The sequence below is a fragment of the Drosophila bipectinata genome, chromosome 3R (genome assembly GCF_030179905.1).
Source record: "Drosophila bipectinata strain 14024-0381.07 chromosome 3R, DbipHiC1v2, whole genome shotgun sequence".
Classification (NCBI taxonomy): Eukaryota; Metazoa; Arthropoda; class Insecta; order Diptera; family Drosophilidae; genus Drosophila; species Drosophila bipectinata.
The window spans coordinates 11,154,966-11,387,636 of record NC_091739.1 but is presented as its reverse complement, the minus strand read 5'-3'; the positions used below and the strand labels follow the sequence as shown (position 1 = coordinate 11,387,636).

Sequence of the window (232,671 nt, the reverse complement as noted above, 5' to 3'; positions counted from 1 at the left end):
CCCAGAATGCATCAGGCCAGAGCGAGATGCCAGCATGTGGGGAGAAAGAGCCAGCGAGCGGGAGCCAGAGGTGTCTCCACCCATATTCCAGATTCCAGTGGCCCCAGCCTGCTCCAACCACTTCCACTGGACACACACTCCCCCCAACCGTCTGCGGGTTGAGATTTGAGTGGCATTTTGAGTGAAACTCTGACTGGCTGTGTTATGTGGGATCCACGATTTTACAGACGGACATAATGCCTTTAATGACTGAAGTTGATAAGAGATTAATTGTCAGAGATTAGGGGATTTGAATAAAACTTTTGAACATAAAAGCAAAAGCGTATTTATGTTAAATATAAATTTTATCTTTTTCGGCATGGTGGGGATGAGCTTAAGGTTTTTAAAAAATATAGAGTTTTCCCTCCAAAAAATTGGTTTATTAAAAGGATAATAGATTTTAAAAATTTTTACGGAAATTTTAACTATCTCTTTTCTATAAAGACTTCAATAATAAATTATCTTCCAACCATTGTTTCGTAAGTATCGAGAATATGTCGGGTATATGTTCACATATTCTTAAGATAGACAATTTAGTAATTTTAATTGTCCGTAGTATTGTATTCAATATCAAATTTATAATACAAAGAATACTATATAATTATCTGACTATAAATACTTAGTTTATAAGCCATAAAATCTAAAAAGTTCCCATATTTTTGGAACCATGGGAACTGTCCCTATATAGAAAGTCTCCCAAATTCCAAATACGTTTTCACTTAACTTTTCTAGACCCGTTTAAACCACACTCCCATCACATAACACAACATACTTATAAAGATACCTGCCCCCATTTATTTTCCTATAGCATCTCCATAATTTTCTTAATGAACGATTTTCTGTGTGAAGGTTGCTATTGTCATTGTGAGTTTGCTCCAAAAGGAGGGTCATCAGGGGAGCATCGGAAAGGGGGCTTCCCGCCTAAGTAGAAGCTTTTGACCTCAGTTCGTTGCGTTGATTTAGAACTTAATAGCAAATGACAGAATATGGCTGTAACTGGTTGTTGCCAATTACACCCCAACACACTGACACAGGCACCCTAATGCACTGCGGCCCACATGGACGCATGTACATAGATGCATATTCATGGAGCTGGAAATGTGCGTGTGAGCCCCCAACCTCCGCCCTCTTTTGTTGAATGCATTTTCAATGGCATTTGCGAATCGCAATTGGCTCGTAATTGCTATATTTAGCGTAATGGCAGCCAAGAACCCGGCATTATGTGTTACGGGAAATGTATTTCTAGCCCTCCCACGCACACACGAACTTTTCCTCTTGGGGACTTTCGGTTTCTGTGTCATTAATGCGGAAAGGCCCGTTGAAAGTGGGTTACATTCCAGCCATTGCCTTCAAGACCAAAGCTCTTACTAAAGACGAGAAAATAAAAGCCTCCTTTCCCTTTCAAAAGAGAGTTTTTAGAACAATATCAGATAAAGCCCATTAATCTGTTTAAAGTCCAGAAATAGCTACTTCCTCTTGTTGTCAAGGGTATGAGAACCAAAAATTCTCAACACATGTCCAGAATCTCCAGAGTCGACAAGGTTGAGATGGGATGTGGATGGAATTACCAGGTCCAGGTCCCAGGGACTCTGGTGCGGCTTTTCGCCTTGTTTACGCTAAGATGGCGTATTGTATAACATCATTATGTGGACTTCGTTCATGTTCATGTCATAATTTTGCAATGCCCTGGCCGCGGCGGAGTCAACAGCACCAGCAGGAGCAGCGCATTCCAAGCGCCAGTCCTGGTACCAGTCTCAGTCCCAGAACCATACCCATAGCCAGTCACTGTCCCAGGCCCATCTCCAGCCGCGTCCAGGCTTCAGTCGCGCGATCCGTGGCAGGGAATCTGGAATCGGGAATCGGCATCGGTCTGAGTATTGGCATCAGAATGTGTCGGCCGCTGCATGTGCCATGTTTTGGGGCTGCGTAATTAAAAATAAATTTTCGCCCTCTGGGAGAACAGGGATGGATTTAAAGTTTAAACAAAAATATTTAAGTTATTGAACAAGAAAGTTATTTTTAAGAAAAACATGAATTTCAACTAAAAAGGCTGTTGAATATCTTGTGATATTTAGTACTTTTTCAGTATAATAATAGTTAGGTTTATCCTTTTTTATTATACATTTTTCTATTCAGAATGTGGAATACATTTTTTATTATATAATATTATTAACTTAAACCCCTTATTCTTCCAGATCCACTCCTGTTTACTGCCTTAGGCTTGCACAACACTTTTGTTACTCTTTTAATTTAATGAATATTCTGGGACAATTTATTAGCGAACATATTGATTTCAGCGTTTGCCGTGTTCCAGCGATGTCCACTGCGGCTGTGTGTGCAAGTGGGCCTGTTGTTGTTGCCAAGTTTATACGGTAGTTACCAACATAAATAGCAGCAATTTGGCCAGACACCCAACAGTCGACAGCGAGTGGAGTGGAGTGGCGGGTGGGGGGGTCTGGCCGATCTCTGGCACTGGACCCGACCCGGACGCGATCGCCGCTTGTGGAACAAGCGTACAATTAATATGCCCAGCCTGCCGCCGTCGCCGCCCGCACCACGGGCGGTCGCCCGCCGATCGGCACAGGTCCCCAGCCGAAAGCCCATGGTGCCCCCCACGACCCCTCGACCCCCCTGTGGTATCCCTGTGCCCAGATCCTGGTGAGAGGCCTTTACGAAAACGCTCCAGTCTCGACCCTAACACTGGGGGAGCGCCATCCCCTCTGGTTTCCGTGACATCCCTCTGGTTTTTGGATCGGTCGAAAGCTGCCGCTGAGTGCGATTTATAGCTCTTAACAAATTGTTAATAAATATTTTATTTATATTGATGAGACAACATGAAATTATTCACAATTTACTCTACCGGACTCCGGGCATTTCGAGTGAGTGTGCGTGTTCCGTTTCTACGGAGCGATTTCCGCAACTTTCCAATTGCTCCTGAAGTTTAAAAATTTATAACTATTCTTTGGGAAGGAGTATAGGGCTAAGATTCAGAAATTATATACTAGAATATTTATACAATTTATAGAATAAATATAAGAAATACTGTGAGAAAAGCAGATCTATAAAGTGGCTTTCAAATTTTAATTTAATTTCAACTGCTAGGAACTCTATTGTCGATCAAGCTCTGACCCTGGAGTACTCCCTCCTATAATTCCTTATGATATAATTCCACTTCACAGCTGGGCATTTGTTTCAATTACGCCAGAGATATACATATACCCATATGATTGATCTGTGTCCACTGTCCGGACTGAGCTCTCGTCTTCCGATGGCACCCTGTAATTAGCGCGTGAAATGTTTTCGCTTTATTATCGCTTTGGCTTGTTTTTTCGGCCAATTGAAATGGAATTTAAATGAGTTTAGTTGCGGGCAGCGGTCAGCAGACAGCAGGAGTAGTGCAGCCACTATATGGTATGTGTATGTACCTCCAGTTCCAACCACTATCATGGTCAGCAGCTGTCAATCACAATGATTTATGCCGCCGACACGATCTCAGGGATCTGAGCGATCTGAGAGATCTCTGTGCATTTGCCTACATCAGCGGGGCAATTTATCTTTCCGCAGTTGCAGCGGCAAAACTCATCAAGCGACGGCGGCGGCTTCTTTCTTCCATAATCGTTCTTCTCAACCCACCTCCCCCTCCCCAGCCCAGGCCTCAGATAGCCCCCTCCCCCACCATCCAGGCACCGCCCCCTTTCAAGCGACTGGCGCTTGTAAGTTTTTTCATTTGAATTTCATTTTATTGCTTAATTGTCGCAACTTTTGATGAATTGTTTGTTTGGATTTGCCGCGACATTTCCACAGTTCTTCAAGTGTCTTAAGGAAAGGGGTTGTCCCCCCCCAGTAACATTCGATGTGCTATGTCATCTAGCCTAGTTTATCACAGGTTTCATTGAATAATTTTTCAGTAAGTAGAACTTGGTAAAGTCACCTGAGAGGTAAGGGATTTAATTAAAGGAAGTATGACTTTTGTTCTTTTCTAAATCGTAATAAAATATATATTGCCTGAAGTAATTTAAAGATTATAGATTATTAAGCAGTTCAGTTATTAGGTAAGGTAACTAAATAATCTACTACAGAGATTAGGGCTTTTTGTAGAAGAAAATAGTAATTATTGAAAGCGTTAGGGTTACTTAGGGTTTAATTATTTATTATTTATTATTTGATATTTACACTTTATTATCCTTGAAGCTTAAATAAACATTTAACAACATGTTTAATACAAAATTCAAATATTTCTGCTATTAAAAACCCTTATATTTTTTGAATTCCTGTCTACAAATGGCATTTTCTGCCTGGGGGGGCCTCCTTCGATCGATGGCAGATGTTTCCCCTGTAATTTGGCATTGTTAGCCGTCTGGCTTTTGGCCTAAACTGAATCGAACCGAACCGAGCTGTTCGTGCTGCTTCTGGCGTTCCGACGGCCATCTTGGCTACCTACTGGAGCCATTTACATTCGTCTGGGAGTCTGGGAGGAGGAAGGCCCGATCCGAGGCCAGTATCGGGACATTATCTGTGCTTTGGCATCTCAATTTACCAATCAAATAACAAATGCGCCGCCAAAGCTGCTTATTAATGGCTGCCAACGGTGGAGACGCGGCTCCGTCAAACTCCGATCCCAACTGCATATTCTCCATCCATACCAGACCAGATTCCCATCCCGAGAGACTTCGAGATAATTTCCACGAACTCTCCATTGTCGATAATAATTGATTTGATTGATGCTTCGACGTCTGTTGGTGCGGCGTCTTGCCATTGTTGATTGGTCCCCGCAGCTCCTGCCCCAGCCCCAGCCCCTTCCTGTGGCAAGCCTCTGTTTTGGTTAGGAAGCAATTATTGGTATCTCCGTCGACGTCTTTGATAGTCTGTCGGCCTAAAAATGGCGTTCTATAGAGTCTCACCTGGGACTGGAGGTTTATTTATGATTTAGATTCTTTGGCAACAAAAATGGTAGATTTTTCAGTACTTAGATGTGGTTCAGGGACCTGAAACAAAGCTTAAATAATCCCCTATACTATAATTGCATATCTGCCATTATAAAAACTCATATAATAAACAATGACCCCTCCCGACTATTTTAACTTTCGCATATAATTTATTATCAAGTGCAGTATCTCGCTCTAGATCGAAGTTCTGGACATCGACTGGCTGACCCTTCCCTTTCAGCCTTGTTAACAAATTACCCAGAAACAAAAGCCCGAAGGGGAATTTGCAAGCTCATCACGGCGCGTCGGCTCAGATTACGATCGACATCCCAGCCCTATGTCCGATGTCCGCCAGCTGACCTAAAGCCATGTCCACCATACATGGGGGATCTCTAAGGAAACAAGTGTAAAACGTTTCATGCAAATTGAGCTAATCTTCTGGCCACATCAAGTGTGATGGGGATATGGGTTGGAGTGCTGCGATCCCAATATCGTCATTGTCATCGAAACCGTTGCCATAGTTTACGCATAAAGTTCAAGAAAAAAAAAACACAAGTTGATGCCAAAATTCCTCTTAACTCTGGACTCGGACTCGGACAAAACAAAATTAATCTTCATTGGAAACGATCGACAGGGGGAGCAGGATCGAGGAGGAGTAGTGAGAAGCCGGAGTGAGGGCTCCTCTTGGATTGAAGCCGCCAAGAAAAATTAGCGCAAATGATTGACAGCCTAAATGGGAATTTAATGGTAAACTTTAGTTTTGTTTTTGCGGATGCTGTTCCAAAGGGCCCCAAGCTTCCCCCAGTTTCGTTATAATTTGAGGCAGAAATAACCCTCAAGGATCGGGAGAAATCATTCGTTGTAAAAAGTGAAAAACAAAACAAAATTGATACTAAATTGATGTTTTTTTTTTTCAAGAAACGATATGGCCAGAGAATAGTATTATAAGAACCGTTATAGGTATATATTTTTTTTGGGCTAATAATATACAAGGATTTTGTCAGAAGGAAAGCTATAGGGGGCCTTGAGGCCCTGTTTCAAGTTCGTGTAATGGATTAAGTTTTAAAAACGATTTGGAAAGAGACTATTATTACAGAAACCATTATAAGGGGCTTTTTTTAAGAAATTTTCTTGATACCCTCTGACTTAGATTGTCGTAATCTCGTATGTTTCAAGTTCGTGTAATGGATTAAGATGAAGAAACAAAATATTTTTCCCATGAAGCCCTGGTTACCCTTTTAGCTCCTGGCTCTTCTGCCTGTCTCCTGACTGGATCTGGCACTCTTCGTATCTGCGGACATTTGAAATGCTTTATTTGCATTTTGATGGGGACGAAATGCCCAGGAAAGAACGGCAGGCGGTGGGGGGGATGGGAGACAGAAGTGCATTTTTGCACGCAATCCTTGCACCTACTGCAACTGCTGACTGACCGACCTGACGTCACTCGGCGCGCTGCAGACAATTTATGCGCCTCTGCGGGCTGCCTCCTTCGGCCTCCTTTAGCCCTCTTACCCCCTCCCAATCCACCCTGTCCCTGTCAGTCAGTTATCGATATGTCTGCAAAGGACTGGGCCCGGGTCCCATGTGCGTGTCATCAAGTTGGTCTAAAGTGACAGTCGCGATTTAATGGCGCAGAGTCGGTCAGCGAAGGCGTGCCCCACAAATCTGCCCCCCCCGATCTCCCGAAACACACACATACACTAACTCTCCATACAGCGAATGAATAATCAATCGATTTCAGTTCAATTAGCACCTTTTAGTGTGCAAAATAGCGCGACTCAACCCGCGAACTCGGCCCACTCGAGGAGTTCCTGCGATTGCCGCGGACTGCGGCTCCTGCAACTTTTGTTCGCTGTCAGTTCCGCTGTCAGCGATTGTCAAAAGCTAAGTGCAACACTCTACCCGATCTCCACACCCCTCACCCCCCTCTACCAGCTCAATGCCAGTGGTTTATAAACACATAACTGCAAATTATTTTTGCCATTGTAAGGTTGTTGCTTTTTGGTGTGTATTTGTGCTTTGATAGAGCCGCAACCTTCACATAGAAAATCTCTCAACAAGAAAATTACAGGCAAGAGAGTTATATAACTAGGGATCCGGGGGGGAGACAGGGGCGTTTACCAAAGTGGGCAGTACAAGTTTCATTATATATTTTGTCTCTATAAAGGGTCTCTGGGCCACATCTCTGTCTCATTCTAAGTAGGGGATTAGGTTCGTTCTGACCAATTTTTTTTTGGTAACAGGAAAGGTAAGAAAGCCGAAATAAAAATTGAAAATTATGATTGGCTTGAAGCCGAATTTTCTGTGTAATTATCTTCAACGAAATTGAGGTCCCTGTGAAGGGGGTTTCCATGAATAGGATCTGGACGTCAGCGTTTGTGGTTTCCGCCGGCTGAGTGGACAGAGGGCTTGAAGTCAGCTGTCCTGTCAATCAAACACACTTCATTAAATCCGCTAATTCCCCCCTCGAAGTTATTAATATTATCTATTATATCTGGATGGTGGCGCCAGACTTGGCTAAAACCCAAAGCCAATTAATAAACATTAGTATTAAGACGGCTGCCGTTTAATTAATAATTATGTTATTTACATAACTAATTTAAATGAGTTGGTGGTAACATGTTCATGCCCAGTTTTCATTAGCGATACTTGCTCTAATCTTACCCTGTCCTCCTCTTGGCCCGATTTGTCTGTCTCGTACTGTCTCGTCTGGATTTTTCCCGGCGATTTATTTTGACTGACTGGGGGCTTAAAAAAGCCAGAAAACCGGATTATGTTAAAAAGGCTGGTTGCACTACGAATTTTGGAATACTCTGAATTGTAAAGTAGTGGCTAGTGAAGTTATAAGTAATAGAGGTTCTTTGAAAACTTTGTTGCTAATAAAAATATATTTTAATAAAAAGATTAAATATATTAATATATTAAAAGAGATTTCAGGTTTTTAGAATTTCATGCAATTCAGGGTTTCTGATAAGGACCTAGTCTCTAGAATTCTAAGAAACCTAAGACGTGGTATAACTTCTATTATCCCCTAAGAACTCATCATAAATCACCACTAAAACAAGTAATTTGCTTTAAAAATAATAAAACTTGCTTTATAATCTCACTTAAATTATAATTTTATGTTAATACGAATTATTCTGCTCCAATGCAAATTATAAGTTAAAATTTAAATTACATATAAGATGCAGCTGCTCTCGTCTAGCCTAGTTTGGAAGGCCTAAATGGCTCCACCGACTTTGGCCAATTAAGACGACTTTTGGCGTGCTTGTTGTAGTTGTTGTTGTATGATTTGCCAGTCGGGCGTCGGCTAATTGCAATTAATTATTGCAGTAATCCATCATACATACTCGGATCAGCATGTGAGTATGAGTTTTGGGTTTTTATTTTTTTTTTTTTTTGTATTTTTTTGCTCTGCTTGACTTTGGCGGCTTCTTTTTGGCAAACAAAAAATAATGGAAGAGGAATACTTTAGCGGGCCAAGCACGCGAATGTCGTATAAACTATTCCCTTCCTTGGAGGGTGGTACTTGTGGGGACTGTTGATGTAATGCAAAATGCAAATTGGACCAACCAACAAGCCATATTTACTGAAAAAATAAAAAAGAACGTCATAAAATCCGCTCAAAGTCAAATTGGATTAAGGATTGCATCATGAATCTGTCTACCTGGCCGGGAAAAGCTTGTGAACTGTTCATGGGGTCTGTATCAATGGGAAAGAGTTATACAATCATCCATAACTAATCAATAATAAGGCTTAAAGGATATAAAAATAGTGAGTATAGTTCCTAGGGAATGTTAATAAAAATATTATACTTAAAGGGTTTTGTATAATATCTTTAAATAATCAATAAACAGGACTTTCACCTTTAAGCCTTCTTGTTGCGTGTCTTTCTATCCTAAAAGTTAAAACTTTTCTTGAACTTTGAAAATGTTATTTAATGTTGTGACGTGTATTTAGGCCTAAAAATTAAAAGCACCCAATAATGAAGTAAGAAACGTCTCGAGCCTCGATTATGAAGATTAACAAATGTGTGCGACAATTGTCAACTTTAATTATTAACTAATTGTGTCTGAGTTATAAAGAACTGAGGCAGCCGCTTAATTGTCGGGTAATTAGGCACTAACAAAAAATTGTTGGTTTGCCCTTTTTTGGTAAAAAAAAAGTTAAATATTACATGGAAAAAGCTAAGCTCCGCCCCGCAAGTTGCTCGCAGAGAGAGAGAGAGAGACCGGCAACAACATGGCGGGTTCCATATCCACTTCGTTCCGAGCACTGGAAACTCTATGTTGAGACTCACTCATTCGACTCGTTGAGCGCGGCTTGAGTGAAATGGAGGAAAGCAATTCAACTTCAAGAAGAAGAAGAATGGAACAAAGGTAACAATTGCATTCGCACAACAGCAACTACAGCCCCCGCTGGTCACCAGTTATTAATTATTCTAATTTGCACAATTCCCCACAAATGTGATTTGAGTGTAAACACACTTAACAACGCCGCCCGGGGAGCGGGGGGGTCGTGGGTGGCTGGATTTCAGGGGGGCGGCTGAAAGCTCGAAATCTAGATAAGAGAATGCGACAGCGACGGCCAGACTTCCTCCGGCTGGTTAATGCAGCGCAAATTGCCCGTGTTACCTGCAGAGCCCCAAAGGGAAACCTCCCATCCCGAAAGTGTTTACAAGAACTGAACAAATATTTCAAATCATATACATACATACGATAAAGGGCGGAATGACTGCCCTTCTATCCATTTAATAAAATGTATAGGAGAGATTTCATCCAAAACTAGGGGTTTTAATACAACATCGTTTCGGATATCCATATCTTTGATAATTTTCATCTGAATAATGATCGATTAAAATGAAAATTATTTGTGATAATTAAATGATTTGTGAACCGATTATCCATCAATCTGCATCAAAATCCAGGAACAAAATAATTTTCATATTTTTTGTCAAACTTTCTGGTTAGACCCCTTCAAAAATGGGGGAAATGCATGAGAGGTCAATATGGCTCACATCGAAAGCCATATCTTTGCCAATAGTCATCCGATTCTTGAGAGGAGTACGTTAAATGAATTGTAGATCGATTCTCTATCATTCTGCATCAAAATCCAGGAACAAAATATTTTTTACATTTTTTGTCAAATTTTCTGGTCAGACCCCTTCAAAAATGGGGGAAATGCATGAGAGGTCAATATGGCCCACACCGAAAGCCATATCTTTGCCAATAGTCATCCGATTCTTGAGAGGAGTACGTTAAATGAATTGTAGATCGATTCTCTATCATTCTGCATCAAAATCCAGGAACAAAATATTTTTTACATTTTTTGTCAAATTTTCTGGTCAGACCCCTTCAAAAATGGGGGAAATGCATGAGAGGTCAATAAGGCCCACACCGAAAGCCATATCTTGGCCAATAGTCATCCGATTCTTGAGAGGAGTACCTTAAATAAATTGTAGATCGATTCTCCATCAATCTGAATCAAATAAGAAAAAAATGATCACTTCCTATATAAATCAAAATGATCTATGTATATATTACTATGTATTATTATTATGCATTACGATAAATAATTAATTTTATAACAGTTTGGATCAAATCCCCTGCCACCCTACCTAAAAAAATTCCCATAAATAGTTTTTATTGGATAATAATCATAAATCATAAAGAAAGGCCGACTGTCAAATGTTGGTCGGGTTTCAGTAATTTCTCAAAAGCGTCTGGAATTTTCCTTTCTGGGTTAGTTTGCGCAAATAATAATTCACTTTAATTAATATAATTTGTTTATGATTACTGGTAAACAGAAATAAAGTGTTTTTATATCAATTGGAAAATTGCGTGTTAGTTTTGGTAATATTTTAGTTAATGTCTTTATTGATTGGGCTGGTCGGTGGTGGATGGTTATTTAAATGCCGGTGGAAGGGGTTGTTTCTGCAGAGTCCTTCAGTTCCATTTCAGAAAATGTCCTGCCAGCCCTCTTCTCAAAAGCGTAAAAATGCATTTAGTAGAATTTCCATTTTGAGTGAACACGAGTTTTGCATTTGCATTTTTAACGAGTGAACTTGACTCCCCGATAGACCAGCCACTCTGCAAGACAATTAAAAAGTCATAAAAAAATGTACTAAATAATGTGTTTTTCTTTTTGTACTCTTCTACAAGGGCAGCACCTGAAGACCCACCTGAAGTTTTGGGGGCACACCTCATCCGCGCGGTGTGCGAATAATGTTTGTATAAAAATGCGAAAATAAAAACAGAAGAACGGCCCGGGAGAGAAAAGATGTTTAAAAATAAAGTCATAATTTTCAAAATGATTTATGAATTGTGCGGAGCAGGGAACGGCCAGCAGACAGGCGGCGAGAGGGGCCGAGGGGGACTTGTGATTATTGCACATTTTATTTAATTTCTTTTTGTTGTTTGCTCTTATTGCAGCGCTTTTTAAATTAATTTCGTTCAAGTGTGAGTCGAGTGTATTTCGAATTTCTCATGGGCGCGCTGGGGCAGGGGCTGGCTGCCAGTCAGTGAGAGCCCAGATCGGCATTAGCATAACCCGGCACGCATACCGTCTGGTGTCTGCAGAGCCGCAGAAGCCCAAAGGGTCTCTGAGACTTCCATTCGGGTGCTTGTTAAATTTCGACATGGCCTCTTATGATTAGCTGAATTATGCTTTTAAATTTGCATTGCGATAAGATCTGGCTTAGCGCCTACATAGCTAGGTCCGATGCCCCAGGCGCGGTATTATCATTTGAATAGAATTCTTTGGGAAGGGTTAGTCTGATAATCGAAACATTAAGCGACTTCAAGGGGTTTCTGGCTAATTGTTGAAGGTAGGGTGCCTTTTGTGATTAGAATCTTTAATTTCTGCAGAGTATAGTGTATATATAAGATCGAGGTATCCGAGATATCGAACCAAACCATAACTAAACTGAGCATATCTTGATATCATTTTCTTTGCAATTACGAATGCAAAACGATTTCTTTTGACTGGCTCTTTCTTTGGCTAAAACGGCAATTAAGCGGCCAAGAAAACACTTCTTTCTTTTGGCTTTCAACAGTAATGAGATTGCCCCAGGGAAAATGGGGTGGGGGAGGGATTGGAGTCCCAGTACGCCCCTGCTTGCATGCTTAAATTTGCATTTTAAGTTGTGTTTAAATATAAATTTTTTCTCTGTTTCTTGGAGCAATTATTTATTGCTGAAAGTGCAACTAGGCGTATGCTTAACTTTGTTGATAATTGGAGTGAGAATAAATTCATAATTTATAATTCATATGTGCTGTGGTGTTTTTTTTTTTAAGTTTCTTTGAGCGGCACAAAACATGAACGCTAATTAATGTGATTTTTAAGCGTTAAAAAATTGCAGTCATTTGGATTTATATTTTTTTTCTTCTTCTCCGCCCAATAGTGGAGGGTTTTTTTTGCTTAAACGATTTTCTTCTGACCGATTCGGGGCGCCAAAAAGGCGTGACAGTCTCTGACCGGCAGACCCCATGATTAGGGCCATTCAAATAGCCGTTTAATGGCCATCATCAAGGCAACCAACCACCTGAGCCACCCACTCGCAGTTCGCCCTTCGTCCATTTTGGAATCGTATGCAATTTGCCATTTGTCAGCTATTTTGCATTTAACCCTAGTCCGAAGTGTATAGTGTACAGCACTCCCCATTCCACCACTCACAAGTCCTCACAAGTGAGGCAACGTGTGTGGGCGTCACTATATATCAGTTACTTTGCACCAAAGCGAGCCGAGCCGAGCCGGGCCCAAAGAAAATTAAACCGAATCGAACCGAAACCATGCAGTGGCTGACAGCGAGACCGCAAACCTCCAACCTCCAACCTGCAACTCAAAATTCAATTCACGGAGACAACTTGCTAATCGGTTAAATTAGCCGTAAAAGAATGCACCAGTCATCGGGTTACCAAGCCAGAGTAAGAGCCACAGACTGAACAGTGAGATACTCCCTCGCAACGTGAGAACCTCGCCACTGTCAGGTGGAGTCGAGTTGCGGCAAGGTGAGGTGCTTGCCCCTGGCTTATGATAGACGTGTGCCACGGCTTCGTTCGCAGGCGCCAAGAAAGCAGAGGCATGCGTTTATGAGGGATAATCCCGAGGCCTTTAAGATCCCCCTGCCACTCCAGCTCGCACTACGCACCTGAGCAGCATGTATGGGGGAATCTTCATATGAATTCAGAAGGGGAGAAGCAATAGGAATAACAATATCAATACCATTACCCCAGCCCTGCCAATATCAATGGCAATATCAATGTCAACAGGTTTCTGTCTTCCCCAGGACTTCGGGGGACTGGGGATCGGGCATCTCGGCGATGCGATGCGAAATATTCCCGATACGATCTCGAGTTTCGCGCAACGCAACCGCGACGATCTGCCGCCGGCGGAGCTTGACTCACACTCCAGAGCGAGGATGGATGGGGATGTGGGTCCCCGGAGTCCTTTGGCGTCTTAATCATTGTTATTTGGAGCCATTAGGGCCAGTGCTTCGGCTGCTGGTGTTTTCCATCAGCGGCAATTTTGTTGACAATTCGGGGCCTCCTTAAAAAGATTACGGGACCGGGGCTTATCATTAAGAGCAGTTTATTGAATACGTATTTTTTTGGGGCCTGATTAATGGGTGCGGAGCAGGCGCGACAGGTGGCCGACCTGGCGCATGGACTGGCTCTGGCAATTGAACAGGAAACCGTCTTGGGACTTGGACCCAATAAACGTCGCCCCAGAAAGCATCGAATAAATTCTCAATTATCGCCCACGCCTGGTCTCAGGTATATTAGCCTGGCTAGATTGGTATTAGCTCAGTTCGAGCATAAATAAAAACGTTTTCCTCTCCTGGCTATTTAGACATCACAACTTAAGATGCACCGCAAGAAACTGGACTGGCCTAGAAGGATATCTGGACGTGGCCCTGTCGCAGATCCTTCTCTCAGTGTTTGCAGAGGCAGCGATTGGATCGTTTAGAACCTTAAATACTTCCATAATATAGAGCTACAATATCATTTTGTGGCCCCGCGGCTGCTGCCATTGATCAGGATGAGAGGGGAGACTGACTCTGGGAGACTGGACTGGATAAAAATGTTTTGGCTTCGCAATCCAGCCAACAAAATGCGGAAACGTGCCAGGCGATTCACAATCGCACTCGCTGGGGTTCTCGGACTGGATTCTTGTGAGCTTTTGCTTTGAATTGAATAGGGGGTTTCGCATTTTACCCGGTGCCAGCTGAAAATCTTGGGAATATCGTATTTTGACACAGGGATAATGAATACTTTGACTTTTTGGTAAATCCCCTAGAGAGTTTTGTTAGAACGTGTAAGTGTTCTATGAACTTTTAAGATAATTTTGATGATATTGTTCTTACATATGTTTATCAATAGGTAGGTAGTTATAATATATAGTATATTAATTTCTTTTTCCAGTTCTAGGTAATTTAACAGTTGAGTTACTTTCCTAATAAGACCTCCGTTTGCTAATATTTTCAAGAAACAAATCCATCAAGAAGCAGGCAGCGCCATCTAGTGTTTGGATTAGCCTCGGGGCGGTCTGGGGTATTAGAATCGAGTCCCTCCTGCCCCCATTCACTCTCTTTCGTCCTGCGGAGCTGTGGCTTGTGTAAACACCCACTAAACTGCTAGAGCCAGAGTCTCCAATGGTTCATAAATCATCGCGATAACAAATTACCGCTGCTGGATGGTGGATGCTGGACGCTCGAGAGGAGTGGGAAGGGCGTTCGGAAAGCTGCATGGAAGTTACAAAAGATCAATCTTATTTGCGCCCCGAAAATGGCCAAAGTTGGCGTTGTTTTGAGGCTGAGGCGCTTGGCTGGTCTCCAGTCTCAGGTTTGAGGTTGCAACTCCCAGAATCCGAGTTCCGAGTCCAAGTCTAGTCTGTCCGGTCGATTAATTTGGTTTGCTCCAAACAGCCCAACATCTCTCTTTCTTTTCGCTGCATTATTATTATTATTGTTATTGCACTGCCAGGTCTAGCTCTTGGTGCAGATCCCCATCCTCCCCAGATAGTGGCTCTGCCTGCTCCTCCAGCTAAACAAACTTACAATTTAGATTGAATTTATTTGAGCGCATGGCCTAGACGAGGAGCAGCCAGCCAGCCGGGCTGGCTCAGCCTGCTGCCCATTGAGATCTTCATTTGCTGATCTTTCTGGGAACATCTCGGCGGCGTTGACCCCAAAGGCAGCTCCACCTCAGCTCCTCAGCTCCCCCAGCTAAAGCTCCAGTCAAATCCACAGACACAGACTGCGTATCGGGGTCTTGTCCGTTTGTCCGTCTGTCCGTGTGTCCGCATGTCCGCCTGCCTGCCTTTCGCTTTGTGTTGTGCGTTCTCGTCCTCATCCTCGTCCCTTTCGGTCCAGCTCGCTTTTTGAACTCTATTAAACTCAACGGATTTATTAATTTTGCTGCCGATTAACTGTTTCAGATACCGCTTGACCATTCCGGCCCTGGCTCGCAACTCGCAACCGAAACCGAACTGGCTCTTCAGTCTCCAGTCTTCAGAATCCAGTATCCGTTAGCTGCATCGCTTCATAAATCATATTTTGTTTGGTCTCTTGTGGCATTCGAAGAGGAAATCACAGCCAGGGCATCGGAAATTGCGAATCTCCAAGACCTTAAAATGCCGACAAAGATTTGACATTCGCATAATTAGACAGTCTTCTGGGGGCCAGTCTTCTGGGGAACTTCGGGAGGTAATCCCCATATACTAGTGGGTAAGCTTTTGACATTTGTTTTAATAACAGCTTCAAATACATGACACGACAATAGCTACATAAAAATGGCCATAACATGGAAAGCTAATGTTAAAAAAAAGTCAAACATGTGTATCTTTCAGATACATGCTGGCTCAAAAAAGCAAATATTCAGTGATTTTGATGACAGGGCAGGGGATTTAAATACTCTATCATTTTGAGGGGATATATGATTTAGTATAGATATTATTTCTAAAACCCTTTTCAGGACAAATCCAGTGAGTCTGTCCAACAACCCTTCCCCGGAAGAGTGTGGGTGAAATGTCAATCCGAACTATGTCAGCAATGCAAGGACCCAAGAGGTAAGAGAGGGTGGTGGTTGTCTGCTGCTTGGGTTGGCTGCCCCTTAGTGGCGGTGGCAGAGTGGTGGTGGTGGTGGCACTTATCTCGCGCAATTGATCGCGGGTTGTTATAGCCGCCGTTGTTGCTGCTGCTTTTGGCTTTTGGCGGCCATTGTTTGCATTTTTTTATACCTTACCAGCTTTTTGTTGTTTCGTGTTCTGTGTTCTGTCTAAAATGACATTTTTGTCCAGAGCTGTTGTCGCTGGTTTGTTTGCCAGGCCCATAGGTGTGTGTGTGTGTGGCAGCAACAAAGGCAGCCATTTTCGGAGTACCGCAAACGGCAATTATAATTGCGGCTACTTATCGGACAGTGGGTGGGTGGGTAAGTATGCATAATGGCAGGGTGGTGGGTGGATGGGTGGTTGGGGTGCTGCATTTTTCTAAAAGGTAAACATCGTTTTATAGTCAGTTGCTGTTGATTGTTTTGCATGGTCGAGTCACAATGAATCGAATCCCTGAATACCCAGCTTAAATCATGGTAATTTACTAAATTAAATCGAATTAAATCTGTTGTAAGTAATCTTTTAAATAATTTAACTTTGTTCTAAACAAAAAATGATAGAAATTTTTGGCATTTTTATTGATATATAAAAGGTATACCTCTTACCATCAAAGATTGAGTTTTATTTACACTTCTACCTTATAGCCTTCCCTTGTTCCAGGCTTACAACTTTTGTTTATGTATTTAGAATAATTATATTTAATTGGCGCCGCCAATGGATTGGAGTAAACATTATATGGGGAAATGAATTACCGGCCATCCCTTCTTTCTGAGGAATTTTATGTGACCCTTTCCCAGCTTGTAGACTGCATAGTTCGATAAAAAAAATATTTGTTTCTTGTTTTTTGAGCTTTGTGTTCGCTAATGTTTTTTACCCTACTTAATTGGCAAATTATATAGATCTAAATACAGAGGGCTATATGGAGGGCTTGTCTAGATGCGATCAGCATTGACATTGATGTGACCAGGCAGCTGCCGACCAAAACGAGCAAAAAAAAACGAGTTAATAAGAAACTTGTTACGAAATTAGGCAAACAAGGGGCAGGGGATGATGGGGGGCAAGGTTGCAAGTGGCATTAAGGATTGTGGCAGGAACTATATGCGCGAAACGTCATCACGAAATTGATATGCGAGAAGCAAACAAAAAGACTAACATAGGCAGTCTTTCTTGAGTTCGAATTTAAGTTTTTAAAGAAAGATATAATAGTTACTAATAAAAATTCAATAATATTTTACCAAGAACTGTTTCCCCCTATTTCATGTTTTTTATTTATTTCCATCTTATCCAGTGACTACTGTCGGAAAGGGCCTAAGTAATCGCAAGAAGAAAAAAAAGCACCTGCCCCACACACCTCCAGTGCTGTAGCGTAAATTGATAAGCTGCCAGTGGAATTGGCCAAGTAAACTGGTTGGGAGCTCTCCACAGACTTCACTTTACTTCAGTGGACTTGACTGAACTCCTCACTTATTAGTGCCAGCGATTGACAAGAGCTGCCTTCTGTTTGGGATGCTCCTCCGCTCCTGTTCATGCCTCGGATGGAAGTCTGTTGGTTTTTGTCTGGATCCCAGCAGGATTTGGGCTGTGGGCTTCTTCTCCTGGCTAGACCAAGTTTCGGATCCGTCTGTCTGGTTGCGACTGTGCTTTGAATTGTTGCACGCAATGTAATTGACAGAGCCAGCTGACGTCACAATTTATAAGAGAAACAAAAGGGCAGTTACAGTGGTGTCTTATTCTAGAAATGATATTCTGGAAACTGAAAATGTTACATTTCTTAAAGCTATGAAATAGGATTGTGTCTCTTTGAATCCCTAAACCCTCACCATCTGTGGCATGCGGTTAGAGTCTGAAGGAGCATATGCTTCGGGTACTACTACAGACCGTGCTGGGCCAATCAGCATCCTGAGTGCGGACATTTTGCCCACCTGGATGTGCATTTTCATGTTCTTCGGTTATGGGTATACATTTCGCACTCTTTGCCGGGGAAACTCTTGTGGTTCTTGTCATGCGGCACATGGGAATAAATCATTCGCGATAAGCGCCGAGTGAGTGCTCATGTTTATGCTTTTAATGGCTTTAGTCACACCAAATAAAATTTGCATTTTCTGAGGAAAAAGCAAAGAAAACTCTGCCTAGATAAGTTTCAGTCCAAAAGTTTGGGATACGGAGAGAGGGGGACCCATTGTGATATCTATTAATTACCGCCTAATTAATTAAAAGATGAGAAATGAGTGGAGGGGGTAACAAGGTTCTCTGAGAAGTCTCTCAAGAAGGGGGTGATGTCTGGAGGTGGGAGGGTAATTAGGGCTTAGATTTCCTACTTCCAAGGATGTCCTTCTTGAAGGAAGAACACCTTTGCTGGTAAAGTCAGAGTGCTCCGAGACCATTATCCTTTTTAAAGGATGAGGTGTCCTTTAACCTCCCCAGATAAATAAACTGATTTCTGGAGTCTGTAGACCCAGTAGCTTAGAAAAGAGTCAAGAATACCTGGCCAGTGTGTGTGTGCCTCAGCGAGTGCACGCCCCCATCAGTCGACTGGGTGGGCGAGAGCGAGATAGCACCGACACTTCCATGATTGCGGCGGTGGTGGTTGCCTTGGTTGGCTGCTCCCTTCCAGTCACGCACACAGCCGCGGGCATGGCGTCAGCGGAACTGTGGCAATGGAACGCAAGCTCAGCCCCTCTCGCTCGCTCCCGCCGCGTCGCTTGGCGATCGTTAGTTGCCAGGACGACTGGAAGGCGACCACAACAAAGGGGTCCGTGTTCCGTTTCCGCCAGTTCCCGCAGGACTGGTTTTCGGCCCGTTCCCAGCTCTCGTTCAGTTCTCGCTTATTTCAGCTCAGTTCATTTCTCTTTGTCGCTTCATCCTTACCGGTTCGTAATTTGCCGCCTGGTTCCTCTACACAGAGAGAAAAATACATTCTCTCAGAGACTGTGGACTTCCAAGAGAGCTTTTGTAAGCCTGGTCGCGAGCAAACGAGACAGAGACAGGCTGGGCGAACGCGCGATAGAGAGAGAGCGAGCTAGCGAGAGGGGGAGCCAAGCGGCCCAGTCGATTGTTTTTGGCGCTGGTGGAGCTCATTCACTCGTTTCTGGCGCTCGCGTGCAGTCGCTGCTCCCTAACGGTTGTTTCGCCGTCGCCAGATCCCGAAAAGGTGCGTGTGTCGGTCTGTGTGTGAGTGGAGTGCTCCCGTGCGAGTGCTGGGGAAAAAGTGAAATGGCAGCGAAAACGAAACGCAGCATACCCTGTCACGCGATACCCTGTACTTGAAGTTCTGGACTAGCTCACGCAACAACAATAACAACAACAACAGCAATTGTCCCACAGGAAAGGAGTGAGCGGCGGAGTCAAGTGCAAGTGCAGACCGCCGTCGGTCATTGAGCTCCTTCCTCCTTCTACACCCACACACACACACTTGAATATCAGGTGTGCGTGTGGCAAGCGACAAACGTCACTTTGACAACTTGCCCGCCTCTGCCACTGCCTCAGACTCAGCCGCTCCTCTGCCGATCGTGCCGCAAGTGATTTGCGTGCCGTTCTTGCGTTAGCGATTCTGATTCCGTGCCGATTCTGATTTCCTCTGTTGCATGCGTCCCCATCGCCTCGGCCATCGCTAAACCGTTGATAAGCCAGGGCCCGCAACTTAACCACAACAACAACAACATTCCTCAAAAAGTGCAAGTGAAAGCCAAAATGACTCCGATCGGCCAAAACATAACATAAACATGCAAAACATCGGGTGTCCAGAATCAAAACAAAAAAAATCCATCAGGATTGAAAAGCAATTGAAAAGGGGTGCCACTTTTGGGTCAGGACAATAGTCTCGATAGGCAATTGATGGTTTCAATGTCCTATTTTAAAAGAGAGATGGAAATTTTACATTCGTTGGTTCAAAGACTTAAAATAATGCTCCTAACTTGATTAGGTTTTAAAATTTGTATCATATTTTGTTTCAAAGGTAGAACATTTTGAGAGTTACTAAGAATTATCCCTTGTAGGGAAGATATAAGGGTAGAACACAGGATATAATGTTCCTATCTTCATTATGTTTTAAAAATTCTAATATTTTTTGATTTTTGAAAAGAATACATTTATGTTTACTAAGACCTATTTTTTAAAAAAAAGTTCGAATATAAATTTTCTGTAATAATATTGTTATAGAAGAGGTTTCAGAAAATAAGGTTACTAACCTCATTAACTATTTTAAGTTCCTCAAGTTTTTGATCACCAAATAGCCTTTTTTGAGGTCTTTAAAAACCTATCCATTAAAAACAAGTTATGTTAGAAATTTCCAATAAAATTATAGGATAGGTTACAGTTTGTTTTTAACTTTATTAAATATATAAAGTTGTAATGGTTGTAGATCCCAACGAATAAACTTTGTAGGGGTTACATATACGTCTCTTTTAAAAAAAGCTTTATTAAAATTTCCCATAGTAAAAGATAGGATTAAATGGTATAGGTTACAGAAAATATAATCAAATTTTCCTAAAAAGATTTATTCATTGTTTATTTAACAATTTGAAAGCAAATCAGTAGCTTAGAGGCAGTTTTATAATGATTTTTTATGTTTTATAATGAGCTTTATAAGGGCCTTTCCCAACTGTTCTAGTAGGATTTCCACCCAAATCGGTGACATATTGTAATAACTGGATAATTGGCATTCCATTACCAAGTTACCAGCCACAACAATTTCCAACAAAAGCAAACCCAAGTACAATTGCCAGACCCATCAGAGTTCCCACCCTTTTTCAATCTTTCAATTGCTAAACCTCTGATTCCCATCGAATCGTGCTTATATAGATCCATCCAACTGAAACTACAGTGCAATAAAATAAAATTTAAAAAAAAAAAGTAAAGAAGCGAGAAATGAAAGAGCTAACAAAATGTAACCGTGATGATAATTAAAAATAAAACACAAAGAGGAAAAAAAAAACAAAATTTACGCGTGGCTACATCTCCGAAACCGAAACCCCGCAGCAGGATCTCTACGGATCTGATCGCGTTCAGCTTCTGGCTGTCTGTGTGCGGATCCGAGTGTGGAGTGTACCAGTGTGGTGGAGTGTACCAGAGTCAGCCAAATCAATAAATAAAAACCAATTACAAACAAAAAAATACAAAAAAAAAAACTAAGGAAGGGAAGACAAGCTACAGAAGGCAGCGAAATATTGATACGAAAAATAATAAGAGCAAAAATCATTCACCACGGCGACCATAACGAACTCCGCCCTAGCAATGAGCCAGCTGGGCACCGTCTACGCCACCAAGCGAAGGCGACGCAACGGCAAGAGGTGAGTACCGTACCTACCTACCAGATACCGATTCGCATTCAGATGCAGGACTACAGATACAGATACAGATACAAATGCACACAGCGGGAGGCGGATTGTTTGGTTAGCTCTGTTATTACTGAAAGATTTCAATCAATGCGCGTGAGTGGCTGCGATTGGCTGCACTTGCCACTTGCCGGTTGCCACTTGGCACTTGGCGCCTTGACGCCTTGTGGCGCCACCCGCTGACGTTTCCATCGTGTCCCTCTATCAATCTCACAGAGCTACTGGTCTTGAGGTCCACTCCACTCTATCCCATTCGATTATTAATGATCCGACGGCCATTTGTTGACAAATCACCTTTGACTCTCGACTCTCGGCGACGGCCCTTGGGTATCTCGTCCCTTGCCCCGTGCAACGTCGGAAATTGATTTGCATTATGCATGTGTCGGAGGGGCAGGTTACCGTGAAATTACAGTAGCCAAAAGGTTGATGAAGATGATGATGAACAGCCCCCGGCCTGTGCGCTGGGGGAGATCGGAATCTGAAGATCGGCCTGACCCAAGGTGCCCATAATTTCTGATAATTTTGTGTACTTAGCTACCGCGGCATCGCCAAGAATGGTATTTTTAATATAAATATACGAGAACACACGCATTATCATGGCCAGTGCCTCTAAATATGTACCAGGAGATACACAGAGGGGGGACACACTGCACCACCACCGACCACGCCCCCTCCCATTCAGTCGGATAGTTGGATGCGCTTCGTCCGCTAATGTTCCACGATCCCCATAATCAAAAGTCACTGATCAGCGCAGCTGCAACGTCTTAGCCTTGAAATGGTTGTCTTGGATGGAGGCTTGCAATCGTCTCTATAAGGCTGATTAGGACTTGATCATTTTTTAAAAAGATTATTACTTGATTAGGGGAGATTTGGAGAGGAGTTTTCTGGCTGATGGTAGATTATGTGATGTATTAAAACCAAATAGGTGGCTAAATAGCTGATAAAAGATGTATTGGAATTTTTTTAAGAGGTGGTAGTTGAACTCTTGGTTTTAGTTAAAAATCTATTATAAGTGTTTTAACTTTATACAGCCAGAATATGGTATTATCTTCTAAATAAACTAGAAGGTATTTAGATTCGTGATCTGAATTAAGTGTCGGATGATAGAGAATTAAAGTCCACTATATTGTTGGATATTTCTTTTCAATAATAATAAAATAATATATATGTAGATACTTGAAAATTAAGAACCTTTTTGAAGTTTCCATAAAAATTAAACTAAATTTATCTCAAAGAACGTAGGCATCAGATATAAGATGGCCAATAGTAGCTCCTTAAATTGAAATATTTAGAAACAATTCGGCTTGTTGCCTGTAAGATTTGAGTAAATTAATTTCAATATCATACATTCAACATCGGCTAATAGCCCTTCGTCATATTTATCTTTCCTTTAAAGTGGTTCTTTGTTGAGAATCCTCCACTTCATCAATAGCCATGCCCATAATATGCTGTTTTCTGTATCGAGCGATAAAGAATGAATGAACTTATGGGGAAAAACAATTACGCTTTTGCGGCAGTAAAGTAAAGTTAAAAAAAAAGGGGCTTTAAAAGTACCACCCCACTTTTAAAGGTCCCCTGGCTGACACCGACTCTGCCGCGCTCGACTGACGCAAAATTGTCACCTTGCCTCTCCCGGTTGCAATGCACACCTGCAATTACTCGACAGGCCCTGTGCTGGGCTGTGCGGCACCCCTGGATCATAGTAGTAGTATTTTTTTAATGTTTTTAATGAACTGATCAAAATGTGTTCTCCTGAGCTTCAAGCCGTCTTTTAGTCGACATTTTACAACTTTTTAATTGAGCTCATAAGTGCCACAGGACCGAGGAGCAGCTGCCCTTTGTTCTGTGCCTCTCAACCCTGACACCTTTGGGAAATATTACGCATACGACGCCTAGACCGGGAGTGCTCGAGTGTATTCTCCATTTAAAGTTTGCAAATAGTTTGGCTTTAAGTTTTCTAGAAAATATAATCTGTGTAATCTAGAAATCCCGGACATTCCTTTCCTTTCTTTCCGTTTCTCCAGTGAGCGGGTTAATTGGAAGCCGTGGCATCCGTTTCGGACCGCGAGTATTCAAAGTTCGCCCTACAATGGCTCCAAACGTCCTGGTCCTCATCCTCACCCTCACCCTCACCCTCGTCTCGCAGTGGGTTCCACTTGTTGGTTGTTATGGATATATGAGTCCCGCTTTTGCTTTATTGATTATCAGCAAGTTGTTTATGCTCTCTATGGGTGCTAACAACAAGCCATTGTTGTTGGTTGCAACTATGTATATGCAAGTACTTCCCCAAAGGGGTATCCAAGTTATTGATTACTGCAGCTGGTATTCCTTGCAATGCTCCTTTGCTCCGAGCTTCAATTGCCATTGTCGGTTGAAATAGTAATTAGCCAAGTTGCAGGTGCATTGTGGCCTTTGTGGAGTGGTTTAAAGTTCAAGCTATAGTATTTTATGTACTTTGATTGAGTTGCCAAAGTTGGGACTTAAATTTGGTGGTTTGGGAGGGAAAGCATTGGAAATAGGACCTAATACTTGATGACTTGAGAAATGACTAATAAACCTTCCTTGTATCTGAATTATAATTTATATTCTTTAGTCTACGACCCACCCTATCACTAAAATGACTCCAAACCCCTGTACCCTCTTCTTTAACAAATTAATTTGTAAAATTTTTGATGAATTACCTTTAGAGCTGTATGAATTGTTTTATTCCCACATGCCTGGAGATCGCCCGGCGGAAAACCGCAGCCCACTGCGACATATGTTTTCGGAGCTAGGCTTTCAGGTTTCTGAGGGGAGCCGCCAGGACCATATGGCCAGGACCTCTTTCACGGAGCAGACATAAATTTCAGCAGCGGAGTCGCTGCCCAATTTAATGTTGGTCAGAAAAGAGCTGACCAGCAGCAGCAGGCGGGTGGGACAACACATGGCCTGTGTATGGTGGTGGGTTGCTCATTAGTTGCGCCTGCGCCCATACCTCCACCTCCTCCTCCTCATCGGGGTCGGTTCACATGGGGTTAAAAGTATCTCGCCTAAGAGTATCTCGAACTAACGGACTAGCGGGTGATTCTATTTAGTTAATTACAACAGCCTATCTAGTGGTGGTAGGGTGGGGTGAGGAGGTGTCCGAGATCAGTGATATATGTATGAATATGCCTGCTGACATACACCCCGAGGTGTATCCCTTCCAGCTCCTGCTCAGTTGAGTTTTTTAATGGAATTCTTGAAGGGAAATCGACATAACCCCTTCAGAGCAGTAATGCTGGCTTTTATGGACGATTTTGTATTGGGAGCGCTTTAAATACCCGGCTACCGTCTTTGGTTAACCGTTTTGGTTGTTCCACTGCCATTTCGCTTCAGTTGCTTGCCGGCGATTATCCGACTGGCAGAGTCTATGGTCTATATCCCTCCTTGTTCCACTCCCACTCTGCAGCAGAGTGGGTGCTTGGGGAGGGCTGTGTGTCTGTGTGTTGGTAATTAACACCATTGCGTAATGCAGCGTATCGAAGCCTAAATAGTGCTGCTCCATATGCCAAGCTGGATGCCTAGATATCCGCCATTGGCTGGGGTCTGCCTCGTTTGGGGGCAACTACTTGGCTACTTTGTTGCCAATACGGCAGGCATATCGGCATGTCGGGAGGTGTTGAAACGCTTACGGCCTTACAAGCGATTTGTCCGGACTAAAGCATCGATTTGTCTGGCCAGGGGATCAGGATAGCCCGGATTGCTGGATTGCCAATCGGGATCAGTGTCAGTGAACTGTCTGCCGCCCCTAACCGGGCCACCACTAATCCATAAGGGCCACCTGCCCACGGCCCAAGCCCAAACCCAAGCCCAAGCCCAACTCGTAGCCCAGCCCAGGTTAGTCAGCGAAAGCAAAACAAAAGAATTACGAATTAACCCAAAGCATTCCATTAAAATCCACCACCAGTCTAGCACTGAAAGTTCCAGCAGCAGGACCAAAACCAGGACGCACTGTTGCCTTGTGGCCTTCTGCATTTTTGCGTCGAGTGTGCGCTGGACTGGAGCGCTTGGCCAGGAGGTGGTGTCTGTTCGGGGCAGGTGATACTTTTGGCTTCCCCTTCCATCAGAACATAATACCCTGCCCGAAAAGGCTACGTTTAACTTTCAAAATAGGCTTACAAAAGGGTACTATTTTAGGTTACTAGTTGGACTTGAAAGTATAATACATGAAGGTATTATAGATTTTATATCTATTTGGTATTATAGAATAGGTATCAAGCATTATAATAGATTTACTATAATAAGTAAGATTCTTAAAAGTATTTTCCTTTTCTGCTCTTGTTTATGTTTCTTTATTCTCTCCTTTGGAAAATCGAAGTCAGTTATAACTTTTGATAATTATACAGGACCCTTGTATGATAAATGATTAGTGGCAAAATGCCAAATGCGCATCATTAGCGCACAGTAGCCCCTTGCCTTTCATTCCTGCCTTTCCTGCCCTTCCCTGCTCCACTCCCAGGACTTGCTCCGTCCACTTCTTCAATCCAATCCTGCGCCCCACTAAATCCAAAGGCCGCGCCCACCTCAAAAAGCGGGGTGGAACCGGCTGCCCTCCTGTGCCCTCCCCTGTCTTTCCACTTTGTTACTTTTGCTTCTTCTTCTTCTTCTAGAGTTCCTGATTCCCCCGATCCCGACCACCATCCCCATCCACCGCCCGACCCAGGTCCTTCGTCCCTTCGCAGCTGTCAAAAGGTTTTCAAAGTTGCCTTTGCCCGGCGCTTTGATGTCGCCCCCGAATGTTCCACTACTGGTTAGTGTGTGTGTCTGTATGTGTGTGTATTAGGGGATGTGTATTAGTGTGGGTGCGAGTGTGTCGGTGTGTGTGTCAGTAGTAGATACATTTTTTTTCCTGGCTTTGGGGGCTCCTTTCCCCAGTGAGAGACCCAAAGAGATTCCGCTGCGCGAATCGCAAAAATGTTTAATCGATAAAATAAATGAGTTGCCTTTGCCACAGTTTAGTTGCTGTTGTTTTTGGTGTTTTAGTTGTTGCCAGTTTATATACCATTTCTTGTTTTAGTTGTTGTTGTTGTTGTTGTTGTTTTAGAGAACTTGTGCAGAACTTCAGACAACAACTAAAGCCAAAGGAAGGCAAAGCTTGACAAGGGTAATCATAAAACTAGAAACATTCAGAACCGCCATAACCGTAGTTTTATGTACTCCCCGAATGCAAGAATGTATCTGCCAGATACGAATTACTACCATTACCGTAGTAGGGATATTAAAAATACTAAGTATTTGCTTCTCATAGATCAAGTTTTCGATTGTCGGCCTCGCTCTTAAGATATCGATAACATTTATCACTTCATTAAGCGAACGGAGCGAACATTCCTCCGCCTCTCTGTTTGCACAATTAATATGCAAATGAGACGAGAGTGTCCTGATCGGGGAGATCGGGGTATCGGGGGTAGTACGAGTATCGTTCGTACTGCATGTGGCATCTTAATGTGGCATCCACCGCATTCGAAATATGCAAATAATGCGTTTAACAACTTAATTCGGTTCACAGTCCATTCAAGAAGTGTTTTCCTCCGCTGACGATTAGCTCGGGCCATGAACCTGGGATCTGGGTCCTGAGATTCTTTCCCATACACTGCAAAAAAAAAAAAATTAAAGGGGCTTAATGAGTAAGAGGTAATAATCTATAACAGTTAGTGTAGAAATGTGTGATACCCAGTACTTCACCAGTAGATACTTTTATTGGAAGTAGGTATGATACCCAGTACTTCCCTCTTGAAATATTATTTCTCTGTGTATAAGCTCCCTTTATCCTCTTGTTACTGAAGCTACATCTGCTTCTCCTCCTGGTTGCCTCCTGCTCCTGCCTCCTGCCGCCTTGTTATCTTGACAGAGTTGCGCGATCGTTTTGTAGTCGCCTTTGGTTTCAGCTACTGCCTGGCGATTCACTTTTTCGCTTTCGGGTTTCGGTTGACAAAATTAATGAGTTGGCCAGGCGGTGAAGCTCCAGCTCCTCCTCCTTCTCGTCCAGCTCCGTCCTCGTTAATTTTAACAGCTTTGGGATGCTGAGCCATGAAATTTATGCGTGAATTTGGCGCAGATCCATTAAGTGGTCCATAGATTAGGAGGCAGCTCCCTTTGTGCGCTGCCTAAGTGGCTGGGATGTTGGAACGGCAGCGCGGTAGCATGTTGCCCCGTTGACAGCATCCTTAAATGGCGCTTAGCTCTGAGATCTCTTTTATGGCCCTGTTCTGTTTTGACTCGTTCTCGTATGCAGAAATGTAGATTCAATTAATTGTGACATCCTCAGACTGACACTCGGAGATAGTTTTGAGGCTTTAAGGCCCATATATTGTGGCAATGGCCTCTCAACAAGTGGGAGTATGCAACGATGACCCATTGTTGGTGTTTAGAGTTTTATTTCGGGGCACGCTACTTGGCGTTTTGCGGCTGAAAGGGTTGTCCGGGGGGGAGGGAAAGGGGCCTGGATAGGAGAATGTGGGGTAGTACCCATCAGCTGCACTGCCGGCACGCAGCTCTCGTCCAACACGCATAGGCCAAAGTCAAAAGAGCCAACTGATGAATGAACGAGTGTCTGGTCTGGCATGGCCCGGCCCGGCCTGGTCTGGTCTGGCCTGGTCTGGCGGGGTCTGCGTGTGTGAGTGCTAGTGTGACTAACGGTTTGCAGCGATTTTGGCGCCAAATCGAGCGTGCTATGATCAACAACAACAACTGAACAGAAGCCACCTGAACACGCTGCGTATGCGTAATGCTTTGCATGCAAGCCGGCTACTGAGTCCGGACTCCGGAGCCAGTGAGCGAAAAGTGAAGGCGTAGACAGCTGAGCTGGATGCCATGAACTCACGTGCCCCCCAAAGGATTGCGTGTCATTTGTTTATAAACACATCACCCGGCCGATGGGCCACAGGGGAGGCAGGTGCCGGCCCTCACACCCATTGCGGCTCAGTATGCAAAACAACAAAAAGCTACTACCGGAGAAAGTGGTTTAGATTAAGCAACAATCGACACTTGCGAATGGAAGCATATTTGCAGCAAAAGTTTTTAGAATGTTTCAAAAAATGTGTCACAAAAGGACTCTAGTCCTTAATCTGTTTTGAAGTGGCTGGTGATTAAGAGGTAGGGCTTTTAGACGTTTTTATAAATTATAATTAAATTTATGGTTTAGTTCTCTACCTAATATTTTATGAGAAAGGAAGAATCGTATCAACGCACTTAGCACTTATCAATGGACCTATAGTTACTCGTTTTTTGGATGTCTTTGGATAAGTCTCTCAAGTCACTGTCTTGAGAAGTGTTAAACCTATTATACCTACATATGTATTAAAACCAACGTTCCTATGTTATAACAATAATTCCCTCCTAAATAATAATCCTAAAACCTCAATTGTTTCTCTATACAAATTCTTAAATGCTTTAATCGCCAGACCTCTTCATACTTTTAAAATGGTTTGGTATATCAAGATTCTAGATGTTATTATCAACTCTTATAAATTCAAATGCCCTGTATTCAGCGCTACATTATGTATAATATACAATATGTAAGCTGGTCTAGTTGTGTAATCTTTTGTACCTCTTATAATAATAATTATAATGTGTAGATGTCTTATTTTTACATTTAGGTATAATAATATTGTCTAGATGTCTTATTTTTCACATAATAAGTAGTTGCTCATAAAACTGTATGCATTTGGCCTATACTACAGTTGAAACGAACTTTTCTACTAATTTGTTTTGGAAAAAGATAAGAAAGTTTCGAGGATATGAATGAATACTTGGTAAAATCAGATGAAAGTTAATTAGTTTTATCATAAAAAGCATCGAAACGGGAAAAGAGCAATTGAGAGTTCAAGTCACATTAATTCAGAGCTCTTCTATGATATGTCCCTTCTATATATGCAACCTATATGATAATTGAAACTTCTTGCTTAGAAAATTAATTCCTAATCCTATATCTTATTTTTCCTAAAAATCCATTAAAATTAATAAGTTGATTAGCTATTCAAAGTAATAGTTTTCAGCTCTTATTCTTTTGCATAAAAAGCACTGGGCGTGGTGAATCGGGATTTCGAGTTGATATCTTGTTTGTCGGATCTATGGACTTTGCTTTGCCGCGGCGGACTCTAGTCCCCAGCAAGTGGGCGAGACTGCGGCCCTGGACCTTGCAATTTGTGTCAACCATATCGAGGCGCACACTCGCCTGGGCTCCCAATCCCTGGGCTCCTCCCTGCGATCCGGCGGAGCAAGCCCCAATCCCAAAAGTCGTCCGCATTGTAATTTCTTTAAAAGCAATTCATTTCATAATGGGAAAAGGAAAGAAGAAATGTGAAGAAGAATGCCAAATGGAGAGTTTCAGAAGGGAGGAAGGTTTTTGGGTGGATGGGTGGTTGGGTGGTAGAGTGGCTGGATGGCTGGCAGAGCTGGGAAAGCCACGAAAATGGCGAAAAATAATACATGAGGAAAATGTTCGAAAAGGACGACGTCGCTCAAGGAGAATAAAAATGGCTTTTTGGGGCTAAAGTTTAGCAAGAAACGTGGAGGATACACACACACGCTGCAGTTATCCTTTGTTGGCCAGGATTCCTCTCTCTTTACTTTCTGTTTTTCTCCCTCATTCGCCGACTGGCTGGCTTGACGTTTTTATGGCCCCCAGACAAAAGGTTGAGCCACCTTTCACCTTTCCTCCATTTCTTCCGCCGCCCGAAAGCTCTTTACTTTTTGGAAAGTTGTTTATGGAATTCATTTTATTCCCACTGCCCTCGCCCCGGCTATAGCTCCTGCTCCTGCTCCTGCCTTGGGTCGTACTGCTACTCCCTGCTCCTTTGCCCTTGCCATTTCGTTTCTTGCTTCTTTTGTTATAGATAATAAGAAAATTATACATTTTATGCCGAGAACTTAGGGCAAGACATGGGGAGAAATAATACACCGCATTGCCCCCAATTTGGCGAAAAGGGGCCTCAATTTCGGTATTCGGCTTCGAAATTATTTCTATGTCGATTCCGTCTGCTAATTTGCAGCCTTGACTTGACTGGCGTGGCGTGGCGTCGTCCTCCGGTGCATTCCGATGCGTCTAACGGTTCACAATACGATATAATCATCCCAGCGGTACCTCCGTTTATCCTTTTTTTTGGCTGCCAGACACTGATCATTTTCAAATATCTTCGTAATTGGCCATTTCATTAGGTGAGTTCCTTCGATTCCATTCGATTGGTCGAGTTGCGGGTGAGCTGGAGCCTCGGAGCTGGAATGTCTCACGTTTAGCGGCGATTTGCGAGGACAACTATCCTGCTATCCTTATCGCAGATCCTTTTATCCAGTTATCCAGGCGCCAAGTTGGCATTCCTCGTCCGGGACAACACCTCGCGCCCGGTTGGCACGATAATGCATCTGGGATTGGGGATTAGGATTGCTCCGATAGCAGCTGGGAGGGATCATCCGGCCGGGACATGTCCGCCCGCTTGGTGACATCAAACGGACATGCCACTGCCTGGTAGCACCAACAAAAAAACACGCTCCGTCAGCCAATTAACTTAACGCGACAGTATCCTGCAACCGTCCTGCAGGCCCTGCAGGTCCTTGCAAAAAAGACTTCCAAACAAAAAATGTCAGAAAAAGTGAAACAACAAACAAAGAGCCGGCCTGGAAAAAACCTCCAAACAGTGACACGTTGGGGCTGACCGTGGAAGGGGTCTTCTCATAAATTACAAAAATAATTATATTTAATTACCGCAATTAACTTTGTAATAATGTCAATGAAAATGATGGGACAAAATATGATTAAAAAAATAACAGAATACACACAATAGAAAGAGAGGTGCAGCATGGAGAAGTCCAAAGACAGGGTCGCCCAGAGCCCCGTCCGCCGTCCACAAGGTAATGATGAATTAGCGGCAAAGCTTTGAGTCCAGGAATCCAACCAGCGGCTAATCCAGATCGCCATAACCATTCCTTGTGTCTCATCATAAACGGATTTTGCATTTATGAGCTCCCCGCCCCAGATCCTTGTGGCTTTACAATGGCATTTCAGTTGCGGACCTGGTCGGGTCGGGTCCTCGAACATTTATGACATTTAATTGGAGTGCTGAGTTCAGATTTGAGTCGGTTTATGATTTGATTCATGGAAACTGACTCCCCGGTTAGAGGTGGAGTCGGGTAATGGGCCGATTAAGTTCCGAGAGTTCCTCGAAAGTCCAGTACTGCTGGTCCCTTTTATAGATCCAGATCCCAACTAATCAGCGAATCAAGTGGCCATAGCTAATCGAATTGAAAATAAACCACCCTGGAATATATATCCATTCCCGTTTGTAATCCTTGAAATTGCCCAACATCTGCGGGGGTGGACTGAGGTCCTCTGTCTGGCCATTATATTCGGTTTAGGGTAACTGATAAGTGCAATTAATAATTTTGACCTTTTCAAGTTCACGCGGCGCCAGCTGACGCGCTCCGCGTTCTTGGTCTATTTAGGGAGCCAACTTTCCATTTATGCATGAAAATTGTTTTTAATTTCCCTTTCACTCATATTATACCTCTCTCTCTCTCTCTCTTTGTATATCCACAGCCTGAAGCCGCCGCCCAAGGATGGCGTCACAAAGAGCAATCCATCAAAGCGGCATCGGGAGCGCCTCAACGCCGAGCTGGATCTCCTGGCCTCCCTCCTGCCCTTCGAGCAGAACATCTTGAGCAAACTGGATCGACTGAGCATTCTAAGGCTGTCTGTTAGTTATTTAAGAACCAAAAGTTATTTTCAAGGTGAGTCTAGCTAGTCCTCCTCCATGGAGGCCATAAGGCGCGTAACGATTCTGGCCTATTAAATCGATTATGTTGGGTCGGGAGGAACTCCCCGTTCTGGGCTGCAGCCCAGACCTAGAAACAGAAAACCGACCCTAAACATGACTCATAAATGATTCAAAACTAATTTCAACGCCGCGCCAGGAGGTCCTCCTCTCCACAGTCCTCCGAAGGCCACTGTCCGGCAGACAAACACACGCACGTGTGCTGTTGACGGATTAGGGATCCGGCCGGAAGGAAGCGTCAGAGGGCGGTTCAGAAAAAACTAATATTTCTTAATAAATATTATAGGGCAAAGGGGTTTAGAGGTCTTAGAGATCTGGACTAGTTTTTGTCCTTAGTTTAGTCTTTCTTTATGGCCCAGGACTAGTGTTATCCCTAACATATGTACAAAGGACTCTCAGGGGTGCTTTAGACTCTACCTAGGGGTAGCTGAACTCGCTTCCGAAAACCGGGACAAGGGTCAAAATATTTGTATAATTTAAATTAATTAAAACAAATGCAATAAACTCGGAGGCTCAGGCCTGGGCCTGGGCTTGATGACTTGATTAACGATTCGTCCGGCTCGAGTTCGCTGGCACTTCGTGTTTCTTTTAATGACCAAACACGAAAAAAATGAAAAAGAAAATATTTAATTGCTTCATTCGCTTTCATTGCCATAAAATTGGCAAAGACCAATGGCAGGGGGTGGGAGGATGGGAGGTGGGCGGTGGAATGACAGCTTTAATTAAGTTTGAGTGCAGAATTAAAGAGTGCCTGGTACTCCTGCCTCTCCAGTACAACCACCTCCTCCGGTCCCACCCACGGCCAAGGCCAAGTCGGGCGGCGGGCTGGAAAAGGTAACAAAACTTGGTAAATATTTTGACAATTAGCGGTCAAGCATAGTTCAGCGTTAATTGCACTGGCAAACCGTGGGCTTAAAGGACAAAAAAAGGAGCAGCCGCTCCTGGGCACGTGCCGCATTGTGCATTGTGAAAAGTCAATATAAACATTAGTTTCCTTCGCCAAAGCCATCGGCATCCCCCAACAACACCGGGAACAGCACACTCGACGACCAGGACGACGACGGGTTAATGGACCAGAACCGTTGCGGCGTGTGCCCCGGTGAGTGCCCTCCCCCGCCAATCCGCCTATCCGCCTGGAGGGTTGTCACAAAACACGGCAAGAGGTCAACGTTTGTTTTCATTTCGGGTTGTCGGGTGTTTGTTTGCTTAGATAGATGTCTTTTGGATATTATCGGGATCATTTAATTTACAATTAGTGTTGTTTGCCAGAGGGCCTGGGAATGGTATGTGCTTTTGTTCCAGGACACGGGATACAGGCTACAGGACACAAAACAAGGGACGTGTGCGGTGCTAGGATTTCCTACGGAAGCACTCAAGACGATTAAAATTGATTAGATGTCGAACGGATGCTAACGCTGCAGCTCCTAGGGGAAATGTATCTGCCAGATACTTTGTGTCTGCGGCGCATCCCCATCTGGTGTACAAGTATCTTGACCCTGACTTGCGCAAAAAACAGAAACCGAAACCGAAACCGAAACTGAATCCGAAACCCAAACGAACAAAAACCGAATTGGAATTGTGTTCTCTTTCAAGGGTTCTTGTACTAGCTGTGCTTATGCGCGAGACCACGCCCCTTTGTCCTACGCCCCGGCTCCCCACCACCCCCCAATGATTTAGTAATTCTCTCCCGCATTTCTCCTACTTTTTCCGAGCACTTTTTCCACTATCTCTGGGTTTGGTTTTGGCCGCAAACTAAATAATTAAAGCGCGCTGCTAATGGGCCATTGTCTTGGCCCGAATGCGAAATGCCGGGGCGGGGGGTAACTGTCCATAATTGCCAGGGCCACCTAGCGCCTTCTGACCTGGCCCGGCCCGGCCTGGCAAGCCATAATTGTTAAGACGCGCAATTTCTACATTTTTAATGCCTGGAGTTCGGAGGAGTCCCTGTCCCTCTAGAATCGACCTCCGCCTAATTGATGAGTTGCGTAATTAAGTGCCAAGGAAGAGGTTGAAACAATAGCCAGAGCATTAGTTCTTATGACCCTTTTGATATTGATAGTTTGTTAGTTTCTCCTTTTACGATTATTATTCACAAGTGCTCCCCTTTTGGTTCTGGGACGCGGGCACGCCAAGTCCCACTCAAAGCACCCCCTACCGAAGACCTAATGCCATTAAAATGGTCGTAAAGTCGGGGTTCTTAGGCAAATTGAGTTCCCAAGAACCGGCAAGTCGAGCAAGTGGCTCGAAGATTTGGTAACCCGAGATGGGAACGAATTTGCATTTGCATTGGCGTCTGTTTGGCACTTTTTTTTTTTTAACCAGAGTTCCCACACACGTTTAAGCTGGGCCACTGCAAGGAAATACTAGGTTACTAGTAATACTACTAAATTATAATTAGAAACTATCCATTAAGGTCTGTTGGAGTTTTCAATAAAAATATTGATTTATTTCGACCTTAAGGTCTGTCTGTTCTTGAAACAGGCTTTACTTTCTTACCTCATTTATTAGATTTCTCTTCATGACTAGTTTCTTTCAGTGCATTCGTTTTTTATGTAATAGATTTACGGGCAAATCATGTCGCCATTACTCTCGAGTCGCCCAACTGGTTCTTGGAGGCCCGTGGGAGCCGTGCTGTTGTGACAGCTCTCTAAGAACATTATGAATGAATCTGTGGGCCAAGAAATGCACCTGATGCACGGATACCTGAGCCAAGTCACCCACCGATTAGTGGCCACGACAAGGTCACCTGGTCAGACCGTACTCCTACCGAGGCATTTATGTTATTATCAAAATTGCCTACAGGCAGTTGCTCCCAATCGGTGGACTTAAAAGTGGGTCTACACAGTACGGGGGTGGGGTGTTGGGATCAGGCCAAGGCTCAGAGTTCTTAACCTATAAACATAGTGAAGCCTTAGCCATAGCCATAGCGAGAGCCGGCTCTGGCGGCATTTGGCCAATTTTTCGTACATGGTAACATGACTTTCGTGCGTTGCTCCAGTTAAGAGCTCCAGGGCCCTCTGCTCCTCCGAACCAGACAATGAATGGGTCGCAGGCGGACATGCAATCAGTCAGGCGATGCACTTGCCAACCAGGTGTTGTGGGCCGCCTTTTGTTTTTGTGGCTTGAAGGCGTCGTATTGTCACGCCGGCCAATTCTCAGCTGTTTTTTCAGCAGCATACATATGTATGTATATAGCCACATATAAACCAGTCTATAGTATGCATTGGTCGAGGGCGGCGGCAGACAACATTGCGTGACTTACGTAGGCAGACACCACCACCCCCATAGCCCCATAGCTCCATAGCCCCATAGCCCACAACCTCATGCCATAAGACCCCCTTCTCTTAGAGATACAATGTCTAAGGCCTAGTTCAATTTAAAGTCCAATAAACGATTCAGGAACTTTAATTTGCAAAAAGGGACTTGAACTTTAACTCTTTCTAGGTAGCTTTTTCCTGCTATTTGTAATTTTTAAGGTAAAAGTTTAGTTACTCTATTAAAGTTAATTATAATGGTTGGGTTTCCAATAATTTTAGCTTCTAAATTCGTATACTTTTCTTTGTTAGACCTTTTAAGTCTTAGCTTTTCATTTTAATTCATTTCTCTTTATTAAAAACACTTTTATAACATCTTATTTATCGATAGGCTCCTGTCAAGTCATAGCTCAGCCCACCACTGACCTGGCATTTTAAGCCACCCACCCGTTAACCTTTCCTGCCTGACCCACTATGCTTTGGGGGAATGGGTTGTAGATGCATCCAAAAGCCTGTCACTCCTGACAGCTGCCAATGGGTGCTGGCTGGTGGTGCCGCTACTGGATACTGATGCCACTGGATACCCATAGTATATATATATTCCCGACACCGCCGCTGTCAGTTTTCCAATCAAATCCGCTGATGAGTTTGACATTTCCATGACATATTTGCTTCTGTCGGCACGGAAAATGTTTGCCGAAATGTCAGAAAATTTAAACTTTATTTATTATTCTGCGCCAAGCCGTGCCACCGGGCTCCTGGGGGCACGCCCAGTTTCGGTTCCAGCTCCAACATAATTGGCGTCCGGGCTGCAGAGCTGTGGTGCTTCGGAGTTGCAAGGTGCCGTCAGTGCAACGTCATTAGGGCGAGTACACTCTCGTATCTTTCGGGTCTTCTTCGTTGGCGCTGCGCACGCTTTTCCCCTTTCTGTTTTTCCAGCTTGTTTTTCTTTCTTGGGTGGGGTCTTCTGGGCTTCGCCATCGCAGTTGCCACTGCCGCTGCCGCCATTTTTATGTGTGTACATCATCGAGCTGTGGCATGCCCCACCCCGACCTGCCAGCCCGGCAGAGATTTTGCGCTTTTCCGGTCATTCAAAGCCTAAGATTTTCATCCACTTTTCAGGGTGGATGGTTTCTTTAACGACTTTCTCTCTCTCTCTCGTGCTGGGGAGGGGTGGCACCAGAGTCCTTTATCCTTTGAAGAGAAAATGGGGGAAAAACAAGAGCGGAAAATGCCGAGAATTTGTCGTAAATTTTGGTTTATACGCCTTGTAATAATACAATGTAAGTGCAATAAAACCTTTCCCTAGAAGATTTTGTAACCGGAGCCTCGAGGCCTGGCCATAACCCAACCCTAACCTGGCCAAAATCTCTCCCCACCACAAATTAATTAAATGAGTTTATGCACGTAGCCACAAAAAAGAAATTTAAATATGAAACCAGAAATAATAAAAAGCCAGGCAGCCGGGCAGCGAGAAATGCCAGAAATGAATGTAAACTGAGCCTAATTAAATTATGAATAATTACGGTGAGTCCTAGGCCAAGTGGCTGTAAAGGATCACGCCAGGATTACACGCACATGATGCAATTTGTTTGGGCCACATTACCGGCGCAGGACGGAGGGCGGAGTGGGAGTGGCTACTGGCCAGCAAGGACTATTTGTTTTATCGCACTTTCGCTAAAATGAACAATCTTTTACGGAGCGGGTGGGTGACCGAGCGAGAGCCAGTCACTTTTGTTAATTTGATAAAAAGGCCAAAAAGGCTGAGATTAAGCCAAGGCGACAAGGAGCTCCAGTTTGCGGTCGCTGGCCAGTGGGCAGGGGTCAGAGGGCCAGAGGTCTGACCTGCTAATTGAAATTGAAGCCAAGCTCTGGAGCGCTTTAGGGGTTGCACCTTTCCACCATCGAGGCCTGCCATGCGTAAATTAAGTTTCTTTTTATTTTAGCCACTGTTTTATTTCTCTTTAACATTTTTTATTTTACCCATTTGCGTTGATAAAAATCATAATTTATGACATCAGCTGGCGTGGCATAATTTTCGGTGGCCCAGCACAGGACATCCACCCTCCCCCGAAACCCCGAAAAGAGAAACCTTTTACTAATATTGTGAAAATATATGAAGTTCCATTTCTTTTATCGTTTATCGCGCATAAATCAATTTTTGTGACAAATTTATTATAAAAACCCGCTCGGCTCCCACAAAATAAAACTTTGCCGCTAAGAAATAAATAAACAAAAGTATCGGGGGTGGGGTATGGGGGTTGGGGGTTTGAGAAAAATGGCGGACGAGTCCTGTGGCATAAGGCCTAAGGGTGGATAGATATCCTTGGGAGGTGGGCGTCCTCCTCCTCAAGGGGCGAAAGTTCTCATAAAATATTACAATGACACCATAAACAATTTTTAGTACTTTTGCCAAAGCCGTAAATATTTATTGTACGAGCATTTTCGGCGAGTCCTGCCAGAGACACACACATACTTATCATACTCTCTATATATATACCTCTATGATATATTAGATTTTTATGAAGTTACTATGGTTATTCCTTGCCCTGCCACCTCCGACCTCCTACCTCCTCCCAGAGAGGAGTTTGTAAAACAATTGAGTGGCTTATTTATGGGCAAGCAATTTCCTCGACTTTCAGGGAATATCAAATATTTATGGTTAATAAAATATCCAAAAATGCCTACGTAAATACTATCCGTTCTCTTTGCAGTTGTTATGCATAAGGATAAGGAGGAGAACGGAGTCCTGCCCCACATACACGCACACGACGGCTACAGGACACGAGAGCTGGGCGCCTTCGAGCACGGCCTGCTGGATGGTGATATGTTCCTCCAGGTAAGCAACTCCCTGCCCCGCCAATCACCACGATTTGTCTTCATCAGTAGTTGTTTGATGGCTTCATTGGCCAGGACATGTAAGGATGTGTAGGGGGGCAAGGGGCACAATCAATCAGCGTCTGGTTAGTCCAGAGAGTATCCATTGATAAATGCGAGGCACGCAATCGCAGGAGCAGACTGGACACGGAAGACCCCTCCCCACCCGGGCTTCGATTCCATCATTTGTAATTGTCTGCAATTAATAAGTCCTCCTAATTGATTAAACTAATTGAATTCCCTAGTTATCTGTGGGTTATATATTTCCAATAATGGTGTTTATAAAGTCTATCGAATAATCTGACTATAAAACTAATACCTGAGTGCTAATTTTCACCATTAATTGGCGGTTATCAACGTTAAGGCCGAAGGGGGCTGCAGCTGCACCAAAAAACTGGAACAAACATAAAAAATTATGCATTTCAAGTTTATGTGCCAAAATACTCCAATTAAATTGTCGCAAAAGCACTCCCCCAGCCAGACCCCTACCCCTGCCCCAGACAGTTGCATGTTTTTGCTGAATTAAAAGTGCATGTGCCTCTGCATTTGTTTTGTTGCAGTGTCCGAGGCGCCAACATATGCACTTGTCACAGTCATGACAGTTTAATTTAATGCGCACATAGCTCACCGGGCATTGGAGCATTCGGCCACCGGGCAAGTGGTGTTGCCACAGCTCCTACTATATACCCCTTCACAAACCTATTCCCCCCGAGACAGACACACGCAATTGTGCAACATGCACTTGCAATCGTTTCTGTTTCTTTTTTTTCATGCCTCTTTTTTCGGTTGCACTCCACACAATTCAATGTCAAAGTCTAAACTAACCACCACCCGCCAAAGCTTGGTATGCACCACACTGCCACACAGCACATACTCGCTGCAGTTTCGTGTTTGGATGCATTACGTATACGCAGGGTGGCCCGCTGAACGGAGCCAGTTGGTAAAATTTGAATGCAAGCCAAAAAAGCGTTCGCTGGCCTGGCCGTGGGCTTGGGCCTGGATTGGGCTTCCCTTCCTGACTGCAGCTAATTGTTGGGCTCAAAACTGCACAATTGTGCATTTCCGTGCATATTTTTAGTCTCTCACTGACTGGGGAAATGGAAAAGAACTTTTCCGAGCCAAGCGGGACGAGGTGTGCATATTTAGTTTTAATACCTCGGGTATTTGTTACCTGTTGCCCGTGAAGTTTTACTTTTTGCTGCACCCGATGTTGCTGTTGCTGTTTCGGTTTATTATGGGTCACATATTATCATTAGAAAATGGCATTTTGTCACGCAGCTCAGTCGAGGGCTAACCCACACATACTCCAGCTCAGTTCAGTTCAGCACTCGTTTAATTGTCTTCAGTTTTCGCTGAAAGTAAAACACTTTCAACACTTTGTTTGCCAACATGAAATGAACTCAACTTTCCATGCAACAGTTTATATATTTTTTTTGTTTCTTTAAGTTTTTGGCTGGCAGATCCGCAAAAGATACTGTCTTCCATTGGCGCGGGAGACTGCCGATAGGGGTGGGCTTTATTAAGCAATTATCTAGACAAGATTGGCCAGAAACTAGAGAGTCGCCTCCCCCGTCAGTCGTCCGTCTTTCCTGCATCTCTGGCTAGGAAATGGTAAAATAATCGCCGCCAACTTATCAAATCTCACACAGCAGAAAAATGCAAGACTCAACCCAAGAGCCCAAGCACCTCTTTCTTTTCTTGGCTCCCCCACTAAAAGTCGGGCGTGTATTATTAAAATCGCATTAGAAGACGCCGCAGACTCAGACGAGCTTGTCTAAATTGTAGCTGCGGGAAAGAGACGGTCGAGAGAAACAATTAGACTGTGGGGAGAAATCTTTGAGGTTCGTATATAAAAAGATAAAATGCCGCAAGATACAAAAAAGAGAACAAAAAATTGTGGCAAGAAAGAAATCAGAAAGCAAGAAAACAGGATTTCAAGTGGAAATACTGAATACCTTAAGTTTAAGAAATACTTTTTATTAAATATATTAAATTATATCCAACTACTAGCTAAATATTATAACTCTTGTTAACCATAAACCCATCTAGGATTTTATTTAAGATTGTATATCATACGATGTGGTATACCTTCTTATAAATATGATATACCCGGTCGTTATTCTCGATCCTTCCCATCTCCAGCTACCGTTGGGGAGATCTTTATGACGATTATTGATGCTCCACGCAGAGTGCGGAGACTGCCTGATGACAATACACACGTATGATATGTATAAGGACCATACCGTATCCTTGGCGGCCTGTTGATGCGTTTTAAATGATGACGCCACTTAGCATTTATGTCGGCTAATGCCAACTCTGGCGCGGAGTCGGTTACATCCCAGCCGCGATCCTCTCCAGACTGCAGTTCCAGCTCCCCTGTAATTAGCAGCAATCGCGCACATTTTTCTCCATCGCGAAAAAGGGGGACTTCCTTTCGCGGCTGCAAATTGATATTTAAATACGCCCGTATTAATTACGCGCTCCGGTGTTGTTTTTCCTTGCGGTACGGTACGGTTCGGTTTTATTAATTACGACCGCACCGCCGCAGAGTCACTAATGGAGGATTGGCAAATTTGTCTTTCAATGCGATCCGATGTGGAGTAGACTGGTGCGGAGACTGGACTTGAGTTTTGCTTTCTTCACACATCGACGAGCGGTACGGGTCCGATACTCCGACTTCGACTCCGATTCCGGCTTACCGTTAGTTCCAGTTGAGATCTGCCGGGAATCGCATGCGTCGCAGCCATTAGCAGCCCATAAAACCCGACTTTAAAATGCAATCAAAAACAATAATGCGCCAAATAATAAACAAAACAATGAAAAGTATTACAGGCTTTTGCATGATTTTGTTGCCGTTTTTATTTCACGTTTTTTTTTTTTTCGTTGGATGTCTTGTTAGTTAGCCAGAGTCTTTGGCGGCGCATATCCGAATAGATAATGACAATGGTTCATCTGGGAGGGGGGGATTAAAAAAAGTTGAGGGGTAAGCCAGAGGCCAGAGGCAGGGGGAACCGGAATGGAAACCTGCAATTACTCCACAGAATCGTCCAAAATCTACCCTCTCTCACTCACTCGCTCGCTTGAAAGTCATTGATTTAATTGCAAGCCATTTCCTGGTTGTGTTTGATGTGGAACTCCAACTCCGACCCAAGATCCCGGGGATTGGGGATGCCTGTCCGTGTATACATAGTATGTGGCTTGGATGAAATGAGACGCTTATGGGATGATTACATTTTGGCCGCAAGTAAGAAGAGGCCCGCCATTGCTGTAATCCCAGAGTTCATTCATGCTGCCAGTACTGGAGGTCATACTGATAGAGGCACTGCGAGAAATGCTCCTCATCATAAACTTATTCTATTTTAGAGATAATTGTAGCTTTCTCTTAGTGTAGGCTAACCTCCGGCTGCCATGATGGATAACATTTCATTCACCAAAATGACCAGCTACTGTAATTACACCTCTATCCGTCCCATCCCATTCCCATTCTCATTCCAATAATATTCATTCATCTATCTATTGATTCTTTAATCCATCCACTTGTCTCTGGATCAGAAACAAAAAATATAAAAAGAAACAACAATTTAATTCATAGTTTTGATTTAATTTTGACCATCTCCTCTTTCTCTTTGGATTTCTTTGCAGGCCCTAAATGGATTTCTAATGATACTGACATGCGAAGGCGAAGTCTTCTTTGCCACGCACAGCATCGAGAGCTATTTGGGTTTTCATCAGGTAAGTGCCACTGCCACCGCCACCGACACCGCCGCTCCGGGCCACCATCTCATTTTGATTGATTTTAATTGTCGAGTGTTTTTATTTTTGTCTGTGTTTTTGGGTCAACCAACTATGGGCGGAAGATGACCAAGGAAAGGGACGTCATTGGCTTTGTCTCTCAAAGAGACACAAGTTAGCCTCAATAGCACATTTTCAGAAACATCTTTGCATTAAGCCTTGTTCTTCTTTAAGCCTTATTCCTTTCCAACCAAGAACCCGATGGCCCAGAATCAAAAAACAAGTATTAGTTACCTGTTCCCAAAGAATCCCCAAATAAGCAGAAGCTATGTAACCTCGTTTGTATGTGCTCATTGGTGGTAAAGGGTATGGACCCGAATCGATTCGCGGCTCCGACAGATCATAAATTAAAATCAGATTGCGCAATCGCTGGGAATCTCCTCCCGAAGAGAAGGACGATTGAGGATCCCCCCCGGTTAGCCGCAGTAGCTGGGCGGGGCCAGATTGATTCCGATGCCTGGGCATCTCGATTTGAATCCGGCTTCCTTCCCTCCTGAGCAGCATGTTTGGGGTGCAGCTTCATTGTAGTTTTGCCTACTTTATTGTCGAATGGAAATTGAAATTGCACTTAGCATCCGCCCGTGTTGTTTTTTTTAATTTAGTTGTAAATGTGTAAAGCGGCACTTGCCACGCCCCGTTTGGCAGCTCAATTAAAAGCGTAGCTGCTCCTGCCCGGCTACGATTCGACTCCAACTCGAAGTTGGAGTCCAAAAAAGCGCACTGGGTTGGTTTGTTTGCTTTGCTGGCAGAGAGCCGTCGGGGGCCGGGATGTGCAGGGAATCCCTTGGCATCCCCGCATGCCTCCAGCTGGCGCGTGCAGAATTTATGTCTCAATTTGTGGCCAACATGGGGCGCATTTTCAATTTGCGCGCATTTTGATTTATACGCCCCAAAAAACCCGAATCCCAAAGAGGCGAAAAGCGGGCATCGGGCATCCGCCGTGAAAACAAAGTAAAATCAATATGAGAGCCCAGTTGGAGGTAACTGACCCCTCGACTAATTTCTGATCCTACTTATCCGAACTTGGAGCTAACTAAATTATGAACCAACTCTCTTCCTTTAGTCGGACATTGTTCATCAGTCGGTTTACGAGCTGGTCCACTCAGAGGACCGTGAGGAACTGCAGCGCCAGCTGCTGTGGAATAGCTTTCTGCCCGCGGATATGTCCAGCATGCAGCTGGCGGAGACCCTGGCGCCCGACAAGGCCCTCTACCTAGAACGCAGCTTCACCGTCCGCTTCCGATGCCTGCTGGACAACACGAGCGGCTTCCTGCGCCTGGACATCCGCGGCAGAATCAAGGTTCTCCATGGACAAAACCGCAAGACGGAGGAGCCGCCGCTGGCCCTCTTCGCCTACTGCACTCCCTTCGGCCCGCCCAGCCTACTGGAGATCCCGCACAAGGAAAACATGTTCAAGTCAAAGCACAAGCTGGACTTCTCCCTGGTGTCCATGGACCAGCGCGGCAAGCACATCCTGGGCTACGCGGACGCCGAGCTGGTCAACATGGGCGGCTACGACCTGGTGCACTACGACGACCTGGCCTACGTTGCTAGTGCCCATCAAGAGCGTAAGTCTAACCGTAAGAACCGATGCATCAGAGAGCTAACGGGATGTCCTTTTCAGTCCTGAAGACCGGAGCCTCGGGCATGATCGCCTACCGCTACCAGAAGAAGGACGGCGAGTGGCAGTGGCTGCAGACCAGCTCCCGGCTTGTCTACAAGAACTCCAAGCCGGACTTTGTGATCTGCACGCACCGCCAGCTGATGGACGAGGAGGGCCACGACCTCTTGGGCAAGCGCACCATGGACTTCAAGGTGAGCTACCTCGACACGGGCCTGGCGTCCACCTACTTCTCCGAAGCGGACCAGCTGGTGGTGCCTCCGAGCGCCTCCCCCACGGCCCACGCTCTGCCACCACCAGTGACGCCAACGCGGCCCAACCGCCGCTACAAGACGCAGCTGCGCGATTTCCTTTCCACGTGCCGCAGCAAGCGTAAGCTGCAGCAACAGCAGCAGCAGCAACAGTCGCAGCAGACCTCGCCCCTGGGTGGCCCGGTGGGCTCCCCTTCGCCGGCGGTGGCCGTGGAGTACTTGCCCGACCCGGCGGCGGCTGTGGCGGCCGCCTACTCCAACCTCAATCCCATGTACACCACCTCGCCGTACGCCAGTGCAGCCGACAACCTGTACATGGGCAGCTCTATGCCGGCCAACGCCTTCTACCCAGTCAGCGAGAACCTCTTCCATCAGTACCGGCTCCAGGGCGCCGTCGGCGGCTACTACACGGACTATCCGCACTCCGGTGGACCGGCCTCGGCGTATGTGGCCAATGGCTTCCTTTCGTACGATGGCTATGCCATCGCCTCCAAGGCAGACGACAAGTGGCAGGAGACGGGAAAGTACTACAGTGGCTATAGTAGTGGATACGGAAGTCCCACCTCCACGCCACAGGTGAGCTATCCTTTCTCTATTTCTGTTCCCAAATAATCCTCTTCTTTTATAGCAAATTCCTCTGAAGACGCCGAAGTCCTCGCCCCAGGTAATGGAAGTGATTTCCTGCTCCTCGGACGGTCCTTCGCCGGTGGGTGGAACCACTCCCAACGGCGTTGGCAATGCCACTCCCAAAGTGGAGCTCTCCGCCTCTACAGCCGGCGCTGCTGCTGTGGGTCAGGATCCCTACGAGCGACAGACAGTGCTGATGTGGGGCACCACCCACTCGAGCGGCATCCCGCTGAACAGCCTGCAGGGCGGACGCACAGGCTCGGGTAATCCGACCTCTCCCCAGCGGACTACGCCCCTCACCAACGGCTTGGGCTATGCCGCCGCCAATAACAACAACAACGAGCATGAGCCGGCGACAGCGGCCAAGTGGAATGGAACGAAGGAGCTGCCGGGAAAATCGGCCAGCGCCAGTACTCCGGAGAGCTATCAGTTGCAGCACGATGACTCCGGGCTGTACTCTGCATCCTCACACACCACCTCGCCGCAGCAGCAACAACAGCAGCAGCAGCCACGCGGAGTGGGTTCCAATGTTAGCGCCTCCAGCAATTCCCTTCCACACCCAGTTGCGGTCACCGGAGCCACGGGCAACAACACCACGGGCACTGATCACCAGCCGGTGCACCCGCCGAGCTGCCACCAGCAGCAGCAACAACAACAGCAGCAGCAACACCACCATGCCCACCCGCATCCTCACTCGCAACATAACCATCATCACCACCACCACGAGGTGGCGCATCAGCACGGCAGCGAGGTATGGACGCCAGCCTCCTACACGCAGTACTCGCAGTACTTCACGTACCATCCGCATCCGCATTCGCATCCGCACTCGCACCCGCACCACCCGACCGACGGCAGCCATGGCGGCCACCACGTTCCGGCCCAGTCGCATCACCTGCACCACGGCCACCGCTAGAAGGCGTATATAGATTGCACCCGTAACGAAGCACCCAACACACCCTGTACTTTGCCACACGCACAGCCACACACACTGACTCTGACACCAGTAGAACCGACCTCTCGCCTGCCTACTAACCATAACGATCCTCCCTAGATCATACTCGCCACACATCAGCAGCAGCCGCAGCAACACCAGCAGCAGCTCGGCAGCTACCCGCTGCACCACCAGATGGGAGTGGGAGTCGGAGCTGGAGCATCGCCCCCGCCGCCGACGTCCCGCTCGCCCGTGGCCCTGCCGGCGGTGAGCAGCCTGCTCAATGGATCGGCGGCCGGAGGATCCGTAGAAGCCCCCTACCAGCAACTCGGGCTCGTGTCCGCCCCGCTGGTGATATGCGCCGAGGAGGTGGGCCTGGGCAGGAAGGCGGTCAAGCAGCACGTTGTCCAGCACCAGCAGCAGTCCCTCCAGCAGCAGCATGCTCTTTACCAGCAGCAGCACTCGCATCACAACCTGCTGTATCCGGCCAACATAACGGCGCACACGGCCCTGGCCTATGCCCCGTCCACCGCGGGGGGCACCTACGCTGACGGCAGTCCCCTGCTCTCGTTCTCGGAGGTGACCAACACGCTGCTGAACCAATGAGCCGGCAGGATCCACCCGAGAAAACCAGAGGCAGCTAAGGCAGAAGGTGGAGGAGGGAGCACAACCATGTTCAACAGTTTTGCCAAAATGTGGACTATGACTATCGTATCTTCCATAATCTGAACCAGCACGGAACCAGGATAATAGCCAGCGCACCCCACTCCTTGGTTGATTTTTCCAGCTAGCAGCGGCAGTGGCAGCGGCAGCGAAGAATTATGTTTATTTTACTGTGATAATTTATAGATACATTGCCTGGGTTTTAAAACAAATCCTTAAACAAATCCGAACGAAATAGCCGCAATACCCGCGTATCCACAGCTCCAATGTCAAATGGGGTCAAGGTACTGCGATCCTAACCAGCACAAAGTTGCGAAGCGATGCCCTCGCCGCGACCCTCAATTCAGTTGTAGTTGCAACCAAAGATTTCTCTTAAAACTATCATTTTAGCATAATGCGGTGCATCCAATCCAATTAGTTACATTCCAGTTACACTCGGGAGCAGAGTAGGATGAGCACAAGCTTGTGCCCACTTTCTGCGTCTAGGAGTGCTTAAGTATATGTAGCTCTAAGGGAATAACAGATGCTTGTATCCATATTAAATTAATGTATCTTTAGGCGTTTAGGGTAATGCAAGAGATAAAGTAATTTTCATGATTCCTATCGTTTAGCAAGTAATCCAATTAATCCGTAAGCGGACATATCCGCACCCTTGTATTGTATTTTATTGTTTAAACTTTAAAGTTTTCTTGGAATTTCTAGTCGCCCGCATAAAACATTAACTTATAAATCAAACAAATATACGATATTATATGATATATATACTTTGATAGTGTAAAATTTCGCAATTCGGCAGGCAATACTGTACTGTAGCTCGTACTACTCGTATATTGATAATTGAATTTTGTTAACCAGCATGGATGATAAGCTATCAAAATTAACGCATTATATTCTAGAAGTCCTATACATATATCCGAGCAAAATGCAAATCATGAATGTACCTCAGTAAAATTGATAAATGTGCAACGTGTTTTTCTTGATTTTTTTCTAACTCCTTCATGTTAGATTTTTTTATTCATTTTATATATGTAGGTAGTAAATGTACAAATTGAATGAACTTAACATATATTTGATAGATCATTGTTTGATATTTATATAGGAACTTAAAACTATTATTCATAGAAAATTGATATATGTGCAAAACTATTTAAGTGACAAAAAAAATATTATATAAATTTGTAATATAAGTTAACTTTTTAATTAATATAGTATCGTGTCTCCTTTTTGCTAATCTAATAATTTCAATCGCTTCGGCATTGAATTTGCCAAGTTTTGGAGGACAGCTATATCAATGGATGCCCATTCATTAACAATGGCCGCCTTTAATTCCTTAAGGGTCTTAAATTTCGTTCCACCTCCGAAAACTTTTACTGACAGGATGCCCCAAAGATCCTCGATCGGATTTAAGTCCGGACTTAAAGCTGGCCACTGCATCAAATCGATAGATTTACTTTCCAGAAACGTCTTCGTACACCGCGCTACGTGTATAGGAGCGTTGTCCTGTTGAAAGAAAAAATTTCCGGGATGAAACTCTTCGGAAAATGGTACTAGCTCACTTTCCAAGAGATTAGTATACGTTTCCGCGTTCATGCGACATGGCACAAAGCATATAGGCGATTTCTCGAAGTAACTAAAGGCAGCCTATACCATAAGGGAACCACCACCATGGTTGCGTCTGTTGCAAGTTTGTCTGGGATACCTGGGGTCTCGCCAATACTTTTGATTTCCATCTTGGCCATCTAAATTAAATTTTTTTTCATCACGAAGATGACATTTTGGAATTCGGTGGTCCAAAATTTAAATTTCTCCTAATAGGCTAGTCGAGCCATTTTATGCCGCCGCAATAGCTTAGGTTTCGGGACCTTTGCTTCGTATGTGAGATGCAAATCTTTTCGGCAAATTTGTTACACCCGTTGCCTACATATTGGTAACTTCAATTGTGCCTTAATTTTGGCACAGCTCAAATTTTTGGCAGATGCCAAAGCTCTAATGTGCCGCTTAGTGCGGTTATCAATCTTTGGAATTGCACCTTTGCGATTGTTTTCGGCATATTTTTGGGGTGACTTTAAAAAGTTTCCTACAGTGTTTCGAAGCCCATTTATTGTTTTACCAATAGCACCAACTTTGACGCCACAGTCAGCCATAGTTCTTATTTGGATCTGCTCTTCTTTAGATAATTCGGTTGCTCGTGGCATTTTTGATATTTAATACAATTTATTTAACGCAAGCCTATTTTTTATAGCTCAAGATAATTTTTAATTAAATTTTAAAATGTAAACAGTCAAATTTGTTATCTTTGTTTTACTAGGACCTTGCCGGAACCCACTCCAAACGTGAATGAAGCTTTTTGCACATATATCAACTTTCTATTAAATTCCCCTCCTTTCGTTATTCTTTGGGATAACGATGCAATAGGATGGGGACAGATAAGAAACTAATAAATGATGTGTAATTGAGGGACATCGGAGAAAAATCGTGTGTACTCAAAACACTTCTAGAGCTAATAAAATGGGAGAAATATAGAAAACAAATCTTGCACATATACCAATTTTACTGAGGTAGATACTCTCTCAGCTAATAACGGAAAATCGTATAAAATTTCAATTATAAATTTACGAAATAAATCTCGAGTGCATGTAAAGCGCGTCTATCCAAAACAATCAGAGCAAAATTAATCTAGAAAATAAACAAATTATTTAAAAATATGTGTGTACAGTGCAGGGGTTTGGGGGGATTTCAGAAGATTAAAGGAAACTTTAGAAAGAAAACTCTTTTCAAAGATTCCCGGTAAAAAAATCTTTAAATCATTCTCTTTACTTTCATTACTGCCTAAAATTATGCAACAAATTTCTGTACTAAAATTCCATCTCAAAAATAGGCTTCGAATAGGATCTTTATTAACAGCTTATAAAGAAATGAAAACCTTCGAAGTTTTTGAATCTTTTTCATATAAAATATAATAGATTTTTAGCTGATAATATTTGACTTAAGGGGTTATATACAGTTGTACCGCGCAAAAATATGGATTTTTATCGATTTTTTTTTGACACCATAGAAAATATTTATGAAAAATGTTTTACCGACGTTGTTTAGTACATGTTTCTGGGTACTTAATTAAATTTTTTCATAAAAAAATATTACATAACAAAACTGTTATAGCCGAATCCCCGGATCGTCTTTTTTCGATGGTGTCTTGCGGTGGACAAGATTTCTCGAAAACGGTTCATCCGAAATCCAAAATTCAAAAAATTTTAGTTAGTATATTGTATTGTCTAGTCCGTGAACGAGGGATTTTTAAAAATTTTGATTAAAAAAAAAATGGCGACGTTTTTAACAAAAAATGTACTTTTTCAACGTATAAGATTTTCGTTTTTTGTGCTTTAAAAAAGGAGTTTTAAAAAAAATTGAAAATCCCTCGTTCACGGACTAGCTAATATCATAATAAATAAGTGGTCAAAATTTGGTGTTGATCGGATTAGTAGTTTTTTAGTAATCGTGTCCACCGCAAAGGTAATTTCCCAAAAAAAAGATTCAGAGATAATCGCGTTTAAAGTTTCAAGGTTGTTCAAGTTTTATAAGTTTTATATGCAGATAGTGCGCTTTAAATAGCTACAGCTTCAGTTCTAATGCTCCGATCGTTATGAATTTTTGTGAGAGTATTCCCAATAAAATATACTTAAAGAATATGCAATAAAAAAAAAATCGATTTTTTCATATATCACAACTGTATATAACCCCTTAAAATGGGGTTACATTTGAAACCTAAATTATTACCAAACATCTTTAAGTGAACAGAAGTCCACTTAATTGAAGAACGTCACTAGGAGTGTCAGAAACGCAGTTTCCTAAATTATGTTTGGAAAATATATACATAAATAGGAGTTACCAATTGTTGCAAAATTTTCCCCATCAATAGCAGGTTATGGGGTCAATACTGATTGGGATAAATAAAAATAGATCCGTAAATAGGCGACCTGCAACATCCTCAATCCAAGGCGTAACAATGCCAAATCAGCATTTTCTTTCCATGGAGCAATGGCAATTCAATTCAACCGCAAGCCATTACCATCTCAAAGCTTAATTGGAGACTTTACTGCCTATAATTGACGACGACAACACGGCACACACACGCGACACAAAAAGTTTTGATTGACACCTAACAATCATATTTTCCTCGGCTTTATGGATAATGGAAAAGCATTCATCCGATGCTGGGCGCAGATTTGAAGACTTACGCCGTACAAAGGAACAATCGTGTGGCGTCTGGCAGCGGAGGAGGAGCTGTAGCGGGAGCGCCCTGAACCCAGGTAAACTTGAATAGCAAGCAATCATATGTGGGCTGCCTTGTTTACGCTCGGGTATTAAATGATTTATTCTGCGGCAGTGCTCACTCGCATTATCCCAAGACCAAAACACAAACCTCGAACCTCAAAAGCAAACCAATTAATCACTCACCCTAGTTCCTATGTGCGGATACAATTGAAGCGCTGAACCAAATTCACATTGGAGATATTTGTCGATCTGATGGCTTCATTGTTGAAGAGTCGGTCTGACTGGCGCTGCGCACTTGACTTGGGTTTCGCCGAATGCCCTCCGGGCCACCTCGGGCCAGGTGCTGCCGCGGCTGCTGTCGATGATGCTGCTCCTCCTGTTCCATTGCCAAGCGAAGGTTACATGGCACTGGGAAACAATGGCGCTTAGCTACCTTTTTGGCATTTCAGAACAACCCTCTCCCGCAGCCGATGAAGTAACAAGTGAACGGCGATGGCCTACAAATCACCGATGCTCTGTTTTGGATATTTTCAATTTCAAGTGGTTCGATTCCAAGGTGTCAATATGCTTTCCAACAAACTTCTCCCAGACAGGGTATACGGCGATACGAAGATCGTCCGTTATTGCTGCTTAACTTTTAAAGTGACCGGCAAGTTCGTGTCTTAAGTCTTTCGTTTGACGCATCTTTGAGATCGTTCTCTAGCATGTTTGAGATTGCAGTGCCAACAGAAAGAGAAACTGCTCGAACTGAAATAGAAATAAATACAACAATTAACAAAGTGCGCCGTTTGTTTACTTTGATTTACTTAACGTTTTGGAGCTTTCCGTTTATTTTTCTTCGTTTTTTGTTTTCAGTTTCATTTATTGTATTGCCGCCGTGGTGGAGCTTGACCTTTAATAGTCGTGTTGTACATTGTGCCACGGGCATCTTGGTAGGTCCACGAATGAAGATCGAGATGAAGATGGTGGATGGGGATTCCGATCTGGAGCTGGAGCTGGAGCATACCAAATGGCTGCAATTGAACTTCAAATCCGTTTTTGGCGGCTGCCTGTGTAAGTGCAATAAAACGCTGCCAAAGGTGATAATCTCGGGCTATTCATTGCTCTTCATGTTCGTCACTTAAGGTCAATGATATGGCAGAGCTGACCGCATGCCGGACGCGAACGTGATCACCGCTCGGCCGCGACCTTGCAGCATTGTTGCTTTGACAAATTTGTAGCAACTAGCGCCAGGCCACTTTGCTTGCGACCGGATGCGGCTTGAGCTGGTCGAGAGATTTGGCGGTGGACGAGGTGTTTGTCTTTCCTCTTAGCACTCTTGGCACTTTTGTGGAGTCTCTGGTGTCGTTGACGGAGGCGTATGCGCAATAATCTCCATACTGCTCGCCGTTATCAATTATGTGTGCTTAGCGCTCCACTTTCGATTTTAATTCGCAGCACGACTCTGCCCCCTAATAAACGTGTGAATCTTCTCCGCCTGAGCTGCATTTATTTGCCGAGCCGTTAAGCCCGGCTCGGGGAGACCTTGCCAAATTAACAACTCCCCGAGAGAAGAGCTGTGCTCTACTCTGCTCAGCTCTGGCCGGGCATCGGCATGAATTATGTGGAATTGCACCAATTTGGCAATTAAACATGTGTAGCCTCCCCGAGTGGGCGGAAGAGAGAGAGAGGCAAGCTGTGTGTGCCTCGCAGTGAGCACAAATGGCAACTTCCAGCGTTTGTGGCGTTTGTTTGTGGCGGAGCGACCTTCAATGGAATCACAACCAGAGATGATGACGGCGATGATGACACACCTATGTACACAGACCGATGTATGCTACGTATGTATGTACGTACGTACATTGGTTGTGTGAATGCCTGCTGTGGGTCCCACACCTTCTTGGAGTGTTCTTTTGCCATGACTGGAGTGAACCCCTTTGACATCGACTGCTAATTGCACAAGCATCTGAGCAGAGCAGGGCAGCGCAGAACAGAATTCCAAGTTCGTGATATGATGGAATTAAAAGTCAAAGAATGCCGATCACGGGAGCCAGAACTCCCACACAGAACTCCCATTTGAATTAATTTTGGCGGTTTTTCGGTTACAATGCAACATCATCCCGTCATCATACTTAAACCACACTTACCACTTATTTTTTAACCACCAATTGTTCTTTGGCTTTTATTAAAAATGTATTACCAAACCACTATTTTGTACTCTAATCTGGGTGATATTTCGGTTATAATGATTCTTTTATAACTACAAGAATTTTTTCACAACCGATTTGTGCTTTAACGATGCAGCAATAATGGAATTGGCCAAGAAAAATGCTTTTGGCCAAAATGAAGACTCTACGTACATTCTTTGTTGAATATTTAAGCCATATTGCCTCTTTCAAATCAGAGCTTCAAGTAACTTCTAGCTTTATTTAAATATCAAAAATATCAACAATAAAATTTTGGGCATATTTTTTTTTCAAAACGTGATCAAAATTTGAAAATTTAAAATTTTTGATTGATTTTTATCAAAAATGATAAAAAAAAAATTATGGGGATATTTTTTTTCAAAAATTGAGAAATGGGAAAAAAAAAAAAAATTTACTTTAATTTTCGATTTGAAAGTTTTTGAAAAATGCGTCAAATTTATATTGTCCAGCTATTGACAGATAATAAAAGTACTCCACGATACAAGATCAGGAAGGTACACCATTTTGCAATATGACAAGTTGTAGCCAAGTTATGAAAAATAATGTCATCAAAATGTCATAAATACCATTTTTGGTCCCCATATCATAGTAGGACCAACAGATTTGTTCCCCACATCATCCTTCATATTTTATAAAGACATATAGCTGAATAACTTGGGAATTAACCCACAAGCAGTTTTACATTCTTTGTTTCGAAATCTTGATCAAAGTTAAAAAGAGTAAACCTTGTCCGAAAACATCAACGCCAAATTGCGAATCTTCAGTTTACTGAAGCCAATCTTGAAGTGTCGCTCGCAATAATATATATTGACCTTAAAAACGGATTTTTATTGGGACGGTGTGTCAAATGGACCTCCAGCTGGTCAGTTGAAGCTACCGAGCAATGATGGTGGTATGATGATGATACCCCCCCCCTGCTGCTGATGCTGGATGCTGATGCTGTGGCATCGGCAAGTCATTGCTCACCCAATTTCAAAATATTAATAACTCACATACATGTACACGAAATTTGGGGGGAAAAATAAGAAAAAACTTGCGAGTAAATCCGTTTTAAGACAATTCCATTGGCATTCAGCGTGTGGCTCAAATTTCACTAATCACCGAGCCACCACCTTCCAAATAGCGTCCCCCCTCTGTGGGATCAATCATGAGATCGATCGAATTCATTTTTCGGTTTTTCGGTTTTCGATTGCTGCACCGAAGGTCGCCCCCATCGATTCGTCTTCGGCGGCTCAAAAGATGAATTACATTTACATTTCGTTGGTGTAATTGCTAACGAATTGCTGGACGGATACACTTACCAAATTCAAATTCATGAAATTCAAATTTAAACACAAAAACACGACCCGAAAATATACCTTTGATTTAAAGGTCAATATTATGAGAGGACATTGTCAGAAACGAAAGTCGTAGTTAGTAGTATTCATTCGTCCACAGACACGACAGGAGCTGATAAAAATTTCCTAATAAAAAACCGAAAGAGCTTAAATAAGCGTAGTAACTTTCGGGTTAATTTAGAAGTTTTAGGCTATATAGTAACCATTAGCCGTCGCCACAACATGAACACCACTCAAGAAGAAATTGGAAGCAACAACTCGATTGGCTCCATCCAGAGCCGCGACATGGTTGTTTCCCCGTCCCGGTTCGTGACCAGCTCGCCCGAGACTGGAAGGATGCATTCGGCCGAGGAGTCTTCAATGAAGGTTCGTGACTTGGTCAATGTTTATAACATTGCCACAGAGAACAACCAGGACCTGGAGCAGGCCAAGTCCTTGTACTTTGGCTCTCGTTCTGAAATCGAGCAGCTCCCGGTCGAGGGCTCCCCTTTATCGCCGGATGACAAGGACAAGGGAATGTAAGACCTATTGATTCTTCTCCCTTAGTATCTTGGGAGTAATATATTGCATTATTAGTAGTAACATTCAGACAAACTCCGCTGAGGAGGAGAGCTTTATTCGTTTGAATGCCCACGATGAGGGTGGTGCCAACTGCTCCGTGGAGAAATCTTATCAGAGCAAGACCACTATTCGCCGCACCGATAAAGGTAGGTCTTACCACAGGATACCCTTGACTTGGAAGTACAATTTTCCCCTCCCTAGGTGTCCGCATCATCATTGACATTTTCTTCGATAAGAAGGAGAGCGATATCGACATTGTGGGCAGCCGTGTAGAGACTGACATTCCCGAGAGCCACATCCTGGCCGACTTCCAGCAGCACTCGTTGGCCTTGCAGATGCTGGAGCAACAGCCAACCATCCGTAACCAAGACGAGGACCAGCAATAATCAACCAATAATTACAATCCATGGCATCATCAGCCACAAACTTGAGCATTTTAGCTCAAACTCAAGAATTTTAGCTCAAACTCGAGCATTTTAGCTTAGCGTAGCTTAGTCGCTCCAAGCTAGTTAGTTAGCTATTTAGTTAGCCGATTTGTTTCTCAGATTAGCCATAGTCCACAAAATATCACAAAATTTCATGTTGTAACGTATGTAACGTATGAGCGGCGTATGGATCTATGTTTTGATTTTTTGACAACTGCAAACCAAAAATTCGACAATAATAAACCATCGAATGAGTTATTTTACCAAAACTTTCCCACTTTTCCTTTTTCAACTTCCTCTCTGTGGTACGTCACGATACTTGGGTCTGCTTTGTGGAAAATCCCTGACGAATATGAAGCCCCAGAAAGCCAATGAGGCAACACACGACCCGACCTGGTCGTTCTCGGCTTTTTGCTTCACGACAAAAGGGCTTTTGACGAGTAAATAAACGGCATGAATCGAAAACCAAGAAAAAGCCACAAAAAACCTATAAAAAAAAAGACGAAAATGAAAATGGAAAATGAAAATCTTCGTGGCTTACAAAACCCCATTGCCAGAAATCTGACAATGATGCCGCCAAAAGACCGAACAAGCTAGCGAATCCGAATCTGAATCTGAGATGGGGGGGAAAATGCTTTCGCAACTGCCGCCCAATCTGGCGGAGATCTCTTAGCCTCGATTGCTCTATTTAGCCCACTTTAGGATCGGCATCGGCATCGCCAGCCACCATCTTCTCAACAAAAACGTTCCAATAAATTAGACAAATAAACACCAGTGGGTGAAGGGTTTCCCTAAACGGTGGCACTGCAAATGCTAATAACGTGCAATGAAAATGAAAATGAAAATGAAAACGAAGCCGTTAGCGGTAAATTGAAACTGAGAACGGGGCTCTAAGCCGAAAATGAAGCTGCAATGTTAACGCTTTGCTTTTTGCTGCCTGAAATTCAAGCTGGCTGGGTTGAACTTCGTTAAACGGCACAGTGGGAGGCTCCCAGACGCTGGCCCCAAAAGGAAAATTATTTTTATGAGACCTGAGCTCGGCTTAAAAACATTGCGTATTCTTTTTAAGCATCTTTGGACACCTGAGCCATATTAGCTCATTTGGCAACATTCGAAAGTATTTGCATATATTTATTTCTTTACAAATTAACAGAATTTTCTCTGAAGCAAGTGGGCGGCGATTCTGGTACAATGGGAAGTGGGAATACGTTTTTTTTTTGGATATCTAGGGTGACCTTATAAAGTAGTCCTGGATTTTTTATTACTCGATTTTAAGTAAGACTTAAAAAATATTATTTACCAAGTTTAAAGTTTTTAAAGATAAGTCAATCTGAAAAAAAAATATTATTTTATTCTATGAAATAAATATTCTTTTATTCAAAAATATATAAAAATTAAATAAAAAATCTTTGAAATATCACTATTTGTTTTATATTTAATATTTAAATTTTTAATGGTAACGTTGCCAACATCCCCACTGTCCACTATCGCCCACTGTGCGCCGATGACGAAGCGCGACCTGGCTCGGCTTGGCGCTTCTTCTTGGTGCTGTATCTCTATCTGTGTATCTACGAGACTCTGGCTCTGTAGCGGGCGGCCTAATGTGAATCTTTAACCGAACTGGGTGCACTCGGAGGCTTCAGTTGAAAGCGCGACTTCGTGCGACGCGGTTGTGTCGCTCCGTCATAGGGAATACGTCCGAGTTCAAGCCGTGAGATACTCAGATACCCAAATACAGTGGGTAGCCGACAGGACTGTGAAAACTGCGCCATAGTGTTTGGATTGGCATGTGTGAAGTAGCGTTCGCGATCGAGCATATATATTATATAATTTATGCGAACCAATTTGGCGCGACGGTGTGCGAGTGCTCTTGACTTTGTTTGGAGCAACTGCATCTGAGACTGGAGACTGCAGACTGGCAGTGCAACTGGAAGCGCTGTCTCTGACATTTGATCTTTGCAAAGATCACATCACATCACACAGTGCATCGCATCGGGTGTGTGTGCGGAGAAGGACGGTCGACCAATATCGTCGACCATATGGAATATATTTTAGCTAACCACCTACAGCGACAATTAGTTTGTTCAATTTAAGACTCTCCGATTGCCAAGATTGAAGGTGAGCCGTGCTCAGTGGATACCAGATCGGCATCTTGCATCTTGCATCTTAATAACTTCCTCTGCATCCAGTAACTAGCAACCGACAACCAGGGGGTCCACTTTGGGGAAACAATTAGAAAAATGCCAACTATGGCTAAGCAAATGCTTTGGCCCAGGCCTGGCCCTGCTGTAATCAACCTGTAATGCCATCTAATTGGTATAATTGTTGTTGTATCTGAATTTGTTGCAGCCTGTTGTTTTGTTGCAGTTGTTGCTATTATTCGATGTTGCGGGTCTTGAGCATCTCTCGGTTAAATTCGCAATGCTCTTTCAGTGGAAATTGCTGGCAAAAATGTCAAATAGGCTTCGCCTTGCTGGACGGCCACAAGGCAACTTAGAAACCAAAACTTTGAAAAAATAAAAATAAAACCGAAAACCAGCATCACGAGTTCAGGCTGAGGAGGATAAAGTGGTGAACATTTTTCCGTTTTACTGTCAAAAAGGTCAAGACAAGGAAAAACCGCCAAACTAGATGCCAGTTCAATATTGTTCAAGTTTCTGTTGGCCAAGTTGTTGTTGCCACACGCACTTGCCACTGCTGCTGCCACTTCTGGCCACAGCTTGCCACAAATGTTGTGGTTAGCATTGAGACAGATGATCTCGTTAACCCAATAGCATGATATTTTATTGGGCAATGGAGTTTTGAGACTCTGCTTGATGATAACCCCATAAATTTAAACAGGGTTATTAAAATGTCTAGCTGTATTTCAATTAGATTTAGAGTAGTTTCAAAATTATGATTAAATAACAGGGACAAGTATTAAGTATTAATTTAAAAAAAACTTACAAATATCAATTCTTTTTATTTAAAATTCAAGTTCATGTTACAGACTTGCCACTTACTTGTCAAATTTTTAGATTATCTCTAAGATAGATACTTCTGTGATGGATCTATGGCAGAGCCGAAAGATAGACTTGATGGCTAGTAAGTCTCTTGCCATTCTTGGCATCTGAGAATATGCTCTTGACCCCATCGAGGATACATAAAGTTAGCTTCCAATGGACAACTCAATTCCGACCAATTTGGTTACCATAAACAAGCATAAAATGCATTTTCAATTTGGGCACTTTGTTGGCAACAGAGCTTGACAGGTTTATTGGTGTTTGTGCCTCAGAGGAGTGAGGGGTGTGGATGGAAGTGGCAAGGTTGCTAAATTAAATTGTAGGTGGAGGTCGAGGCAGGGGAAGAAGGCGCCAGTCGCATCACTGCGAATTCTATCAGCCAGCTTAGGAGCATCGAGCGGCAGCCTCAACAGAAGTTAATGTTTTTTAAATTACAATTCATTACGAAAACGTTGAATCGAACAATCAACTCGAAACCGAAGAAAATTAGTTTCCCCAGCAGTGACAACAAAACAACTTAGCCACTTACATTGTTATCGAACCCGAAAGCACCTATGATGGGGTGAGGAGAGATATTTTTGGGAAAGTTATGACTAAAGTAAACAGAGTTACGGTTACGCAAAGATTGGCAACAAAAGGGCCGGGGCTGGAGCTGGAATTATTGTGCTATGGGTGGATGGGATGCCATGGCAATTGTGTAAGGCAATTAGCGCCAACTTAGGGCCACTGCCTGCACTTTCCCATCAATTGTGCCCTGGGCCTATTCAATACCAAGCTTATTAATAAATTTATATTGTTAGCTCAACACCGCCGACCACCCCCAACAGTCCCAGCTGTCCCCGACATCTCACCAATCGGCAAAATGTTGGCGCTAATGATCCCCACGCATTCGCGACTTTTGGCCCTGGCTTTGTTCTGCTCGGCGTTATTTTTGGCCAGTGAGGTAAGTCTGACTTCTACCCTTAGCCGGGGGCTGAAAAGGAATGGGGAATGCGAAAGATAATGCCTCCAATATCTCGGAGATTCCATTCATGTGCACGTGAGCGAGCCAACATTCAAATGCAAATTGCGAAATACTATAAATATTTAAACAGCGACGAAGGTGCTTATTAGCTTTCAGCCTAGGATTGCAATAATTAATTGCTAAAATATAGTAAACACTCATCTATGCGATGCTAATGAAGCACTATTTAAGCGATCATTTAAAACCAACTTTAGATACATTTTAATTTACAATTTTCTTACACTTGCTCCGAAACAATGTAATCATCTCTGAAATGGTAATCCGTTAAAACTTTGATTATGATTATACGAAGCGTGAGCTATAAGCCATGTCTCGGGCGATGTTCAAAGGGGTTTATTAACTTGTATATTAAATTTAAAATACAGTAATCTATGGTATAATTAGAAATCTATAAGTACATCATTAGTAGGATTTGCAAGGATTAGTTGCAAAGTATTCTTTTTAAGCTTTTTATTGATTTCTGAAATACATTTCCATTGCTAATAAATACTTAAAATCCCTTATTTTTGTAAGGATTTAATTGATCTCCCTCATATGACTTTATAGAACCCCCCTCTAGACCCTAACCATGGACACTCCACCCACATCTTGATCGTTTTTGCCACCGCATTTACTTCCCAAGACACTTTTTGAGCAACGGCGGAAAATGTTGTAATTTTGCGCTCTTTACGCTTTGTTTCATTTTTAATTTATTCTATGTGTGTCTCCGTGAGTGCATCCACACCACCACTATTCAGATACACCGGCACACATGATTCACCCAGCAAAGGTCTCAAACTATTAAAAACAAAAGACTCGGCTCGGCTGACCAAGTGACCTTTTTTCCGTCTCGACTGACACTTTTGCAGAAATGGAACAAACAACGGCGAGAAAAGTGTGTTGATTGTTTTCGCTATTTGCATACAAGAAATTAAAACGAAACTCAACTCGAGGATGAAGCCGAAGCTGTATCTGTATCTGTGCCTTGGCAGTTATGTAACGGCCGAGTGACTATCTAGGCGTAGAATGTGTGTTTAGTGCGGCCCGTAAATATGGCTGAAATGAAATTGAAGAGCGTCTCGAATTGTGGCAAATTACCAGAAATACCAACAGCTTTTTGGAATTGAAAACCTTAATGGGATCTTGGGGATTGTATCTTTGGGATTGCAAACCGAATTTGAATTTATTGCAATCCAGATTTCCTTTCCGCCACTAAGTAGTCGTAAAGACCGCCAAATATGGTAAATTGGAAATGAGACTTCTAAGAAAATCATCACATAACCATACAAGGAGACATTTAAAGTAATAGTTGAATTAGTTTTAAAATTAAATGATTTTCTAATCGTATAAGATTTATTTTAAAGCGCCATTTTAATCAAAGATTGTCATACAACATATGTAATGTCATTGGTTTATAAATATTTATGTGTTCGTGACTTCAAATCGTTGTCCAGCATCATCTTATATAAGGGCAACATGTGGATCTCCCTTCGACTGTCAAAGATTCATTATTTCGAAGATTGTGTGGAATGCTGGGAAAATAATTTTCACGGACTTGTCGGAAGCTTCTGCACATGTTTCGCACGTACTCCCAGCAGATCCAGTGGCAGATTTCGATAAGTCATTCGGCTATAATTTGCGAATGCCGACGTGAAATTTTTTCTATATAATTAAACACGGCATAAAGAAACATTCATAAAATCGGCAGTAAAAAATAAAATCCTATAGAGACTACGACTAAAGTTGACATTTCACACAGCGGCACAGGTCGTCTGTTGCAAGCAGCCGTGGCACCATGTGCCACGTTATGACAACACAACAATTCATCACTTCTGGGCCCGAGTCAGGGCGACTTGCGACCCATGTCTCAGAGCTCTCAAATCACAACTCCCAAAAGTGCAGCTTATGAGTACCCCTGCGAGTACCCATGGAGGGGGTCTAGGCACCACTAGCTGTACTCACACATGCCGGCACGAGCAAAATCCGATACTGATCTCCCCGTCATTTGTTTGTCTGTGATGCGAGAGCCCCATAAAAGACAGCTAATTATAGATAGTGCTAGCAGCACCCTTATCTTCCGGATAGCTAATGACAGATTCGACAGAAGAGCTTTCCCTTCACTCCTTCCAGCAAATAAGAACTTGCAGACCTGACTACAACAATTTAACATTCATTTCTTTGCTACTTACTTTATTATTTTCAATGGTACTTATTCTGGTTTTCATTCGATTCTAGATTGGAATGCCTTAATCGATATTTAAAAAGATTCCCTATCAAAATATTTATTATTGATAGATTGTTTTGTTCTAAATTTACTAAGGAACCCATTATTAAAAACAGAGATTTATTAAATCGAGCAAAACTGCAAATTTTTAAAACAATTTAATTAAACTAAATTCATAAACTTCTACAAAACTTTAAAAGTGATTTATGAGAGCTAAGATTAAATAGATATTTTTCTTTTATCATTCAAGCTATTAAGATTATTTATTGCAACCAATTTTTAACTCTAATTACACGAAAATTAAATTAAATTTTTTTTTAACTTGGCTGGGTAACTTTAATGAGCTTCATTATTATTTCCGTAAACTTACCCTCTTCTTTTGTTTAGGCCCAGAACTCTATCCAGGGAGCTAGTCCTGCCTCGCACCTAATGCAGAAGACCTCGTTCTCCTGCGCCGGTCGTCCTGCCGGATACTATGCGGACGTGGAGACGGGCTGCCAGGTATACCACATGTGCGATGGCCTGGGCCGGCAATTCAGCTACACGTGCCCCAACACCACCCTCTTCCAGCAGAGGATGCTCATCTGCGATCACTGGTACATGGTCAACTGTTCCAAGGCGGAGAGCAACTATGCAGCGAATCTGCTGATTGGTGGGTTATCCACAAGCGCTACTTTTCCAGCAGGATAATCTATGTCTTTTTACTCCACAGGCCAGAGGGACAAGCCCTTTGTAAACGACGAGGAGAACAACTTACGCACACCTCGGCCCGACCTTCTGGATCGACCCTATGCCCCGGACTATTCTGGCGAGTCCTTCCGCAGCCAATACAAGGTGAGAAGACTTTCCGATACTCAGATTCCAAGCTCCAACTATCTCTTATTTAGCAGCAACTATCACCCAGTCCGAATCAGATCCGGGATGAGTCCCTCAAGGCCGGAAGTCCAGGAAAATTCGATCCCCAGGCGTCGCAGACACGCTGGAGGATTCCCCCTCCAAGCCGGACCATCTTACCACCAGCTTACGAGCCACAGATAGAGCTACCAAGCAGCACAGTCAGGCCAAGGATCACCACCCCTACCACAACGACTCGCCCCACCACCACCACTGTTTTCACGACCACAACAACCCGAAGGCCATCGGTGGCCACAAAACGCACAGAGGCTCTGCACACACGTCGTCCCAGCTTCCCAGCGATTGAGGTGCCAGACACGGACGACCTGGGAACTAGCCACAGCACACGGTACAACACCTCCGCTGACTTTAACTCTGCAGAGTCACCCAGCAAGCAGACCAGCACTAAGCTGGTAAAGTTCATCAAGCCGCCCTCGAAGATCTATGAGCCGCCCTACGTGTATCCCATCTACAATTTGGAGGAGCCCCAGCCGAGCGGTGCCGTTGCCTCGGGAATCCGCACATCCACAGCGGCTCCGTTCAGTCCTGTCCCCAGCCGGCCAGAGACGACTACCACGACTGCACGACCACTTAGTAGACCAACGACTTTGGCTGGCGTGCCTTTCTCCTTTGCCACACCACCCACCACAGCGACCACCTTGGGAGCTCCGCCGCGTAGTGACAACCGAACTCCGGCGCCAGCGCAGAGCTTCCGTCTGGCTACTCCTCCTAGCACACCAGCCCCACCGGCATCCCCTGCGCAGCTGCCCTTCAACGATCTTCTGCCGCCTTTTGTGGATTTTGTGCCTCACGATATAGCCACCACCCAAGGCCCTCCCATTTATTACGAGTGGAAGATACCCTCGAACGGACTTGAACCGCCCAAGCTTGATCCGCCCATCGGAGTGGACGGGCGGGAGTACCCAGAAACCGACGGCAACTACGGCACGGGTGTCTCAAGCAAATCGGAGATCTTCAGCACCCGGCTCAACGACATCGTCAGCCATCAAAAGCCATCTGTCCAGCAATCCAGCACCAGCCGCCGAGTACCCATTTCACGGTCCATCAAGGCCAAAGAAGAGGAGGCTCAGCCGCAGCAGACGGCAGAGCGCCGCTCAGATGTGGTAGCTAGCTCCACCGACATTAGCCACCTTCGCAAACAGTTGCTCATCCCAGAGTACGCCTTCCCGCTGGAGTCCATCGGACGCACTGGCTACGGGCCGGGCAGTGGTGTCGTAGCGGGTGCAGGAGCCACCGGAGACCTATACAACTCGTTCCAGTTGAAGATTCCCGAGCAGCGGGCCAAGTGGTTCGGTGAGAACCCCAAGTGCCCGGAGTGCCATCCATCGTTTGTTCTTCCGGGCACCTGTGAGCCGTGTCTGCGCAGATAGTCCCCAATCCATCTGCCCCCTTCTCCCAATTCCGCATTTCATTATCCGCATCCGCATTCGCATCCGCATTTGCTCCTAGCCCTAGTATTAGCCGCCGCTGAGAAGCCCGGAGAGAAGCATCTACCACGCATTTAAGTGTTAATGTTATTGTATATCCGCAGATTAATAATTAAAGCTACGCAAATAACTTTGTAAATTATACAAAGGTGTTTTAATGGGTTTTTATCTAAAATTCTAGAATCCTTTTTAAAAATCCGGTTCTAGCATTATCTGTCAATGGTTTGATAATCTAAAATGTGATTTCCGACTTTATGGTTATAGAATACATTTTCGGTCTCGTTCAAAATTTTATTCAATACCTAAAAAGGCTGATTATGGGGGACAGTTATAGTCCAAGGCGTTTTAGTCCAAACAAGAACGAAGTTGCAGAAGTCCCCTTCGTGCATACTCCCCCAATCACAAAACTCGGAGACGCTCATGGTTTCTGGAGCTGGAAGATGATGCTCAAAATATACCTTCAAGCGGTCGGTTTGTGGGCTGGAGACAAGCCAAAAGAGGTAACAAGATTGGGCCTAGTATGCGAGATTGATTTTAGACAATCTTTTTGATTTTAGTGCGCCAAAACCAAGTTTATGATTCTGAGCAGCCTGGAAATGTGGGTTCTACGCAAAGAATACGAAGATCTAACTTGTGAATCTATTCTTCAGGATCTGGATGAGCGTTTTAACGTTATCATGCGCAAATACTCCCAAGAAATTCTCTTCTAAAAATATCTAAAAGCAAAGAATTTGACAAAAAAAACATTGATAAATAAATAAATAACAAATGACATTGTGAGCGTAAAAAGCCAAGAAACCGGATTCAAAATAAATTAACTCAATTGAAATTAAACTAACCAATTTGTGCTGTCTTTATTTATTTTATATATTTATCAAATAAAAGTTTATAACATATAACAATAGATTTTTCTCTCTGTTACAGAGATTTTCTCATTGTTTTAGCAATAAACTATTGTTTGCTGTCCATTTTTTTTTTTTGGACTGCAAGTTACTTTTCTTGCTTCTTGGTATAAACATAAATAAATAAATAGTCATTGTTTAAAAAAAACGAAAGTATGTATGTAGCTGTTATCATTGATTTCTTTTTTAAATTTCCCTCCATTTATTATTTGAGTGTTACCAGCTTTCAACATTACCAGGTGGCATCTCCACGCTTTCAAATTATTGGAAATTTTAACAAATAAAAATTTAAAAGAAAATTTTAAAGAAAAACTTTATTTTTAAATTAAGAAATTTTAAAGATTATTAATCTTGAGCATATCTAAAAATGTTTTGCAAAATGGAATCAGATAGCTTTTGAATTGTAGATCTGAAATTACTCTCAAAAATATTAGAATGAAAGAAGTAATATGATTTACTTACTTGGATTTATTTGTAAATAAAATAACATTGAAAAAATAATATTACTGCTTACCCTGGAAAAGTATAAGCTACTCGTAGATACTGGAATCTATAAATTCCACCAAAAAGCGAACTATAGAGTGGCCGGTTGCGGCTAGCGAGGAAATCCTATCCAGACTTGATAGCAGACTGCTTAGTCTCACGGTTTTATCATCCACAATAACTAAATAATTTCGCGTCAACAAGCAACAAAAATTTACACGTCAGAAACTAATTCGGATCAAAATTATATCAATTATTTTACCATTATTCAAACACAGCTGAAAAATGACACGTAAGTGGGGACAGCGTGCGGTGGCCACGGCCATCTTGTCGTTTTAGGTCTGGAATACATATATTTTGAAAAGAGTCGCATATTGATTTGCATGTCAAGGAAAGCGACTAAGATGCTGCTTATATACCTGTCTTTGTGGCTGGGCACAAAGAACATGTGTTTTTGTCAGTTTGGTCAGGTGGGATTTCCGGTGCTGCTATGGCTATTGGCCAGGCAAAATCGATGAGACACCCCTGGCGCGCTTCTAACCTCTCCGCTCGATTAGATCACTTTGCACGCGCCTCCGGACGAGTGACTTGGCTTAGTTAGTAACTTATTAACACTTTATGTCTTTCAGGTGGAAACCAACGCGACCTGGCACGCGCCAAGAACCAGAAGAAGGCGGCGGATGCCAACAAGGGAAAGCGCACCGACAACCTAACCGTGGAGCAGCGCAAGGCTAGGTGAGTAGTAAGAATCCTGCATAGGCTGTACTTAGATTAACCTGAATTTAAATCTACAGGGACGCCGAGTTGATGAGAGAAAAGCAAAAGAAAAAAGAGGACGCCGCTGCAGCAAGCACAAGCAAATAATGAATCCTTCGGATGCTGGCAATTCTTCGTGAAAGCCAACCAGCTGCCAGCATAAATTGGACAGTCGTGAAGAGGAACCTCGATACGCCCCAGGACCTAGGATAGTCTACCAAGTGGTTAATAACTGTAAATGAACAACACGATTATGGGAACTGTACACATTTCGACGCCACAATGCGCATAGATATTAGCAGGCTGTAGAGCAAGCGACGTAGCAATAGCAATAGGCCACGATGGCTCCACTCAGACGGGCTCAAAGGATTTGATTTGATAGCGATTCGGTATTCGTTTTTCATTTTGCCATGCTGCTGAACGTTAATAAGTGAAATTATTTCTTCAATTACCTGACTAAATTATTTACTGTAATGTATATATAAATTTTCAAATAAAACATAATATGCAGCCGTTTCTTTACACCGCAATGCCTTGCTAAATATTATGTATTATGCGTTTAAAGAAAATATATATATAAATTATGGCACCTATTGACCAACATTTTGAACCCTTTGCTAGTGAGTCGACCGATCTGGGATGGGGTCGGAGATCGGTCGGAGAAAGAGAGATTTAAAGATTGATACTTTATTGGAAAGCCCCAGAGTAAAGCCAACAACCATGTAGTGCAAACATTTAAATATAAGCGAACCTAAAATGCAACCTTTTACTCTTAATAGGTCAAAAGAAACTCGATTTAAATGGGGGTCTAGGGAGTCGGATCCTGCAGGGTACATTTGCATACAATAGGAGACAGATGGAAATGCTAAAATAAACAAGGAAGCTTGGTGCGCCTTGATTGGATAAATATGAAAGTAGCTGCACGCCGCGGTTTGACCCACAAAACCACGCTCGCCCAACTGCCAATAAGTCGAACGCTGGCCCCGTCCATTTTCAGGCTTAGTGCCCAAAATCTTGGCAACTAGCTGGCCACAAATGGCCAGGCCATGGCGTGTCGACATATCTGTGGAGCGCATCTCGAGTTGGCCAGCCTTCATCCCGGTCCCATCTGTGTAACCGCTCGTCGAGCATTGTTTGGCCAAGTGTCTGATAACTCCATGCCGGAACAGCAGAGCAGAAACGTCAATCGGCATAACAGGTTTCGGACGTCGGAGAAAACTTCCCCGCCACGCCATCCAAAAGATGTTTTAACTAAAAACAGCGTTTAAGTTTGAGAACTTTTCTAGCAACCAGTGCTGAGAAAAAGCATGGAACCCGCCGAGCATCGTTAGATGAGAGCCAGAGCCACATACCGAGTCCACGATCACTTTGGCCTGCTGGCTCTCCGACGGCAGCAGCCCGCGATTTCAGTCGCTACGTGAGACCCGCTGTAATCGCATCGGAACAGCGCGCGAGCCGAGTCGAAATCGCGTGAAAAGCGAACGCACTGAAAAGAAAGAAATATTAAACACTAATTGATTGCGAGCCAAATCAAATCGGTATAAGGCTCCTGAATAAGGCGGAATAATACTGCAGTCGCCAATTCAGCAAGAGTAGCAAGTAGAAAGTGTAAGTGATTTTGGCAGACTGCCAAGAGACTGACATTATCAGCTAAAAAGTGCAGTGGGCAGCCAATTGGGCGGACTCGACCGGGAGAGATCAATCGAACCGATCACATGCAAATGAAGTGATAAACGATCGCTTCGAAATTGAAATAACAGGCGAACAGCTGCCCAACGGAGGTGGATATGCATATGTGTGTTCCGACAGAAATGGCAGAGGAGGGGCTGCGAGGAGGAGGCGGTAGCCCCCAGTAGCCGGAGACCTAGAGCCAGTCCCGACTTGAGGCGCGATTGCTCGTCTGCCTGCTGCGGTTGTGTGTGCCGCCGTGTGTTATTTATACAAAATATATTCAATTTCATTTAGCTGTCGCTGCTGCTGACGGTGCGGCAGCAATTTCAATATTCAAATGATCGCTGAACCTCAGACTGAGAGTCCCCAGTCCCCGGACCTCACGATTTTTCTGAGCGCCTGCATTCAGTCCGTAGCCCCAGCAAATTATGACAAATGTGCGAAAAAACAAAAGGCAATATTCAAATAATAAGAAAAATAATGCTACTGTTTGTTTTCATTTCTGATCAGTGATCGTTGATCGTCGATCGCCTGACCCAATTGAGCGTAGACATATTGGGAGAAAACGGCAGCCAACAGTTGCTTCTATATAGTTGCATATAGCTCGATATGATGTCAGCATTGCGAACGGCATTGAGAAGTCCCAGATTGGCTTTTTAGGAGATCTCCGACAGAAACAGGTTAGGGCACCAGGGGTCACGATGGGGCAAGTAGGCCAGACGGCTGCCTGTCCAGGAGCTGGTGTGCGGAGGCGTATACGCAATGTGAGCCACTTTTTAGTTATTCGCCTCTGCTGCGAACCATAAAAATCACATTCAAGCTCAAATCGAGGGGCCAAGCTCTGAATTTCAAGTAGCCACTCCCCTGGGCCGTAATTATAGGAAAGATTGGAAACTGCCAAGATTTTCAAGTTCGCTACGGCAAAGTTCAGTGACGCACATCCATCTATCTGGGAGAAGTGGAAAATTAACGGGCCAGAAACCAGAACAATGTGAAGGTTACTCAATTTACAAGGCAGCAGATAAAACGTCCACAAATATATGGCAAACAAAAATAACAAAAAGCAGAATGATACTACACACGAAAATACATTATGGCAGAATAAACGAAGGCGTTCGCACACCTACGCCACTACGCCAGATGGGACGGCCACAGTGGCGCCGAAAAGTTGGCCAACAGGTGCTGACAACGATAGACTGGGCGATGGAAGGCCCACGGACTGACCACTGTGCCCAGAGTCTGGGGGGCACTTCAATATCTCCATTACAGGCCTCCTAAGGTAGACGAGGCGCCTTTGTTGTTATTTTTTCTAAACCTCTAGCTGCTAGATTCTAGATCTCCCAGTTGATTTCTCGCGACCTTGCGAACTATTTATAAGCATTTCGTGTATTTTGTTTTCTATTCGAGAGCGCCTCGGTTATGAATCATTTTGATGGCAATCGGTTTATGATTTGACTTTCGCTTGGCGGGGAAAACGAAAGCCCAAAATCCGAAATATCCTCGGCGATTGAGTTTTTGAACGCGTTCAATGTCACCGCAGCCTCCCTGACCCTGAAGAACGTTGACAGAGTGCCGCGACACTGTCGACAGTGTATCTCGCGGATACGCACATTTGTATCTTTGCAACGCTGTCCGACGTGCGTGCCGCTGCTCCAAGTAATGGCAAAATCATGACGCTGTACTCTGGTCGGCAAATGCAACTTCAAAGGCTGCAATTGAGTTTGCAGCTGCAACGGTTTTAATTGATTTATAAGGCAAGTCGTGTTGTGATTGAAAGCCTCAGCAGCAATTTGACAAAAAAAAAACTTATCTGGCGACTCAAGTGGGGGAGCAGGAATAGCAGAAATCGGGGGATAAATTGGAGAAATAAATAAAAACCAAAAATGCCGCGTGCTTTGGACCTGTCAAATTTGGTAGAACGATTTTGACCGGTTTGTCCAAAGGGGGCCCCAAAACCAGTCAAAATTGAGCAATTTCCAGTCACATCGCCAAGTCGCCGTCGAATCGCAGATACAAATACCGAGTGTATAGCCTTTTGTGCCAATCCGCTATCTTTTGTGTGGTTGGCGCGGAAAAAGTAGCGCAGAAAAATGTCAAAGTTAATTAAGCGTTGAAGCGCAAACTAATTGCTGAGTAGCAGGCGGCATGGGGTCAGATAAAGCCCAAAATAATTGACTTTAGCTTTAGCTTGGGAAACAATAACGTATCCGACGGATACAAAGACCCAGCACGCGTTGGCTGAACACGAAAATTACAATCGACGATTGAATTGAACCCATTTTCAGTTTTTGAATAGGCAGCTGCCGATATCGGTTCACATGATTTATATGAACATTACTTGTATATAATATTATTCTATCCGCTTGCTCAGACAAATGGGTCAGCAGTTGATTAATTTAAACGATAAAATTGTGGTTTGGATATTCATATTTCAGTTTAATTGTCGATTATGACATGACGAATAGAAAGCAATTTTCAAATCTTTGAGCAAAGTTTTCTCGGATGCATCAGAGCTTTCCCTGATCTCATGCATTTATTTGACAAACATTACCTTTCACCAGCAGCATCCGACTCCCACACATTCCGCAATCAACTGCGTCCAGTTGCACTTGTCATGTCTCAAGCACTTTCCACCTCCGAAGCCCACACCAAGTGGCTCTAGACATTCCTCGGAAAGAGTCGCCCACGCAACGCTTGAACTTGACTCTAGCGCGGATCACGCCCATATTTCAACTTTGTGTGAGGCGAGCGGAAGTCAACGTCAGCATTAGATGATTTCATGCGAATATTATCGCCATTAGATGTAATCTTGGGAGGGCAGAGGCGGTGTACCCCGTCTCCCTGGTATTGCGCAGTCGCCTCTGACCCAAATCGAATCTCAAGGGGCCTCGAGTGCCTCTCTAGTGTGTTTGAGGCCTAACCAGGCCAAAACCTATCGCATAACGGCAGAACGTAACCCAAGATGGAGCAGTAATGGAAGCCAGCTAAATGCTTGTTGTGGGGTCTGTGGCCAATCGTATATAGATAGATATAGAAGTACAAACAGATCCGACGGCTGAGAAGAGAGCGTGCGAAACGCGTGGAAACAGCACGTTAATGCGCCATATGTCCGGTTTATCAGCTCCCAGCCAGCTTGTGACGAAACTATAAAATGTGTACTCGGGCTTTCCGAGCATTTTGCTCAGAATGTGTGATCTTTGGGCATTAACCTGGACGTAGCCATCAGACCCCCATTCCCGCCGCCCCTGTTAATTGCGTAATTTGTTTAGCATTTCTGTAGCTTCATCGCATCTTTGGGATATTTTGAGGTTTGCTTTCCGCTGGCAGATCTCTGCAAAGTGTGAAAAAGACGGAAATGTGCTTTAAATACCTACATCTTTATCTTTGGCTAGACCTAGCGGAGATAGTACCTGATGAACTTAAGGTTCGAGTTGGAGTACCCACTCCACCACTTCTACGGGCAATGACTCAAAGTGTAAGACAAGACATTTTGGCGTGTGATTATCTCATCAAGTTGTTCGAGCCCGCCGCGGGCCACATGTATGTACGTAATACGTATCTCCCAGATACAAGTGTATGTGCATGTCCATGCATCCGATAGATACAAACCAGCTGCATCGGCATCGGCATTTGCAAGTGCCAACATGCGCCACATCAATCCGCAGCCGGCTCCGCAGCCGAAGCACGTTAAGTGTTTGATTTAATGACAATGCCCGGTGGCGCCTTTCTGTGGGGTGCAACCCACAATTTATAGATACATGGCTGCATATAGATACATACACAGTCATGCCTCATGTCGATCGTGTGCGCCTGCGCATGTCCAAGTAGATTATATCAACTTTCCCAAGCCATAGCCTGGGATCAATCAGCCCTATCCGGATTATTCATGGCAGTTGATGATTTATTTTATCGGTTTTCTAAATTTAAGTCTTACGATCCCTCGACTACTCCCCACCAGCTACCCAGTGTTTTCTTTGTTTCTTCTATTTTTAAAGCACATTTGTTTTATACACATTTTTATTCGTTTGACGTCACAAATTGCCAAATTTTTCTCAATCTTGTTTTTTTCGCGCTGTTTATCTTTACCTTTACAATTTCCAAGGCGGTCAAGGTGGAGGAACTGAAATGCCATAAATATTTCTCTAGTTTCCGTGCGAAAACAATCGTATTATCCAAATTTGTAGCCAGCCGCAAACAATGGGAGGAAAGGAAACGGCATTGCAGTCCTTCATGCTTCAAACTTAGTCTGCAGTCTTGTAAACAAAAATTCAATAAAATCATCCAACTTTATACTCATAGAATCGTTTTATCTTTTTTTCCAGAGAATACCCCTAAAGCTTCCAAAATGCCAAAGCCCTTGGTCAACTCCTGCTGCCTGTGTCAGTCCACCCGGAATGGCTCCGTCATATCCGGCATCCTGGCGATAGTCCTGTCGATCATCACCATTGTGGTGATCTTCACGACCCGCGTGCATTTCAAGACGATCATCTTCGACAGCATCTCGAACGACGTCGTCAAGATAATCCTTGTGATCAACCTCTGCATGACCATTCTGATATCGCTCCTCATGATCGCTGGCGTTCTCAAGGTAAGCTTTCCTGTATATCCTCTGGGTGAGATCACTAACAACCCAAGTACTTTCAGCGCAACCACTATCTGATGGTGCCTTGGGTCGTTTTGGGCCTAATGATTGCCATTGGCCTCCTGATCTCCGTCATCTACACCGCAGTCGTCTTCTTCATCGACGGCTACGTGCTGACGGGGGTTCTCTGGCTGATCTTCGGCTTAATTTGTTGCGGTAAGTGCACTTCCCCACCACAAGTGAGAATGGGGGGCAGCTGTGACTTCTCCTTAAGTGGTTTTTAGCACCGGAAGGCGGTTTATGCGAGTCTCTTTTTCTTTATTGACGCATTTATCATGCGTTGATGGGCCATTCCGCCAAGTCGAAGTAAGCGGCGCCCCGGGAAAGGGTCTGGCAGGGGATTAGCGGGTGGAGCAACAAACGAGGCGCGAACTGTCTGACTTTGGTAATTTTTACGACTGCCATGGGGGGACAGAAGATTACTTTAATGCGAATATCGTGAGCCTTATAGGCTATAGGCATATAAGATTAAATAAGTAATGAAAACTATTGGTTAAAAAATTAAATTTCGGTTCTTAGAAACGATTATGAGGATATTATCGTTTTACTACAACTTTTATATCAATAAATATAATTTATTTATATTTATAATTCTGAATTCTTATCCGATTCTTAATCGGAGTACCTTAAATGAATTGTGGATCGATTCTCCATCAATCTGCATCAAAATCCAGAAACAAAATATTTTTTATATTTTTTGTCAAATTTTCTGGGCAGACCCCTTCCAAAATGGGGGAAATGCATGAGAGGTCAATATGGCCCACGCCGAAAGCCATATCTCTGCCAATATTCATTAGATTCTTAAGCGGAGTACATTAAATGAATTGTGGATCGATTCTCCATCAATCTGCATCAAAATCCAGGAACAAAATATTTTTTCGATTTTTTGTCAAATTTTCTGGGCAGACCCCTTCCAAAATGGGGGAAATGCATGAGAGGTCAATATGGCCCACGCCGAAAGCCATATCTCTGCCAATATTCATTAGATTCTTAAGCGGAGTACATTAAATGAATTGTGGATCGATTCTCCATCAATCTGCATCAAAATCCAGGAACAAAATATTTTTTACATTTTTTGTCACATTTTCTGAGACCCCTTCCAAAATGGGGGAAATGCATGAGAGGTCAATATGGCCCACTCCGAAAGCCATATCTCTGAGCGGAATACCTTAAATGAATTGTGAATCGATTCTCCATCGATCTGCACCAAAATACAGGAACACAATATTTAAAAAATTCTGTTGCATACTTTTGAGCTTATTCTATTTTGATTTCGGTGAGAGTGCATTCTTTAATATAACTTTCAAAAGTCGTATATATTCATTCATTTTTCAACATATTTTTCTTGTTTTAAACTTTTGCAGCTGTCCTCACCTACTGCTGGTGCGTGGTCTACAGCGAGTATGCCAATCTGTCCGAGGAGAACGAACGTGGACGATACAACAAGCAGCCTTACCGCCGCTAGAATCCTGGAAGTCCTTTAAAGTTTAAGCCCCAGGCTCATCACCATTTGCATTCTAGACGCAAACACCATCTCACATTTTATCATCTAGCTGCTTATGTTTGTATTTAGTGCCTATGTCTAACTAATAATTGTAATTTAATTAATGGAGGCGTGCCTGCCCTTCGCTCACATCGAATTTACGCAGCCCGCGGCAGTAAGTGCAATGGAATTATGTATTTAACATTTAAATAAAACTTTAATCCGGATATTTTGAGAATTTTTGTTGTAATTTGTACGTAATACTTATAACTGAGAATGAGAAAAAACTTAAATAGATTAACACGTGAAAAATAATAAATAAAGTGTTTTACTTATCAGCGCATAGAGAGCCGGGGATCAGGTGTGTTTGTTGTTTTTTTATTTCAAAATAGAGTTATCTTTAGGTATATAGTTATAATCAATTCTCTCAAAGTCTATCAAAATTGTAAATTAACTAAAAATACGGCTGTGTAGTGGGGCGTTTCGTGTTGTTGCTGTTCTTGATGTTGCTGAGGATTTAGCTAAGTGGGCGTGTTCCATGTAACTACACAAGTATCTATAAATTACATTTACAGTTCGCCGTGCGCGTATTTGGGCTTCAACTCTTCGATACGCTTAATGAAGTCACCCTTTTCCAGACAACCGTCACAGCTTTCGTCCCAATCGTTGAGAATCTTCTTAAGGTCGCGCACCTTCAACTTTTTCAGGTCCACGTTGTTCAGATCGATTTGCTTTTCTGAAAGTGAATGTATTAGTAAGTCTAATAAATGGTTTGGAGTGGAATTTTTTACCGTAGCGCAAATCACAGATCTGAGCATCCTTCTTTTTCAGCTTCTCGCAAATTTTCTCCGCTGGCATGGACCAGCTAAGTGGTTTGCTCAACTCGTTCAGGATACCTGTAGCTGACTCCTCCAGTCCGCCGAGGTAATAGCACTACGTGGAAGAACGCATACGTGTATCGTTTTACAAATACGCAGGGGAGGGGGGCGTTTGCCGGTTACTTACGAATCTGTGTTCCTTGTTCTTTTGGCCAGAGCAGAACTTCTTGAAAGCCGTCTCTATTTTGCGGTAGTCCTTTTTCGTGGCATCGTCCAGAGAATCCCCGAAACGTCTTACGGTCTTGACGCACACTGTGGAAGAAATCAGCCGGTAAAAATCTGTCCCCAACAGAATCACTTACGTGGCCCAACCAACCTTCGCAGTCCTCCTCTTTCAGCGCCTGTGTCGTTTGCAAGGCTCCTGCTAGGAAGCAGACTAATACCACCAGATTTGCTGTCTTCATCTCTTCGTTGTTCGACCGTGTTTAGGTTGTCTCTGATTTATTTAATTTGTTTTAAGGTGATTTAGCGACGTGCCAAGCTGCCTCCTAGGGATGGAAAAGCAATGTGGTTTTTAAATTTTTTATATCGATGATATTGTTTGCTGTGACTATCGACTTTTAGAACACTAAACATTTATGAAGTTTAGATCATGGAAATAGTTGAAACTAACAAGTTTTTCAATTAAATTCATATAAATTTTTTTTCGTATTCTACCTAATGATTTTATCTTAGCAACGTCATTTTAAAATACGAAGATGAAAAATACCCTACCCATTCAAATTAATCGTTATCGGGGCGCCACGTTTGAAAACTCTCCCCAAAGAGAACAACCTGTTTACACAATTCTCTTTAGAATCCACAAACAGGTGTGGGGGATCACTCAGCTGGGCTCTTCGTTTCCCCCAAAAATATTCTTGATTACTTTTGAATAGCGCGCGTTAGCAGACGGACGAAAATGAACATATATGTACGTATATAAGAATTCGCACAAATATGCGGCCGAGCGAACTTTACCCGTGACGTTTTCGATTCGTAAACCCTCTTCGCGTTCCTTTAAAATAGCCGCGTTTTTGTTGGAGCTCGCACAGTATTTTCCAAGGCGGCCAAGTGCTAGAAACTCCGCTAGTAATTGCGGTTGTGTAACCGTTAGTAACTGCCATATCAAAGGAATTGACGTCGTTGGCACACACCCGGAAATAATTATCAATTACACACTCTCCTAAAAATAAACCAAAAATCAAAACAGAGCACAAAAGATGCCCGATGTAAAGTTCCTGTCCGTGCTGCCAACCACCGCGAGTGCTTCGAACCGGGTGACGAAAGTGTCCATTAGCGGCACCTTGCTCCAGAATCCCCAGCAGTGAGTATCCCCAAGCGCCAGAGCCCTACGAAAATCGATTAAAGGGCCTCCCAGCTATAAAAAGTGGAGCAATTTCCTTGTTGCGTGCAGCAACAAATTCTAAAAAAAAAATGCTGTCCTCTTGGGTATGTGACCCGGTTAGAAGAAATTCTCACGAGCCGATTGAGGAACGATTTATGGCAAACATATGAAACATGCAAATGGGCTATTTAAATTTCGACAATCTTGGCTAGTTTCTGGGATTCTTTATTTAGAAATTCCAAAGAAAATTATTAATTTATGATCTGCAAAGGCGATAAGGTGAAGCTTTTAAACAATAAAACAGCAATTAACACATGGGCATGAATAATTCTCAAATAAAATTTTAACACCTTTAGACTTTGTAAGGAAATAAACAAGGATATGTCCCATCTCGTGACCATAATCTAGTTAAAAACTGTGTTGAGATATAACCTTCAAAACTTGGTAAATGATATATTTTTATTGTTATAGAAAGTGCTTAAACTTAACGAGTTTCTAATAAATAAATAAAATTCAATAAATAAAATATTATTAAAATTAATAATATTACTCAACTAACTAAAAAAGGTAAAACAAAAATATTTTTTTTATAAAGGAACAATTTGAGTTCAAATGTGCCGGACCATTATGGGTTAAGCTTGATTTGAATGACTTTACTGTATCAATTCCAGAATCTATGACATCACCAAACAAAAATTAAATAAGACACGCGCTGAAGATGCCGGCCGAAGAAACAAAAACAAAGGTCGAAAGAATAATAATGGTCAAAGTGAAATCAAAAGCAAAGAAATCAACAAAATAAATGGTTGTGGCAAGGTGGGGAGATTGGCAATCAGATTTTTATTGGCTAAATGATGTCAGTTTACAAGAAGGGAGAATCCGGGTTGTAGATTTCCCACCATGTTTCCTACAATATTTTTTCAAAGAAGACCTTCCTTTCGTTATCTCTTCAGCGAATTGATAACCTTCATTGATAGCTTCTGATATGTGTCACCAGAAATACACTTGTATTTGCACTTGTATGCTTGTAAAACACTAGCTAAATATTAAGCAATTAAAGGGGATGACTCACGTTTCTTAAACTAGAAAATCCTGGAAATCGGGGAAATTTGACTTCATTGGTATTACATTACAAGAGATTCAAGATAGATAAGCTTAACAATAAGCTTTATGATAATAATGTTACACCCTAAAACTCTGACTAATTTGCATCTATTTGTGAAATTCCTAACGAGCGGACATCAAACATTCTTTGAATGCTTGGCACGATTTCTCACCAATATCAAACATTTGGGAGCTCCGGTCCATTATTCACATTGTGACTTCCACAAAAAAATGACTAAGCGAGGTCTCGTGCTGATTTAAAGTTTTAACAATTATTCAGCGACGTCACTAAAATATGAGCAGTATTATTTGTAGCAATATTTCATGAATTAATTGTCGACAAGTGACTGTTTAGTCGCTAAACTGAAGTGAATTATGTTAATGCCGTAATTAAGTCATTACCATCTGGTTGAGATAGCTTTCAGGGGCGTTGGAAGATAACTTTTCTTGGGGGAAACGTCAGGCTTAGATTATTTGATAAATTAATTTTCAACAAGTTCCTATTTGAGAAGTGATATAAAGGTTGAAGCTCTCAACTAAACCATTAACATGTAGGTGTTACACAAACTTTAAGCTTTGCTAAGTAAGCCTTCCCTCTTCCACAGATTCTCGGTGAACTTTGTCAACAGCCCGGATTGCACGGACAACATTACATACCACTTCAAGGTGGTGATTCCCACCAAGACGATAATCGAGAACTACAAGCGAAATGGCGAGTGGAGCAGCTTGCACCAAGAACAGCACCTGGACATCTTTAATGGTACAGGAGATAGTGCTAAGAATCCAACATTGACACAGAGCATCACCCTTATTATGAACGAGATTGACCAGGCTCTCCAACTTTCATCCACAGAGACTACGTTTAGCCTTGAGTTTGCCTTCAACTACGATGATTCCAAAATGCTGGTCTACCATGGCAGGGACGCGGGCTTCAATTTCATTACCCAGTACGAAACCCTCTTCTCACTGTCCGACATCCAAGCGGTGCAGGTGTGGGGCGATGTGCAGAAGGTCAGCCAGTTCGGTCTGACCTACGACTGATAGGGAGGTAGCCCACTATCCCCAGGTAGCCGCTCATTCCGCTTATTTGAATGCATCTTCCATCTGAGTTCGGTGGCGGTCCACTCGTAGACCTATGTAATAATGCACGGCCTTACTTTTCGCACTATTTATCGACTTAATTTGTTGGGTTTGGCACCGCATTAGCATTTTGTTTGCCTCATTTTCCGCTCTTTATCCTTAAAGGCTTTGAATCCCGCCACTACATCCCAAGTAGAACTAAAAATTCGTCACAATTAAATAGGCTTTTGAGCCTCTTAGAAAAAGGACCCCTAAAACCCTTCTCAGTTATATCATTAAGTATTTTGTGATGTTATTGCATCCGTTACATGAATTCCCGCTTGTAGTTTTAGCATTTGTTCTTTGTTAAATGTTATTGGGCCAAAGAAGTTCTTGTATCATACACGTTGAATGTCTCTGCTTGCTGAAGTCTTCCACTTAAATTTGGACTATGTAGTTTTAAGCTCCTCTGCGTAATGCTCTCACAAATCACGCCAAGTATTATTTATTACCAAGAATTAAATGCCTAAACACAAAAAATTCATTGGAATTGGTTTTTCTTTATGCTTACAAAAATGGATTCGGAAACAGAATAGGCGAACGCTTTCATTTGTTTTCCAACGCTTGCCAGCTATTGATTAAAATATGAGCTGTTTCGAAAATCTTTCAGAACTCGTGCCGGCCTCTGGATTAACCTTCCGAATTTCCCTCTTTCAGTGGGTCGAGTCTAACCAAAAATAATCACGTAAACATTTGGGCCTGTCTGCCCCACATCTGCTTAATAGCCGATCCGAACGGACGGCTCCTGTGTGCATTACCAAATAAAATGAAACATTCATAACATATTCTGCCATAAATTCTACATTTTATTTATTTTCGCATGGAATCATTGTTTTCACCCAAAAAGGTATTCACCATCGAAATGCTTACAACTTTGATGTAAAATAGATATACATACATTTATTTACAACTGTCCTAAATGTAAAATCGAATTGCGCACACAATCTTGAGATAATTCTTAAAATTAACAGCGGGAATATCGCTCTGCTGGTTTCACTAACTGAGAACCGAAACAAACAAAAACGAATTAAGCTAAAATTTGTATAAAATACGTGCAAAAACACGAGTAAAATCCATAAAAAATAATATTGCACAAAAGATGAGTAAAGGTAAACCAAGTGTTAAGTAAACATAATAAGGAACCAGCAGGTAGACTAGCACACGAGGTAAGGAAAGAAGTCTATTTTTCAATCTTACAGACTATTGGGTTGGCTGGTGCGGTGGAGTTTTGAAACGTAGGGAATCCCAGCTGCACAAAGTTAGCCAACGACGCGTTGATATTGGAATCGGGCGCCTGCGTTATAGTTATGGTATTTCCGGCCAAGTCCTGGGTAGTCACCACATGCATTATCTGCGCCTGCTGCGGTTGCGCTTGCGCATGTTGCTGCTGTTGAGGGGCTTGTTGCTGCTGGTGAGGAACACGCTGCTTCATTTCATAAATATCCTGGAATTAGGGGAGGTTAGTGTCACTGTTAGCTATACCTATGTAGACTTCATTACCTTGTTGGGTCCCTGTGGGTTGCTTCGAACTTGGGAAGACACAAGGGCAGGCGCAGCTGGTGGAACCGGGGCAGAAGTAATGCTCTCCTCACGCGGTCTTTTCCCCGTGTGCATTTCACGATGCTTCTCATAATGCATTTTGTTGGAAAAGTTCTTGTTGCAGATATCGCAGCTATGCAGGGTCTCACTTACGGGCTGGGTGTGGATTCTATAGGAAGAAATGATAGTAAGAGTAAAAATTATAAAATAATCTTTAAAAGATTAGTATGAGTACTCACCTCTTATGCTTGTTAAGGTTGTCCTTACGGGAGAATGGCTTCCGACAGACCTCACAGGTGTACATTTTCTGGCCAGAATGGGAGACCAGGTGACGGGATAAATGTTCCTTGCGGCTGAATGCCTTGTCGCAACCCTCCTCCGAGCACTTGAAAGGTCGCAGGCCCGCGTGAAGCTTTACGTGTTGGGTGAGATGCTCTTTCTTCTTAAACTCGCGATTGCAGGTGGGACAGGTGAGTCCTTGCGAAAGAGTAGCCTGCTGACTATCTTGTTGTGGTAATGGCAGAATTTGCTGCTGGGGACGCGCAGCCTTAGCCTTTTGATCAGGGGATTCCTGGTTTTCAGGAGGCTTGCGTATAACCTTCTTGTGCTGCGATGCCATTGGCGGTGGCTGTGCTTTGTTAAGCGCGGGAATTGAGACAGGAATGGGTTGTGGGTTATGTGCTGGAGCTGGTACCGCCGATGGTGCTGCCATTGGCTGCTTCATTTGCGGCTTGGGTGTGGATTGGGAGGAGATTCGACTGATGGTTAAGTTTTGCTTATTAATTACTGGCAATTTAGGCGGAGCTGAGGCTGGAGCTGATACCGGTGCTGGCGCCGGAGCTGCGACCGCAGACTGCTTTGTTACTTTGGTGATAGTAGTGTTCGAGGATAGCCGCTGTAAGGCAGAGTTGGATGAGATCGAATTCTGGGTGGCAGTTGTGGCTGCTGGTAGGGGCTGTTTAACGTGTTGCATCTGTTTAACTTGAGTCACTAATCTCTTTGGGTCTGGAGCTGATCCACCGACGGGTTGTGCTGTTGGCAAAGCGGAAGAGGAGATCACCTTTGTCTTAGGTGCCGTGACAGGCCTCTGTCTAGGTGAGGGTGTCTTAAATACAGGTGCTTCTTTACTACTCGTTGGAGTGGTTGGAGTAGATGCTGAGCTCACATTGCGGATCACCAACTGGGGATTCGCAGAGGCGGACTGGGGAGATCGGATAATTTGCTGAGATGTTACCTGGGCCGTGTGAGGTGGTAGTTGCTGCTGCTGCTGCTGGGGAATTATTTGTTGATTCTGAATTGGCAGCGGTTGCGCGGCCTGTGGAGTAATGTACTGGTTTTGAGCGACTGTTGCCTGCGTACCCCCCAATGTTTGCGGCGTTAGCTGCAATGTAGCCGGTATGGAAGTGGGTGTCAGCTGCATTATCGGCTGTCCATCAGCGGTGGCCAACTGTGGCTGCAGCTTCATCTGCACTTGATAGGTGGTCGGTAATACCATGTTCTTTGTGTCAATGTGCGCTACAATCTGCTGATCCGAGTTTTCGTCTCGAATAGTGATGGGCAGGAAGCATTTGTTGGGCGAGAGAAGGTTGGGTGTCGTTTGAGGAGTTGTAAAGCAACTGGAGAGTAGAGCAGCAGCGTTGATCTGCGTAGGGACTGGAGCGTTCAATGCCCCAGAAACTCCTACACCGCCGCCTCCTGGCATCAACTGCAATTGAATCTGTGGCTGGGTCGACCCAAACTGATTTAGTTGCGTGGAAAATTGCGGAGTTGCCGGCGAGGAGATTACGAAGTTGAGCTTCGGCTTTTTTGAGTCGCTGGGTCCGCCAGTATCATCGGTCGTGGTAGTTAATTGGCTGTTTAGTTGACTGGTTAGTTGCTGGAGCTGTTGCTGCAGCTGTAGTTGCTGTATTTGCTGCAGGAGCGGCTGAAGTTGATCACCCAGTTGCGGTTGCAATTGCAACTGCGGACTGGGGAGCGTGGTGGTAGTGTTTGTCACGGTCTGCAGCGGAGGCGGGGGCGGCTGTTGGTTTCTGACGGCAGCGTTGGCGTCCTTCTTTCCCAGCGGAGTTATTTTAATATCCGGCTTGAGGCGTATAAACTCCTCTAGGACCCTAAGAGGATAGTCTGGATGTGAAATCATAGCAAACATGGAAGATGCGTCACTTACGTCTGCTTATCGCTCTTGACGGGTTCGGTTGGCGGCTGCAAAGGCTGCTGCTGTTGGATTCCGTTGTCCAATGTTATGGTGTACTGTTGCTGAGGCTGCACACTCACAGCTTGCATAATGCTGTTGAGAAGGTTTCTTGACTGCTGGGCCGTTGCGGTGGTCGTAGAGGCAGCTGGAGATGCTTGGACAACGCCGAGGCTTTTTCCAGAGTCGTCAATTGGATCTCTAATGTACAACTTTTCACTGGTTGCCGCCGGCCTCATGGTGAGGCACTTGCTCAGCATGTTTTGAGAATTTCGGCAAGTGGCTCTGAACCCGTCCATCTGCTCCAGCGTCTGGATACATTGACTGCAGACGCCTTTCGGGAGGCGGTCTTTCTCTTCCACCTGCAAGAACGGAGGGTTAGCCGCCACAGTAACTTAACAGGGTAACGAGATCCACTTACCTGCAGCGAGAGGACCTCAAAGATCTTCTGGTTGAGGTTCTTCGCGCGTCCCTCAGGCGAAAAGATATGTGTCTTTTGGTTGGCGCTGTCCGTGCAGAGGCGACACAACTCATAGTAATCGATGCAGCGCACGCTGGCGCCGCCACTTGCCATTTTCCCGCTTAAGCTTTTATTTACCAATTTTAGTGGTTTGTTTTTATTGTATTTGTTGTTTTTCCGTCTGCAGAACGACGCTTAGCTACTAGAGATGATACTTTGCCGATAACAGAAGGCTGTCGATTACCAACCCCAGACGCAAAAAAAAGGTGTTTTTCGTACATGCTTGAACGGTCACATATCCGCCATTTGCATTTTGAGAAGAAGAAGAAATCTGACAGGAAAAAGTCTACGAAATTATTTTCTGCCAGTCGAACTATTTCAACGTGTGATATTTTTGCAAAATGGGTTCCCGAAATGAGTGCCGCATCTACGTTGGAAACTTGCCGCCAGATATTCGTACTAAGGACATCCAGGATCTGTTTCACAAGTTTGGAAAAGTGACTTTCGTAGATCTGAAGAATCGGCGTGGGCCGCCATTTGCCTTTGTTGAGTTCGAAGATGCGCGGTGAGTAAGCGAATACATACAGAATTGAAAGGGCTTCCTAACTGAAACATTGTTTTGTGCCCACCCTTCGGCGGATTTTGGGCTTCTTTTTTTTGGCTAATACAGCGATGCAGATGACGCGGTTAAGGCCCGTGATGGCTATGACTACGACGGGTACCGCCTACGCGTCGAGTTCCCGAGGGGCGGTGGTCCCGGCAGCTACCGCGGCAATCGTAATGACCGCAGCCGCGATGGTGGTCGAATGGGTGGCCGTGGACCTCCGGCCAAGCGTTCGCAGTACCGTGTCATGGTCACTGGTCTCCCGGGCTCTGGTTCCTGGCAGGATCTGAAGGATCATATGCGTGAGGCAGGCGATGTGTGCTTCGCGGACACATACAAGGATGGCTCCGGTGTGGTAGAGTTCCTGCGCCATGAGGACATGAAGTATGCCATCAAGAAGCTTGACGATTCTCGATTCCGTTCCCATGAGGTATGTAAATTAGTTCCATTGCCTATTCGGGTATATTATAATGCTGATTTATACTGAGAGTTGTTCATTTGCATATTAAATGTCTGTAAAATCGCCGTAATTTATGCCCGCGGAATACATTTTCACAAGTCTGTGTCACGACAATGCAAAGTCGTGTATATGGGCTGTGTTAGATGAAATATAACTTAGGTTTCTTATTAAATTATCTTATTTTCTCCACAGGGCGAGGTTGCCTACATTCGGGTGCGAGAGGACAGTGGCGACAACGACCGCAGTGGTGGCGGTGGAGGAGGAAGTGGTGGTGGTGGTGGCGGAAGCGGCGGCGGCGGTGGTGGAGGAGGCCGCGATTACCGCGACAGGTACGCTAAACATTAAAACCTAATTTCATAAAATACCGATCAATACTGTATTTCTTTCAGGTCTCGCTCGCGCTCCTTTTCTTCGCGGCCGCGTCGTAGGGGAACACCCACATATTCGCCAGTGCGGCGTCAATCCTATTCCAGGTCTCGCTCACGCTCTAATTACTAAACACTACCAAACATTATCCATTAATATATAAAATATTTTTTACGAGCAGGCACCGTTAGGAAAAGCAAGATAAATTAAGAATGCCCATTCAATGTTTGTTCAAGTCCCAAACTACATTGTAAATTGACAAGCAAGCTATCAGCCAATCAAGTCCATCATTCAAGTTTCAAGCTCATGTCAAGGCCCATTAAAGTCTGTAACAACTTGCTTTTCCACCAGAGTCACAGATCTAAAGATGCAGAGGTGTTATCTTAAAAAGCATCTTAGCTGGCATTAATATTTGACGAAAAAAATAGTTTTTTTTAATCAAAAATGTTAACCAGGGAACAGTCATTTTGCCACGAAGCATTCCCTGTTTTGCGTTTAGATTATTTTTAACCTTTGCCTGCCTCTGCATCATGCAAAATTAATTTACGAGCTCATTTTTTGGGTCCATTCACCACCAAGCATAATTTATTAGATTTTACCTTAACGAGAAAACAACAAACATCGATACAGAATAAATATGTTTATAATGAAAGAAAAAAAAAAAATAAGAAACTGAACGAACACAAATTGAATTGTCAAAGAAATTTATAAGCTAACTATTAATACTTTAATTTTTATTTTCTTCTCTTCCCCATTTTGCGCGTTTATGTTTGGAGAGTGGATGAGGAGGATTGATAATGGAGGATGTGGATGAGGATTTATGGAGGATGTGGAGGAGGATAAGGAAAAGGATATTTTGATGTTGATTTTGGATGGAATTTAGAGGAGGCAGGATGTGTCTATAGATCTTTATAAATATGAGTATATTTTAAAGATATCAGGAATGGATTTGGATTTGGATTTTGGAATTAGGATTTTTCTGTGCCCTTCGCTAGGACAACGTGGGATGCAGTATCCTATGGCTAACTCGCGTCTCCGAGGAGGAGGATAAGGAGACGGAGAATTTTCATTTTGTGCTGCACGCTTGTGGATATTGTGTCTATCCTTTGGTCATATCATGGTATGGGTAAAACACATTTTTGGATGAGGTGGAGAAGGAACACACAATTTGGCTTGGACAGGCTCTGCCGGACTTCCCGCCTCGCCTCTCTTCTCTTCTCTTCGACGGGATTGGGATTCTATTGGAAATGCTCACATGCGTTGTTCTGGCCTTCTTCGGATCGCTCCCACAGACACTCGCAATCACACTCACACAGGGAATCCGCGTATTTCGAGGCCTTTGCGCCCCAGTCGTTGTCATAAACAGGATTTGCTGTACATCATCCAACGTTGCTAGCAGCCAACGCTGGATAGTGGATAGTGGTCCTTGGTCTGCTCCGCCTCCCTCTTTCTTGCCTCCTAGCGGTATGTTCGATGTTCGACTCTATTTTAACATATTTTATTTTGCGTTTTAGTTTTATTATTTACTTAAAATATTCTTACCAAGCTCTTTCGTCTCCATTCGTGTTGTTACCTTCGGAACGTTACGAAAACGTAATGTGGGTTTCATTTAATTTTATTTTTCTTGTTTTTCACGTTTTGAACAGAAAAAACATTGAAAATTAAGTTCCGCTTAAGTGGCCCACGTCCTTTTCATTTGCATGAAGTTTCTTTTTCCCGATCTAATGTAACAATCCGCAAAGAACATAAATTCTTTTTAAATGGAGTTCTATTCTACATATTTAAGTTTTCTAATATAAATCTTGATAAAAATCATGAACATATAAATAAACCGATTTTAAATACAACTAATTTGTTTTGTCTAAATGGGATTTTAGGGGTTGACTTCATTTTTGTAGTTTATGGACAAGGCTTAAAAAAATTTTAAAAAAGCGTGGAAAGGCTTTCATAAATTCCATTTCTTTTACAGATAAAAAAAACAATTATTTTAATGCGGGGCGGGGCACAGAATGAATGACTACATGGGATCCGAAAAAAACTAACTTATAAAGATTTAAAAAAGGTTTCTACATTTAAAAAAATGATAGTGTTTTTCATAAAAATCATATTCATTTCTGAAGGATGTATAGAGTAGTACTTTATAATTTAATTTTTATTACCAAAAATTTAAAGTAAAAGTTCTTCAAGTTTTAAAGGACTGACGATTATTTACATCGGAGTGACCAGAAAAGATGGTTATGATATAATTATAAAATTACCATTTTTGTAGAAAATAACACTATTTTTTTAATAATTAAATAAAAAGTAGTTTTTGTACAAAAATTAAAAATATCCTAATATTTGAAAATAAAAAATTATCCTGGAAAAGATTTTGAGAGAGAGCGAACAAACAGGGTGACTCCCAGACTCTTTAGTCAGCTGTGCACAGGGCGATTCGGAAGAAACGGCCTTGAGGGGGATGGTTTTCCACCTGGTTGAATTTCAGCTGGTCACACGACAGAGTCTCCCGGTTCGCGGAGGAGGTCAAACGCAAGCAGCAGTACTGCCAACTTATCGTTGTGGAGGCCCTGTTGTGCTCCAACTGCTCCACAGCCCCAACTGGTCACACTGCTCCAATCGAACCGACCGAGCGAACGTGCGTCGCGGATATTTGAACGCGGACTCCCGCGCTCCGACAAGACTCGCATGTGCCCCGGGCCTGCGGCAAAAAGTGCGCGAAAAGTTTGGACCACCACCGCTGGACAGGAGCGCCTATACAATACCACCGGGAGTGATCATCCACTAATCCGTAGCAGTGTTAAGACCACAAGCGAAGGTGAAGGGCTGTAGAAGGTATTGTTTACCTGGCCGCCGTGTGCATTTAGTGCTGCCGCCTTATCAGCGGCATTTTCTCCACTTTTATTGAACCGGATCGGGCACTGATATCTGCCGCCTCTGCCGAGCGGCAGCTGTTAATTGTACAACCAATTACCCGGTTTATCATCTAACTTGAAACACTTGTGAGCGACTATAAACTATAAATAGACGGTGAAGTGTCGAAATGAAATCGTGAATCGACCTCAAACTTAATTTGGATCGTGTTTTTCTGTGCAAACATAAACTGGAAACAGATTTTAGAAAAAAATCAGAAACTTCATCATATATCCAGAAGGTAAGAGGAACTGCATTTACACCGATGTTTGCACGACCGTGGAATTGCTGCGATCGTAAAAATCGCCAATTTAAAATGCAGTCTAAGCAAATCACTGCATGGGGAATTATTGTTCTTGTTCTCCACTTGAAAGGTTTTTTATTGATCATAATTTAAAATTAGCTTAATGGACTAGGGCAGGCCAAGCAGAACTATTGTTTATAGTTCCCATTAACAAGTCTTGTATTGGTTTCTCTGGCACTTCCGCATAATTCTTCAGGGAATATAGCGAATCCCGATCACTTGACATTGGAAATGCAACCCACTGGGTGTATTGTCATCATTCGTTGCTTGACAGCTTCCTAGGGTGCTTCTCCGGTAATACGATACCGGATTTGTTGCCTCCAGAAGGTGTTGCCTCTTGCGGCAACTACCTAAAACCAAAACAATTCCACCTACCTGGAACTCTTCAAGGCTGCTTTTCACATCCAAGTGCACGGTTAGAAAATCTATTCTACCTTTTTGTATTAAATTATATGAATTTCAAGTTAAAAGGGCCTGTTTTTCGCAGTGTATGGCCGTGTTTGGGTAGGTCGTTAGACGACACCATGCCACCTGAGCGTCTCTAATCGCAGACCCGTCCATCTGCTCGGAGTCTGGTCTCCGGTCTCTGGTTTTTGTCCCACTTCGGCAAGTTAATCTTTTGTTGTGATGAGATGCTTATCACACCTACCGCCGCACTGCGACAGGTGCAGTCTGGAGTTTCCGGTGGCCTCCGAGGCAGAGTGGGATGGGGGGAGACCCATTCAAGTGCCGCAGTACTTTGCGCGAATGATTGACGGCCGGTAACGGCGACCCCTTAACCCTAACCCCTTGTGTGTGCAATCATTGAGCCGCAGCATGCTGGCAATTTATGTTAATTGTGGTTCGTCTGTACTCTCTCTTTTGGGATCGGTTTGGGTTATATATCCGAAAGCTAATATTTTTTGAAAATATTAAACTACGAGGGAGCTAAGCTGGCAATGGAGATAAGCTTCTCTGAAAATTCAGTGAGTAATCATAAATAATATAATAATGTATTACTTTTTAGAGTATTTCAGTGACTAGCTTCCGAGTATTGTGACTAACCGATTCGACTCGCTTGTTGGCTTTCACAGAGTAGCCAAACTGAGCACTTAAACAGGCACTTTGTACTTTTCCGAAACCGAAATGCAATACTTTGTTAGAGACTCCAACAAGTTGGAGCTGCCCGGTCGTCTAATTGTTTTGACTGTGGCAATTTCTCCAGGCCTTTTTCGGCCTACCAGAATCGGAGTCAAAGCTGGAAACTGGTTTCCCCGCTCCAAGCTCCACAATTCGGTCAGCGACGGGTTAAGGCTCATCGTGGAAAGAGAAAGAGGGGCTGCCTGCCGGCCAGAGGCGATGACTGGACCCCGAGGCATCGACCAGGGTAACGAGAACGATCCGTTTTGGCCTTTTACCGTAATCAGGTTTCGGTTTCGACAAGAAGACTGAATGAATGAATGAATGGCCGGCTGAATGAGCGATTGGGGGACTCTATCCAGCTGGCCGGCTCGGCTTGGCCTGGCCCGGCAATCCATCATGCTGTCCTCGGAACTGGTTGACCAATAGCACTTAATGAGTGGACAAGGCGTCGCCGACTCCCATTTGCATCCCCCCTCCGCGGATACCCCACACACACTCATCCCCCATGTAGCATCCACACTACACAGGCACGCAGAGTCATTAGCCGCCGAGTATGGCTATATGGGCTGATAGCATGCCAGACCAGACATGGCACGCATAAAATACAGTCATAAAAATCACCCAGGAGGCGGGCTGGATGGGGCACGCGTTTTGGGCGCCGTTTAATTGCGGCGCGCGATTTGTACGCGACTTTAAACGCCTCAATTTGCATTTCTCCCAGTCGTTAGGTCGGCCTGGTCGCTGGCCGCTGGTCGGTCCATAAGAGGAAATTAAACGCCCAATGGAGGCAGCTGGTTAGAGGGGCGAGTGGTGTGTGAATTAACACATCTAGTCGGGCTATCAATTTCAATTTGGTTCTTTTGTCTGAAAACCGATAAGGACCATTGATGGGGCACTGACACTATCTGGGGTTAATTGGACACGTTTTTGTTGTATCCGATGGTTGGGGGTACAAAGATCAGCGGGAAATCCATCCGTCCAGTGCGTGGATGCTCCTAAGCGAGGAAGGCTATAAAACATAAAAATAGAAACTGAGTAGTAGCCCCCAAGTCGGGTTTAAAAACGTCAGTAAATCGCGTCAAACATTAACTTCAGCCGCAAGGGGTTGGTCCTCGTAATTATAAGCGGCTATTAAAATAATTTAACCCGGCTGGAAACGGATTACCCGGCCATCCCACCACCCATCAGGCTTAACATAATTTTTGCTAATATTTTGAGCAAGGCTTTCGCAGCATAATGCGCTTAGAAAAATATGAATAAAGGCTGCATTAACCTGAATGGTGGCCACGACGACAGCTGCACCAGGAAGAAGGCAGGAAGGGAGGAACAACCTACGGGAAGTCGGGAAGGAAAAGGGCAGGCTCTGCTCTGATCCATGATGAGCTGTGCGGCAAAAACGCGCCAAAAGGCAGCTACGTCGACTGCAGCATTAAAGTGGAAAATCCTGTCTGACAACATTTAAACTAAAAAAGAAATATATATACCATGCCAGCCTATACAAAATATGTAAACAACAACAGCCACCACATAATAAGCGTGAAAAAAGAGGCAAAAATGGGAGCAACTCTCTGTTCCAGACACAGTCTCATTTTCAGTTTCCGACCAGGCCAGGAGCGAGGAATGAAAAGCGAGTGTGGTTGTGGCTGGGAGGAGGATCTCCTCCATCCACAGACAATGGGAACTGAATTCCCTTCTCCAGAATTAAAGTATTAAGATTAAATACTCAAAAACTGAATAAATATTTTCGAAATTCGATCCCAAGGCCGATTCAGCACTAAAACCATCCTGCCTTGCAAATAATTCACGTTCCCGGGCTGCAACAAATAAATAAACAAATACCCGAAAACCACACTCATTACATCCATAAAATTACGTGTTTGTTTTTGAGTTTTCGGGGAAAACAGATTTAATGATGGATGGATATCCCATCTGGGTTTTCCGCAAAGCAAACATGACTAAGAACCACCTCTGCTGAAATAAACATAAATTTAAATTAAATTAATATAGTTTTCTCATTGGTTTAATTATCAATTTTTGGGGTGGCGTTGAAAAGCCAAAATATACATTTATATTTCGCGTGCCAGATGATCTTGAACCTGTAGAGGTTGTTTGATTAATGATGTGTGCAATATTGAGGAACTCTCCGCTGGAATATTTCTCACAATTCTCCCAGCCGGTGCTAATTGAAAATATTTCCTAGAAGCCCGAGTGTTGTATTGCAAAAGCAATTTGTACTGCTGTCATCGTATTTGACTGCGATTAATCAGTGAGTTTTAAAGCCATTCATGGGGAGTCTGTGCCTTGCAGTGCCTTGGCTTGCTCCAGATTTCGGCCTAAAACAGTGACAAATTAAAGTAAATATTTCAAAAAAAAATTTCTGTAAATGTGGCCTTCAATTTGTCAAAGTCAGTGGCAGGTAAGAAACAGGTAAGAAATCCTTTCTTCGGGCCAGAACATGTGCTGTAGGCCCTTTTGTACTTTGGGAGTGTCGGTAATGACACCCCAGAACCAAAGTAAAGTCCCAATCCATAAATAATTCCCCAGCCCCAGAGCACTCCATCAAATGTTCAATTGTTCCATAATGAAATACCTGGCCTGGCCAATCAATTAATAAACTTTTTACGAATGCAATTCCAGCTATGAATATAAACTGGCAAATGGTAATAATAAACAAGCTATTTCTGATTTGCATGCTCCGCTACCAATTCAATCAAGCCCCAACTCTGGCCGGAGGCGTTTATGGCATTGATTGTTGGCTCGGTTTGAGTTATTTTCGCCAAACGATTTGTTTTTTATTCGATTTGTGACAGATTTATGAACAACTGCCCAGTGTAGTAGAGTCTAGGGTAATTGAATGAAAGCTAATCTCTCTAATTGCTCGTTGACTCGAAAAGCTTGTATTAAAGATAACCGATGGAATTTTTTCCCACATTCTACAGACGGATTGGTGGTAATTGGTGCGTAACTTTTGCTTTCCCCATCCGGATTCTAGACTTCCACCGGGTTTGCAGCCAATGGAGCGTGCCCAAAAAAAAAAAAACATTATTGCCATTCGAATTGTTTGTCTTCCTGCTCGTTGTTCAGTTGATGGCATGAAATCATCGATGGGGGAGCTACACTACTCTGTACTATACAACCTGTTTCCCTTCTACCAAGATCAATGACTTTGGAAGTTTAGGGAGCCCAGGGGAGGCTTATCAGAAGGGCTCTCAGTGCTCGGGCTGTTGATAAACTCTGGGGCGGCATGATAAATGGACAGCAATCAATAACGAGGAGCAGGCTGTCCAGTTTATTTACCTGCAATCAAAACCGTTTATGTTTTTTCCCTTTCAGTTTGTTTGTCTGTCTTGTATGTAAATAGACACGAGAGGCACAAATAGCCGGGCAAACAAGCCATAGGAGGAGGCACTCTGCCAACGCTGCGTATACGCAGTGGGTGATGAAGTTTCTTGTCGATGGGGGCTTCGATTCGATTCGATTTTGTTTACCCGACTTCAAGGTTGCCAGGGCTTTAATTTGCATTGTTTGGGTGTTTGCATGTCAAGCCGACACTTTCCCAAAAAAAGATCCGAGTGATAACATGGCAGAAAAGTACTAACTGGGCCAGTATTGTGCATACGCAGTGTTGCAGTCGAGTCGTAAAAAAAAAACTGGAAAGCCAAACTTGACTAAAAGTTAAGCGGCAGCTGTTTGTTCAATAAAAGCCAGATAGCCTCAGGATCAGGCAGAACGAAGTGGGGATACTCTTTCTGCAGAGGTGTGTGCTACACCCCTCACTCCCTAGTCCCTCCAACAAATCCCATTAATTCGCATTCACATTCACGCTGCAATCATTTTCTTGAGAGCTCCGTGCACTCAATTAAAATGCCAAGTTCAGCGCCTGCCAACATTCAAAACTGACAGCTGACAGATGGAAATGTACTTACTCGCCAAGGAAAGCCGCGTCCAGGTCACGGACGCCTCTCCACTCCACTTCCTTTCAATCCCCGCTTCCAACTATCAATCATTCAGAGACAGGTGCAAAATGTGTCAGTTCACGACGGTCCTTTCAGGATGGCTTCTGAGGAAATGTCACTGGCTTGAGCTGGGACGGTTCTCCGTTTTAATTGAGATGAATTAATGACAGGGCTTCCTTCCTGATTAAGATTTCCCAAAAATATACATTGTTTAACTTATTTGATTCTTATTTTTCAGATTAATCGAACAGAGATCCTAATTTCTTAACTCCGCTTGAACTTTGAACTATAAGGTGAGTTAACATCGCTCCTTATATTGTGAGCTCTTCTTGAATGAAATTTTTGGGATGAAAGGCAATTAGCTGGAGTTGTAAGTCATAAAATACCTTACCGTCTTGGCCTTTCAACCATTCTCCTCCATAGCCTCTCGAGGCTCTTGAGGCAATTGAATTCAATCCCCCCATCCTACAATGCCCCCGAGGGTGAAATGGGCGTCTAATTAATGTGCAAAATCACGCGTCTGCATTTAATTCACTTTGGGGCCTGGGAAACCTCCTCCAGCTCCGACTCCTGCTCCTGCTCCTAGGCGAGTAAGCCACTCGAAAGATTGCCATTTTGGCCAGCATCTCGTCGTCTATTTAAGGGCATTGGCTGGCAACATCATCAGCTTCCCAGCAAACGCCATTCCCGCTGATGTCAATTGTCCTTTATTGCAATTCCTTCATTAGGCCCGCGACTTGGATGGCATTTTAATGCAATTTTTATGCGCATTTTTGTGCGATGTAATGTACCCTGCCTCCCTCTGGAAAGATAATTTCAATCGTAATTCATATAATTCGCTATATGGCTGCCTCAATAGGCCTTTGTTGTGTCGCCCTGTAAGTGCCCCCGGGCCGGCTTTCACTTCCAGGGAGTGCTCGGTTGCCGCTTTTCAGTGGGTCTGCTATGAGAAGCAATTAGATTATTGTGGTTCCAAAGGTATCAGATGCCTTGACATCAGATTTTCTAATAGAATGGTTGTCTAACTTGCTAGCATTAGCAGTTGAATGATATTTTTCACAAGTAATGTGCTAACAAACATTGCAGCCATTTACAAGTTGCTTCTTTCGGAAATGGCAGCTGTTGCTGTCGGACAAAATGTTTAATTGGGCATGGAAATGATTTAATCCATAAAAGTGCATTAAAAACACATAAACTTTGAAGCAGAAGCTCGTCTGCCAAGCAAACATGTTCGGCATCCGAGGAGCGACCACAAAAGCGCCATCAAAGTGTCAGAAATGGAGCAGACTCCGCGGCACAAATCCCTGCTGCCGGAGTCTCTGAAGCTGCCGGAGACATAAATTAGCTCATAATAAAGTTCAAAATAAACTACGCCGCCGCCTCAAGTCTATAAAAATAGCCTCCAGTGGGGGAAATAAACCACATTATATATTTGAGAAGACATAAATGCGTAAACAAGACTGTATTTTTGGATAATCTTGAGGTCAGTCAGACGAATGAGTAATGTCTGGTACTAGTAGCTAGTAGTTATAGTAGTCTCCCCAAAAACACAAACCATACATACGTGGGAAGTTGTAGCCACACTTTATTAAAATAATAAATGTTAGTACGCCATGACATCGTGCACCCTCCGGAAACGGGCACCCGCCTGCCGCAGGGTCATGCCCCGGGTCTCCGGCATTATGGCCGCAAAGACCACCACACCCACCGCCAGGATAATGCCCACGGCCACATAGTACCTGTAATAGTAGGCAGCGCTGGAGGAGAACGTAACGATCACAATGATGTGGATCACCTGTTCCAGGCACACGATCAGACCGATCAGGAAGGGCTTCACCCGCATCGGGAAGGCCTCGCCCAGGTACGCCGAGGAGCTGCAGACGAAGAAGCCGGCGAAGAACTGGAAGGCCATGTCCAGCCGGCACACCTGCCACATGAAGTAGTAGTCATACACGTGGGAGTAGTCCCCGTAGACTCCGGCCATGCCCAGCATCAGTCCAGCCATGCAGAGCAGTCCCAGCAAGGCGGAGAACTTCCGGCCCACCGTGTCCAGGACGCCGATGGTGATAAGGGCGCCGATCAGCCGCAGGATGGCGAAGATTATGGGAGGCCAGGCGTCCACGGTGTAGTACACGAAGGTGGTGCTGTACTGCAGGGACTGGGAGAGCGGCATCGAGAACGTGAATGCCACGAAGCAGCGGAAGAGGAGCAGCTTGAGGAAGGGCATCATAGACTCGCCGAACTGCTCCCCGTAACCCTGGCTGCTGCCTTCCACCACGTACAGCTTGGCCTCCTCGTAGGCCTGATCGCCGGCCTCCCTCGTCCAGTAGGCCCCCATCAGTCGCTTGATACTGTCCCGTGCCTTACTCTCCTGGTTCTGCCGGATGTAGAAGATCGGCGACTCGGAGTTGACGGCCACGCTACCGAGAGCGAAGGCGGAGAAGACGATTCCGAAGATGCCGTGCACCCGGTTGATGGTCATGTCCAGGCTGGTGTTCCACTCCGCATCGTAGATCACCTGGATGGCGATCCCCAGGGCCAGGCCGTACTGCTCCATGGCGCAGCAGGAACCGCGGTTGCTACTCGAAGCCACCTCGGCGGCATGGATGAGGAAGGGCACTGTTATGAGGCCTATTCCCACTCCACCCACGTACCTGGCGGCCAGTATGGACTCGTACTGGTAGGGGGCACTCACAAAGATGATGGCATCGATCAGATTCATTACTCCGCCAAGACCCTGTGAAGGATGAGAGAGTTAGGGGATGTCCATTATGCCTATGGGACTAGTACTTCTTACATAGAAGATCATTTTGGGCAGGAAGGAGACTGTCAGTGCCGATACCACGGCTCCAATAATGACTCCGATGAACCAGCTGTACTGAAACTCCAGGGTACTGTTGAAAACTGATTCATTCAGGCTCCATCCCAGCCCCTGGGCCATGTCCATGCCTCCATAAATAAAGAGTAGAGTGGCTAAAGAAAGAAATAGGAATTTAAGGGGTTCTATAACACAACACTTTACAAATATATAAATAGGCAGATATGATATTATTTTCCACTATTCATTCCGAATTCCGAATGCCAGGTTCCGAAAACTTCGACATTTATCTGCCCGCGGAATGTAGGAATTAGACAACATGCCAAAACCTTGTCAGACAAGTCTTATCATCAAAACATTTCTTTAGACCCATGTCTGTACTAAAAGCTATGCTAGATTTCCACTAAAAGGTACAACTCACCAGCTGTTCCGGAAAAAGCCTGTCCACTGGTGGCCCAGCGTCCTGTATTGGGAGCTGTGACCACAACCACGGGTGGCGGCGGTGGCGGTCTTCCGGTGGTGATGTACGTAGTCTGGCCTTGCTGAGGACCCGAGGAAATATAGGTGGTTTGCTGGGCGGGATATGGGCCCGCGGTAACATAGGTAGTCGTCATATTCCCACACTTACGTAACCGAGAAGTGAGGTTTTTACTTCCAAGGAGCACGTTTGGTTCGTTCGACTTGGCTGCTAGTAGCGGACTGGGCTTCTTTTTATTAATTTTTGCCGCGTAAGTAGTAGATATCAGCATAATAAATATCTAGCCGCCAGATAATTGATATATATTATCAGCTGGTAGATACTCGTGTTCTCTCTTTTACGGTAGGCCTGCCAAATGCCGTGATTCATGCCGCGAAAGCCTCGATAAGTCCTGATAAAGTCATTGGAGCGTTCAAGGGCCCTGGCTCCGAGGCGAGGTTACTCACCACTCTGTGGGATCCTAGTCGAACAGTCAAATGGATCGCTGGCAGTAAATGGACAAAGTTCAGGGGTGAGACATCGCCTTGGAGGGGTATACCCCAAAAAAAATGGAGAACCTCTAATGACGGATAAGCTTGTGTGGTTGATACATTAGAATTAATGGGAAATGTGTTATCACTGGCCAGTAATTGATTCTATTAACAACTGTCAGAGATAAAATAATTATCATAGGATAAGATAAACGCTATCATTCCCCTAAAATGTTGGGTTTGTTTAAGGTCTTTATTCGTTGGGGAAATAAACTAAAAGCATCTCAGGTTGTGCCATCGCTGGATCCTCCGGCCGGCCTCTCGAAGGGTCAGTCTCTTCGTCTCCGGCATCACGACGGCGAAAAGAATCACTCCCAGCAGCAGGATAATCCCCACAGACAGATAGTAGTGGTAGAAGAAATCTGAGGATGCCTGCCTGTATCCTATTATATTTATGATGTGAACCGTCTGCTCGAAGCCGACCACATAGCCCACGAGGAGGGGCTTCACCCGGAGCGGGAATGCCTCGCCCAGATAGACAGGCGAGCTGCAGACGAAGAGGCCGGCAAAGGCCTGAAAGGCCACGCCCAGGCTGCGAATCTGCAGCATATCGTTGAAGCTCCGCACGTTGTTGGGGTCCTCGTACAAGATGGCCATGCTGAGGATCAGGCCAGCCATGCAGAAGAGCGCCACGAGGGAGAAGAGCTTCCTGCCCAGTCTCTCGAGGAAGGCCTGGGCCACGAGGGTGCCCAGCAGACGCACCAGACCCCACACAGTCACTGGCCAGGAGGCGATGTAGCCCTCTGTTAGCAGGGTGCTCGAGATCAGTGAGGTGGTGAGTGGAAGGGAGAATGAGAAGGCCACAAAGCCGCGATAAACCAGTACCTTCACCAGCGGCACCAAGGACCTGAGGAGCTCCTTCCAAAAGGTCATGTGCCTGCTCTCTTCCACATAGCCCTTGGCCTCTTCGAAAGCCACATCCACCTTGTAGATAAAGTTTCCCAAGATCTTCTCCTGACATCGCCGGGCCGTCTCCTCCTGGTTGCGTGTTATGTGGAAAATGGGCGATTCAATGGAAAGGCTGGTCAGGACCAAGCCCAAGAGGCAGAATACGATGCCCAGAATCCCGTGAATTTGATTGACGGATGAATCCCTGTCGTCCACATACTGGGAGTCGAAGATCACCTGAATGGCAATTCCCAGAGCCAAGCCGCACTGCTCCATCGATCCGCTGATTCCGCGATAGTTGTCCGACGCCACCTCGGCACTGTGAATGATAAAGGGCACTGTGATGAGGCCCACTCCAATCCCAGCCACATAACGAGCTGCCAGGAGTACTGAGTAGTTGTAGGGAGCAGTGGCGTACATGATGGCGCCAGCTAGTTCCATGAGAGCTCCCAGAACCTGGAAGGATGTCATGAAAGGGGATTCTTATTACAGAGCTCATAGAAAACCTACATAGAAAGGCATCTTGGGTATAAAGGACATGGCCATTGAGGATATAGCAGCTCCAGCCAGCACTCCGATGAACCAACTGCACTCGAACTGCTGGGAGGCACTGGCGTTCAAGGTCTGATTCCATCCGGAACTGTGGGCCAAGTCCATGCCCGCGTAGACGAAGAGAAAGAATACTGCAACCGGAGGGGATATTTAAATGAAAATTTTAATGCCCGATGGACTTCGTCACCTGAAGCGGCCGCACTTAGTTGCCTGCCCATTTTTCGCCAGGATCCCACATCGTTGATCCTTATGGTCACCACTTCAACTGTGGGTACAGGTGCTTCCTGTGGTTCTTTAAAGATTACTGGAGGTGTTTGGACTCTTCCGATCTCGGCGTTTTCATAAATAACCGTCATATTTTCATTCCCAATGTGCCACATTCGAGGTTTTCTCTTCGAATGCCAAGTGCAAACTGCAGTTTCCTCGGAAATGGACAATGTTGTTAGTTACTTAAGACCATTGAGGTATTATCTGTAAGCCTTTTCGGTCCTATTGATAATAAAAGAAAGCCTCAATAGTGCCGATAAAATTATTATATATTTTGTAACTTGTATCCTTATGAACACGATTTATAGACAAATCACCTTCTTGGGTTACAAAATAAGGGTTTTCATATGTTTACTCTGTAGATGTATCCAACCAACCCTGCTCCTCCACAAACTCCATTATATCTTTAAAGTTTTCCATAAAAGTACTACCTATATTTCTTTAAAACATACTAGTTATAATACTAAGAACTATAATATTATATACATGGCTCTCATTTTATTAGTCTAAAGTATAAGTCACCAATGAAGAGTACTTCCTGACCAGGCTTATATCATCCTTATATAAAGTAGTTGCTGGAAACGTTTTCCGGATTCTCGAAGGGTAGTCCGTCTCGTCTCCGGCATGGTTACAGCAAAGAGTATGAGGAACACTACCATGATTATGCCCACGGCCAGGAAGTACTGAAAGTACACCTCAGAGTCTATAGTGGTCATGCAGGCAAGGACGATGAGGTGGACCACCTGCTCCATGCAGACGATGAAGCCGACGAGGAAGGGCTTCAGACGCAGCGGGAAGGCTTCCCCCAGGTAGGTCGAGGTGGAGCAGACATAGAGTCCGGCAAACACCTGGAAGGCCAGGCCGACGTTGGAGGCCGATGCCATGGAGTACCAGTTGGTGATGTTTCCATAAATGCCGGCCAGGCCCAGCATCAGGCCGGCCATGCAAAGGAGTCCCACTAGAGACGCAGCCTTGCGGCCCACCAAGTCCAGACACATCAGGCCTACCAGGACGCCGATGACGCGCAGGGCGGCCCAGACGTACATCGGCCAGGCGTAGAAGTAGCCAATGGCCAACCGGCTGCTCATCACAAAGGATCTGACCAGCGGCAACGAGACAGAGAAGGCCACGAAGCAGCGGAAGAAGAGCATCTTGATGAAGGGCAGCACAGATCCCAGAAGATCCTCCAACAAGCTTCGGCTATGGCTCTCTGCCACATAGATCTTGATTTCCTCCAGGTCCTTTGTTGCCGAGGCGGGACTCAGCTGCTTCTGGCACTGACGCGCCTTCTCCTCGTGGCTCTGCTTCAAGTGGAAGACAGGCGATTCCACCACAAGAAGGCACAGGAGCAGACCCACTACACTGAACACTATGCCGACGATGCCATGTACCAGACTAGGCGACAAGCCCACGCTCTCCCATTCGGTGGAGAACCACGCCTGGAAGGAAATTCCAATGGTTATTCCCGCCTGCTCCATTCCGGCTCCGACGCCACGGTTATTGACTTGGGAAACCTCGGCATTGTGGATGAGGAACGGCACTGTGATCAGGCCGATGCCCACGCCGCCCAAGTACCTGGCGGCTAGAATGGATTCGTTATCATTGGGTACTGCGGTGACGATAATGGAGGCGATGAGTTCCAAGACGCCGCCTAGAACCTGTAAAGGAAAGGACTTTAGGTAGGGTATTCCTTGGAAGAAGAGTTTATGATGGTTACTCACGTAGTAGGCCACCTTGGGAATGGACATCATAGTAACGGATGAGCCCAAAGCTCCAATAATGAATCCTATGAACCAGCTGTATGAGAAGTCTGACGTAACCAGGAAACTATAGGACTGGTTCCAGCCCAAGCTGTCGGCCATGTCCATCCCTCCATAGATGAGGAGGAAGAAAACTAGCAAAGGAATCAATCTTTATGGAATCATACCAATCATTAAAAGAAAACCCCAACAATACCTGCATTTTGGACACACATCTGTCTATTTCTTTGGAAGTAATTCCTTGAAGGAGTGACTCTTACAGTAGGATTTGGTGGTTTTGGAGGCTCTGGTGGTGGTGCAGTGGCCACTACGATGACCTCCCTGGGGGGCTGAGGGCCCTCAGTCACGTAGGTGATTTGCGTTCCACTCATTTTGTTTTCTTTTATCGAAAGTCGGTGGAGGGAGTGGATCGTTCGTTGGTTCGTTCGTTACTGAGACGCGAACAGAAGCCAACCAAGGCATTTAAATCACAAAAGTGTGGTCGATAATTAGGTGATACGTAATTGAGTTTGTTATCACTTTATAGATACAAGTGGCCTCACAAATATCTTTCTATCGAAGTGCCTCCCTGGCCTTCACTGTGATTCAGAATCACTCCATAAACGGGGGAATCTTTCATAGTAGTTGCCAGGGGGTTGTGTTATTTTTAGCGCCTCTGAGTTGTTGACAAAAATATTGGATAATCAATCATAGGAATATTTACATATCTATACTTTTTAAAACTTTATCCTCTAGAGCTCTGACCAAAAGTGGCTTTCTCTATTTGTTATTCTAATGGAGCGGCTAGAATTGAATTATTTTAGCCCCCGGAATGTGTAGCTCCCCAGCGCCTGTCTAGTGTCTTCATTATTTTAGCCGCCAACCGCCAAGAGAGCTAGGCATCGGGCTCATAATCATCTTGGTGGAGGGACTCGGCGAGGGCACTCGAGTGCTTTGCTTGAGTTGTCTCAAATTGCGTAATGTCTGCTCCAACATTGCCATTTCCATTAGCTCCATCCAGCAAACAGCGAGCACTTGATGCCAGCCAGCGCACAACATCTTCGCTGGAGCCAATCTATCTTATTGCCCCTCAAACTGTCAAATCGCGCCACATGTCCCACGGTCCGTGGCACATACAGATACAGTGGGCACTGGGGAGTCCGACGGGATGGGTATGGGAGTCGGGGTGTTGCCAGTTTCTGTCATTTGACGCTCCTCGACAAATTAGCCAAATGCGAAGCCATCAGAGCTCCAGATCCAGCCACAGCCACTTCCACATCTGCAACGCCGTCTCCATTTCGTTTCGGAGGGGATTCAAGTACATTTTAATGAGTTTAGGCACAAAGTTGTCTAATGGCGTAAAAATTATGAGCGCCAACATATGGCCTCGGGTACCAGATATGGGCATGGCTGTAGTTGGAGATGGATCTGGAGATCTGGGCACTTGGCACTCGGCACTTGGAACTTGGCACCCAACACCCAGAACACAGCACACACCACATGGCACATGGCATATGAGGCACTTTGCATAAATTTCTTAAGTACTGCCTTCGGAAGAAACGCGACAATGTCTGCCAGCCAACTAATGGAGTCTAATTACTCCGGACGACAGCCTGTCGCGAATCTCTTGGCTAATAAAAACGTATTAAGACAGTCCACAGGCATTTCCCCAACTGTCGTTTATTCATGTGCCTTATTGGCTTCTCCAAAGTGCGACATATACAGAAAAATAATCGTCACGTGACCATCAAATGTGGTGTGCCGCTTTGGTCCGTAGATCCTCCAGCTTGTGGTTTCCAGATTTCAGCTGCCGCTGGGCCAGGTGGCTCTTCACCGACTTGGACAGGCATTTCTGGGCGAACTTCACCACCAGCATGAAGTAGACGCACTTCAGGGAGAGGAACATCACCCTTTTCCAGTTGAGATAGGTGCGTGGCCAGGAGGAGTGGTTGGGCATGGTTGGTATGTCCAAAATAAAATTTAAACGGTTAAAATTTTTACTTCAATAAAGGCCTAATAAATGACACTAAACTCGGGTATACCTTATGCTTTTTCGATAAATCATTTTCTAATTTAATTTATTAAAAAAAATAAAAATACTTCCAATTGTTTCCGCCCGGGATTGAACCGGGGGCCTTCCGCGTGTTAGGCGGATGTGATAACCACTACACCACGGAAACTCTTGCGAGGGCTGCTTTCAAAGTTTCGTTCTTCAAATAAAATTATTCAATAAATTATTTAATATAATATATGTATCTTTTGTACTCGTCCATATGTTTCTCTATATTTATACTTTCCGGAAAAGAATAAAAAATAAATAATAAAAAAACAGTTATTGCCGAAACCCGGGATTGAACCGGGGACCTTTAGATCTTCAGTCTAACGCTCTCCCAACTGAGCTATTTCGGCTGTTGTCCAAGTCCCGACAAACTAAAGATTATAAGCCCCTACGAGATATATTTTATTTTTAGTAAAAATGGAATAGTCCCTCTTTCAGGAAATCCACAATCGCACAATCATCTATTTTTAAAACACATTTAACGGGATGCAGAAATAAATCTTAAAAATTTAATTTAGCTTCCCTGTCTGTCAAAATTTTAGACATTTGCGAAAATGTACTCTGACACGGGCATGTCTTAATAGGCGTTCCATTTATTCTAAAAAGACTTTTTGCAGCTGCAGCTGAAATGGACTTTCCTGCCAAAATATGATAATAAAACGTGAATATACATATATTCAAAATTTGTAATAATTTCTGGGCAATAATAAAAACGTTAGCACCGAAGCGCCTCAGACACATGGCAAGGTTACATTAATTAGCATTTGTTTAGTTGGCAAGCGTTCAAAAAAACATTTTCTGATCTCTGAACTTTAGCGAGTGTCCAAAAACAGATATTTTAAAGGCAATAAACCTTACAGAAACGACAATTTGTGTTGGCCATCATTTTGGCACAAATGTTTATGCATTTTTCGAGTACAAAATGTGCTTATTTCATTCCAATTGCCGAACCTGATCTCGGAGGAGCTCTGCTGAAATCAAAGTCCACTGGCCAATGCCTCGGGCATCGGGCATCGGACAGGTATGTCTCGTGTCCCTGGAGGGCGTACAACTCGATCCGAAACCCGAGGTGGAGCACCTTTATATGGTGGAGAGTGTGAGTGTGCAACTAATGCGGCTTCCGTTTGACGCCCGGCGCTGAAAGCTGATCCGACCCGAACTTGGACAGAGGTCTGAGTCAGCCGCCTCCGATCCGAGAGTCTTCATCATCTTCGCTGCCGGCCTGCCTGCCGGCCTGACTATCCCTGGCCTTTTTGCAAATGATTCACATTCTTGAAAGGCGATCGTGTGGCAGCCCCAAAATTCTTTTGAAAACGAATCTGACCCAGCCACGCCCACACTCCAGCCCCGTGGTTGGATATGATTTATGGCCAGGCCGGAGCATATCGTCCAAGGCAAGCCGGCATTTGCTATTATTTTAATTGTGCTCGGGTTTGTGTGTCATGGAGGCCTTTGGGATCTCTATATAAAACTATATATAACTATAGCTGTGACGACAAGACACAGCATTCCGCTGATATGTCAAGAGAATGTTTAGCATTTTTGCTCGAATTTCTATTTTTGGTCGCTTTGGGGCCAGACCTTGAAGACCAAATGGGAATGATTAAAGTGCCCCTAGGGGGGAAGACCTTTATTGTTCGATTTCTTGAAAGCTCCATAGTTCTGGGTCTCTCAGGTCTATGAACTGATAAAGTTGACTCAAGTTTTTGGGGCCGATAAGGGGAAAAGTATAGCCAGATAAGAAGTGGAAATCGATTTCCAAGAACCCAGCCAATGCGCAAAAACCCATTAGGGAGTAGGCCACTCTCCATGGAGAGAACCCCCCCTGGTAATTGTTGGCAAAACAAATTATATGCAAATGTCAGGCAACTATTCAGACATCCTTATTTCTTGGCCACAGAAGGCAGGAGGGGCACTTGGGCCGGTGGTGGAGCACTTGGGTCGAGTGGAGTCGAGGACACTTTTAGCAGCCGTAGCCACTGACGTTGACTTTTTGCCGGCAGTGTGCATTGCAGTGGAAAATAGCTAAGTGGGTCACAATTGGATTTGATTTGTTTATGCCACAATAATAAAAACAACTATAGGAGTTGACTTCCTGACTTGTTTCGGTTCAGGCCACACTTGGAAATTATTTATTATGCTGGTGTGTTGTCCCAATAGAGCAATTTCAGCAAGTATACCTGAAGTTTTCTTACAACCGACTAACTTTTAACCTTTTCAAATGGCCAAATACTAGTTATTGGCTAACTATAACCTGTAATTGAGTTAACTGCTGAAATTCTTGTTTCCAACAGCTGCAGCTAATTACATGGTTATCGACTAAACAAAAATAGGAGTCATAATTTAATAAAATATAAATATTAGCCTGCCAATTTAGCAACTCAATTGCAAACCCAACCAGGGCGTTACCCTCTTCCAAATTGACAATAAATTGAGCTGAACGGGAATCTCGGCACTTGACGGGTCACTCTCCTTGTTATATTTCTGGAAAAAAATCTCACAAACCTCAAGATTTATTGGCAGTCATTTCGCAAACAATTTGTTGCCATTGAATTTTATTGTGGCGACTCGAGAACACGACTTAAATGTGTTCCGCCCCAGTCGCTCCCTCACGACATTTGTATTTCTTTTATTTCCATTAACGGTACGCTGCTAACCCACTCCGATTCCGATTCCCCCACAATTTGTATATATTTTGTTAATGTTTAGCGGCTTTCTTTTTAGACCAGTCTGGTTCTGGGCCTGTCGTCTGTCACTTGTCATTCCCCAGAGTCATTCACACTGGGTTCCGCCTTGAATAATGTCTTTATCCCAAAAACAGTGTCATTTCGGTGATAATTTTTCATAATATTCGGCAGGAAGGCATCTGAATAATTAACGCTGTGATTACTTCTGGATGATTGCCTGGCTTGTCGCTCTCATAATCCTTCTGTGGAGTACTTGAATATTACAAGTCCATTACAAAACTGTCACAACATGTTGGGGTTTAGCGGGTGGAGTGAGCCAAACGCAAATTGGCTTACCGCAAAATCGACCTGGTGTCGCCCCATAACCTCCGCCATAACCCCCCGGCATGTTCTGTGGGTCTTTGGGTTCTGCAATGGCTGTAGGCGTTGTGGGACCCATTAAATATGCATAAATCGAACTGGAAAAGCCGCCAGCACCGGCAGGCAGCACCGAAGTAACGAAGATGCTGCACTTTGGTATGCGTGGGAGGAGGGATGTGTGGGAGGAAGTTGTTCAGAGTCCGCCACGGCGTGCATGAGATAGCTTTTAAATAGTTAGTTAAGCGTTAAATTGACTTGGCAAAGCCATCAACTGGTCACATGTCAGGCCCAGACCCAATCCCTAAGCGGCGTCCCCCCTGCCTTGCCTTGTTAATTGCATAATTAAGCGCAAAGTTGGACTTGGCAGGGGCCTCGGCCTACGCAGCAGTTGCTCCACATTTGCAGACCCACTTGGACATGGCACTGTGGTTCTTTATATATAGTTATATATAGCTATTTTCCTGTAAAAAGAGCTAAGTTTTTTCTTATTTGTCCTTAATAACCACTGTGCCTTGCTAGACTGCTCCATTGGAGACCCCTTTCTTGGGATTCTCCCCCTTGAGATGCTAACATGTCCACTAATGAGTCGCTAGTCCAAGTCGCAGACCACTCCAAGTTCCTGGCAATGCGTTGCGATCCCGGCCTGATAAGGCGGAATTTATCATCTGTGCCTGGCTGTCAGATTAGTCCACATAAGTCTATTTGCATATTCATAAATCTTAGGAACGAGGCGACCTGAGGACTGGCCAGCCACTACAAGTTCTGCATCTGCATCTGCAGCTCTCAAGTGGTCTTCGGCTCTAAGCTAATTGAAATATGTATTTACATTTAATTGAATGCTGTCTGCCAGCTTTCCCTTTTATCCCCCAGTTGGCTTCTGTTCCGTGTCTGCTGAGTAATCATTTTGTCCACGGAATAACAACCATCTAGGGATCTAGGGATCATATAATATATATACCACCAGTTTGGCTTCAGGCGGCGACACGGTACGCCAGAGCAGTGCCATCGGGTAGTGCAGTGCATCCTGGACGCGTTTGAAACCAAGAAGTACTGCATGGCCGTCATGCTGGACGTGAAGCAGGCGTTTGACCGAGTCTGGCATCCCGGTCTTCTATATAAATTAAAGACTGGCCTACCCCGACCATACTTCCAGTTCCTAAAGTCGTTCTTGGAAGACCGTAAATTTGCTGTTAGATGTGGCGAGGCCATCTCCGGTATTAGAGAAGCTCACGCTGGTGTACCCCAAGGCAGCGTTCTTGGCCCGTTGATGTACAATGCTTACACGGCCGACCTCCCTGTTCTTCAGAGGCCTGACCTGCTCGCAGCAACCTATGCAGACGACACCGCCTTCCTTACCACCGCCGATAGCGCATTGGGGGCAGCCGATACGATGCAATTGCAGCTTGACTTGCTCAGCGACTGGCAAAAGCGATGGAACATTGCCGTCAATAATGAGAAGTCCACTGCCTCCACATTTTCTCTCTGCAAAGGCAACTGCCCTCCAGTTAACCTTAACGGCTCTCCAATCCCACAGGTAGACAATCCCAGGTACCTGGGATTCACCCTAGACAGAAGGCTCACCTGGAAGCCCCATCTGATTAAGAAGAGGAAACAGGCTATTCAAAGACTTCGATCCTTCAACTGGCTTATGGGTAGGAGATCGAAGCTGAGAACTTCCACTAAACTCCTCGTTTACAAGGCAATAATACGCCCTATCTGGACGTACGGCATACAGCTCTGGGGAACTGCGAGCAAGACGAATGTCCGAACTATGCAAGCTTTCGAAAATAGAGTCCTTCGAATCGCCACTGGGGCCCACGTCTATCATGACAATCGCACCATCCACGAGGTTCTCAATTTCCCTTGGGTCAAGGACGAGATACAAAGAAGCAGCGCACGTTACATGCAGAGGCTTCATAATCACCCGAACCGGTTGGCCAGCTCCCTGCTGGACAGCAGCGAGCAACCCAGAAGACTTAAAAGGACACACCCGCTGGACCTCCCCTACTACTCTAATTTTTTTTTTTCTACCATATTAATATTTAAAAATATCTATACGTGAAGTTTACGTGATAAAATTTAATGGTTGTCCCTAATGGACAGTTTTAAATAAACATTACCCTACTATTACAAAAAAAAAAAAAAAAAAAAAATATAATATATATAAAGTTTATGACTTGAATCTGTCGAGTCAACATGAAACTCTAACGCGTGAACTGATGATCAGATTACAAATATTTACTTTTTAAAATAAACAACAGGGTTCTCTATAAAATAATACGAAATTCAAACCACCTTTCGACCGAAAACAGAAACCTATAAAAATGCCAACCATCGAAACTTAAAGAAACTGAAAAGCATCCTTCAAGAAAAACTCTGTAATAAAATTTTACGATCGCTTAGCAACAAGCACGACTTTCAATCGCAAGAAGATGGTCTCGGAATTGGAATTGCTTTGGACCTGGGTGATGGGAGCTGGAAGATGGGGGGACTTGGTCAGTGGATGGGAAAAGGACACAAAACGAAAGTCATGAAATTCATGAATGAATCAGGAAATCGTGTTGCCTTTCATCCTCCCTCCTTGCCGCCTCGAGCTGTCCGGGTGGGACTGGACAAGTTTGGTGCTGTTGCCAGGCCGGGCACACGTTCTCTGTGGTCCAGGTCCAGGTCGGAATGCCCGGCTCCTCCTCCTGCTCCCCTGCGCATGCGTGACGTCTGTCAGCAGGCGACAGGAAGATGCCGCACACAAAAAGTGCCAGACTTGGGTTTGTTTGGTTTGTTTGCCGAGAAACATGTTTCCTTTTTTGGTTCCAGGGATTGTTGTGGAGTGGAGTAGAGTGGAGTGTGAGTCTGGCTGGGCCTCAAACTTGTTCCCATCCCCGTGGTTTTCCTTCGGGTTTCAGTGGCCATCTAGCAAATTGTGCTTCCAAAATAAAAATAGCCTTGGAACAAAACAAGGAAGCTTCATCTGTCAAGTGGCGGAGGGCTTCCAGCTGCCAATGAATGCTGCCACTTTAGTTGGGCTTTCAAATCTACTGCAATATGGAGGAGAAACGAAAACAAACCAATCACATTCCTGCTAAAATATTGCATTTTAAATGAGAAAGCCAACAAAGCTCAAGTGGCTGCCTGAATTGGCCAAAATCCATTCATCCATCTATCCATTTACCAGCCGGATATTGTGCATTTCCATTTGTGTGCTGTTTCTTTTTTTATTTGTTAGATTGCATATTCAACTAGATATTTTTTTAGTTTTCTTGGAAATGTCAAAAATAAACGAACTCCACACCCAAAATTGTTGTGCAGGAAGTTTGTTTGTGGGGATTATGCAACAATTGAACTTTTTTATGGATAGGGGATTGAAATATAGTCCGGTTTCAGAAAGGCTATGGCTTAAGGCTTTAGAGGAGTCTTGGGAGAAGTCAGACCTTTAAAAACTCTATTAGTAAACTATAAGTTAAGCCCATCAAGGTCTTAAGGTGCTCAGGTGGTATTTGACTTGCAAAGAAGTCCCCCATGAAGTCTACTCCCTCCGGAGAAAGCAACAAATAGTGGCCCAACGACCCATCACATAAATCACACTTAAACGGCCCCCGGAAACCTCTTTATTGCAAGCCGTGTGGGTGGCTCTTGGGCTCTTGGGCGAGGTGGCAGCTCAATGCCACATAACAGGCATAAGTTGCACAAGAAAATGCACGTGGATTGGACTAAAGGATAAGGAATAAGGGAAAAAGGAAAGCATTTCCAACGCAGTTTCACTTAACGGCGAGTGGCACATAACTTTCAGCAAGGACGCGAATACACTTTACCGCAATCAGGAGCCTTCTGAGTGGGTGGGTGGTTGCAACCTGCAACTTGCAACCGCGCGCTGACAGTCGCCGGCATTTCCTGATAAGTGGACAAAGTGTGCATCGCTCTGATTTTCAGCATCTCCTTCGCTTTTTGGCCAAACAATCTTGGCTGGCACTATTTGGCGGCAAGGGCACTCGAGTCGAGATGTCTTCGAGGTCAACTGGTGCATGAATTTCGGGGCAGGCAGAGCACCAGCTGCCAAACCGTCAAGTGCACAGCAGCTGCAACCGAAATCAGGTTCAAACCGGAGGCATCTCAAGGGGGGGCAGGGCAGTGGGGCATGCAGCATCTTCGATGTTCAAACGAAGCTAAAGCGATTCACTCTTTGCAGGTCACAGAACCATGACGAAATCCTAAAGCCTCGGATTGTGAAGCACTGTGAACGGGAAAATTCGTGACTAGCCCGACGATGCAGTGCTCCAGTCTGCGCCTGGCCATCGGTGGCCTCATACTGCTCCTCTTTGTGCTGCATGTGCTCAGCAAGGAGCCCTCGGTAGGATCACAGCACCACGACCATCACAGACAGCGCAGTCGCTCCGCCAAGCGATTCTCGCGCGACTCCAACACGGCCCGGGAACGGCGGCCTAACATCATTCTCATCCTGACCGACGACCAGGATGCCGAGCTGGGATCCCTCAACTTCATGCCGCGCACCCTACGCTTGCTGCGCGATGGCGGGGCAGAGTTCCGGCACGCCTACACCACCACGCCCATGTGCTGTCCGGCCAGGTCCTCGCTGCTCACCGGGATGTATGTGCACAACCACATGGTGTTCACCAACAACGACAACTGCTCCAGCCCCCAGTGGCAAGCCACGCACGAGACCCGCTCCTACGCCACGTATCTCTCGAATGCCGGCTACCGCACCGGGTACTTTGGAAAGTATCTGAACAAGTACAACGGATCCTATATCCCACCAGGGTGGCGGGAGTGGGGCGGTCTGATCATGAACTCCAAGTACTACAACTACAGCATCAACCTGAACGGCCAGAAGATCCGACACGGCTTCGACTACGCCAAGGACTACTATCCGGACCTGATAGCCAACGATTCCATCGCATTCCTGCGCTCCTCCAAGCAGCAGAACCAGCGCAAGCCCGTCCTGCTCACCATGAGCTTCCCGGCGCCACACGGCCCGGAGGATTCGGCGCCGCAGTACAGCCACCTGTTCTTCAACGTCACTACCCATCAGTAAGAAGATTCCAGAAGATATTCTCCACTGTTCTGACTAATCTCTTTCTGCAGCACTCCCTCGTATGACCACGCCCCGAACCCGGACAAGCAATGGATCCTGCGGGTCACCGAACCCATGCAGCCCGTGCACAAGCGCTTCACCAATCTTTTGATGACCAAGCGCCTGCAGACCCTTCAGAGCGTGGATGTGGCCGTGGAGAGGGTCTACAATGAGCTGAAGAGTCTGGGGGAGTTGGACAATACCTACATAGTGTACACCTCGGATCACGGCTACCACCTGGGGCAATTTGGGCTGATCAAGGGCAAGAGCTTCCCGTTCGAGTTCGATGTCCGAGTGCCGTTCCTCATCCGTGGGCCGGGCATCCAGGCCTCCAAGGTGTAAGTAGCTTCTACCGCATCTCTTACTTTTCTGGTGTCTAATCCGATTGCTTACTCTTCCCAGGGTCAACGAAATAGTGTTGAACGTGGACCTGGCTCCCACTTTCCTGGACATGGGCGGAGTACCCACGCCCCAGCACATGGACGGGCGCAGTATCCTTCCGCTGCTGTTGAGCAGGAACCGGGCTGTGCGCGACAACTGGCCCGATAGCTTCCTCATCGAGAGCTCCGGGCGGAGGGAGACGGCCGAACAGATCGCCGAGGCAAGGGCCCGTCTCCGAGCCGATCGTCGGAGCATGAAGCTGGTTAACAGCTCGCTGCTGGAGGACTTTATTGGCGGAGGCGGAGAGGACACCACCCCAAGCATCCTGAGGAGCAGCAGCACCGCCGCCACGCTGCTAGGACTCTCCTCTACCACATCCACCCACCAGCAGACCGAGGACGTGGAGGCTGATGAGGACACGGACCACGAGGACGACGATACGGACGATGGCAAAGGAGCTATGGACAGCTCGGCGGCTCTGTCCGATGACGAGGACGTGGAGGATGTGGCCGCCGAAGAGGGCGACGAAGAGTTGGACGAACAGGATTTCCTGCACCATTATGGCAACGACTTACCCATCGCTCCCTACATAACCAAGATGATGCGCCTGAACTCCGAATGCTCGGATCCGGCTCTTCTAAAGAACTGCCTTCCGGGGCAGAAGTGGAAGTGCATAAACGAGGAGGGGCGGTGGCGGAAACACAAGTGCAAGTTCCATGTAAGCTCCATTTATAAAATAGGAATCGGCATGTTCTAATATTTATTCTTTATAGCTACAGTTGGAACAACAGTTGGCCACCATGCCCCGCAAACAGTTCCAGCGAAACTGCGCCTGCTTCACCCCGGATGGCGTGGTGTACACCAAGATTAGAGCACCGTCGTCCGGCATGCATCGCGTAAACAAGCGAACCCAACACGGTCATGGCCGTCGCCGGAACAAGCGGGAGGTGTACCACACTGAGCTGCCCTATGAGATGGAGGAGCTCTTGGATCTCCACCAGGCCGTGGATCTCCTGGCCGAACACTCTCATCGGCAGAAAAGAGATGTTCCTGCAAACAGCAGTGGCGGCAACGAGACGATCACACAAGTCATTCAACAGATACAGACCACTTTGGAGGCCCTGGAGCTAAAGTTTAATGAGCACGACCTGCAGGGCTCTGGAGCCAGTTCCGTCTCCAGTTCCAGTCCGTTTGGGCAAGAGGAGAAGCTACCGAAATCAGGTGGGAAAGCGGGGCATCGTTGCTACGTGGACTCCGCCACGAGCAAGGTAATGTGCTCGGATGTGGTGTACGATGACGAGAAGACGTGGCGCACCTCTCGTGCCCAGATCGACATGCTTATCAAGCTTCTGAAGGACAAGATTGGAAAACTGAAGGAGCTAAAGAAGCAGCTGCGGGAGAACAACAAACAGGCGTTGGCCGCCAACCGGAGGAACGAAAACAAGCGTCGGAATGAGGCCCATCTCACGGAGAGCGGAGCAGGACCCGAGTTCAACATGAGTTACTTCACCGATGTGAGCAGTACGCCCAAGTCGAGTGTGGCTGGTGAAAAGGAGATATTCCGGGGATACGGAGGTTCCAATTCCTTTGATTCTGTGGAGCAGCCGCAGACTCATCATTTTGCTTCGCGGGCAGAGTGCTACTGCGAGCCCGATGTGGGCGAGATGTGAGCCAATCCCATATAATCAGTATAATCCCATTCTAATCCTTTTTAATCCCCAGTAGCTATGCCGACTCTAAGGAAATGGCTCGAGAGGCGCGCAGGAAGCTGAAGGAGGAGCGCCAACGCAAGAAGGAGCGCAAGCGCATCAAGAAGGCTCGCCTGGAGAAGGAGTGCCTTTCGGAAAAGATGAACTGCTTCCTGCACGACAGCCAGCACTGGCGCACGGCTCCCATGTGGAATGACAGTCCCTTCTGCTTCTGCATGAATGCCAACAACAACACCTACTCCTGTCTGAGGACAATAAATGCCACCCACAACTATCTGTATTGCGAGTTCACCACGGGTCTGATTACCTTCTACAACTTGACTATAGGTGGGATTATCCAAGGAACTCTTTAAATCTCTTTACTAACCAGTTGATTATCCCTACAGATCCTTTTGAGACCACGAACCGTGCGGCAAGTCTGACACCCGGGGAGAGAGCTCACATGCACGACTCCCTAGATCACTTGAAGGGCTGCCGAGGACGCAGTTGCAGCATCAAGCGACACCAGGGTCAGTTGGAAATCGGACCAAGTACCCCACTCCTGCCAAGTGGCGTCAACCAGGTTCAGCGCAACAACAAACGAAAGCATAGTAAGATTACAGAGAAATTTTATTATTCTATATACTAACGCTGATCTCTCGAAGCTCCCCTCTCTGGCACAGTGGCACAGAACTACGCCTTTGTAGGTCCTCGACTGGACCAGGACGGATTTGCCCCGCAAAACCGGAGAAAGCTTTCCAAATACCATAGGTATGGCTTTGCCAAATGAATATAACCACCAGCTAATAAAATGTGCTCTTCCAGATGGACCGGATCCCAGCAAACGCACCTGAAGCGACGACCCTGGAAGCAGCAACCACAGGCTCAGATGTCGCCAAGATATCCGGCCGATCAGCCCGTGACCACCTCGATGGCATAGGCTGGAGGCCGTTTGGAAACTACTGCCGAGTGAACAGCACACATATCTTACGCGTACCTTGCTTGCCTGAATTGCTCCTCAGTTTGGTTCTGCCCACATTGGATTTTTTCATACATAAATAAGACTGTGTTTTTAATCTATCTACTTATGTTTAGAACTCGTTTATTTAACCGAACCGAATTGGCAATATTGTTAGTTGCGAGCACAACGTTTTATTGGCTCTAAGGCGCCCTGATTTGTACATAAATTTAAAGGGGAAACAGCAGCCAGCGAATACAGAATGCTACACACTTGCATACACTAAATAAATTATTTAGAAAAATTGGTTAAAAGTTAAATTAGTTGAGAATTTATATAGTAAAGAAATCGATTAGCTGTAGCGAACGAAATCCAAATGAAATTCTATTTATTGGTAAATTCTAAAGAAAAAACGCTATGTATATGTAACGATCAGTTGTCAATATGTATTAGAGGATCGAAGCCGTATTTATGACCCACTAGATACGTTTTAATTGTTAAGAGTCCTGCGCCCCCCACCTCCATCCGAACACTCCCAAAGAAGTTTAGTAGCAGTTTCACCGCTTCTTCAACTATTAACCACATTGTATCTGCCACGTTAACGATGTCTTAATATTAGCTCTCAAACTTAATATATAATTCGAATATACAAACAAAACAATAAATAAAGTTGCAAATAGTACACTTTTATCTACCGTATTCCATAATTTATTGATCTATAAATTACAAAACAGAAACAAATTTGATGGCCTTTTGGAGATAGGAATTTATGAAGCAGGTTCTCCAAACAATGAAGACTTGTTATGATAATAATTGCTTATTTTCACAGAGTATTCCAATGTAATATATGGATTTTTGTGTTTATCTTTCTAAAAGATGTGTGTTATATTACTAATAGTAATTTACTACACTTCTGGTTATTTAGGTTGCATACTTTTTGGCTTGAGTACAAAGCTAAGATGTAAAATAGAATGTTTTTAGCCATCATGATTATTACGTTTATAATTTAGTTCACAAATGAAGTGACTTATTTCCTTGGAACAAGAAAATTAGTTCCTCCGTCTACTTGGGAGTTTACAGAAAAAGCCACAAAATATTTTTTAGATTTTTGTCAAATTTTCTGGGCAGACCCCTTCCAAAATGGGGGAAATGCATGAGAGGTCCATATGGCCCAGACCGAAAGCCATATCTTTGCCAAAAGTCATCCGGTTCTTGAACGGAGTACCTTAAATGAATTGTAGGCCGATTCTCCATCAATGTGCATCAAAATCCAGGAACAAAATATTTTTTAGATTTTTTGTCAAATTTTCTGGGCAGACCCCTTCAGAAATGGGGGAAATGCATGAGAGGTCCATGTGGCTCACACCGAAAGCCATATCTTTGCCAATAGTCATCCGATTCTTGAGCGGAGTACCTTAAATGAATTGTGAATCGATTCTCCATCAATCTGCATCAAAATCCAGGAACAAAATATTTTTTAGATTTTTGTCAAATTTTCTGGGCAGACCCCTTCCAAAATGGGGGAAATGCATGAGAGGTCCATATGGCCCAGACCGAAAGCCATATCTTTGCCAAATGTCATCCGGTTCTTGAACGGAGTACCTTAAATGAATTGTAGGCCGATTCTCCATCAATGTGCATCAAAATTCAGGAACAAAATATTTCTTAGATTTTTTGTCAAATTTTCTGGTCAGACCCCTTCAGAAATGGGGGAAATGCATGGAAGCTCAATATGGCCCAGACCCAAAGCCATATCTTTGCCAATAGTCATCCGATTCTCGAGCGGAGTACCTTAAATGAATTGTAGGCCGATTCTCCATCAATCTGCATCAAAATCCAGAAACCAAATATTTTTTAGATTTTTTGTCAAATTTTCTGGGCAGACCCCTTCAGAAATGGGGGAAATGCATGAGAGGTCCATGTGGCTCACACCGAAAGCCATATCTTTGCCAATAGTCATCCGATTCTTGAGCGGAGTACCTTAAATGAATTGTGAATCGATTCTCCATGAATCTGCATCAAAATCCAGGAACAAAATATTTTTTAGATTTTTTGTCAAATTTTCTGGGCAGACACCTTTAAAAATGGGAGAAATGCATGGAAGCTCAATATGGCCCAGACCGAAAGCCATATCTTTGCCAATAATAATCCGATTCTTGAGCGGAGTACCTAGTCGCATATCGGACATATTATTTTAATCTTTGGAAGGGGAAATATAATACCCTGGAGTGTATTTCAAATTGTTTTGTTTGGCTTGGGTCTTTTATTTAGCCTATCGCATGCCAATGGCTTTTAAGATTTACTGCAGCCCCTCCTGAAGTATATTTGGTTCAAGAGCGTGGGGTTGAAATGATAATATTGGCTATCAGGCAAGAATATTAGAGATTAACTGGCTCAGTCTGCGGTGCCACATATATGATTTTGCAACAAGTTAAGGTGTGTGCACTCTGCCGAGATTACGACTAATAGGAATGATAACATCTGGATTGATAAGGCCAGTTCCGAGTTGGAAACACAACGGGGGGAGTCATCGCCATCAGCATCATCATCACAATCGTCAAAGGCGCTGCCCATTGAAAGATGTAAATAAGATCAACCCCAAGGCGCTAATTGAGCCACGGAGATGTTTTCAATCGCTGACAACTCGGTTACCGACTGACAATTCACACTTTGACACTTGACGCGCTAATTTACGCTGCAATCGAGGGGGGGTCCGGAAAAAAACTAGCGCCGGAAGGGAGGGTATGTAGATGTTGTCGCCGCGACAGCTTGGCTCGTGCGGAGAACGCACTCTTATCTCAGTTATCACACAAAACCGAGAGATAGCGCTCTGCGAGCGGGAGCGTTTTGAAACCGGTCTGCGTCTTTCGTCTTTTTTGGGGAGATATCGTGCTAAAAATTTACGCAAGCAATGAAGTTATCAGCTGGAAATTGTGTTTATTGTGGACTAGGCATTCAACAAAACAACCCGATCACATGATGAACTTACCAAGCCTAGCAACAAGGCCTCGTCCATAGGTTCGCAGCCACTTTACGATTCGCATATACTGCTATTGAGAGATATCGTGCTGAAATTTCACAATGTTCAGAATCGCGACAGTACAGGCCAAGCGGGGCCTGCCTGAAATCGGTCTGATCATAAAAAACACTTTATGCCCAGGCACGTACTTGTTTTCGAACTGAGGAATTTAATTCAACTGCGAAATTGGCCCAATAAATTGTTTTGGCCATGTTCTGAACTTTCAGATATATAAAACAGAAGAAAATATTATTCAAATTCATTACATTCTTTATATATTTTTACAAGCTGAAAATGTTTAAGAAACCCTTACTATTAGAGATATTTCTCCTGGGAAGTTCGTACCTTCGTCTATCATAATTTCAGGTGTTTCTCTTGTGAATTTTCCACATAATATTATTTAAAGTTGTAGTTTTTGTTTAATTTTCTGTAGAGCTTGCCTAGTAGGAATTTTTTTTACTGTCTATTTTTGACTTTGGTGGAAAATAAAATATAAAAGAAACGCATTTCACATTTAACCCCACAAATGGGGCTTACATTTTAAAGGTATTTTACTTAAGGGGACCCCCCCCCATTCTCGATTTTAAATTTTGACAATTTTCAATGGGCTGGCAAATGAACATAAATTATTTTTTAGGGTTGTAACTGTGCTTACATATATTAAGACACAAAAAGGAAGAAAATCATTTCACAGAATTTTTTTTTGTTTTGTTTTTGTTGTTGTTTTTTGTGATCAAAGAAAAGCCCTTCTTTTCGGCGGCGCATGTGATTTCCGCTCACTGGAACACCTGAATCCAAAAATTCCAACGGGATTAGAAAAAGTACATGTTTGGCTCTCGTATGAACTAGGATTATTAACTTCGCTCAAAAATTAACAAAATGGCGGATCTTTGAAATTTTTTTTTTTTAATTTCCATTTTTTTTAGCCACAAATCGAGTTGAAAAGTAAAGAAGATCTTCACCGATTTGATTTATCCTAGTTCATACGAGAGCTATATATGTATAGAATATCGTGTTAAAATTTGGAATCGATTGGATTAATAGTTTTTGAGTAACCTCATGCGCCAGTCGTAAAAACACTGTTTCGAGAAAAACGCGTTTAAAGTTTTGAGACGGCTCTCGCCGTCGCCTGAGGCTTCCACCATAAATCGGCTATATCTTCAAGAGTTTTTGAAATTTTACTTGAAATTTTCAGGGAACATTCTTGAATAGTTATAAGTTCGAATTAAATTAAAAAAAAAAAATCGATTTTTTAAAACCGAGAATGGGGGGGGTCCCCTTAAGATGGAAATTTTAAGATGGGAAAAACCTTACCCTAATTAGTTTGGGGATATTCTATCATATTTCCTCGAACCAATAACCATAAAAACTTAATTTAAAAACAATAGCATAACAATAGCAATAAAAAATAAATTACAATTTGTGTCAATAAAATTTTAAAGAGATTTTAGTGTCATCTTATGACAACTAAATTATTCACACAATTTCACACAAAATATACAATTCCCATTTAAGTTAAACAAAAACTTACCTAATAATTTTACCAATATTTATTTTGTCCAATATATATAAATATTTTTCTCGGAATAATACTATAATAATGTAGTGCTACTGTTTATTATAATTTTTTCAAGAGTAAATGTCATTTTGAGAATTGGATCAACTTCATGTTCTTCTTAAAGACAATATCTTTTATCTTAAATCTTTTATTTCTCAGTTTACTTAAGGTTTATGCACAAAACGTGAAAAAGCTAAGAACTTATCAACACAAACCCATTCCGAATGCTAATGAAACGGAAAAAGTTAAGTATTACGCTTAGAAATTTGTACCCGGAGGTATTTCCATATTTTACCTTTAAAGATTAAAAAAAAAAAGCCCGACTAATTAAAATTTTATTTATAAACGGTAACCATTGAAATAAAGTAGACTACTTCAACTTGTTTATACATTCACTTAAAGTATGTTTTTATTTCTACATAAATACAATTTACAGCTCATAATACAAAACATAAATTTATAATTAATTTAGAAATTAGAAAAGATCAAGGTTCTGCTGGGCAGAGACTACAATCTAGACGTCCTTCTTGGGATGGGCCTCCAGCAGTTTTTGTGTGACCTGCCGCAGGATCTGAAGCTGCTGCTGCAGCTCCTCGGCGTGGTTTTGATGCGGGGATGGATGGGCGTGATCGTGCTCATGGGCATGGCCGGAGCTCGACCTGGTCTCAGTCTCATGGGTGTGTTCGTCCGTATGGCCGGAGCAGCTGCTGTGACTGTGGCTGTGGCCGTGCCCGCCACCGGAAGCTGTAAACAAGAAAGTGAAGTGGATCAGTAGGTTAGTTCCATGGCCGAAGTACTTCTAGCCAATAAATCTATCTGAAGTATAACCTCTTAAGCTCTTAAGCAAGTGTGCCAATCGCAATCTGAGCGCACCCATTTCCCCCTAGTAGCTATAGTCGGAAACCTAGTAGCACTCCTCCTCCTAGGCTGATTTTTGTAAATCGATAGCGAAACATTTTTAGCCGGATAAGCTTAGGAATTGGTCACCGCCGAAACGCTTTTTCGACTAACCCGCTCTAGACAATAATTTATGACCGTTTTGTCCGGCCCTTATCTTGGTCCATATATTTACGTATCCGACTTTCGATCCGACCCCCTAATCGCCTGTGGGTGTGTTAATTGATTTTTTTTCCCGGTATTTTGCCTTTTTTATAGCTCATCCATCGTGTTCCGTGGATTTATGTGTGGTTTTCATCACACGGTGCTTTTTTTCTCCATGGGGCAACCCCCCAGATTTAAGTAGACATCTGAGATGACTTCATGTGAGGGACGGGATTTTAGCGTCACCTGTTTGTTTGTCAAAATCGGAGAGAGGTATGTATGCAAAATAAACCGCAGCAAGGTCTGTTACAAGGCCAGCCACGCAGCGTCCATCCGATCAGCCGAATAGAACCTGTTCCCAATTCCGGTTAAAGAATCTCATCTGACAGCCCGGCGACCGAAGCACTAATTACCCTTTAAGTCAATCTCAACTCTTTTATAGCCTAGTACTCAGTAGTTAAAGCTCATGCCCACTTTAAAATATGAATTCTTAATTGTGAATGAATCAGTGCTAGTCCCTGAATAGTTTTTTAAGGCCAATCGGTACTCACTTATCTGCTGCAGTCCAAACATGACGCAGAAGCCCACGAAGAGGGCCAGGTAGGCGAGAAGTCCCGACCGATTCTTGGAGAGGATCTCGAAGAAAACCACGTATATGAGAGTGCCGCAGGCGAAGCCCTGCAGGATGGCCGAGACCAGGCTGGGGCCTGACGTTTCCTGGCCGTGATTGATCAGGATGCCGATGCCAATCCCCAGGGGACTGACCACCGCGAAGGTCAGCACGTAGAGGACGGCCAGCGTCGTCCGGGTGCGGGCCACGATCAGTTCCACTCCCACGCAGAAGGCCAGCACCAGCTTGTGGGCGGACACTGCTCCAAACATGAACCACACGTTGCTGGCGGTTCCCTCCAGGCCGATGGCCATGCCCTCGAAGAGCTCGTGCAGCGACAGGGCGGACACGATGAAGAGGCCGCGCAGGGAGGAGGCCAGCATGTCTCCCGCAGAGGCATCATCCGCGATCACTGGCATGTGGCTGTGTCCATGTCCGTGCCCGTGACTGTGCCCATGTCCGTTGTTGTTGTGACTGTGTCCATTGGCCTGGGCCTTCTGAAACTTCTGTTGCTCCAGATCGCCCTGCAGGAGGTTCTGCACCGACAGGGTTCCCAGCTCGGCGGTGGACTGCTGGGCGGATGGAAGCGGCGGGGCAGTGGCACCCTCGGTGGGCTTCATCAGATGACTGTTCCGGATGCTGTGCCCCCGCTCGAAGGCCGCGCCGGCCTCGTCCTTTTGGTGGTGATGCACGTAGGTGTGCAAGGCCTCCTCGATGAAGTACATGAGGAAGAAGCCGCAGCACATGAGCAGCTCCGCCAGCGGGAAGCTCAGCTCCCCGATGATTTCACACTCCTTCAGTTGCTCCACGACCTCCTGGACCTCGGGCAGCAGGTGCAGGAACGTGGTGGCCAGCAGAACACCTCCTCCGAAGTAGAGCAGGCACTTGACCACCGTCGCCGATCGGGCATTCGTCTGGGTCTCCGTCCAGCGGTAGCAACGGTTCAGCAGGAAGGGTATGGAGCCGCAGATGGCGCTGGCGCAGAATAGAACCACCATGGCGGTGACCTTCGCCACCAGCACGCTGCTCGAGTCCTCCTCCTCATCGTCATGATCGTGGTCGTGGTCGTGATCATCGTCGTCGTCGGCGTCGTGACGGGGTGATGCCCAGTGGCTAACGGGCTCATCGATTTGCAGGAAGCACTTGAGAAAATTATTCACTTGCGTTTGATTCATGATTTCGCTGATGAGCCGCTTTTGTGCTCCGCTTGTTTTGTTTTGATTTGCTTTGTGTTTCTGGTATGTTTGTTTGTTTTTTTTAGTCGGTTTTCCACCGATCTCTCGAACCTGCTACTCCACTCAGGTCCACACTCCTTAGCTCTTGGCTCAAAACTCTTCCAGCAGCGGCATGTGTGCGCTCGGAATCTCAATGGGCTGGGCTGTGTGGGTGGGTGGGGCTCTGTAACATCTATGGTAGCTGGTTGGCGACTTCTGCAGTTGCATTCCAGTTGGGTTTTCACTTTTTTTTCTGTTTCGACCACTTTTCTTTCACCTCATTTGAATTTAGGAGATCACCGCTAATTGGTAGTACAACTCGACCGATTTTGTTATAAATTCGCAATCGAATGGTGGGTTTGGGCAGCGCATGTGTGTAGCGCTTGAAGCGGCCTCGCAGACTGACATATTCGAGTTTTGGTAGTTAGCTTGAATATCTTTGCCTTTGCGCGGGCTTCCCAACGCTCGCGCTCCCTGCTACCAGGTTGAACGTGAGCAGCAGGTTAAACAGGTAAGAAAATGCTCTCTCGCTGGCCGGCTCTCTCTCTCTTAGCCACTCGCTCTCTATCTCGTCCACCCGCGAACGTTCACCTGAGTCTCTACTACAGCTACTTTGGCAATAATAATAATTATATCTCGGGGCCCAGCATAAGACACACACATATGTACATACTAACTAACATAATGCACAAAGGCCAGAGCAATTGAGTAATTGCATCCGCTCACTTTGGCTAACTTTTTAAGCCGTCTGACCTTAGCCAAGATGTAGGATAGCGAATCGCGACTTTTACTTCCAACGGTTGCAGCTTCGAGCCGGAAGCATAAAGCTTCGGTTCGTGTCCTGGCTAACATGTAACTAACGGTATTTGCCTGATCTTGAACAAGTGATATTCAGTGCTAATATGGATTAAAATCAGTCAGCTTTTTTAATTTCATAATAATAACTAACTATTTACTAATTTCTGATATGAGTCAAAGCTCTATAGAAGTTTCAGGTCTCTAATTATAAAAACACCTTAGTTACAAGGATTTTTTTCATAGGTTTTTGAATAGGATTTAATCTTTATTATATGATTCTGGAAATTTCTAGCTAACTCCATCCATTTAACAACTTTTTAAAACCCATTTAACCCAAAAGATAGAAACACCTGATAAATTACTAATTAAAGATTCCTAATGGAAGCGTGGACCGATCGTGAGATGTGTGTTAGAGGTAGCACATGATATCCTAATTACTCCTTAATTAGATCCTAATTGATCTAATTATTTTGTTTATAGCATGATGTCGAATGGATAAATATTTTCCATAACTGATCTTAAAGACAAATAAAGAGCTCTCCATAAATTTTGTAAACGCATATTATTTTATTTTTTTGTAATAATTTTTCATTTATTTTGGTTTCATTTTTTTTTTTTCAATTTTTTTGTTTGTTCTTTTGTTGGTTGTTTATCTCCTCCTCCTTACATCGGTTTATGCTATAATTTTTTGTTGTTGTTATTGATGTTATACTTATAAATTAATAATAAATCATTTTTACACAATATTTAAAGTGTATTTTCGCAACCGAAATAATTCTCCAGTTGAGAAAATATGATTTCCAATTACCGTCGTTCGTCGATCTATTAGAATTAGAATTCTTTCATTTCGATTTTCATTTATATTAAAACTGCTTTGCCGCTGTTAACAATGTTAACTGCTTTACCTGCAAATAGCAAAAGGCCTGCGTGCGCTGCTTGCTTGCCAACCGTTACACGTTTTAACTTCTCTCTGTAGTATCTGTATCTGTGGTGTGTTGTATCGCAAATATGTTCTATATTTTTGTTCTTTTCTCTTTTGAATATATATACAGTCAATAGGCAGATACCTAGGCCACTCTGTCTTTCAATCTTTAATTGGGGATTTCTTGGTCCTAACATGGATATCATTTTGAAGAAGAATCTCAAACATAATAATTAGAATAGATTTACTAATTTTGGAAAAGCTTTAATGGATGTATGGATCCTGTTGGTTTGGAAAACAAGCCCCAATTAAGGAATGACAAGGCACAGTGGGTTAAAAATCTGTCCATGGCTATACTCGTGATTCCGTTTCCTTTTTTTTATCAACATTTAAATTTGATGTAGATGTACGTTTATGTATAATTTGTTATACTTTAAGTTAGGTATGTATATATATATAAACTAGTGCGATTTGTTATTCGGATACTCATTTTTTCCTGCTGTTTTATTACCTTATTTGAAATATCCATTTAGCGTAATTTGTTTATTTTCAATATTTTTTGTTTGTTTTTTGTTGTTATATATGATACAAATGATTTTCGTTTAACTATACAAGAAATCTGGGTTAATTTCATATGCAATGTTATTCATGTAAAATTGTGTTTTTTTTTTTATTTTAATTTTTTTATATTTTCATGCTAGAAAGATTGCGAAAAACACATTAAGTTTTGCCATTTTTTTTGTTGTAAAGTTAACGCTATTCTGATTTCCTTTTCTTGCGGTGTATGTATATTTGTAATAAGTATAAAAAATTTGTTAAAATATATATTTATATGTATATATATATATATATAGATTCCACATACGATTTTTATTGATTCTAGCTTTACTTTTCACTTTTCATGGCGGAGAGAGTGTAGAGGAAAACAAATTCGTTCAGAGTCATAGATGTGTGTTCAGTGTTTGGAAATCGGAAAATATATAGGGAAAAGGGGGCGTGGCTGGCTGCAGGCAACTTTCTCGGTTAGTTCAGTACTCATATCACGTAATATATCAAATGAATTACTCAGTACATTAGTATTTACCTATAAGGGGAATGATCTGCTCATCATCCTCCCTCTATAACTTGCACATCATTATAAATGAAAATTTTACCTAAGAAACAATCCCAAAAAGTAAATGCACAAAAATGAATTCGACTACCAAAGAGGATTTCTAAGTTTTGATTTATCCGATACATAGACGTGTATATATATCAAAATACTCGCGTGTGTGTATATATATATAATATATATATGTTTATGTACATAGCTTTAGAAAAGTGCATCCAAAAAACAGAGCTAAACCAAGCTGCCTACGCTGATTGATTGGGAGGTGGAATGGGGATATCGGGGGAAGTCGGGGATATATAACTGCAGCTGATTTGTGTCCGAGCGAGAGAGGCATACAAATGATACTATATATTAGATATATACGTATTATGTATAAGTTGCTTCATATATACCTGCATACATATCGTTAGTTTGAAGTTTTCAAAAATGAATTTTATTTTCGCTTTCTTTTCTTTCATTATAATTTACAAGTTTGTTGGGTTGCGTATAAATATTTCTCATTTTCCTCCTTTTTCTCATTTAATGATACTGCACTAGTTTGTTTCCTTTCTTTTGTTTTTTTTAATATATATGTTGTGTATATATAAATATGTTTTAAGTGGTTTTTGTGTTGTGTGTTTTTAAGTTCTCATCAGTTGGGAGCAATGTGTGGGGGATTCTGGGAGTTATTGGGTTTGGATGGAGGATTGGATGCTCCTCCCAAATCCCTTTCACAGGACACCGACGAGGGGGGAGCTGCCTGGAGGATATCTGCTTGTTTTGCTTGTCGGTTTCGAATTACGTTTGAATTTTGTTTTCTTTTTATTTATAATAGCATTAATTAATAATAATATAATTAATAATTATAATAATTTATATAATAAACGCAAAATTGGTAAATAATAAAAATAATAATAAAATACAATCATTACAATAATTAATCAAAAATTGTTTCATTTTCTTTTGTTTTTACTGTTTTAGTGTATTTAATCATTTACGGTTTTTTTGTTTTGTTTTTGTTTGTTGTTGGGGTTGTGTTTTGTTTTCCTTTTTATTTGTTTTTGTTGTTGTTTTTTTTTGTATCTTTTTATGTGTAATTTTTTATAATTTGTTTTTTTTTTTTTTTGTAATTACAACGGAAGTGTCGGTGTGTTTGTAGTTGGTGTTGGCGTCAACATCGACGCGGATGGAGGATAACGCAACGTGTGCTGCGACGTTGCCTGCTGGATATAATCCTGACTCGGATTATTCAATACGCTATCCCGTGAGTTTGAATGTGAAGTGGCGCGCAGCAGGGTGACTGCCTCGCGTTCTGGACTACATTGTACACCGTCTAGTCATTTTTGGCGCGTCGATTTCTTCTTCTTTCGTTTAAAGAAACAACAACATCTGGAATATAAGGAACCACTGGAGACAGTTAACCAAGGGGACAGAAACGACACGGATTCGGATACGGATACGGGTATGGATACGAGGTTACAGGTTACGAGGTTACGAGGTTACGAGGTTACAAGGTTAACAGGAATTGTGGGAGTTCGTAGAGAGATCGGGCGGAGTTAGGTGGAGTGGTTGGTCGGAGAAAGAGAGAAAGAGAGAGAACAAAAAAACGGAAGTTGCGCATTAAAAACGACAAAGCAAAAAAATTTGCAAAAATATCTAATAGATCTAATAATCATATATCGATATATATTAATCCCCATTTAATAATTTTGTTTAATATTTCTAGGTTTTCTTAGTTTTCTCTCTAATGAAAATGGATGTCATATTTTTCATTCCCTAATTATTATTTAAAAACAAAACTCCTTTTATTTAATTACAGGAAACACATAAATCTCATTATCTACATATCGATATATCGATTAGTCGACCGTTTGTATAACACATACTTTGTTTCATCGACCACTTCCACTTCCGGCTGTTGTGTGATGGGCGTGTTTGAGTGTCCGGCCGTGGGATCGTCCGGATTTAGTTCGCCGTTCGTCGAACTCACAACCTGCAAGAAAATCGTTCAAGAACAAAAGAAAATAATGCATAAAATTGTAACCATTAGTTCAACCACACTTTCCATCAATTTTTTACAACTAAACATACATGATAGACATATTTGGACGATTAACACTTTTTTTTTTTTTAATCCACTTAACTAATCAAAAATAAATTAATCACTAGAGACAAGTCTAAGGATTGGTGGAGGGGTGGGTGGAACATTGAAACAACGAACATATTTCGATTTAAAATTTGGAAAACATATGTAGATCTTTTATCGATTTATCGATTCCTCACTCAACCTACTTCAGAGATTGCCTGTCATGTTAGGTTGCAGATCACAAACATATAGATGAAGGACTAGGACTAGCACACAGACTCACACATCACTTACGTAAAGTTTTAAGAACGACAAGGACAAACAGTTTATATAGAAAATACCTCGCGATAGGGTTGAAGGACGCTAGGAAAGGGCTTAGCTTATGTAGAAGAGTTGTCGTTCGAGTCTTAAAAGTAGCAATAGTTGTAGGTTCTAGTTGTAGTATCAGAGTAGTAGGTAGAAGGAGAAGTAGGTCTTGTAGTAGGTGGGTGGTGGTTATTTCTTAGGGTCGTCTTCGGTGTCGCTTTTCTCATAGTAAGCATCGAAGGGGCTATCGTCATCCGAGCTCGAATCTTCAGGCAATCTCTGTAATAAGTTTGGGTTTTGGTGTTTTCTTTTCAACTCTATCACATGCCAATGATGGTTTGCGTTTGCAGATCATGGAAGATGGACATCCTCGGGCCGAATTCTCACAAAAATCGAAATCTACTTGGCCTATTCAGGCAGAATTAGTGTGATTCTGGAGGTGTGACTGGTGTGAACCATGCTATTCTAAGGTGGTGTATGTCTTGTGTGTGTGTTTGGCATGCAGTCAGGGCTGAGAGGTTATGTCTAAACCAGTGTTGGTTAACCCATAAAAACATGCATTTAGTAATGTGCGAAAACGAAGAAAATCTACAGAGCTTTCTTCTTTATTGTCTTGCATGCATTTTTGTTTCTATTGGGATCCTCATTCATCATTCCTAGCTAGGATTTGACAAAAATAAACATTTTTAATGGAAGATCCGACGAAAAAAATACCCAAAAAATATATATAGAATGGAACGTGTTTAACTAAAATGAACCGAACGCTTGTGAAGTAAACTATAGTGGAGAGGAATAGGAATAACACACGATTTGGAAGAGGAGAGATTTCAGTTCAGTACCTTGTTGAGCTAATGTAGAGTAAATCAAGTGAAAACATTAGAATTGAAAAGGCCAAAAATATAACAGTCTGCGATAGATAGTTCGTTGTAGTAATTGGAGGAAATATATATATATTTTATATACGGATTTTTACTAAATGTATGTACAAAGTCATGTATGAGATTGAGAGAACAAGAGAAATGAGGCGAAATCGTACAGTTCATAACACAGTCTGACTGGGAATACGAGAAAGAGAAGGCGAGCGAGCGATCGAGCGACATAACAGAAATAATCGGAACGAAAACGGAAACGGAAAGAAAAGAAAAAAACGGTTGTACAACACTGGCCGGTTGTCGCAGCGAACTTACCTGCACTGAACCATGCCGATCGGCCGGTGTTAAATTGCCTAAAGTTGCCCCCGGCTTTGGCACATCAGGCCACGCAGCAACACCTCCTTTGGCATTTTGCTGTGGTTGGTGGACGGATGGTGATGGTTGGTTGGTTGAAGTGGATGGTGAAGGATTTGGATAGATATATTTTTTTGTATTTTTTGATTTTGGTTGGGTACAGTTCAGTAGTTCGGTTTGCGAGCGGGCGAGCAATTGTTGGGAAACGGATTTATGCAAAATTATCAGTAATTTAATTATACATTTTTTTCATAAATGTTTCTTGTTTAATATAATGTACAACAAGGAAACAGATTTTAATATTATATGCGAGAGTGTGTTGATTAAAGAGTTTAAGTGAGTCTAAATAATAGAGTAAGCATATCAAGAGTACGCCACAATAGAACCAAAGACAATTATCTTAGACACTTAAAGCGAATCAAAATAAAAATTAAAATCTGGAGCAAAAATAAAAAGTTAAGAACTCTACAAGTCCCAGTTACCAATTTTTAGCAGTTCAGAAGTAAAGTTGTAAGACTATGTTAGTTGAGCTTGAGAATCTACAGCATAATTCTTGGACAGATCTGAACCCAATATTGTGGAAACTAGCATATAGTCTCAATAGAGTATAGACAGAGAAGAGCATTTTAGATCACACTAACCAGCACAGAGATACTTTTCAAGTCTACAACGTCTAACCTGAAGTATTATAAACTCCTCATTCTCAACGTCAACATCATCATCAAAATCAAAATATGAAACATCCTAATGGTATTTTTTATTTAGGAAATAGTGGGTTAAAAAAAATAATACGTTTAATATGAGAGAAAAGAAAAAGTAGAGAAACCAAAAAAGAGAAATTCGCTAAAATATAAAGTTTGTTTTTCCAACAGCCATCACGATAACATAATCGAGTTAATTTATTTTTAAATTCCGTTTCGAACTATGATAGTAGATCTTGGAAATGTTCTAATACTTTACCTTTGCAAGATTATGTCGATCTTTATTTGGTGAAATGATGACTTCATGGCCAGTTTGCAGAGATCCGACGGGCGTTGACTGTTTGGTTGTCAGTAGTTGTAATGTGAATGCATTTTTTTTATTTGATTACACATGTGTTTTTATAATAATGATGCGGTAGTTTTGGTTTTTAAAATACACACACACAGAGAGTTAAACGCACATGAAACGGTGTTGAAAACCGAAAAAAGAGAGAAGAGATCAAGAAGAGAAGTGCGGTTAAATATAGTTTCAATGTGATACCTAATTTTATTATTATTCTCTCTTAAATTATTCTAGCATAGCCGCCTACAGCAACAAGCATTAACCAAAACTTTACAAGAGATCGAGCATCATACATAGCTTTGCAACACTGTCTTTAGTTATACCTTGTCTGATTTGTTTTTGGCCAAATGCGATGGTGGCGCATTCTTAATGACCTTCATTTGGTCCAGCTGTTCCTTGGTCTTAAAATCAAAACATAAAATTGTACTCAGTTATAGTAACTCATATATTCTTTCACTAAAAGGAGGGATATATTTTAAGTAAAACACAATTTATATTTGCGATGGGGTATTTTTTTTTTTTTGTAGTTTTTACTGATACGATTGCTCTTTGATTTCAGATCCTATTTTCTATTAGTTTGTAGTTAGCTCTTTATAAAAAAATATACTTCGGGAATGGAGAAATATATATATATAACACGAATGGAACTGTGGAACGAATTTGGGTCCCATTATTCTGTGCAGCAGCGGCGAGTTAGTTGATTCCAGCCATGTTAGTGATGTTCTTTGGGTTAACTATCATATCATTCGCTGGGATATATATCGGAGGTGCTGTTAATCGACTTCTGTTTGACATGCTCGATGCACAATGAGATGTTGCTGATTTCTGAGTTAAAAGTTAGTCTTAACTTAAGAGTATTTCTATGTTCTATGCTCTAATAGGTCTTGCATTTTGACTATGTCTCCTATAAATTAGATTAGGACCACGTTTTAGAATTCGGCATCAGAGTTATCATATTGGTTAGTATATGTTGTGGATGTCTTAAAAATAATTTAATTCAAAATGAATTCGAAAACTTACCATTGTCTTCCCTGTCCAGTCGAACTCGCCCTCGTCGGTGTATCCCTTACGATCAAATAAGTCTTGAAACAGTCTTCGCAGAAAGTCATAATCGGGAGTTTCGAAGAAATCTAATCTCCGCACATAACGCAAATATGTCGCAAACTCTTCTGGATGTCCATCACAAAGCACCTGTAAGACATATCACAAGTTAGTTGAGAGTTCTATAGGTTTATGATATAAACTATTTATGGTTAACCTCAATAGGCGTTGCTCGTTTTGTATCACCGATTTTTTGATATCTCTCCTTGAGTGTATCAGCCTTAAGGCCTTGCCACGGCAGTGAACCTCTTAAGAAATACATAAACATGTGACCCAGTGCCTCCAGATCATCGCGCCGCGACTGTTCTCGTCCCATATGCGTATTGATTGACATATAACGTGCCGTTCCAGTAAGGGATTTATGTTCCCGATATGGTATATGCCTATTTGTATCTAAATCAATGTATTCTTTGGCCAAACCGAAATCTATAAAGACAAATAAATATTAATATTTAATATATAATATGTACATTATATACTTACCAATTATATGTATAATTTTTTCACGTTTTGTTGACGTTCTGCCGATGAGAAAGTTCTCTGGTTTCACATCCCTATATATTAAGTGCCGACTATGAACATATTCGATCCGGTGGAGCTACATTTGCAATTATAATTGTTGGTTGGTTGGTAAATAATAGAAATAAATATTATTAGTTTATAAGTTAAATGTTTTATTGCAAAAGCAGAACAATGAATATACGTTTTCCATTCGACATATATTGATTGTTCATTATTTATTCATTTTTTCCAAGTTAAATTAGCTTTAATATTAGCTTATAATTGAATTAATTTTACATTTTGTTTCTGTAGTGTCTCAACTTGCTGTTTATGTAATTTTAATGTTGATTTCGCAATTTTAATGGCATTGATAAACCATAATGAATAATAACTAAGGAGTTTCTAGATTAAACTACGTAATTGATGTATTCATGCAAATTTTTTTTGAATTTCAGTACAATGAACGTTTTCTTTCACTTGGGCTGAGTTTGAATGCTGATATTATATTTTAAGTGATGGACTATTTCCAAATGTATGAAAAAATTAAAAAATAATAATAATAATAATAATCATAACTAACCCTCAACCAGGCGACTTGGAGATTTTAAGAGAAAGTGAGGCAGATAGAGAGTCGAGATCGAGAGGGTAAGAGAGGCAACGACCTAATAGTTTGTTGTTAGTGATGAAAAATAATTAAAAAAAAAAAATATAAAAAATTAATAAAAATAATATCTAATCTAAATAACCAAGCAACCTAATAAAAAAAATTAAAAGAAAACACAAACACACCCCAAAACCATATGTGTAAACACAAATCATAAGTTTGGATTCGATCTTATTACTAGTGTTGGTTAATTTTGTCGTCGACTCTACCAGTGTTGTGAATGTGATTATGTGCAAAGTTATGCGCGTGCTTTTTCGATTGCATTTCCTTTTCTGGCATTGGTATTGTTTAATTGGTTTTTGGTGTTTGGTTTTGTGGTTGTACTTACTAATTGTATAGCTATCAGTAGTACGCTCTTCAAAGTGAAACGTCTGCCGCAAATATCGAATAAATCTTCGAGTGATGGACCAAGCAACTCCATAACAAGAGCATTGTATTTGCCGCAAGGGCCGAAGTAATATACTTCTGGTACACCCTCTGCTATCGAGTTATCGATTGTTTGTAGTCGATCGGAGACATGTTTTGGAATTTTTGTTTGGAGGAAGCGAGCGAGTGTTTTTTTTATTATTTTATTCGAGTGTTGGACAGCGCACAAAAGATTTTTGGTTTTTTTGTTGTTGTTTTTGTTGTATTTATGCAAAAATTCGTGAGCGAGATAAAGAGAGATGGGAGAAAAAAGAAAGAAAGATAAGAGATACAACATAGTTTTTTTTTTTTTTTTTTTTTTTTTTTTTTTTCATTTTTTTTTTATAATAAAAAAGGTATTTTTATTTTGTAGCTGTTCTTCCGTTATTCAGACAGGTGGTGGTGGGCGGGCACAACAAGGAAAAAGATAAAGCTACAGAGAGAGGGTATTGAGATTGATGTGTTGAGATTGAGATTGAGATTAAGAGAGAGCGATGGATATAAACGGCTCATGTTTTGCAGGTTAGTGTAGCGCGTCTTACGATATTACCACCTTGCCGGTAAAATTTATTACATAATCAACTGACTGTGCTAAACACAACAAGAACAACAAAAATAGAGATTCTCGAAGCATATACACACAAGAAGAGGAAGACCTGCTGAATGACAAAAACTGGAGCACAGGAACTCACTCCTCCTCCTCACCTACCAACTCATTCTCCTCCTCCGACGAACCTACATAATTTTAAACCTAACCTAACTCTTGTGCTTATAGCTAGGATTTATAATTATACTGTTTAACTATTGTGTGTAACATTTTCGTAGTTTTGGAATGCATTTTTGTAAGACTTTTTCGATAATTGTGTTAGTAGTTTAGTTAAATTATATACATTTACATTTGTATTTTGTTTTTTAAGAAGAAAAATCAAGGAGCGTGTATATAATAGCAAGAGATTGGTAAACAAAAAAACAAAAAAGAGAACTAGGAATGCCAACTAATAAGTATTAATAATTATAACATTGGAATAGTTATATCAAATGCCTTATAGAAGTTGTTTTGAACTCGAAATAGAGTATACAATAGAGTATATGTAGGGAGAGTATAGTTTGGCTTGTTGTCTATATACAAGGTAGTATACTTATATTGGAAGCCCCTAGGAATGCCAATTTTTGTACATGCTTATAGGATAATTAATTTAGTGGAAGCTACAAAGAAAAATGCATTTCGATTCATTACATCTACGATAAACTTTCGAAACCAAAAACTTGACTAACGTTCATTGCGTGTTTTTCTACTATTAGTTTGTTTTACTTAAAAAATCAATAAAAAAAAAAAATATATATTTTAAAGCCTAACATTTAGCCGTTGAGACACTTTTGAGTCAAAATATAAATTAGAACTAAACAACAAAAAATGAGATTCTTGTAGAGACGTTTTAAAGAGCGGACTTGGCAAGATTTAAAAGCCAAAATTCAAATATTAAATCTTCATCTTGTAAAATCCACTCTTAAATGTTGAAAGATAGTTTGCTTTCGTCCGCAGCACTTACAAGTTGTTTCGCTATCATCAATACAGTCTTAAGTGAAAATTTACGGGCGCAAATATTGAAGAGATCTTCTAATGATAATCCCAATAACTCTAAAACCATGGCATTGTAACGGCCACCGCAAGTGCCCAAATGATAAATGCGTGGTATGCCATCTGGGGCGTTATCGGCTATATCGGATGAGGGAGATAATCCAATTCCAAATTCATAATTCCGATTTGCAGGTCCAATAATAGTAGTAGTTATCATGGCGTGGGGGATAGTAGGTGAGGGTAGTATATTGGTTTATTATTTTTAGCAGACATGCCATCACATAATAGTGTTATGCAAGTTGAATATATCGGTGGTTTGTAGGTTTATAGGTTGGTTGGTTGGTTTTGCAGTTCAGTTTCGAGTTGTGGTTGAGAGATTGCAGCAGACACAGGGAGAGATACATATGTAGATAGAAAAAGAGCAGCGCATGATGATCGATTTCGGAATTGAATTACAATTTAGCTGTGTTTTTATTTATTTAATTAAATAATTCATAACGAATAATTTTCGGGTAATTCGGTGTTATTAGGTACATTAAGTATGTTTTTCTTTTAAATTAAAAACAAATAAATATAGAAAGTAGGCAATAGGCAATAGAAAACAAAAAATGGTACAACGATCCGTATATATAGTTGGGAATATATATATATAGAGATTTTTGGGCAGTGAAGTGATTTTCGAGCTGTTTTTACACTGGCAGGACTATAGGTATATATTATAAAGTTGCTGTTTCTACAATTTATTATTTTATTCGATTTATTTTTTATTTGATTTTATTTTTGAAACTCTTCACGCACCGACCGAGCTCCGAAAATATGCTTGAGAAAATCTATTCATGTTTTCCATTTCATGTATTTCGCAGATACCAAAATATATAGTTTTTATTTCAAAAATTAAAAATAATAGATTTAAACTTTTAAGTTTAAGGAACAAATAATCAAAGTGGTGGTAACGGTGCAAAACTTTGTTTTACTTTTGAGTAGTTTGGAGTTAGTAATAGATAGATGTGGGGCTGGGGGCAGGGAGATAAAGAGAGATACAGACAGTGGACATATAGATCGGTACTCTTCCATAAAGAGGTAGATCATTGGTTAGTAGTTGTTAGTTTGTTTTTTGGTTAGAATTAGAGTTAAGTGGGACGACAGCTTCGGAAAAGTGGGGGGATTTGTAGTCATATATAGATGATTTTGTTTACATACCATGTGATCCTAATAGTTTATAAAACCTATACTCTAAGTGTAGTTGCGGAGCCTTTGACTTCATAGGCTCCATTTTTATTGCTACATGTTCATTGTTGTAAAGATTTTTGCCTGAAAAAAATAGAAAAATAATAATATTTAGTTAAGATAATTATTTTAATAATATTCTTAAAAGAAATAACTAAAAAATGCTTCAAAAACAATCCCCATTCCTTTCATGCTCAGACATGCTTTGAACTGCTTTACCTGACACGCTGTTATCGACAGTGCCACGGCCATTACGCCCTGCAGCACCACCAACACCATTACCACCTCCACCAAAGCAACACATGCGGCGACCTGCCAGGAAATGAAATAACTCAAAGAAAGTCTATAGTTTGGATTCATAATCCTTGCTTTCAATTTTTTTAATTCCTTTATTTTTTAACTTTATTGTTTTATTTTTTTAAGGGAATTGAGAGCAAGGCCTTTTGAATACAATTTGAAAATTGCATAGTTGATGACGAAACGACGCAAGACGCAGACAAAGCACAGATGTAAGTGATGTGCAAAAATTATGTCATGGGAGATTGGACGAAAGAGACGAGAGAGAAGACTGTGAGTGGATGTGTAAGCGCGTGGGTAGTTGAGTGGGAGAGAGGCAGGTATGACCGTCACTGCTTATCACAAAACACAACATTAAAGCATTGATAGAATCGTTTCACAGACAAGCACCGACAGAGGCATATCACACCACCACCATGATAAACAGAGAGCCCCGCATGCAGGCAACGCCCCTCCCAGACAGCCCCCAACTGTCGGTATTTGTTGACTTCTTGGAACATTCTTAAGAGAGGCTGGCTTCCATAAAAGCCAAATATGCACAATTTTCGGTCTACGCAGGCAGAATTCAGAGCCAAGAGTGTGTCATTTAAAATCGTTTAACTTAATGGTTCGACTGCTGACAGAAGCTGCTGCAAAATTTCAACTAAAATGCAAACTAAGCAATACGATAGAAAAAAAGCACACTTCACTTCAAAGAAAAAAACAATACCGTGACCTAACGCAATACTACCACATACCAAATCATTGTAAATATAAACCTAGAATGATTTTTTCCGAACAAGTTCCCTTATAAACAAAACCACTTTTTTTTAAGGGCGTGCCGCAGCGCTAAACACAAAAATATAATAAAAGTTCCCAAAAAAAAAAAATTAAACGAGAAACGCCCACGCAATGGGCCCATAAAACGCGGCAAGAAAAAAGAGGCGGAAAAACTATTTAGGTTGGTCAATGCTCTGGTTATTTCCCAACTTCCCAAGCTTTTCTAATTTATTCTTATTCCTCTATTTTCGAATTACGAAAAATTATGTCATTTTGGCCAAACATTTTGCTTTTATCTCAACGCCACGTACTTATCTGAATCTGATTTAATAACAAAATAACAAAAGAACGAGTATTTATAGATCACAATTAATATAAAAGTGATATCATCAGGTTGCGACGTCATAAATTCATTTAATTGCAATTTTTATCTTAATTTTTAAACAAAGTGCACCTCAAACTGTAGTTTGTCCCAGTTAATCTCAAACTGTAGCCAATTAAGAGCCATCATTGTTGTGGGGGATCTGATTCTCGATTCACGACCGAGCTGCGACTTAATGACTCATTCAAAAGCCGCAAAAAGCACACACAATCGAATTAAATATCGAAATATGACGTAGAACAAAGAATAAGCAAAATATAACAACAAGTGAGTGAAAATAAATTCCAAACTGAGAGATAGTGCTGGCTTTAATTACAGTTTAAGAGAACTTTTGCACAAAATTAGCCAGACTACCTGTTGGCAATGTGACAACGAGAATGCAACAGAGGAAGTGGCATTCCCAAAAAAAAATAAATAAATAAACGAGGGGACAGATGAATAGCGCAGCACGGTGGGCCGGTGGAAACAACTTTATAAAAGCGCATTTAGCAAACAAAGCAAAAGTGACGGCTACGACGACGACGACGACGCCAAGAAAACAGATGGCGGAATGGAATGGCATTTTGTTGTATTATGCACTCTCGTAAGTAAAAAAGTAAAAAAGCACACTCAAACAAAACAAAACACAACAAAAAACAAAGGAACCAAAAAAAGGAACAAGGCGAAGAAGAAGCCGTGTTCCCATTGTGGTTAATGCTGTTGGCAGTAACCGACCTGGAAAGGAATGCCAGACAGAAAGCCAGAAAGGAAGTGGTTATTCCCCAAAAAAAAAATGACAAATATTCAACAAGGATCATAAAAAAAAGGGAAAATAATGATAGCTAACTTATACCATTAAGGGGTTATATACAGTTGTGCCGCGCAAATATATGGATTTTTATCGATTTTTTTTTGACACCATAGAAAATATTTATGAAAAATGTTTTAACGACGTTGTTTAGTTCATGTTTCTGGGTACTTCATTAAATTTTTTCATAAAAAAATATTACATAACAAAAATGTTATAGCCGAATTCCCGGATCGTCTTTTTTCGATGGTGTCTTGCGGTGGACATGATTTCTCGAAAACGGCTCATCCGAAATCCAAAAGTCAAAAAAGTTTAGTTAGTATATTGTATTGTCTAGTCCGTGAACGAGGGATTTTCAAAAATTTTGATTAAAAAAAAAATGGCGACGTTTTTAACAAAAAATGTACTTTTTCAAGGTATAAGATTTTCGTTTTTTGTGCTTTAAAAAAAAAGTTTTCAAAAAAATTGAAAATCCCTTGTTCACGGACTAGCTAATATCATAATAAATAAGTGATCCAAATTTGGTGTTGATCGGATTCGTAGTTTTTTTAGTAATCGTGTCCACCGCAAAGGTAATTTCCCCAAAAAAAGATTCTGAGATAATCGCGTTTAAAGTTTCAAGTTTGTTCAAGTTTTATATGCAGATAGTGCGCTATAAATAGCTACAGCTTCGGTTCTAATGCTCCGATCGTTATGAATTTTTGTGAGAGTATTCCCAATAGAATATACTTAAAGAATATGCAATACAAAAAATCGATTTTTTCATATATCACAACTGTATATAACCCCTTAATATAAAAGCAGAGGCTTATTTGCTTAAAAAGCAAAGTCAACTTCAAAAAGCAAAGAAATAGACATGGCTCTTTGTATCATTTATTGAAATTAGCTTTGAAGATCTTCACAACTAAAGTAAATAGGAAGGATATACACTGTATATTTCCAACTATTTTATACCAAAAACCTAATTTTCTTAAAAAGCAAGAAAGAAAAGAAACGGACAGACGGTCACTTGATATGACTTTTGATATCTTTTATAGGCAACAGATCCCAAGATTTTGATCCGTCAAATATAGAAAGGATATTCTACAAAGAATATACATATCATCTTCATATCATATATACATATCATAATCACCTTCATACCAAAGTATTATCTTAAAAGGCTAGAATGAGAAGCAAAGAAAACCTTTCCAAAGCCAACGACGAACAAGGCTCCTCTTCCTATTTATTATAATCTCAACATCTTTATCCCTAAACTAAATAGAAAAGAGGTGTTCTATATATATTTACTATTTTTTTAATATATATGTATTTACAGATAATTGATACCAGCGATTGATTGATTGATTTTTAACCAAAAGCTAATTTGCTTTAAAGCAATAAAAACAACTGAAGCAAACTCTTCTAAATTTAACGACAGATATTTATTCTATTACATCTCATATATATTATATATATTACTGGATCTCAACATGTTTAGCCCTAAGAAAATATATGTGTTCTATATATTTATAGATAAATGATTAATGATTAATGATAAATGATAACTAATTAGCTTTAAAAGCAAGAACAAAAAGCAAAGCAAGTTCTTCTAAATTTAAGGATGGATATCTTTATAAATTCTCCTTCATATAAATATATATATCTCTCGATATTTACACCAAACATAAACCATTTATTTAATATTAAGAATTACTTACCTAAACGCAATTCGCCAAAATTACCACAGCCAATTTTTTTACCAACACGAAAATTTGGTCCGACCATAAGTACACCGGTTGTGGTGCTTACAGATTGGCGGGTGGAATACATGTTATTGCTTGAGCTTTTACCACCGGCTAGGGCTGTGGTGGCATTTGCCACATTACCAGCAGATGCACCGGCAGTTGTCGTTTGTGGGCCACCTCCACTGCAAAGATGAGAGAGAACGGAAGTTGGTTATTTAAAAAATTAATTAAAGTACGACAAACTATTTGATAAGCAGGAAGTAATGTTAACAACTAGATTAAGTAGGTTTTGTAAAGTCCATCACAATTTTCTAACTTTAAATGTCAAAATTAAATAAAATTAAATATTATTTTGCTTCAGAACTCTGCTTGAAAGGATTATCTCTTATGGGTTTAAACCAAGCATATCACGCTTTCTTGGGGGCGTGGGAGTGGAGTTCTTCTTTGGATACGTACTCATCACCCTTGTAGTCCTTTTTCATGGATAGATATTTGCGCAACATTTAATTTTGGCAAAGATATTAGATTGAAAAAATCAGGTGTACTTGATTCGAATAGCGAAAAAATACAACAATTTTAAATAAAAATATAGAAACCAGTTACTGGGTCTAGAAAATGAAGTCTAAAATGTCATTTTCCGAATGGAAATTAAAAACTTGTATTCAATAATCGAAAGTAAGGTTTTTTTTAATATGTAAGGCCAGCTGTAACCACAGGGGCTGGCTCTTAAAGGGAAATAGATATAGAATCATGACTCACGACTACTGAACGAGGGAAATATTTTTTTATTTTTTTGATTAAGACAAAAGGTTTTTGCTTTGTTGCAGTTAAATCTGATGGGTGTGGCTGTGGCTATAGCTTCTGTGCGAAAAAGCGAAAAGCCACTCATGATTCTGATGAGTGGACTATGGGGTTTTAAGCCAACTCCAATACATTAGTCTTATAACTGAACGGAGGGGGATTATTAATCAGTAGAGATATAACTGCAACTGCAATGAATCAGGCATGAGTGTGGTTTAATTAATAAATATTATAAATAAAAACCACAACTTTAACAATAAATACCACGAATATTAAATATGTAAAATATAAGATAACACTATTATGAAGCTTCAGAAGAGTCTGAGTTTTTTATCTCCGATAAAAAAGCAGAATCTCCACTTGGCCCCATCTTAACAGGAAATTATTGGTTATGCCCCCACTCGTTTCAGCCCACCCGACTTCCCTCTTGAGAAAATAACTCTATACTTTCTTCTAATATCAGTCTGCCGCCTCTTGATTATTTGCCAGCTGCCAGCAGCTATAGCTACGAATGGGAGTCGCAAAATCTTATCTACCCACAAGTTTCTTCGCAAAAAAAAGAAGTACAACACATACACAACCGATAATTGTACCGTTAAAAAGCTGCTGTAAAAAAACCCCCCTCCGATAACAATTAAAGCGGCGAGAAGATGAAGAAGCTTAGAGCGAAAACGGCAGTGGAGCGATGAAATGGGGCATAAACGAGTTTGGGTTTCAGTTCGACTTCGATTTCAGCTTCTTGTTGAAGCAACCTCTTGCCCCTGCCACACTCACAGGCCACAGGCTGGTCGTGCCACTTAAAAACTGGACACAAGTAGGCAAATTTAGTAAACAGATATACCGATATACCCTTCCAATAAGAAATAATATACCAGATATTAAAATTTTCAAAAGATAGTAGGATGTAGAAAATATCTATATAACTTTAGTTTTGAAAACTTCAGAACTCTATAGCTTTATAGAGAGACACTTCAGAACTCTATAGCTTTATAGAGAGCATTCGCTGTCTCGGTATGACTCATTTCTCATGGCTTTCTGGTTATTGCTTTGACTGTTTTATGGCTTAATATCCTGCGGGCCAAACTGGTTCACAGCCAGGCCACAAGTATAGTATAGTATGTCTTTCATTGGAGGTACATATGGACGCGGGTATTAACGTTTAAATGGCTAAAAGTTCAGCTATGAAGCTCCTCATTTGAAACTTTTCATATACGGTTTTGGGTCATTTGCTTCTACCTGCAACTGGAAACTGGTTCCTGAAACAACAAGTAGTCTTTAAGGAAAGAAATTTAAAATTAAAGCCATAAATAAATAATTAGATTGGCATAAAAAATGGATAACTTTGTGAGGAAAGTGAAATGACAACTCCTAGAAAGCAATCACTAGCTTTTATTGGCTGCGTTTGACAGCCAGAAGGAAGAAGAAAAAAAATCAATAATTTAAAATAAACCAGCATCTAAAAATAAAATTATTCACAAGGTGGGTTGCTTGCTCGAAACTCTCACTCACACACATTTTCAGAAACACTCAGACGGCAGTTATCGATGTATGCACAGGTGTCTGTCTGTGTGTGTGTGTGTGTGTTTGTACCGTAAATAAATCAAGTGTAAATTGAACACAAATCCGACTCAAAGAGTAAGAGAGAGAGATAGAATGACGACAACAGCATGAACCGCAAACAGCGGAAAATCCCAATTAGAATTTGTCAAAGCCACAACAACTAACTAGTAAGAGGGGGGATGGGAGCGGGGGCAGGCAGATGAAACCGCAAAAGAATTTCGCATAATTTGACAGACAATCACCAAAAGGTGACGCACTGTCTGAGACACTATAACTAAGTTAGTAGACGGCACTAAAAATTAAATTAAGATACCAAGTACTTCTCATTAAAGAAGCCCCACAAGGCAAGGCACTTTTTTGGGGCAATTACATAAGCAATCAAAGAAAGCAAATACCGCTTAGAAATTAAACAAACGGAAAAACAGGGGAAAACAGAAAACTTGTGATAAAGGCAGGTTGATAAGTGCGTGTGTCTATACATTTTATTATGCCCGTGACTGTGTCTGTGAGTGCGAGTGTGTGTGCCTTATCAGCTAGAGATTGCTGTGACGTTATGCGGTCTATTACTCTCTTCCTCTCTTGCCATTCTCTTTCTGGGGATCTGCCCTTCCAAGTGACTTACAATTGATTTGTTGCTGTAATTGCTATTTATAGAAACAAACAATAAAAACAATTTCATTATAATTTCTAGCACAAACAATTCAAATTCAATTATGCAAATCAATTAAAAGATCGTTTAAGACAATTGATTTTCTCAGCTATGCAGCAATCATAGATCGTATTAGCATTTCTCTCTCTGTATTGTATCTATGAGATACATATGTATCTTTAGCATTAATTGTATTGTTTTGGTTGCTCATAATCAAATTACTATCGCAGCCCCACCACTGCGTAACATAACGTGTCAATATCCATTTTCAATGGCATTTGACGTTTTGACAAGCCAGAGCACTACTTTGATTCGCATAACATAAGAGAGAGAGAAGAGTACACCCGGCCCGCCACCCCCTCGCACCATAACAACTGACCTATCAACACCGATAAGCGGAACAAGAGAGATGGATGGAGGGACATAGCCATAGACAGCCTTGCTCAGAGCCAAAGCACTTGAGAACTCTCACGCACACTCACACAGCCATACACTCGTGCTGTACTGAACAAGTTGGCTAGATAAGCGCGCCTTGATTAGCGGCCTAAGTCAGACAATAGCGAGTCGAAATGAACGAGTGGCAGCCAAATGTTGGGAGAGTGAGTGAGTGGCGGGGCGGTTGAGTGGAAAATGCAGAATGCAGAAGAGAGCAGCTGATGAGGTGCACCTTGCACAGTGGGTAGATAGGAATTCTTAGTGACTAAGCCTTCTAGATTTTAAAAAATCTCTGTTTAAGACCCACTGTAACAACAGAAATTCATTCAAGACATCGTCTCTAAACGCCACAGCCTCTAACTGAAACTGAAATGTGCACAATGTGGTAGCTGGATTAGTGTGAGTGTCTATGGAGGCGCCTCAATGGCCGATTGACCTTTGCATGTTAGATTAACATTGAATATGCAATCCAATCACCGCCCATCCCACAACCCACACCGCCCAGGCCCCTCTATTCGATCCACTCATTGGTGAGCCATCTGTGTGCGTCGTCGTCGGTGGCTTTAATTAGTTTAGCCTCAGATGGGGCACGTGCAAAAGCCAAAAGCTACGAGTCTACAGAGGTCAAATGCTATCCAACCAACGCCCACCTAGAGAGCATCTGATTATAAGGCAAGGGCTTTCCTAGTAAAAATCTAAGGATATGATAACTTATTTCCTATAAATTGGCAATTGACCTAGTACATAGTGACCCCGGAAGGCACCTCAACAACACCCGTTATTTACGTTTGATTCCTTCCTTCCTTCCTGCCTGCCTTTCGCCTTGGGTGGGCGGTAAATGAATTGTCAGGGTCGCCCAAAAGAGGTGCTGATTGACATTGAAGACCTCACGTGCGTTGGCTTTGCCAACTAAATGTTTCTTATCCCCCAGCTTCAGCTCAAGTTCATTGTCGCGAACCTACAAACCTTGAATTCTATTCTTTTATACGATTTTTTATTTATTTTTAATCAGAATACCCACAGATACCATTTAATACTAAAGTAATAAATAATATTGGCAATTCCAACAGGTTAGAACGTGATTATCTCTGCTCTGGTCACACTCTGCACTAAAAATGCATCTTGTTCCCACACAGAAACTCCACAGTCTCTCCTCCCTCTTGAGGTTTAACCCTTAACATGTGTTCAACATGAGTTTCGAAACTAACCCGGAGAACTCCGTTAAACGGCGCTTTCAGCGGGAGCGGTTGAGAGAGCCCTCATGCATGGAACATCCAGCTTTCTTCCGTGAACAGAAACGTTGCGGGGGATCCGGGGGATCGACGGACGGCAGCTCGAGACCCAATGGCTGCCAAACTGTGAGCAGCTGTTGCCGAGTCTCCTCGGCCGTTCACTCTCCACTTAATAATTGTTGTAAGAACTTGTTTTTTTTTTTTGTATTTTTTGTATTTTCAGCCTTTGTTATAATTGTTTAATTGCTTTTATGGCATGCACTTTGTTTCACAATATCACATATATATATTTTGCACTTCTGGCTTGAAATGAATTGGAAATTATAAAGATTATTTAGGTATTACGACCTTTTCACACCACACACGCTTTTCTTTTCCCAGCAGCGCCAATTTTTCGCAATTTGCGCTTTCTTTTTCACTCATTCGACTTTTCTCTTTTGTTTTCTTTATTTTGTTGGTATTTTTTATTGTATTTGTGTTTGCTCTTTAAGTGAAGTTGAATGAAAATCTTTTAATTTGTCATATCCGCTACGCTTTGTCTTTGTATGTGAGGGTGAGGAAGGGGTAGTGGGTGCAAGCGAGAGGTTCTGCTTGGAAGTATCTGAGAAGTAGTGTGTTGCAATATGCGGTGGAGCCGCTTAACTTTCGCCACATTACGAAATTAAAACCAAAGCCGGAGACCCAAAGCGCCTCCAAACACAGCTTTTTTTTTAAGGTTTTTTTTTTTTTGCAGGTCAAAAGTCTGAAAGACAAAGGAGTGGGAGATACAAAACAGCGAGAGAGAGAGAAAGATACAGATACCGAACCAAAAAGGCAGGCACAGGCAGGCAAAATAAATTGTAGAAAAAGTCATAAATAACTCGAAAAACCAGTTTATGTTGCCGGTGTACAAACAGGCAGCAGCAGCAGCAACAGCAACAACACCAACAACAATAAACAAAATGTGCAGGAAAAAGAAGAAAAGTGCGAGCGAGCTAAGAATAGTACTTAAAATCAGGAAGGGGGTAGGGGGGCAACAACAACAAAAACTAAAAACTCGTTAAAGTTGTGCAGAAGATGGAAAAATAAAGCACAGACAGCTGACTTCCAAACTGAAAGATACACAGCTGAGCTGTGGTGTGTCTCTCAGTGTAACTGCAACTGTCCAGCGAGCGGTGGAAGGGAGATAAGGAGACGTCCGTGTAGTGACAGAAACAACTCATTCAGGCCAGAGCACCGCTGTTCATTAGAACACCCACAAACACTCAAACACACACACATGAGAGAGCCAAAACGTGGCCTGGGCTAGCTGACGGGTTGCATTCATAGGCATTTCAGAGCAAAACTGGAGCAAACACAAATAATTCCAACGTCACAGCGATAAAGCGATTAACACGTACAACAACAACAAGAACACTTTGGCTGCACACCCGCAGCGAACGCTTTGCAAAAATCCGGCAATCCGGCGGATACAGATACACAGATGCAGATACGGATGCGGAGTGACAACTGCCGCGGCGAACGATCGAATCACAAATGAGCTCGTCGCCGCCACAAAGAACAGGCTACAAACAACGGGGAGAACAAGAGCGAGCGACAGAGAGAAAGAGAGTGCAAACGCACTCAAAACACTTGTGAGCGTGTGAAAATAAAAATGCGGCAAATGAGCATTTTGTATTAGTATGTAATTATCGTTCATGCCCTGCTATAGTTGTTGTTGTTGCAGCGCGCTGCAGGGGTGAGATACAGATACTCAACGTGCGCGAGCGAGCGACACTGATAGTGGCACATGAGCTAGAACGAAAGGCTAAACAAAAGTACTTAATACCCTTCGAAACTATTCCATAGATTGCGACAAAAAACTAGGCCCATTAATTATACTCTCTGTTAGGGTATAAAAATAGAGACAGAGAAAGAATGACCAAGCGAGAGAGCGTTCATGCGTCAGAGGCTGAAAACTATTGGCAGAAAACTCGTTACACAAACAAAACGCACCTGCCAATCACTCACACAGTCACAAAACGGCACTGAGAAAAGCTCAAGAGCCCAGTAAGTGAACCCAGAAACCGAACCGGCAAAACCAAGCTACCTCAATTTCGGCCTCTGCTTCTACGAGATTTTTTTTATTTTGAACGAGCGCAGTCGCAACTGTGTATTGAAGAGGGTGGAGGAGAGGGGGGAGGGGCCGGGGTCGAGGGTGGGTGTGAAAGTGTGAGAGTGTGACTCATGCTGGTCTGGCCATACTAAACGCAGATAAACGAGACAGCTGTAGGCCCTGCTCGCACTCGCGGGTGGATACCTCTCATAAAGAGACGTCTATAACAGAGAGATTCCCTTAAGAAAAGGGGGAGAGAGAAGAGCGCAGTAGGATCTGTAATTAAAATCCTTTTTATAAGAAAGCAGTAGCTAGGGTTTGGAAAAAATTGAACATATATGGACATATATGAACATGTTTGGACAAGGGAAGAGACAGTACAAAGAAATGTAAGGCAGGTCATAATTAAATGATTAAATATTGAATTAGTGCTCTAGAAGCGATTTAACCTTCAATTAAATGTAATTTTTAAGTTAAACATCGATAAAAATTACAGTTACGCACAAAAATGATCGAAATGGAAGAGCAACCAAAACATAACACGACTTGTAGGGCTATTAAGCCTCGATCACCACCCTTCCCAACTCCAGATATGCGACTTTGCATTTGACCTCAATTACAGGGCGAGGGAGATGGTGATATATAGTCTTCTCCAGTAAGTAAATACTGGATACTGGAGATCGTTCTTTTATTGTCACTCCTTGTGCGTTGGTTTACTTTTGGTGGCCAGGCAATTAATTAATTAAAATGTAATTTATGTTTGCTGTTTCCAGCAACGACATTTATTTGTTTTCGAAAATTAAAAACAATTATGAAGAGAACAGAACCGAACCAGAACCAGAACCACCAGAGCACCAGCACCATTACCACAAGGAAAACCAGTTGCTTCTTAATTATCAAGAGGCACAACATAAAGTAGAAGAAAGACAAGACAGACAATCTTCAGAGGGGGGCAATGAGGTGGTGAAAAGAAACGAGAAAGGCGGAAAGATGGAGATGGTGGGGAAGAAAGACCAAGACTTCCAGCCAGACTTTGCTCATTAAGAATGACTAAATCTTTCTTAAACTCGACTTTTTTTGTGTCATACAGAGTAAAAACTATGATAGACGAGAGAATGCCCTATAATTGATAACTAAGCAGATGCTTAGGTATATAAACCCTTTAGTAACAAAGAAATTCCTTAAATTAAAGGTTCAGCATATCAAAAGAAAAGAATGTACTTAGTAAGGCTTAGGCCCAAAGGAATTCAAACAAAAAAGCATGCTTGACCTGAACAACTTTTTAGAAACTCCACTCTCTACCCCGGAATCTCGTCTCAAATGTTTTCCAACCACTTGAGGAAGAACTTAAAGACACAGACATGCCACCATCGGTGGAGACAACGATGAAAATTAACGCAAATAGAGCTGGGGAGCTCAAGGACTGGCATGAAATAAAAGGAAGCTGGTAAGATAAAAGAGAACTTTTTTATTTTCTCACTAGCACGGCTCTTGAAAAATGTGAGAAAATCCGAGAAGTTCTCTGCTCTCCAAAAAAATCATTAAATTTTAATATTATGATTTAATGTTTGATTGGCAACTGGAAAGCCAAGATAACTATCACACCAAGGCGAAAAAATAAAGATTTAATAGCCATGGTAACAGCTTCAAAGGTCTTTAATCTTTTAAAACTCAGTCTAAGGATTATGTTGTCCCTTTTTTATATGCTTTTATAAAAAAAAATACATGTTCGGTTAACTCCAGCTTTTGGCCAAGTGACATAAATACCTGATGAGTCACTTGATGATGGGCCTCTGAAGTGACCCAAGGGCCCACACGCCTATACTAAAGTGAATAGGCCTGGGAAAGGTCTCGGCCAAAGCTTTGTGTCAGCTGTTTCCCGGTATAATCCCATCGATTTGTTTGACAGGCTTTTTACCGAACGACGCATTCACCCCCCAAACCCAACCCAACCATTCCATTACCAGAACATTTCGTCTCGTTCTTTGATTCAAGCATGACTGGCATCTAATTTAATTAGATGAAATTTTCACACTATTGGTTTTTGTGTTTTCTGCTTTTGTGCAAAGCATGCTTTTTCTTGAACATGTGCAGTTCTGGAATTTAAAAGGGAATTTGCCAAGGGAAGTATTTTACCGAGCGGGTCTATAGAATCCTGTGAACTCCAGGGTTCTAGTTGGTTTAAATAGTCTGTTCTATAAGAAATTGTATTCTTAATTCTGACAAAGCATGCTTCTTCCCGAACAGTTTAAGAATTTACAGTTTAAGAATCTAAAAGAACAAAGGAAATCATTCTTTCGGTCAGGTTCTTTAGAATCCTTTAACTTTGAAGTTCTAGTTGGTTTGAATAGTCTTTTTTATAAGAAATTATGTTCATTATTGGTTGTTGGGTTTTGGTTTTTGAAAAAGCATGCTTTTAAGAATTACAAACTGAAAGGGCAAGCGTTTGTCAGGGCAGGTCGTATAGTAAGAATCTGTAAGAAATCGTCTGATTAGTGGTTATAATGTTCCTGATTTTTGGCAAAGCATGCTTTTCCTAAAAAATGTACAATTTAAGAATTTTAAACAGCAAGGGCCTATAGAATCCTGCCCCTCCAGAGTTCTAGTTGGTTTGAATAGTGTGTTCTATAAGAACAGGGGGCTCTAAAGTGACTACTTTTTGAAAAAGCATGCTTTTCCTCTTCTTCATTTTACAATTGGAAAAGCATTCTTTTCCTCTTCGTTATGCATTTCTACGATTTTTAACTGCAGTGGCATTATTTTGTAGGAAATTTATACGAAATTATTAAAACAGGATCCAAATCAAAACAATCGTCACTTAAAGTTTGACAAGTTTCTTTAATTTGTTTAGCAGCACACTTATTCTACTAATCGCCAGCAATCTTTTGGGGCCTTTTGGCTTTTCTACGGCCTGCAGCACCCACACGCGAAAGCACCCGCCCACTCCCACACACACACTCTCGTGGAGGGGGGCTAGAAGAAGAGCCAACGATTGACAGTCGACAACAGCCTAATGACGTCACCGACAGTGTGTATGTCCGATGTCTGGATGTACGAGAGCGTAGTGTAGTATAGTACTTGTAGTGTAGTGTTTGATGGGGGGGAGGTCTCTTGGAAGTCTGGAAGTCGTTGTCGTTGTGTGCTTTGCTTTAATTTCGCTGCGCTCGCTTTTACATTCACATTCTTTTATTTTTTTTGCTAAATCCGCAATTTGTCCTTGTTTTTATGTGCCACAGCTGCTGTTGTCCTCCTCTCCCTCTCGCTTTCGTTGGCTTTTCATCAGCGCTTTCTTGTGTTATTATTATTATTGAAGCTACTTTTCGCCGCCACACGCAACTCTCAGCTTTCCTTCCCAATACTACAGTATGACCTTACTTGATAAACAATAGGCCCTATACCCTAATACTTCTATTATAGCCAAGCTATACTGTATTTCCCCTTTCAATGGGGACAGGTGGCAGCCCTGGCCTGGCCTATGTTACAGTTATGTGGCTTGTTATTCTTGTTGCCAACTCAAAATTTAGGTTATCCCAACGTTAAGAGCATACCCCTTGGCCCATGCCTCATGCCCCTATGCCCCATGCCCCGGCCGACTTGCAACAATTCTCTCTCCCCCTTTTTTTTTTTATTCCAGAGCTCTGCTATTAAATAATAAAAAGTAATACAAGTTTACGTGTGTGTTCACGGGTTGGCTGGCAACAAAATTACGTTAGTTTGGTTTTGTTAGTTGGTTTTTGGAATATTTTGTTTGGAGAGCAAGCGGCGTGTAAAATAAAAGTAGTAACATGGTCATAGTTTGGGTCTTTCATTCATAAACTTTTATAAAATAGGGTACTACAATTATACCACCAGGGGATAGATATAAAATACTAGTTTATAACTCCCCTATAGGGTGTCATTCACTGGAGAAGACTCCAATTTCATAGAGACTGTCCTATAAGCGCAACTAAAACACAATTACACGGAAAGAATAAGGCATAGGCAGCCTAGAAATGTCAATAAACGCACAGCACATCATTAACTGAGGCAACAGTGACAAGGACTTCTTTAAACCCCCGCCTCATAAAAAAAGGAGGTCGTACCAACAACAAAGTACCTATATAATATATTTAAAATGTGCGTAAGAGTGTGTGTCACTTTCCGCTTCCGTACACAACCGTTCGAAGGCATATGTATTGGGAAACTATGTACATATGTATTTCGACGATTGAAAACCCATTTCATTCACCTCTGCTCCCGGAGCAGGCCTTCCTCATTTGCCAAACAACGCGATGCCAACAGGGGCAAGAAGCAGAAGCTGTGGCGGCAGAAAATAAAATCAAAATCAAACCAAACACACACGAGTTTAAATAGAAACATCCTCTTTCTAAAAATAACATGTGTTTTTTGCCAAAAAAAAACTAAAGAAAGCCCCAAGCAACAACTTATTTGAACTTTAAAGAACACAATGTGGTTTCTTGATGTTTGGAGAAGCTTAAATTGATTATAGAATTATATAATAGAGAAGTTATTTGTTAAATGTTAAAGTTTTTAACTTATACATGTGCTTCAAACTACAATAATTATCAGCCTTGATAATCTTATCGCAAATAATCCCTAAGAGAGTCATTCTTCTTTAGGCTTATCAATGAAAGAAATTCTAGGAACCATTTAATTTTATTTCGGCCATATGTAGGAGGAAGTGATGCATCCCATACATAAACAGGCCTCTAGTAGCCTATAGTATAGTAAACTCACCTGGCTTGCCTTTCGCGTCTCTGCATTTTGCTGGCTTTGATGATGAATCCCTCGGCCCCTTACTTTGAATTTTGACTCAAAAGTCGGATCGCCTTTTCCAGAATTTTGATAATGACTGAATTTTTGATTGGCTGAAACTGCTTCTCCTTTCTTCAAATGCTTTTGAATTTGCTGCACAGAATCTTGAATTCTTGAGGATCTATTGGATGCGTGCGAATTGAGCAAAACTATCTGCTCCACACACACGCTCACTCACTTAGGATCCGCGCATGTCGCGCATGCGTACACACGTGAGATCCTCACTGCCCTCTCGCGGGTGGTGACCAAGTGACAGGTGTGTGTGTGTGTGCGTCTCTTTCCGCCCGCTAGCGCGCTGTCACTCCTCCCACCTATCGGCGCTAGCTCGCAATGGTTCCTCTTCCTTTTCCCGCTTTAGCTGTTGTTGCTGTTGTTATTGCTGTTGTTGTGGCTGATGCTGTGGGATCGTCGTTGTTTGACATTAAGTATTGATTTTGAGCAGCATCTCTTTGAATTTTCGGTTTTATAAATTTTGAGTGTTCTTTTTTTTGATTAGGATCTGTCTGTGTGTTGAGCTGTGTATGTGCCGTGTAGGTATGTGTTCATATGTCAAAAGGCGGGCTATTTGTTGTAAAAAATTGTATTATTCTATCGCTTGGTAGTCTGTTTTTTCTTTCGCTTGATCTTGGTTGCTCCTTCTCCTGGCTGTTGTGTTGCTCGCTAGCTCCCGGCTTGATTGAAGCTAAGCTCCTCCGGCTTCAGTATCTGGGCTTTGTTCCGGTTAATGGCAAAAGCAAAGTAGCAAGGGCTGTGTTAAAAGGAGAGGAAAACAGTCTCGTGCTACGCTGAATAACTAGGTGAACAAATAATTTTGGCTAAACAATTTGACAAACACACTTTTGCACATTTTATCCAACAGTTCGTGTGACAACGAAATCCAATCCGAACTCCGATTTTATTTCAGTTTTTCTTCCTTTTTTTTCAGTCAACTATTGACATGATAGGCAAAAGTATTGCGGTGATGGCGAACGACGAAAATAAACAAAATTTAAATATATATAACAACAAACAATTCTGCGGTGTGTAGTTAAATTTTTAGTTATTTTTAACAATTTAACCGGTCAGTAAACTTTCAACGATCGCACGCTTTAATCACTTATAGCACATTCTTTCCACGGCTGCAAGTAAAACAAATGAGGTTTTAATTAGTACTAGAGAATTATAATAAAAATTAAATTTAATCTTAAGATTTTCGGCAAGGTCTTAGTCTCGTTACGGTATTTTTTCGGTATGTTGGGCCTGCTGATATTGGAGCTGGCCACACTAGTTGGCGCTGAGAGAGTTAGCCGAATTTGTCTTTGCTCATTGATTTTCATTTATTTTATTAGGTTATTAATATCTATGGATTATAAAATCTATAGCCTCTTTCCGGTTCCATTTTTGATAAATATGGGTGTACTTTTAATATCAGATATGAACTCATTTTATCTGATCACACTAGGAAATTAGGCCAATTAGGTTCGTGGCCTACACCACGTAAAATTCTTTTAAAAACATTTTGGACGCAAGGTCAAAGTAAATATTTCCGTACGTGATTTTTTTTATTTTTAACTATTTTCACGTTTTGTTATTTGATGCAAAAAAGAACTCATTTGCGGCTACCAACTGACTGACTGAGACAAAAGTGAGCGAGTGAGAGGGAGAGAGAGAGAGCGACTGAGCAAAGACTCAGAGAGGGTGTAACTACTCGACTTTTGGCCATATTTTTTTTCAATGGGCCGCCTTTCTGCCAACGCATCATAATTTAGCGGTTTCTTTGATTTTCTTTTGATTTAATAACTTTAACGAATAATTAATTCGATTGCTTCATATCGAAAAATTACCTTTTAGACAGTTTTGCACGCATTTTCACTACGCCTCATTTTTTCACCCATACACTCACACGCACGCACGCACAGACACAGTTACACACGGTCGAACCGAATTAAATTTGCAATTCCAATTGCTCTCGCACAACTTTGATCTGTGCGCTAATCGGGTATCGTCTTGTGGCGCTGCGGTTATTACTTAATTCACTACTTTTTACATATTAGCATGCTTTTATTTTGTTCGATTTTTAATTAAACTGTTTCCAATAGACCAAAACGCACGCAAGAGAGCACGAGAAAAATGGTGCGATTTTTTCCCTTTGCTTACACACACACACGCTCCAAAACGAACTGGTGTAACCGGGCAGGTCGAATACGGAAATACCGCAAAAGCGATTTATACCAAATGGTTTTGGATTATTTTTTTTAGAGTTATTCTTAGGTTTCTTTCTTTTTTATTTAATCATATATCTTTAATTAATTTATATTTAATTTTTAATCTTAATTTAGTTAAAAGGGTAGTTATTTTAACAAAAGTTAAAATAATAGAGTTGATCTACTAAAAAAATACCGTTTCTTGTCCTCGATAATATGCCGGCAACTAAACATGTTTTATGAAAGGTCTTAAGGTTGTTAGTATAATATTTTCCTTAAAAGTTTATCATTATAAACAGCAGCCATGTCTTAAGAATTTAATTATTACATAAAAGTAATCTGAACTTTTTGTATATTTCGGGAATTTTTATCAGACCGCAGTGTTGTCGCTTTGGCTATTTCCAGCCGCTTTAAAAGTAGGAAGATTAGAATCCATAAAAACTAATAATCACTGGATAAAGTGGTATAACTCAATAGAAAAATGTATAGTTCTTAAATTTAGCTATTATTATTACACGTTAGATTTTAAAAATGTAAAAATAATATTATTTAAACACTTTTACCTAAAAAAGACCGTTAACCGGAGTAAAAGTATTTTTTTGGCGGCAGAATACCAAATAATACCACAGAAACTGCAACACGTGCGAGTTTCGCTCTCTCTCTCTCTCTGGACAGTAAATAATTTATAATTTTCTTGTGATTTTTAAATATATCAACAGAATGGTAAAAGTTAAAAGAAACGCTGTTAAGGTATGATAAATTGCACAAGTATAGAAGTCGATACCTTAAGTTTTAACTCATCACTCTCCAGCACGACGCAAAGAAAGCCGCTCGAAAGGATTCTACAGACTCTGTTGTGGAGCATGACTCTCCGGATGAGGATCAGAGTGACGTCGAGCAGGCTGCTTCGAGTACCGATGATGGCTTTGAAGAACCTACTCCAGTTAAGAAGAACCCGCTTCCCACTTCTGCTACCCAGTCCAAGACAAAACCAAAGAAAAACAAATTCAAAGATGAGGCCAAAAATGTGAAGCCTCCAACTCTAGAGGAGATGAAGGAGCTCCGCGACACCCGCAACTTATTTCACTCCAACCTTTTCAAGCTGCAGGTGAAAGAAATGCTGGAGGAGCTGCAGCTTAAGACAAAGTATTCAGAGTTCATTGACAACTGGCTGGAATCCTTCACTGCCTTCACCGCACAGCTAAAGAGCGGGCTTATGGAGGGATCCAATTTGGAAGTGCCCTTGCGGTTGCCTCAGAAGGCAACTGGGTTCATGTTCAATAAGCCTACGAGGGATCCATATCTGATCGGAGCCTCGTCAACAGGCACTCTTCTGGGCCCCAAAATTGTAGTGGACGTGGCTCTGGAAATGCCCATAGAATCCATTCACAAAGAGGACTACGTGAATCTGCGCTACGATCAAAGGAGGGCCCTGTACTTGACATATGTCACGGAGAGGATGCGGGAGTATCCGGAGTATGCCCAGGATCTGTTTTCCTTTAATTATTTTGCAAACAATCCCTTGAAGCCCGTCTTGGAGCTTACGCCTGCGGCCAAACAGGTGACGAAGCACCTTCAGATACGGCTCTTTATCACGGCCCCGCTGAACAGTTTTAAGCCTGGCAGGTTCGTGCCATGGAACAATAACATTCGGCCCGCCTTTTACAAGGATGAGTGGGACGAGGAAGAACCATTGCCCTCAACACAGCACTATAATGCCAACGTGCTCTTTGACCTAACGATGAGCGAGAATCAGCAGCACTTGGACAAGTTCTTCAAGGGCAAGCGCAACTTTCAAGACGGTCTGTTGCTTCTTAAAGTATGGCTGCGGCAGCGTGAGTTGAATGTGGGATTCAGTGGCTTTGGCGCCCACATCTTGGCCTCGTTTATTGTCTACCTGAACCAGCATCGCCTTCTGCACCAGTCCAGCAGCAGCTACCAGGTAGCACGAACTGTGTGGAACCAACTTGCCAATACGGATTGGACCAGCGGTATCAGTCTGTCTCCCGCTGGAGTAAAGGCGGATGATTTGGAAAAGGTGGCAAAGTACTATGATGTCGTTTTTCTGGACGTCACCAACCAGTACAATTTGTGTGCGAACATTCCGCTGGATCTGTACCAGAGAGTTCGGGCCGAGGCCAAGTTGGCGGTGGAGCTCCTCAACGACACAAAGATCAACAGCTTCCCGTACATTTTCATGCAGAAATGTCCTCTCTACAGTCGTGTGGATAACATCCTGAAGTGAGTTCCAAAATATGAATAACTAACTCCCTTTATTAAAACTTTATTATTATTGTAGAATTACACACTATTCTTGTGTGGAACAAATGCTATTGCTGCACTCCAAGCCACAAGTTAAGTACGATTACGCCGATTATGGATACCCTCAATTGCTTAAGTTGCTGACAGAGTAAGTGACAGTCTCCAAGTCTTTCAAATGAATATAAAATATTGATTTCCTTTAAGGCTTCTTCAAAAAGGCCTTTCTGAACGAGTTCAGGCCATTCTTCCCCTGGAAACGGCGACTACCGCCTGGCCAGTGGAAAGCCAAGCGCCAGCTATTGGAAAATATATTCAACTGGGATTCATACTTCATCCAGATCACGCTTACGAAGTGCTCAACAAAGGCCCTGCCTCCAACGAAGATCCAGAAGGTGCTGCGGAGTTTCGGCGTTTTTGGGGCGAAAAGTCCAACCTCCGACGCTTCCAGGACGGCAGCATAACCGAGGCCGTTGTGTGGGGAACCGCCCAAGATGCTCCTTTTAAGAAGCGCTTAATCGTACGACAAATCGTTCTTCACCTGCTGGAACACCACCTCCAGGTGGACAGCAAGGACGTGCAGTATATCGCCAGCGAGTTGGAGCAGGTCTATCGGTTGACCCCTTGGTTCAAGGTTGCCCACTTAAAGACTAAGCTCCCCCTCGAGCAGGAAACTGACTCGGAGGCACTAACCCCGCACGTTATTCGGTGTTATGACGAACTGGCTCGGCAACTTCACGGCCTTGACGAACTGCCCCTGGAAATAGTATCTATTTCGGGCACCTCGCCAGTCTTTAGGTACTGTGAACCGCAGCCTGTGTTACCGCAGGCTCGTCTAAAAGATGACCATATCCTCGCCAGTCATGTGCAGCAGGTGGTCATACAGCTGGGCCAAAGCGGCAAGTGGCCCAGTGAGTTGACGGCCCTGCGAGCTCTTAAAACAGCTTTTCTGATAGAAATTGGTGAGAAGTTGGAGGCACAGTTCCGCCTGAAGTGGTCCATTACATCCGAGGGCCTGTTGGTCCTAAAGCAGGGCTTCTGTTTCATGATTCAGTTGGCCCACAGCAAGGAGCTGGCGCTGGTCAAGCAAGAGATCACCGAAAAGGGGGTGACCACATACGTCGATAACCCAGAAAGCCGTGCCTTGGAACGGGAGCATCACATCCTGCCCAAGGTGAGTGGAGCCTTGCACTCGCTCCACCAGACGCACTCTGCATTTGGACCTACTGTTCTACTGGCAAAGCGTTGGATTGCCACCCAACTTCTGGATGAGGGTTTGTGGCCTTCGATGGCCACTGAGTTGCTGGTGGCGCATCTCTTCCAGCAACGTCATGCCCCCCAGCCCATTGCCTCTCCTCAAGCCGGCTTCATTCGATTCCTGCAATTGCTCTCCCACACTGACTGGAACAGTGAACTGATCTTGCTGAACTTTAACAACAGCTGGCAGGGTAAGTAGTTGGGAAACATTATTATTTTCTCCAAACTAATCGACATTTATTTTTCAGAACAACAAATTACTGATCTGGAGAACAGCTTCCGCACTGATCGTCAGAGCTACCCACATTTAGTTGTGGCCACATCCTACGATCAACAGCACGCAGGTCGCCTCTGGACTTCCGAGCAGGCACCCAGCCGGCCGGTGCTCGGTCATGTTACTAAGCTGGCACGCACGGCTTTTGATATAGTTCAGACCAGTCTCATGTGTAAGGACCTTAGGTTCACTAGTCCCACCCAATTGTTCCGAGCTTCGAACGAGGGTTACGATCTGGTCATACAGCTGAAGCCTGAACTGGTTCCCAACACTTTGTGCTACGACCTTGGATCTCCATTTGTGCCCTTCTCCAGTCAGCCAAATTTCCACCTGCCTCTGGCAGGTGTGGATCGTCTGGCGGCTGTGGTCAACCAGTTGAGGGTAGGAAGTAGAATATGTTTTTGTCATTGGATTATAATAATTATTTTCTAATCCTTGTTTACAGTCTGCGTACTCTGACTTTGCCGCTTTCTTCTACAATCCACATGGCGGCAAGGAACTTGCGATTATGTGGCGCCCACCTTCTGAGTTTGCGCCCAAGCCTTTTAAAGTAAATGAGGTGAAGGCGTGCACGCCGTGTAGCAATGGAAAGGTCCAAGTTATCAGGGAGACGCTTCTCGAGGACTTCAAGCTATTGCTGAAAGACTTTTATCTGCGAATCGCAACTCCAGAGGAGCTAAAAAGGGAACAGCGTGAAGTCACCCAACCAAAGCGGTACTTTAATAATCAGAATGAAAAGGATACGGATAAGGATAGCCCCAAGCCCAAGAAGCAAAAGCTTCAAGTCCCAGCAAAGGCTAATCCCAAGGCCAAAAAGCAAAAGCTCCAAGTGCCAGCAAAGGGTAATCCCAAGGCTCCTATAACCGCGAAACCCACTAAAAGGAAGCGACCCATCAAGGGCTTAAGTGCTTCTGGTTAGTTTTTTTAAACACGGAGATGTCTTTTTTGTACAAATAGTTAGATTATTAAATATATTATTTTTAATGCCTAAACAAATCAGATTAATTACCAAAGACAAATTTTATTGGCCAACAGCGGTAGAAATATATCAAAGGGGTAAGAAAACACAAAGTCATAGATGCTAACACGAATCTGTCATGTTACAGTCATCCTCCGATTTCCTCACCGACCGCCTACGCTCGTCCTGCAGCTCCTGGTAGTAACGATTTAGTTCGTAAGGAAATGGCTTTGGTTCAGAAGCTGGAGAGTGACTTTGGCTGCGAGGATTGGTATTCGCTTTCATGATGCCCCTCGAGTAGAATCCCTGTCCATCTCGACTGCAGAGATCTGCATTTGTCGACTGAAATGGGCAGGGGTCATCCACCGGGCATCTGCGATGAATCGTTCCTCTTCGCTCCGGGATAGCTTGTATTGACTTGCAGCGCCGACAGCCACATCCTCTTGAAGGTTCATCATCACCTTCCGACGTGGCATCTTCCTCCTCACTAGAGTATTCCGTCGACGAGGACTTCCACACTACATGACTGGATGTGGTGTTGCATGCTTTACAGGCAGTTTTCGCCTTTGTTTGGGAACAGGGCTTTTTTGGGGCTTTAGCTGACTTTTGTGTGGAATCGGGAGTTTGATTCCGAGTATCAGTGGTCAGGGTCTGGCAGCTGGTGTCGTGCTTTTTGTCCATAGAGCAGTTCTGGCAGCCAATGCTCGTCATCAGGCCACCAGTGGAGGTGGCAGCGTTTAATTTGAGTTTGAAGGTTGGACGCGGTTCCTCAGTATGCTTGCTCCAGCCCAGTTGGGTGGCCATGCTGGCCACGGTTTTCGGAGGTCGAGATAAAACCTGGTACATGGACGTAGCCAGATGATTTGCCTCACTGTTGTTTAGGTTGAAAGTTGCATGTTTCGGCGGCAGCAGGTCCTGTAGAGTGCAATTGTGGTTAGCTTGTTGCGGAGACGTCTGGATGACACCGTGGCTGAATGCATCATTGACTGGAACAGGTGTTTCCATAGGCCAGAGCTGTCCGTTGACTACTCGGTTGTAGCTGAAGACGCGGGTGTCCTCCACCCGCCGAATATCCTGTTGTGTGAGCACAAAGAGTTCATTGCCCACCAAAACGGGGACTGGGTCATAGGGTAGTGGGTTATTTGGTATGGATTTAATGGCAAGAAGTGGTACTTACTCTGCACAACTGGCGCCGCTTCTTCGGACACTTGCACTATCTTCTTAACATTCGAGTTATTGGCCATTGTCTTGGTTTAACAGATAATTTGGAAATAATTTACAAATTTAGAAATTTTCTTTAGCAAATTAAAAACACATGTTTTTTTTTAGAATTTTCTGAATACTGTATACAAAAATGGAAAGGCTAAGGACATGTAACGTCACAATGGAAATAAATTTTCCATAGATCTAGTTTCAAATCTCGTTTTTAAATTTGGCGCCATTGGTCAAGTCTCAGCCACTTGTGGATTGTGTTGGACTTTGATAACGGTGGAACCTATTGAGTAATTAAATTAAAAAAATGGCCGTTGATTGCCGTTTATTAAAAATACAGAAAATTAATGGTAAAATTCACAAAACAATAAGATGGAAATTGAAATTTTAATTTAAAAAATCAGAAAAACAAACTACTCCACGATAGTCCCCCCATGGCTCCTCATTTTTGTAGGCAGCTTTGGCTTACCACGGTCACACTTAAATCGAAATCACGTTGTCTTTGAGTTGAAGCTGCAAAAGCTGTCAAAATTTCGTAATAATTCGTGTATTGTTTAGCAAAATTGGCCTCTAAGAGAGAACCCAGGAAGTACCACACACCCATCGAGCGCTTAAAGGAGCAGAAAGAGAGCGGAGTATGTCGTGGCTTTTGGGAAGGAACCGTCAGCAGCCGCAGCCAGAACCGGCGGGCTCGGATGGAGGAGGGGCTGATCCGGAGGGCAAGACGGCCGGCGAACGTTCTGGAGACTCGCAGCTGAGCCGAGCGGAGCGCAAGGCCATGGAGGCGTACCGGTTCGACTCCTCCGCCTTAGAAAGGGCGGCGGATGCGGCCAAGACACTAGAGCGGTCAAGTAAGCGAAAAATTTCATCAGCCAATTGCATAACCGACATGCGCATGCTATCGCAGCTCGTATGTGCGTGTGCGTGTGTCCGGGAATGTGGTGTCTTTCTATCTGTAAGGTGACCTATGATACTCTCGTGCAGAACATGCGCGCGAGGCTCTGGAGCTGTCCAAGATGCAGGAAACCACCCGGCAGGTGGAGTACAACACCAAGGTCAAGGAGTACGAGGCGCACATCGAACAGGCCAAGGTCGAGCAGAAGCGGATCGACCATGAGGAGCGCCGAAAGACTCTTATTGAAGAGACCAAGCAGCAGCAGCAACGGGCTCAGTACCAAGATCAGCTATCCCGGAAGCGGTATGAGGACCAGCTCGCGCAGCAGCAACGAGTCCAGGAAGACAATCTGCGCAAGCAGGAAGAGAGTGTGCAGCGCCAGGAGGCGATGCGCCGTCAGACCATCGAGCACGAAATTGAGATGAAGGAGAAGAACCGACTTAAGCTGCTGGAGCATGAGCTGCGGGCCAAGGCTCGTGTTGACCGCGAGAACCGGGACATCAACCTTGAAAAAATCAGGTTGAAAGCTCAAGAGCACCGAACAACTGTTTTGGAGGGAATCAAGTGAGTTTATCGGAGGACCTCTAACAAATGGATTTAATAATTTAACTGTTTGCTTTCCATAGAACGGCTGGTACTGTCATTGGTGCAGGAGCGGAGGCCATGCTTACCGATTGGGACAAGGTTCTAACTGCTGCTGGAGGCCTGTCGCTTCTCGCTCTGGGCGTGTACTCCGCCAAGGGTGCCACCGGCGTCGTCTCCCGCTATGTTGAGGCTCGCATCGGCAAGCCCACACTAGTGGGGGAGACTTCCCGCTTTGCCTTCCTGGACGCTCTGAAGCACCCACTGAATTACTTCAAACGGCTTCGGGCCAAGCCCGCCGACGCCCTGCAGGGTGTCGTACTGAACCCAAAGCTTGAAGAACGGTTGCGTGACATCGCTATCGCCACGAAGAACACGAGGATCAACCGTGGTCTGTATCGGAACGTATTGATGCACGGTCCTCCTGGAACTGGTAAAACTATGTTCGCCAAGAAACTGGCTGAGCATTCCGGCATGGACTTTGCGATCATGACTGGTGGCGATGTAGCACCCATGGGAAAGGAGGGCGTAACAGCCATCCACAAGGTGTTTGACTGGTCAAACACATCGCGGCGTGGCCTGTTGCTGTTCGTGGATGAAGCAGACGCTTTTCTGCGCAAGCGTTCGTCGGAGAAGATCTCCGAGGACTTGCGTGCCGCCCTTAACGCCTTCTTATACCGTACCTCTGAGCAGAATCCCAAGTTTATGTTAGTGCTTGCCTCCAATACACCGGAACAGTTTGACTACGCAATCAACGATCGTCTTGACGAGATGGTGGAGTTCACACTTCCCGGTCTGGAGGAGCGAGAACGACTGTTGCGCCTGTACTTCGATAAGTACGTTCTGCAGCCTGCAGCTTCGGGAGCCAAGTAAGTATCCAATTGGTTATACCTTAAGACTCATTGAATTAATGTCTGAAATTTTTTGAAAGGCGCTTTAAACTAGACACCTTTGACTACGGTAAGACGTGCTCGAAGATGGCTGCCCTGTGTGAGGGTATGTCCGGTCGTGAAATCTCCAAGCTTGGCGTGTCTTGGCAGGCTGCTGTCTACGCCTCTGAAGAGGGCCTCCTTACAGAAAAGATGGTGCTGGATAGGTGCTACTCTGCTGCTCAGCAACATAAACAGAAGGTAGGTGTTCCTACAGACCTGGTCTAGTATCATTTTTAATCCCTATTTTCCACAGATGGCATGGCTTTCGGAACAGGAACGGGCCGACCACAAGTCCATCACTGGGGCCGCTGCCCCGCCGCTTACTCTCACTGCCAATAAATTGTGAGGCGCTGTCGCTGGCGGAAAGTTGATGTTGAAGCAGATGCTGTAACTGCATTCAAACCTTGTTTAGTTTTTAGACTTTACTTTAAGATGGCAACGCACAGGGCTTTATCTGACTATCGGATGCCACGCAACAGCCATGAAAATGAACTTTTGTGTGCATACATGTACATAACGCATTTAACAGCCGGTACAAAATCGTTGAGCGACTCACGTGTGTGACTGAAGATACAATTAAGTTGTACCCACTGACAATTGTATTATAAGCTTGCATTAACTGTCTCAATAGTGTGTACAATAAGAGGTATATATTTTAACTGCTGTTGTTGCATTTCCTATGTTAAAGCTTTGGACGTCGAATTGGAACTCGCCGCGCCAGCACTCTGAGAGATTTATATTAAACTTCTCGCTGGCGCCGGACTCTAATTTAACTCGTTCGGCAGTTTTCCTATATGATATATGAAATAAATATGTATAGGCTACTTGTTAAAAAAAAACTCGTTTTTTTTACTTATTTCAAATATTTTTAAAAAGGGCCACTTTTAATGATTAACTAGTCTTAGTAGACTTAAAACCATAATATTTTATTTAATTTGCGGGCTTGGTAATCTTAAAGACGAAATTTTTTGAATATTATGCAAACTATCTTGCGGAAGGATGCAAGAAAACCTTAAAACTTAAATATTTTTATTCAATATTTTGTATGGAAACTGTGTGTTATTTCCATAAACTAAATATAGGTATTTTATTTTCTATAAGCCAATATTTCTAACAAATTTTTATCTTTTCATTGAAAAAAGTCTTGAAATTTTAAAGTTTAAATTCTTTAAATATTTTCAAAAACACAAAAATGTTCAAACATTCTTTTAAAAAAAGTGTGTGTTACCGGCTCTAGGGGTGAACTCGGAAACAAAGCCTGGTCACACTATTGCACGAGAAAATGGCGTAAAGAGTATTTGTGTAGAAATATTAAATCAAACAGCCTAGAAAAATAGTTATAGTTGTTATTAATCTCCGACAAGAAATGTATCCCGGCGGGAATGCTAATGCCGATTTAGGCTATAACAAGCATGCCCATGCCCACGGACTTGGTCACGGCCAAAATCAGTTCCTGACGCAGCCTCCGCCACCACCCCCACACTTCGCGCTACCAACTGGCGGGCCACTAAACCCACTGGTGACCCCCAGCCTGCCGCTGGCCATGCCGGGGGGTACTGGCATTGATTGGGCGCAGCTCGCGCAGCAACGGATTCACATGCGGGACGCTGGGGTCGTGATGCCACCCGTAGCTCCACCGCCACCTATTATTGGAAATGTTCCAGAGTTCCACCATCAGGCGATAGCTTTGCCGTTACCCATCATTGCCGTGCAGCCAACGCATCCGCACTTAGAGGAGCAGGGTGAAGCGGACATGGACATGGACGAAGAGCCCGAGCGGGGTAATGGTGCAGAAACGCCGCCCCCTCCGGCACCCGTGGTTACGCAATCCCAATGGCTAGCAGCCAGCGAAGCGGCTGCATCTGACCCATCAGCCGTCCCCACGAGTTTAGGCTCCTCTGGAGTTGGTAAGACATGGGAAATGGGATTTCCGCCATTGCATTTTCCAATTCCCGCCTCTTCTACAGCTGTCATGCATGGAAAGCAGCCGTGGAATAGCTGGCAGTCCGGAAAACAAGCAAATCCTACGGCGCACATTCCCTCTTTGCTGAAACTGAACGTCAGCAATCCCAATGAGCCGCAGCAACAGCTGCAGTTGAAGATGCCATTACAGCCGCCGCAGCAGCAGCAGCAAATATTGGCGCACCAGCAGCAACAACAGCAACCGAACCACCAGCAAGAGAGCGATGCCAGCGGCAGCGCCAGCACTGAGATTGATGCCAACAAACGGAAAATGTTGCCAGCTTGGATAAGGTCAGAGATCATTGCCTCCATATGAATCTTGTAGCTTGTAGAAATGGTAACCTTCCATTGTTATAAATGCGTATTATTGCAGGGAGGGCCTAGAGAAAATGGAGCGTGAAAAACAGCGGCAGCTGGAGCGCCAACAGCTCTCCGCGCCAACGCCAGATGTCGATGGCATCGATGTTAAGCAAGTATCAAGCAAAACACTAACTACACCTGTTAATCTTTTGAACATCGCAAATGTGGTAAGTAAGGTCTGCTAACGAGGCTAATTCTGACTCTCAATACGGACGGAAAAGTGCCGAAAGTCGGGCATTCATAATACTCCCATTGGCTGCCATACAACTCTGAACCGAACTGAAACCTTGACAATCAAAAAAAATGCATTTCCAAAACCACTGCCTCCATTAAACGTGCCCTTGAAATTCAGGCTAGCGACAGCGAAGACTCCGTCGGCCTGCCTGAGGACACACTTGGAAACTCGAGGGAGGAGCAAATAGGTAATGAGATTTTGAGTAAGGCCAGAGATAGCGGGAGCAGTGATGAAGAGGATGAGGATAATAATAGCGAGCCGGGACAACAGGAGACGCTGACGGGAATGCAGAGTTCGGCTGAGACCAAGGAGGCTCCGGTGAATGGTAAAAACTACGAAGAAAGACTGGCAGATCTGGTAGGCATTCCTTTTAATCCGGTAGTGAGCTCAGGCCAAGCGATGAAGTCGAGTGACCTTCAGAGCCGAAGGAACTGCGGAACCTAAGCTGCTGCAGTTCGTTCACTCTGCACTAGAGTTCATTCCCTGGTTACCGGCATCACATCCGATCATAATCTGTATAGCTGCAATCAATCCTGAATACCCATCTGTAGATGCTCGCTGTGCGTCGCACACTCACCGAAATCCTACTGGAAACCACGAATGAAGAAATTGCTGCCATTGCTGGCGAGGCTCTGAAAGCGCACCGCGCCAAAGGTACATTACACATTAATCTTAAGTTTATCCCCAAACCGATCTCTTCCAGCGATATCGCGTGTGTGTGTTTGTGTAAGTAAATAGAACGTAAGAACCTAGCTGGAATGGTCCTGGCTCCGTTAGGTCGGGCGATGAGATCGCATCCGTAATGCGGCGAGCGTGTTCCACATAATTATTTTTAAATTAAAACCTCTGCTAATATATGAATCCTTTAAATACTGAAATGAACGAATCAAACACCACACAAAAACAATGAAATCACTTGCTGAAAATTTTATAATCGTAATATATAATATATACCTATATATATGTATGTATATGTAAATCAAAAGCGTCATCAGCCCAAGTGATTCGCAAAAGCGCCTTGTCTTCCATTACCGGCAACTTGGGTAAGTAACGAAATTCCAATTTAGCGCGTAAGATTCTTTTGCACAGTTTTTGTTTAGAGGTAGTCTGAAATAAGCTTATCCCTTTACCCTTTTACCCCCTAATGGTAATGAACGAAGAGAATATTGGTAACTGTTTAGGTCCCTTTCGAGTCCATAACTTTCTCGCTGTAATCTTGAGTTAATCTTCCTTGTCGCAGTGTGCTCTGCTCCCCAGTCTGTCTTCTTCCGCTCCCCCCTTAAAAGTTAATGTAAACATTTCTCTAAAAAAAAAAAATCGAGATATTAAGAATGACTTAAGATCAGCGCCCCATCTCTGCATCGAAGCTTGGTAGCAACAATTAGCACTTGACTGATTTGAATTATAGGGCTAGCGGCCTATGCCAGCGATTCTTCCAGTGAAAGCGAAGAGGACGAGGACAATGCCGAAGGAGATCGTCAAGCGGACGCAGTCAAGGATGGTGACAAGAGTGTACACTTGAGCGCGGAAGATTTGAAGGTTTGTTTTCTTTAAGAAGCCACAATGATTCCAAAATGTTGACTCTATTACAATCTTTAGGCTCGCATACGGCGCAGCAAAAGATCCTTCGAGAGGGTCATAGACGACATTGAGAATCGAATGGCCCAACAGAAGGAGCGCGACGAAAAGACGCTACAAAGGCACCGCAGGCGGGAGCTTGCTGATTCCGCAAGCGAGCGGCGCAGTCCGGTGGTCAATGAGGAACTTCTCGAAGACCTGGCTAGTTATCCCGCGCATGACAAGCTGCAGCACTTTAATGGTTTGTTGTGTAAACCAGAATTCTTCCTAAAAAGTCAACTAATTCTTCTGTGTCCACAGCGGGAAAACGTCCTAGCCGCAAGGAGCGCACCACACGCTTCAGCGACAACAAGGATGGCAAACACCAGTCCCATAGCTACGTCCATCAGGTGGTAGCAGCTGCTGCAGTATCACCGCCAAGCCGCGTCGTCGCTGGCGCTGTGCCGCAGAAGCTGAAACCAGTTCCCAATCCGGCCACCAACCTGTTGCAGATGCCGGAATCAGTAACTACTATGCTTAATGCGGCGGACAAGGCGCTTCAAAGTGCTAACAAGTCATCGAGCAAGGCCAAGAGCAGCCGGCGTCGATCGTCCAGTGCGTCTTCCTCAAGTAGCAGTAGTGACAGCAGCTCCAGTGACAGTGATAGCAGTTCCAGCGATTCAAAGACCTCTAGCAGTCGAAGCAAGCGCAGCAGTAGACACGGGCACTCTGATCGGGGCAGTAGCCGAAGCAAATACGATCGCCGTGACCGCGATAGGAAAAAGGAACAGAACCGGGACAGAGACAGAGACAGGGACCGAGACCGAGACCGTCGCCAGCGCCACCACTACAGCGGTGGAAGTAGTAGCAGCCGGAAGAGCGACAGGCGTAATCGAGATTCCAGCCGATCTCAAGAAGATGATAGAGGAAGCAATAGCCAGCACCGGTCTTCAAGGCACCGTAGCAGCCGTAGCCACGACCACGGCAGCAGCAGCAGCAGCAAACGGCGAAGTTACCGGTCGAGATCCCGCTCCAAGTCTCGCAGCACCCACCACTCCCATTCGAATTCGAAATCGCACTCCTCTTCTTCCGCGTCTCATTCACGCAAACGCCACTAGACTTTGATTATAGATACTTGTTGAATTGTACATTTTTCTATTTTTCTTCTGTTTTGAATGCTTTTAGTAAACTATTTTAATCACGCTTAAAACGATGCCAATTTTTATTAATACTTTTGATCTAAGCAAGTACCTCTTTTGATTCTAAATACAGTCCCAATTTACTTCATGATGTTGTACCAATGTTGAAGAAAAATGTCAGTTAGGCTCCATTTTTGAAGCTGGCATTGCAGACTAAAAACTTATAGAAAAATTCTGGCTTTTGGACGACATTCTTTGGCATTAAAACAAATAAAACAGAAAAACCAGTAACATTCTCATTGTTGACATATTCTGCATTAGGGATGGACACGTAAAGGTTTTGCTATTCGATAGTTAACAGCAATTCTGTTATTGGGATGTTGACGTTACAGATTACAGAATCTGTTTTTTTTTTTTTCATTTAAAAAATTCCTTCAAATATTTAATATTTTCCTCAAAAATTCAGAAAATGATAATGGTAAGAAACCCTTTTACCAAGAATAAAACAGATAAAAAGCTTTAAGGTAAAAAATTAAATTTATAACAAATAGTGATCAGTTCCCGCTGTCGAAATTTGTTATTTTTCAACAGCTGGTCACACTGTTTCTGAGCAACTACAAACTGTGACGACATTGCTATTTTTGTTTTTTGTTTCACCAGAACTGGAAACGATGTCGGACCTCGCGTATTTGGACACGCTGAACAACAAGCAACTGCTGGCCAAATGCTTGGAGCTTGGTCTGCCCGGCGTTCCTGTGACAGACAGCACCCGCGGCGTCATCATCCGCCGGCTGCGAGCGGCGATCACCGGGACGCCCCTAAACAAAAGCAAGACCAAGAAGGTGACCCCCAGGCGAGAAACTGTTCATGGAAGCCATGTGGCTCAGCCCACATCTGAGCCAGTTCGCCGCACTGCTGGTAAAAGTCCAAGTCGTGCTGGGGGAGAAAAAATCAGCGCTGCCAGTCGGCGTACCATAGCATATGGATTGGACAATACGTCGCTTTCTGGAAGATCTGTACAAACCACAACCACTGTGTCTGATGTGGGCTCTCAATCGGAGGATGACGATTATTTTATGGTGGACTCTCCCGGAGTGCGCTACTCCCATTCCACCCAAACGCCTGGCGAAGACAATCGACGCAGGCGTTCAGTTTCTTTGACAAAATCTGGAGTGTTGACCACATCTTATACTCGTGAAGTGAACCAGCCTAACTACGTGCCAGAGGCTGAAGAAGAGGATCAACCCCGTAGCTACACATACGAAAGACCAAAGGTTCAAACCTCGCCTCTGCACACATTGCCCACTTATGAGCCTCGCATAGAGCCATCAACCTATAGACGCTCTGACCTGGGCTTTTCTCGGCCATTACTTACTCAGAGCCAGCTTAACTCTACCAGCTACTTGGAGGAATCGGGATACAACCAGACGTCTTCGCCTATTTATCCAAGGAACACATTCAGCGGCTCGGCAAAGCCATTCGGAGTTCCGGCCCCAGGAGCAGCAGAATCCATTTCTCGCCAGCGTCGTCCTGTTAGTGGATTTAGCATGGCTAGGGGTCGTATTCTGCAGCCTACCACCGCAGTGAATACGCTTTATCCCCAACTGAATCAGTTCTACGATCAACCTGACAACACCCACTCGGACAGCGAGTCGGAAGTGGAGGAAGCCCCTGTCAGAGCCACTCGCCTATCACCTCCCCAGGCCAGACCCCAAGTTCGAAGACCTCTGCTGCGCCAAGAGGATCAGGGTTCGCCCATGTCGCAGTTTAAGGAGCTGGTTTATTCCGTGAATCGCCAGTATAACCTCAAGTTTTACTTCCTTCTCATTCTGGGCGTGATGCTCGCCACGTGTTTCTACGTGATTTTGACGTCTGGAGATAGTTAAATATGTAAATTAGTACCTAAATATATGCCTTGGAAATGTGGCTATTGATTAATATTTTCTCATAACAACAATGGTTAAAGGACCTTTTTAATACGGGGACCCGGAGGAAAGTCCAATAGCATAAGCATTGTAATTAAAAACTTGTTGGAATTCAGTTCAGTTTGCCAAGTCTTTAATTGCTTGTTTTGCATAATTTTCTTTTTATACATAATTAGAAAAATGTACTACATTATAATTATTGTATTGTATTAAATAAACTAATTAAATGTAAGTGCTCAGTGTGTGCTGTTGCGATTTCATTATGTGGGTGCGCTTTCTCCCTGATAACGGACCAGGACTCTATGCTTTATGCTACTATTTACACGCCATTCAATAAACAAAACAAACTGTGTAAAATCGTTTGGGGGGGTAGTGGGGGATCGCTGCTAGAACATCACAAAGCAAATCGCTGCTGGCGACCAAGTATCTGGCTGACTAATTAAAGTGGAACTTGAACTGGAAGGGAGACCCGTGCTGGAAGTGTGCGAACGGATGTTCTCCGTGGAAGCCTCCGCGCTGGCCCTCGGGATCCAATGGATCTTCTCCATTGTCGAACTGTCGCCGCTTCTCGGGATCGGTAAGTACTTCTTTAGCTGCAGCAATATCAATGAATTTCTTCTCGGCCACCTTTTTCTCCTCATCCCGGAAGTTATCTGGATGCCATTTTTGCGCGGCCTTGCGGTACGCCTTTACAATTTCCTGCTTGGTGGCGCTGCGCTTCACGTTCAGGATTTTGTAGTAATCTCGGCGCTCTGACTGCTTCTGTAGCTTCTTGGCTCGTTGGATGCCCTCCTTGGCGCGGGAATTGTTCTCCTCCAAGTCTAGTGCCGCCTGGAAGGAGTGAATGGCATCGTCGTACATCTCGGTGCCAAGCAGGGCGTCGGCTCGATCACAGTATACTTGTGCGTCCTTCATAATGTCAAGTGCCTCCTTGCACTGCTGGAGAGCCTTTCCGAACTGCTCATCGGCGGTATAGCAGCTGCAGAGCGCCTTGTGACCTTCATATCGGATCATAGTCTCCTCCGGCTCGTGCTTAAGCACTGCCTCACCGGCAGCGATGCACTCAGCATATTGTTTCTCCTCGCGAGCCTGCTCAGCGTTAACCAACTGCTTCTCCACCTTGCGTAGCTTTTTGTAGAAGGGAAAGCACAACTTGTGCTCGGGATCGAACTTAAGGCACTCGCGAATCTCCTTCAAGGCGTTCGAGGCGTGTCCTATTGTGTAAAGCAGCTGGGCAATGTTGTAATGTCCTTCCGTGCTGTCCTGGGTTAGACGGTTCACCTGTCGCAAATCGGAAATGGCTGACAATGGGTCATTTATGGCAATGTAGGCATCCGATCGAGCCTGTCGGAATGGCACAGCCCATGGCGAGATCTCCAGCAACTGTGTAATCATGGCAATGGCATTCTGATGATCCTGATGGCTAACCAACTGTTGTACCAGCTGCCATTGCTCCTGAGCCGGGGACAAGCGGGAGTAATGCTCTAGAACTAGTCCGTTGTTGGGCTCCTCTCGGAGTACTTCCTCGAAGTCGTGCATCGCCAGTTCGTATTCACCACTCTTCATGTGCACCACACCGCGCTGAGTCCTCGCAGCCGTAAAGTCCGGTTTCAGTTCCAGGACTCGGCTGAAGTCCTGTACGGCAAAGCGTGTCTTCCCTAAAGCCAGGTAGACGGTTCCGCGCTTGAAGAGAGTCAGGTAGTTGTTTGGATCGCCCTCTACAGAGAACAGATGTGTTAATCAAATAAATATGGGCTACTTCACCCTTGCAGATGAATAAATTTATTTAATTTTTTGCATTAAAGGTAAATTGTTAAAAAATTATTCATCTGCCAGGATATAAATAGAGCTATAAGGATATATTTATTTACCAACTGCCGCATGATAATGCGTAAGGGCATCCGACAGCTGCCCGCGAGCCAAAAAGTCCTTGCCCAGCTCCAGGTGGTTCTCGATGTCCGCGGGACTGGCCACCGACTCGGCGCCTGCGAGAAAAACAATGACGTGTAAGTAACCAACCCTCATAGATAAGGCCCTTTAGGGTAAGCACCTTCTAGGAAGAGCTCCAACAGTAGGAGCACCACGCAGGCGGCCAACTTCTTCTCCCCGCTGCCGAACATAAGGAGATCGCTTAATGGCAAGGCCATGGCGTTGTTTAGACTACGTGTACTTGGTCAGTTAGGTGAGCCACAACCTGTGTGGGCGTTATCGACACGCACGGCACTTGGCGAATCTGCTTGGCGTGGCAGCTGCTAATCTCTGCGCTTTCACCTAGCCCCCCCTCTCCAAAGAGCTGCGATGTTACGGCTTTATGAAAATTGCGTCCGTTTTTGGTAATATTCCGGTCGTTCGGTTTCTGTTCCTTCACTTTCCCTGACAGAGACAACTACTCGATTCAGTTTCTAAAAAGTGAGAGAATCTCTGGGCATCCCGGCCACTGCAATGTTCAACTGCGGGCGCCTTTTGACACGGAACTTTGTGCTTATAAATATATATAAACTAGAACTGACGTGTTTCTGTCTGATTTTTTGAACAATCCCCCATCCCTCGTCGTTCCTTTCCGTGTGGTCCAAATATTTCTGGTATTTTTAAGTATTTCAAAGTGTCAGACTAATTTTAGTATTTTTAAAGATTTTTTTTCCAATTTTTTTTCAGTATTTTTAATAAAAATGTGAACAATAATAAAAATGAAGAAAATAAAACGTTATTTTGAATTAGAATGAAAAATTAAGCGAAAAAATCAGGAACCTTTATTGGCAAAATTATACCATTCAGTGCCATATTGTGGCACTTTTAAAAGAGATCCCTTGGAAAATATAAAAAACATAAAAATAAATTTGTTTGTAGGTTTTGATAAAAAGAGATAGAGAATTGAATCACAAATCGATTAAGGTCTTCCTTTTAGAAGTAGTTTCATTAGTGGCAAAGTTAGAGCCTTCGCTGTGGGTCATATTATTGCTCCCATGAATTTTCCACATTTTGAAGAGGTATACCTAAAAAATTTGCCAAAAATTCTTAAAAATATTTTGTTCCTGGATTTTGATGCAGATTGATGGAGAATCGATCCACAATTCATTTAAGATAATCCGCTCAAGAATCGGATGACTATTGGCAAAGATATGGCCTTCGGTGTGGGCCATATGGACCTCTCGTGCATTTCCCACATTTTTGAAGGGGTCTGCCCAGAAAATTTTACAAAAAATCTGAAAAATATTTTGTTCCTGGATTTTGATGCAGATTGATGGAAAATCGATCCACAATTCATTTAAGATAATCCGCTCAAGAATCGGATGACTATTGGCAAAGATATGGCCTTCGGTGTGGGCCATATGGACCTCTCGTGCATTTCCCCCATTTTTGAAGGGGTCTGCCCAGAAAATTTGACAAAAAATCTGAAAAATATTTTGTTCCTGGATTTTGATGCAGATTGATGGAGAATCGATCCACAATTCATTTAAGATAATCCTTTAAGGAATCGGATGACTATTGGCAAAGATACGGCTTTCGGTGTGGCCCATATGGACCTCTCGTGCATTTCCCTCATTTTTGAAGGGGTCTGCCCAGAAAATTGGACAGAAAATCTGAAAAATATTTTGTTCCTGGACTTTGATGCAGATTGATGGAGAATCGATCCACAATTCATTTAAGATAATCCGCTCAAGAATCGGATGACTATTGGCAAAGATATGGCTTTCGGCGTGGCCCACATTGACCTCTCATGCGTTTTCCCCATTTTGAAGGGGTCGGCCCAGAAAATTTGACAAAAAATCTAAAAAATATTTTGTTCCTGGATTTTGATGCAGATTGATGGAGAATCGATCCACAATTCATTTAAGATAATCCGCTCAAGAATCGGATGACTATTGGCAAAGATATGGCCTTCGGTGTGGGCCATATTGACCTCTCATGCATTTCCCCCATTTTTGAAGGGGTCTTCCCAGAAATTTTGCCAAAAAATTTTAAAAATATTTTGTGCCTGGATTTTGATGCAGATTGATGGAGAATCGATCCACAATTCATTTAAGATAATCCGCTCAGGAATCGGATGACTATTGGCAAAGATATGGCTTTCGGTGTGGCCCATATGGACCACTCATGCATTTTCCCATTTTTGAAGGGGTCTACCCAGAAAATTTGACAAAAACTCTAAAAAATATTTTGTTCCTTGATTTTGATGCAGATTGATGGAGAATCGATCCACAATTCATTTAAGAATTAAAAAAAGGATGCATTTGGATACATATTTGGAAAGATACAGCCCTCGAAGTGATCCAAATGATGGGTCCCATTAAGGTACTTCGCTCAATAATCGGATTAAATCTCCCAGCGACACAAAATTTAATTAAATAACAAATCTTAATTGTTTTATTTTTCAAATTACTGTTAAATTGGAACATGAATTTGGTAAATAGGGCTAACACTACTTTTAAAAATCCGTAGTATATTGATATTTCAAATTTTCGTATGCTGATGTAAATACTTTTCGGTTTCTTCTGGTAATAAATGCATTCCTTGAGCATTTCGCATCTTCAGTTGCTTCAATTGCTTTAATAACATAATATGCTTATTGCTTATCGCTAAATGGTCAGCAAGGATCAAGGGATTAAGTATGTAAGGAGCTTGAGATAAATATGAATCAGAAATGGTCGAAGGTATGCGGATCTAGGATTTAAGACGATATAGTTTTGTGTATTTACGTATGCGATACGGGCCATATATAGTAAAATATAACATTTTCCTATGACATATTCTAGATAAAGCTCACGGCTCATTCACGACGCAGCGATCCCTGTGTGTCTAGTAAATGGTCTAACTTTGGATGGAGGGTGTGGTCTATAAGTTCTAGGCTCGAGTTCTATGCTGCTAGTGAGTATTTAGTGAGAGCTAGGCTCAGAATGCAAAACAGTTTCTGTATGTGCTTGGCTATAACAGTATTCTTTGCTGTTCCTCTTGGTTAGGAAATCACAATGTTTATCAGATCATCGAGAGTGTCCTCAGAGGGGGGCTGAGAGGCGTGTGTCTTTTGCATGTGAGCTGTACATAAAAAAATATAATTAATTAGTTATTAAAACCAATAAAATATAATACAAACTTTTAAGCTTGATGTGCGTGACAAAGCGTTCCTGGCAGAGATCGCACTTGTAGTAGGTTTTTCCGGTATGTACCCTTTGGTGGAGTCGCAGGGACTTTTCAAATAAATAGGCTCTTCCGCAAATGCTGCATTTGAAGTTCTTTTCCAAGACTGAAAGGGATGATTTTTGGAGATAAAAGTTTATCATTTTAGAATCGATAATCTAGGAACTCTTTCCTTTCAATGCGGATTCAAGGACTCACCCTCGTGACTGCGTCGATGCTGGTTTAGCACGTACTTCAGGGCAAAGGATTTGCCGCATACATCACACACGTTTGGCTTCTCCTTCTCGTGCGTCTTAATGTGCCACTTCATGTCCTGGACCCGCTTGAATCTCTTGGAGCACTGGGGACAGGCGTGCGGGCGGTCCTTCTCCGAATGCACGGCAGAGTGCCGCTCCAGCGCCGACTTCATGTTGAACCTCTGGGTGCAACTGCCGCACTGGAAGAGTCCGGAGTATTGACGTTCCCGCTTCTGCTGCAGGACACGCTTGTTGTTGGCAATCACCGGCATCCCTGGTCGATGAAGGTGCTCCGCAGACATGTGGCTGGCTAGGTCCTGCTCTGTGGCAAAGTGCTGCCGGCACATCATGCACTCGCTTCGCTCGATGGCGGTTAGGTTCTCCCTGTGCTTCTCCAGCATATGGATGCGTTTCTCGGCGTAGGATGCAAAAACTAAGGAACAGGAATTGCGTAATCTTTTATTAATTGGCGATCAGGGTGGTTCAAAAGGGTGACTAGTCGTAGGGTGTCATGAAGTAGAAATATATTTCATCATCCTGGAATCCATGACCAAAGGTCATGATTGATTTTTAGATAATATAATGATTTTTTCAGGATGGATTTCAGGATGACTTCTTATATAATGACATGCTGCTCTCCGGGGTTTCAAACTGTGGATGGAGTTGGTTATGCTTTTCGGTAATATTTGAGAGGTTTGAAGGGTAAAAACTCTAATCAAGTGGCTAAAAGTAAATCAAAGTACAAAACGTTTGCTTATTCGGAATTCGCATGCTATTTGGCTAAAAAGGTTTGCAAAAAAAACAGCTCGGTTAGCCATTATGTTTACCGTTATTTTGGCTTGACTAACACACACAACACACACTATAAGAAGCGGCAGAATCAGACGGGCGTGTCTCACTTTATTTTTTGGTCATAAAGCTCTTGTTGGATGTGAAAATGTTCGATGATGGCGACAGATTGATATTTATGGTTAATGCTCATGTATATTTAATGTAAAAAGTTTGTATTGCTGAAATCTTTCAAGCCCCCCCCCTTTAAAGGAGGCTGGAAAAATCTCAGATAGAGCTCCAGAAGAGGCTACATCTGTACTTACCCTCCGTGCAGTTGGCACATTTGTAGGGTTTCTCTCCTCCATGCTGTCGGTAGATGTGCCAGCGAAGAGTCTTCAGATGAATAAAGGCTAAGATAATAAAAATAAATGGATATATTATTCATATGGGAATAAAAGTATATTTATACTGGGGGCTAGTTGGTTTTAAAATCTACTTACTCTTTCCACAAAAGCTGCAATGCTCACTCTTCCGGGAGCTAGCTCCCAGGTGAGTGGCTTCGTGGCATTTCAGATGGCGCTGATTGATGAACAGCCTCTCGCACCCACTCTGACGACATTTGAGCTGGCGTTCCGGGTTGTGCCACTTCATATGGTAGTTGAGGCTTTTCCGGGTGAAGAAGCGCTTCTCGCAGAGGCCACATTCAAAGTCCGTGTCCGTGTGATATTTTTCAACGTGGTGACGGAGGTTGTGCCGATCGCCGTACTTCTTGCCACACACCTCACAGGTGTGCTGCTTCTCCACGTGACAGCTCTTGAGGTGCACGGTACGGGATGCCGCATCCTGGAAACAGGCATCGCATTCTGGACAATTGTACGGCTGCTCCGAGTCGTGGCTAGTGTTGATGTGCTCCAGGAGCAACTGCTGCAGCTGGTAGCTTTCCTGCGGCCGCAGACAAAACTTGCAGGTGTAACTAATGGTCAGCTGCGGGCTAGTGGCTTCCTCGAGGTCTGGCTGCAGCTCCTCCTCCTCCTCGTCCACAAAAATCTCTATGGGTTCAATGGCAGTGTTTGGTGGAGTTTCGGCTGAAACCGTCGTTGTTGTTATGTCTGGTCCTATTCCCTCCACATCTTGCACTTGGTCTGAGGAAGCATCTCCCTGATCATCCTCCTCCAGGCTGTTGGCATCGATTTTGTCGTATATATTGGACAACTTCAGCTGCGCCTCCTGGCAGACCCCTCGAAAGGCGTTTATGGAGCAAAATTTAGCGAAACAATCGCTGCAGATCTTTTGGGGTAAGCCGTCATTTGGGGAGATCTGGGAATGTTTTATAAAATTAAAAGGCTTTTTATATTAGTTTATAAATTAAAATACAAAAGATTTAAATTTAAAATCAAAATTAAAAAAATTTATTGAAAGATTTAATCTTTTCAATTAAAAATACCGTTAATCTGACTGAAACTTTCTAAAAATAATATATAAGACCAACATTTTTCAAGAGCTTTTGTTAAAAAAATAAGATTATCTAATTTCGAAACTTGTTTATTATTACTATTATTTTTTATTTTTATTTATTATTTATTAATCTTTCCAATTAAAATTAACGAGAATCTAACTGAAACTTTCCAAAAATAATATTTTTCAAAAACCAACATTTTTCAATAGCTTTTGTTTCAAAAATAAGATTATCTAATTTCGAAACTTATTTATTATTACTATTATTTTTTATTATTATCATTATTTCTCTTTCCTTTAGCAAAACCCTGCCATAATTTGCAACTTTCACTTTGAAAACCTGCAATTTTTAGCCCACTCTTGTGGTTACCCCACTCCTTTTGTTACTCCACTTTTTTTAGACACTCACCTCAAGATTCCAGTTAACAAACTGCAGTCGTATCTGGGCCATCTCGCTGGGCCAGCAATTGGGATGGTAGAGATCCAAGAAATTGTTGCTGCCATTTTCGGAATCGCATACAAACATGGAAATCGCACAGGTGCGACACGTTTCCATGGTGGCGGCCACAAGTCAGTGCCCAGCGAAACGGCAGCAATGCATTAATATGCAACTGCAACGCCCAAATTCGATGCGGCGGAACCCATTTCCATGGATTCATGTGTCGGTCTGTGCGTTTGTGTGTGTATTGTGATGCGTGTTGGGAATTATGCAACTTTATAATTATTACACTGAAAAATCCAGGTCCAAATCTAAATCCAAATGCCACATCTCATCTGTATGTGGCGAGAAATATTTACAAAACAAATGTTTTTCACGCCTAATGGATGCTGGGACTGGGGCACTCTGAAAAGTTTTGTGTCTGTATCCGGGTGACGACCTATCTATCCTTATGCCCAACCTCCCCACCATGCCTGGCCTGTCCTGTACTGCGCCTATCCTGGTCCTCTTTTGGCGGCCGACGAAGTTGCTTGGCGCGCACTCCCGCGTGAACTGACCTTCGTGACGGCCCAATCTGCTTTGGCTTGCAGCGCCGAGAGATTTAATGGACGCGCATACACTTATCTATGCAGAGTCTCGCCCACCCTCACACCCCAACCACCCAGCAGTTACTACATGGCTGTTCGGCCGAAGCCATCAGCTGTTCCACTTTGTTTGGGTACTTGCGCAAAGCTCGCTAACGCAACCCGAGGGGGCACCAATGGTGGCACAGTTTATCGAACTCCCCACTAACGTGCCACTGCCACAAAAAGCTTCATGCCCCCATCATACTCCCCAACGAAAGCGTTTGCAACTGCAACTGTAAAGTTAAAGCTCAAACGGAAAAAACTTGAAAATATCTGCCTCTTTGGGTTTATTTGAATTTTTTTGGTTATCACCCCCAGGATATCCTTTATCAGAAAGCCGATATATTAAGTTTTTTTCCTGCAACTAAATATTAAGTTATAATTTATAGCTATCATTATGTACAGATTACACGGTTTTATCTTAAAATTAAAGTTTTCCTCTTACTATCTAAGAATTATCCTACTCCCGACTCCTGCTACTAACTTGGCGGGAGAATGCCTAAAGCGCAGAGACAAAGTTTGGCGGCGTTTAGCTTCGCTTCCTTCTTGTTATTGCAGCCCCTGTCCGGCGTGTAAGTCTGCCCGTTGATCTCCACCGAGAATAGGAACGTCCGGCAGTGGGGCGGACCGGTATTCTCGCGAAGCGTGTATTGCGGTGGCGTCCATTTATTCTTTGAAGTCAGTTCGTTCAGCACACACACGGGATGTTTGTCCTGTGTGATTAGTGGAGGGCATGTCCCCGTCGGCGGCCCTGCCATGGCTGCTCCACCCATCCGCGTTCCCGGTGGGCCGGGTCCTCCGATGGGAGCAGGTGGGTTCTTGTTTCGCCGCTGGACAGGTGGCTGTCGCGACTGAGGTGGCTTGAGGTCATCGCGAGATACCAGGCCTCGTTTATCCAGTTTAACATCCAATAGAAGGGGCTGCAGAGATCCTGTTTTGGTTCTTCCCAGGCCTTCACCAGGCTTCCAACCCATTTTTTGCAGCAGCGCCATACCCATGCCCCCGGTCACCGGTTTGGTAGATGTCAATTGGTCCTTGCGCACCCACAGCTGGGGCCCGCTGTTTAGTTCGTGGGCCTTCATCACCTGAGCTCCAGTGCTGCCGGTGAACTGACCAGGCAAGTGCTTCGAGTTGGCCCAGGAAGACATATTGCGCTGAGCGATGTACATCATTTTTAAAGCTTCTGAATCAGTTGGATTATCCTGAAAATGGATCTTGATTAATCTCGATACCTATAACCTGTATTGAGCTTTGAGCTGACCTGTAATCGTCGAATGGCACTTAAGCGCTGAGTAATGATGCTACCCACATCCATCGAGGGCGGTGCCACCTCCGGAAATATCGATTCACTTGGCGCAGGTTTTGGTGCTGGTGTTGCCGATGGTATGGGCACCTCAGGAACAAATGGTGCCGCAGTTGCCGGCGGTGCAGCATCGACTGTAACCGGAACGGGCGGCGGGACGGGTTCTGGAGCAGAAGGAACGGAAGGGCTTACACTGGGTCCCCCCATTGATTTAAAGGCTGGTTCTTGCTGATCCTGCGGGGGGATGGACTTGGCAAACACGTTCTTTTGCGTTTCCTTGAAAATAGTTGTGGATTGCTTTGCGACTGGAAGAGAAGGCAGTGGCGCCAGTCCACTCTTGGGCTCCACCGGCACCCACACCTCGTTCATGCGATGCGTTTGTCCCGATGAAACCGGAAACTGCATCGTTATGGCCTTCGTTTGATCCTCCCGCCGTGCTGTGGCTGGCGTCAGAGGCGTGGCGTTACGTATGTGCATCACAATCGGTTCCCGTTCTTTAAGCTGAAATGGATGATGGAAGGCCTTCGCATTTCCATTTTTATCCACGTCAGAATCCTCGTCCGAGCTTAGATCGGAGAGACCGTCACCGTTGGAAATTTTTTTACAGAAATCTGTCAGATCCTGAACAGTTCGCCCGCCGTAACGCATTTTGACCAACACCTTATCCTTGACCTCAGGTGTCATATTTGCAACTCCGGGCAGTGTTCCCCGCTTGAACATATTAATGGCGTTTTTGCGGGCGATCTCCAGTAGGCGCTTTTTGTCAATGCCCAAATCTCGCGATCGAGATCGTGAGCGTGATCTTGACCTCCGCTGTCTCCGGGAATCATGATCGCGCCCTCTCCGCTTGCTCTGCGGTGGCTCTGGCCTGGGCACTTTTTCTTCTTTTGGTTCTGATTTTGGCTCCTCCTTTCCATCATAAAAAGGATTGTGATGCGGCCGGCGGCGACCATTAGAAGCCTTCTCCCGGAGAAACGACTCCTCATCGGATAGTGAGACGTCAGAGACATCGTGAGACTGTCTTGACTTGGACTCGGCTTCAGTATCTCTCGGCTGGGCCGCATCTCGGCCATTATAGAAGCTATTGCCGGAGCGGTCCCGTTCCCTTTCTCGACCATGATCCCTGTCTCGTTCATGATTTTGGCCCTTTTCTTTTTCCCGGTCCCTATTCCTTTCGCTTCTCTCCCTCTTTAAAAGGGAATGCGAGTCCGAATGACTGTCCACCTCGTTAGATGATCTCTTCCTGTTTTCAGACTTTACTTTATCCTTCCCAGTCGTTGTAGTTTTATCAGTAGAAGTCGTCCTCCCACCCGCCAACGGTATTTTTTCCTTGGACTTTTCCCGATCCCGAACTTTATCCTTGTCCTTGCTGTCTTTGTGTTTGTGCTTGTGCTTCTTTCGCTTGCGCTTATGCTTGCCCTCGGAAGAATTGGCGTCACTGCACTCGCCATCCGATTTGGGAGACTTCTTCCTTTTACTTTTCTTCTCCTTTTTCTCCTTCTTGACTTTTTTCTTCTTCAGAAGATTCTTATCGTCTAGCAGTTCTTCAGGCGGAGCAGCGTTAAAAACGCCAAAAAGCTCGGCGAGGATCTCGTTGGATGACTTGACGGGCACAATGTCTTTCTTATCCTCTGCAGAGGAGGCCTCGCTGTCTTCCGACTCATCTTCCCGATCTTTGCTAGTGCTTTGCGATGCAGCCAAAGCTTCAGCCTTATACTTGGCATTAAGGGCCCGAAGCTTGGCCTCCACCTCTGCATCTGGTCGCTCGCATTTCACCTTTACGGATGGGCCAATCTCGGAGGCAACTGGTTCCTGCTCAGGAGGTTTTGGGTCCACATTTGGCTCGGCTATTCGAGGGTTCTCCACGCCAGCTGCGTGCTCCGTTTTTTCCGTCATTGCTATTTGTTAGCCCGCGGCATGGGGCGGTCGTCCTAGTATCCATGCATACCGATGGAAAGCTCCGTAGATCACAAAATTCCTTATTTCTCGAATGTAAATGTTTTTTTTCGCACGCCTTGTTAGATTCTCAACAATAGAGATGAGATTTACTCGTATATCGATTCGATATAAATATCGGATGAAGTAAACATACAAAAACAAACAAATCTGAATCCTTTAAAGGACATGAATGTTCCGTTCATTTAAAAAGGCTTTACCCTAATTCTTTAGTAAAAAATGTATTACTTTATTACCATAAATAAAAACAAGCTAAATTTCTTTCATCTCTATCGATGGTCTTGACAAGCAACAAAATTACAGTTGGCAGCCCTCTACGCCAACCGCAGCCAACTTCACTCACGTCGCTGTCACGAATTGCAATTTTTATAAAAAGAAAAAAATTGTCAGAAAAAAGGCGTTTTAGTGTCAGTGTCGTCGAGCTAACTATATTTTATACCTGCAAACGTAAGTAGTTCACCCATCAAAGTCCAATTAATGAAAATTCCATCATTTGCGCGTCAATTTCGGTGTATTTTATCGCCATTTCCTTTTTCGTCGCCATCGTGCTGCTTGACTTTGTGTTGCTCCGCAGCGCCTGCAACTGTGTTGGTCGGTTCTACGTTATTTTTCGCAGTTTTGCCGTGTCTATGTAACAATGATATGTGTCGTAGTATGCGTGTGATTAATTTTCCTTCGTTCATTCCCAATTGAAACAAATTGTTTAACAAGTCACCCTAGAGGTGTACGTCCTACATCTCAATATAAAATTTCAAATATTTTTTGAGCATACGCACATTTATTCAGTGAACTGAATTTTCTTATAGATATTACAACTACATCAAAAAACAGAAGAATCGGCCACAAGATGACGTCTTTGGAGCAAAATCGTTTGCAAAACTTCAAAAACAAAGGAAAGGACCAAGATGTAAGTTTTTCCCAATTAGATGTAACAATCAGGTGAATATATATCCATTGTATTCTAGGAGATGCGTCGTCGCCGAAATGAGGTTACTGTAGAGCTGCGAAAGAACAAGCGCGAGGAGACCATTCTCAAGCGACGGAATGTGCCCAACTTGGATTCGAACACAGATGAGGACGAGCAATTGCCCACTTCCATTAATTTGAAGAAGCTCGCCCAGGCTGCCGCAGATTCCTCTAAGCCGGACCAGCAGCTTGCCGCCGTCCAAGCCGCACGCAAGTTGCTCTCGTCCGACAAAAATCCACCTATCAACGATCTGATTCAGAGTGACATTCTGCCCATTTTGGTGGAATGCCTGAAACAACATAATCAGACAATGCTGCAATTCGAGGCCGCCTGGGCTCTGACCAACATTGCTTCTGGTACTCCAGATCAGACCAACCAGGTACGCTACGCAAATTATTGCTTACTAATTGGACCTTTTCTTGACAATATAAATTATCCTTATAGGTCGTTGCTGCTGGTGCCGTGCCGCTCTTCCTTCAACTTCTCAACTCGCCCGCTCCAAATGTTTGCGAACAAGCCGTATGGGCGCTAGGTAACATCATCGGCGATGGTCCGTTGTTGCGAGATTTTGTCATCAAGCACGGCGTAGTTCAGCCACTGCTGTCGTTCATCAAGCCGGACATCCCCATTTCGTTCTTGCGCAACGTAACCTGGGTGATTGTTAATCTGTGCCGCAACAAAGACCCTCCCCCTCCGGCCGCCACCATTCACGAGATCCTGCCCGCACTCAATGTGCTTATCCATCACACCGACACAAACATCCTGGTGGACACAGTATGGGCGATCAGCTATCTAACTGATGGCGGCAATGAGCAGATTCAAATGGTTATTGAGAGCGGAGTGGTACCCAAGCTGATACCACTACTTGGAAACAGCGAAGTCAAAGTGCAGACTGCTGCGCTGCGTGCCGTTGGCAATATTGTAACCGGATCCGATGAACAGACGCAGGTGGTGCTTAACTATGATGCGCTCTCCTACTTCCCGGCCTTGCTCTCGCACCCGAAGGAAAAGATCCGCAAGGAAGCGGTCTGGTTCCTGTCTAACATCACCGCCGGAAACCAGTCACAGGTACAGGCCGTCATCAACGTTGGTCTTCTGCCCAAGATCATCGAGAACCTGAGCAAGGGCGAGTTCCAGACACAGAAGGAGGCCGCTTGGGCAATTAGTAACCTTACCATCAGTGGCAACCGCGAACAGGTCTTCACCCTGATCAAAGAGGGCGTCATTCCGCCTTTCTGTGATCTCCTTTCGTGCCAGGATCCGCAAGTTATCAACGTAAGTGATTTGGTCTCTAGGTCTCTTAATGAATGAATACCCAATACTTTATTTTTTTAAAAGGTTGTGCTTGATGGTCTTAACAATATGCTCAAAATGGCTGACTCTCATGTTGAGACGGTGGCCAACTTCATCGAAGAGTGCGAGGGTCTGGCCAAGATCGAGAGGCTCCAAAGCCACGAAAATGTTGAAATTTACAAACTAGCCTATGAAATCATCGATCAATACTTCACAGATGAAGTGAGTATTAATTTATTTTTGGTTAAAAACAGATTTAAATTTCTATTCTTATAGGGCGAACAGGCTAGCATGGCGCCCAGCTCTGACGGAACACAATACAACTTTGATCCAAACGCCGATAAACTACCAATGAACTCATTCAACTTTTAACGATACAAACTTTAAAGCCAAGCAGCGACAGAAACAGTACAGTGGAAACCAAACACGTGCAACAATATACATTTTGGCACTTTTAAACCGTACACACAATTTGTGTATGAACCCCGACACGCCGGAACTCAATTCACATAATATTATAATTTGTACACCCCAAAACAGCAGCAATTAGACAGCCAAGATTTTTTCAAGAGCAAGGATAAAAACTGGATGATTCACCACGGGACAACACTGCTGGAGACGTTTTAGCTTATCTCAATACTGTGTTATCAAAATTATTAATTTCAACGACGCATACACGCACGTGTATGGATGTATGCAGTGCAAGAAGTAATTTTATTGGACTGACTCTGTCAAGAATTCATCCAAAATATATTACAACATACACACACAGGAACGATAAGATTCAAAAACAATGTAGAACTATTTGATTTATATGGATTAATTTAAAAATATGTACGCCTTTTGATTTGAAATTACATATGTATACATTTCTAACATGAAAGCGATGAAAACCAAATGCCTAGCACTGTGTTTTGTTTCCAGACAGCAGATAACTTAACCAGAAAACTATAAACACAAGTGTTTGGGTTTCTGTGGAAGGTAGCTACTAGCTGCTAGTTAGACGAGCCATCGCCCGAGTTGCTGCTAATTAGCATTTATTTCGATTTGTGCGTCACTTGAGCACGTTTTCCATTAATGCGCAATAGCCGTGACAGCTGGGCTGGACTGGACAACCGCGTTTGCTCCACAGTGCGCCAGCGGAATATTCACACTTGGCAGCAGGTCCAATATATATGTAAACAGTTCTCACACCCCACACAAGATCAAAAAATTACAAATGAGGGAGTGTGGTGTAGCCTTGGAGGATGAAACAAAAATACATCTACCATCAAAATTATTTAAACAAACGAAATAAGTTTATTTTCGGCATGGCCAACATTTGAACAATTAACATTTTGTAATGAACTAAGGGCACTAGTATGATTTTTAAGGGTTTGGAAATTTTTTAACTGTGGGTGAGGCTCATTAGTAATGAGTCATTACGTGGGTAATCCCTAATTTGAAAAAATCTTTTGGCTAAAAAAATAATTTCATGTGACAAATATGTGTTTCAAAATTTTTTACATAAGCTTTAAGCAACTAATTAAATTAATTTTGTTTCTGTTTTTATTTTACATTTTGAAACTTGAATATTTTCTGGGTATAATAATGTATCATTTAAAAAATTAAAAAGAAATAAACGTAAACATACAAATTATAGATCATTGGCATTTTTCTATTAAACTGGCTTGCAAATTAATTATAACTTTAATGAATAAATGTTTCCAAAGGTTTTTATTTAGAAAACTATACATTTTACAAGTTTTAAAGTTTTATATTTTTTGTAACAAATTTATTGATATTTCATACGCGATGCGTAATAAGCATCACGTAACGTGATACGACAATTACTAGGGTGGCAGCGCTACGTAATGTAAAAAACGTAGTTCTAGTCCGTTCCGCTAGGTGTATTTCAGGGTTGCAATCATTTGAATAGTTTTCAATATAACAATTAAACAAATTTGTGGTTTTTTAAACACAAACTATTATTTTTATATATTTTATGGTTGAGCATACATATATTTTACCGCCAAGTTAAAGAAATAATAATACAAAAAAATAAAGCCTTGTGCTCGCGTGACTCCCAAATAAAGATCATGCGTATGTGGGTTATTTTTAGATACATTGCATTTTCTGCCAGCTTCCGTAAACATTTCGCCGGAAATTGGCACACTCAGGCTCCAAGGCTATGGTCAAGGTCAAGGCTGGTGCAACGAGGGATTTTTTAACTTTATTAAAAACCTGATTACCCGCGTAAATTTAAATATAATTAGAGGAAAATAAATAAATATTGTCAGATCTTTCGAAAGTCAAGAGAGTACGTAGGAATGTATGTAACTATATAACGTGAGAAAAGAGAAAGAGCTAACACGTTAGGATGTAATTGGTCAAAGGCGTAGGTAATTTAAAAGAGTGGGGGTAATAAAAATTGGTTAACACCCGTTTTCATTTAGATTCTAAATATAGAATAAGAGAACATATCTAAAAAAGTCTATATTATTCAATGATATCTGTGAATTCTATGCCACCTACGCCCATGCCATCAGCTGTTTGGTTTACTGAGAGTGGCTCTCTCTATTTGTGCGCACACGTAGCAAACGTCGAGGTGTTTCAGCGCTGGTTTCTGTATGTTTTTGCTTCCGTAGGTGTCTGGTCGACGGATTATCAACGCTGCTCGTGGAATTTTTCGCACAAATAACACAATGTCGTCCGCCGCCGTTCAGCCCCCGCCACCCGTGCCACCCCCACCACCACCAGCCTCGGCAGCAGCTTCCGCAGGAAAAGGAATTCATTCCAAGATATACAATGGAATAATTGGAGCAGCCGACAAATTTGTGCCCGCCAAGATGCGCCCACTCTGGATGCATCCAGCTGGTTAGTGTTGTTATTTAATATTTATATTCCTCTATTAACCTGTTGCTTCCGTAGGACCCAAGACTATCTTCTTCTGGGCACCCTTCTTCAAATGGGTAAGTGACCAGACAGACGGGACAGGAAGGGATTACATAACTGGGACATCGCGCGACCTTCGCTGATTTTCATTATCGCACACATACTCGCGCGCACCATCAATCCAAGCAGCAGTATACAAATCTGTGCGCAGGTGCCATTAAACGAAATTATTTGATTATTTTGAGCAACCTGCGCTTGATAACTGCCGTGTCCATGTGAGCGTACAAGTTCCGAGCACTACTGTGACTTTGTTTATCGAATTTTAAACAAGCTACGTCGGAAATATGTCTCGCAGAAAACCAGTTTTGAATGCCTCCAAACACTCCAACAACAAACAAAGCAAAATCTTAAATATCTACCTTTTGCAGGGTCTGGTAATCGCAGGATTAAGTGACTTGGCCCGTCCAGCTGACTCAATCTCCGTGTCCGGATGCGCCGCCTTGGCTGCCACGGGCATTATCTGGTCCCGTTATTCCCTGGTGATCATACCCAAAAACTACAGCCTTTTTGCCGTGAATCTCTTCGTGGGCTGCACCCAGGTGGTGCAGCTGGCACGAGCCTACAACTACAAGATGGAGCAGGATAAGCTGCAGAAGGAGGACCCGAAGCCGGCACTGACCCAGTAGATCCATATCGAATCCAATACCGGTGCTATCCCGACCCATAGAAAATAATTTCCCACAATGGCACAATGTAATCGAGTAGTAGGTTTAAAGGAAACTGTGTTTGCAGATCTGTGATCTGTGTTTTAAAATCTGCTAGCCGTTTTTACTAATGGTTTATCGCCTTATCGACGTGATTCGTATTACTTAAGTTGGAACTGTGGAGGCTTCACGAATAGTTTATATTAATACGAGCATTATTGGACATTTTGTGATTGTCAACAAATAAACAAGTACATGTTAAGACTGTAAATAATATCGAATATGATTTGTTTTTAATTATTGTATATTAGTATGAATTAATCTGATTCTTTTTATAAACTTTTTAGCAAGTTTATATTTAAAACTGGTTTTATAGTTAGAGCTCGAAAGTCAATGAGTGTAAGGTATTGGCAAAGGCTACAAGATCATTTAAAGCTTTACAAATTAATATTTAGTTTTAATATTTATTTAACTACCTACATTTAGCTCCACTTAAAGTTTTATTAATTGCAGCATGCAGCTGGAAACTAATAATATTTGCAGTCCCAAATGGGATTTTTATGAACCATAAAAACTTGGAAAGGTGTCGGAGCAATTCATTAGTTTTTGATAGTGCTAGTGATAACAGAGCTAAACCTCCAATGCGAGAGCAGGAAAGCTCAGTCGTCAGTGGAAGCTTCAATGGAGCTGTCGTGCCTCAGATCGTACTAGCTCCATTTTCCTAGACTAGACGACAACTAGACAGTTATCGCATCCAAATCATTCATCAAACACTTGATTGGAGATAGCTTTGATTAATTTTTATAGCAGATTCATCAAGGACTCAAGTTTTAATTAGTAATCAGGAGAGCTAAGTTTAGGGAAGAATGTCGACCGGACCTTCCACTCCCGCTTCCAAGGCACTGCCTTCCACCGGAAAAGGACTTACCTCTAAGGCCTACAATGGCCTGATTGGAGCCTGTGATAAATTCGTGCCCGCCAAGTTTCGGCCCTTATGGATGCATCCAGCAGGTAAGGGATCTACATAACGTTCTTGATACAATATTTTTAATATTTTCCTTTCCAGGACCTAAAACCATATTCTTCTGGGCACCTCTCGTCAAATGGGTGAGTTGGGAGGATTGTGACATAATTCTGAATTGTGAGCGTCCTCCGCTTATGTTCATTATCAGCGAGCTGATAAACAAATCTGTGGGCAAGCTGCTAAACCAAGCGTATATTGTGTTTTTATTATTTGTTTATTTCCCGGAGTATAGTAGCGATTCGCGATAAATATGTATGTGTCCGTATCTGGATTTGGTTTAGTGGCATGTGCGAACATTCTGATAACTAAATGAGATGGCATTTTTTGCAACACGCCACAAAACTTTCCAATCAAGGGGATCCACCTTACTAATCTCCCTTATCCTCAAATCTTTTTTTCTTCCATAGAGTCTCGTTATTGCCGGTCTTAGTGATCTAACGCGTCCTGCGGACAAGATTTCGCCCAACGGATGCTTGGCTCTGGGAGCAACGAATCTTATTTGGACGCGATATGCCTTAGTGATTATTCCAAAGAATTACAGTCTATTCGCTGTAAACCTTTTCGTGAGTCTGACGCAGCTCTTTCAACTGGGACGCGCCTACAACTACAAGTGGGAGCAGTCCAAATTGGAGAAGGCCAAGGACCAGGAGCAGCCATCTGTGGAAGCTAGTCTTTAATTTAAATAGTAAATGTTTTAAAACCTTTGTGTGGAAAATAAACAAAAATTAACCTATTTTTTATGATACATTGGTCAAAATAAGGCTTGCGGATGCTTAAAACGGTGACGAGTTTTAATCTCGTCGGGTTATTCGTTTTTTTGATTGCTTAAATACCGTTTTTTGATTTTTCGAATTTTTTCCAAGGGGTAATCCCATAAAATAGTTGGTATTCCTAAATTCCCCACTTTTGCTCCTTCCGATGACCAAAGCTCTGCCAAATTGTGTCCGATCAAAAAATAAAGTACCATATTGTAATCAGCGAACACAGATGCGACTTTCCTCATTCAAAACATTGCCTAAATACCGTATTAAAATTTTTCGAACTTTTCCCATGGGGTTCCCCATGAAATTGTGGGTTTTTCTAGTTTTCCCACTTTTGCTCCTTCCGATGACCATAGCTCTATCAATTTTCGTCCGATCAGGAAATAAAATACCATTTTGTAATCAGCGCACCCAGAAGCGACTTTCCTCATTCTAAACATTGCTTAAATATCGTTTTTAAAATTTTCAAATTTTTCCAAGGGGTTCCCCCTAAAATAATAATAAACAATCTTTTAAAAACATCAGCTGTTGTGTCCTACGGAAGCAAATATGGAAGCATTCGGTCACACTTCAAATACAATTTCTTAATAAAAATCGCGCGTTTATCTAGTTTACTTCGAATATAAAGTAGAATCCTTAAATATATTCAAATGGCTCTTGTGGACTACGTAGAAAGCAGCTCTTCCGCCTCCGAAGGCGAGGACCCCTTAAGCAACACCTCACCAGCCGTCTCACAGAAAAGGTAATGTAGTTTTTGGGAATCCTCCGAATTTCTACATTTTAATGTGAAGATTTGCTCTGCCCACAGCAGAAACGCTTCTGGGCTGCAAAAAACCCAAGCCGGAAGAGGTAGTTGATGATCCTGCCCAGCATGGTGGACGCATCCGTAGTTTTAAGCACGAACGAGGCAACTGGGCCACCTACATCTATGTGCCGGCTGGGGCTTGTGAGGAGCAGCTGGAGGATTTCCAAGCCGAAGCTATGGCCAAATTAGCTCCCGAAGTCGAGTTGACAGCCAACGAGTCCTTGCATCTCAGTCTAAGCCGGACTGTAGTGCTTCAATACCATCAGATTGAAGAGTTCTCAAGATCACTAAAGACTGCTCTTCACAGCTGCACTGGGTGAGTTTGGTTGAACTTCATGAGCCGAGTTCTTTTTATAAAAAGGCTATTTTAGCTTCTCAGCCAGTTTGCAGGGTCTTCGGATATACACGAACGATGAGGGCACTAGAACTTTTGTTGCCGCCCAACTAGACGCGGCCTTTACAGAGAAGACGACCAAGCTCCTCAAGCCCATCGACTCAGTGATGCTGGAATACAGGTTGCCTCCATTCTATGACCCGCCATCGTTCCACGTTAGTCTGCTTTGGTGCGTGGGCGACCAAACAAAAGTTCTTACCGAAAAGTTAGATGAACTGCAACAGTTGCTTGCGAATCAGGAAACACTACCACTTGCTGTCACTGAAGTTCATTTGAAGTGTGGCAATAAGGACTTTTCCTATTCATTAAAATAGACTGATATTAACTATGATGTTCAGATTTTTTAATACAATTTTTATTGAATGAAGCCTTTAAAATGTTGAATTGGAATAATGAATAGTTATTCATGTTTAAATACAAAGTCCGTTAAAATATCCTTTAGTTTTGTCCTTTCTTTTTATTTCCATTGCCCTGCTTAGCCGCCTGGGCCTGTTCCTCTATGAGACGCTCCTCCTCCAATTCCAGAAACCGTTGACGACGGCGACCCAGAGGTGTCTTGGACCACCAGGACTCAAAAGCCTCCTCTTCTTCGCGATAGACAGGATCTCGAGAGCTGTTATTGGATTAAAATCTGAAGCAGTGCACTAGGGTGACTTAAAACCACCCACTTACCACAAGACATTTATAAGTTCGGCATTGGTCAGGGGCTGAGTGCGCAATTGCAATTTCCGCTTGCAGGTCATCACCTCCCTAATACAAGCATCAATAGATCCAATAGTATAACCATCGGAAATTTTGGCCATGACACTTGTGTCCAGATTGGAGATACCACCAGAATATTGGCTAAAATTGTTAAACGGGAATATAAAAAAAATCCTTTTAAAATGTCAAGATAGTTCTTACTGAAGCAAAGATTTCCAAGCATGCGACATGGCTCCGTAATCCGGACGTGGAATATAAATGAATCGATTGTAGACCGACTGCAGGAGCTTCTGGTCAGCTTCCCACGGCAGATTTGAGGTTCCCACAAAAATAACGCGATCTTCTGGTGCAATATTCTTTATAAGCTTGGGCAAATCCTTTTTTAGTCGCTTGGGATCTGTTCTGTCAGTCTTTGGAATCTTTTTCATGAACGGACGCTCTGCATCTCCCATGTAAATGACCGCGGGCTGAAGCAACCTGGACACCTTGAGCACCAGATGAATAAGCATTATAAGGCCTGATTTTCCCGGATATTTTCCGACGATATTTGCCGGAGTCAAATCGAAAAGCACAGCTCCAACCTCCGTGCAAATGGCGTGCAAAAGAGCCTTCTTTCCGGATCCCTTGGGCCCGGCGAGCAAGACAGATCGAATGAGCGGTGTGCAGTTGTGAATGGCTTCAGAGCCGAGTGGTAGAATGCAGTATTCCGTGAGGATCTGCCGGATGTCGCCAGGAGATGGATTCGTTCCATTTCTGGCAGTCAGGGCCTTATCACCAAGAAACTGCTTAAGCTTCAGTTCAGGATACTTTCTGATAATTCCGTTTGTGACCAGCTCCTCGTAGAGCGACTCGGTAGTGCGGTCTGGAGTTAGATCCTTCTCCTTCTTCTTTTTGCTCTTCTTGCCAGAGCGGCGAGTCTTCTTGCTGCTCTTCTTTACTTTCTTACCAACAGCCGTTTGCAGGAGCTCGATCTCCTGCCGCATAACATCATCGACGGCGCGCCGGAACTCTAGCTCCACCTCCTGGTACTTGTCGCTGTATATCATATCCTCGTAAGCTGCCTGGCTCAGCACGCCAGTCTCGTCCTTGTCCCGCCAGGTGTCGTTAAAACTAAAAACATATAATATTATAAATATATCACCTCCATGAACTCATTAACTTACAGATCGATCTCCGCACGGATGTCTGGCAGGCAGACTGACTGTGCCGGTTGAAAGCTCATATCTTCTTCCTGGTTTTCGTTAACATTGAGATCACCGCTACGCGCCGGTGACTTGGATTTATCCTTGGTCTTACGCGACTCCTTAGAGGATCTTGCCGACGATCGGCTGTGCTCGCTCTCGGTGCCCGGCCGGCTGAAAATATGCAAGGATCCCCCTTGGTCCTCAGACGGGAAGTCTGGCAGCTTGCCAGTTTTATCGTAGCAGTCCTTTACCCAGCCTCGTATCTCGTCAGCGATGTCCTCCTTCATGCTGGCGCCATGCTTGGTCCGGATCTCCTCCTGAACCACCCGCTGCCGTTCTTCAAACTGCTCCCCGTAGAGAGCCTGTGCCTGGTAGCGCTTCTCATTGTGCTGTAACTTCTCCAACTTTTCTGCCCGCTCCTTGAGTACAGCCGGCGGTGGCGGCAGCATGCCGATCAAGATCATCTCCTCCATTTTGCGTCGTCGTGTGATGCGGCGGGCTGTGTGACCTCGCCACATCTTCTGGATCTTCATGGCAGCCAGAAGCCCAGAGTCGCTGCGTTCCTTTTCACTCCGTTCCTCGGACTTGCCTTTCTCCTTGAGGATTCGGATTTCCTTCATGAAATGAGCCCGCAAGCGTCCTTGTCGGGCTCTCTCATGCATCTGAAGCATCCGAATGGCTTCGATTTCTGTGGTGATTGTCTCCTCCATTTCGTTCTCTTCCAGCCAGCCAAGTTTAAAGAGAATCTCCTGCATAGTTTTCTTTCGGAACTCTAGTTCCTGTTGCCTCTCTCGCAGGAAATAACGTGGAACCCGCAACTCCGTATCCATGGGCGTGAGCCGCAACCGCTCCACGACGTCGTCATTATAACTAAACTCCATTAGGTCAATGTTCACCAGATCGTGCTTCAGCTCAACCACACGTCCCAGACAAGCGTCTAGCAGTTTTCGCACCAACTGGCGCTTCTGTGGCTGAATCATCTGTGGAAAATAAACAATTTCGAAGGAATTCAGCATCCTCTATGGACCATACTATGTGGTACATCTTACGTTGTCATAAACATCCTCCAGACGATTGCTTAGGCAGATGTAGCGGAGATAGAACTCGTAGAGACTGGCTTGCAGCAGGGCCTTGGCATCTGCATCGGCGGCCACAGAACCCAAAGTGGCCACTGTCGTGTCCAACTCCTGATGCTGCCTTTCGTAGTCGATAGTTGAGAGCAGCTCGCACTCATGTTGGGCAGTGTGCCAGATGTCGTTGAAATACGTACTGGACATGGCTAACCTTAATCCGGTAATGGACTAACTCTTCTTTTTAAAACTGTTTGTTTTATGTTTCCAGGTGGAAACGCAGTTGCTAGGCAGGTTGTTTTTCTTAGAGGAAAGTCCTTCCAAAAACAAATACATTTCTTAAGATTTTTAATGGATTTTATAGTTTATAATATAATACATTTTATAATCATTATTTGCATCGAAGTCTCCTCGATATACACCCACAAGTAGTACATGGAATAATCTTAAAAATATAGCCCAATGGCTTACATGGAGAATAGTTAATGGAATAGGCTAAAATATCGCAATTCTTGTTTGGTTAAATGGTTTCCTGGGTATATTTGATTTAAGAGCAAATACTTGTTCATTGTTTGCCTAAAATTGCGAGCAAAGTCGTTTGATATAAGGAATCACACAAATTAAGACGTAGATAATAAATAGTTAACAATATTAGTTATGTTATATGTGCAATTAGGTGTCGTTTTATATATTGTCTGTGGAACAGTACTTTATCATTGATTTGGTATGTTTGAATTGGATACCATTTGTAGAAGCCAGGACCTCGTTGATAAAGCTTTCCGAATTGTGTATTGTTGTGCCTCCGAGGATGACCCTGTAACCAGCATTGTTAAGCTGGTGAACGGATAGCGCTTCCTCATAGGTGGCACCGCCAATAATAAAGACAACCACCTCCTGAGGCGGTCTTCGGAATGGCACTAGCTCTGAATTGATAGCTGGAAATTGAGGATCGAGCTCTCTACCCTTGAAAACATCCTCCAAAGTCTCCTTCAATAGAGGAGTATGTTGGGTAAAGACGTTCTCCACACCCTTCAGGCCCTTGATTAGATTACGGGTCAGTTTTACGGCATCAGTTATTCGCACCATATTGAAAAGATCTCCCTGCCGCACATGGGTGCCAGCATATTCAACAAGGGCTGGAATTACAGCAGCCCGACCGCCTCGTGACTTAATAATCTGCAGCAGACCAGAGGTATCGCAGTTGGCGTGGCGTTCGTATCGCAACGCGTAGAGAGCTACGAGTTTAAGGGAGTCCTCGATGGAAATGCGCTCGTCGGCAATCAACTTCTTTATACGCTGCAGCTGAGCTGAATGCTCCGCCTTGCAAGCGATTTCCTGCTCCAGTTCGGAAACTTCGAATAGGTTTCGCTTATTACTCAGTCCCGAAAGTTCGCCTATCACGCAAAGATGTTTCTGCACTGTGCCGGACATTTTCTTGAACTGCGGGTACGATTCGATGAAGTTCTTCATATCGGCGATGCTCTCAACCTTCTTATGATCGTTGGCTTTGCGCTGAAACTCTTCCATTAGCTGCTTGATAGTCGATCCTATCTCACCGTAGTTGGAGTACATGTTGTTGCCGTAGAACTCATCCTGGTCGCCGGACAAGACTAGTTCCTTAAAGTCCTTGGGGACATTGGGTCTGTCAGAGAGATCTACACGGTTGTTGTTTATGTGCAAAAGCTCATGGACCATAGCCTGATATGTCCATTGGTGCAGTAGCGGCGTGACAGGGTCATCTCTTCGATCGAGTACTAACAGCAGTGGTGGGGCAGCTCCATCTATGTTGGAGCGGAAATCAAAAAGGCTCGATTCTTTGGTAATTTGCTCGTAGATCTGTTTGGCCAGAAGCTGGGCAGCCTGGGAGCCGGCTCGGTAACGAATTACCGGGTTCAGCTTTAAGGACAACAACACTGCAGTTATTCCTTGCATGCTGCGTGATAGGGCGTCAGGAAGCCAGTTAAGATTGGCCATGCAGCATGGTAGGTTGAGGGAGAACAGATTCGGATTAACACAGAGATAGTCCGCATACAGCTCTTTAACCTCTCGCACCGATTCCGATTCATCGCACTCTGCTAAATACTTTATATCCGTGCGGGGTATGATGTTGGTGAAATCTGGAAAACAGTTTTATTCTGGATTAGCCTTTTATAAATAAATATTTATGGTTTAACTCACATATGTAGTAGGCACTATACTTGGGATTCCGCAGTTCGTTGGCCAGGAGTTGAATGTTCTGCTTCGTGGGTCGGATAAATACGATGCACTTTAGGTACTTCAGCCGTTCGTTGGACCTCCCGGAATCGAGACGCTCAAACAGGTACACCTCCCGCTGCAGCATGTCCGACTGGCTAAATGCCATTGAAATGATACTCGTCTAAAAATCGGATATTGAATACGGATGGAATTATACCATATGGTCTGTGGCACTTACCGTCTCCTTGTCCAGCAGGATTATCTTCATGCCTGGCCCAGACTCGGAGCACATTTTATCAATGTACAGCTTTATTCCGCTAATTAGATTCATTGTTTGGCTAGCTAATTTAGGGCGAAAATCGAATGAAAATATTTTTTTCGCAAACAGATGTTCTGGAGATGGGCACTTTTCGATATTTTAGTGATAACAGCGATAAGCACCTGTGGAAGCTTAAATGCGGGCGTTTTTTTATAAAATCTAATAGCTGTTTTTAAATTTAGTTTGATTATTAAAAAAAATGTTTCAACTAGTTTAATTTAAAAATATAGAGCTCCTTGGCACATTCAAAATATTCGCGTTTCCAACGACTACCAAAAAGGAAAACGCGTTAGGAAATTTAGAGATACAGGGTGCCTAGGAATTATCAGTCAAAAGCACAGAAAGCAGCCACAAATTCTGGCATATATTTTTGGATTCAAATTTTGATGGGTACCATGCAGGTGCTTTGCTAAGAACCCGTATAACACAAGAGTAGAAAAGAGCCAAGAAGACGACCCAATGGAGATGCAACTGGGCGCCATGCTGCATGTGTACAAGGGCGAGTGGGGACTGCCGTCCATTGACTTTGAATGTTTACGTGCCTTGGTGAGTTCCGTTGCATCACACAAATCGGCAGCACGCCGTCTTCCTATTATCGCTATCTCTAAATAAAACCAACTCATCCTTTTCGCCGTGCCACAGTGCCTGCTCAGATTCACCAGATGTCCCATGGAAGTTCAGACCAGTTCCAATCCGTTGCGCTCGGGAGCCGGCAAGTTACCCTACCTACAGATTGGCAACGACAAGTTTGCGGGCTACAGGCAGATCAAGCGTGTGCTGGATCGCGAGGTGAGTGCCGAAAGTCGGCAACGGATAACAAAAAACAAAAACAGCGAAAACAATGCCGGGTGAACAAACTGTGTGCCTATTAATAGCTAATACGAACCACTCGTTCAATCCTCTTCCAGGGCTACCCGATTGATGCGCACTTGAGCACCAAACAAAAGCATTTGTCCACCGCCTACGCGAATTGGGTATTCACCAATCTGCATGCGTACTACCACTACTTCCTGTATGGAGAGCCTCACAACTTCGACACCACAACACGCAGCCTTTATGCTAAGCGCACGCCATTCCCCTTCAACTTCTATTATCCATCGTCCTACCAAAAGGAGGCCTGCGATGTGGTCCAGGTGATGGCCGGCTTCGATGTCAACGACAAGATAGACAAGCACGAAGGGGACTACGTAAGTGCAGGGAAACAATGGAGCATATCTTATCAATTTTTGAACCTTTTATTTCCCAATCCGTATTGTAAATTACGTTATTGGTTATTAGTCATTTTAATCATTTATTTCGCAATAGGAAATTAAGATTACTACTATTGAAATATGTTTAATACTTTATTTTGTTATTCAGCTCGTTGGCAATGCCAAAAAGTGCGTGAATCTGCTATCCCGCAAGCTTGGACGCAAGGTCTGGTTCTTTGGGGACACCTACAGCGAGTTCGATGCCATTGTGTACAGTTACCTGGCTATTATCTTCAAGATCACACTGCCCAATAATCCACTGCAGAACCACATCAAGGGCTGCCAGAACCTAGTTAACTTCATCAACCGCATTACCAAGGACATATTCCGAGACGAGGGCTATAGCTCCATCAAGCTCACAAAGACACCGAGCGGCACGGAGGCGAATTTGACGCCCTCGGAGCGCAAGTTCCTGGAATCCGAATTCAACACCAAAGTCGTGGCCGGAGTCGGTGCGGTGGCAGCCATGGCGGCGTTTGCGGCATGGCGAGGAATATACAACCAGGTGGGTGTCACTGTTTGGGTAATGTACAGACCTGACCCCCTAACTTCCTGAAATTTATTCGTTAGTTTTGGGTGAAAGTCTTCATTTGGCTCCAGACACTCTTGTAGAAATTGCATCCTGCCCAAGCAAAATTCACAGTTCACTACATTTGCAAATTCCGATTGCTTCATCCCTTGCAGCTAACGACGCGCTCCTCAACGGACTACGATGGCATAGACTACGAGGATGATGAGCTGGAGGAGGGCTTGGACTAATCGTACCTCTACACAACGATGTCTATGTGTATCTATAGAGTTTACATTTTAAAATATAAAGGGGAGAAGCACAAATCTGTCCAAAGTTAGAACGTTAAAATATGCATTAGATTGGGTCTATTTTTGTGGCAGAGAGAGTGGCAGAAGTGGCAGGAATTCTCCCATAATATTGGTCCAACATAAAATGTTGATGAAAAGCTTTTACAATTTTGTTACTTCCATTCCAAAGATTTCCCCATTGGATGCATTTACCATCCTAAAAAGCGACCCCTTCTAATATACATATGTGGTATATGAATTCTAGTTCCAAAACAGTTTTAAAATTGTGCAAAATAGCATTTGGACTTGGAGTCTGTAATAAAGAGAGCCATCTCGCTCTGGACGAGGAAAGGATTTTTGAATTGTCTTGATCTCTAATAAAAACCAATGTCACTTGGAGTCGCTTGGGTTTATTACACACTAGACTTATGATTACATTTCGAATAGGGGGTCAATACGATAAATAGAGATGTTAGAGTCTACAATGGAATTGGTAGCTTAAGGGGTGGCGTCCGCCGACACACTCATGTCTTGAGTGCATCCTGTAACTTCCGTCGCGCCACGCTGACCCGATCTTCCTGCTTCCGAATATCATCCTCGGATATGATCACCGCATGCATGAGCGGCTGTTCGGGATTCATGAACGCCATGGCGTTTTTGGTTAACTCGGCCTTGGTCGAACTTTGGCCGTGGACGCCAGCATTCAGAATGTGCAGAGCTGTGGCCACAGACTGGAGGACGGTCTGTTCGTTGACATTGGGGCCAACGGTGCGTATGGTCTTGGGCAGTGAAATGTCATCGAGCTCTTCCCCATTGTCGTGGCAGGCGCGCAGGCGTTCCAGTCTCTTTTCCCAAAATAGCTGCTTTGGCTTTTCCTGAGTGCCGTGTTTGGCATCGTGTTTTGCCTTTCCAGGATCCTGTTCGTGGTTGCGGATCGCCGTTACCGGCTGCTTAAAAATCGAGGCAGTCTGTCGAATAGGTGGCACCAGGGAGACATCTGTACGTAATGCTCGACTGAAAGTGATTCAAAATAATTGGTCATTAATAAGGCACTCCTTAAGAACTCACAAAACACACTGAACAGCACACAAAATAAAAACAAAGTGGAAAGAAACATGCATATGAAACAAAACACAGCTCAGGTGGCACAGAGCTACAGCGATTAAGAAGCCAATTGGTGGTTTTTGGATTTTCAGATTTCGTTTTCTTTTCCGGCTGTAGACCTTGCGTCCTGGACGTTGACTACGAAAACAAGACAGGACACGCTTGCATGCAAGAGCCAAGTGCTCCTCCACTTGGCTCTACCTGAGTTCAAGCTGTTGCTGCTGGCGGGGATTGCCGGCGGTCGTGGCAGCAACCGTTGGATTTGTTGTTGCTGCTGCTGCTGGCGTAGCTGCGACTGCGGCACCTGTTCCTGGTCCTTGGCCTAGTTGCGAACGGGCATACTTTCGCTTCAGTGCAGGTCCACTGCTACCGCTTCCATTGCCTCCAGTCAGAGGCATTGGCATGGCACTGCAGCGGTACAACGAGATGGAGGGCGAGGGCAGTGGGCGCTGCTCCACCTTGCCGACTGAAAAGTCAAGATTTCCAGTGTCCAGTCCCTCGCCACGCTTGCTCTCGGCCCTCTTGCCTGTGGGACTGTGGCGGAAAAGACACGGCGATGGAAAAGAATAGTGGACCGTGTGCAAGTGTATGTGTGTGTGTATACATAGTTTATGTTGTGTGGCAGTTATGTGAATGTAATAACAGAAAGGCAGTGAAAGTGATTAATCGTATGTCCGATTCCATGGCGTGCAGTGATCTATACATTGGGGTCAGACCCCAGAAAGTCTGGGAATTCGCCTCCTTATCCCGCATCCTCTTTACCTGTAGTAGAAAACATCCACCTTGTTGTTGTTGTTGCTGCTGCTGTTGCTTGTGATGCTGGCGTTATTATTAGCGCTGTTGGCCGACTTGCGGACATCGTCGCGTTGCCATCCTTTGGGCAGGACATCAACGCGTTTGCGTTCAATTGTTACGCTGGGGTTCATTTGCATGCTCGCCAAAGTAAATAATTAAAATATTCTCAAAGCAGCGTCTAGAGAGAAGCAGTATGACCTTAGATGGGAAAACGGAATTTAACCATTAATCCAGGGCTACCAAGAAAATTTTTCGGCAGAAGTTGCAGGTTAAAAAAATCATTAAAACCTATAATTTTTATAATATATATATTAATAATGATTAACAAAATAGGAGCTGGTTTATTAATAATTCGCATAGGATTTAATAAATTAATTACACCTCAAAGTATACTTTGCATTAATAACTGCTTCGGTCACATTTCCCCACCAATTCGTTGCTCAACACTGGATTGCAATCGATAGCTGCAGGTCTATGCAAGAAGAAGAATAAGCAGCAGAAAAGGCGACGTAAGAAATTTTCAAGTTTTCAATAACACTTTCCTGGCCATTAATACGAGAAAACTATGTAAAACGAACAGCCGGACACCCGCCGCGCCTCAGACACCTCGCCACAGTCGCTGCCCGCGAACAAGAACGCCTGCTAGATTGCCGTTCAATCAGAATTCAAAGCCCTAATTCGCACCAACTAACAACTTCACATCTGGGACAAGTGGCAGCTGCTGGGCGAGCTAAACCTCCACCTCCACTATCATGTCTTCTTCAGCCATTTTCGTGCTGGACGTGAAGGGCAAGGTGTTGATATCGCGCAACTACCGTGGCGACAACATCGACATGGCCGTCATCGACAAGTTTATGCCACTGCTAATGGAGCGGGAGGAGGAGGGCCTGATCACCCCAATCCTGCAGACGGCGGAGACAACGTTCGCCTACATTAAAACCAATAACCTTTACATCGTTTCGACAACACCACGGAACAAGAACGTTAACATCGCCCTCGTGTTCGTATTCTTGCACAAGATCGCCCAAGTTTTTGTAGAGTATTTTAAGGAGCTGGAGGAGGAATCCATTAGGGACAACTTTGTGATCATTTACGAACTGCTTGATGAGCTTCTGGACTTTGGGTATCCGCAGACAACCGATTCAAAGATCTTGCAAGAGTACATCACACAGGAAGGCCACAAACTGGAACTGCAGCCACGCATTCCTGTAGCAGTGACTAACGCGGTGTCTTGGCGCTCCGAGGGCATTAAATACCGCAAGAACGAGGTCTTTCTTGACGTAATTGAGTCGGTAAACTTGCTGGCCAATGCCAACGGAAATGTTCTTCGAAGCGAAATTGTGGGAGCTATAAAAATGCGCGTTTATCTCTCTGGCATGCCCGAGTTGCGCCTAGGTCTCAATGACAAAGTCTTGTTCGAGAGCACGGGGCGAGGTAAATCCAAGTCCGTAGAGCTCGAGGATGTCAAGTTCCATCAGTGTGTACGCTTGTCTCGCTTTGAGAACGATAGGACGATCTCGTTCATTCCCCCGGACGGTGAATTCGAGCTAATGTCGTACCGCCTTAATACGCACGTGAGTATAATATCTATATATATATATATATAGCACGATCTAAATCACCCTCTTATTGGCAGGTAAAACCCCTTATATGGATTGAGTCGGTAATAGAAAGACATGCTCACTCTCGGGTGGAGTACATGATAAAGGCAAAGTCACAGTTTAAGCGGCGATCGACGGCCAATAACGTCGAGATCGTTATCCCAGTACCTGCTGACGCTGACTCACCGAAATTTAAGACGACCATCGGCAGCTGCAAGTACGCGCCAGAACAGAACGCGATCATCTGGACGATCAAGTCGTTCCCAGGCGGCAAGGAATACTTAATGCGTGCCCACTTCGGTTTACCGAGCGTGGAGAGTGAGGACAATACAGAGGGCAAGCCCCCTATCCAGGTGCGCTTCGAAATTCCGTACTTCACCACGTCAGGAATCCAAGTGCGATATTTGAAAATTATCGAGAAGAGCGGATACCAGGCACTGCCATGGGTGCGGTATATCACGCAGAACGGCGACTACCAGTTGCGCACCAACTAAGCTTCAGAGCCCCCTACCGCAGCATCATTCCAGCCAAGCTTCAGCGAGGGGCACCTGTAACAGGCAGCTTCTCCTACCCCTGCGTTTTGTTTTGCGATGCATTGCGTTAAGTCAAAAGTATATTTGTATTTTGTATTGTTTCAGTATATGTATATTGTATGTAAATCAAAGCTAATAAATTTTAACACCTTTTCATAACACCTGCACCGGAGTGGGTCAATTTTACCAGAGTGGTAAAAGAAGTACATATTAAAATCCATCCATAGACCATGAAAAACAATCAATTTAACTATTAAACAATTATTGTATAAAGACACGGTTTTGATTCATTTCCGGTAACATAAAATTGACCCACCCACGCGGCACAGGTGAGTCATAACAAACGGGTTGGACCCACACAGAACTGCTTGACTTTTGCTTAATCATAATAAATGCACTTTCGATCGAGTCTCTCGGTTTGATTTCTGAGTTACTAGCTTCCTTTGGCCACGATGGAATTACTGCTTAAAGTCCTTCAATGGGTAATGCTCTTTGTGCGCCTCAAGATGCTTCTCCAGCTCCTTTTGCTGTTCTATTAGGTGCTCCGGCATCTCGGCGTAGACACCTTCGAACATCTCCCTCCAGTTGGGCTTCAGCTTCTTCTCGGATACGGCGATCTGCTTTAAAACCTTCTTACGGACGTCCTTAATGAATGCAGTTTCCTCTGCCTCATCGAACCAGCCTTTGTGCACCATGTAGCGCTTCAGCTTAGAAATGGGATTGTCCGTAGAGTTCCATACTTCAATCTCCTCACTAGTTCGGTAGGCTGTGCTGTCATCTGAGGTAGAGTGGTGACCCACACGGTAAGCCAGAGCCTCGAAAACCACAGGCTTGTTCTCCTTCAATACATATTCACGGGCCAACTTCATGGCATTGTAAACGGCAAACACATCGGTTCCATCCACTCTTATGGTGGCAATTCCATAACCCATAGGACCTCGCCCAGCGATACCATCGCCTTTATATTGCTCGTGAGATGGTGTGGAAATAGCGAAGCCATTATTTCGGCTGAAAAGAAAGATATTAATAAATAAATTTCTCCAAGACCTAAAAGAGAACAACGCACCAGAAGAGGATCACTGGACAACCCAAGGTAGCGGCAAAGTTAAAGGCTGCATGAGCGTCTCCTTCGGACGCAGCTCCTTCGCCAAAGTAGCAGACCACACATGCATCATTACCCTTCTTCATTTTCATTGCATAGGCAGCTCCTACGGCCTGGGGCATTTGGGTGGCTATAAATTCAATAAGGATTTGTGAAGGCCACAAAGAAATGGTTAACGCATCAACTTACATAGCGGGCTAGAGATGGTGACAAAGTTAAGCTCCCGGGATCCATAGTGGACGGGCATCTGCTTGCCACGACCCAGGTCGTCAACGTTTCCGTAGCATTGATCGATGAACTGGTCGATTCGGAAACCACGCCACACCAACACGCCAGCTTCTCTGTACTGTCCATAGATGAGATCCCGCATTTCCAAGGCTGCAGCACTGCCAATATGTGAAGCTTCCTCTCCAAAATTGGTCATGTAGAATGAGATCCTGCCCTGACGTTGCGATTCGTAAAGGATCTTGTCCATGGTGTTCAGCAGCAGCATGTCCCGGAACATTTTCTCAACCACCTCGCGACTCAGTTGGGGATCCTGGGTCTCGTCCGCAATGAATCCGTCCCGATCCATCACCCGGTAAATGGGGATCGGGGCATAGTCTTCTGGTAGGTTTAGCTTCAGCTGGCTAACGAAAGGGGCTTTTGCTCCGGGGAAGTTGGCGTAGTCGTTCGCTGGATCGGAACTATATTGTCGCGATGATGTGGGCAAAGCTCCTACAACCTGGCATGAAACTTGGAGTCAATAACGCCTTTACTAGAAAATTCTATTACTGACCGTTCTGAGGTGCTGATGCTGCCTCCCCAGGGCGCCCAACATTGGGATCGTTTTCTGTAGGAACGACATGCTATAATAATGTTATTCTAAGCTAGTAAATGCAGGTAAGATGTTGTAAATTCAGCTGCGTGTTTCAGCTGATTACGCAACTGATACAGGTGATCGATAGACTTATCGATCTTTATGAAATGGCGCCAAATTTAAATGTATGCATCTTTGATAAAATATTTTTCTTTCTAAAATAAATCAGGTGGGGAAAAATGTATTAAATAAAACAACTTAAATGACAAAGTTGAAGAAAAATAACTATAATAATAAAGTTAAGAATAATATATGAATATAAATTAAAAGCACCTCCAAACATCTATCGATAAACACATCACGAAGTTTGTTTACAAATCCACCTTGTTGTTCAGCCACCATGTCGTTGGAGGAATCGCAATTTTGGCAAGGTGTTGGAATATTAATCAAAAACTACCATGCTTTGAATAAAAAGATCTTTGGAGTGGTGATAACTGCCGTTGAAAAGCTGCAGGACAGCCATCTGTGCGAATCCAGCGAAGAGGAACTGACGAGATGCCTGAAAGAAGACCCAAACAAACGTACCTGCGAAGGATTTAAGTTAGGATTCAAGCTACTGCCAAAGAAATTACCTGACAACATATTGGGCACTGGAACTGTAGGTGCGAAAATATTACTTAAGTTTAATTCCCATATTTAATAAATAAAATCTATTTTATTACAGACTTTGTGAATCGCAACTACAAGTGCGAGTTTGCCAGCAACATCATCGAAGACTTCCATGTCCGTTTTGTAGACGGACAACTCCTACTAGGCGGCTGCGAGAAGAACCCAAACTGGCTGGAGTTTGTCCTGAAACCAAAGCTTCTAAACTGGTCCCAATCCAAACAAGAAGAGTCAAAAGTCAAGTCCTTGAGTTTGGTAAACGAGGAGCAGTACAATGACCTTTACAAGAAGCTGAAGGAAAAACATTCCCAGCGTTTGCTTCAATACTGGAAAAGAGCACAAGAATCAACGGATCCCTTAAAGTTTATTTACGAGGACTTGGCTATCGCGGCTTACCTTATTACTCTGTGGAGTCACACGCAATCTGAACCACAGGCTTTTGCCGATCTAGGTTGTGGCAACGGACTACTGGTTCATGTTTTAAATGCCGAGGGCTACAAAGGTTATGGCTACGACATCAGGAAACGGAAGCTGTGGTCCCTCTATCCAGAAGACACCAAAAATAGCCTGTTGGAAAAGACGGTGGAGCCCAACAACTTCCGCTTAGACTTTCCCGAAATCGACTGGCTAATCGGGAACCACTCGGATGAACTGTCACCCTGGCTGCCTGTGCTTGCCGGTCGTTTCAATAGCAACTTCTTTCTCCTGCCCTGCTGCCCATTTGAGCTGTCGGGAGCCAAGTTTCAGAGGCGCAACACCAGCATAAGTGCCTACCAGGACTTCTTCCACTACGTCAAAAAGGTGACCCAAGAGTGCGGCTTTGAGGTCCTTGAAGACCGCTTAAAAATTCCCAGCACCAAGCGACTGGCTGTGATTGGATTGAAAAAAAGTAAGACGAGAAGCAGTCAAGAGCTGGAGTGCTACGTCCAGGAAGAACTAAGGAAATATAACACTGGGGAATCGGAAGTGAAGCTGCGTGGGAAGGAGGAACTGGTTCGGAATTGTACGCAAATACAGAGAACTATCATTGACGCACTGGTGCTGAAAATCTTTCAGCAGCTGCTGGCTTCTAAAGATGACCTGTGGTCAGGTCGCCTGCCCATGAAAGACATCGCCCAGAGCCTTACCAAAGACGATCTTAAGAACATCAAATCCGAGTGTGGAGGCATCAAAACACTGCTGCGGAACAAGCATGAGGTATTTGAGTTTTGTGGCGGAGACCTCGTAGGGATTCGCCGGCCCAAGCCACCGACTGCTCCCCAGCTTACAAAACGGAAGCGGGAATGCTTTTTCAAACTCCACCATCCACTATCCTGTCCCCTCTCCGACTCAGAATGCTCTTTTATACACTGAAAAAGTTGTATGTGGTTTATTGTTTGGATTATAATATGTTGTAAACTGAATTTCAATATCATGACTCGTCGGCCCATTGTACAAAGTGGATGTCAAACAATTCTAGCGGGAACTGTCGGAGCTGTTGCTGCGGCGCCGGCGACGAATCGGTGAACGAGATCGACGGCGAGGAGAACGTCGGCCGCGCGGAGGCGATGGGCGCCTTCCGCCACCACCACCACCGCGATTGTTGAAACGATTGAAAGGCGGAGGTGAGCGCCAGCGGTTGCCTTGAGGACGGCGCATTGGGGGCGAGGGTCGGCGCATGGGCGGGCGCTGCTTGGGGATGATGACAGGCGAGACGGTAATCTCCTGCCCATCAATTTGTCCGCCATCCATGTGTTTCATGGCCGACTCGCAGTCGTCAGATGTCGAGTACTCCACGTAAGCCATGCCACGTCCAAAGTTCGGGTGGTTTCGGTCAGTTGGGAACTCCACGGTCTTCACCTCCCCGAAGCTGCTGAATATCTCAAACACATGGTCCTTGGTCACATTGCGAGTAAGTCTCCCGACATGAATGCGCACTGGTTTTGGGGTGGGGGACCTAGTACGAGTGCGAGATCGCGAGCGGGTGCGTTCTCTTCGCTTGGGAGGCGGCGTTCTTTCTCCAGAGCCTCGTCCGCGACGACGTGGTGATCGTGAGCGACTAGCCGAGCGTGAACGCTCTCGTTTAAGGTTGTTATTTTCGACTAATGGCCTGTCGTTGGACCCTGCTCGGCGAACGCGATCTCTGGAGCGACTGCGCCGATCGCGATCCCGCTCTGGCTCCTTGCGAACCTTGCTGGCAGGACGGGGCGACTTTGAGGTCCGCCTTGGCGAACGAGACCGAGACCGTGTACTGGGCTTAGCCTTTTCCTTATCCTTGGCGCCACTTGCGCCGCCTCCGCGCCGACGGTTCTTCTCGCTGCGATCAGAGTCGCTGGATGAGCTTGAAGAAGAACTCGAAGAGTCACTGGAGCTGCTCGAGCTTGAGCGGGAACTTCCAGAACTGCTACGTGACGAGCTGCTATCGGATGAGCTAGACAAAAATTAAATATAAATTAGCATTTCAAATAATGACCAAGCGAGCCCATTTTGTGGGACATGTTAGGGTTAAGGGTAACAAAATAGGGTTAAGATATACAGCATTTTTTATATAAAACCCATGCATCCAATACGATTTGGTGCCGGTTTCTTACCTGCGGCTGGAGTCGCTACTAGATGATGCAGAGCCCCGACGTTTACGTTCGCGGTCCCTACGCGAGGAACTGGATGCCGATTTTCCGTCTTTTTCTTTAGTGTCCTTATCTTTGTTATCCTTCTCCTTCTTTTCTCTCACCTCACCGTCGCCGGCGGGACTCTGGGCACGCGCCCTGTTTGCGAGAGAAAATTGTATCGTTTCATTTGGTATAAAATAATTGTGTGCCTTTACTTACATTTCTTGATTAAGAACACGATTTCTGTCAAGCGATTATAGAAGCCTCCTTACCGAAGAGCTTGTTTAATTAATATATTTCTTTTTTCAGCCTCACGGAGTCAAGTTTTAGGTAGCGTTTTCGGTAGGGATGTGTGGTCCGCCACTTTTGTACCTATCGCATGGTACCAGGGCTGACGAAGAAACGAAAACTATCGATATGTGGTACATTTTTTTTTTAAATAAATAATTTAAAATCATTTCTCATAAAAAATGTATCGAATATATTAAAAATGTTTAACATTTCTGTTTTCTTAATATTATTTTCTAATTGGAAGTTTCTAATTTTGTTTTAAATGTATGATGGATGAGTATCTTCTACTTGGTACTCATATACTGATAGAAAGAGTAAATTTTAAATTTTGGAAATCTTTTTAATTAAAATGATAAAATAAAAAATCATTTTATGATAAAATTAATTAGTCAATTTATAAATAAATGCTAAGAAGATATTTTTACTGTTTCAAAAGAATAAATTTTATAAAGCTTTCAAGCGGTAGCAAAGATTAAAGTGCTTCAGACAAGGAATAGTTAATTTAAGCCGACTTTTAAAATTCAGCAAATATATTCGCATACAATCTGGACATGAATATAAAAAATACAATTTCATTTTATAACTTATAAAGGAATAAAAGTTGCATCATAAAACCGCTCTTTAAATACATAAAATTTTAATTTATTTCTTTACAAAAATACATAGGAATCTCAACACGATTGAAATCGAAAGGGTCAAAGACACCCGGAAGGATTCTTAGGGGAAGGACTCCGGGAGAGTAGGATGCCTTTTATTCGCTGTTCTCGCCAACATTTGGCCCAATTAAATTCGGTTTTAAATAAAAAAGTAGGATGGCCGAAAAAAATCAGAGGCGCCAGAATAAAAAAAACCGGAATTGACAAAAGAGAACGCATCCGAAGAGAGCAACTAATGCACATACATAAAAAATGTAAGCCGAAGAGAGCCGAAAGTACATACATAAAAAACATAAACAAGTATTTTTTATATTCCGAAGAGTGAAGAGAGCAAAAAAGCCGAAGAGTGTTCGGGCAGCGCTGCCGACGGCGGAGGCAGGCCGTGGTTTAAAAGCATCAACAACTGAATAATTTTTTTTTTCGGTAAAAAAACTTCGGCCGGAGAGGACACGACCGAGCAAACATTCCGGCTGTTTTTATTCCGCTGCTGGTTTTTGCTTTTTTCTGCTGCTCGTCGACGTAAACAACCGAAGTCCGCACAACGTGCTCGTTGTAATTGCAATTAATCGCCGTTCGCCGAAATAAAATTGACAAAAAAAGGGCAACCCAGTGCAGAAATAAAGTAAAAAAAAAAAACCAGACCGAAACTACGGATGTGCGCGTTGGTGTGGGTGTATATTTTTGGCGTGCGCGGCCATTTTTTCTTGTTTTAATTCTGTGGGAGCGAAAGAGACGCCAAACCGCAAAGAAAAACTACGCAAATCCGCACTAAAATTCGCGCTAAATTGTGGAAAATAAATCAATCGCCGAGGGCACCGAAAAAACAAACAATCGGTCCTCAAATAAAGTGCCAAACTACACACAATTTCTCTAAGTGAAACACACCTACAGACCCCCTCAACACCCGCTTCCACCCACAAATCAGTTGGAGAACACGTGCTCGCTGAATATTAATTTAAAACTGGCCACTAAATTGGGCCAAAGCTCCTAGCAGAGACACACGGAAGGGACTGTAATATCGGTTAGTATTTACTTCTCAACCCACATTTTGTTTATTTACTTTACTTATTGGACAAACACTGGGAATGTTTGTTTCTTCCCACGCACAGTGGTCATATGTTAGTGCAATTGTGCAAAAATATAATTAGATATGGGGATCTTATGTTGAAAAAAAACCTTTAATAATTCGTAATTTAAATTCATGGCATTATAAAATATTATTTAGTAGTCCTTTTTTCAGTCAATTATTATTTATTGTTTCATAATTACTATCAACCTATCACAATTCGAGTAAAAACTTAAAAATAAAATAAGATCTTTTCAATAAGAAGCCTTGGATCATATTGGAAAAAGAAATGTAAAGAAAATCTTGATGATCTTTTCCCAAAATCACTTTTTTAAATATAAAGTTATAAATAAAAAAAAAACATTTTAAAAATAACATTGAAATTAATGTAACAATTTTTTTTTTCGTGGTGAAATTACCTAATTTTGTTTGATTATTTTACAAAATTTCAATATAATTATCATGTAATCATTTTAGTAATTTAAAATCACACCTTATGCCCCACAGTGCCTTTGCAAAGTTACATATTCGCACCAGATTCTGTAATCTATTTCATTGAAATCCTTCACTATTATACATTTTAAACCCAATTGTAAACAACATGACATAGTATATTCTCTATATAATGAGAGAATATATTGTAAAACATTTAAATTACAATTATTTGGACTTTCGTTGGTCGCTCATTTGACTTTTAATGTTCGCTCCCCATTCATTCGTTTTTTTTTTCATGTATTTTTGTATGTCGTCGTGTCTTTTTTTTATCTTCCTTCTTTTTGTATTCAAAATATTCGCTGTTTTTTCGCACACGTTGAGCGAGTAGAAAAAAAAGAGTGTTTGTTTATGTTGCTCTCTTGCTCGCTCTTTTGTTCTCTCTTTTTTTATTCAGCTGCTTGCGCTCAATTAATTTTCGTTTTTTGTTGCTTGTATGTGTGTGTATGTTGGTTTTTTTTGTGTATACTATTTTATATGATTTTTTTTTTTTGTGGGGCCTGCCCGATTGCTTTATTTTTTCCCCCCATTTGCATTATCAGGTTGATTGGCCGATTTTCCGTGTTGCTGTAGTTCTGTAGTTACACGACTCCCGCGACTTGGTTTTACAGCACTTTCGCTGAAACAAGCTTTTTTTTGGTTTTTTTGCAATTGTTCCGTTTCGCCAACAAACAATTGTTTGTTGCCCCATCTCGCTCTAAATGTGCGCAACAAGCGAAATGTGCGTCCTTTTTTTTTTATATTTACAATACCCTGCCCCTACAATTTATTCCTGTTTTTATGCTATTCAATTGTCCAACAACGTCGGTAACAACAACAACAGGCAGAAACCGGTTATTTTGACCAAAGCCAGCAAAAACACAATTCCAAAAAAAAAAATCCGAATTTACTTCTGACGTCAACGCCCACCCGACCAAAAGGTCGTAATCAAATTTGCGTCCCAACATTCCGGTTTATTTATTTAAACTGTTTATTTTATTTATTAATAATAATAGATTTTATAATCTATGATAAAAAATAATCCCCGGTTTCTAAATAAAATATAATTATAAATAATTGGCATGGTATTAGAGATATAGAGTATAGAAGTCTTAATAAAAGATAACTACTTTTGATATATTGCCTTTCAAAATAAAATAACATTTCACAAGTTAGCGAAATAATCTATTAAAGAAATGAATGAAGAGTACATACATACATACATTCTTATCTTAAGCTCATAAAACCTTTATTAAAACTTTACTTACTTTCAAGCTTAAACTCCATTTATTTATGTATTTAAATGTTTTACCTTATAAGACTAAAATGTAGGCCTTGTAACAGCATTGACCCGCTAGAAGGTTTGGTGCATCACCGCCCTAAAATGTTCCAGAGATGTTGCTGCAGCTGCCTGGCAGTGCAATTGCATTCAGTTCTCGAGGTTGTTGACACGTTCCGTTGGCGCCCCTGACTTTTTTTTTTTCGCCAGTAGGCACCCACTTTTTTCAACCCGCCCCGGCACCATCGCCACTGACAGGCACCACCAGTAACCGCGATTTCGGTTCTTCAAGCAAAACGATTTCGTTTCGCTTTTCCATCTTGTTGTCACCAACAATTTCAGGCCGCAAGCGCCTTTTTTGTTTATCTTGTGATTTTTTTCGTTGACTATTTGTTTTTTGCTCGGCATTGTTATTAATTCTTTTGGCTTTTTGCTATTTGCGCTATACTGGCAGCTTTTTTTACTGGGTTGCTGCTGCTGCTGCTGCACTGTCACTGGGCACTGGGCTTTGAGGCTTTTGTTCAGAATGCAGCACGTTTTAATTCACAAACAATTAATTAATTCATGCACATTTAATGTTAATGTGCAGAAATTAATGTACCAGCAGCGGGGCAGGGAGCGGCAGAGAGCAGAGGGTGAAACCAAAAGTAGTTTAAGCACTTGTGCCGACGGGGCACAATTTTTCGAACTGAAGAATTACAATATTTCTGTATTTTCAGCACAAAGCTTCAAGCCGAATTGTGTAAGTCAGCCAGGCGGCCCGTTGAGTGTCGACTTCCCGTCGACGACTTCATTCCACTAGCAGTTGTTGGCCAGCTCAGCTCGCTGACCACGCCCCCCAAGCTGGACGCTCGCACAATCCCCTACCGCCCGCTGACCCTTGGCGGCCACCAGCCGCCGCTTATGGCCGAACTGCCGACGGCGCCAAACGGCGTCCCCAGCGGCGACTACCTGCACCGATCCATCGACCAGCTGAGATCCCTGGGCCACCTGACCACGGCTCAACTAGTTCACGACTACAAGCCCTTTAACATTAGCGAATTTCGTCAGAATGTGGCCGAGCGCCTGGACTACTCTCTGAAGAATGGATTGCAGCAGCAGCAACAACAGCAAATGGTAATGGAGCAGCAGCAACATCCCGACCAGCAACAACAGCATCTGCATCACCAACAGCAGCAGCAGCAGCAACTAAAGACAAGCTACAGTGCCCCCAACTCGCCGCCAACTCCACACGAGCAGCAGGAGCAAAAGGTGAGTCTCTTAACCCACTTTACTCCAATGTCTATGGAGATTGGATGTTATAGTCTTAAACTGAAACCATTGCCATATCTTCCTATTTCCAGTACGATCCTAGTCGATCGCCGGCGCGACAACAGATGAGCAGTGCCAGTGGAAGTGGCAGCAACGGATCCTCGCCAGAGGAGGAGTCCCGTCGGGGCGATGGCGAGCAGACGAAGCCCTACAAGTGTGCCTCCTGTAACAAGTCGTTTGCCAACTCTTCATACCTGTCGCAGCATACGCGAATCCACCTGGGAATCAAGCCGTACCGATGCGAGATCTGTCAACGCAAGTTCACGCAACTGTCGCACCTCCAGCAGCATATCCGGACTCACACGGGCGACAAGCCCTATAAATGCCGACACGCCGGCTGTCCGAAGGCCTTCTCCCAGCTTTCCAATCTGCAATCGCACTCGCGATGCCACCAAACGGATAAGCCGTTCAAGTGCAACTCATGCTACAAGTGTTTCGGCGACGAAATGACCCTGCTGGAACACATACCCAAGCACAAGGACTCCAAGCACCTGAAGACGCACATCTGTAACCTGTGCGGGAAGTCGTACACGCAGGAGACGTACCTGCAAAAGCATCTGCAGAAGCACGCCGAGAAAGCGGAGAAGCAACAGCACAGGAACACCGCCCCGGTGGCTGCTGCCGCCCATCAACAGCATGTCCCTGCGGGCGGAATCGGCCTGAACCTGCAGCGCCAGGCGATGAACGACGCCAATGCCGCCTACTGGGCCAAAATGGGAGCCGATAGTGCGGCTGCCTCGCTGGCGGAGGCCATTCAGCAGCAGCTCCCGCAGGCGAATGGTCAACCGTATGGTAACTTCGCCTCCCTGCAACAGCCACACCATATACCAGCTACGCAGGAGCTAATGCAGCATCATCAGCGATTGGCCGATACCCCGGGCCATTCGCACAGTCCGCACGAGGAGGCCACGGGAGAGGATCTCGTCTTGCGGCAATCGACACCACAACATCACCTCCAGCAACAGCAGCAGCAGGCGCAGCAGCAACAAGCTCAGCCGGGGCCTGGATCATCGGCGTTTACGCCGCTCACAGCTTCGGTTGCCCATCCGCCGCCGCCACACCTGCAACAGCATCGGGCACCGCCGGCGGCCACTGCCGCTTACCTCTATCAGCAGAATGCAGCAGCTGCGGCCGCTGCCTTTCCCACGCAGCTCATTTCGCTGCACCAGATCCGCAACTATGCCCACCAGCCAGGAGCGGCGGGCCTCATCGCTGGCGATCACCTCCCCCTGGGCCTGAGCGCCGTCAACGCCGCCGCCAAAGAGAAGGCGCAATAGTACAGGCCTGGGCGAGGCCACAAGAGGCACCATCGATGACATTAGCCTTAGGTCAGCGTTTGAACTGGGTTGCGTTCGAAGAAGTGGATGAAAAGTACAAACGAGTTTGTGCATTAACCTGTTCTTAAGCTTTGAAGACAATTCACTTGAAACACTCGATTTAGAGATATGTTAGTCTAAGTAATTAGGAAGTTGGAAGCGGCTGAGAGGCTGGGATTGCTGCTGGTCTCCGCCCGAAACCCTTCAAAACCATCCATATCTGTATACGAATCATCATCACTGCCCGAAGTTCAAGGTCCAACAGCAATCCTTCAGCTTCTCTCCCCTTCCAACACCCAACTTGAAGTATAGTTGTGTGGGTCAACTCAGGTTTTCTATACGATATAGTTAATTATTTATTTCTAAAACTCCCCTTTTAATATCCTTGAGCAATATCGAGCTAAAACTCTGACCTATTTGAACGGAAACCGAGCTCAAATAGATCACAGTTTTGGCATCCACCTAGGGGCCGTACAAAGTACGGCGGTAGTCCTGCGGATTTTAGATTGTACATAAGTGTATGTATTTCTGTGCTGTAAATGTAATCGTATTGTCCTAGATATAGGTACCCTAGATCCTACCTAATTTATCAACTAACTAGTGCCGTAAGGACATTTTCTACGTGTGTTAGGCAACCTAAAAAGTGAATTAATTTGCAAATGTAAAATTTAAAAAAAAAATAAAAATTTGAAATTATTTATAAAACATCCCGAAGATTGTATTAAATCATTAAAGTTTTGTAGTCGACCGCAAGACTTTAATTTGCATCTGGGACTGGGAAATGCAACGATCCAGAAAAATGCAACCTAATCCGCTTAGCATCATCCTCGAGGAGAAGAGAGGAGGTTCTTTGTGCCCGAGGCGACATAAGAGATTTATGTTCACCCCAAATAATCCGAGTAGCCACTGCTGCTGGGAAATGTCGGGGACCGGGTACCGATCCGATCGAGACTTATCTCCAAATTTCTCTCACTGGCAGCTGTCGCTTGGGCTTGAGACGTAGCCCAGAGTCGCAGTCCTAGGGAGTAAGATCTCAACCTGAAGCTACTTTCCCCGGCTCGCAGTGCTTGACTACGCTCGGTTGGCGAATAATGATTGATGACTGGACTGAGAAATGAAATTTTCGGCTGATCGGGGCTGAGATTAATGAAAAATGAATCATTTAACTAGATTCGCTGGGACTTATTTGAGAGTTTCATGCAGTGCCAGTACCTGGTTTCAACTCTGCAGAGTTTAAGTCTTGAGAGTTCTTCAGCCATCACGATTTGCAACTTGAGGCAAGTACTTCAGTATGTGGAGTTCTTGGCCAAAACGTCAAGTTACAGCCAAGATGGATTAGTAAATTGATATTTTTTAGAAACAACCAAGTTCATTCAATCTATGAATATCGCTGGAGAAAAAAAAAATCCCACAAAAACGAATTTCATAGCTAATTAATAAAACAATAAATTTTTAAGTCCCACACAAAACCAGTTTGAGTTGTTAACAGGTGTTTTTTCATTATTATATTTTCTCTTTATAAAGCTTTTTTTTGGGCCCTCTATCTTCGCTGAGCGCAGCGTTTGAATGGAATTATAAATAGCAGCAAATTGTGTTAAATACACAAAAAAAGTAAAATGCTTTTTATGATATTTTTATGCCGCAAATAAACGCGAAATAAAAAACTACTAAAGAGCTCGTAAAGACTGGCCAAACAATGGGGATTGTTGGGAATGAATAAAGACAGGCAGACACCCACAAACATTTTTGATAGAGCCATAAACTCCCGAAAAGGACTTCTTAGCCGATTGTTTTCTTTTTTGTCAACAATGATCAGATTGTGCGAAAATTCGGCACGATCCTTTTTGCTAAAAAGGGCTGTCTCTGTTGAGGAGGCGACAAGGATATCCGACAATAAACCAACAAATCATCAAGGGAGAATTGGCAAACACACCGCAGAGGACAAAGACCCCGGGGCCTCAGACAATAGGACTAAAGATCGATAATCGATCATTTGGCAGTTGTGCAAAATGCAAAACAAAGGCCACAGTGCAAAAATTGAGGCTGCCAAGAAAGGGCGAAATCTTCGCGAACCCTCTCCTTCGAGGGCTCTGCAACCCAATGTTTGCCAATAATATAATTGATAAATGATTTGATTTCTGCCAGCGATCGTCATCGATCATAGGACCATTCAGGCATTCAAGATTCGCCATTCCGGGCATTAGCATATCAATGGGCATTATCATAGATGCACTAATGATCATGGGATTGTTTGGTGGTTATTGTCCCAAGTCGATCTTTGGGGTGGCTTCTCTACTTCGGGCTTTCTTCGGGGTCTGTCTTGTCTTTGGGTGCTGAAATCATCACGAATCCGTTCAGAGTTGCGTCTCATCAGGCTTTGTTATGCTAACTATGGGAAAAAACTGTGGCCCAGGAGATGTCCTGACTGTGTCCTGTCATTTTTTACTTGCAGCTTGATAGATATGATAATTAGAATGCAGTGCCCGAGGACAGAAGGGCATTTTTTCTTGAGATTGGCAGATGTTTGAGGATCCTTTTAAAAGATATAACAAATAGGGCAGTTTATCATTAAAAGTGGTATTATCAATAAATAGTTCTGGAGGATAGTTAGGTTTTAGCTTTAATGAATTACTTGAAATAAGAAGATATCAGAAGATAGATAGAATTGGTTATTTATTATTAGTTAGTCTATAGTAGACTATAGTCTATGGTAGCCTAGTCTATGGTAGCCTAGTCTATAGTATATGTTTATAGCCTGGGATTTTATTCAAAAATTAAGGACTTCCCAACTTTCAATATTCCTTATATTTCTTCTGTTTACTTCTTTCCTTATATATTTTTTTTCAGTGCTCAGTTCATCGGTTAGGGTGAATGCATTATGCAAAATATTTTCATTTAAATATTATCTATACCCTTTCAATGCCAAGAGATCATTTCGGTGCTGCAGAAAGGCGTCATCAAAGGCATCAATAGATTTATGGTTTCTAAACTCGAGACCCGAAATCAAAACACACAGGATAGGATGTTTTGGGAGGTAGAGATAGGACCCTGGCCTCAGATCTCTAGGGGTTGCACGCAAAACATCCGGATCTCGGCCGAAAAAAAACACAAAACCTTTCACCCTGGCAAAGGACCTTCTTTTAGCATAAGAAAGGTCCTTTGGGTTGAGGCAACCCGTTCGCAAATGGCATTTAGTCGGTTCGGCATTCAGCAATTCTTTTGGATAAACTATTTATGAAATTATTAGACAATGCACACAATATGCGGATACACTCCACCGATTAGCCAGGGGCTCGAACCAATCGAACCAAGCCGTATGGAAGTGGAAGTGGAAGTGGAAGGTGTGTATGTTTTTCCCATAACTTCTTGTTCCTGCGGCATTTGCATTCCATTCTCTCCATAGATCCTTGCCAATTGTCCTCCCTGCCAGTGGCATTGTTCGATTCTAATAAGGTGCGATATTGTGAAATTTGATGCGATTTTCGTTAGCTATTCTTATAGCCATATTTGCACCCCTTTCGAATATTCGCACAATCGGATCTATTGTTGAGGTTTCTGGGCTTGTGTTTGGATTGATTTCCCTTTATCATTTCTATTGTTATGTAATTGATACTTGAGCGAATATTGGCATATTGCCAAAAAATAAGGTTTGAGGCAATTTAATTAAACGTTTCGATTGCAGATATACATATTATGGATTATATGATTATTGATAAGGATGTTTGATTTTGGTTTCAAAGATAAAGATATCCAAGTCAAGATATGTTATTTTACACACCTATCACTCCAATCAGAAGGTATTTAATTTTTCGAAAACCAATGTTGGATAAAGGTCTTGGATTTTCTCGTAAAGATTTTCTTAAAAAACCATGTCTTTTGTAATTATAGGAATATGTGTTATAACAAAACGCTGAACTTCCATACGACTTTATCAAGACTTTATTTCTTTAAAATATTTTTTTAAAAACTCCAATTTAAATGTTTTTTAACCCTCAACTCAATTAAAATGTATTTGTTCCCAGAAATCATTCACTTCCCTAGGGCTTTCAAAGTGCTTCCAAGTGTTTACATTCACTCAAAAGCGAAATCCCTTTTTCCATTGGCAACAAATTACAATTTAAGTCCTTGACATCCAACACGTGTGGAAAAAAATTTAACAAAAATATAAAAAAAAACTAAAAATTAACTGCGTAATTGAAAAGAAAGAAGTTGTGAACCGGAATTGCCTCTCACCATAAAATTACGCGATAACAAAAATTGGATTTACATTTTCGCACCACATTTTTTTCTGAAATAAAATAAAAAAAACTACAGTAACAAAACTTCTGTCGAGGTCCTTTTTAACAAACGGAAAAAAAACTTGTCACGCAGGATTTTGACATTTAAAGTAGGGAAGTGAAAAAACGCGCCAAAAAAATCTGAATTCGGTCTAATTATAAACGACTCTTTTTTTTTGGTAGTCAAGCATAAAAAATTCGGGAATAAAAAAAATGGGTTAAAAAACTGGTGTGCCCAATAAAAAGGTCTGCCAGGATGAGCATTGCATCCTGAATATTTTTTTCGGTCGCTGTTTTGGGTGAGTTCACAAAAAATCAGTGAAAAAAAATAGGCAAAGGGCGGCATTTGGTTACCTAATTTGAATATTTGGCGCTGGAAATTTTCTCACGAGTTTTTTTTCTATCCCTGCAAGGCTACCCACAGCTCAAGACACTCAGGACTCAGACACACAGGGCTGAGGGTGACGATCAAGGATAAAGGACGCGCCCGAAGACGCCGACGGATGAAGACAGGAGTAAAAAAATCCGGATTTTTTTGCCTCATTTCCATGAGGAAGCGTTTCCTTGCCGAACCACCAAGGGTGCAAGGACAATGGAACGAAAGGATTTTCTAATTTATGCACAACACGTTCGCGGATCGGACGCCAGCCGTTGTCCTTAAAGGGTTGAATGCGTAAATGAGCGATCCTGTGCCGGGACAACGCTTCGCATTTGCATACACGATCAGGAAGAAGGGTGTTCCCCAGGACAGGGTCAAACATCATTTTTCATTTATCTTCAGTAGAAAAAAACGTTACCAGAACGAAAAAAATCTGTGTTCTTTCAATTAGAAAAATAACCAATTTATTTAAATGTCGTTTTTTTCCTCGAGATTTCTAATGCGCAGGACCAAGGACCAAGGTGTGCTCTGATTTTGAATCCTTCATTATTGGGTCACTTTGGACGGAAACCTCAGTCGCCTGAGGGCCAAGAAACCATCCTGAGTTCTAAGTTCAGTAGGATAATGGGTTACTCCTCATTCAATCACCTCCTTTGGGATATCCTTTTACTTTTCTTTCGCATCTTTTGTCCTTGGCATATTTGTTTATCTATTTTGCATACTTCCTCCTCATCTGATGTCCTGAAAAAGGAATTCCAGGTTCAATATTTGCTCATTAGTCACATTCAATAATTTTAATTATTATAATTTGCTTCCGCTGCGAATGAAACAGGCAGCTGTGTAAATTTTACGATTTGTGAGACTATTCCATAACTGATTTGAAAATAAAAATACCCAAATAGATGACCTAACCTACAAGTATTTAAAGCTCGTTGGTAAAAATTAATCAAATTATACCCTTTCGGGAGATAAGCGACTCCGGATTCATCAAATTCTTTAAAACGTTTTCGAAGCGAAAATTATGCAAAATTTATTCATTGGCTGATATAAAAATTTTGCAAAGTCCAAGCTACTTTTACGTTTTGTTATAAATGAGCTTCGCTTGCGTGAAATTAATTAAGTTACTTAATTACAGGTACAAGATGGACAAAGGTTGAATCCCCCATCGTCGAAAAACTGGTTGTCTTGTGCCAAAAACATTTAGCTATGGGCATTAGTGGGAGTTTGGGGCATTTGATTTATTCGCTGATGGACATACCCTCACATATTTGTAAATAGCACATACCTTACAGTCCAAGCTCATCCACTCCAGGGTATCAATTAATCCAAATTCCCGAAATTTTATTTGGCAACGTATATTTTTGGTAGAAAAGACATAATGATTGATCGTGTGCCAATTGTAGACGGGTCCAAAAAAAAAAAAAGAAAATGAGGGGCTATTGGGAAGACCATTAAAAATAAGTTTTATTTATTTTGTTATTGTCTTTTGTTCACAGTCAAATGAATTAAATTTTTGTTTGCGTTCTTTATTTCTCGTTGCTGTTCTTGTACGCAATTCAAGTGAAGATTCGTTTTCTAGTCAAACCGGTTTCTACTGTCTTTCGAAATCTGTAAACTTTTGAATCAAAATTGTTCTATAGAATTGGTAAATAGAAGCCAAAAAATTTAGTCAGAGTGAATTCTTGCAAATTAGGTAATAACCAAAAGCTATACAATTCAAAAATAACTCTTATTCGAAAACCGTAGAAATATATTTTGAAAATCTGTTTACAATGAATGCAAATGATCACTTTGTAGGGACCGCTATATCTTTGCCAAAATAAATCCGATACTTGCACGGAATACCTTAAACGATTTGTAGATCGATTTTCCATCAATCTTTTTTTTTAGATTTTTTGTCAAAGGATCCCTTTCAAAAAGAAGGAAAATGGCAATATGGGCAATATGGCCAGGAGCGATGCCTATATCTTGGCCAATAATCATACGATTCTTAAACCAGGAGCTATGCCTATATCTTTGCCAATTATCATCCGATTCTTGCACGGAATACCTTAAACGATTTGTGGATCGTTTTCGATTTTCCATCAATCTGCTTCAAAATCTGAGGAAAAAATATTTTTTAGATTTTTTGTCAAATTTTCTGAAGGGTCCCCTTCAAAATGTGGAAAATGCATGGGAAGGCCAATATGGCCAGGAGCGATGTCTATATCTTTGCCAATAATCATCCGATTCGTGAGCGGAATACCTTAAACGATTTGTGATCAGATTTTCCATTAATCTACATCAAAATCTGAGGACAAAATATTTTTTAGATTTTTTGTCAAATTTTCTGGAGGATACCCTTCAAAATGTGGAAAATGCATGGGAGGGGCAATATGGCAAGGAGAGATTGCTATATCTTTGCCAATATTCATCCGATTCTTGAGCGGACTATCTTAAACGATTTGCGGATCGATTTTCCATCAATCTGCATCAAAATCTGAAGACAAAATATATTTTAGATTTTTTGTCAAATTTTCTGGAGGATACCCTTCAAAATGTGGAAAATGCATGGGAGGGCCAATATGGCCAGGAGCGATGTCTATATCTTTGCCAATAATCATCCGATTCGTGAGCGGAATACCTTAAACGATTTGTGATCAGATTTTCCATTAATCTGCATCAAAATCTGTGGACAAAATATTTTTTAGATTTTTTGTCAAATTTTCTGGAGGATACCCTTCAAAATGTGGAAAATGCATGGGAGGGGCAATATGGCAAGGAGCGATCGCTCTATCTTTTCCAATATTCATCCGATTCTTGAGCGGAATGCCTTAAACGATTTGTATTCTTTTTTTTCCATCAATCTGCATCAAAATCTGAAAAAAAAATATTTTTTTAGATTTTTTGTAAAATTTTCTGGAGGATCCCCTTCAAAATGTGGAAAATGCATGGGAGGGGCAATATTGCAAGGAGCGATCGCTATATCTTTTCCAATATTCATCCGATTCTTGAGCGGAATACCTTAAACGATTTGTGGATCGATTTTCCATAAATCTGAATAAAAATCTGAAGAGAAAATATTTATTAGATTTTTTGTAAAATATTCTGGAGGATCCGTTCAAAATGTGGAAAATGCATGGGAGGGGCAATATGGCAAGGAGCGATCGCTATATCTTTGCCAATATTCATCCGATTCTTGATCGGACTATCTTAAACGATTTGTGCATCGATTTTCTATTAATCTGCATCAAAATCTGAAGACAAAATATTTTTTAGATTTTTTTGTCAAATTTTCTGGAGGATCCGTTCAAAATGTGGAAAATGCATGGGAGGGGCAATATGGCAAGGAGCGATCGCTATATCTTTTCCAATATTCATCCGATTCTTGAGCGGAATGCCTTAAACGATTTGTATTTTTTTTTTTTCCATCAATCTGCATCAAAATCTGAAACAAAAAAATTTTTTGAGATTTTTTGTCAAATTTTCTGGAGGATCCCCTTCAAAATGTGGAAAATGCATGGGAGGGGCAATATTGCAAGGAGCGATCGCTATATCTTTTTCAATATTCATCCGATTCTTGAGCGGAATACCTTAAACGATTTGTGGATCGATTTTCCATAAATTTGCATAAAAATCTGAAGAGAAAATATTTTTTAGATTTTTGTCAAATTTTCTGGAGGATCCTTTCAAAATGTGGAAAATGCATGGGAGGGGCAATATGGCAAGGAGCGATCGCTCTATCTTTTCCAATATTCTTCCGATTCTTGAGCGGAATACCTTAAACGATTTGTGGATCGATTTTCCATAAATCTGCATAAAAATCTGAAGAGCAAATATTTATTAGATTTTTTGTAAAATATTCTGGAGGATCCCCTTCAAAATGTGGAAAATGCATGGGAGGGGCAATATGGCAAGGAGAGATTGCTATATCTTTGCCAATATTCATCCGATTCTTGAGCGGACTATCTTAAACGATTTGCGGATCGATTTTCCATCAATCTGCATCAAAATCTGAAGACAAAATATATTTTAGATTTTTTGTCAAATTTTCTGGAGGATACCCTTCAAAATGTGGAAAATGCATGGGAGGGCCAATATGGCCAGGAGCGATGTCTATATCTTTGCCAATAATCATCCGATTCGTGAGCGGAATACCTTAAACGATTTGTGATCAGATTTTCCATTAATCTGCATCAAAATCTGTGGACAAAATATTTTTTAGATTTTTTGTCAAATTTTCTGGAGGATACCCTTCAAAATGTGGAAAATGCATGGGAGGGGCAATATGGCAAGGAGCGATCGCTCTATCTTTTCCAATATTCATCCGATTCTTGAGCGGAATGCCTTAAACGATTTGTATTCTTTTTTTTCCATCAATCTGCATCAAAATCTGAAAAAAAAATATTTTTTTAGATTTTTTGTAAAATTTTCTGGAGGATCCCCTTCAAAATGTGGAAAATGCATGGGAGGGGCAATATTGCAAGGAGCGATCGCTATATCTTTTCCAATATTCATCCGATTCTTGAGCGGAATACCTTAAACGATTTGTGGATCGATTTTCCATAAATCTGAATAAAAATCTGAAGAGAAAATATTTATTAGATTTTTTGTAAAATATTCTGGAGGATCCGTTCAAAATGTGGAAAATGCATGGGAGGGGCAATATGGCAAGGAGCGATCGCTATATCTTTGCCAATATTCATCCGATTCTTGATCGGACTATCTTAAACGATTTGTGCATCGATTTTCTATTAATCTGCATCAAAATCTGAAGACAAAATATTTTTTAGATTTTTTTGTCAAATTTTCTGGAGGATCCGTTCAAAATGTGGAAAATGCATGGGAGGGGCAATATGGCAAGGAGCGATCGCTATATCTTTTCCAATATTCATCCGATTCTTGAGCGGAATGCCTTAAACGATTTGTATTTTTTTTTTCCATCAATCTGCATCAAAATCTGAAACAAAAAAATTTTTTGAGATTTTTTGTCAAATTTTCTGGAGGATCCCCTTCAAAATGTGGAAAATGCATGGGAGGGGCAATATTGCAAGGAGCGATCGCTATATCTTTTTCAATATTCATCCGATTCTTGAGCGGAATACCTTAAACGATTTGTGGATCGATTTTCCATAAATCTGCATAAAAATCTGAAGAGAAAATATTTTTTAGATTTTTGTCAAATTTTCTGGAGGATCCTTTCAAAATGTGGAAAATGCATGGGAGGGGCAATATGGCAAGGAGCGATCGCTCTATCTTTTCCAATATTCTTCCGATTCTTGAGCGGAATACCTTAAACGATTTGTGGATCGATTTTCCATAAATCTGCATAAAAATCTGAAGAGAAAATATTTATTAGATTTTTTGTAAAATATTCTGGAGGATCCCCTTCAAAATGTGGAAAATGCATGGGAGGGGCAATATGGCAAGGAGAGATTGCTATATCTTTGCCAATATTCATCCGATTCTTGAGCGGACTATCTTAAACGATTTGTGCATCGATTTTCTATTAATCTGCATCAAAATCTGAAGACAAAATATTTTTTAGATTTTTTTGTCAAATTTTTTGGAGGATCCTTTCAAAATGTGGAAAATGCATGGGAGTGCCAATATGGCCAGGATCGATGTCTATATCTTTGCCAATAATCATCCGATTCGTGAGCGGACTATCTTAAACGATTTGTGCATCGATTTTCCATTAATCTGCTTCAAAATATTTTTTAGATTTTTGTCAAATTTTCTGGAGGATCCTTTCAATATGTGGAAAATGCATGGGAGGGGCAATATGGCAAGGAGCGATCGCTATATCTTTTCCAATATTCATCCGATTCTTGAGCGGAATACCTTAAACGATTTGTGGATCGATTTTCCATAAATCTGCATAAAAATCTGAAGAGAAAATATTTATTAGATTTTTTGTAAAATATTCTGGAGGATCCCCTTCAAAATGTGGAAAATGCATGGGAGGGGCAATATGGCAAGGAGAGATTGCTATATCTTTGCCAATATTCATCCGATTCTTGAGCGGACTATCTTAAACGATTTGTGCATCGATTTTCTATTAATCTGCATCAAAATCTGAAGACAAAATATTTTTTAGATTTTTTTGTCAAATTTTCTGGAGGATCCTTTCAAAATGTGGAAAATGCATGGGAGTGCCAATATGGCCAGGATCGATTTCTATATCTTTGCCAATAATCATCCGATTCGTGAGCGGAATACCTTAAACGATTTGTGATCAGATTTTCCATTAATCTGCATCAAAATCTGAAGAAAAAATATTTTTTTGATTTTTTGTCAAATTTTCTGGAGGATCCTTTCAAAATGTGGAAAATGCATGGGAGGGGCAATATGGCAAGGATCGATCGCTATATCTTTTCCAACATTCATCCGATTCGTGAGCGGAATACCTTAAACGATTTGTGATCAGATTTTCCATTAATCTGCATCAAAATCTGAAGACAAAATATTTATTAGATTTTTTGTAAAATTTTCTGAAGGATACCCTTCAAAATGTGGAAAATGCATGGTAGGGGCAATATAGCCAGGAGCAAAGTCTATATCTTTTCCAATAATTACCCGATTCATCTTATTCTGCCTGAAATATTCTGGAATATAGGAGGCTTTTTTTCCAGTTTTATCTTACATGTTCAAACAAAAAAAAAAGTTTCACCTCCAAACTACTTATATCGAGTGACATAAAATATATATCTTTTAAATAAAAGTCCTTGAACCTTTCAGGATGCTGACTGCCTGCCCGGATGAACTGCCCAATCCGCACAAGAACTGCCTGCGGGAGATGCTCCAGGCCCTAATCTGCAATGACAACGACGTGAAGCGCCTAAACACGCAGCTGCGGGATCTGCAACTGGAACTCAAGGCAGAGCTAGAGAAGATCAACAAGGCTTCAGAGAAGTGTGGCAAAGAGAAGCGGGGAAAGGTGGTCTGCGAGAGTATCGAGGACATGACCCAGTTCGCCCAGCGAATCAATAGCTTGGACGAGGTGAAACACCACTTCAGTAAAAGGTGCGAGGAGATCCGAAAGCGGCGGGACAACATAATTGTTTATGCCCGTCAGTGTCTCTATGCCTATAATGAGGAGAAGTGCAAGTTCAAGTCGTTCCACGAGAACACGGTGGACTACATTAAACGCACTGCTGCTCTGTCCCAGGACCAGGAGGTGATCCGCGGATGCGAGCGAGATGTCTGCGAGTTGCACAAACGTTTTGTGCGAGAGGTGGCCAATGTAAAAAGCTGCGAGGTGGAGCTGCAGCCCTTTTTCCAGCTTCTTAAAAATTCGGATCCAAAGGCTTACTGCGAATGCTGCTGCTTCAAGGAATACGAGTGGCTACCCACTGGCAAGAACCTAGAGGCAGTCGACAGTATGACCGCCGACATCAAGGAGCAAATGGGTGAGGTCCTGGTGCGAGCCTTCGCCCAGCTGCATGTGCACATGCCGCAGGATCCGAGAGCGTTTATTGCCGCCTATTTAATGAATCTGGATCGCAACGAGAAGGAAATGAAGGAGAAGTTGACTATTTTCCAGGCGCCGACCATTGAGCCGCCACAGGAACTTTCTGATCCCACGTTCCAGTGTGAGAACGTGTGTCCTCCCTCGGAGCATTAAAGCTTTTCAATATGTTATATTTTAATTAAAAATGTAAGAAGTCTCTTAAAGAAATTCAATGTATACACTAAAGCTTGTTGCTTCAATTATAAATTAATCCAAACGGAACAAATTTATTGATTTTTTTTTACTTCAAATTATAAATGTAAATTGATATACATATTAAAGAATGAAAAATGAATAGAAGGATTCAAACTATACTTATAAGAAACAAATTAAATCGAAATGTATTAAGAACTTGAATTCGCTTTCCAGCAACCGAACTATATATCTTACTCTATATTATAAAGTTTATAATCTATTAACTCGAAATACAAACGAAGAACTTCTAAAATATGTAAGCTTAACGGTAGTAAACATTAGAAATATTGTATTCTTCGGCTTTTCTTCACAAATGAAATCACATATAGAGCTGTTAATTAATTGTATTCGTCTTGCGAACCCTCACAAATTGATTAATGAACTTTGTAACTCGTGTCGGCCATATAATGAATCTATTTCTTGCGACGATTGCCGCGACGGGAGCTCGGCTCTGGATCTTTTTCGCCGATTCCGGTTATGGATGCTCCGGCCAGTTCCGAATTAGCCATCTTTTGTTGGTTGTCCAGGAAAAACATAACATCGCGAAGCTGCTCCTTCAGATCGGTGACTTCGGCATCATGGGCTTGTTTAAAGTCGGTGTATTTCTTCTCCAGGATCTTATACTGTTGGTGCCAAGAGATCTGGTTGTCCCGCAGGGCTTTGCACAGCTCGCGTTCTTCATTCAACTGTTTTTGTGCTTCCTTAAGTCTGAAATAAAAATGTCTTTAGTAAATATGCTTCTAGAGGAAATATAATCTTACTTGACAGTGTGTTGGGCTAGCTTTCGCTCTAAATTTTGTTTCTCCTTTAGCATGTTCTGTTGGAGCTGCTGCAGCTCTGTCATCTCCGACTTGGTTTCATTGGCTTTCGCTTGAAAGTTTTGCCACTCTTGCTCGAGACGCTCCATACGCTCTTCATAGTACTTACGCTGCGTGTCGAGCTGTGATGTCAGCAGGTAGGTGAACTCCATTTGCATTGAATCAATTTTCTCCTCGCGTTCATCCTTTTCAGTTTGCGAAGCAACCAGCTTGCCATCGGACTTGTTTTGAAAGAGGCGATGGACGAAATTGTCGCCAGCATAGTCCCACACGCTGGAGGTGCCCAGTTGCATGGCAAAAGTGTGATTGGTGGCTCTATAATGGGCCGCAGCATGTCCACCCTGGTAGCGACCGCAGCCTACATGGCCGCAGATTAGACAGATCCACAGGGAGTCCGTTCCCTCGCACTCCATGCACACCGAATCCTCGATCAGCTCTGGTGTTTGTACATGACGGCATACTGGACATGTGGAGTCACCCCATTTCATCAGGCAGCTGGCGTGGAATGCATGGTTGCACAGAATCGTAAGCACTCCGTCCACGCTCTCGTCCATGCGCTCCAGACATACAGGGCAAGTGGGCAGTTCCGTGTGTCCTATCGGTGGCGCTCCGTTTTCACCACGCTCCACTGCGGAAACCCAAACCGCGTGGCATAGCGAATCGGGTTCGAGAGAGTTATAGGCGATGCCATTGTACGACTTGTAAAACTCCAAAGCCGATTCATTGGAGCGGAATCTGATGGGATATGGAAGTTGATGTTTAGGTTTTTGGTTTCATTTTAGTAACTTACTCTAGAAGCACCATAAATTGATTGGGACTGCCATCACGCACGATTTGTACATGCTTAATCTCAGCATGACAAGGGGCGATGAAGTTCAGCAGATCGTGGCAGTTGAGAGTGGCTGGCACGGCCAGCAGGCAGAGTTGATTTGACGGCGCCTCCTTGATGGCCTTGCGTTCGCTTTAGTATGGAAAAACGTATATAATTAGTAAATATATAACAAAGTAATTGAGAAATAGACTATTTACTTCTTCTTGTACAGATGGATGAGGCCCTTAGTCACTTCGACAATGGGATTGCCCGAAAAGTAGCCAATCTCTAATGGAAACTTCGAAGAGGTCATTTGTGGTCCACCGGTCTCATCACCGTTGCGTGGAGTGGTTTCACGAGAGCTGCCCGCCGAAGGGCTGTTTACATGCTGCAGGGCTGCTGCCCAGTTCATCTTATTGCCCTCCGTATCCGTATTCTTGTCAGCACTCAGCTCCCTGGACCAGCGCTGGTTGATGTAGGTTTCGATGGTGATGTCGCGGGCCTGACGCAGTCCGCGATCGCGTTCCCGTTCCTTGAGAAAGCGTGGATTGGTGGGATGTTCGGAGGAAACGGCACCTTCTGAATCTAAAAACATTGTGAAATAAATACATACATACATAGGTTTTCTTTGTCCAAACAAAGTCGTAATTTCTTCGAGTCTCTCACCTGCACTGGCCTCCAAATCGGTCTCGATTTTGATCACACACAATGATATGTTTTCTAGCATTACACAGGCATAATTTAGATCAGTTCGAGTACCAAAAATTAGGGAAAACAACAAAACTAATGAAAATTTGTGGCTATTTCTGTTACAGATGAGTTGAACGTTTTCTTTCAGCTGATTGTGAACCAGTTCATGGAACTAGATTCGGTGCTACCAGATTTTTGGTCTGAACCGCAACTCTGGCAACGCCGTTGTGCCTTTTTTTAACGGTCTAACCCCAAAACCGGAAATGCACGGAAAGCGCGCCCAGAAGAAGGATTTAAAAATGATCGGAAAGATTTTTTTTATTTAATGTTTTCTACCATCTAAATCTTCTAAAAGAGTGCCCCCAGAATTGTCGAGCACTTACCAGCAATCAAATCCATGGAAATCTCTACAATGTCCGATTTTCCGGATTAAGCTGCATGAGAGAAAATAAAAAAAAAAATTTGTTGATGTGACAAATCTCGAATAGAAATGTAATTTGAAATAAATGTCGATGTAAAAAGTATCATCAAATAATATCAAATTGTAGGTGGTGCCCCCCACTACCAAGCAACTTGTCGGCTTTCGTTTTCGGTTTCGCTTTCTGCTTCGGTTTTGGCCGCTTCGGCTCGGCATGGCATGGCATGGCGAGTTGGCCAAAACAAAGTCAGTTAGTAAGCGCCACTTGAACGTGTTGGACGTGTTGCTGTTGCGTCATCGATTTGGCATCAGACACCATAACAAAAACACGTTTACGAAAGTTACGTCGTCATCTCGTTCTGGCCCGCGCGCGTTAGCCAAGTTGGGAACGACAAGCAAAGCAAGTTAAGAAAGGGCAGCCAAAACAAACCAAAACTAAACCACAAAAAAGTGAGTGCACCAAGGGATAGATTTTTTGTTTGTGGTGTTGCTGCAGCAACCATGAACTGGCCGTAATAAACACAACAAATTGATTACAATAAACGCGGCCACCAAAGTGGATTGTAATTGCAATTACCAAGATTGGACCGCGAACACAGTTAGCCACATTTATACACCCCGACACACATGCCGCAACATATAGGGAGAGCAACATGCAATATGAAATGTGTGGTGGCGGTCGTAAAAACGGCAATCGCAAGGAGTCGTCATCCTATTGATTTTTGGCATTATTTATTAATGGAGCCCACAATAAAATTGCTTACAAAAATTCGCAACTGCCTTACCGCGCCATAAAAAACCCACACATATGCTAACAAGCAAGTTTACACTGAGAATAAATGGGTAAAAGTTTCTTGATAATTTTGGTATTTTCTTATAGAAAACCATGGTTTAATGGCTTAATTAATTTCTCTCTGTGTATGCATGTGTGAGGATATCACAACGTTTCTGGGCTGCAGCTGACAGCTGCCAAGCGCCAGGAGCTTGTCGTCAACAAGTCTATCAAAAGCACGTTTGTCATTTTTGTTGCACTCTCCCGCCCATCAGGTGGGTGCTGCCACCTGCCCCCTCTGACTATATAATGCCTCATTGGTGTATGTGTGTGGCTAAGAGTTGCTTTTGTTGTTGCCAATTTGAAGTTTGTTTCAAACTACATACAGACTACAACCATGCGACTACCATGTATATTGGAAGTTCCTCTCTGGGACTGAGCACTTTGCCATTTTCATTTGCATTTTACTCTGGCCCCGAACCGCGTCGCCACCACGAAAATCAATTGTTGTATGCAATAAACGCAAGTCGAGAGAGACAACCCGTTTTTGCAGCTTTAGCCAAATTCAGTTTTCAGTTTTGTTTTTTATTTTTTTTTTGGGTTTACATAAGCGGGGAGAGTTTGGTATTAGCTTTGTATTTGAAAAGCGAGCGAAACCACAACATTTCTGTTTGTTTAGTTTTTTAGTCTTCTCCATAGAAACACATACAATTATTTTATGATTAAATTATAATTAATTTGATTATTCCCAATATATTGTTTATTAAGTGAATAATTTATGAGCTTAACTGAATATAAATTAAGTTTTTTAATAAAAGCATATTTTAAAGTCTTTAAAATAATTAGACCAACTTGACTCTTATAGTTGTTTTTTTTTCACTTGTCAGCAGTACAATGTATTTGTACTTCTGGCTTAAACACTCTCTATTTTCTTGAGAAATCTTGGAAAATAAAAAAGAGCTTAGTGGACATTAAAGTGAAGCTTAAGCAGGAATTTTACACCGCCCATCAGTGCCGCCGACTGCGCTGCTGTTGCTTTATTCAAATTGAGTTGTTGTTTATTCATGCATTTGTTGCACTTCCCTACGGTTTATTGTTGCCCCAACACCCGCGCTTATGCCACACACAACACACACACCTATATGCATATATGCCCTCTCACCCGTGCAGTTGCATCCATTCATGGGGGTGGACTGCCTCCCATTGCCACCATTTTCAGACTTGACATTTCTGCACTCAAAAAAAAAACAGTCGTTTGGTATAATAGAGATATAGTTTTTGTAGTTTATAGATAAGAGTATTATGATAAGAGTTTAGAACTTTAAATATTTATTTTCTTTATATTTTCTTTATATTTTTTTAAACTATTTTTTTAGTGCCTTGTCCTGCCTAGCTAGACTCAAGTGTCTGCTAAGTTTAAATGTCGGCTCATAGTCATAGCCAGAGTCACAGTTACAGCTGCAGTTAAAATTACAAACATAAACTTAGACACGGGCGTGCTGACATGTGGCATTTTATATACATATCTGTAGTATCCGAGTATATGCATAAGCACGAGAGCGCTGCCTCCACAGGTCTCTCCAGAAGAGTGTGTGAGCTGGCTTAAAGTGCACTTTCACTTTCCAACCCAGCTAAAAAAAACCAAAAACTGGCAAAACGACAATCGTGGCCAAGTGAGTCAGGGGTAAGGCCCTCTCTTTCGCGATTTTGTATCTCTCTTTCTGATTTAATTGGCGGAATTTTTCGGGTAGTAGGGCACTGCCACGGTTTGAACTTAATTTCCTCGTTCTAATTTTCCACCAAAGTAGGATAATCACACAGACAGCCCTTGAACCAAAAGAGCATAATAATTAGAAACGTATTTGGAGCCGATCAATAAAGTAGATATATCTATGGGCCCACAGAGAGAGGCTAGTATCTAAACATGAACACCACATTACGCATACGTCACGTTGTACCGAATATTAGGATTAGGTTGAGGGCGCAAATGAGCTTTTCATGTTGGCCATTGCTTATGAATTGCGGCCAATTGCGATTAGTCCTTATCAAATCGAAATTAAACAAATTTTCCAGAGAATAAAAATAAAAAAAAAATCAATGCTATAGGAGGTGTGGGAACCGAACATCTGGTGGTTAGCTCTGATTAGCTTATTTAATCCACTTTGCGGTAATTATCTCGGGAACTAAAGCAATCTGTTTCCCGAATTCATCCTCATCACCGCAAAATGCCCGAGTTGATTGATTTCGCTGCTGGCCTAGAAGAGAGAATATATTTTGGACCTTTAACCATCCATCAATGTCACCAGATCGCAAGCTAATTAAAACTTTCTTCCTCTAGAAATTCCTCCAAAGGACGGTACTTAGTCTGTTTGCTAAAAACAGTCTCTCTCTGGGACTCTATCTCTGGGACTGAGAAAAAATGTAATTGACAAAAAGTCCCTGAACTGCATTTCCATAACCACTATTGGCAGCTAAAAAGGAAAATGCGAAATTGAGAAAAGCAAAGAAAAGGACAATCAATTCAATAATCCAAATAGCAATCAATATGCAACTCAGTCTCCAATTTCCCTTCGAGTCTCTTCCAGTCGGAATGCCAAGAGTTGGATTTAGTGGGAGTGGCAGGCAGGCACTCCCAGGTAGAGCCCCCATCCTGACACACCTAATAAAGGCTTATTTACATTTGAATGTCTCGTCTGTGGGGGCGAGGACTGGAGTCCCATGTGTAAATTTTGCAAAAAATATATGAACTTCCTTAGAGAGTCCTTGGGCACGTCGGTGAATCCAGCAGCTGTCATTCCACTGACATGGTGTGATCAGAGCAGGATGCCAAGTAGCAAGCCCTGGCCCCAAATGGCCGCATTCATTTGTTTTCTGTCGAGTCTTTTGGCCTTCAAGTGCATTCTATGGTTTTGTTGTGCACTTTTCCGGCCGGCCTTCTTCTTCTCCTCCTCATACTCGTGTCTGCCGGAGATGCTGATGGCAGTGGTCATGCCGATGCTCTGGCTACCTTCCTGCCACTAGCCATCTACCACCTGCCACCTGCTGAGGCGTCAACTCGATTCCTCTGCATTGCACCGACCATATCGCGTATACGCCATGTGGACGCCGTCAGACCGGAAAACTTTTTCTCTGGCCGTCATTTTTTTAAATCGCCTTGTATAATACTGCGCATACAAAATGAACAAAAAACCGTCTATTGTTTTAGCCATTTGAAAATATTTGAGTAATTTAACGTTTGTTTGATTGAGGGATTAGTTTTTTTCATAGCAACTATGTCTATTGGCAGATGAATAGAAAAAAAATATTTTGCAATAAAATTACTATTTTTTTGGAGAATTAAACAAAAATCCATTCGGCAATCTAAACCTACATTAATATTTAAAGTTCTTTACAAAAAAAAAGAGCATTCAAAGTTCAGTATGGCTTTTTTCTGACGCAGGATTCCATCTCTCTGGTGGATATTTGCATTTGCAGTGCGCTTTTTCGGCATTTTCATTCTCTACAAACAACAAACAAATCAACTTATTTGTCTGTTTCCTGTTCTTTTTCCCCTCGTTTTGCAGTTGTTGTTTTTGGATGTTGCTGTTGCAGTTGCAGGTTGTTTGCCCGGCACTGATTGAGTGCAGTGTTCTCACACAAACACACTCACTTGCAAATGGCCAGCTTTGACTTTGGCCCGAAGAACAGTTGATTATGGTCACAAAACCGAAAATTGTGTTACAGTCAAGTGTAGGGAACACGGTAAAAGGTCTGCCAAAGTTCACATATATTTTAATGGCCTGCTTAGGGATTACCTTACTTTGGGATTAGAAAATAACATGAAAAACTCCTTTTTCCTAATTGCGATAAATGCGAGGCTTCCATGGGCCCCTATGCTGCTTCTTCTCGAGTCCATTAAAAAGTTAAATTAAATCTATCAGCGTTGCCTCCCTGCCACTCACTTAGTCTATTATAATCCTTCTCAACATCAACATCATTATCATATTATTATTAACATTTTCATCGTCCCATCCTCCACAATGTGGGCGGAATGGATGAGCTTGGGCGGCTCATCAAATCGCTTCGAGTTTTAATTGAAATGTCAGAGAGTCTGGAAAACAGTTATGGCCAAAAAATTGCAATGGATTTTGCTATGCATATTTTATAGAATTTTGCCATTTTGTGTTCATGTTGTTTTTGGCAAATGCCGATGGTTTTGCCAGAGGCGCTTTTTCGCCAATATTTGGTGATTTTGCTTATGTTCAATTAGTAGAGACACGGAATAGATGCATTTAGTTTAGGCATGCGGGTAGTTGCTCTTATTTAAAATAATTGATTAGTCTGAATAGCTTGGTTTTGCGCAAAATGGAAATGGAAATGCTTTAATCTGATTGCACAATAAATGTGGTTTAAATCCTATGCTATATTATCTATCAAATATATCATCCTGTCATCATAAAAAGAATTATTTGAACTGCTAGTATTTAACCTGTCTCTGCGCTGCTCCAAACTGCAATTCTCATGGCACAAAACAATCGCTTGGCATCCAATCCTGTGATATTCCCCAACCCAACCCAACGCCAACCCAATCCCATACCCACAGGCCAATCATCTTCCACTCCGCTTCCTCCATACTAGATGGATCCATCAATGGCTGGGCAAACATTTCATCATCGTCATCGTTACCATCGATTTGTAATGGACGGGGAGGAAGCATCCGTCCGGGAATCGGGGAATTCCTCGCAGCTACCGATGGTGCAGCTTTTGCCAAATCAAATCTTTAAAAACTTGTGCAACCATCCAGAGCTTATCACCTCCCCTCCTCTCAGCCACTGCCCTCTCAGCCACTTCTCTGGCAATAGTTTTGCAATAAAGTTTAACGCATTTTTTCCAACTCTTCTGCCCCCGGAACTCGACTCGTTTTACCATGCTTTTTGCCCATGCACTTTTTGCTACATCATCGATTTTTATTGAAATTGACACTATCTGGGGGAAAGAGCCGCGCAATGGGCGTTCAACAAGAATCTTTATAACAATCTCATTCCGAGGGACACTTTTAATGAGCAGTAACTGGAGCGAATCCACTTTGCCTTTTCTGGATCCGGGTGGGCTGGCAGAATGTGCGAGCATAATGGGCAGGCAAGTGGAAAGTTCTTATAAAGTTGCTAATTGGATTTGATTTGCCGATATGAACATTTATTTGATTAAAAATTGTCTTACTCCGTATAAATCTGGATTGCTTCTTTGTTTTTCTTAGTATCTTTACGCTCGATTTTCATTAAGCTTGCACAGAAATTTCATTAAAAATTTATTAACAACTTTTTTTTGGCCATCTCCCGCTCCCATGCCATCTGTTTCGAGAGTGCGGACAAGCTAATAACCAACAAAAGTTCACAGAGACATAAAACAAGGTTGCAGCTAAAAGGAAAAGACACTGTGTTACAGAAAACAAAACGGAAAAAAACGAAGCAGTTAATAAAAACTGAAAGCGAAAATAAAGAAATGAAACGAACAAACAGTAAAACAGTAAAAGTGGCAACAACGAATGGCAATGGCCAAATGCTGTTGGCCAACACGAGACAATAATCGCCGGGCGATGAATGAAACATCTGCGACTTGCTTATGGGTTTCTGAATGTCCCAGTGTTTGAAAGAGGGATTTGACACTGGAAATTATTTTAATAAAAAAGAGTTTTTAAAATTTAAAATAATTTAATAATCCTTAATGGTTATTTCAAAGCCAACCTAAAAAAACCGTTAGGATTTTCTTAATCCCTTTAAGCCCCAAAATGTATGCAATATTCTTTTTAATTCATTCTGTTTTATTTCAAATAACTGAATCATTCATGAGCTATTATAATTTTTTCCTGAGTGCACTTTTGGCTTAAATAGATGTTCAACTGGTTTTCTGTTAGCCAATAAAATACAAAAACAAGTTAAATAAAGAAAAGACAAGCGCAGCCAGCAAAACGAAGGCAAAAGTAAACGGCGCGAGACAAAAGCATTAAAAAGAGTGGCAACGGACCAACATCCGAGCACCGACAACCGAATGGGATCATAAAATTTGCACATGAACATGGTATGGGTGGTATGGGTGCACATGTGCAACATATTCATAAGCACAAATTGAGTCAGTGAGTCAATTCGAATAAAGGAGGACTCGCAGAAAAGAGTGGTACTACTGTTTTCCATACATACTATACATACGTGTATTTACAAAAGAGCAGTCGTTGAATGGAATTGCAGGCGGAGAATATCTGATTGAATGGCCTTACGGCGGGAAATCGTTGGGCAAATGTTGACAACCAATACCGTTTGTAATGAATTGCAGTTTATCCTTAACGTGGGCCGGGCAGGTCAGGTAAATATCAATTTATGCAGTCCGCAGCCGAAAACCGAGTTAATGGAAATTTTCATCGAATTCACATGAATGACCAATAACGAGTTTTTCAATCCATATTAATATATGAAAAGCAATGACTTTTGTGTCAATTCAATGGCATTTTCAAAATATTTACATCCTGGCATCAGTGTCTTTTACTCAGTCAGTGAGAACTTAATAATTATGATATGGATCCTGATCTTTTGAAATCTGTTTATGGCGAATGGCCTGGAACGTTTTATGTGTGGGTTTTTAAAATTAACTACCCATCAAAGGGAGACCACAAACCATCTCATCTGAACTCTCATCTCATCTGATCTCATTTACGACTCCTGTTTTAGTACTTTCTATTATGTAAGTCATTAGGTTGGCCTCGTTTTATGGATGAATCCATGGCCTGCGGCCTCTCAGCCGCCCGGCCCGTGCTCCTCCTACTTCAATAACGAGAAAGAAGTGAAATTTATGGGAATTTCTAATTCGCTCGTTGGCTGCTTAATGGCTGCAACCCCAGCCCCTCTTTGATTTTCCCCTTGAGAGGCCATTGAAGGGGCTAAAAAGATTCTGCAATGGCTAATTAATAACTTTGTGGTTGTGACTCAATGGGGTGCTCCAAGAGGGAAATATATTTTATTGACGTCTAATTAGTGGGATTT

General features: G+C 43.0%; 40 protein-coding genes, 2 long non-coding RNA genes and 2 other non-coding genes across 68 annotated transcripts in view; 23 read left to right on the top strand and 21 right to left on the bottom strand.

Moving 5' to 3' along the window:
* The first annotated feature begins 18,934 nt into the window (after positions 1-18,934).
* On the top strand, positions 18,935-20,910 carry LOC122321589 (uncharacterized). The gene is made up of 2 exons (XR_006246164.2): positions 18,935-19,224; positions 20,874-20,910. It is a non-coding gene; the product is annotated as an uncharacterized lncRNA (long non-coding RNA).
* A 279-nt stretch (positions 20,911-21,189) lies between these two features.
* Positions 21,190-46,539, top strand: ss (spineless). The gene is made up of 8 exons (XM_043212145.2): positions 21,190-21,361; positions 31,959-32,149; positions 38,162-38,286; positions 41,967-42,056; positions 43,180-43,684; positions 43,741-44,564; positions 44,617-45,366; positions 45,667-46,539. The coding sequence occupies exons 1-8, from the start codon at positions 21,306-21,308 to the stop codon at positions 46,150-46,152; spliced, it is 3,027 nt and encodes a 1,008-aa protein (XP_043068080.1). The 5' UTR covers positions 21,190-21,305; the 3' UTR covers positions 46,153-46,539.
* Positions 46,527-51,415, bottom strand: LOC138926490 (uncharacterized). The gene is made up of 3 exons (XR_011443040.1): positions 51,293-51,415; positions 50,665-51,228; positions 46,527-46,717 (listed from the first exon to the last, which is right to left on the bottom strand). It is a non-coding gene; the product is annotated as an uncharacterized lncRNA (long non-coding RNA).
* Positions 51,416-54,074: 2,659 nt separating this feature from the next.
* LOC108129341 (uncharacterized) lies at positions 54,075-55,259 on the top strand. The gene is made up of 3 exons (XM_017247308.3): positions 54,075-54,522; positions 54,581-54,711; positions 54,767-55,259. The coding sequence occupies exons 1-3, from the start codon at positions 54,227-54,229 to the stop codon at positions 54,949-54,951; spliced, it is 612 nt and encodes a 203-aa protein (XP_017102797.2). The 5' UTR covers positions 54,075-54,226; the 3' UTR covers positions 54,952-55,259.
* A 1,124-nt stretch (positions 55,260-56,383) lies between these two features.
* js (jiangshi) lies at positions 56,384-63,693 on the top strand. Its single transcript, XM_070281619.1, has 5 exons — positions 56,384-57,108; positions 58,793-58,935; positions 61,607-61,871; positions 61,932-62,053; positions 62,107-63,693. The coding sequence occupies exons 2-5, from the start codon at positions 58,855-58,857 to the stop codon at positions 63,502-63,504; spliced, it is 1,866 nt and encodes a 621-aa protein (XP_070137720.1). The 5' UTR covers positions 56,384-57,108; positions 58,793-58,854; the 3' UTR covers positions 63,505-63,693.
* A 1,281-nt stretch (positions 63,694-64,974) lies between these two features.
* Positions 64,975-66,232, top strand: LOC108129803 (putative SERF-like protein). Its single transcript, XM_017248047.3, has 3 exons — positions 64,975-65,238; positions 65,576-65,681; positions 65,741-66,232. The coding sequence occupies exons 1-3, from the start codon at positions 65,232-65,234 to the stop codon at positions 65,808-65,810; spliced, it is 183 nt and encodes a 60-aa protein (XP_017103536.1). The 5' UTR covers positions 64,975-65,231; the 3' UTR covers positions 65,811-66,232.
* An 859-nt stretch (positions 66,233-67,091) lies between these two features.
* LOC108129802 (uncharacterized) lies at positions 67,092-73,727 on the top strand. Its single transcript, XM_017248046.3, has 4 exons — positions 67,092-67,310; positions 71,696-71,961; positions 72,018-72,171; positions 73,380-73,727. The coding sequence occupies exons 2-4, from the start codon at positions 71,719-71,721 to the stop codon at positions 73,478-73,480; spliced, it is 498 nt and encodes a 165-aa protein (XP_017103535.1). The 5' UTR covers positions 67,092-67,310; positions 71,696-71,718; the 3' UTR covers positions 73,481-73,727.
* Positions 73,728-73,860: 133 nt separating this feature from the next.
* Positions 73,861-74,893, bottom strand: Manf (mesencephalic astrocyte-derived neurotrophic factor). The gene is made up of 4 exons (XM_017248044.2): positions 74,693-74,893; positions 74,504-74,628; positions 74,290-74,431; positions 73,861-74,234 (listed from the first exon to the last, which is right to left on the bottom strand). Exons 1-4 carry the CDS (start codon positions 74,778-74,780, stop codon positions 74,068-74,070), a joined length of 522 nt encoding a protein of 173 aa, XP_017103533.1. The 5' UTR covers positions 74,781-74,893; the 3' UTR covers positions 73,861-74,067.
* Positions 74,894-75,233: 340 nt separating this feature from the next.
* LOC108129746 (uncharacterized) lies at positions 75,234-78,720 on the top strand. Of its 3 annotated transcripts, XM_017247971.3 has the most exons (4): positions 75,243-75,679; positions 77,410-77,564; positions 77,658-77,870; positions 78,534-78,720. In XM_017247971.3, the coding sequence occupies exons 1-3, from the start codon at positions 75,576-75,578 to the stop codon at positions 77,843-77,845; spliced, it is 447 nt and encodes a 148-aa protein (XP_017103460.2). In that variant the 5' UTR covers positions 75,243-75,575; the 3' UTR covers positions 77,846-77,870; positions 78,534-78,720. The 3 variants fall into 3 exon arrangements, with proteins under 3 accessions (XP_017103459.2, XP_070137908.1, XP_017103460.2); XM_017247970.3 differs by having other exon boundaries at positions 75,234-75,679; positions 77,410-77,870; positions 78,581-78,720; XM_070281807.1 differs by having other exon boundaries at positions 75,236-75,679; positions 77,410-77,870.
* On the bottom strand, positions 78,707-82,362 carry pad (poils au dos). The gene is made up of 5 exons (XM_017247966.3): positions 82,075-82,362; positions 81,630-82,015; positions 79,702-81,573; positions 79,424-79,631; positions 78,707-79,367 (listed from the first exon to the last, which is right to left on the bottom strand). The coding sequence occupies exons 1-5, from the start codon at positions 82,225-82,227 to the stop codon at positions 79,104-79,106; spliced, it is 2,883 nt and encodes a 960-aa protein (XP_017103455.2). The 5' UTR covers positions 82,228-82,362; the 3' UTR covers positions 78,707-79,103.
* A 54-nt stretch (positions 82,363-82,416) lies between these two features.
* SF2 (splicing factor 2) lies at positions 82,417-84,266 on the top strand. 2 transcript variants are annotated; one of them, XM_070281806.1, is made up of 5 exons: positions 82,417-82,678; positions 82,784-83,147; positions 83,370-83,506; positions 83,567-83,650; positions 83,725-84,266. In XM_070281806.1, the coding sequence occupies exons 1-5, from the start codon at positions 82,515-82,517 to the stop codon at positions 83,732-83,734; spliced, it is 759 nt and encodes a 252-aa protein (XP_070137907.1). In that variant the 5' UTR covers positions 82,417-82,514; the 3' UTR covers positions 83,735-84,266. The 2 variants fall into 2 exon arrangements, with proteins under 2 accessions (XP_070137907.1, XP_017103456.1); XM_017247967.3 differs by having other exon boundaries at positions 83,567-84,266.
* Positions 84,267-86,034: 1,768 nt separating this feature from the next.
* Positions 86,035-113,016, top strand: Sulf1 (Extracellular sulfatase Sulf1). Of its 4 annotated transcripts, none has more exons than XM_070281285.1 (10): positions 86,035-86,694; positions 92,074-92,128; positions 108,397-109,256; positions 109,311-109,637; positions 109,702-110,398; positions 110,460-111,346; positions 111,403-111,716; positions 111,776-111,979; positions 112,034-112,139; positions 112,194-113,016. In XM_070281285.1, exons 3-10 carry the CDS (start codon positions 108,475-108,477, stop codon positions 112,306-112,308), a joined length of 3,432 nt encoding a protein of 1,143 aa, XP_070137386.1. In that variant the 5' UTR covers positions 86,035-86,694; positions 92,074-92,128; positions 108,397-108,474; the 3' UTR covers positions 112,309-113,016. The 4 variants fall into 4 exon arrangements, with proteins under 4 accessions (XP_070137386.1, XP_070137385.1, XP_070137383.1 ...); XM_070281284.1 differs by having other exon boundaries at positions 86,036-86,694; positions 110,454-111,346; positions 111,406-111,716; XM_070281282.1 differs by having other exon boundaries at positions 86,036-86,694; positions 110,454-111,346.
* Positions 93,419-95,364, bottom strand: LOC108129716 (galactose-proton symporter). The gene is made up of 3 exons (XM_017247925.3): positions 95,075-95,364; positions 94,633-94,808; positions 93,419-94,572 (listed from the first exon to the last, which is right to left on the bottom strand). The coding sequence occupies exons 1-3, from the start codon at positions 95,265-95,267 to the stop codon at positions 93,439-93,441; spliced, it is 1,503 nt and encodes a 500-aa protein (XP_017103414.1). The 5' UTR covers positions 95,268-95,364; the 3' UTR covers positions 93,419-93,438.
* On the bottom strand, positions 95,860-97,480 carry LOC108129719 (glucose transporter GlcP). The gene is made up of 3 exons (XM_017247928.3): positions 97,289-97,480; positions 97,060-97,232; positions 95,860-97,005 (listed from the first exon to the last, which is right to left on the bottom strand). Exons 1-3 carry the CDS (start codon positions 97,455-97,457, stop codon positions 95,875-95,877), a joined length of 1,473 nt encoding a protein of 490 aa, XP_017103417.2. The 5' UTR covers positions 97,458-97,480; the 3' UTR covers positions 95,860-95,874.
* LOC108129717 (solute carrier family 2, facilitated glucose transporter member 3) lies at positions 97,860-100,628 on the bottom strand. Its single transcript, XM_017247926.3, has 3 exons — positions 99,325-100,628; positions 99,090-99,262; positions 97,860-99,026 (listed from the first exon to the last, which is right to left on the bottom strand). The coding sequence occupies exons 1-3, from the start codon at positions 99,497-99,499 to the stop codon at positions 97,917-97,919; spliced, it is 1,458 nt and encodes a 485-aa protein (XP_017103415.2). The 5' UTR covers positions 99,500-100,628; the 3' UTR covers positions 97,860-97,916.
* LOC108129718 (uncharacterized) lies at positions 100,770-101,138 on the bottom strand. Its single transcript, XM_017247927.3, has one exon. It carries the CDS (start codon positions 101,062-101,064, stop codon positions 100,855-100,857), a length of 210 nt encoding a protein of 69 aa, XP_017103416.2. The 5' UTR covers positions 101,065-101,138; the 3' UTR covers positions 100,770-100,854.
* TRNAV-AAC (transfer RNA valine (anticodon AAC)) lies at positions 101,215-101,287 on the bottom strand. Its single transcript has one exon. It is a non-coding gene; the product is annotated as a tRNA-Val (tRNA).
* On the bottom strand, positions 101,444-101,516 carry TRNAF-GAA (transfer RNA phenylalanine (anticodon GAA)). The gene has a single exon. It is a non-coding gene; the product is annotated as a tRNA-Phe (tRNA).
* A 4,267-nt stretch (positions 113,017-117,283) lies between the features above and the next one.
* On the bottom strand, positions 117,284-120,781 carry Zip89B (Zinc/iron regulated transporter-related protein 89B). The gene is made up of 2 exons (XM_017248353.3): positions 118,496-120,781; positions 117,284-117,647 (listed from the first exon to the last, which is right to left on the bottom strand). The coding sequence occupies exons 1-2, from the start codon at positions 119,727-119,729 to the stop codon at positions 117,418-117,420; spliced, it is 1,464 nt and encodes a 487-aa protein (XP_017103842.2). The 5' UTR covers positions 119,730-120,781; the 3' UTR covers positions 117,284-117,417.
* A 2,224-nt stretch (positions 120,782-123,005) lies between these two features.
* On the bottom strand, positions 123,006-141,591 carry gish (casein kinase I gish). 14 transcript variants are annotated; one of them, XM_017247808.3, is made up of 11 exons: positions 141,323-141,591; positions 136,643-136,851; positions 132,691-132,801; positions 131,462-131,628; positions 128,825-128,939; positions 128,499-128,767; positions 128,261-128,431; positions 127,157-127,234; positions 126,158-126,256; positions 124,465-124,571; positions 123,006-123,985 (listed from the first exon to the last, which is right to left on the bottom strand). In XM_017247808.3, the coding sequence occupies exons 2-11, from the start codon at positions 136,752-136,754 to the stop codon at positions 123,916-123,918; spliced, it is 1,299 nt and encodes a 432-aa protein (XP_017103297.1). In that variant the 5' UTR covers positions 136,755-136,851; positions 141,323-141,591; the 3' UTR covers positions 123,006-123,915. The 14 variants fall into 14 exon arrangements, with proteins under 14 accessions (XP_017103297.1, XP_070136910.1, XP_070136913.1 ...); XM_070280809.1 differs by lacking the exons at positions 131,462-131,628; positions 141,323-141,591 and adding exons at positions 129,835-129,986; positions 137,126-137,271; XM_070280812.1 differs by lacking the exons at positions 131,462-131,628; positions 141,323-141,591 and adding exons at positions 129,835-129,986; positions 137,126-137,271 and having other exon boundaries at positions 123,006-123,967.
* Positions 141,592-151,045: 9,454 nt separating this feature from the next.
* Positions 151,046-155,193, top strand: Mat89Ba (nucleolar protein 6 Mat89Ba). Its single transcript, XM_017248399.3, has 6 exons — positions 151,046-151,168; positions 151,230-152,659; positions 152,718-152,828; positions 152,885-154,125; positions 154,183-154,589; positions 154,654-155,193. Exons 1-6 carry the CDS (start codon positions 151,139-151,141, stop codon positions 155,125-155,127), a joined length of 3,693 nt encoding a protein of 1,230 aa, XP_017103888.2. The 5' UTR covers positions 151,046-151,138; the 3' UTR covers positions 155,128-155,193.
* Positions 155,194-155,209: 16 nt separating this feature from the next.
* On the bottom strand, positions 155,210-156,533 carry Mst89B. Its single transcript, XM_017247366.3, has 2 exons — positions 156,344-156,533; positions 155,210-156,284 (listed from the first exon to the last, which is right to left on the bottom strand). Exons 1-2 carry the CDS (start codon positions 156,408-156,410, stop codon positions 155,290-155,292), a joined length of 1,062 nt encoding a protein of 353 aa, XP_017102855.2. The 5' UTR covers positions 156,411-156,533; the 3' UTR covers positions 155,210-155,289.
* Positions 156,534-156,833: 300 nt separating this feature from the next.
* Positions 156,834-159,626, top strand: bor (ATPase family AAA domain containing bor). The gene is made up of 5 exons (XM_017248344.3): positions 156,834-157,229; positions 157,363-157,837; positions 157,900-158,724; positions 158,787-158,985; positions 159,041-159,626. The coding sequence occupies exons 1-5, from the start codon at positions 157,016-157,018 to the stop codon at positions 159,131-159,133; spliced, it is 1,806 nt and encodes a 601-aa protein (XP_017103833.2). The 5' UTR covers positions 156,834-157,015; the 3' UTR covers positions 159,134-159,626.
* A 418-nt stretch (positions 159,627-160,044) lies between these two features.
* LOC108129909 (arginine/serine-rich protein PNISR) lies at positions 160,045-164,118 on the top strand. 2 transcript variants are annotated; one of them, XM_017248209.3, is made up of 9 exons: positions 160,045-160,694; positions 160,755-161,040; positions 161,123-161,276; positions 161,462-161,701; positions 161,896-161,998; positions 162,331-162,387; positions 162,753-162,883; positions 162,944-163,163; positions 163,223-164,118. In XM_017248209.3, exons 1-9 carry the CDS (start codon positions 160,154-160,156, stop codon positions 164,017-164,019), a joined length of 2,529 nt encoding a protein of 842 aa, XP_017103698.2. In that variant the 5' UTR covers positions 160,045-160,153; the 3' UTR covers positions 164,020-164,118. The 2 variants fall into 2 exon arrangements, with proteins under 2 accessions (XP_017103698.2, XP_070138267.1); XM_070282166.1 differs by lacking the exon at positions 162,331-162,387.
* A 509-nt stretch (positions 164,119-164,627) lies between these two features.
* On the top strand, positions 164,628-166,197 carry bocks (bocksbeutel). Its single transcript, XM_017248167.3, has one exon. It carries the CDS (start codon positions 164,712-164,714, stop codon positions 165,924-165,926), a length of 1,215 nt encoding a protein of 404 aa, XP_017103656.2. The 5' UTR covers positions 164,628-164,711; the 3' UTR covers positions 165,927-166,197.
* P58IPK (dnaJ homolog subfamily C member P58IPK) lies at positions 166,077-168,504 on the bottom strand. Its single transcript, XM_017248166.3, has 3 exons — positions 168,016-168,504; positions 167,837-167,950; positions 166,077-167,683 (listed from the first exon to the last, which is right to left on the bottom strand). Exons 1-3 carry the CDS (start codon positions 168,110-168,112, stop codon positions 166,401-166,403), a joined length of 1,494 nt encoding a protein of 497 aa, XP_017103655.2. The 5' UTR covers positions 168,113-168,504; the 3' UTR covers positions 166,077-166,400.
* A 1,817-nt stretch (positions 168,505-170,321) lies between these two features.
* Positions 170,322-174,652, bottom strand: LOC108129305 (zinc finger protein 883). The gene is made up of 6 exons (XM_017247268.3): positions 173,973-174,652; positions 172,609-173,425; positions 172,432-172,518; positions 171,300-171,770; positions 171,058-171,207; positions 170,322-170,999 (listed from the first exon to the last, which is right to left on the bottom strand). The coding sequence occupies exons 1-6, from the start codon at positions 174,117-174,119 to the stop codon at positions 170,920-170,922; spliced, it is 1,752 nt and encodes a 583-aa protein (XP_017102757.2). The 5' UTR covers positions 174,120-174,652; the 3' UTR covers positions 170,322-170,919.
* Positions 174,653-174,973: 321 nt separating this feature from the next.
* Positions 174,974-177,975, bottom strand: Son (Son RNA binding protein). Its single transcript, XM_017248302.3, has 2 exons — positions 175,890-177,975; positions 174,974-175,830 (listed from the first exon to the last, which is right to left on the bottom strand). The coding sequence occupies exons 1-2, from the start codon at positions 177,825-177,827 to the stop codon at positions 175,108-175,110; spliced, it is 2,661 nt and encodes an 886-aa protein (XP_017103791.2). The 5' UTR covers positions 177,828-177,975; the 3' UTR covers positions 174,974-175,107.
* A 203-nt stretch (positions 177,976-178,178) lies between these two features.
* On the top strand, positions 178,179-181,045 carry Kap-alpha3 (karyopherin alpha3). The gene is made up of 6 exons (XM_017248230.3): positions 178,179-178,334; positions 178,694-178,794; positions 178,853-179,233; positions 179,299-180,129; positions 180,193-180,369; positions 180,424-181,045. Exons 2-6 carry the CDS (start codon positions 178,735-178,737, stop codon positions 180,517-180,519), a joined length of 1,545 nt encoding a protein of 514 aa, XP_017103719.1. The 5' UTR covers positions 178,179-178,334; positions 178,694-178,734; the 3' UTR covers positions 180,520-181,045.
* Positions 181,046-182,774: 1,729 nt separating this feature from the next.
* LOC108129750 (mitochondrial pyruvate carrier 2) lies at positions 182,775-184,006 on the top strand. Its single transcript, XM_070281531.1, has 3 exons — positions 182,775-183,003; positions 183,058-183,098; positions 183,450-184,006. The coding sequence occupies exons 1-3, from the start codon at positions 182,832-182,834 to the stop codon at positions 183,705-183,707; spliced, it is 471 nt and encodes a 156-aa protein (XP_070137632.1). The 5' UTR covers positions 182,775-182,831; the 3' UTR covers positions 183,708-184,006.
* Positions 184,007-184,376: 370 nt separating this feature from the next.
* LOC108129751 (mitochondrial pyruvate carrier 2) lies at positions 184,377-185,484 on the top strand. The gene is made up of 3 exons (XM_017247976.3): positions 184,377-184,736; positions 184,792-184,832; positions 185,157-185,484. The coding sequence occupies exons 1-3, from the start codon at positions 184,592-184,594 to the stop codon at positions 185,424-185,426; spliced, it is 456 nt and encodes a 151-aa protein (XP_017103465.2). The 5' UTR covers positions 184,377-184,591; the 3' UTR covers positions 185,427-185,484.
* A 611-nt stretch (positions 185,485-186,095) lies between these two features.
* LOC108129749 (U6 snRNA phosphodiesterase 1) lies at positions 186,096-187,038 on the top strand. 3 transcript variants are annotated; one of them, XM_017247974.3, is made up of 3 exons: positions 186,096-186,252; positions 186,302-186,631; positions 186,687-187,038. In XM_017247974.3, exons 1-3 carry the CDS (start codon positions 186,161-186,163, stop codon positions 187,021-187,023), a joined length of 759 nt encoding a protein of 252 aa, XP_017103463.2. In that variant the 5' UTR covers positions 186,096-186,160; the 3' UTR covers positions 187,024-187,038. The 3 variants fall into 3 exon arrangements, with proteins under 3 accessions (XP_017103463.2, XP_070137534.1, XP_070137535.1); XM_070281433.1 differs by having other exon boundaries at positions 186,134-186,252; positions 186,319-186,631; XM_070281434.1 differs by having other exon boundaries at positions 186,142-186,252; positions 186,322-186,631.
* A 109-nt stretch (positions 187,039-187,147) lies between these two features.
* On the bottom strand, positions 187,148-189,873 carry LOC108129747 (dynein regulatory complex protein 11). Its single transcript, XM_017247972.2, has 5 exons — positions 189,645-189,873; positions 188,575-189,575; positions 187,613-188,521; positions 187,382-187,552; positions 187,148-187,322 (listed from the first exon to the last, which is right to left on the bottom strand). Exons 1-5 carry the CDS (start codon positions 189,870-189,872, stop codon positions 187,148-187,150), a joined length of 2,484 nt encoding a protein of 827 aa, XP_017103461.2. The 5' UTR covers position 189,873.
* A 473-nt stretch (positions 189,874-190,346) lies between these two features.
* Vps45 (vacuolar protein sorting 45) lies at positions 190,347-192,372 on the bottom strand. The gene is made up of 3 exons (XM_017247973.3): positions 192,100-192,372; positions 191,844-192,042; positions 190,347-191,782 (listed from the first exon to the last, which is right to left on the bottom strand). Exons 1-3 carry the CDS (start codon positions 192,190-192,192, stop codon positions 190,350-190,352), a joined length of 1,725 nt encoding a protein of 574 aa, XP_017103462.2. The 5' UTR covers positions 192,193-192,372; the 3' UTR covers positions 190,347-190,349.
* Positions 192,373-192,492: 120 nt separating this feature from the next.
* On the top strand, positions 192,493-194,627 carry LOC108129963 (metaxin-1 homolog). 2 transcript variants are annotated; one of them, XM_017248281.3, is made up of 5 exons: positions 192,493-192,726; positions 192,823-192,969; positions 193,089-193,367; positions 193,540-193,935; positions 194,001-194,627. In XM_017248281.3, exons 1-5 carry the CDS (start codon positions 192,640-192,642, stop codon positions 194,040-194,042), a joined length of 951 nt encoding a protein of 316 aa, XP_017103770.2. In that variant the 5' UTR covers positions 192,493-192,639; the 3' UTR covers positions 194,043-194,627. The 2 variants fall into 2 exon arrangements, with proteins under 2 accessions (XP_017103770.2, XP_017103769.2); XM_017248280.3 differs by having other exon boundaries at positions 192,494-192,726; positions 194,115-194,627.
* Positions 194,623-196,352, bottom strand: MBD-like (methyl-CpG-binding domain protein 2). Of its 2 annotated transcripts, XM_017248278.3 has the most exons (3): positions 196,095-196,352; positions 195,534-195,866; positions 194,623-195,242 (listed from the first exon to the last, which is right to left on the bottom strand). In XM_017248278.3, the coding sequence occupies exons 1-3, from the start codon at positions 196,262-196,264 to the stop codon at positions 194,753-194,755; spliced, it is 993 nt and encodes a 330-aa protein (XP_017103767.2). In that variant the 5' UTR covers positions 196,265-196,352; the 3' UTR covers positions 194,623-194,752. The 2 variants fall into 2 exon arrangements, with proteins under 2 accessions (XP_017103767.2, XP_017103768.1); XM_017248279.3 differs by lacking the exon at positions 195,534-195,866 and having other exon boundaries at positions 196,095-196,350.
* Positions 196,353-196,559: 207 nt separating this feature from the next.
* On the top strand, positions 196,560-198,422 carry AP-1mu (adaptor protein complex 1, mu subunit). Its single transcript, XM_017248036.3, has 3 exons — positions 196,560-196,636; positions 196,708-197,701; positions 197,764-198,422. Exons 2-3 carry the CDS (start codon positions 196,880-196,882, stop codon positions 198,220-198,222), a joined length of 1,281 nt encoding a protein of 426 aa, XP_017103525.1. The 5' UTR covers positions 196,560-196,636; positions 196,708-196,879; the 3' UTR covers positions 198,223-198,422.
* Positions 198,324-200,285, bottom strand: BckdhA (Branched chain keto acid dehydrogenase E1 subunit alpha). Its single transcript, XM_017248035.3, has 4 exons — positions 200,142-200,285; positions 199,553-200,087; positions 199,328-199,493; positions 198,324-199,269 (listed from the first exon to the last, which is right to left on the bottom strand). Exons 1-4 carry the CDS (start codon positions 200,208-200,210, stop codon positions 198,720-198,722), a joined length of 1,320 nt encoding a protein of 439 aa, XP_017103524.2. The 5' UTR covers positions 200,211-200,285; the 3' UTR covers positions 198,324-198,719.
* Positions 200,286-200,538: 253 nt separating this feature from the next.
* LOC108129792 (probable tRNA (uracil-O(2)-)-methyltransferase) lies at positions 200,539-202,181 on the top strand. Its single transcript, XM_017248034.3, has 2 exons — positions 200,539-200,824; positions 200,887-202,181. Exons 1-2 carry the CDS (start codon positions 200,563-200,565, stop codon positions 202,179-202,181), a joined length of 1,557 nt encoding a protein of 518 aa, XP_017103523.2. The 5' UTR covers positions 200,539-200,562.
* Positions 202,169-203,794, bottom strand: RnpS1 (RNA-binding protein S1). Its single transcript, XM_017248037.3, has 3 exons — positions 203,636-203,794; positions 203,399-203,572; positions 202,169-203,238 (listed from the first exon to the last, which is right to left on the bottom strand). Coding segments are annotated over exons 1-3 (1,131 nt in total). The 5' UTR covers positions 203,638-203,794; the 3' UTR covers positions 202,169-202,283.
* A 986-nt stretch (positions 203,795-204,780) lies between these two features.
* On the top strand, positions 204,781-210,511 carry sqz (squeeze). Its single transcript, XM_017248354.3, has 3 exons — positions 204,781-205,384; positions 207,899-208,430; positions 208,523-210,511. The coding sequence occupies exons 2-3, from the start codon at positions 208,083-208,085 to the stop codon at positions 209,765-209,767; spliced, it is 1,593 nt and encodes a 530-aa protein (XP_017103843.2). The 5' UTR covers positions 204,781-205,384; positions 207,899-208,082; the 3' UTR covers positions 209,768-210,511.
* A 10,566-nt stretch (positions 210,512-221,077) lies between these two features.
* LOC108130031 (uncharacterized) lies at positions 221,078-222,116 on the top strand. The gene has a single exon (XM_017248379.3). The coding sequence runs from the start codon at positions 221,184-221,186 to the stop codon at positions 222,066-222,068; it is 885 nt and encodes a 294-aa protein (XP_017103868.2). The 5' UTR covers positions 221,078-221,183; the 3' UTR covers positions 222,069-222,116.
* Positions 222,117-222,122: 6 nt separating this feature from the next.
* Positions 222,123-224,990, bottom strand: LOC108130030 (BRCA1-associated protein). The gene is made up of 6 exons (XM_017248378.3): positions 224,852-224,990; positions 224,445-224,498; positions 223,997-224,363; positions 223,758-223,928; positions 222,911-223,702; positions 222,123-222,857 (listed from the first exon to the last, which is right to left on the bottom strand). Exons 1-6 carry the CDS (start codon positions 224,865-224,867, stop codon positions 222,563-222,565), a joined length of 1,695 nt encoding a protein of 564 aa, XP_017103867.3. The 5' UTR covers positions 224,868-224,990; the 3' UTR covers positions 222,123-222,562.
* Positions 224,991-225,151: 161 nt separating this feature from the next.
* Positions 225,152-232,671, top strand: part of myd (stromal cell derived factor mayday) — a 14,772-nt gene continuing 7,252 nt past the window's right edge. The window contains exon 1 of the mRNA XM_017248424.3: positions 225,152-225,336. The gene's annotated coding sequence lies outside the window, so the exon portion shown is untranslated. The remainder of the gene's footprint in view (positions 225,337-232,671) is intronic.

Excerpts from the sequence above, each read along its gene's own strand:
- P58IPK (XM_017248166.3), bottom strand. The coding sequence starts at position 168,112 with ATGGCCTTGCCATTAAGCGATCTCCTTATGTTCGGCAGCGGGGAGAAG. Across the intron at positions 167,951-168,015 it reads GTTGGAGCTCTTCCTAGAAG|GCGCCGAGTCGGTGGCCAGT; the intron begins GTGCTTACCCTA and ends TTTTTCTCGCAG. Across the intron at positions 167,684-167,836 it reads GCATTATCATGCGGCAGTTG|AGGGCGATCCAAACAACTAC; the intron begins GTAAATAAATAT and ends TGTTCTCTGTAG.
- ss (XM_043212145.2), top strand. The coding sequence starts at position 21,306 with ATGAGCCAGCTGGGCACCGTCTACGCCACCAAGCGAAGGCGACGCAAC. Across the intron at positions 21,362-31,958 it reads AGGCGACGCAACGGCAAGAG|CCTGAAGCCGCCGCCCAAGG; the intron begins GTGAGTACCGTA and ends GTATATCCACAG. Across the intron at positions 42,057-43,179 it reads GCTATTTGGGTTTTCATCAG|TCGGACATTGTTCATCAGTC; the intron begins GTAAGTGCCACT and ends CTCTTCCTTTAG.
- Son (XM_017248302.3), bottom strand. The coding sequence starts at position 177,827 with ATGACGGAAAAAACGGAGCACGCAGCTGGCGTGGAGAACCCTCGAATA. Across the intron at positions 175,831-175,889 it reads GTGCCATTCGACGATTACAG|GATAATCCAACTGATTCAGA; the intron begins GTCAGCTCAAAG and ends ATCCATTTTCAG.
- LOC108129341 (XM_017247308.3), top strand. The coding sequence starts at position 54,227 with ATGAACACCACTCAAGAAGAAATTGGAAGCAACAACTCGATTGGCTCC. Across the intron at positions 54,523-54,580 it reads GATGACAAGGACAAGGGAAT|TAGTAACATTCAGACAAACT; the intron begins GTAAGACCTATT and ends TTGCATTATTAG. Across the intron at positions 54,712-54,766 it reads TATTCGCCGCACCGATAAAG|GTGTCCGCATCATCATTGAC; the intron begins GTAGGTCTTACC and ends TCCCCTCCCTAG.
- LOC108129717 (XM_017247926.3), bottom strand. The coding sequence starts at position 99,499 with ATGAGTGGAACGCAAATCACCTACGTGACTGAGGGCCCTCAGCCCCCC. Across the intron at positions 99,263-99,324 it reads GATGTGTGTCCAAAATGCAG|TTTTCTTCCTCCTCATCTAT; the intron begins GTATTGTTGGGG and ends TTCCTTTGCTAG. Across the intron at positions 99,027-99,089 it reads TTCCCAAGGTGGCCTACTAC|GTTCTAGGCGGCGTCTTGGA; the intron begins GTGAGTAACCAT and ends TTTCCTTTACAG.
- Mat89Ba (XM_017248399.3), top strand. The coding sequence starts at position 151,139 with ATGGTAAAAGTTAAAAGAAACGCTGTTAAG. Across the intron at positions 151,169-151,229 it reads TTAAAAGAAACGCTGTTAAG|CACGACGCAAAGAAAGCCGC; the intron begins GTATGATAAATT and ends ATCACTCTCCAG. Across the intron at positions 154,126-154,182 it reads CTTTAACAACAGCTGGCAGG|AACAACAAATTACTGATCTG; the intron begins GTAAGTAGTTGG and ends TTTATTTTTCAG.
- LOC108129792 (XM_017248034.3), top strand. The coding sequence starts at position 200,563 with ATGTCGTTGGAGGAATCGCAATTTTGGCAAGGTGTTGGAATATTAATC. Across the intron at positions 200,825-200,886 it reads ATTGGGCACTGGAACTGTAG|ACTTTGTGAATCGCAACTAC; the intron begins GTGCGAAAATAT and ends ATTTTATTACAG.
- BckdhA (XM_017248035.3), bottom strand. The coding sequence starts at position 200,210 with ATGTCGTTCCTACAGAAAACGATCCCAATGTTGGGCGCCCTGGGGAGG. Across the intron at positions 200,088-200,141 it reads AGCATCAGCACCTCAGAACG|GTTGTAGGAGCTTTGCCCAC; the intron begins GTCAGTAATAGA and ends GTTTCATGCCAG. Across the intron at positions 199,494-199,552 it reads CACCATCTCTAGCCCGCTAT|CCACCCAAATGCCCCAGGCC; the intron begins GTAAGTTGATGC and ends TTGAATTTATAG.
- Manf (XM_017248044.2), bottom strand. The coding sequence starts at position 74,780 with ATGAAGACAGCAAATCTGGTGGTATTAGTCTGCTTCCTAGCAGGAGCC. Across the intron at positions 74,432-74,503 it reads AGAACAAGGAACACAGATTC|TGCTATTACCTCGGCGGACT; the intron begins GTAAGTAACCGG and ends TCTTCCACGTAG. Across the intron at positions 74,235-74,289 it reads GATCTGTGATTTGCGCTACG|AAAAGCAAATCGATCTGAAC; the intron begins GTAAAAAATTCC and ends ATTCACTTTCAG.
- AP-1mu (XM_017248036.3), top strand. The coding sequence starts at position 196,880 with ATGTCTTCTTCAGCCATTTTCGTGCTGGACGTGAAGGGCAAGGTGTTG. Across the intron at positions 197,702-197,763 it reads CGTACCGCCTTAATACGCAC|GTAAAACCCCTTATATGGAT; the intron begins GTGAGTATAATA and ends TCTTATTGGCAG.
- LOC108130031 (XM_017248379.3), top strand. The coding sequence starts at position 221,184 with ATGCTGACTGCCTGCCCGGATGAACTGCCCAATCCGCACAAGAACTGC.
- LOC108129803 (XM_017248047.3), top strand. Across the intron at positions 65,682-65,740 it reads GTGGAGCAGCGCAAGGCTAG|GGACGCCGAGTTGATGAGAG; the intron begins GTGAGTAGTAAG and ends TTAAATCTACAG.
- LOC108130030 (XM_017248378.3), bottom strand. Across the intron at positions 223,929-223,996 it reads ATCCATCTGTACAAGAAGAA|CGAACGCAAGGCCATCAAGG; the intron begins GTAAATAGTCTA and ends TCCATACTAAAG. Across the intron at positions 223,703-223,757 it reads CAATTTATGGTGCTTCTAGA|ATTCCGCTCCAATGAATCGG; the intron begins GTAAGTTACTAA and ends ATATCCCATCAG.
- sqz (XM_017248354.3), top strand. The coding sequence starts at position 208,083 with ATGGCCGAACTGCCGACGGCGCCAAACGGCGTCCCCAGCGGCGACTAC. Across the intron at positions 208,431-208,522 it reads ACGAGCAGCAGGAGCAAAAG|TACGATCCTAGTCGATCGCC; the intron begins GTGAGTCTCTTA and ends TCCTATTTCCAG.
- SF2 (XM_017247967.3), top strand. The coding sequence starts at position 82,515 with ATGGGTTCCCGAAATGAGTGCCGCATCTACGTTGGAAACTTGCCGCCA. Across the intron at positions 82,679-82,783 it reads GTTGAGTTCGAAGATGCGCG|CGATGCAGATGACGCGGTTA; the intron begins GTGAGTAAGCGA and ends TGGCTAATACAG. Across the intron at positions 83,507-83,566 it reads GGCCGCGATTACCGCGACAG|GTCTCGCTCGCGCTCCTTTT; the intron begins GTACGCTAAACA and ends TATTTCTTTCAG.
- gish (XM_070280808.1), bottom strand. The coding sequence starts at position 137,172 with ATGTTGCGCAAATATCTATCCATGAAAAAGGACTACAAGGGTGATGA. Across the intron at positions 128,432-128,498 it reads AACGAGCAACGCCTATTGAG|GTGCTTTGTGATGGACATCC; the intron begins GTTAACCATAAA and ends TATGTCTTACAG. Across the intron at positions 127,235-128,260 it reads ACTGGACAGGGAAGACAATG|TCAACGCCCGTCGGATCTCT; the intron begins GTAAGTTTTCGA and ends ACAACCAAACAG.
- LOC108129750 (XM_070281531.1), top strand. The coding sequence starts at position 182,832 with ATGTCGTCCGCCGCCGTTCAGCCCCCGCCACCCGTGCCACCCCCACCA. Across the intron at positions 183,004-183,057 it reads ACTCTGGATGCATCCAGCTG|GACCCAAGACTATCTTCTTC; the intron begins GTTAGTGTTGTT and ends TTGCTTCCGTAG. Across the intron at positions 183,099-183,449 it reads GGGCACCCTTCTTCAAATGG|GGTCTGGTAATCGCAGGATT; the intron begins GTAAGTGACCAG and ends TACCTTTTGCAG.
- RnpS1 (XM_017248037.3), bottom strand. Across the intron at positions 203,239-203,398 it reads AGTAGCGACTCCAGCCGCAG|CTCATCCGATAGCAGCTCGT; the intron begins GTAAGAAACCGG and ends ATTTTTGTCTAG.
- LOC108129719 (XM_017247928.3), bottom strand. The coding sequence starts at position 97,457 with ATGACGGTTATTTATGAAAACGCCGAGATCGGAAGAGTCCAAACACCT. Across the intron at positions 97,233-97,288 it reads ACTAAGTGCGGCCGCTTCAG|TATTCTTTCTCTTCGTCTAC; the intron begins GTGACGAAGTCC and ends CTCCGGTTGCAG. Across the intron at positions 97,006-97,059 it reads TACCCAAGATGCCTTTCTAT|GTTCTGGGAGCTCTCATGGA; the intron begins GTAGGTTTTCTA and ends ACATCCTTCCAG.
- bor (XM_017248344.3), top strand. The coding sequence starts at position 157,016 with ATGTCGTGGCTTTTGGGAAGGAACCGTCAGCAGCCGCAGCCAGAACCG. Across the intron at positions 157,230-157,362 it reads CAAGACACTAGAGCGGTCAA|AACATGCGCGCGAGGCTCTG; the intron begins GTAAGCGAAAAA and ends ACTCTCGTGCAG. Across the intron at positions 158,725-158,786 it reads CCTGCAGCTTCGGGAGCCAA|GCGCTTTAAACTAGACACCT; the intron begins GTAAGTATCCAA and ends ATTTTTTGAAAG.
- LOC108129746 (XM_017247970.3), top strand. The coding sequence starts at position 75,576 with ATGCCCGATGTAAAGTTCCTGTCCGTGCTGCCAACCACCGCGAGTGCT. Across the intron at positions 75,680-77,409 it reads TTGCTCCAGAATCCCCAGCA|ATTCTCGGTGAACTTTGTCA; the intron begins GTGAGTATCCCC and ends CCTCTTCCACAG.
- Vps45 (XM_017247973.3), bottom strand. The coding sequence starts at position 192,192 with ATGAATCTAATTAGCGGAATAAAGCTGTACATTGATAAAATGTGCTCC. Across the intron at positions 192,043-192,099 it reads TCCTGCTGGACAAGGAGACG|ACGAGTATCATTTCAATGGC; the intron begins GTAAGTGCCACA and ends TCCGATTTTTAG. Across the intron at positions 191,783-191,843 it reads GTATAGTGCCTACTACATAT|ATTTCACCAACATCATACCC; the intron begins GTGAGTTAAACC and ends ACTGTTTTCCAG.
- MBD-like (XM_017248278.3), bottom strand. The coding sequence starts at position 196,264 with ATGCAAATGAACCCCAGCGTAACAATTGAACGCAAACGCGTTGATGTC. Across the intron at positions 195,867-196,094 it reads GTGGATGTTTTCTACTACAG|TCCCACAGGCAAGAGGGCCG; the intron begins GTAAAGAGGATG and ends TTTCCGCCACAG. Across the intron at positions 195,243-195,533 it reads CAGCAACAGCTTGAACTCAG|TCGAGCATTACGTACAGATG; the intron begins GTAGAGCCAAGT and ends AATCACTTTCAG.
- Zip89B (XM_017248353.3), bottom strand. The coding sequence starts at position 119,729 with ATGAATCAAACGCAAGTGAATAATTTTCTCAAGTGCTTCCTGCAAATC. Across the intron at positions 117,648-118,495 it reads GTTTGGACTGCAGCAGATAA|CTTCCGGTGGCGGGCACGGC; the intron begins GTGAGTACCGAT and ends TCTTGTTTACAG.
- LOC108129802 (XM_017248046.3), top strand. The coding sequence starts at position 71,719 with ATGCCAAAGCCCTTGGTCAACTCCTGCTGCCTGTGTCAGTCCACCCGG. Across the intron at positions 71,962-72,017 it reads TGATCGCTGGCGTTCTCAAG|CGCAACCACTATCTGATGGT; the intron begins GTAAGCTTTCCT and ends AAGTACTTTCAG. Across the intron at positions 72,172-73,379 it reads CTTCGGCTTAATTTGTTGCG|CTGTCCTCACCTACTGCTGG; the intron begins GTAAGTGCACTT and ends AAACTTTTGCAG.
- Kap-alpha3 (XM_017248230.3), top strand. The coding sequence starts at position 178,735 with ATGACGTCTTTGGAGCAAAATCGTTTGCAAAACTTCAAAAACAAAGGA. Across the intron at positions 179,234-179,298 it reads CTCCAGATCAGACCAACCAG|GTCGTTGCTGCTGGTGCCGT; the intron begins GTACGCTACGCA and ends TTATCCTTATAG. Across the intron at positions 180,130-180,192 it reads AGGATCCGCAAGTTATCAAC|GTTGTGCTTGATGGTCTTAA; the intron begins GTAAGTGATTTG and ends TTTTTTTAAAAG.
- bocks (XM_017248167.3), top strand. The coding sequence starts at position 164,712 with ATGTCGGACCTCGCGTATTTGGACACGCTGAACAACAAGCAACTGCTG.
- LOC108129747 (XM_017247972.2), bottom strand. The coding sequence starts at position 189,872 with ATGTCCAGTACGTATTTCAACGACATCTGGCACACTGCCCAACATGAG. Across the intron at positions 189,576-189,644 it reads TGGAGGATGTTTATGACAAC|ATGATTCAGCCACAGAAGCG; the intron begins GTAAGATGTACC and ends TATTTTCCACAG. Across the intron at positions 188,522-188,574 it reads ATCCGTGCGGAGATCGATCT|TTTTAACGACACCTGGCGGG; the intron begins GTAAGTTAATGA and ends ATATGTTTTTAG.
- LOC108129718 (XM_017247927.3), bottom strand. The coding sequence starts at position 101,064 with ATGCCCAACCACTCCTCCTGGCCACGCACCTATCTCAACTGGAAAAGG.
- LOC108129749 (XM_017247974.3), top strand. The coding sequence starts at position 186,161 with ATGGCTCTTGTGGACTACGTAGAAAGCAGCTCTTCCGCCTCCGAAGGC. Across the intron at positions 186,253-186,301 it reads CCAGCCGTCTCACAGAAAAG|ATTTGCTCTGCCCACAGCAG; the intron begins GTAATGTAGTTT and ends TTTAATGTGAAG. Across the intron at positions 186,632-186,686 it reads GCTCTTCACAGCTGCACTGG|CTTCTCAGCCAGTTTGCAGG; the intron begins GTGAGTTTGGTT and ends AGGCTATTTTAG.
- Sulf1 (XM_070281283.1), top strand. The coding sequence starts at position 108,475 with ATGCAGTGCTCCAGTCTGCGCCTGGCCATCGGTGGCCTCATACTGCTC. Across the intron at positions 110,399-110,453 it reads AACACAAGTGCAAGTTCCAT|CTACAGTTGGAACAACAGTT; the intron begins GTAAGCTCCATT and ends TATTCTTTATAG. Across the intron at positions 111,717-111,775 it reads CTTCTACAACTTGACTATAG|ATCCTTTTGAGACCACGAAC; the intron begins GTGGGATTATCC and ends TTATCCCTACAG.
- pad (XM_017247966.3), bottom strand. The coding sequence starts at position 82,227 with ATGGCAAGTGGCGGCGCCAGCGTGCGCTGCATCGATTACTATGAGTTG. Across the intron at positions 82,016-82,074 it reads TTGAGGTCCTCTCGCTGCAG|GTGGAAGAGAAAGACCGCCT; the intron begins GTAAGTGGATCT and ends CCGTTCTTGCAG. Across the intron at positions 79,632-79,701 it reads AACCTTAACAAGCATAAGAG|AATCCACACCCAGCCCGTAA; the intron begins GTGAGTACTCAT and ends TTCTTCCTATAG.
- LOC108129963 (XM_017248280.3), top strand. The coding sequence starts at position 192,640 with ATGGAGATGCAACTGGGCGCCATGCTGCATGTGTACAAGGGCGAGTGG. Across the intron at positions 193,368-193,539 it reads ACAAGCACGAAGGGGACTAC|CTCGTTGGCAATGCCAAAAA; the intron begins GTAAGTGCAGGG and ends TTTGTTATTCAG. Across the intron at positions 193,936-194,114 it reads GGCGAGGAATATACAACCAG|CTAACGACGCGCTCCTCAAC; the intron begins GTGGGTGTCACT and ends CATCCCTTGCAG.
- Mst89B (XM_017247366.3), bottom strand. The coding sequence starts at position 156,410 with ATGGCCAATAACTCGAATGTTAAGAAGATAGTGCAAGTGTCCGAAGAA. Across the intron at positions 156,285-156,343 it reads AGCGGCGCCAGTTGTGCAGA|TCCCCGTTTTGGTGGGCAAT; the intron begins GTAAGTACCACT and ends CCTATGACCCAG.
- LOC108129909 (XM_017248209.3), top strand. The coding sequence starts at position 160,154 with ATGTATCCCGGCGGGAATGCTAATGCCGATTTAGGCTATAACAAGCAT. Across the intron at positions 160,695-160,754 it reads TTTAGGCTCCTCTGGAGTTG|CTGTCATGCATGGAAAGCAG; the intron begins GTAAGACATGGG and ends CCTCTTCTACAG. Across the intron at positions 161,041-161,122 it reads ATGTTGCCAGCTTGGATAAG|GGAGGGCCTAGAGAAAATGG; the intron begins GTCAGAGATCAT and ends GTATTATTGCAG.
- js (XM_070281619.1), top strand. The coding sequence starts at position 58,855 with ATGTTGGCGCTAATGATCCCCACGCATTCGCGACTTTTGGCCCTGGCT. Across the intron at positions 61,872-61,931 it reads TGCAGCGAATCTGCTGATTG|GCCAGAGGGACAAGCCCTTT; the intron begins GTGGGTTATCCA and ends TTTACTCCACAG. Across the intron at positions 62,054-62,106 it reads CCTTCCGCAGCCAATACAAG|CAGCAACTATCACCCAGTCC; the intron begins GTGAGAAGACTT and ends TCTCTTATTTAG.
- LOC108129751 (XM_017247976.3), top strand. The coding sequence starts at position 184,592 with ATGTCGACCGGACCTTCCACTCCCGCTTCCAAGGCACTGCCTTCCACC. Across the intron at positions 184,737-184,791 it reads CTTATGGATGCATCCAGCAG|GACCTAAAACCATATTCTTC; the intron begins GTAAGGGATCTA and ends TTTCCTTTCCAG. Across the intron at positions 184,833-185,156 it reads GGGCACCTCTCGTCAAATGG|AGTCTCGTTATTGCCGGTCT; the intron begins GTGAGTTGGGAG and ends TTTCTTCCATAG.
- LOC108129716 (XM_017247925.3), bottom strand. The coding sequence starts at position 95,267 with ATGACGACTACCTATGTTACCGCGGGCCCATATCCCGCCCAGCAAACC. Across the intron at positions 94,809-95,074 it reads GGCTTTTTCCGGAACAGCTG|CCACTCTACTCTTTATTTAT; the intron begins GTGAGTTGTACC and ends TTCTTTCTTTAG. Across the intron at positions 94,573-94,632 it reads TGCCCAAAATGATCTTCTAT|GGTCTTGGCGGAGTAATGAA; the intron begins GTAAGAAGTACT and ends CATCCTTCACAG.
- LOC108129305 (XM_017247268.3), bottom strand. The coding sequence starts at position 174,119 with ATGGAAACGTGTCGCACCTGTGCGATTTCCATGTTTGTATGCGATTCC. Across the intron at positions 172,519-172,608 it reads TTGCAGCTTTTGTGGAAAGA|CCTTTATTCATCTGAAGACT; the intron begins GTAAGTAGATTT and ends TTATTATCTTAG. Across the intron at positions 171,208-171,299 it reads GCATCGACGCAGTCACGAGG|TCTTGGAAAAGAACTTCAAA; the intron begins GTGAGTCCTTGA and ends CATCCCTTTCAG.